This window comes from Erithacus rubecula (assembly GCF_903797595.1).
Source record: "Erithacus rubecula genome assembly, chromosome: 10".
Lineage (NCBI taxonomy): Eukaryota > Metazoa > Chordata > Aves > Passeriformes > Muscicapidae > Erithacus > Erithacus rubecula.
In genome coordinates, this window is record NC_136662.1 from 13,706,239 (window position 1) to 13,935,722 (window position 229,484).

General features: G+C 39.7%; 9 protein-coding genes across 19 annotated transcripts; 4 read left to right on the top strand and 5 right to left on the bottom strand.

Annotated features, from left to right (window-relative positions):
* Positions 1–1,547: 1,547 nt before the first annotated feature.
* LOC306805843 (vitellogenin-2-like) lies at positions 1,548–50,633 on the top strand (the record flags this gene model as incomplete). Its single annotated transcript, XM_079314055.1, has 68 exons — positions 1,548–1,575; positions 2,952–2,972; positions 3,079–3,230; positions 4,520–4,771; positions 5,279–5,440; positions 5,528–5,676; positions 6,266–6,416; positions 6,523–6,680; positions 6,772–6,937; positions 7,764–7,889; positions 8,314–8,532; positions 9,473–9,690; positions 9,828–9,925; positions 10,203–10,327; positions 10,438–10,539; positions 11,170–11,289; positions 11,369–11,555; positions 12,386–12,479; positions 12,591–12,776; positions 13,288–13,432; positions 13,551–13,773; positions 13,852–14,027; positions 14,397–15,179; positions 15,658–15,708; positions 16,560–16,646; positions 17,687–17,899; positions 17,991–18,133; positions 18,533–18,671; positions 19,142–19,277; positions 19,721–19,907; positions 20,240–20,328; positions 21,347–21,444; positions 22,183–22,342; positions 23,693–23,854; positions 24,740–24,832; positions 28,510–28,581; positions 28,932–28,952; positions 29,134–29,285; positions 31,000–31,131; positions 31,392–31,553; positions 31,675–31,823; positions 32,238–32,388; positions 32,474–32,631; positions 32,704–32,869; positions 34,507–34,725; positions 35,124–35,341; positions 35,457–35,554; positions 35,966–36,090; positions 36,705–36,806; positions 37,395–37,514; positions 37,612–37,798; positions 38,136–38,229; positions 38,973–39,158; positions 39,363–39,507; positions 40,256–40,309; positions 40,537–40,734; positions 41,560–41,607; positions 41,762–41,848; positions 43,188–43,400; positions 43,493–43,635; positions 44,557–44,695; positions 45,395–45,527; positions 46,769–46,955; positions 48,226–48,317; positions 48,789–48,886; positions 48,965–49,124; positions 50,190–50,351; positions 50,461–50,633. The coding sequence occupies 68 exons, from the start codon at positions 1,548–1,550 to the stop codon at positions 50,571–50,573; spliced, it is 10,083 nt and encodes a 3,360-aa protein (XP_079170181.1). The 3' UTR covers positions 50,574–50,633.
* A 116-nt stretch (positions 50,634–50,749) lies between these two features.
* Positions 50,750–56,425, top strand: CTBS (chitobiase). Its single transcript, XM_079314498.1, has 7 exons — positions 50,750–50,954; positions 51,429–51,567; positions 52,529–52,737; positions 53,352–53,523; positions 54,056–54,153; positions 54,830–54,991; positions 55,938–56,425. The coding sequence occupies exons 1-7, from the start codon at positions 50,829–50,831 to the stop codon at positions 56,121–56,123; spliced, it is 1,092 nt and encodes a 363-aa protein (XP_079170624.1). The 5' UTR covers positions 50,750–50,828; the 3' UTR covers positions 56,124–56,425.
* A 1,226-nt stretch (positions 56,426–57,651) lies between these two features.
* SPATA1 (spermatogenesis associated 1) lies at positions 57,652–73,553 on the bottom strand. 3 transcript variants are annotated; one of them, XM_079314203.1, is made up of 14 exons: positions 73,447–73,553; positions 72,157–72,286; positions 71,190–71,296; positions 68,002–68,119; positions 65,849–65,902; positions 65,430–65,754; positions 65,075–65,320; positions 64,456–64,582; positions 64,244–64,304; positions 63,551–63,665; positions 62,657–62,782; positions 60,754–60,920; positions 59,633–59,731; positions 57,652–59,057 (listed from the first exon to the last, which is right to left on the bottom strand). In XM_079314203.1, the coding sequence occupies exons 2-14, from the start codon at positions 72,226–72,228 to the stop codon at positions 58,953–58,955; spliced, it is 1,722 nt and encodes a 573-aa protein (XP_079170329.1). In that variant the 5' UTR covers positions 72,229–72,286; positions 73,447–73,553; the 3' UTR covers positions 57,652–58,952. The 3 variants fall into 3 exon arrangements, with proteins under 3 accessions (XP_079170329.1, XP_079170330.1, XP_079170328.1); XM_079314204.1 differs by lacking the exon at positions 73,447–73,553 and having other exon boundaries at positions 65,114–65,320; positions 72,157–72,704; XM_079314202.1 differs by lacking the exon at positions 73,447–73,553 and having other exon boundaries at positions 72,157–72,693.
* A 141-nt stretch (positions 73,554–73,694) lies between these two features.
* GNG5 (G protein subunit gamma 5) lies at positions 73,695–77,932 on the top strand. 2 transcript variants are annotated; one of them, XM_079314503.1, is made up of 3 exons: positions 73,695–73,881; positions 74,952–75,107; positions 75,720–77,932. In XM_079314503.1, the coding sequence occupies exons 1-2, from the start codon at positions 73,801–73,803 to the stop codon at positions 75,075–75,077; spliced, it is 207 nt and encodes a 68-aa protein (XP_079170629.1). In that variant the 5' UTR covers positions 73,695–73,800; the 3' UTR covers positions 75,078–75,107; positions 75,720–77,932. The 2 variants fall into 2 exon arrangements, with proteins under 2 accessions (XP_079170629.1, XP_079170628.1); XM_079314502.1 differs by having other exon boundaries at positions 73,696–73,881; positions 76,914–77,932.
* A 167-nt stretch (positions 77,933–78,099) lies between these two features.
* RPF1 (ribosome production factor 1 homolog) lies at positions 78,100–83,557 on the bottom strand. Its single transcript, XM_079314501.1, has 9 exons — positions 83,359–83,557; positions 83,220–83,276; positions 82,069–82,149; positions 81,594–81,689; positions 80,766–80,919; positions 80,127–80,209; positions 79,101–79,282; positions 78,888–79,014; positions 78,100–78,524 (listed from the first exon to the last, which is right to left on the bottom strand). The coding sequence occupies exons 1-9, from the start codon at positions 83,512–83,514 to the stop codon at positions 78,483–78,485; spliced, it is 978 nt and encodes a 325-aa protein (XP_079170627.1). The 5' UTR covers positions 83,515–83,557; the 3' UTR covers positions 78,100–78,482.
* An 8,392-nt stretch (positions 83,558–91,949) lies between these two features.
* On the top strand, positions 91,950–121,620 carry LOC306805818 (uricase-like). Its single transcript, XM_079314004.1, has 9 exons — positions 91,950–95,008; positions 98,072–98,155; positions 114,743–114,961; positions 115,708–115,824; positions 115,949–116,027; positions 119,148–119,334; positions 119,808–119,931; positions 120,256–120,339; positions 121,117–121,620. Exons 2-9 carry the CDS (start codon positions 98,141–98,143, stop codon positions 121,252–121,254), a joined length of 963 nt encoding a protein of 320 aa, XP_079170130.1. The 5' UTR covers positions 91,950–95,008; positions 98,072–98,140; the 3' UTR covers positions 121,255–121,620.
* Positions 103,878–113,598, bottom strand: DNASE2B (deoxyribonuclease 2 beta). Its single transcript, XM_079314000.1, has 6 exons — positions 113,370–113,598; positions 109,625–109,802; positions 108,283–108,364; positions 107,120–107,281; positions 105,407–105,604; positions 103,878–104,935 (listed from the first exon to the last, which is right to left on the bottom strand). The coding sequence occupies exons 1-6, from the start codon at positions 113,480–113,482 to the stop codon at positions 104,580–104,582; spliced, it is 1,089 nt and encodes a 362-aa protein (XP_079170126.1). The 5' UTR covers positions 113,483–113,598; the 3' UTR covers positions 103,878–104,579.
* Positions 115,941–140,344, bottom strand: SAMD13 (sterile alpha motif domain containing 13). Of its 4 annotated transcripts, none has more exons than XR_013775303.1 (6): positions 140,140–140,344; positions 138,694–138,774; positions 134,573–134,684; positions 129,288–129,709; positions 126,598–126,688; positions 115,941–116,072 (listed from the first exon to the last, which is right to left on the bottom strand). XR_013775303.1 is itself a non-coding variant. In XM_079314001.1 (4 exons), exons 2-4 carry the CDS (start codon positions 138,744–138,746, stop codon positions 129,566–129,568), a joined length of 309 nt encoding a protein of 102 aa, XP_079170127.1. In that variant the 5' UTR covers positions 138,747–138,774; positions 140,140–140,344; the 3' UTR covers positions 128,551–129,565. The 4 variants fall into 4 exon arrangements, 1 of the variants encoding a protein (XP_079170127.1); XR_013775304.1 differs by lacking the exon at positions 115,941–116,072 and adding an exon at positions 125,593–125,611; XR_013775302.1 differs by lacking the exon at positions 126,598–126,688.
* Positions 140,345–150,517: 10,173 nt separating this feature from the next.
* Positions 150,518–215,677, bottom strand: PRKACB (protein kinase cAMP-activated catalytic subunit beta). 5 transcript variants are annotated; one of them, XM_079313741.1, is made up of 11 exons: positions 185,493–185,548; positions 183,357–183,448; positions 166,771–166,832; positions 165,717–165,845; positions 163,398–163,496; positions 162,628–162,710; positions 161,984–162,110; positions 159,752–159,847; positions 158,535–158,657; positions 156,370–156,534; positions 150,518–152,802 (listed from the first exon to the last, which is right to left on the bottom strand). In XM_079313741.1, the coding sequence occupies exons 1-11, from the start codon at positions 185,531–185,533 to the stop codon at positions 152,677–152,679; spliced, it is 1,143 nt and encodes a 380-aa protein (XP_079169867.1). In that variant the 5' UTR covers positions 185,534–185,548; the 3' UTR covers positions 150,518–152,676. The 5 variants fall into 5 exon arrangements, with proteins under 5 accessions (XP_079169867.1, XP_079169868.1, XP_079169866.1 ...); XM_079313742.1 differs by lacking the exon at positions 185,493–185,548 and adding an exon at positions 184,960–185,009; XM_079313740.1 differs by lacking the exon at positions 185,493–185,548 and adding an exon at positions 184,588–184,622.
* Between the last annotated feature and the right edge of the window lie 13,807 nt (positions 215,678–229,484).

Sequence of the window (229,484 nt, forward strand, 5' to 3'; positions counted from 1 at the left end):
GTGCCCTACTGGGACTGCTAATTGTGTTTACTTAGGCCCTCCTTCTTCAGCCTGGTTTTCTTTATGAAAGTAACTTTTAGGATAATAATGTCTTGAAAACAAAATAACTTACCTATTTAAACACTTGTTTCTGTCTATTGAGTGATCAGCAATTAATAAAGATTTTGTACTAGTTTTTTTGCTTTAGGGTTCTGTAACCCATCTTACAGAACTGGAAATATGTTTGAAATGTGGTCTCCATGGAAGAACTAACTGTGCTAGAAGGGTTTTTGCAGTTGAGTCCTGAGCTGGCCTCAGACTTAGTCTGGAAGTCTGGAGTACAGATTCAGTCCTGTCCCTGTAAAGAAGTAAAACATTAGCACCTAGAGTTTTTGGATTTCTCTACATACAGTGCCTGGGAAGATTTTAAATCTGAATCTACTGCTAATAATGGTGTTAATTTTGCAGAGGGTGGTAATTTGACCTGTTGAAAACAACTGCAGGATCTTTCTTATTCAGAGACTTGAAGAGCAAAGGGGGGAAACTTCCTGCAGGAATGTGATATAGATGTGTCACTTCACACAGGTGTATATTTGAAATAATATAGTGAGTGCTCTTGTCAAGAAACAAGGTAGAGACTCTCAGCAAGTGATTACAGCACAGCTATTGTTAGCTACTCATGTGTGGTATTGAAAAGATGAGTGGTTCTCTTAAGCCGTGGTGTTTCACAAAAATCTTTAAATAGAATATTCATTGCTGCTTTTTCAGTGTCTGAGTGTGCTTTTACCATAAATATCAGTCTGATTAGGTATGAGTACTTAAATTTCCAGGATTATATTGGAGTAGTTGTTTTCCCCTTTCATCCCCTATGGCTGAGGCTTGTACACTGTATAGCTCCTGCAATACAGACTACATAGCAATAAAACCTAATAAATGGAATTTTTTCTTTAGAGAACCATTCCATACCAAACAGCTGTTTCTCTACTTTAAAGAACTGCTTCCACCAGATTCTGCAGGCTGTACCTCAGTTGCAGCAGGACAAAAGATAAAGCAGGCTACATTCTAGCTTATTTTCTAGGACTTATTCTGTGTCTAGGTACATTTCAACCAGGTCAAGGTAACTGATACATCTAGATAATACCAATATGAACAGCTTATTATTGCAAGAAAAATGGAAGAATATGCAGGATAATGACAATACTGTGCATGTTGAATTAGCTTAGTTATTGTGCAGCTATTTATTTTTTTATTTATTTTTAATTTGCAGTTATCTCTAAGCTTTTGTCTGTGAAGCCTTGTAAAGACATTTTGGTTTTAGATTTTTTTCTGATTTGCAAGAGAAGTTGATGAGAAGATATGAAATGTTGACATAGCTGTATCAAAAAGCTGACCTCAAAAGAGTTGAGATTATCTGATGATTTATTTATTGCTTTCAGACAATACATCTGACACCTGATGTTCACTATGCCCTACAAAGCTGCACTCTAATGAAAACCTGAACTCCCATAGTATATATTTTGTTGTGGTTTTCACACTGACTTCTTTATTCAAGTTTTGAATTGTACAAGATGTACAACTATTTGGAATGCATAACAGGTAAGTTTGTTTTAAATAAATGTTTATGAATAAAAAAATAATTGCAACTATATAAAAGACCTTGTCCCCTTAGGCACAAAACATGCTTGTTCCCTTGAACACTATAGATAGATAGTAATGAAAAAGAAGACATTTCTTGCAAGTGTCCACCTTTAATCCGTTGAATATCTTCTGCAGTGAGTTGGGTGGTAGTTCCCAAAATAGTTTGCACACCCTAAGGTGGATTTACAGTCCACATGGAATCTGTTTGGAAAAGTCAAGACCAATGGCCAAGTGTATTTTGTGCATCTCTACCTGCCTCTGTGGCCCTGGGATTTCCAGAAGAGAACCCTTGTGAGAATGAGTTCTTGTAAATCAGTGGTGAAGCTGGCTGCAAGCCTCCACCTGTTCAGGTAATTTGTCTGTATTTTGTGATTGACTCCTTAGGAAATGCAAAAGTTCTAGCTGACCTGCACTCCCATTCCCCCTCCTTTGTTGGGAGGAGTCTCTGTTGCTTTTAATTGTTCAGATTTGGCTGTCATTTACCTTGAAAGATAAAATATTTACTGATGGCTTATGAAATCTTTGTTCATTTAAAAAATACTCCTGGTCATTGTGACCAGAGCTGAAAGGACACACTGCTCCCCTGATTTATTTGAATCAATATATGTATATGCCACACGTAAAGGTTTTCATGAGAATGTTAAATGTGCTTTGGTGCACATAGGAATGTAATAGCAAGGGGATCTCTGCTGTCTGCAGGGGCAGCTGTAAGCAGAGCCAAGGGAAGAGGAGGAACACTGTCAGTGCGTGGTACCAGCTCTGTTAATTGGGCCCCTATCAGCTAGATAACAGTTTGGGTCAGGTGCCAGGTCAGCATAACCTGGGCAAAATCAACCTGATCTGTGGCAGGACCAAATAGCAGCAGCCAGCTGTGACACAACCTAGGAAATTAAGTAATGTGTTGATTACAAAATTATTGTAAATGATCTAGTAAAACTTCTTAGGATAAGTGGAAACTTTTAAACAATTCAGCAAAGGGCTTATGAGATAATCAGTGAGATGCCAAGGTATGACTTGATTTCTATTATTCCATCTGAAGAGAAAGTACGATTGCAAAAAAGGGAAGTGTTTACATAAACTGATAAAAAACTTGAGAATTCAGCAGAACACAGCCACGTGTTCCTGAGCTTTCTTCCATAAAAGTCTCACCATGTCTGGCAGAGTCCCATTCACCTTCACTATGAGGGGAATCATACTTGCACTAGTGCTCACCCTCGTAGGTAAGGCTACATACCTCTCTTTCACCTTTCTTTTCCAAATTTTCCTTAAGTTCAGTGGCAGCAATTTGATCTAGATTGAACATTACTTACCTGGTTTTTCATCTCTTTTTGCAGGTAGTCAGAAGTTTGACATCGGTAAGTAAATTTCCTTCTATAATCTTTTTTTCAGTGGATTTGCTGTTATTTCTTTTTATTAGAATATGCTTGCAAGTATTGTGAAAATGGCTATAATTTCCCACAGACCCTGAGTTCAGTAGCAGAAAGAGCTACCTGTACAGTTATGAAGGCTGGGTGCTGAATGGGCTGCAAGAAAAGAATTTGGCCAAAGCCGGCGTGCGGCTGAGCAGCAAACTGGAGATCAGTGGGCTGTCGGAGAACACCTGCCTCCTCAAGGTACTGCACCTCCCAAAAGTGCAGCAGCAAGCCAGAATCACTGCTGTGATTGCACCTGGCTGGCCTGGAGTGTAGGGAAGCTGCAGGAAACACAACTGGAGACTTATCACTGTAGGTGTCAGAGAATGAGCAGCAAGCTGCTGTTTCAGTCACTTCCCCAGTTTGTTGTGGAAGTTGTTTGTAGCAGGTGCTCCTCAAGGCTTCCTATTGGAAATAAAATTACTGGGGGTTTGCTAGAAAATGACAAATTACCTGAAGATGTTTAAGCCTGCTCTAAGATTTGATTCTAGTCTTAGCACACTTCTAAGTCCTGTGGGAAACCAGGACTTGGGTGTGTAAAATCTTTGTCATGAAGGCAACTGACAAACATAGACTTAACAAGTGATAAAAGCTAAAGATAGAAAGTGATAAAGGTAAGATTAAAAAGTGAAAATCATAAAAAAGGAATATGTAATAATGTTTAGTGTTTGAATAATGCAGTTAAAGATCTGTACATATGAAATCATGCCTTTGCTGATGTCAGCAGTGATAGGACCTGACTCTATTTAAAATAAATATGCTTCAGAAATGTACTTTTGTCTCTTTAATTCAGTTACAAATCAGAAGTTCATTTTGGAATGCTGAATTAAGTGACAACTCTCAGCAATTGTATTGAACTGTAGCTCTTTCAAAACTGGGGGCTAGGGATTGCATTTCAATTATAGACTTTTCCTGAAATTCTTGTATGATGTGCACCAGCCTGTGCTCTGAGGCACCTAAGATGGAAGTAATTTTGCCAAAGGTATTGAAATTGCTTCTTATTTACATTGTTTATAAATATATTGTTCACTGTGAAAATATTTTGGTTGATTTAAATAACCAGCAAAATGAAGAAAATACAGTAATTAGTTTAGTCCAAAAAAAGTTGTATAAATTAATATGGAATAAGTTAATATGAAACATTCTAAAACTGCATCTTTTTTTTTTTTTTTCATTTAGAATGATATAAGCTTTTAAAATGCTAAATTTAAAGCAGAATATTTATTTTAAGGCTGACCAAAAGGGAGAATTTAATTTGATATGTTAACTGCTTCTGTAAGATGGAATAGTACTGTTGAGCAGACAGGATTTGCACTAGTTTTACAATAGTGGAAGAACAAGACAAAAGAATAAACTGCTGTATGATTTTTGAAGCCTGCATTTGGAAGAAAAGAGTACCTCACTAGTGGTTATATTAGTTTCTTCCAGTCTGTTTACATATTTAGTACCAAAGTGATTTGATTCATGTAAGTATCTTGATTTTCCCCCAGATCCGCTCCCCACAGCTCGAGGAATACAATGGCATCTGGCCCAAGGACCCATTCACTCGATCTTCCAAAATGACCCAGCTGCTTTCCTCATGCCTTACCCGGCCCTTCAAGTTTGAATACAGCAGTGGACGGGTTGGGAACATTTATGGCCCAGAAAACTGCCCTGATACTTGTGTTAACATAGTGAGAGGAATACTGAACATGATACAGATCACCATCAAAAAGTCACAGAATGTGTATGAATTGCAAGAGGTGTGTTTCTTTCCATCCTAAAACTATTTTACTGAAAGGATGTGTTTAGTCTGTTTAGTTGGTCTTCTTTTGAGTTTCTGTCAATTTGCATCTACTTTTGTATGTTTGTAGTAAGAAAAAGGTGATTTTCATTCATTTAGAAGTAAATGTGTGTACGTGTGTTTGACAAATTACCTGGGCTGAATTCTTTCTTATATATCTGTCTTTAAGTATTATTGTGCAGTTCTTTGGAGAAAAATAATAATTATCCATTAATTTGTTATATGGCTTCCATAATACAGCTACTTGATCAATTTTATTTGCTAATTGTTGATATTAATTGATTACTTTCTAATTTTAAACTCCATCCCCTGACTGAGTATTGCTCATGTGCCTATTATTTAGTTCAGCAGGAATGATTGTATGTAATAGTAACAGATTCATTGAGAATCTTCATTAAGTAAGGCTTCTCACACAGTGAAGTCCTGATATAATTGGGAAGTCTCATTCTCTGTATTCATCTGCCAGGCTGGGATTGGAGGTGTTTGCCATACAAGGTATGTCATCCAGGAGGACAAGAAGAACAGCCGAGTCTCTGTTACCAAAACTGTAGACCAAAATAATTGCCAGGAAAAAGTGGTGAAGAGTCTTGGAACAGCTTACATCTACCCCTGCCCTGCAGACGTGATGGTACGTGAGATGTGAGAAGTCCTTCCAAATTACAAACATGGCCCCTGTGTTCCCATTCACTCTTTGGGTCTCCCTGTCCTCCTGCAGAAAGAAAGGATCATCAAAGGGACTGCAGCTTTCTCCTACAAGCTGAGGCAGTCAGAGAGTGGCACCCTGATCACAGAGGTGGTGTCTCAGCAGGTGTACCAGATCTCACCCTTCAGTGAACCCACCGGTGTCGCCGTCACGGAAACAAAGTAGGTGGGACACGGGCTCACTTCACAAAGTGACAATAATTATAGGTTCTGCCAGTCCCCTTCAGCCCCAACTGAACTGAAATGAGAATTGAGCTCCATAGCAGTTCAATGGAGATGTGTAATCACACTTGGAGTTTCCACAGTCCAAAACGTTCAGCAAGCCATTTATGTGTACCATGGTCAAACTGCCATTGCAATTACATGGGAGAAAAGGAGAAAAGCTGTTTTGTTCACTTATACCATATGAATGCAACGTTGCTGGTCTGTTTGTTCTGAAAAGGGACTAATTTGTACTGTCAGGAGGAAGATGGTGCATATAGAAATAAGATTGTTCATTACACCAGGTCAGTAGCTGTCATTCAGCAGAGACCAATTTCGCTTCTCCTCGGAAACAATTTCATTGTAGGCAACCCCAATGCCATTTTTTTTTAGATAGAAGGCTTTATTCATCAGCGAAAGGTTTTCTTTAGCTAAGAAACATTTTTAAAGAGTAAAACAGAGACCATCACAGTATCACTGAACCAAGAAACCAAGGTGCATGGGTGAAGAGAGGTAATGCCTTTGTCCTGTGACCCTTATCTCCTGACAGACAGCAGCTCACCTTGCTGGAGGTGAGGAGTGAGAGGGGCAGCTCCCCAGACATCTCCATGCAGAGCTACGGGGGCCTGCGGTTCCAGTTCCCAGCAGCCCTGCCACAGATGGCAGTGCAGCTCATCAAGACCAAAAACCCTGAGCAACGGGTAGAGTATTGCTTTACCAACTGCTTTCCTAATTAAACAAAAAAAAGTGATTGTAAATTCCAAATAGCGTAATTATGCATGCCCTCTATCTTGTGTTTTGTAACAGATAATTGAAACCCTGCAGCACATAGTCCTGAATAACCAGCAAGATTTCCATGATGATCTCCCATACCGTTTCCTGGAGCTGGTCCAGCTCTGCCGCGCCGCCAGCGCTGACTCCTTTGAGTCCCTCTGGAGACAATGTTCAGACAAACCCCGCTACAGGTATTTCATTGTTTCAGCCTGTCAGAAGCTCTGCTGATCGTGTGAGAAAACCAGAGCTAAAATGAAGGCTTTTTTGAAATTCTGTTTGCAGGAGATGGCTGCTGAGTGCAGTTTCTGCGGCAGGCACCGCAGAGGCTCTCAAGTTCCTCAAGAGCAGAATCCGCAGTGATGACCTTAGCTACCTTCAGGCTCTTCTAAGTGTTCCCTTTGCTCTCCATTTAACTAAAGCTGATGAACACACTGTTCCAATAGCAGCAGTGAGTAAAGCTATGTCAATCTTTCCTGTCTCACAACGAAAGGAATGATAATCAACAAGCTGTGATTGGAGGCTGGATTCTCCTCTTGTGTACACTCATTTTGTGGAAAGGTGGACCCATGATTTTGTTTTGACACAGCATTTATCAGTGGAGAGTTCTATGTCTTCATTTCTCTGCATTGATATAAAGCCATTTTCTTATAACAGCTTTTGGGAATAATTCTAATTTTGGCTTGCTGGGATCACATGGCATGTCTTCTACAGACAAAACTTTGTCCCTTTAAACTCTTACTTCTGAAACAAATGATGATTTTGGGATCTCATGTCACTGAGCAGCTCTCTCAATTACAAACTAGTCCATGAAATGGAAAATGCTGCAGGAAAAGTATTAGTGCAAACATGAAATACGTTGGCACAATAATGAACCATTTATTCTGAACAGGATTTTTGCCATTTCTAGCCAATATTCTTAAACAGCAAAAGTGGAAATTGTGTGGAAATGCATCATTAATATAATTGAATTGCACACTTTTCTAGAGATATTCAATTTATACATTGATGTTTATCCATAATCTTAATGTTTTCAGTGTTATGTTCAGTTGATGAGAATCAAAATGTAGCTATGTAAGCTTGTAAGTGTATAAACTAGTGAGGAATTAAGCTCCTAAGTAAAGCTTCCAAATATAATGTCTACAACCTCCTTTGTTTGGATGAGAACAGTAATCATTCTGAAATTGATCCTTTCAAACATGATCTGATGATTTTTCTGCTCTGAAAGCTTTGTGAAGCACTGTTAAATGGCAAATTAATTTTTTTCTTCTTCACAGGATTTAGTGACAAGTTCTCGTATCCAGAAAAATCCCATGCTTCAACAACTTGCCAGCTTAGCCTACAGTTCTGTGGTGAATAGATACTGTTCTCAGACCTCAGCTTGTCCTAAGGAAGCTGTCCAGGTGGGTGGTTTTTTGCCAACTGGTTACTTTTGAGGTTTTTTTTTTAAAAAAACTTCGTAATATCCATTGTATTAGCTTAATTCTTTTAAGATAGAGTATAAAAAGGGTGACTGGAAATATAAATACATATTCTTGTAGGTTTTCTTCTGAACAAAGCCATCAAATAATTTTATCAATTTATCATTGTATTATTATTTATGATAATATTTATAATTTATAATTTAAGATCATATGGTTATCATTTTCTCATTTGCTTCATCATCGAAAACACCATTTATGCATTGCAAGGGTAAAATCCTGAGAGAAACCACCACAGAGTAATTTTATTAAAGCCAGTTTCTTTATTTTGGTAGACTTTTCAGTGGGTGAGGAGGGCACAGTGGACACTTTAGAGTGAGATGATTGAACTGTGCTCTGTTTGCAGCCCATCCATGACCTGGCAGACGAGGCAATCAGCAGGGGCCGGGAGGACAAGATGAAATTAGCCCTGAAGTGCATTGGCAACATGGGAGAGCCAGCCAGCATCAAGCGCATCCTCAAGTTCCTCCCCATATTTTCATCCAGTGCTTCTGATATCCCCATCCACATTCAGATTGATGCCATAATGGCCTTGAGAAAAATTGCCTGGAAGGACAGCAAAACAGTACGTAGGATATGGTAGATTTTCTTTAATTAGTGAAATAGAATATGTACTATAAGTGCAATGATTTTAATGATATCATATGTGGATTCAGCATGGTTTTTTTAAAAAAATATTATTTTAAAGAATAATCCTGTACAGTTTTACATTCAGCTAAGGTTTTTCTGCTAATCTGTAATGATAATTGGTCAGTAGGAATCTTCTGGAAGGATTTCAGCAGTGTTGCTTTTATCATCTGCTGTGACCAACTAAGTCCTGTGCTAGTTATATATAGTGGACAGTTAGCCATCCAGAAGTCAGTCATGTAATTTAAATTGCCTTTGTAATCAGGAGGAGAGACATTTTCTGTTAAACTCCTAGGCCAAATGTCAGCATTGCTCTGCCTCTTTTAGACCCTTCCCTTGAGGCTGGGTGAGTCACCAGTGACCCCACATGGAGGTTGCTGTCCCAGAAAGTGTAGGCAAGACTCTCACCTTTCAGATGGCTTAGGAGCTACATGATAAACCATTCACACAGACTGTCTTTGGTGAAATGTTGAACTCTTTCAAAACTGGTCTAAAGTAGTGAAGCATGATCATCAAGTCAGTGGAGTTACTTCAAACATTGAATCTGTCTCATTATCTAAATTTTTTCTTCTAAAGATGTTCACTGATATTTGTATGTCAGTAATGCACAAAGCAATGCTGATGCCCTTTTGATTGTCATGGGTTGACTCAATGCATCAATAGATGGACATTTATTTCAGGTTCAGTGGCTCCACGGGGCTGTTCCACCATGGCCCCTTCAGTTATATCAACAAAGTGATGTGGAACCCTGCGGTAAAAAAGATCAGGAAAAAAATATCACCTTTCTGCAGGGATAATGATCCCCTCTCCAATATTTCCTGTGGGTTAGGTGTGGATCCATTTTCAAAATGGTTTCAGTTACTGTTTTGTCTGTGCAGGTGCAGGGATATCTCATCCAGATCCTCGCTGACGAGTCGCTGTGCCCCGAAGTGCGGATGATGGCTTGTGCTGTTATCTTTGAGACAAGGCCTGCCCTTCCCTTGATAACAACCATTGCCAATGTGGCCATGAAGGAGAGCAATTTGCAAGTGGCCAGTTTTGTGTATTCCCAGATGAAGGCTTTGTCCAAGAGCAGGTTGCCCTTCACGTACAACGTGTGAGTAGAGACAGGAACAAAGCGGGCGCTTTTCTGCAAATAACGATCTCCTGCATGTGCTGACACCTGAAGTCAGTTTATTTACTGACAGGATGCAGCTTATTTCTGGATGCTATTACCTTTCTCATTTTGTTTAGATCTTCAGCTTGCAATATTGCCCTTAAGCTGCTGGCCCCCAAACTGGACAGGCTGAGCTATCGCTACAGCAAGGTCATACGTATTGGTGGTTACTTTGGTGAGTAAGTGATTCAGGGAGCACAAAACTTCCACTGCAGAATCCATTCTTAAAATATTAAGTCCTTTGGGCAAACATAGCATTCTTTGTTTCAGTGAGAAATTAAATGTGGGACTCACATGTTTAGAGTAGCCATTTAATAATTTCTTCCTAAACAGTTAGATTTTATTCAATGATGTATCTTACAGTTGACAATGGAAAAACTGCAGAAATATAATCTTGAATGATAAAGCAGAATGGTTAAAAAAAGGATGTCTCTTCTTTGCTTCTGCCATAGATAATTATAAAATTGGTGCTGCTGGAGATGTCTTTGTTATGAACAGCCCAGGAACCATGTTCCCATCAGCAATCATTTCCAAGCTGATGGCATATTCTGCAGGGTCGGTGGCTGATTTGGTGGAGGTAAATATTTACTGAAGTCAATAATAAATCAAATTAAAATTAAAACTGCTCACAAAGTTTCCTCTCTGTGAGCCTGTCTCTGACTGCTCCTTCTCATGCTGTTTTGGTAGGCTGGTGTCCGTGTGGAAGGCCTCACAGATGTCATCACTAAACAGAATATCCCATTTGCCGAGTACTCCACCTACAAAAAGATAAAGGAGATTGGAAAAGCTGTAGGTATTTTCAGTAATATAATGTGTGGGGTATGTGAAGGGGCATTTAGTGATGCTTCTCACTCTAGCTAAGCCCTGTGTCAAGAAGTAAACTAGTCTTGAGTCAGCTCAAGCATTTCTGTGAAGGAGGGATGTGTATTGGGGACTGCAGGAGACATCTGTCAGAGCTTCTACCAGATTTTGCTCTGGCTCTGCCTCTTCCCCACCTCAGAGATGGCTACAGGAGGAGCACAGGGGGGAAGGGAGTGGCAGGCATTGTAGCATGGTGTGTCACATGCCTGGTAGGCTTCCTACTCCCTTCCTTCATCTACCTCACCTAGTTTACAAGAATATGCCTTTGTCTTCAAGAAACTATTTTTTTTTGCTGTGCTTTTAAATTGAGTATAGTGGTATTAACAGCCAGACCCTGTGTGTGAATGTTATTGTATGGGGATACCAAACAATTGTGGGCACTTAAATGGTGGAAGAAAGTGTGATTTAGTGACATCATGCTACTTACAATTGGAAATTTTTCAAAGGAAAAGGGCAGCTTGGCCAGTGATGGGTTTATTTATGGGTGGTTTAGGATAAATTATCATTTATGAAGTATTCCATTGAGAAACTTTGCTTGTTTCCTTATGTGTCCCCCAGCTGCTGGGATGGAAGGAGCTGCCAACAGAAACCCCCTTGATCTCAGCCTACTTCAAGCTCTTTGGCCAAGAGCTGGCCTACATCAACATCAATAAGGAAGCCGTGCAGCAGGCTGTGAAGGTACCGGGGCGCCCCGCTGTCCCCCGCAGCCCCGGGCAGCGCTGCCCTTCCCGTGGCAAGCCCTGGGTGTGTTTTGCAGGCGGTGCTGGAGCCGGCGGAGCGCAGCGCGGCGCTGAAGCGGCTGCTCGCCCTCCTGCGCGGCGGCGCCGGGCAGTGGACACAGCCCCTGGCGCTGGGAGAGCTGCGCCACATCCTGCCCACCTGCGCCGGGCTGCCCCTGGAGTACAGCTCCTACAGCACTGCCATGGCCAGGGCTGCCGCCAGCGGTGAGCTCCGCTCGGAGAGCAGCTCTGCACACGCGGCAGGGCAGGGGCACACGGGCACTGGGGCATGGAGGGAGAGCTGGGGAGCCAGGATGCTAGAAAAACAACCAGCTGTGCTGGGGAGTGGGGCAGTGAAGATGGATTGAGGACAGGAAAGGTGAGATGAGAACGTGGGAAACCAGAGAGAGAGAGAGAGGCCACAACATTCAAGGCCAAAAAAACCCCAAAGGCTGCCTGGGGAGCTGATACAGACATGGGTAGAAGGGAGTGGCTCCTGAGAGATGCACACACAAGCTAAGCAGGATTTCAGACAGAAAACTGTCAAAAGAGAACTGTTAGTAATATTAAGAAGTCAGGAAGAGAAGAAGGGCTGTGAAAAGAGACTGAAGCTCACTTTTGAAAGAACAAATATGCAAGTGCTGATCCTTATGAAGAAGTTAATTCAGTGGTCACTGAATGTGAGCTGTGCAGCAGACATAAATTAAGCAAAGCTGGCTCTAGTATCTGCTGGCACAATATAAGGAATGAAGGGTGATGTACATGTGCTTGTGCTCTCCCACCTACACACTCTTTGCTGGGTATTGGTTTGTTAGCTTGCTTCAGACATATTTGCAGCTCTGTCCCTTCTGGGTGTTTTCTGGGGTTTTTTTTTTGTTGTTTTTTTGTTTGTTTGTTTTAATAGTAACCTTGTAGCCAAGTTGGAGAGGTATGGGTTGAACAGAAGGGCTACAAAATTGAGTGAAAATGAGTGAAGATTGTCTGATCTCATGTATCCCAAAGTCTGTCTTGTCTTTAGTTTTTACAATGTTTAAATATTGCTCTTGCATTTGCAGTTGATGGAAAGATAGCTCCCCCTTTAACTGGAGATTTTAAACCTTCCCAGTTGCTTGAATCCACTGTGCAGATCCACTCTGACATAACCCCCAGGTATGGCAGGTTTCTAAGGCTTTACAGATGAAGGAGGTTTTTAGGGGAAGGCAGAACTCCATGGGTAAAAAGAGCACCTTTCTTACATCTGACTGCTGCACTCTGTTTCAGCTTATACATACAGAAATTTGCAACAATGGGTGTCAACACGGAATACTTCCAACAAGCTGTGGAAATCCAAGGCAAGGTCCTGACAAGAGTGCCAATAAAGTTTGATGCCAAGATAGACATGAAGCTGAAAAATATTAAGATTGAAACAAAACCATGCAGTGAGAAAACTGAGATAGTGGTTGCAAGGTATGGTAGCATTACCTTAGAATATTTTGTGTTGCTGAAGCCTGACAAAGTTTGCTATTGACTGGCCTCCCACAGAGGTGTCTAGATAGGCAGTGACTCTTCAGTGTGTAGCAGAACACTTGGGATGAAACATGAGGAAGAAAAATACAGGAGCTAAAAATCAGAAGATATCTAAATTATGTAGCAGTGTAATTTTTATATTAAATAATTTATTATTTTGTTTGGGTTTTGTTTATTTTTTTATTTCTTTATGTTTGAAGGAATATTTTTAATGTTTTGGAAATTTTGTTTAAATTTGTAGAGATTTTTGAAAACTTCCTGTAATATGAGAAAATTATATTCATCATGAATTCTTATTTTGTTTTCAATAATATTTTTATTTCTAAATTCCTATATAATCCCTGTGTTCAAACATCTTACTTCTGTACTTTCACATGATACCAACAAGGATGTATTTAATCCAAAGACAAGGGGCCAGAATAATTCACCATTTTTGCACTTATCTCAACAGCCATAAAGCTTTTGCTGTATCAAGAAATTTAGGAGAACTAGGTGTTGAAAAGAGAACCTCAATTCTCCCAGGAGATGCTTCATCAAATATAGTGGAAGAACCTTTCAAACCATCAGATAGAGCTTCCAGTGAAGACTTCACAAAGGTAACCTCTGCTTTTTTTGCTTATACAGTAATATTTACCCTCTCTGTATTGGATGTCTGTAGTTATACCCTTGCCTGTAACACTCCCAGTGATATTCACATGCTCATCTCTAATGCAGCAAGAAGCTGACAGCACATCAAAGAAACATGGCTATAGCTCCCAGGAGGATCTTCACCACGTTGTGGGAAGAAAATCAAAAAAACAAGACATTTGTGTCAAGGTGCATCATCTTGGGTGTCAGATCTGCTTTTCCAGAAAGTCACGAGATGCCAGTTTTCTAAAAAATACGTATTTGCACAGACTCGTCGGAGAGCACGAAGCTAAAATATTCTTGACCCCAGGTAAAGTACTGAGCATCTCAGGCTTGTCAGTGCTATTTGAAGCAGTATAACTTTCTAATGTGTGCAATTGGTGTGCAGTTGAAACAGAGGCTGGTATTGACAAAATTCAGCTGGAGATTCAGGCAGGATCCAGAGCAGCTTCCAAAATAATTCATAAAGTAAACTCGGAGTCTGAGGAAGAGGGTGAATCATCTCTGCAGGAGGACATTCAAGCTAAACTGAAGAAGATTCTAGGCATTGAAAGTGTGTTCAAGGTAAGTGACTTTGAGTATGGCAGCTGGGAACATTTTCCCCTAAATGAGGGCAAGAATTTGAAGTTCAGTGTGGAAAGCTGGCAATGCAAAGAAAGGATGGGGCTGTTTTGAAAGGGCCAGTGCCCCATGCTGAGGTGTTGCTCCCATGGGTTGCATCCAGCAAGGTGGTCTGTGCTGAGCTGGATTCCAGCTGGACAGTGTGGATCTGCAGCTTCTGCAGTGAGTGAAGCAGGGAGGTGGGTTTTCCTTGAAAAGCTGGTGTGAGAACCCAGTTCTGTCTGACGCCCACAGAAGTTTTACTCTGTAAAAAAAAAAAAAAAAAGGACCAGATGCATTCTCTCTTTTGCACCTCTTGGACTGTGTTTGCAGGTTTCAAATAAAACACGACACCAGAAGAAGCAACCTTCAAAGAAAGAAAACACTGTGCTTACAGAGCTTGGGGCAGACCCTGATACAAAACATCCCTCCAGCTCATCTTCTGTCTCCTCAGCTGTCTCCTCTTCCTCATCATCTGCTGTCTCTGCTCGTCGTAAAGAGGCTGGTGATGAGGATGAGAATGACCAAGAAGAGCGAGCGAAAAACAAAGATGCAAGCAGCAAGAGCAGCAGCAGCAGTGGCAGAAGTAGCAAGAGCAGCAAGAGTAGCAAGAGTAGCAGCAGCAAGAGCAGTAGCAGCAGCACTAGTGGCAGAAGTAGCAAGAGTAGTAGCAGCAGCAGTAGCAGTGGCAGAAGTAGCAAGAGTAGTAGCAAGAGCAGCAGCAGTAGCAGCAGTAGTGACAAACGTAGCAAGAGCAGCAGCAGCAGTAGTGATGAAAGTAGCAAGAGCAGCAGCAGTAGTGACAGAAGTAGCAAGAGCAGTAGCAGCAGCAGTAGCAGCAGTGACAGAAGTAGCAGCAGCAGAAGTAGCAAGAGCAGCAGCAGCAGCAGCAGTGACAAAAATAGCAAGAGCAGTAGCAGTAGTAGTAGTAGCAGCAGCAGCAGGAAGTCATCAAGTCATCATAGTCATAGCCATGGGCATCACTCAAAATATGTGAATGGCAGCAGCAGCAGCAGCAGCAGTGAGTCACTGAGCCACCATAGCCACAAACATCATTCAGGACATCTGGAAGGTGGCAGCAGCAGCAGCAGCAGCAGTGCATATTCCAAAATATGGGTAATTTTGTCAGTAAATCAACTGATGTTACTGGTGTTTGTGAATCATGCTCCTGATGGTGGCTGGCTTTGCATGACAAATCAGGACATTAGGAGTTGACCAGTAAATTTTAGCAACATAAAATTGAAAAATTTATTCTGCAAACACACCTGCAATCATTGGCACAGATGTCTACTTCATCTCAAAAGTTTCCACAAGTTTGTTGAAAATTTTGTGTCTGTCAGGAAATCTGGTTTTCTTGGACAATTCACTATCCACAAACATTGCATATTTCTGTCTTAATTTTGTGGTAGAAACATTATTGCTTCATATAAATAATTTCGTCTTGCATTAAGTGCTTGTGACTAAGCATGCAGAACTATGTATGAATTATAATTAGTAAATTTCTTATTTAATTCCCAGTTCTTAGATTTTCATATAACTGCAGCATTTATTTTCCTCTGAGATTCTAATCTTCTTGTTTTTGTCATTTTCAAAGGAAGCTCATGAGATTTATCAGTACCGCTTTAAATCACTGCATAAACAAGAGGTGAGTTTTTCTTTCCTCAGTAAAAGAAGTATGGAATCTGTCAAGAGTCAAATGGAGATTTTAAAGGCAACTTGTTATCTTTGTTGAGAAAAATTACAGTACTGATAGAATTAGAACCTTGGTGGCTCTTCTGAGATGGGTAAAGACAGAGAGCTGTGTTCCCTTTTGTGCTGGGCATATGAAGCCACTTGTGGCTCTGCAAAGGAGATGGAAAGCCTCTTCCAAAGCAATGAAAAAGACTGGAGCTGCACACTTTGGAGGAACCATCAGAAGCTTGGTTCATTTGATTGGCTTTGATCACCTGGTTTCTTGGGTTGAAATCGCTGTAGGTGCACAACGAGGATAGTGATGTGGACAAATGTGGGAGGATACCTTATGTCATAAAATTTTGGTTGAGCGGATTCTTACTAGAGCATGAGCCAGTCAGAGCAGTGTCCTTGTCTTTTCTCCTTTCCATTCAGCTGGTCCATTCAGTTTATCTTCCAGTTCACCAGGCCTGTCCAGAATTTCTGGTCTTTCATATTGAAGTGAGAAGCTGATTGAATTTGACTTGCTCCATTGTTTTTTCATACAGGGAATTCTCATCTAGATATGGTCCTTATGGACCATGAAGAATGAGATCTGTTTGGGGAAACAAGATCTTTTAGAGTTAAATCCTATGTACTGAGTAGGACAAAGCCTATTGCAAATCATTGAGCTGCTCAGGGTTGGAACACAGCAACTCCAAGTGCTATGACAGAGTATTGTTCAACATTGCCTCGTGAAATTTCTTCAAACATGCTTTAATGTTACCCTCTTAAGCCTGTTGTAGTTCGATTTTGGTTTGGTGTTTTGTTTCTTTTTTTTTGCAGTTCCCAAAAACAAAACTCGCAGATGACCAAATTAGCAGCTCACATTCCTCTGCCAGGTCCAGTCGTGCCTCATCTCGAGCTTCATGGGTTAGTTGCATCATTTTTAGGGGGTTTTGACAGCTTGGAATGATGTCAGAGTGGCTGTGCACTGACAGTAATTATATATAATAGTAATTATAATAATGGGAAGGGAGAAGCAACCTCTCAAGTCTCAGGTATCAATCAAGACATGCACCACAGTTCCCACATGTCCTTCCTCTACAGTGAGGATCCTTGTTGCATCACGGCCCTTCTCTCATGGGAATCCCACCCAACAGTTGCCTGCAGAGACTCATTTTGTGACCTCTGCAGCCTGGAGGGAGATTGAGGTGCTGCAGGGCCAGTGTGAAGACAGTGGTGGTGGCAGCTGAGGCTGGGAGCAGCCCCATAAAAAGGCAGGTTCCAGAGGGGACATGGAGCACCTGAGCTCCTCAGCACCACCCAGGCAGATGTGAGCAGGCTCAAGAATGATGGGGTGAAGATATTGAAGATATGAAGGTGATAATGCCCTTCTCAAAGAGAAGGCATTCTTGATGTGGGAGAAAATGTCCTGGATTATATTTTGTGCTGGGTTGCTGTGCAAACACAAAACCTGACAGCCCCACAGAACTCACTGCCAAAGTGTGAGGAGAAAGCCAACACAAGACCCAGACAGATAAACAAGAGGAGATGAGCTGGGGATGTTATTGCTGTGGGAATGAGTGATGCATACAACTGACAGTTGATGCTGCTCAAACTGAGCCACTTTCTTTTATTCACAGGCTGGATACTAACAATGAAGCCCAAATCATATAATCATTGCTGTATTTTAATTATATGAATATTTCCATGGTGTCAGCTGTAGCTCAGGAAATGGCACAAATTTTGGCTGATAAAAACACAGTGATAAAATCTATCTGGCATGCAGAGGCACGTGCACATTAAAGCCATAAGCATGAGGTTTTATAGGCATGTATATATATGTGATACATATGCTGGCATATATTTGTGGTTCAGATGTTTATTTTTCATTTATCCATCTAGATCTTGCATCATGGTAACTCTCCTATCATTATACGCTCTGCATATTTTCTCCCTCTTCTTCTTAGCCAAAGTTTTTGGGAGATGTTAAAGCACCAGTATTAGCTGTTTTTCTGCATAGCCTCCGTGATGATAAGAAGATAGGAGGCCTCCAGCTCGTGGTATATGCTGATATTGACTCCATCAAGCCCCGGGTGCAGGTGTTTGTGTCAAACCTCACAGATTCAAGCAAGTGGAAGCTCTGTGCTGATGCTTCAGTCATCAATGCTCACAAGGCAGAGGTAAGGCTCAAACTAGCTTGCACAGCTCTCAGAGCATCTCAGGAAAGTCATGCTCCAGGCATTACAAAATGGACCATTGTTCTCCATACAGGCTTACCTGAAATGGGGGCGGAATTGCCAGGACTACAAGGTTTCATCTGAGCTGGTAACTGGGAAGTTTGCTGCCCACCCTGCTGTTCAGGTGAAACTGGAGTGGCCTAAAGTTCCTTCCAGTGTCAGATCCATAGCAGAATGGTGAGAATTGAGTCTTCAGTGACACTTGTTAACAATACTGGCCAACTGGGAAAAATCAGCATTTGCACATGAGGTTCTAGTGACTTAAATACTGGCTGATATTTTATTCTCTGATCTGTCCAAGTACTGCCTTCTTAGGACATTAAAGATGAGTGGATTACATATCATTTTAATGTAAAGTAATTTTTTAAATTTGCCACAATTACTGAAAACTGAGGAACAAATCCTTCCTTCCACTGAGCACTTGAACAGTAGAGCAGAGAATGGGTGTGAGAACACAACCAGGGACCCTGAAGACTATTATTGCTGCTTGCACATAGGTGTGAGACCATCTAGTTGGGATGTGTGCAGCCTTTTGTTTCTCCATCTCACCAAATCTTCTGATTTGAACTTTTGAAGGTTTTACAAGTTTGTCCCTGGGGCTGCATTTATGCTGGGGTTCTCTGAAAAAATGGACAAGAATCCTTCTCGACAAGCCAGGGTGATCGTGGCTCTAACTTCTCCAAGAACCTGTGATGTTGTTATCAAGCTTCCTGATGTAATTATGAAATACTTTTATCACTCTTTTATTTTTTCCTAATGGGAAAGTGTGACTGTTTGATTACAGCGGGTTAATTCTGAGAAAGAAAAGTTAGCATCAGTTTGGGTGCAAATGACAAAAATTATTTTTATATAATTCCACCATTGTAATATTTCATAGTAGAGTATCTATATAGTGATTTTTTTAAATAGAGACATAGGCACTCATAATGACATGAGTTTCCACCTCTACTATCTCCATAAGTGTTCACCTCATCACCTTTGAAAGGGAGTAATTCATTCTCTCCCAAATAATACCTGCATACACCATAAGAAAAACTGAGCAAAAGCCAAAATCTCATGGACAATAAGTCAGAAGAGTTATGTTCATGTAAAGTCTTTCCAGTGAAAGTTTAAGAAATAGAAAAAAAATCCTAGTTGTTTGCTGGCACGGGTGCATTTTGAATGTGCTTTTGAATTCCTTTTCAGGTCACCCTCTATGAAAAAGCCATGAGGCTTCCCCTGTCACTTCCTGTAGGTCCAAGGATACCAGCTTCAGAGCTGCAGCCTCCCATCTGGAATGTCTTTGCTGAAGCCCCTTCTGCAGTACTTCAGAATTTGAAAGGTCAGAATCCGATTGGCCTCAGAAGCATGACAACTTCAGTCTCACCATTTATTTGGACACCTTCTAAATTTTGCTGGCACTGTTTATCTCCAGTTAATTAGGAAATGTTCTGTAATTATGTGAGGATGGTTCAACTGAGAGAAAATATTCTGCATGCAGTACAGAAATTATCAGCATTTCAGGGATCAAGATATCAATTATCTGAATTAGCTGACAACATTTAAAATTTCTAGCAAGTATTTTTTGTTAGATAGAACACATTTTATATGCCTATTTAAGAATTTATGAATGCTTAGTAGCTAAAAGTCTCTGTAAAGCGTATGAAAATCACATAGTGAAAAAAGTACAAAGCTAAAATAATATGGCACTAAAAATAAGCCACACCATTTAATGGCTTTCTCTCATGGAAAAGAAAAAAACTCACTGGCACTTTTTTTAACCAGCTCAATGCTCAGTTTCCTACAACAAGATCACAACCTTTAATGAAGTTCGGTTTAACTACACGATGCCAGCAAACTGCTACCACATCTTGGCTCAGGATTGCAGCTCTGACCTCAAGTTCCTGGTGATGATGAAGAATGTGGAAGAAGCTGTGAACCTGAAAGCAATCAACATCAAGATTGGCAATCAGTAAGTGACTTCTGCCGGATGCTGGGAGCATGAGGGACCTCAGTGTCCCCATTTGGCATGGGAGGAGCTCCAATCTGAGCTTCCCTGCAATGGTTAGCAGTGCATGGGGTTTCAGCTCATGGGGTTTTCAGGTTTATTTCTTTTCCATGCATATTGAATGCGGTGCTTATGCTCTTATTCCCCATCTTGGGTGACAAGAATTCCCCCGATGTAATTTAAGCATTTGAAATGAGCTTGTGCTCTGAGCAGTGATATTTAGTGGGCAGGAAGGTGCCTGTGTCACGGTGAGGGTGTGGATGTGGCACAGCAGGGTGACCCTCTTTCCTCTGCAGTGAAGTCGACATGCGCCTGGCGAGCGGGCGGGTGACGCTGCTGGTGGACGGGGCCCAGAGCCCCACAAACGTTTCATTGACATCTGCTGGTGAGTGATGCAGCACAGGCTGTTTAACCTTCACATGTGTTTTAGAAAGAGGGAAAGAGGAGGAATCTGTGTATTCAATAAGTGTTTCGTTGGTTTTAAGGTAGTATTTGAGAATGTGTGTTTTACTCATGTGCAGAGGGACAATTAGAAAGCTTGATTAGAGTGTGAAGCTCTTGAAGCAGCCTAAATAAGCAAGACATAATTAACATGAAGAGCCCTCCTTTCTGTGCATCATTACAGGTCCTACTGTAGTTCCAAATTTGAGAATTGTTTTGGCTATGCTATCAAATTTTGCTGAATTAAAACTTTTTGAAGTGGAGCTTTTCTAAAATCCACTACATGTGATTTGTATATTGATGTTTTTCCTGATTTGATTTGTAGGGATAAATTTGGCTTGCATTCTGCCAGGGATAGATATAGAGATCTGGTGAAACAACCTGCTTGATTCTCCCAAAATAGGAATAGTTTGTTTCTGTGAAAGGTACAGGAAGACCTTGTTCCATCCTGTGCTGTGTAGTCAGGGGCTATATACAGTGTGGGTATTCTGACTGCAGTATATGAATTGGGTTAAATCTTGATGAAATTGGGTTAGCATGGACCAGTGCTGAGCTATTTCCTCTTTGTTATGTACATGGGGAAGTGATAATTGTACTAGAAAGGCTCCAGTGGCAGTCATGGTGTTCCTCATATTCCAATACAATGTACTCAGCCTTGTTAATCTGCACAACTACAGAGACACTGTAGACAGCTCAGTAATAATTTCTAGACATAAATGTGATCATATTAATAACCCAAGGAAAAATTAACAAGTCTGTGATCACCAACGTCTTCCAACCTTTTGCACACACCCATTTTCTATGTATGCACATTTCTGCATTGTTTTGTTCTATATTTTTGTTTCTTGAATAGGGTAACTGAGGGATTTTGAAAAAAGAACATTTTAGAAACATGACAGTTGCTTTTTTCTCCCTTAAAGAAGCTAGGTTTGGTCTGGTTTTGTATTGTTTTTTTCTTCTAGGTGCTTCTCTGTGGATCCACAGTGAAAATCAAGGGCTTGCACTTCTTGCCCCAGCCTATGGCATTGATAAACTGTACTTTGATGGATACACATTCAAGGTATCATTCATAAGATTGAATGTTAAGAAATTTCCATAGGATTCCTTTAAATCTGTGTGCAGGAGGCAAGAGTGTACAGTAGCAAAGGCAAGTAATTGCAGGGCACAAAAACCTCAGATGGAAGATGATGGTGCAGGATTGCACAGTCCTGCTCTTTATTTCTGAGTGTGAGAAATGAGAACCTTTGATCAACAAAAGTACTCTGTTCTTGCAGCACAGATGGGTGTTGTGGGTCTGTGAGTGTACACACGCTGAGTCAGCAGTGCATTTGCAAGAAAAATGAGTTTTCAGCACCTGACCACTGTTCTTATAGCTGTATAATTCTGCAAAACAGCAAAAATGCAGCCATTCTTTTTAGATAAATGAGTGGTTTGAAGTCTGCACTAAAATTAATACCAAGTTGGATAGTAAGGAGTCAGCAAAATGTTCCATGTCTGTCTCTTGTACTATCAAAACAACCAGCAGAAAAGAGCTCCAGCATATTAATAGTCTAGAGCTTGAACAACTTAACATCCTAGACTGGCACAGTAGGTGATAAAGACTGCAGCAGTTATAGATTCTGCAGCCCCATGGGAGTTTGGCATCTGGCTGTCAGACCCTTTTGAATTCTTATCAAAGAGATTTTAAATGTTTGTGCATTCAATTATTCTGTAAGACACTTGCACAGCAAAAATGTGCTCCACAGGTATCACTTTTTTTTTTTTTTAACTTAACATACTTGCTTCTTTTTCCTTCAAGATCCAAGTTGCTTTATGGATGGCAGGGAAAATGTGTGGACTGTGTGGAAAATATGATGCAGAATGTGAACAGGAATATCGGATGCCCAATGGATATATAGCTAAAGATGCAGTGAGCTTTGGGCATTCTTGGATTTTGGAAGAAAAGCCTTGTAGAGGAGGTATGCAAATTAATATATTTAATATAATATACTGCAGTTGTTCAGAAAATGTAGAATCTGTTCAGAAAATTTAAAATCCATATATATTTTGGAAATGAAAAAGCATTTTAGAAGATTAATAATTAAGTTATACATTAAGTTTTAAAATTACTTGCAAGTTGAGAAAGAAATAAGAAATCACAGGTTAAACCAGCCAAAATATACAACTTAGTTGAAGTTCAAAAAATAAGATGAATCAAAATATTTGTTTCACCTTTGAAGTATTTTAGAAGAGGATCAGAAAGAGGATAAAATTCACACAGAATGCTTTTATTTAAGCACAACAGCATTTTTCTGGACATCAATTTTCATCTATTGGCCCATCAAAAAGTCAGGTGAGGATTAGTAGTTATTTACCATGGCTGACCACCTGGTTTTTGAACCAGTGCAACCTGTCAAACAAAGCATTCAAGTACATGAGCAGTTCTAGGGACTTAATTACATGGTTGAAATAAAAAAGCTGCTTTTTAAGCCTTTCAGTAGATTGGATCTTCTGGTGTGCTGGTGCTCTCAGCTGAGGTTATGATGCAACATCATTCTGAGGAGAACAGGCTGCATCTGTAGAGACTTGCCCTGTGGGAAGGATGTCCCCAGCCCCTGGGGTGGCTTGTACATGTCAAGTTCAGCATTCGCTGTTATTATTCCCTGCTCTGTCACAAATTCTGGGCAACCAACTTGCTGTAGATGGACATGGAGTCCACATGCACATCCACAGTAATATTCCTGTGACTGGTGGTCACCATATTCTGTTTTGATTTAACATATGGAAGCTGCTGAAATTTGAAAACATAAAACTTGTAGCTAGGAATAAACTGTGGCCTGTTTAGCTTCTCACTTGTAACTGTTTGTCCTGGGAATCCAAAATGAGATTGATATTACTCATTGGCAGCAATGACTGTTGCTCTCTCTCTGCACCAGTTCTATGTCTCAATGATATTGATAATAATGCAATTCTTTAGTGATTAATTTTATTTGGTCAGAAATCTCCCCTTTAGTTCTATTGCTGAATATTTTAAAATGTGGTTTGATAGCTATTCAGTAAGCCAGTTTAGCTTGAAAAATGTTTATTAGAAAACACTATATTTCTATATCCTGATCTAGAACTAGACCAGTTGCATTTGAAATTGGCTTTCCAGGGCTCCTGGAAACAAGCAGATTGGAAAGGTTTGTGAGCCAGTAAAGATTCTCCGTTTATGATCAAAGCACAGTTTCCACAGCGGGAGGCTGTTTGTCAGTGTGGGCAGAGGGGTGCCTCTGGGTTGCTCTGGGGTTGTGGCAGTGGGCACAGGAGCTGTCCCATGGCTGTTGCAGGCTGCAGGCTGAGGCACTCCTTTGTGAAGCTGGAGAAGGCGGTGCAGCTGGCCGGGGTCGAGTCCCGGTGCTACTCCACGGAGCCCGTGCTGCGCTGCACCAAGGGCTGCTCTGTCACCAGGACTGCCCCTGTCACCGTGGGATTCCACTGCCTCCCTGCTGGTGAGTCTGCAAAACCCTGCTCGGGGCGAGCTGAGCAAAGTGCAAATTGATTGTGACGCGACTCCGTCATTCCACTTGAAAAATACGAATAATGTAACAAAGCCATAGGTAGGCTTGGACTTACTGCCCTGTCGGCTGAAGCATTTTCCCTGTTTTATTAATAGTTTATTAATAATATTTATTCCTTCAGGGAGGGAGATGATTTTCTGTTGTACATTTCCTTGTTTTCATTTTACTGGAATTTAAAATCTAAACTGAATTCTCCTTCATGGAGCTTAGGGCTAACAAGGTAACAGCACAGTCAACACTGTAATTCAGCTGAAAAGCTGTGTACTGCAGCCATACTGCAGTACTGTGGACTGAGCCACAAATGACAAGTGCAGCACCCCAAAACAGGGATCCTTGCCTTGCATTTTTTATATATCACTGCCTTTGGACGTGATCCTGATTCACTGATCTGATTCAGGTACTCAAAGGGCAGGTGTGGGCAGCATTCTGGCGCACAGGCTCAGTGATATAGGAGGACTTATTTTCTATATGTGTATTGGAGATTACAAGACATTACTTAAAGTAGATTTAAATTATATAGAGCATAGAATTGTATCTGCTTTCCAAGTTTTTTTTCTTAAAGATCATAATACCCTTTCCTAAATGTATCATTAATAAAATTCTGCATGAAAGCAGTAGCTTTCAAGGTAGAACTGGTTTACTGATGAAGTGGGTTTCCTGGAACATCTCTGTGTGACTTAGACAAATATAAATATGTAAGTCAGTGAGGGAGAGCCAAGCCTGCTATAATTAATGACTAGTGCATGGTAAATGCTGTACCTTGCAGAAATTCTTGTGAAGTAAAGAGCTTAATTTTCATTTCTTGTTCCCCATCAGATTCAGCTACCAGCCTGACAGAGAAGCAGACAAAGTTTGACCAGAAGTCAGAGGATATACGGGACACTGTTGATGCACACATAGCATGTTCTTGTGAGGATGCAGCCTGCAGTGCATGAAGCTGTACATCTGCAGTGTAGAAGAAAACAGAAATACTTTCATGTTTTTATTGTGTGGTGTAAAAAACCTTGTCTTAAGGAATAATAGAGATGCTAAATTAAGTACTTGAGGATGTATGGAATCTTCCCAAGTAATTTAAAGTATTAAACTTTATTATTGTAGAAAGTGTTATGATTGCCCATAAATACCTGATTTCATAATAAATCCATGCATGGAAAAAATTGTGGAGGCTTCCTATTTCACTGGAGGTGGTGAGAGGAGGTCTGAATGGGTTCTCCTTACCCCCCATTTGGTGACTGCCTGAGTTTGTGGCCATCTGTGCACCAGGGTTACACTGGGAATTGGGTTGGGCTATTGTGCCACTACTCCTGCTTGCTCCCCAGTGCTTCCTTCCCTGGTGCTGGGATGCTGTGCACCTGCAGCAGGAGCTGATGACCTTGGAGTGATGCTGACCCTCTGCAGCAGCCAGGCAGAGTGGTGCTTGGCCAGAGCTCTGTGAGGGGGCAGTGCTGCTGCAGGGAGCAGCAGGCTTGGGGAATAAGCCTGAACCTCATGTCCCTGGGCAAGGCTGCTCGGAGGGAGCCAAGAGCACATTGAGTTTCTGGTGCACCACGTGCTGAAGCTGTGGTGAATTGGTGTCTTTGAGCAGACAGGGCAGGGCTCCTCAGGCACACCACTGCCAAAGGCTCTGAAGCTGAGCCAGACCTCTGCACTTTGGGTGAGATGCCCCAACCTCTGTGCCCAGCAAGAGTCACCACTGCAGCCACCAACAGGAGGGCTCTGCCTCCTGCCCCCCCCACAGGTCAGGGATGAGCTCATCTGCCCTGAGCACTGGAGCCACAGCATTCCAGCAGCTCTGGAAGGTGTTTTCTGCTTGCCTTAAGGCTGTGTTTGCAGGCTGACTATGCACACTGGGTGAATGGGATTTTGAAAACCCTTGAGAACATTCTGTAAAAACTGTGTTGTTTTGCTCTCCCCAGCAGCTTTTGCACCTTCAATGGATGCACATACCTGAGTTTTCATGTTTGGGTATCAGTTTTATAATTGAGAAAGGTAAAGTCCTCAGTAGACCTTTAGAAAGGCCTAAATATATCATTCTATGCAGTTTAAATGCTGCCATGGTAACCTGCACTGCAGAATGATGGGGAGCTGGCAGCAACAGTAAAGCCATGAGCTGGTGGGTTTGCTGCTTGCCTGGAACTCACACAGAGCAGTGATGGAAAGCACAGACTTTTCAGGTAACTTTGGGCTGGATCCAGCAGAATCCAGGGTGTTTTGTGGCCCCTGTGGGTGAGCACAAACTTTCAGCTCCAGCTGGGACAGCCCACAGGGCTCTTCTCTTCCCAACGTGCCAAGGCTGGATGATAGTTGGGGGGATTGATTTTAGCAGCCTCAGCATTCAGGTGTGATGAACCCCAGCAGCACCACCCTGGCAGGAGACCCTGGGTGAGCATGACCAAGCACCAAGGCAGCCAGAGCAGTCCTGTGGGACTGCAGGGTCAGTGGGCAGTGGGTGTGCACCCCATGGAGAGCCCCCAGTCAGCCTCTGCTCCTCTCCCCCACTGCCCCTGTGGAGGGAGCAGAGCACAGCCCGAGGGAAATGCTGTCCAGGGCAGGTCCTGGGCTCAGCAAAACTGGTTGTCACCCTCACAGTGTTCTTAGATTGAGGGGTTTATTATTTTCTCTTTTTAATTCAGGTTATTCTTTCAGAGTAATACTAGTGTAAAAGGGCTGTGAGTATATGGGGTATATAGGAGTGCCCTAGAAGAGAAGAGGTTTCAGTTTTATAAAGAAATTGCTAGAGACAAGGCCCTTGCCAGCAGGTTTTAGGTGACCCTTGAAGCAGAACAGTTGTTCCCATGGCAGCAGCATGTCTGGGATGGCCAGGAATGCATCATCTGCTGCCCAAAGGGAGGAATGGGGTGGGATGGGGACAAGATTCTGCAGCCCCAGGCTGTAGTGCTGGGGGTTTGGGGGAGACCCTGCCCTTGTAGCTGGGTACAGCTCCCAGTCAGGACCCTTATTTTGAGGAATGTTGTTTGACCTTTATTTTGAGGAGTTATACTGTGATGTGATATAGTGTTATAATTTTAAGAATACAGGCATTGTTGCATTTAATATTGCCATCACAGCAGCTCTCTGCTTGTACTGCCACTGACCTCAAGTCCTTGTTGCCTGCAAGATGAATTTGTTTTTTAAAAAAAAAAACCTATACAGCTGCATATAGTTGAGCCATAGTAGCTTTTGAGGCTGAAGTACCCATGGCCAGTAGTTGTATACTCAAATCCTTTAAGTACATTTACCAAATCTCCAAAGACATGACAGAACTCTCTAGTGAGTAGCTTGGCTTTCTCTCATGTGCTACCAGTTTTACAAGGGAAGGGCTTAAAAAAATCAGGGCCTGAATATAGAACCAGTGAAAATGCGGCAAAGGCTTTGCCATACTTCAATTTTTTTTGTTTTGTTTTTGTTTTTTTTTTCTCTACAGATGCAATCCTTGATCTAGGAATAAAACTCACTGTTTGTCAGACATTATAAATTATATCCCAACTGCTAATTATGAAAACCCACCAGCTAAACAGCATTAAAAAATCTAAGCTCTCTTGGATAGGAGCCACTGGTCTGTTGATGAGAAAACAAATCCAGTCCTTTCCACAGTGAGCTGGGCAGCAGCAGCTCTGGTTCCCCACCCACAGAGGAGAAGGTTGGTAGCAAACAGTGGCCACACGGTGCCAATGTGAGCCCCCCAGTCCTGGGGCTGCCTTAGCCCTCCTTATGCCAGTTCCTAATGGAGCAGCTCCATGACCTGACTGGAGGGAACAGGTGGAACTCAGGAACAAAGCCAAACCCTGGAGCCAAGAGCAGGCTGAGAGATCTCTGGAGCTGCCTGCAAAGGGACAGGGAAAATTTCTGCTGATGAGAGGAGCCAGCCCCACCATGGGGTGAAGATGCCACCCCTTGTTGTGTGATGTGAAGAAGGTGACCTGCACTTTGTCCACCTTTGTTAAACCAAGAGTTTGATTTGTAACAGCTGTCAGCCTCACCCCTTCCCCCTTGCCAGGCACCCCTCTGTGGCTAACACACCAGTGAAGGGGCTGGAAGGGAAGGCAGCAGAGAGAGGCAGGGGGTCAGCAGTGTTTGGCCATGGCCCTCGTGATGGTGTGGGGGGTTTGGGTGAGTCCCTGTCCCAGAGATCAGCACTGTGCTCACAGCAGGGCAGAGGTGGGCATGCTGTCACAGCAGGGCTGCCCAGGTTTTTGCACAATCCTGCTGGGGCACTATCACTTAGATAAGCTGTGTGTCTTATGGTCAGGTCAGGATAACCTGGACAAAGTCAGCACAGACTGCAATAGCACTGGGTGCTTTCAGGGAGTAAGAATAATTAGTAGTTTTGCTTACATAACAATAATAAATTTTGGTTTTAACTATGTTTTAATACTTTTAAATAGTTGTCTGTAAAGGTACTTTCAAGGCATTCAGTTGATGAAGCGAGAACAACAGAACATGTGATGGTTTTGGTTCAGCAAAAATATCCATTGCCCTGACCCCAACCTCCTCTCCCTCAAAAGGTTTGTTGGGTGGTTGATAAGAAGTTGATAACTCAACAAAATTCACTGTGCCTGTTAATAATTCTTCTATAAAAGCCACAGATTTCCCCCTGTGGACTTCAGTCACTTTTAGCATGAAGGGACTCATCCTGGCCCTGGTGTTCGCCCTCGTGGGTAAGTTGAGGCTTTACCATCAGTGCTGAGCTGTGACAGCCACTGTGATCCTGAGCAAATTGCATCTTCTTGGGGCTTTTCAGGGATATTTACAGCTTCATTTGCTGAAGCCCTTTTATAGCTTCAGCTGTAAAGTGTTAGATTTCTTTGCTAAGCTCAGCAGCAGGAGAAAAGCCAAACAAGCAGCAGCTAGTGAGCAGGGCTGGCATGGGCTTGGTGTCCTGGGGGTGTGGGGTGAGCCCCATTACTGGTGGTTTGCCAACCATTAGCATGCTGACTTAATGAATAATACATGAAAGGATCTACAGAACCTTTTTTTTTCATTAACACTTCTTTTTCCTTCCCCACAGAGGGCCAGAAACAGGACCTTGGTAAGTGGCTGCCCTGCCAGCCAGCAGCCCCCTTGCTGCCTTCCCTTACAGCCTTGCCTTGCCCACTGCTTGCACCTGTTTTTGGGCACTGGCAGCTTCACCTTTCTTTGCTGGGCTGGTTCAAATAACATCACGATAGTCACAGCCAAGGAGGTGTTTCTCTTATATTTTTTCCCAACAGAGCCTGTTTTTCATATGGGCAAGACCTACCTGTACAGCTATGAGAGTATCATTGTGCATGAGCTCCCTGACAGAAGCCTGGCCATGGCAGGGCTGAGGCTGGCCAGCAAGGTGGAGATCAGCCGTGTGTCTCACACTGACCACCTTCTGCAGGTAATCACCATGGCCATAGGAACCCACCCTCCCACCACACCCTGCACTTAAAAGTGCTTTGTTCATCCCTTCAGGCTGGCAAAGCAAGTGACAAAAAGTCCTGGAGTTCACACAAAAGCTGTGGGTCTTACCCAGTGCTGGGATGACCCCAGTGATGATTCCCCAGCGAGGGCAAAGTGTGGATGTGGCACTGAGCTCTGTGCACCCCAGGCAGGATGGGGAGGGCCAAGGGCACTGCTGCAGGGTCTGCAGCCAGAGTGCTTTGGGTTACTGGCAGGGACCTACAGAGAGCACCACAGGCTTACTCACAGCCTGCTCCTCTGCAGGAAGGAGCTGGAGCTGCTCCAGCTCTGCTGCATCTGTACCTGAGCCCCCTTGACTAAAGCTACCTTGGGATCACCTCCACACCAAAATATGGCTGGCAGCTGCTTTAAAGAAATGTCCTTAACAGAGTTTCTTTAAGGTAACACTAAGCTTGAGTATGAACACGAGCATTCTAGGTTTTTTAACCTGGTCCATAGCTTAAAAAAGCTCAGCACTGGAATTCAGATATCACCCAACTGTCTCCATAATCTCCCTTTTAATATTCTTCACACAGGCATTAATTCAAATGTGAGGAATGATAATGTTAATGCCTGTGTTTATCCTAATGATATCAGATTTGGAAGCACTGTTACTCATCAAAAAGGTTAAACCAAACAGCTTAAAATACTGGCATGGCAGGAAAGACCAGAGACCAGGGGTTGAGAAGACAGCACATGGGGAAAATGCTGTAAGAGTTGCCCTTAGCACTCACCCAGGGGATTTCTCAGTCTGTAATCCTGTACATATATTAGTGAGTGTGAAGGAATATCTATTGTCAAACTTTACACACTGCTGCAATTGCAGGCTCTGTATAACCTTGCTGGAGCTGCTACAATGTCAGCAGTTGCAGACAAGAGTCTTGAGTAGGATTTAATTTGAGAAATTGTGACAAGAGGCACGCCACCCTTGCAGCATTGATTCAAAATGCCTAAAATAAAAGAGAGCACTGAGCCCACACCTTTTCCCTCTACACAGGAACATGTACTTTTATGCAGGAGGGTGGGAGGTGTGTGAGTAAGAATGAGACTATAGGTCTGTGCATGCAAGCACACACTTCCCACTAGGTAGCAGCCAAGGACTTGTGCACAGCTTTGCAGCCAGAAGAGCTCAGAGGATGTCAGCCTCTCCCAAAGGTGTGAGCTGCTGTGTCCAGCTCTGCTCCCCACCAGCTGTGCCATGGCTCTGGTGCCTGGGGATGTGCTGGACCTGGGGCAGCAGCCAGAACAGTCCCTGTGTGTTCAGTCAGGCAGCTTGGGCAACCATGGCTTGGCTGCCTTGCAGGCTGAAGGGAGATCTCACTTGTCATCTGTGGGATAGGAGTCAGTATCCTGTCTGTACTGATTGTTGGTAGCTGGTGTTTCACTCGCCCTACAAGCTTCATCAGACTTGCTGAACTTTTGAATTCTGCTCACATAACCTTATTTTTCTGGCAGAAATCCTTCATGGAAGTTTGCATTTTCAAGGATGCTTCCTAGGCTGAGCACAGGAGTCTGAATTGGACTTTGATTCCTGCAATGTTGGACAAGTAACTTTTGTCTTGCCATGGATAAGAAGTGCCCAGTTTTTGTATTATAGCAGTATTTCACACTGATGGTGAACAGTATGATTGTTTTCCTATTTTTGTTCACAGATTCGATCACCAAAGCTGGAGGAACAAAATGGTTTCTGGCCCACTGACTCCTTCATTCCATCTTCGAAGCTCTCAGAAACTATTGCTGCATGTCTCAGCCAGCCCTTTAAGTTTGAATACACTGAAGGAAGGGTTGGAAGTATTTTTGCCCCTGAGGACTGTCCCATTCTGTGCACTAACTTAGTGAGAGGGATTCTGAATATGCTGCAGATAACCATCAAAAAGTCACAAAATGTGTATGAGCTACAGGAGGTTTGTTTTTTTCCATTCTGATTTTGCTTTTATTCTCTTTTTACCATTAAAGAGTAAGTTATATTTCCCATACCATTTTCTTTGACTTTTTTATTGCTGTTTCAAGCAGGACATTCACTGTGTTTAACCAATACTTGCAGGCTGGAATTGAAGGCATCTGCCAGACCAGATACGTTATCCAGGACGACACCAAGAATAACCGTGCCACCATTTCCAAGAGCAAGGACCTGACAGACTGCCAGGAGAAAGCAGTGAAGAGCCTGGGAATGGCACACCTCCGGCCCTGCCCCACCTGTCCCCTGGTACGAGCAGCACAGCCCCCTGCCCTGCTGGGGCCTGAGCACAGCACACACAGCACTGATGCTCCTGGGGGTTTGGCTCCTCAGGCACTCCTGTTTCTGAGCAGTCTCTTTGCCCTTCTAGAAAGCCAGGAACATCAAGGGCACAGTGACATTCACTTACAAGATGAAGTATGACGAGAGCGGGGCATCGCTGACATCCGCTGTGTCAGACCAGGTGTACCAGATCTCTCCCTTCAATGAGCCCAACGGGGCAGTAGTCATGGAGGCAAGGTAGGCACTGTGCATGTCCTCACATTGTCACAGCCAGGAGAAGATGCCTAAAACTCTTTATACATTCACTGTTGATTTGTGAGATAACAAGGAGCATCTGGCCTGTGGCTGCCAAGGGCCAAACCACCCTACAGCCCTTGGCATGCCCAGCCCAGGATGTTTTGGGTGGCCTGTGACCTGCTGTTTAGGCCACCCAAAACATCTGTCCAACCTCTCAGAGACTTTAGCAAACTCTCACAAAGGCTTTTGCAGTCATATGACTTTCCTAGATAATCCTGAGCAAAGGATGAACAGAGAAGTGCCCGCTCCCCTTGCAGTCCCGCTGGGTCAGCTCATCTGCTCCAATGCTGCACGGGTCCTCCATGCACAGGGTGTGCTTTCTGCCTTCTGATCCATTTTCTGTTTCCCTTGAAGACAAGAGCTGTCTTTGGTCGGCATTAAAAAGCCTCCTATCAGTGCACCAACATCTCCACTGCAAAAACAGGGGAGTCTTCGTTACCATTTCTCAGCAGAGCTACTCCAGATGCCAATCCCACTAATAAGGATTAAAAATCCAGATTTACAGGTACTAGAGGCTTACTTTCACTATTTATAAGGTCATCACAATTCCTTTAGACAGGGCTCCTTCCAACAGTCTGTTTCTCCCACAGCTAACAGAGACTCTGCGGCAATTAGTTCAGAATAACGAGAAAGGAGCCACCAGAGAAGCTTCAGCCAAGTTCTTACAGATGGTCCAGCTCTTTCGTGTAGCAACCCTGGATCAAATTGAGTCTTTGTGGCTGCAGTTTGTCAATGAACTCCCCTACAGGTAACTGTGGCCTTCAGCCAGGGTATCTGATCAGAGGGCAATGAGGATAATGAGTTCTCCTTTTCCTGGCAGGCCCTGGTTCCTCAGTGCCATCTGTGCTGCTGGAGCTACTGACACGTTCAGGTTCCTGAAGCAAAAAATCCATGACGAGAAGCTGAACATCTGGGAGGCAACAGTGACTCTCCCTCTTGCCTTCCATTTTGTTACACCAAACAAAAAAACCCTGGAAATTGCCTCAGTGAGTACAGATCATTCTTCCTTCTGTTTGCCCCTCACTCCTTTTTAAAGGTGAATTCACAGGATTAAAAGTGAAAGGTACATCATATTTCCATCTAAATTTGTAAAATGCAAGGTATTAACAAAGATGGGAAATGCTTCAGAAAATGTTCTCGAATACTTGTTGCCAAAAGTTTATAATTATACAAATGATAAGAAAACTGCTGTTGATTCTTTTTGCCAAATCAGAAGTTAAGAAGAAAAAAGACAAACTCTAGAAAATAATACATAATCAGTTTCTAAAGAGTACACAGCATAAGTGGGGCAAATCTACTTAATTTTCTTGTAGCTGAATGTCTAGCATTAGATTTAATTTCTGAAATTATTTAGAAACAGCACAAATCAATTTTATCTATTTCTCAAATGTATTTATTGGTAAACACAGCTCTAATTACTAGAAACATTAAAAAATGATACTTCTTCCTTCTACAGACTTTTCTGACCTGTCCCCAAATCCAGAAAGTACTGATGCATAGGATAATTGTTTACCTAGGATATGGTAGCATGGTGAATAAATACTGTGCTCAGGCCTTACTATGTCCAAATGAACTTCTTCAGGTATGTGACTCTCATTTCTTCTTCATAAAAGGCAAAAAAAACGTTTAAAAGTACCTTTAATTTGGCTCTCACAATGCTGTTAATTAGGTAACTCACTATTTGCATGCCTCACTCAGCAATGCAAAGACAGAATGAAACACTGAGCTGATGCCTTTGAAAGATCAGGTTGTAACAGTTCAGAATTCTAAATTTAGTACTAGAAGCCTATAGAGATAATGGATGCTTTAACCAGCGTGAAACTGAGTTGTGACAAAATTTGGATTAAAGCAAAATAATTATGAATAATAATAATCATGATTCTATGATTCTACTTTTATATTAGCTAGGGTATACTTAAAAGATGCATTAAAAAGGTAGTAAAGTGTGAATATAAGCAAAGCTCTAGGTATGTCATAGGTTAAGGTTTCCAAGGAAGCTCTGCTACACAATTGCATTTCACTGTCAGGAATATTCAGGACAGTGTCCCTGGACTGTGCAGCTCCAGCTCCTTGCTCAGCAGGATCACAGCACTGAGAAGAACTTGCTGGTGTTTGACATGTGTTTAAATCTTCCAAAAAAACCACCTAAATAAAGCCAAGTCATCAGAATGATAATTCTGCTTCTCAGAACAGCAAAACCGTTCTGAGTAATTTTCAAGTACACTTGAAATTATTGTAGGATGTGAAAAATATGCAATTGCAATTTGGCAGGGCTGGCAGAGGTGGCCCTGGGAATGACTGAATTGGCATCAGCTCAGCACTGCCTTTAACTTGCAGCAGATTCTTTGGTGCAGGCACCCACTCAGGATTGTCTCCTGCACTTGGGGTCAGGCACAATCCAAAATCAAACAGCAGAATGAGAGGAGAAAACCAAGTTTATTTGTATGGTCCATGTTTAGCATCCTGATAATGATGGTGAGACTTTTCCTGGGAGGAAAGTCTGAACAGCACAGTTCAGTGATTTGCAGCAGTAATTGTTTTGCTTGCTATGGCAATGCACATTTTTATGCATCATTACAAGATCATTACCTGGTAAGATTAACAGTGTCTGCTCCATTTTCAGCCACTCCATGACCTTGCTACTGAAGCCACCAGCAAAGGGGATGCCAAAGACATGTCCTTGGCCCTGAAAGCCATGGGCAATGCAGGAGAGCCAGCCAGTATCAAACGCATCCTGAAGTTTTTGCCAACATTTTCCTCAGCTGCAGCTTCATTACCCAACAGAATTCATGTTGATGCTGTGTTGGCCTTAAGGAAAATTGCGAGAAAAGACCCTGCAAAAGTAACTGACATTATTATTTAAACAAATGTCTTAAAGGGTATGGATTGGGTTTGCTTAGTGATTCAGGAATAACAAAACCATCAGGCAATCTTAGCAACTCTGGACAGGCTTTTCAGGTCTTCCTCTTGCCCATGCTGCAAACTCCTGCCATCATCCCATCCTTGCTGATATCCTGGGAAAGAGTTTGCTTTAGTCACTGTAGCACTCAGCCCAGTGGCTGTTTCTCCCAGCCCTGTTCACTGTGCACCCAGCAATATCTTCCTTTTGCCATGCCACAGGTCCCATGCCCACATCTCCTGTTTAGGGTTCTGTTCTCCATCCACTGCAGAGCACTGTAATGAGAACACTGCTCACTGGGAAGCTGTGGGCTGCTCAGAGTTTCTCTTTTCCTCCTGTAGGTGAGGGAGATCACTCTGCAGGTCTTTCTGGACAGCACGCTTGCTCCAAATGTCCGAATGGTGGCTTGTGTTGTTCTCTTTGAAACCAAGCCTGCTCTTCCAACAGTGGCAGCCCTGGCCAGCTCTCTGCTGACAGAGCCCAGCCTGCAAGTGGCCAGTTTTGCATATTCACACATGAAGGCTTTGGCAGCAGGCAAGATCCCACAGCTCTACAAACTGTAAGTAGAGGAAGAAGTATATTTTTAGTAGAAAATTGAGATTTTTTTTCTAGCATTTTTCTAAGAATTTGGTCACAGTCAACTCTCTTCATATGATTTTAATTCTATTACTCAGATCTGCTGCTTGTAACATTGCCATTAAACTTCTGGGCCCCAGACTTGACAGGCTGAGCTATCGCTACAGCAAGGTCATTCAGATCAGCGACTACTCCTGTGAGTACTGGCTGCCCTGTGCACTTCCTCAGCTTAGACAAATGCTCCTATTGTGTTCTGTGATTTTCATCCAAAATCCAATCATGAACTGTGACTTTAGTAAACTCTTGAAATAGAAGAAGCAGAAGGAACTCCTAACTTGCAGAATTCCCTGAGACTCTTCTACAAATCTCTGGTGTCTGCTGGGGAAGGTGATGCTTGCACATGGATTTAGGCCTCCTTCTTGAGTCCCTGGGGTTGTGTTGACTCTGCCCTAGAATAAAGTCCTCCTCTTGAGTTGCTAACTTTAAGACCTGTGAGACTGAATCCTGACAGAACCCCTTGTGATCTACTACAGCATGTACCTGAGGTGACTAATGTGCACCAGACTCCTTAATTTCTAATTTCTGCTACTTTTTATTTCTGTGACAGCCCAGTATCAGGCTGGTGCCATTTGGAGAGTCTATCTAATGAACAGTCCCAGTACCATGTTTCCATCTGATATAATCACAAAAGTAAGAGGATATTATGCAAATACAGCAACGGATATTATTGAGGTAGGTATTGCATTAAGGCAGCCAGCTTTTGGGCTGTGATGTAGTGTTTGACTCCATTCCTGGCTGTGAGGGTGGATGTGGAAGGGAAAATTTAGATAATGATTATGATTGTACTTAGGCTTCTTCTTTTATTTGGGCTTCTTGACACATACATTCATCAATGAATACATCCAGTATAGGCATGTGAGTCTAGGAGGAGAGGAAAGCTTAGGCAGCAGAACATCCATCTGCCCACCTAAAGCTGTGTGGGATCCAGGGTATTTTGCATAAGTACAGGGAAATTAAATTTCAGCCAGCAGTACAGCCAGGGCAGCACAAAGCTCCATGTAACAGCATGCAGGAATTTACACAGCTTCTTGGGCAAGCTTTGCAGCCTGGGCTGAGTTCTGCACTACCCTAAAATTATCCCTGCTGACTAATTTAAGGCTGGCTGGCTCAGCACGTCCTCAGCATCTGCATCCATAGCCTGCAGTCATCAGCCAGGTAGACATGTCCTTATAACGCAATGGCTCCATGAAACAAGTGTTTCGTGTGGCCTCGGTGAGTCAATGCCAGGCACCAGAGCTCTCTGAGCTCTCCTGGCCCTGGGCTGTGATGCTGCCTCTTTCCTACAGGTGGCTTTGCGGTCACAAAGCCTGAGCAGGCTGGTGAGGAAGCAGAACATTCCCTTTGCTGAGTATGACACGTACAAGACCCTGAAGGAGCTGGGTAAATCGGTATGTCTGGGCACCCTTCTGACCTGTCTGCAACAGCACCAGGGTTGCATCACCCACCCACTGAGCCATCCCTTTGATGTTTCTGGAAGAAAGGAGACAGTCATCCTGTTCAGTCATGGGAAACTGTGCTTACATTGTACTTACTCTCTCAACAGATGCCACTTTTCCACTCAACATGTGTCAGCTCTTAATGTATAGTACAAAAGATGAGGATGTTGCTGCGAGCCAAAATGTTTTAAAGTGTATGTTAGAACACACTAAATGGTTGCTCTTCTCTTTTAAAATGAAAATTGAACAAGGTTTTCCTTCATGAGTCCTTGGGTGTCACCTACTACTTAGAGCAGCAGAATTAACCAAGCCCTTACCCCATCCTTACATGGGAAACTCTCTCTGAAATCAGCTATGCAATACAAGAAAGGCCACATTGGTTCAGACCTGTAATATATCTATTGGTTTTTTGGCTAAGGAATCACAGTTGTCTCCCTCAGATGGGATGTTATCCTTCAGATGTATTTGTTAATACCTTGCTCCATTTTAAGTTAAATTTTCTGCTTCTTCCCTTTCTCCCCTTCTCTCTTCACACCACAGCTTCTGGGATGGAAAGAACTGCCAGCTGAAGACCCCCTGATATCTGCTTACATCAAAGTGCTGGGTCAAGAGATTGCCTTTGTTGACATTGACAAAGATGCCATTCAACAGATGATGACGGTACTGACGAGGCCGTTGACTTTTTTTCTGTAATACTGAATAATTTCCCTTCCGCGTCTCCTCTTACCTATTCCCTAATGTGTTTCTCTGTTTCCAGCATCTAACTGGATCATCAGACTGGCAGCCAGTGGTGAAAAGGGTGGTGGCAGAGGTGCAGAGAGGCGTTTCAGGCCGCTGGGCCGTGCCGGTGGCGGCCGAGGCGCGGCACATCGTCCCCACGGTGGCGGGGCTGCCGCTGGAGCTGGGGCTGAGCGCGGCCGCCGTGGCACAGCCTGCGGCCGACGGTGAGATGGGGATGCCAACCCCCCTGCTGCCCCTCAGAAACTGTGGGTCTGATCCCTCTGCTGAAACTAAACCCTTCTGCCACCCTGAAAAATACCCCAGGACAGTCAAAGCATTAGTGACCAGCTGCCTCCAAAGGCTCTGAGAAGTAATTAGGATATTTCGCCTGACACACATTCGTATTACTCTGGTTTGGATTAGGAACCTTTAAATAACTATGTAAAGTGTTTCAGAATATAAAAGCACTGCCCTTGCATTAACTACTATGCTTATTGAAAGTATTGTATCCCCAGAATTTATGTTTTCTCTGTTCATATAATTTCTGCCTGTCTTTTTCAGTGGATGTAAAGCTATCACCAGCAGTAACTGACAATTTTAGACCATCACAGCTGTGGGAAACCAAGATGGATATTCATGCTGACATCAGGCCAAAGTAAGAGTTACATATATTTTCACATACACATACAAGCATTTATAGTTATAGTTATATTTGACATAGATTTGTGGTGGCATGTAGCTATACAGGGATCTTACCCGTTCCAGATTTTGGACAAATGTGCTAGTCTAGAGCAGAAAAGCTGTGAGAAAGCAACATAATCCCCTGATGCTTTACAACCCTGCAAATCTAGCAATGTGCATGGCATCCCACAGGATACTGCGCTGTTCTGTCATTGCTAAAAATGCTTACATTTGTATCTGTTCAATGACTAATGATACTAAGATGTGAAAATATGTTAACTTAGGTATCAAGTTTTTCACAATTTCAGCATAGAATTGCATCATCACCTGGCATAAGCCAGAAGGATTTCAGGAGGGAAAAGAAAATGCTTCTAGATCTGCAAAAGCAAGAGTATTAATGATAATGGTAACAATGATGATGATGATGATAGAAATAGGCAGAATCTGAAGCTATAAAATTCTGGAGTTAGCTTGTCCTCTAGCAATGTACCAGTGACAATGCAGTCAGAAGGTCCATGTTAGCTTTGTTTTTAAGACAAATAACCTTTTCCAGTGGCATTTCAGCTTTTTTCTTATCCTGTTGTGATAAATCTCTTCATCCATCGGTAGTGGGGCTTACAATAAAAAGAACAGCATGAAAATGTAATTTTGCATTTCAAAGTTAAATTTTTGCATATTAAGATATAATTATGCCTGGTTTTATTTTCGCTCTTTCAGAGTATATTTTCATATGATTGCAATGATGGGGATTAATACTCAGTACTTTCAGAGTGGTTTTGAATTTCATGCAGAGTTCAGTGCCAACACTACAATGAAATTTGATGCCAGGATAAATATGAAAGAGAAAAATTTGAAGATTGAAATGCTTCCCTGCCAGCAAGAGGTTGAGCTCGCAGCTGTGAGGTACAGAAGAGCTCTTTTCATGTTGCTTGCTCTGTGCTGCTGATTGTGAGTTCCCTGTTATAAAACCGCAAATATACAACTGCTTGTTAAGGTCTGCCATACCCTGGCAGCCACGTAAAGCTTGGTATTGTGTTTCTTGCACCAGCAAAAATGGGTAGAGTGAAATCAGAAGGTCTTATTGTGTGTCGTTTATCACCTCCACAGGAGTGAAGTTTATGCTATTTCAAGGAACATGGAAGAAGTAGATTTTGAAAAGAAATCCCAGATTGTCCCCAAAGCAGAAATACCAAATAACTCTGACCAACTATTGCAGTCAACAGAAGGATCTTCAAAACCTGGTAGCTGGAAGGTAAGGAAGCCTCTTGCCACCTGTACTGCAGGCAGGCAGAGAACAGAGAGCTCCTCAGAAGGGCTGAGCAGCCCTGACATGGGAGCTGGCTGACCAGATCACAAACACAGGAATGGTGAAATTCAACAAGATATTTCCCAAACTCAGCTTAAAACTCAATGTGTTCATCACATGATCCTTCACAGTGCACTTCACTGCATGCAGGCAGGGCTGCTTTGACAGAATGTCTTCTGATTGCTTTACAGTCATTGGACAGTGTCTGAAATTCACATCCTTTGTACAATATCCCAATTTTCTGAATCAGAATAATGTGAAAAATATGGTTCTTGGGCACAATGTATATTTTTCTTCCCAAATCCTGAGATAACCCTGAGTGGATTGCAGGAGCACATCCTTCTGTGTGCTCTGCAGCTTCCGAGGCTGGTGTGGGAAAGCAGCAGGAGGGAGAGAAGCCTGAAATGGATGCAGAGGGACTGCCCCTCCAAAGAGCCCTGCAGGTTCTCATTGGGAAGTGAGTTTGTGAAGCACTGCCTGAAAAAGGGTGGGCAGGAGAGCTGTCCTCTTCCACAGAGCATTTTGCAGGAAACCCCACTGCTTTCAGTGCCTGGATCTCTAATTCTAAGCATTGATTTCTTCTTTAAGCATGACTGTCATAATTCTACATTAACTGGAGGAATTATATGAAGAACTGGGACACTTTTTTTTTAATGGAAAATTACTTTATCTGCCATATTTTTGTTTCATGCAGCAAAGCAGCATACCTAATGTGATATCCAAAGGATACCAGCAAGATTCAGAAGAGGTACATCACAACAGTGCAGGAAGAAGATTTTATGCACGCAGGTTCTGTAAAAAATTTGAAAGTTTGGGATGTTCAACTTGTTTCAGCCTTAAATCACAAAATTCTGCTTTCTTAAGAAATACATACCTGCACAAATTATTTGGAGAATTTGAAGCCAAAATAATTTTAAAGCCAGGTACAGTCACGATAAGTTTTTCTGTCAACCACTGTAAATAAAACTCAAGCAGCACAACCCTGGAATGCTTTTGCCTTTAGTTTCTACAGATGCTGATATTGACAAAATACAGCTGGAGGTTCAAGCAGGACCCAAAGCAGCTTCAAAAATAATTGAGGTGTCAAGCTCAGGGTCAAAGGAAGAGACATCTCCATATGAGGACATTCGAGCTAAACTGAAGAAGATTCTAGGCATTGACAATGTGTTCATGGTAAGAGACTTTGAGCATCAGAGACAGAAATGTTTCCCATAATGAAGTCAAGGGTTTCCACTGTAGAAAACTGGCATGGGAAAGCAAGGAACTGGGCTGGGAGGAATGGCCTGAGTGAGTTCTGAAACAGGAAGTTCTATTTCCTTGGAAGCCTGTGGTGAGCACCTTGTCTGACAGCCAGGGAAACGTTACAGAACAACCAATAAATTCAAAATGCTTTCAACTGTTTTTGAAGGCTGCCAATAAAACCCGGCGCCGCACAAAACGGATTAACCGAGAGCACCAGGCTGCAGATACCGGCCTCTGGGCAGAGCCCAGCACATCCCTCCTCTCCAGCTCATCCTCTGCCTCTGCTGATGGCACAGAGCCTGGAGGTCATCACAGGAAAGATGGAACAAGGCAGTCTGGGAAGAAGGGTGGCAGCAGGAGCAGCAGTGGGAGCTCTGCCAGCAGCAAAGCGTGCAGCAGCAGCAGCAGCCAGGCAGACTCTGGGGACAGGCACTGCCGTGGGGACAGTGAATATTCCAAACAACAGGTAATTCACTCTGGCTGGACCTTTTTATATTTCTTATAGTGATTGCTTTTGAACATCAGAAAATTGTGCTCATAGAGCACGGACCAAAGAAAGAGGAACCCCAGTTCTCTGAAGCATTTCAGATCAGAATTTTGGCATTTCAGAATTTTCACTGTAAAATGTTTTTAAAAAATTAATTTTGTTTTGCCTTTTTTGTTTTTCATACTCAGAACAGAAATTTTTAAGGCATTTAGGAAAAGTTAGTTCTTTATTTTCCCTTGGGTCTTCTTACATGCTATCTATTTTCACAGGAAAACCCACCTGTTTACCAGCTTTTGTTTAAGCCAGAGGATGAACAGGTACATTTACTGCATGTACTGGGAGCAGGCTGTACAACTACCCTTGCTGTCTTTGCTGCAATTGCATCCTAGCTCTCTGAGAGTAAAAATACAATAAATTAATTCTGCAGCAACTTCCAGGCATCTGTTTCAATGTAATTCTTTGTTTTTGCAGGACACAGGAGGGGAAATCCTGAACATCAGCATCAGCTCTTCCTCTTCCTCATCTAGTGATGAAGATGTCTCTAGAGCGATGTCTCAGGTGAGTGTCTTAATCTGCAAGAAATCCAAACATTTACTTTTAATTTCCAGATGTTGTATCTTTCTAACAGAATAGGAAAATTTCAGTGGTTTAGCATATTAGGTTTATTGAAAGAAATTGAACTGTTTCTTATTTTATGAAGGTGAGCACACTGGATGGTCATTGAATGTAATTTAATATCCATTTAATACAGGCTATTAAATGAAACTGGAATGTACTGCTGTATATATTGACATTTGTCTTGCTCAGTAAATAAATCACTATAAAAATCAGAGCACATTATGCTGACCTGCTGGATTAGAAACTGGTTTCAGGGATATTTTCATTTTGTATCTTTCTATAAAACTTTAAGAGTTGACTCTCCCACTCTTTTGTTCATTGGGTCCTCACTGCAGAGTCCTTCTGCTCATGTTAGCAGAACTGCAACAGGTTCTCAGTTTGAAAAAAACCTTGAGTTTGCAGCAAGGCTCCTACTCTGAGAGCAGTCCAGGTGTTTATTTAGGAGTGTCTGCATGGTACATAGTTAATGGCACCTGGTCCTTCTATTAGAACCGAGGGAATCTGGAGCAGATTTCAACAAAGAAAAAAACTCTCACATTTCAGGAAATGACCTACATGCCTACAAAATAATTTGCTGAGGCATCCCTTCTGCAGCAGCAGCTCCCAGCTGTTAGTGCAAGTAGCTTGTGGAAAGAAGGCAACCAGATCGACCTTCTCTCCCACCATTTCCATGCAGCTTAAATTCACCTCCCTTGTCCATCTTTTCACCATGTTACTACTTCTCTGAACTCTTTCTCAGCCACAGCCTTGTTCCTTCCCCATTTCCCACTAAGCCCTTGCCAGCTCTATCTTGCCCAATCCTTTTGTGTGTCTTTGTCACTCAGACCTGGCAGCACAGCTGCCCTACAGTGAATTCCACCTGCAGCTGTCCCCTGGCCAGGTGGGGACTCTGCCCACAGCTCAGGAGGACACTCAGTCAGGCAAGTGCTGTTGGGCACAAGAGCCCAATGTTGAACAGAGCCATGTGCTGCTCCTCGTGCAAGTACCACACTTTGGACTGCCCTCAACAGATCCCCCTATCATACAAATTATGGTTTTAAACAGATGGTCGAGTTAGTTTGTAAAAAAGACTATTAGTTCAACTGCAGTTTGGTAAGAGAGCAGTGCTGAGCTGGGTAGTATTGGTTCTTTATCCACACTTCTTTTTGTTGCTGAAATTACTTTACAAAAAAAATCCCAACTTAGTTTTACTCGCATAGGTCATGCCAGTGGTTTTACTATCATAATTCTAATACCTTGCTTGTGTCTTTGGTCTCTATTTCCTCTCTACTCACTGAAGCCTAAATTCCTGGGAGACAGCAAGCCACCAGTACTGGCTGCAGTTCTTCGTGCCATCCACAGAAACAAGCAGCAAACAGGATTGCAGCTTGTCCTGTACACTGATGCACAACCCAAGAGGTGGAGAATGCAGATGTTTGGTTCAAGCATCACAGAACCCAGCAGATGGAAACTCTGTGCTGATGCTTCAGTAATAAATTACCGAAAAGTATCAGTAAGTTTAAAATATCAATCAGCTCAAATAGAAACAAAACATAATTATCTCACTATGTTTTATGCACAAAATTATTTATTTCCTTCTACTAGGGCTCTCTTAAGTGGGGTAAAGATTGCCAGGACTACCACATTGCTACTCAGATTGCAACAGGGCAATTTGCTGTTTATCCAGCGATGCAGATGAAGCTGGAGTGGCTAAAAGTGCCTTCAATAATCCGAACAACTGCAAGATGGTGAGATTTCATTCTAGTTTTTGATAAATATATGTCAATGTTCCAAATAATTGCAGGTTCAGTTCTGCAATTTCCAAGCTGGAAAAATTCCTCTTAATGAGTAGGATATTATAAAATCAGATTACATATATTTGCTTTCTCTGTATTCATTCCCTCAGAGCATACTTGCAAGAAAACCATTCGGGATGATGGGATTCACCTAATCTATTACAGACTTGTAATTTGACTTGAATTAGGAGATTGGTCTTGTCATCCTTCCTGATTCATGGATGTTCAGAGCAGAAGCCTAGCCTTGGTTTTCTGAAGAAGCCAGTCTCCTACTTAATTTCCTAATAGAGGCACTTGCCTCTGGGATATCTGCTTTTATTAGAGGAGATGAAACCATCCAATTGACTATCCTGGAGCAAAGCCACAGAACTTGCCTTTTTTTTTCTGCTCTGAGACTATGCCTTTTCATAAAGGAATATTTTTTGTATTTCTCTATTTGAGCCCCAAGCTTGTTTGGAAACTCAGTTGTAGAGATCCCTCCATCAGCTTATTGACAGTCTTAATGGTCAAAGGATCCTTGCCTAAAGTTACCAGTGCAGGACATATTAATGTGAATATTAATTTAACACTTTTAACATGTTAGTTGGAGTGTAATTGATGCTATTTTGAAGTTTGAATGTGTTTAAAACAAATTTGCCACACTTTTCTTCCCGTATCGCTCTCCCATCCAGCCTCCTGAGACCTTTTACACCAATTAAAGATATATATTTGCTTGCCTCTCCTTTCATATACAACATCACGTATCACCAAACCCTGATGCTAACACAGGATGCATATTGCTTTATGGGGGTATTTTAGTGTGAACAAATAATAACTTTTTTTTTTTTTTCCAAAGACAGTTAATTTTAATCACTTACTTCCTTTTTTTTTCAGGGTTTACTCATTTCTTCCAGGAGCTGCCTATGTGTTTGGGTTCTCCCAAAGGCAACAGCCTGGTCCCTCTCACCAGGCAACCTTGGTTATGGCTTTGACATCCCCAAGAACCTGTGATGTTGTCTTTAAGATGCCAGAGGTAACAATTTTCACCATCTTTTATCCTGAAGCAGTCAATACCTAGGAAATGGATGATTAATCGCTCTTTTAACCTGCTGATATTAAAAAAAAAACCCGCAAAAACAACCAAACAAAAACAAATTATAAAGAAGCTGCCTTCACAAGACATTCTATTCATGCATTTGGTTTTACTTTGAAAATATCTTACAACATATTTGTCTTTCTCATGTAGCATGGAAACATATGAAATAAGAAACAGATTATGACTAATAACATGTTAATAAACAACTTATTAAAAAGCTCACTCCTCCTAAAATCTTCAGGTTTTGCTGTGTTCTGGAAAAGACAGTAAAACCAGGCTGTTGAGACAGCCAAACAGCAGCACTTGATGTATAGGCAGAAAGAGGATGTGCACCTCAGGTAAGCAAACTGTTCAGCCTGAGAACAAATGTGATATACAGCTACCCAAAAAGCTGCAAATTGGTGACTATCCAAATTCACTTATAGCACTGCTGTTCCATAGGTTGCAGATGTGTCACACTGTAGAACTGTTTCATGCTGTAGACAGAAGACTTGATTTCTTTTTCACTCTGACCAAAATCCAGATGCTAATTTAGATTTCAGTCAGCACAGTTCTCTTGGAACATTAGAGGAAAATACTACCTTATTTCTACACTGTATTTTGCATTTTCATTCATGTTTGTTTCCTGAATTTCAGCTCACAATTTATGACACGGCCATCAGTCTCCCCCTGCCAGTCCCTTCACATCCGGGTACAATGATCACATTTCCATCCTCTGACTGGAAAGTCCTTTCCCAGGCAACACTTTCAGTCCTTGAAAGTCTTAAAGGTCAGCAAGTAACTATCTGCACAGACATTGATTGATATTGTAAATTTTTTAAACATGATTTACACTTTTTGATGAAATTTTTAAAAACTTATTTATTTTCTTAAAAATCAGCTGGACAACAGATAGAAACAAAGCATCTATATGAATATCTCTGAGACAGCAGGATGTAAAGAAATGGAGCCATACAAGGAAGATGAAACATTCAGTTTCATGCCAAATAGTGCTTCCAAATACATCCATTCCCAAATTCATCCATTTCAGCTTCACTGCAAAAATTGTTTGTGAAGAAAATACAATAAAAAATTTGTGAGAGGAACATCTAAGTGACCTCTGATTTGGGGTGCTCTGCTTAATTAGCACTGTTATGTTGAAGCTGAAACAGCTCCAAAAGTATACTCATTAATTTCAAATCCTCCACTTTGAGTTTGAAGGGATTATTGTTTGATTAATGCTGTATTAAGAGCTAATCACATTATACTTACTTAGGGTAAGTTTTAAAATTAAAAGCTTTAAGTAATCCTGCAATAAGAAGTCACATTTTGCTTGGAATCAGTGGGATAATATCATACCATGCATATTTATAAGGTTCCTGTCCACAGCAGGGGGATTGGAATTAGATGATCTTTAAGGTTCCTTCTAACCTGAACCATTGTATGGTTCTGTGGTATTTCTTTGGTAAGCACCAAAACTAATCTGTATTAATCACAACTGTTGCAAAATATTTTCTAATCAGAGCTGGTAGGATTTCCAACAAAATTCCATTACAGTGAAAAAGAGAAAAGTGTAGTGTGGTAGTTTTTCATACCCAGCTTCTAACTATTTCTAGTTCTGGTTATGACTAAATAAAGGTATCAGAATTTCAGTGAACTTTCTCTAGTGTTAATGATATCTGAATTGTTATCAACCTTTGTGAAATTCTTTTGACAACAGCAAAGTTAGAAAAGCCAAAATGCCACAAACCAAGATGCACCAGCACCAGCTGTGAGTAGAATTCATCCCACACAATGACTGAACCATGGGGGTGCTGTCCTGCTGCCTGGGGACTGGCAAAGTTTTACTTTTTAACTACTACAAATCTAAAATTTCATCTGAGAGAATTAATTAACTTCTATATTGGTACATGCAGAACCAGGAGATATTTTTTCTTTTAATTACAAAACTAAAATCATTTCACATAAATCCTAAAATGCTTACTTTTTACTGTTTTCTTTTTTTTGTTTTGTTTTGTTTTTTTCTTTCAGGTCATTGTACAGTTTTCCAAAATACGATCACAACCTTCAATGGTGTTGAATTTAACTATTCAATGCCTGCAAATTGCTACCATGTCTTGGTGCAGGACTGTAGTCCAGAGCTTAAATTCCTGGTGATGGTGAAAAGACTTGAAGAGTCTGCTGACCTTACAGCAATAAATATCAGACTCGCCAGCCAGTAAGTAATTGAAAACTTGACAAAAAATAGATGCCAAGCTGAAGATGCTATAAACGAAAATCAGATTTGTCGGGCAGACTGGCACTAGCATCAGACTCATGCAAAAAGTACTGATGTCAATGGAAAGATATCTAGGAGTGTCACTGGGGTTTGGGACTTTGTCTTTTAAAAGTGCTTCTGGAATATATCTGAGGTATATTCACAGTAACCTCAAGTCTTTACTGCCCCAAAATCTTCATTAATTTGTTAGAATTTAACCATCTCATTTCAGTACTTAGTGATTAGGCAGACACATAAACTATAAATCCAGTAAGAACTATTGTAATCATTAGTCTGGCGTTCTACGCTAAGCTAATAATTAGAACAAATTAGAACCCACACCCATTACAGCAGGGTTGCTGAGAAGTGGACATAGCTAAAAAGGGCATTACTTATCCCAGATTACAGACAGTCTCTTGGGATATCTCTTGGTACATAATGTTCTAATTTATTTGAAATTAATTTAAGATACACTTTGTTTCAGCCTGGAGCAATCACCCCTAAATTGTATGGGATTATGCATACTAAAATCATTGTAGTGAGTGTTCTTCAAAGCACATAAATAGACTTTGATCTGTAAGGTTTCATTACAAGCAATTATTTATTTCTGACAAATGTGTGCCTAACTGTGCCATAATGTTAGAGAGACAGAGGGAATTCCCTGCACCTGTTTTGTGGAGGAACACAAGGATGCTTGTTTTATAGACTGTATCTTTTGTGATAAAGACATTCCTCATCACTGAATCATTCCTGATTGTTTCCTACAATTGTATGGATGTGCTTTTGATGTGCTTGAGCTTCATGTTTCTTCATTAGAGCAAGCACTGCTCTGATGAAAATACAATACACAGACTGTTCAGGCTGTAAGAGAACTGCCCTAGGGAACCCAATCTTCCTTTGAAATGTAAAGCACCTTTAATTTATGTGAAGGTAATAGCAATTAGGTTGTTCTGCAGCAAGGCTCCTGTAGCCTGGTGTCTTGCTGCCTGAGCCATGGCCACGAGCAGGCACTCAGAGACCAGTGCAGCAGAACAAGGGGTACTGGGAGAACTCTGCTGGCAGTCAGTCACATCATCCTGGGCCCCTTCAGTCTTCCTCCTCAAGGGCAGAAGGTGATTCATGCCAGAATGATATGAGCATCCTGCAGTGATGGCTCTGCCAGAACAGGAAATTATAAACTGAGTAGTGCAAAGGAGAAGCATTTGTTTACATTCATTTCCTTTATTTAAAGTGAGGTTGACATGTATGTTTCCAATGGACTCATCCAGCTGAAGATTAATGGTGTCCAAGCCCCAAAAGATCTTCCATACACATCTAATTCTGGTAAGATACTCATCTTTAGATTTTGTTTCATCTTTCCTGGTCTTTTGTAGAGGGAGAGAACACGATATTGCAAACATCTCACAAGATAAAGATCATCCTGATTAGAGAAGCAGGAGATTTTATCATACCTCCATGCATGCTCATCTAGTGGGTGGCAAGAAAGATGAGCAAAGAAAGAGATGCTGATCTTGTGCATCTCTGCACAGAGCAAAAAATGGAGGGCTGTGGTACATTTTGCTGATTCCAGAGACCCACAGAACAAGCATTTAGATGACGCCTGTCACACCCACCCCTGTGAGTGGTTCAGCTTTTCTCAGGGCAGGGAGCAGTAGTCTTTTTACCTCTCAACATCTCTTTTGAGTTTCTTTAGAGCGTGCATTATGTCCCCATGAACTTAACAAATAGTTCGGGGTGCACCCTAAAACAATAACTTCATTTTAGAAAATATCTCATTTTGCTTTCTTGTTGCAGCTGCAAGCATGCTGATCAGCAGTGAAAAGAAAGGACTGACACTGAAAGCCCCAGATTATGGCATAGATAAACTATATTATGATGGGCATAGACTTGAGGTAATGTTTAAGTTACTCTCAGTGGGTTTAGTTTAGAAGAAAAGCATTTACATGCAGCTTTTCTGTACTTTCACAAAGGTTAAAATTGCTTTCTGGATGGCTGGAAAAACATGTGGCATTTGTGGAAAATATGATGCTGAGACAGAAAGAGAATATCAAACGCCCAGTGGATATTTAGCTAAAGATGCTGTGAGTTTTGGTCACTCTTGGATCATCTCAGAAGACCCCTGTGCTGGAGGTACTAAGATTCCAACACATATTAATATCATTGCCTTCAAGTAATTAATTAATCACATGAATAGGTGGTTTATATTAATTGTAGCAGAGTCATCTTGTTTTTTGCTATTTTTGTGGTTAGTGGCCACAGATTAAAAGAAGAAAAAATGAAATCTTTTCCTGAGTTTGGTAGCTCACTGCAAGTTCTAGTTTTGTTGGGTTTTTTTATCAATTCATGCATTGTGTGGTTACCTAGATGCATACCTAGATGAACACATGCATAGTGTGTTCAACTTAAAACTCCCTAAGTTGATAAGTTAGTATGAAAATGAGGCAGTTTGACTGTTGACAAAAGTAATTTTATGTCATCTTTAATAGTTTCATTCTTTATTTTCATTCTGTTATTTCCAGGCTTTTAACTTAGATTTTTTAAAAAATCATATCTAGCCCTGACTACCAAATTAGGGGGCAGTTGAGGTGGGAAAAACTTGTTTTAATTTCCTTGGGCTGAATGTTAACACAATTTGAAAACTCCAGCCTGGTTGATTGATTGCTCTTGCCATATAAGTGAACATGAATGTGGTGGTTACATTAGGATGCACTACATATTTAGTGTGGAACACGAACTTCTGGCCGTGTGTTGGCTTTTCTGTAATGTATTCTTAGATCAAGCTTTTTGGGGTCCAGGAAATCCTGGATAATAGACTTAAGGACTAAGCTATTCAGAGATAGGTGTGACGCTGCTCACAATGCAGAAGGGAATAGATGTCTAGGAGCCACTGCTGTCCCCAAATAAAGTGCTGTCTTAGTTTGAGTGTCAGCTTGACCAGGTTTTCACATGTATCTTTTTGGATTTGGACATCAGTGTCCCGCCTGGATCCCATCTGACAATCTGTGCTCCACGCGCCTCATTTTCTCACAGCCTGAACCTTTGACAGAAAATTGATTCTCTTCAACCAGATTAGTTTATCTAGCTCGTGTCATACTGTTCATCATTGGTCTTAGTGTTTGCTAATTCTACAAATTAAGTCCAGAAAGTTATTTATATAAATTCTGTGCATGCTTTAAGAGAGTTTATGTTTTATAGCTTGTAAGCTGCAGCGCAAACTTGTCAAAAGTGAGAAGCCAGTTTCATTTGAAAAGACGGCAGCAAAATGCTTCTCTGTGGAGCCAGTCCTTCGCTGTGTGAAAGGCTGCTCAGCAACCCAGACTGTTCCCGTGTCCGTGGGTTTCCACTGCGTCCCAGCCGGTGAGTCTGGAACACTCAGTTTGTGTGTCTGGGGTTCTGCGGAACCCCGCGAGGTGCCCCGCACTAGCTGTACCCCGATAAATAACCAGCCCCTCTCTCTCTCCTTTAGACTCCGCTCTCAGCCTGGACGGGCAGCCCAGGCTGGACCAGAAATCTGAGGATGCCGTGGGCACTGTCTCCGCTCACACAGCGTGCTCCTGCCAGCAGCAGTGCCCGGCCTGAACCCGCACGGACCCGCTCCGGGCCGGCTCTGGCAGCGGGCATGAGTCCCGTCTCCCCCGGCAGACCGCTCTGCTTCTTCTCCCGGAGATGCTGGAAACACCCCGGGCACGCGTTCCCGGATGAGCTTTCAATAAACAGCCGCTCTGTGAACGCGCTGGGCCCAGCTCGTTTGTCCTGCACACGCGGCGCGCTGAGGGCGGCTCCGGCCGGGCCCGCCCCGGGGCCGAGGCTGCGCTGAGGGCGGCTCCGGCGGCCATGGGGAGGCCGTGGGCCGGGTGGCTGCTGCCCATCGGCCTCCTGCAGCTGCTGGGCCCTGCCGGCGCCTGCCCCTGCCGGGACCCGCGGCTGTGCCGGCCCGTCACGGGCCCCGCCGGCTCTGAGGTGCGCGGCCCCGGGCCCGGGCGGGCGCAGGCGGGGCCGGGCCCGGCGGCAGCGCCGTTCAGCTCCCGGCAGCCGCCTGCGCTCGGCCGGAGCCGGGCAGTGCCCCCGGGCTGGTTGGATTGCGGGCAGTGTCCCCGGGCTGGCTGGTTGGATAGCGGGCAGTGCCCCCGGGCTGGTTGGAGTGCGGGCAGTGTCCCCGGGCTGGCTGGTTGGAGTGCGGGCAGTGTCCCCGGGCTGGCTGCAGAGCGGGCAGTGCCCCCGGGCTGGTTGGAGTGCGGGCAGTGTCCCCGGGCTGGCTGGTTGGAGTGCGGGCAGTGTCCCCGGGCTGGCTGGCTGCAGAGCGGGCAGTGCCCGGGCCCGGCTCCCCGGCTGCCATCCCCGCCAGCCGCTTCCCCCGGCGCCGCCGATGTGAGAGCCGCGTGGAGAATGAGAAGTGCTCGGGGCTAATTAGGGTGCTTTTTACCCCTTTTCCAGGTCTTTGTGTTTGATGTGGGGAAGGAAACCTGGAAATCCTACGACTGGTCTAAAATTACCACTGTGGCAGCTTTTGGAAAGTACGATCCTGAGCTCATGTGCTATGCCCACTCCAAAGGCTCGAGGGTAGTACTGAAAGGTTGGTTACATTGGGAAAACGTGGGTGTTCATGATATGTGAATAAGAAGATAAGGTACTACACAAGGCTATATTACCTTAACATCTTATATTCAGTCGTATGCAAAGTATTAAAATCATTAAGAGAATGAATGAATTAATAAGGCTTTAATGAACCCAGGAATATAATACCTTAAGATTTTACATGTGCTAGTATGCAGGATATTGAAACCAACACTTGATTGTGCCACAGTAGTAACAAAACCATACCAGTGACATCTTAATAAAAGTTCTGTATCAGGGAACATCATTGCTATGGAGGAAGAGGGAGGAAAGAAAAGCCTGTAGAAAATAGTTATTTGGGTCTGTATTCTGAATCTTATGTGGAGTACCCAAAAGATAAAGTAAGGGAAGAGCTTTTAAGTAATTTTTAGTGGTTTTCGTTTAAATGAGTCTGTCTGTATAAGGAAGAGGTCGAGTTTTAAAACATGAATACTCGGGAACTCTGTGCAGGTACAAATGCTGATTAAAAAGACAAAGTCCATTGCATGTTGTAATTACCTTTTGGCTCAGTCGAGAAAAAGCAGAATCCAAGACTACAGTGTGGAAAGCAACAAAGGTTAAACACAGAAGTATTTTCTCCAAACATGACCAGTGGAAATGCTAAAACTACTTTGATTTTAAGAAAGGCAATTTACAGTGGCTAAAAGAATATTAAGCAGAATTAAGAAGATTAAAATTATAGAAAAACCAGAGGAACTAATTTTAACACCACTGTCTCAAAGAAGCTTGGTAATCTCTTCTGGGGTGGCTTCTCAAAATTCTGCTTGGGAGAAAAAGTGAACCCCTTTGTATTTTACCAGTATTGGTATGGGCATTTCTAATGTTGTGTTTAAATTTGTTAGTTTACTAAAGACAAACCTTTCCTTCTTATTATTACTGTGGTGCAAATGCAATTTAACTCTTGAAGGCCTCTTGTCCAGGTGATGTACCTCTTAAGGAAATTGTTGATCCTGCTAAAAGAGCAGCATGGATATCCCAACAGGTGGACCTTGCAAAAAAACAATATATGGATGGAATTAATATAGATATAGAGCAAGAAGTTAATGAAACTTCCCCTGAGTATTATGCACTGACAGAGCTTGTTAAAGAAACTACAGATGCTTTTCACAGAGAAATAGCTGGATCACAGGTAATGTACTTTATACAAACATTAAATTTTAACTTTATGAAATGTGAGGACTTTTAGCAGTGCTGTTCAGCATATGAATAGGAAAAAGTTTATGCAGATCTAAATATAATATTCTAGTGAATGCTTAATTATGAATGTTAGCTGTGATATGATCTTGTAAGAGTCACTCTTTTTGACCTATGTGAATTTAAATGAGAGATGGGCTTCGCTGAGATTTGTAGATACAATGTTAGTGCTGTGTGAGCTGGCAGTTTTTAGTGTACCTTAATGAATTGTTAAAAGTAAGGCATACACAGCCTTCTAGGGCAGAAGCTTGACAGTGTTTTGCTAAACCCATCATGAAAGTTTTCATGCTTCATATTTTTGGTAATTTTCATATTATATTTTAATTTCTTTGGTGCTATATACTCATTTTATTGTCTTCTGTTTGTTTTATCAGATGAGCAACTTCTCCTATAGTTCATTATTATCAAGATGTGTTAAACTGTACCATTTGGGAAAATATTGTCTTCAATAGCTTTTTGTTTGGTTGGAGTTTTTTTTGGTTTTTTGAAATGGGTAACAAGAGGACCTAAGGGCCATACTTGATACTAAGTTGTGCATTTTTCTTTCAGGTAACATTTGATGTGGCTTGGTCTCCATCATGCATAGATAAGAGGTGCTACAACTACACTGGGATTGCAGATGCCTGTGACTTCTTATTTGTGATGTCATATGATGAACAGAGCCAGATCTGGACAGACTGTATTGCAAAAGCCAATGCTCCTTACCTGCAGACTTTAGTTGGTAAGAGCAAAACACCTCCCCGGGAGTCAGAACATTCTATTTGTTTACATGGATAGAAAAGATTGTTTTTTCTTAGGTTTATTTTGTTACTGTTGCAGTCAGGCTTTGAGTATTCTCAGATATATGAAAACAGTATCTCTTACCCTTCTGACCCTACAGGCAGACCTTTAGCACTTGTGTGTTGCTTCTTGTAAGGTCATGAGTGCAAAGAACGCTTTTAGAATGGCAAATGGCAGCCAGAGCAAGTTGTCTGCCTGGGATTGCAAAGAACCTGAAACATTCCTCTTTGTGAACCTCTGCTCAGGGCAGATGGTTTAAAGTGTGAGCAGCTAGAGCAGTTACTGGGATCTCAGCAGAGCAAGCCTCTCACTCACTGGAGAGTACAGGTGAAGGCAAAGCACAGCCTGCACCTTGGCCTCTCTCTGGGGATCATGCAAGTTCTGCAGTGGCTCTGGCTCTAAATTAGCTGCAAGAATAAAAAGCATAGGAAAAGTAAATAATGCATGTTAATTCTTATTTCCTTCAAAACTAGGATATGAAGAGTACATTGCTCTGGGCATTGATCCTAAGAAGCTTGTGATGGGTGTCCCCTGGTATGGCTATGACTACATCTGCCAAAACCTATCCACGGTGAGGTGAAGGTTATTTGTTTGCAATCAAACTGGTTGTTTTTTTTTTTTTTCCTTGGAAAGATACAACTAGATTTTGGTGATCTTGTTTTTGGACTAGGAAATACTGTTGTCGGATGGATAAGAGCATCAAGCTAGGACACTAAACAGAATTGTTGCTTGGCTGATAACTGATGAGCAGTGTGTTATCAGACAAGGCATTTTAGCTCCTTAGGCAGCCTAAACCCCATGATAGCCAAGCACTGTGTTTGAATAAGGAGCTATAAATGTTATCTGGATGAAAAGAGATGATGTCCAAAGGCCCTACAACACTTGTATGTGCCTTCTCCAAACCACTGTAAAGACAAACCATAACAAACTTATGACTGTTACAGCATAGCAGTTTACAAGGTCTCAAGATATTATACCTATGAAAAATATAAGGGTCAATTAAAGATGGAAAAGATAAGACAACTGTTTATGCTGAATGATATCCATCCAGCCCTGTATTACTGCAGATTAAAGAAAATTTAGCTGTTTTAATTTACTTTTCTCTGCAAATAGTGTCTGCCAAAGTTGCTTTAAGATTTGGAATTTTTGTGGCTCTAATGCCTTTTGTGAATTGTTCTTGGCTATACTTCTAGACTGGAGTTGAGTATACCTTACATGAAACTCATGCCTCCCTATTTCTTTCTCAGGATCATGTTTGTTCCCTTCCCAAAGTGCCTTTCCGTGGGGCTCCTTGCAGTGATGCTGCAGGGAGTCAGGTCCCCTACTCAACCATCATGAAGCAGGTGAACAGTTCTCTTTCAGGGCTGCTGTGGGATGAAGTACAGAAGGCTCCATTTTATGAGTACAAGGTAAGAGTCTTTTTCCAAGACACTGTGGTGTGGAGTAAGTGTTCATGAACCATAAGTCTTTGACTATAAAGTTATTTGGATTAGATTCTTCCTTTTATGTTTTCTACTTCTTTTTTTTTTCTTTTGGTATAGTAAAGGATTGCTGGAAATCTTGAATTCCTAGTCTGAGAGGGATGCAGTGCCTGAAAACTACAGGAGTAATAAAGATCTTTATTACTTTCTAGGCTTCTTGAGATACTGCATCATGTCAAAAAGGACATTTTGGCACAAGGATATCCTATAGCTGTGTCCTTCACTGTTATAGTTACTTTCATGAGTTGATAAATTATTTAAACTAAAAAAGATTCCAAGATGCTCTTAATTTTGTCTAGCTCAGTACCTTACATGAGCATGGCATTCTCTTCTGCATTAATAATTCTCTTCTGCATTAGTTTTCCAAGTAGACACAGTGAAAGAGTCCATAAATTACTGTGCTTACAAGAACACCACATTTTGTCTTGTTTCTTTAGACATTATTTAAGTTTCACATGTAGGTGATTAAAAAATGTTGTAAGCAATGACCAGGTAAAAGCTGCATAACCTTGAAACAATTTTATAACCTCCTCTAAAACTGTTTATTGCTTAAAAAATCCCACAATCTCTAACTAAATTCACCTGTTAGCTTAGATACTGTATCTGAAATTTTAGACATATTTAAAAAAATATGAAAATGCAAACTAGCTAAGTCTTTTCATCTAACTTCAGTTAAATTGTGTTACTGCTTTATAACTTATACAATTAAAAAATGTCCAAGTATTTGGCTTAGAATTTTTAATTGTCCTGTGTGACAAAGAATTGGTAAATCAGGAAAATATTATATAAATCTACATAGTTTGTATATCTGGGGTTTTAATTGTGTTCAAGAGAAAATGTAATCACTGACACTAGTGTTTAAATGTTTTTCTAGGATTCTGCTGGTCAATTCCACCAGGTATGGTTTGATGACCCTCACAGCATCTCTCTAAAAGCAGCATATGTGAAGAGTCGAGGCTTAAGGGGCATTGGCATGTGGAATGGAAACAGTCTTGACTATTCCAGGGAAGCTGCAGCAGAGCAACAAACTCAAGCAATGTGGCAAGCTCTGACACCATAAGAACTATGTGAACCCTTGATTTAGAGTGATGAAAATTGGTAATTTTTTTATTTTGGCTTACACTATCACAGATTTTGACTTTATAGAAATATATTGTGATTACAAAAATTTTGAAAACTAGGCAAATTAATCTTGTTATTTTATATGCAGAACTGTATTTTCATTCTTCAGAACATTCCATTGTTGTTTTGGAACAATATTCCTTGCAGCAGTAGGATTTTTTAAAGACAGTTCATCCTTTTAATTTTTCACAGTTACTGTGAGTTAGTTAATGCCTGAGCCCAGTGTGTATCTGGTAACAAGACCAATAGATGGATCTACAGGGCAGTCTCATGCTTTGCTAAAGCTGCCAGGTACAGCAAATATTTATTCCTGTGCAGTCTCAGCCTTCTGACTTCCCAACCCAAACAATATTTTAGCTAAGTCACTTTAGAATCAGATTAAATAGAATACTGGAGAGACAGATTGTTGATTATATGCATCTTGGTTGCTCTTCTAGATTAAAAGATTTCTATGGACTGAAGAAATTCTGTAACATGAAGTAGTTGCTGTTAAGATTTATATCAAACTTGTTGTTGGAAAGGAATATTCAATAATCCCCAGTTTCACTGTGCTTATGTATCACATAAATTCCTTAGTTTTAAAAGCAAAAATCTCTGACCTTAGCTTGAAGAAGAAGCATTAATATGAAGAGGGCTTGGATGATGTTTCCTTTCATTTCAAACTACTTTGCTTCCTGAAAACTAGAATTCAGAAGCTTATTTAATCAACTGCATATCTATTTTTCCACACACCCTAAGGTTCATTCAGTACCATGTTTTTTGTTTTTATGGGGTGTTGCCTCTGAGATAATAGCAGATTACGTTTCCTTTCTAGTTCATATTGTCATAAAATCATTTGCCTAAAGAAGTTGTATAACTTTTTAAAATGCTCACAGTGATGTAAAGTTTGGCTGGTGTTTACAGGACTTTTTTGTTAAATAAAATTTTGTTCTTGGTAAGGCTTGTAAACTATGTTCCCTGTCTGTGCTTTACTTGTTCTACAGCTTACAGCCCACACTGCTTGTCTGCTTCTCAGAACTGTTTCACAACCAGATTAAAGTGCAACTGGGCCCTGCTTAAGTAACTCCATTAATTAAAAAAATATATATTTAGTTAGGTAGATGTAGTGAGTTGTGGGTTTGGTTGGGGGGTTGGGGTTTTTTGTTTGATTGGTTGGGTTTTTTTGATTGGCTGCTTGCTAAAGAGTTACCATAGTATGGCAGCATTTCCATAATGGCTACTGAGGAAAAGACTGGAAGACTTCATCTGCATTGTCTGCTCGATGATACAGGTGATGGAAAGCAGAAGGTGAAGCCCACTGCTCTTGCAGAAACTAAAAAATTCACTTGACAAAACAGAAGGCTTTTCACTAGAACAACTCTATAAGACTTGTGAGAAACTGCTACATTTTATATATTTTATATATATATATACACACATACACATATATATATCTAATGTTTTATATATATATATGTACACACATGTATGTACTTCAGAAAGTGTATTACTACTTAAATGTTTAAATACTGTGAGATGGATATTTGCTGAATTGAGAGTCTTCTGGTATGAATATCTGGCCAGCAAAATTCTGAGGGCCAGATGACTTCATAATCAAACTCTCTTTCCTGTAGCAGTCAAGAATCATGAATTGATAATACTATATTTTAAATTTAGGTTCTGATTTTCCAGACACAATCCTTAAATAAAGAATGTGAGCTTCAACCCTGAACTGAGCAAAACTGGGTGTAGTTTTAGTAATTTATTTAATCCTTTTTCACTAAAATCTTTAAGTCCTATCTTTAAGAAAATAAATTGGATGATGGATGGTTTAACTCAAGACATTTCTAAGTTAGTTCTTTTAAGCACTGCATAATTTTCTTATATAACTTATTTCCCATGATTGTTTCATATAGCCTTGATAACTTTTTAGTTGAGATTCTTAGCATGTTATCTTTCTGATTAATATAATAACATCTGGTTTGCAAATAGGCAAACAGCAGAGCTAGAAAAAAAAAAATCCTATGAAGAGGTTTCTGATTCCTCTTTCAGAGAATTTTTAGTCTCAGGACATGCATGACCTTGGAATTAAGGAAAGGCAGAATATGCAAGAGTGTAAATTGGACCAAGATCATCATTATACTGGTCCAAGAAAAGCTTTCAGGCAAGTGTTCAAACTACAGAAGACAGTTAATGTCTGTGTGCCTTTCCTAATAAGAGAGGGAAGAAAACCAGCTAGATATGGAATAAAGTGAGATTATCTAAGGTTTTGTTTATGCTTCATAATAATACAGTAATGATACATTGGTAATTTATAAATTTTGTAACAACAAAAACATATAGTCAAATAAAGGATTACTGTTGCTGTAGTTCTACAGAAACTGTATTTTAATAATTTATAACAAAATGTGTGAGCCTGAAAATAAGAACAGGATGTTACAGATTTTAGGTTTATTTCTTAGTAGTTATTTAGTTAATCAAAGAACATCAGCCTACCACTGGGATATTACACAATTAACTAATTTGCACTTTAAAAATAACAGCTTAGTTTTAGACATTGCTAGCTTAAACTGTATGTTTAAGTAGCTGGCTAATCTTACAGTAAGTGAGATTTAAAAAGAAGTGAGCTGCATTCCCTCAGTAGACTAGTATACAAATTCCATAACATTTATATAGTTAATGCCTTTTTACAAAATAACTTCAAGAACATACAAACAAATGCTCTGAAATTCTCTTCTACATACACTAGAGAGCTGCTGTAGACTTCACAGATGTTGGTCATATCATCTTAAATTCCTGATTTTCTGGACTGGAGCATTAAAGCTGAATAAATCTTCTTGAGTGTCAGTTCTGCTCTCAGTGCTCGTAAATCCGATGCTGCCTGCTTTCTCATCTGCAAAAGAACCCATCATTTAATGGCAATTTAAGGAAGTTTTTTTAGAGCTAACATGCATATAGGTTTATGTAACTAAGACTGAATTTTATACATGATGGCTGATTACAAGATACATCTCTCATCTTTGAAATTTTATGTGATCTAGCACTACTTTGTTCTGTACTTTGCCTTGATGTTTTTGAGACAAATGCAAAATTAATTGTTCTTTCCACTCCTTGCTAGACCATGGAGGAGTCATAATGATTACAACCACCCTGCAGTATCCAGCAAACAGGAGTATGGGCAATCTCTGTGATGTACAACACTCCTATTTCAAGCTTTCAGAGCTGGAAAACTGTCCAGTGTGAAGGTCTACCTCTCCTTCCAAAAAGAGTCATGGGCAACACTGATATGGAATAAAGCAGATGAAGAAGTCAGCCATCTGCTTAGATAACCTTTTTTTTAAACCTTAAAACTTAACAGCATTAAATAAGAGCTGTTTAGCAAATACTTACATAATCTAATAATTGAGAAGTTCTATTTTTTTTAATGTATTGCCACATTTTGACAGTTCTAATTAAAAGGCAGAGTACCTTAATTTCTATTAGGAGTCTCATTTTTGTATCATCTAGCTTCCTCCTCAGTTGATCGAGTTCATGCTGCACTGTAGCAATCTGGATGATTGTGTAATTCTGTGTGAAACAACAACAAAACTTGAAGTGCAGCATTAGTGCATCAGTTCCCTCACTGGGTGTTACTTCACCCCTCACAAACAATCCTCTAACAACCTCTTTCCATCTCCCCTGCTTTCCCACCTGGCTGATGCCTGCCTGGCCACACGTTGCTCGCGAGGGGTGGGGAGCACCCCTGTGCTCAGCCTAACAGCTCAGTAAATCCTGGCTCCCTTCTCTGTGTGCTGGCACTACAGAACTGCTGTAGGAACATTGCCCTGTGCATGTTCTTCATGAAAGCCTTCATGAAAAACACCTCACCCCTGATATGCCCCTCAAAAGGAGTAATAATGTACCTGAACGTAGCCAGTAATACAATGTCAACCTCATTCATATTTTTATTGTGTAGATATTTCAAGACAGCTCAAAGAATACACATTTGTATATAATATACACTCTCAGATTGTACACACATGCACCTTTCAGATGCAAGAACGGGACATTCATTTTTCCTAGGCTAGCTTCAGTTTTGTCAGCAGCCTTGCTTCCATTAATGCATTTAGAAAAGTAGCAGACACAGCTGTTGGAAAGGGTGTTTCCTCCTTTATCTTTTCTTTTTTTATCTTTTCTCTTTTTAATCTCTCTGAATGTCCTGAAACTCACAGTTGCACAATAGTTGAAGTGCAACCACTTCAAAAGCTACAAATGCGTTGTGTGTGCTCCAAACATTCATTGCCTCTTTGTATGAAATTCTGGAGGATAGAAACAAAGCAGAACTGAACAATCCATTACCCATACTGAACAGAAGGGGAGTTTGTTACAAAAAGGTAACAACAGGAAGCAGAAAGAATCAAATGCTCAGACTCAAGCACTTCTGCAATCTTTTTGAGACAAATGGCCTGAAGGAATTCTGTCCCTCAGATCATTGAGCTAAAGCTAGTTTACGAGACATTGGTTGGCAATAAATCTTTTTCTTTAATTTATATTTTATACAAAAAAATCCCAGACTGTATAAAGAGATAATAAATAATACAAGCAAATACCTTGGAGGTTGTATTGTTTGGTCGTTTTTGGCTATTTCTGGCTTCCAATTGCAAGAGCAACTTCTGGTGGTAAAGCTCTAAATCTTGTCCCAGCTTGTTTAAATTGTCCTCCAAAGAAACTGTAGCTTTCTTAGTTTCAAAGTACTTCTTCTTCCATTCTTCACGAACTGCACAGGAAAACAGCAATAGTGTTTGGTCTTGTTCCCTTTATCCTATGGTCTGCTGAAGACAGTCATGACCAGTTCATCTCATAAGCTTCTGCTGGCCAATGACATGTGGCAAGAGGTTTCTTTAAAATAAACATTTAGTGAAAAAAATCTTCATTAAAATTACATTTGCTCTAAATGCAACTGAATTGTCACACAAACACCTGCAACAAAAGGCTCTATCTGAGATAAAACACAGGGTCTGAATTCAAAGTTTTATTCAGTCTGGCTGTTCTGCAGGTTCTGCTGCTCCTGGCCTGTGAAGAAAGGTATGTCCTTCATACGGACTTCAAAATCTGAAGTTCACAGCTCTACAATAATGCAGTTTTCTACAGAAAATGTAGCACTGTAGATTTAGGCAAAAATTATGCTTTTCATGGCCAGACATTCAGCAGTTACCTTTACACATGACCATGATTCCTCCTACGTTGTTAATGTGCTATCAAGAGCTGGCACATAAATGCCCTGTGTGTGCTGTGGCAGTCTGATGGCCACTGCATAACTGCAGTCTTAAATTAACCCCTTCTTTCAAGGCATATTGTATGGAAGCAGGAGAACTGAAACTCACCCACAAGAACTCAGCTGTTGGAGGACTCTGCTGGCAGAGTGCCTGTCAGCATGGCAGTCATAGGAGGATATTAAATACAGACTTGGATGGCTGCTACTGCAGCAAATGCTCTTTCCTTAATACCTTGTAAAGATACATGCTTGCTACATGCCTTTACTTACGAAACTCTACAGTTAAAAAAATAAATCAGAGGTACAGATGCTTCTTACAGAACCTGCAGCAGCTGTTTGAGTCATTGTGAGATAACCTTTATTTTACCTAACATAACTGAAGGCAATGCAGGTGCCATTTAGGGCTTATCTCCAGCTTTATTGCAGCTCTATGCTACTAGAGAGTTACTGCTTCAAGCACCCAAGTTTGGGGTTTTTTAAATACAAATTCCCCATGCTGCAGGATGTCGTGCAGCCACGTCCTTAGAGAATAACTGAAAGAATTGGCTTGTCTCCTTCCAACGAGATACAAGTAATGTTGGAGACTCATAATGACTTAGCTACATTTAAGCACAAAGAGAAAGCTCCCAAAACATCAAAACTATTAAATCTCATCTCTGTATAATTGGGATGTGACTTAGGGAAGATAGTTTTAAGTATAAACTTGAAAAGAATTGTACTAAGACAATTTGTGTGAACTTTCAATGAGATTTGACTTTATTAAAAAACAAGATTTGTCACAAAAGACCTGTAACTTCCATGTCATAGGCTGAATACCATTGGATAGGAGGAATAAAGATGATTATGCAATTTACCTGAAGCCCTATCAACACAGTACAGGCCTCTCTAAGCACCAGCTAAAGGCAGGGTTAGAATATGGCAGCTGCCCTGGGCCTCAGAGAGAAGCAACCTGCAGTAGTTCTCTGAACACTGCACATAAGTGAGACAGAACTTGAGTAGTTTATGAAAGACAGAATAACCTTAACTTTATAAGATACACCACAAAAAAATCTGGAAGGAAACACTGCAACCTTGAATTTTTCTGGTATGCTATTATGCAAAATGAGTTTTCTTGGAGCTATTGGTTAGCAACTGCTCTCTCTGCAATTAAGCTCACTGACAAGGAGACAAATATTTTCACATTGGTTTCAGTGTAATTTCTCAATCACTCCAAATTCCAAAACAAATTAAAAGTATACCATGGTATCTCTTCAGCTTATTTTGTTCCAGTAGCCATTTAGCTTTTTTGATCAGTTCTTCTCTAGTTTTTTCCATGTGCCTTCTGTCTTTCTTCATTTGTTGCAATTGCTCTACCATCTTGTTTTCTAAAGATATTACAATTATATTTAGCAAGCATTTGAATAGTCTAAGTACAAAGGATCAGTCAAGACTTTTGTAAGGCACTCATCACAAATTATGCAAAAGCTCTATCAGAAACAGTAGAAACTATTTCATTTTAATCAGATTTCATTTTAATCTAACTTTTCAGAATGGCTGGTGATTTAGAAAAAGGGAGAAATCCAGCATGCATCCAGGCATTAACATAAACACACAACTATCTTTCTATATGTTTAGACAATATATCACTAAAACTATGTAATCAAGAAATGTATTCACTCCATACATTGCAAATTCTTGCCAGTGAAGCAAAAGACTATTTCCTGCTTAAAATACATTGCAAAATAAATGTAGAGAAATCTTGCCTTAAACTCCAGCTGGCAGGACAATATCTCAGACTTCCACCAGTCTGCAACAATAGGTCAAAAACTTAACTTCTCACTGTCCTCCTCAGCAACACTACTTGTAATTTTCTTTGTTACATTCTCACTCGAGTCTGCAGTATTTTATCTGATCTCCCTCCTTTTCTCCTTCCATCCACAACTTGACAAATTGGGTTTTCTAGTACTGGGAACCTGCCAAGCTCTAGGATAGCCCATGCATTCATAAATACCTGAAATTTTCTAATCATAAATTAAAATTTGTAACAATTCTCTGAATTAATGTATGTACATTGTAGGTATTTATGTCTTCATTGACCTTCAGCCTTGATTAAATGTTCACTTCCTTGCAATTTCTTGGAATCATGTACTCACTTGCTGCCTGAATTACAGGAACTTGAGCTGGATTTACAGTAAGTGCCAAAAAAGGTGGACGAGGAGGTGAAATATACTCTTTTGGAGAAGTAAGATTTTGCTGGTTTTCATCTGCCTGTAGAGTCAAAAGACACAACTATAAGTACATAATCATAATCCTGAATATTTACATTAGACATATGCCCTGAAAGTGGCCTGAGTGAATGAAAGGGCTGAATCTGACTTCTGCAGGTGGGCTTTTTTATTGTTACCAGTACACACTTGTACTGAATTTCAAAGAGCTGGATCTCTGCAAACAAAATGAGAACACTGAACACTTGTGTCACAGAGAACATACAGACAAAACTACAGACTATTGCTAATTGTTCTTGTCCATGTCCATAACCCCAGGAGTTACTGACATTGTCATGCAAGACCAGGAACTAAGGGCCTTAAAGCCTTGTCCATTGATTATGAAATCAAAACATGCCAATTTCTAAACTAAAATTTGTAATTGCAGATTTTAACTGTTTAGGAATATAGTTGATATTCATTAGAAAATCTACTAAGTAACAGTGCATGAATTTTCCTCAATTATTCTCAAGTCTTTCATATCAATAATTAATCACTAGTCTTACAAAATTAGACTGTTCCTAGGTGGAGGACTACATTTATTACTCAAGATTACTAGAAATGTTACCTTGAAAAACATACCTGATTATCCAGTTTTTCACCAAGACCAACTGTAACCTTCTTAGTACTGTTTTGCTGCAAGCTAAGATAAAATCAAAAAAACCAAGTGAAAGTTCATTGACCAAAATGGGGTTTTCCCCTCCTTTTCATTCATTTATTTGAAGCCTATAAAGGAAATTTGTATCAGTGAATTAATATTACCCATTATTTTAGAAGATTCATTATTTGCTAACCTTTGTTTTTGGCGGACATAATCTGTAGTTTGGTCTTGCATTATTTTTAGAATTTCAGTATCCTGTGTTCTTTCTCTTCTTAATTTGGTATCTTTTTGATGCTCGTTATTTTCCATGTTTGCTAGTTCTGTGACAGGATAGTGATGACAAAAATACATAGATTACACTTGCAAAAATCAGGTTGGTTTGACTGTCAATGACTTTCCAACCTGTATTGGAAATTCAGTGAATCAACACAGCAAGTGGTGTTATCTCGAGGATTTGGAAATGTTCCATGAATAACAGAAGAAAGAAATAAAAAGGTATTTTTGTTATTAGAATTTATATCTGACTAATTCTGGTGATTGGATAAATGTATCAACTATAATAAAGTGTTTCTCTATATCAGCACACAGTGATAATGAAGGACTCAAAGTAAAGCTACAATCTCTTTGAAAGATATCATCATTATTTTAAAATAATGAAGACTGTTCTGATAGTGCTATGCCAATTTAAGTTTTAATTATAGATTATTTTAATCTAATTAAAATAATTTAAAGAAATTATTTTATTGTCTTTAAACTTTGCTGGCTTTCTAGAACTCCTGTTTTAGCAAAAAGACAATAACAAACATTTGTACCCTTCTGATGTTTAATGTGATTTTGGGATCTTTGGTGACCCTGGCCTTGTTCATCCCTGTGGTTTACATGAGCAAGAGCAGTTCCTTTGGCTTGGTCATTCCACTTAGGAGCATTGCAGTCTTCCAGATCTTGGCTGAGATGATTCTGCTCAGAGGTCTGTAATTCCAGGTCACACTTTCCAGACTCCTGATCTGCAGGATTTGAATGACTTGGTGTGAAGAGAGATCCATCAGATCCACTTTGATCTACATAATAATTGATAATATGAAACAGGGATATTATTTTATTGGAAATGTTAACCATGATATTTTTCTTCTCATTCATCATCCTCCTTCACTGAACTGGTTAAGTTACCTTTTTCTCCAAACTGTTTTTCTGGAACCCTGTTGTTATTGTCTTCCTTATTGTTTGTGTGTGAAACTGGAACAGGTTCTTTCTCATCCCATTCCACAGGACTAGGCATTTCCAGATTTTTTACCTGATGCCTACTTTGTGTGCTTACTAAAAATGGTCTGCTTTTTTCAGGTTTCTTTTGGAAAAGGCTGGATAACCTTGATCCATGACCAAACCTATTAGCTTCTTCAATTAGGTGATGCTTTTGTTGAGTTGATGATGGCAATGGATAAACATCTTCAAAATATTCCACTCCAGGTAATAAATATAACTCAGGATAAAGTGCCTGAAATTACACAGTATACCCATCAGACAGGACAAAGAAAATGTACAGTGTAAAGTTTCTGAAAAAGGTACCTGACAAGCTATTCAGTACTTACATAAGGAGGAGCAAATAACTTCAGTTCCAGGTCTCTTTCCTGCTCTGCTTTCACCTTGGAAGATAAAGTATGGAAGCATAAAAAATACAATACTTCTTTTATCAAGAGGGTTGCATGTGACATATGCATTCTATTGTCATTTTTACATACTGCATTCTTTTATAACAGCACTATAATCTGTAGTGGCCTTATGGGGACAAAGTATATCAGACTACAATTGTTACAGATTATATTTTCTGACACAGTTCTGAAACTTTGCCTATTTTTCAAAATCTTAATCAGACTCACAAGATTACATGCACATACTGAAAGTATTTTCATCCTTTGCACTTTTGCTTATGGTGAAAAGGACCTGATCCAACACTCACAGGAAAAGAAAATTTTCAACTTTCTCTATCAAAAATTGCTTCAAGCTGAATCTGGACAGAAATGCTGAGTGTCACATAATTTTCTCTATTCACCTAATACAGTATTGTAAAATATTTAATCCATGCAGGAAAAAAAATCTAATATTATTCTATGTCTTCTTGTATTTATCATTTTCCTCCATATGCTTTTTGTGAAATCCATACAGGAAAAAAATCTAATATTATCCTATGTCTTCTCATATTTAGCATTTTCCTCCATATGCTTTTTGTGACATGCACATTCATATTTCAACAGTTGTCCTAAAAACAAAGTCTAAAACTGTCAATACATATTTGAAAGATATGTTCCAATGTAAGGAAAAGAAATCTGAGCTTACATTCAAACAATTATATTGAATTAAACACACAGATTGTAGGCAAAAAACGAAGAGCAAGTTAACATGATTTTAGTTTATCTTTTCATTTTTAAAGACCCTTGCTTGCAAGTAGGGCACAGCTCTTAGTTCTGCTTACATTGTTAGAGTTGTGAAACAGAAGACTAAGGGGAGAGAACACTCAACAAATATTTGATCATGAAGATGTAATTCAATGAGGTTACCATGACCCTAAACAACAAATAAAGCAGTTGGTTTATTGCTTTGCACTTTGTTATAAAGTTAAACATCAAGCAACAGTAAATACCTCAAAGTAAAACTATATCTTTCATTTGTCTCTATAAGTATTCATGCATGTTACCAGTATCTTTAATTCTCTATTAACATAAAATATTTTATTCATTTGCTGACATTATAAAGGTTGGAAAATTTCTCCATTTATCTCTGAACTATGTGGGGAAAAAAATTAACCCTCCTGCTTATTATCATCCAGCTAAAAAGACCTCAATTAATTGAAAAAATATGTATACTTTCCAATTTAGATTGTATCACAGTCTTTTAAGTTTCCTTTCATGTTTTTCCACCTAGTTTTTGTATATTACTTAGCATTTATTCTAGTTTTCTGTGGGACTGATTTTAGCGATAATTCAACTAGAAATGAAATAAAGAATGGCACCAAATTTCCTGCTTGTAGTTAATTTCCAAATCCATGAGAAAGGTGAAATGAGACATGGAAAAAAGTATTCCATACTTACATAAATGACTTAAATCTTTGTGTCTTACATGAACAAACTTTCAGCTGGACTGATTTTGAAGTTTATTTAATCTTCAGCTATACTTTGTAAGATATGTATGTGAAATTGATGTGAGGAACAGTTACAATTCACACACGTGGGGGTTTTATTACTTAATCTCAGGCTGTATTATTGCACTAAATAGTGGAACATCCAGAGAATTTTTCATTCAGAGAATGATGTCTCAATGTGCTTTTGGGAAGGTCACAACAAGAGCCATTAGAGGAACTCTGACTGAGATTCCATTGCAAATCTGTCAACTGAATTATTCCCAACCATGTACAGATAATAATGGCCTTATGGGTTTGGGCTTTCTTTAATGCAATCAGATTTATCATATTTAATCCATGGATTTATCAAAACTATCATCTTTTCACTGGACAACAACAATTACACCTGTTGCTTTAAAGGGTATTTCTAGCACAACTGTCCAGTTTTGCCTTTGCACTTGGGGAAGTAGATGTGCTCTGACAAGAGCTCATGCTGCAGCATGTTTAAAAAAAATGCCAACAGTGCTCCTAAAGTTCTCTCTATTTGTGTGATATCCCACCTGCAGGAATGAAATCTCTTCTTTACATTATAAAACAGAAGAGTATTGAAGAAAAAAAGAAACTTACCACTGCTAGTTTTTTCCCAATGCATTTTAAAAATCTGAATTTATCTGTAATTGTCACTCCACCCAGGTACTCTCCAAGCCTCTCCCGCAGCACTCTTAATGTGATGTGAGGAGACACCCTAGAATGTTGTCAGTCATTAATACATCTGTAAGATCAAATAATGATGGCTAGTTAGTAGAAGGGGGAAGATAATGCTCTGCACATGCTGGTTTGCAAAGACAGAATGACCAAAACTGGGAACTATGTCCTAGAACTGAACCCAATTACAGATGGGTGGCAATCAGAACACTGCACAGTAAGGGCTGTCCTAACATTAACTAGCAAGACTCACATTGTATCAGCTTCATACAAAGGGAGAAAATGGAAGCACACAAAACCTGAAATTTACTTCTGCAGAATGCTGTTGCTCATCTGCAGGTGAATAACAACACTGGAAGCTGCAGTCCCACACTTCCATATAAGTGACACAGCTTCATGGGGCTGGACCAGGGCTGTTGAACATTCCCTTTAAGCACCCAGGGCCAGAGGAGCCTTCATCACTGCCCACTTTAAGCAGCAAGCACATTCCTTTGCTTTTGTCTTCTCCAACACAAGTTCACTGTTGGGTGTGTGCATGCGTGCATGCAAATTTATTTTAAATAAAAATCAAACACTGCAGTGTGAACATTTCCACCATGATTTGAGGATGAGAATGCTGACACAAATATAAATTGCATCATTTAATGCACTACTTGAAAGTATGCAAATATTTTGGTAATGAACTCAGTAGAAAAATCACTACAGAATAAAAAGCATCTCTGCACAATAAATTCAAATGTGCCAGAGGCACACCAAAGCTCTGCAGCACAGCATAAGCAATTTCAATTGTTCCATGCTGCCTTATAAGAAACCAGGGAACAAATGCAGGCCTGAGACTGTTAATCACCCACGCTGATTAAGTGGTAGGATGATTTTGGCCCAGGCAATTCTCACTCCTCAAGCAATGCACAGACACAGCTTGGGGGATAGCATATGCCATTCTCAGCAAACAGTTCAGACAAGAACCTGCCAGGTCTTCCATTTGAACAGGTCTTCAACATTAACCTGTCAAGGTTTGTTTGCACTTGCAAGCAACCCTATAGGCTTCAGTTCACACCTCAAATATGTAGTAAATCACTGCCATTTTCTTTTCATCTCATAAACACAATACTTCAGTGGGCTACAATGCTTCCCTTGTATTATTTCAAATACCTTGGACTTAGAGGACTCTGCTCAAGATCATAAAACTGCCCTGGAGCACAGGCATGCAGCAGAGAAGAGCAAAGTCTGCAGAGTGGACACATCTACAATGCATAATGGGGGGAAAGCATCTAGGTATCCAGACCCCGAGATATGGGGCAAAAATTTATCTAAAAATTATTTGCCAGTGCGGTTGCTAGGAAAATATAATATTAGTCTGTCACTTGCTGCCACTGGCTGGCAGAAAACAGTCACATACAAGTCACTTGCTTCAGGGTGTTTTTTTAAAAGTAATGCAAACTAGAGCTTATTGCAGCCATCTCATCTAGAAATAACAGAAGCTTGGCTTCTGTGATGAGGAATGAGAAATTAAAAAAAAAAAAAAAAAAAGCTCACAGAGGCTAAGAAATCAAGTTCATGGGAACAAGAACTCAGGGCCATAGACAATTATACCCTTAATATCATCCTCTAATTTCACAGCTAATGGAAGTGGCCTGTACTTTGACCTAGGAATCCTTTGTAAAGCTGACTCAGACAGCACTGGGATTGTCAAGCTGACTGAAAACAGAGCTATCAACAAGGTCCAAGCCACAGCAGTACCAGCAAGGCTGCCATTCCCTCTCCTTGGTTATAATAAAATAAGTTATTTTTTAAAATATTTTTTGTTTTTAAAGACATTGATTCACTGGCCAGGTACTACTTATTGTTAATGCTAATGTATTGTGTCATTGCAGAGTACCCACAGAATAATTAATTAGCAATCATCTAAGAGTCATTAGCAAGCAACAATACCCAGGCAGATATAAACCCACTGAAATCAGTGAGGATCCTAATTAATTTGATGCCTCAGAGAAATAAATTTGCACTATAAAATATAGGGCAGTGGCAGATGTCCCTGACATGGTTACCACTTCAGACATGTATTCTGCACCTCTGCTCCAGACTACAATAACAAACAAAATAGGTGTATGCACTTATTTTCTCTGGTTTTGAGCAGCCTTTCAACAAAAGCAGTTGTGGAAATTACTACATTCTGCCCAACATGCTCATACCTGACTGCTGTCAGTCTTTTCAGCTACATTATATATTGTCTAAAGTGGATAATACAAGACTCAATTTAAATTAATTAAAACCTCCACTCCCTGCAGTTTTAGCTGAATTGACAGGTTTTGCACAGGTGTAGGCAAGGGGCATGTAAAAGCTCAGTTTCAATACACATCTTTACATTAATTGATTTTTCTACAACTTCTTACCACACTAGATATACACAGATTTTGTGACAAAAAAAAAAAATAAAAACAACAAACAAATGTTCAAAGTTATGACAGATTTAAAATGTAACTCCCTGTGCTAGATTTGAGCCTATGACTGGGAACTAAGTTATTCTTTCACTAAATCCTTTAAACAGATGCCTGAGAGCACACACAACATGGTGCTGTGCATAGTCTTTCACTGCTCAAGAAGAAAGAGGAAATGCTGCTGGTTTATGGGATGTAATGCTCTCCCTTGAGAAGCAAGGCTTGAACTCTTTCTCTGGACTGAGAGAGCTCAGATCATCACATCCCTGTTCCCAGGAACTGACAGGCTATCCTGTCTTCATCTAGTCACTGTCTTAAAGCTAGCCCATTGCCCCAAAGAATTCCAGCTTTTGATAATCAGGCTCAAGGAAGACAGAAAAAAAATATATAAGATATGATTTTGCAACAGAAATTATTCTGCAGAAATACTAGCACTGCTCTAGAAGTGCTTTTTGAATGGTCTACACCATGGGCTGCAAGGCAGCTGAGCCTGACAGAGCAGAAATTAACATAATGCTAGTTATGGCCACCACTTACACTCCAGGAATTTAATTAGACAACAAGTTTCTGCTAGCAGATGCAATTGTGCTCTCTGGAGCAACAGCTGGACTAAAAGACTGAAGGACAGTGTGAAGGACCTACCATGTACATGCAACCTAAAACTACACTCACCTTATAAATCCAGCTGAGATGAACTTGCATGTTAGAGCTACTGGAATTGTATTCAGCTTGAAGTTCCACACTTCTGCTGGGACATAAAAAACATGAAGCTCCACCAGCTAAAAAAAAAAAGAAGAGATGTAAATGTATATTCCTCCTCTTCCTATATGCTTTGTTTCATTTAGGTGTTCCAATTTGTGTAGGCAGGAATGGTTCCTCTGATATTAGCACAGGGACTAGAACAGTGAGGCCCTGTCTCACAGTGATGACCAGATAGTGAGAACAGTGACAGCAGAGTAATTTGTGACTGAATGCCAGCTGACAGCATCCAAATAAGTCACATCAGAACAAGCTCCACAATGGAAGTGAGATAACAGCCTGTGCTACTGCTGTGTATCACTGTGACAGCAATGGAGATATCTTACCAAAAACAGCTGATACTCTGGAGAGTGTCATGCCTACAAGAATCCCTCAGCTGAAATCCTACCTTTGTTCATCTCATAAAAAATGCAAAGCTGTGAAGCTTGATTCAAATAGCACCACAACTTAAAATGTGTCATCGAGAAAAACACTCAAAATATTTCTGACTTGTTAATAATATAAGGTACCTTGGAAACACAAAAATGCTGCTGCTAGTACCTGCAAAAACAATAACTAATCTGGCTCTGAGCAAGGTTCACTTAAATTGTGTTTGGATCCGTGGTAGTTGTTGCACTGCTAATTTCCAAGTCTTGATATTTTTAGTAGAAATCAGATAGTATTGGCAAGGATGCTACACTCCCCTTTAACTAGAAGCCATGCAAATTAGCTATATTAAATATTTCTGCAACTGTTGAGTTACTTAATATGAACTAGAAAATAATTCTTTCTGAGGTACACCTATTTTTCCTCTCAGGTCTTCTAGAACCTTGTCTTAATATATTTATTTTTACTTGTGAAATCTAAAAAAATCTTGGTGAAAAAGTACAAAAACTCTCACCTGTGATGTTCGAAGTCTCATTTGACTCAATGACATGCTGGTCCCTCTATGTGACCACAGCAAAGGCCACATGGGCTTTTTAATTTTCTTTTTGATTGAAGCATTCTTTAAGAATGAGATTCATGTTAATCTGTTAAGAAGTTACTCCATAAATATCCTTTTTTTTTTTCATTTACTGATCTTCATTCCACTTAAGAAAACGGAAGTTATGTCTGTGCCGAGGCAGAAAGGTCCCAGCTAGCTGCAAGCAGAACCAACCACACCTTCTACACAAGGGAGTATCTCCTAAGCAACTGGGAATTGCTAAATCACAGCCCTGCAGCTCTAAGAGATCTGCCCTAGAGCATTTCCTCTTAATGTTTTCTCCCCTTTCATAAAAATAGTTTGGTAGTATATAATTCTCTACATACTTCCACTGTTTTCCTAAAGACACAGACCTAAATTCCCACAAAACAAGATTCTTGCAGGACTTGGATCTGATAAAGTGATAATTACTGTGAACTGCAGCAAACACATTGTGCCAGCCAAATGCAGTGTTCTGAGGAAACGTGACTGTGCTGGAAAACCATGGAAGAAAAATACTTCCATGAATTATAAACATGGTTCTGTCCTAACACTGTTACAGAATCATGGAATGGTTTGGGTTGGAAGGGACCTTTGAAGGGCAGTGAGTCCAAGCCCCTGAGTGAGCAGGGACTCTCCCTCTTGGCCAGGCTCTCCAGAGCCCCAAATCCAATCTGCCCTCCAATGTTTCCAGCAGTGGGGCATCTCCCAACTCTCTGATTAACCTCTTCCAGGCTTTTACCACCTTTAGTGTCAACAACTTCCTCTTTTCATCTCTAATAACACTTTTAGTTTAAAACCATTCCCCCAGTCCTATGGCAACAGGCCCTGCTAAAAAGCTTGTTTCCATCTTTCTCTTTTTGTTAGTAGTTTCCTTGTGTTCTCACTTTGGAGCTCTTCCAGCCCCTCTAATGTTACAAACCTCCTCTGGATTTTCAACCTGCTGAACTCTTGTTGTATTCCTGATCTCAACAGATCTCTCTACTCCTCCTGCCAATACCCCAGCTACTTTTAAGTCACCTGTTCTTGAGCAAGAGTGATCAGACCTTCCAAATCTCACCCTGGCACCGGGGAATTAAGATTTCCTCATGTCAGTGGGAAATACCGATTTAACAGGGCCTGTGTCTTCATTTGCCAGCTCCCACAAATGACCCGAGTGTAGCACCCCGTCTCCTGCGCCACAGGCAGGCACAGCAGGTCACACAGCTGTTCTGCCATTGCTCCCACACAGGGAAGATGTTCTGCAATGAACTAGGACTCGTGAACTCATCCCCAGGCTACAGCCATCACTCAAACTGCCAAATCAGGAACTTCATTCACTGCATCTCAAAACAATCTCCAAACGTGGAGCGCAGTGGATATCATCACCAAGCTTCGCCGCCTCGGTGTGTAAGCAGCCTCCTCCCCCAGCCGGGCAGGGCCGTTTCTGCGCCCACAGGCGGCCCCGTCCCTCACACGGAGCGGCCCCGCCCGGCCCGGGCTGCGCAGGCGCCGCGGGCCGGGGAGTTGCGGCCGCGCCGGGAAGTTGTGCTGGGAGTGCCGTGAGTGCCGAGCCGAGCCCGCCGCCAACCCAACCCCGCCATGTCGGGCTCCTCCAACGTGGCGGCCATGAAGAAGGTGGTGCAGCAGCTGCGCCTGGAGGCGAGTGTGACCCGCGTGAAGGTGAGCGCGGAGCCGCGACGGGACGGGACGGGACGGGACGGGACGGACGCGCCGCCATTTCACCGCCCCGGGGCCGCGCCCGCCGCGCTGGGCCGGGCCGGGGCCGCCGGCTCCGACCCGCCCCGCCCCGCGGACCCGGTGGGCGGCGGCGCCCGGGCTTCTCCCGGGGCTGCATCGGGGTTCCCCGGCCGAGGCGAGCCCGGAACGGCAGCGCAGCCGCGTCCCGTCCGCCGCCACCCCTGCCCGAGGCTCGGCCGCTCGCTCCCCGCCGCCCCTCGGGCCCCGAAGCGCTGCCCCGGGCAATGGGCGCGGCCGCGCTGCCCCTTGGTGCCCTCGGAGCGAGCAGCGGCCGTGGCCGGGCTCGGGGAGAGGCCGCCCGAGCCGGGGCGCACAACAGGCTGCGCTGGCCCCGGCACGGCAAGATGGAGATGTCGCTGCCGGGCACACGAAGTGCAGCGAGCTTGTGCCGGGCCGGGGTGAGACCGCGCCTGGCACGGCGCAGAAACCGGGCAAAGTGCAGACACGAAGTGTCAGTGCAAGATGCAACTTTTTGAAACTGATCGTTCTATTTTATGAGTTCACAGTTACAGCAAAGCAAAGCAAGACAAAGAATTTTTCACTGTTCAGTTCTTAGGAAGGTACAGCATGCCAAAAAACCCTTATAAGGGTGTTCAGAACCCCATTATCTCGTCATAAGGTGGCTTTCCAAGAGAGCCTGAAATGCGAGTTCAGTCGAGCAGAACTTGTTAAACCATAAATAGTATTTTTTAATTGTTTATGCTAGAACAAGGATCTTCATGTATTTAATAAAGCTATCTCCAAGATCTTGCTTGTGTGTTACCCTTCATACTTAGAAGTTTAACATGGAAATTAAAACAAATCAGTTCTCATTGTTGTATTGTTCTTCTTGTCTTTAAGAAACAAAAAAACTACAATGAAATTATTGCATAAAATCTACATAATCTATACTGCAGAATCATTTAGTAGTATTCTTTATACTTTTCAACGTAAAAAACATCCTTGGGAAAGACTATTCAGTGAATTCTAATGCCAGCTTTTATTATTACTAGGTGTCTCAAGCTGCAGCTGACTTGAAGCAGTTCTGCCTGCAGAATGCACAACATGATCCCCTACTGACAGGAGTATCATCGAGTACAAATCCATTCAGACCCCAGAAAGTTTGTTCATTTTTGTAATTATGTGAACTACTTCAGTATCTTTCAGTGGTAAGTTCTTGAATTACAATTCATAACTCTTTTGTCATTTAAATGAGACAGGCACTCAGAAACATCTGACTTGTGCAGCTGGTGTTGGTCTAGATCCCCATTTTTGGTCCCTTCTCCCCTCTTCTGGTCACACTCTGTACTGGACATGTGCTGGCCACAGGTATGAGCAGCACAGGAAGCTTTGCTGTTGCAGAGCTTCCATCAGTTTCTGTTGCTGTAGCAAAGTAGGGCCAGCTACTCTTGAGCTGCTATTTGGACTAACCCAGCTGAACAGTAATTGTGCTGTATCTTCCTCTCTGTAAGGGTATTATTTCCCTTTTTTCACATAGAATTAATCTCCTGACAGTGTATGTGGTGAATCCTGACTGTGGCAGATAAACCAGACTTCAGTTCTTAAACTTTTAAAGAACAGTTCCAAAAACAGATTAGACCACTGACTACTGTGGGGGGGAAATGCCCTCTCTGCCAAAAGAAAAAAATTATATATTTTTTTAAAAGTATGCACTTTTAAAAGCTCATACTCCACTCAAGTAACGTACTACTGGGGTAGCAGTTAAAGAAACTAGAAACAGTAGAATACTCATTTGGATTTTCATTCCAAAATTTTCATAGGTTCATTAGCACTACTGCTATCATCAGGAAGACTACTCACTCATCTGGCATTTTGGTGACTAGATTTTAGGCTAACCTCTTTAGAAAGGTGAGTTTTAGATCCACAGTAGTTTCACCAAAACTCAGTCACAATAACTTGGTTATTTTGACCACAGTAAATGGGTGATGGTTTTACCATGTTCCTTCTCCTTTTGCCCCTTGACTTGGATCTTTTGGAGATGAACACAGAGGTTATTTCAAGGCACCTAATACATAGTTAACCATAGTTCACAATCCTTAGAAATCTCAGTGAGCCTTAACCTTGAAAAATTCTGGTTGTGTAGCTGACCTGCATCATCCAAAGAACTATAGTTTGCTAGATTTAAATTGTGCTGTTAGGCAATTTACAGAAAGGTGACCAGAGTAAGACTGAATTGTAGAAATTGTTCTCCCCTCAAGACTGTAGAAAAGTTCCAGATGTGTTTACTAGCAGAATAACCATGTTTAAAGACCAGAGTAGTAACAGTATAACAGTTGATCCTTAACTATTTAACAAGCAAAAACACTTCCCACTTTGTTTTGAGCAGTGAATTACAACAGTATAAATAGAAGTGCTTTAGAGTTCTTGTCTCACACCACACCTGCATACACAGGGCACAAAAGGCTTAGTATTTTCTTTCTGTTACAGCCTTTGGAATTGAACTCTTGTTTCTGTTTTAGTTACACTACCTGTATGTGAAACTCGTTCATTGTGCAGCATCTGTTGCAGGCACTTCCTGAAAAGGTGATTTCTTGTGTTTTCTTGATGAGCCAGTAGTGTGTGTTTGCACAGTCAGCACCACCTCCCTGAAGGGGAAGTGTAATTTTTTAGTTATACAGCATATTCCCTGCTTTTCAAAGGCAAAATAGAAACCTGTTTTGGTGAGCACAAAGAGCTGGGAATAGCTTCTTCTATTGTTCCACTTAGCAGTTTGGTTTCCAGGAGACTCTGAGCTTCAGTTCTTTTGTAAGAGCTTTGATTATCTTTTTATATCTTTGAGGATGGCTTCATTAAAAGTTCATTTTTAAACTAGTGTTTTATAAAACAACTGTGGAAAAAGAGGATATTTTCTCCTAAATAGCTGTCCATGGCATACTCTGAAACATATGTGTTCTTAAGAGTTGTTTCATTTAGCAGTGATACCTTTCTAACAAGATTTTGGTTTTGTTTTTCAGATCTTTTAGCCTCTTTTCCTACCTGCTGATGTGTGTATGAGCAGAGTGCCTCAAGGAGTAGCCTGGTTTGAAGTCTGTACAAAAGCTTAGCTGTAACGTGCCAAATCTAACTCTAAAAGTGCTACTGTCGTCCAACTTCTTACCATCTACCTCTCCAGATGAACTGTATGCTAGTTACGTATTTCTGTTTCATATGGGAATCAGTTTTATACACCAAGCAAAAAATAAAAATGTCTTGACTTAGTCTGGTCTTGAAATTACTGTAAGAAATGGATTAACTTCTGGGCATGGTGGCACTTCACAGTCAGTGCATCACACTGTGGCAGCTGGAGAGCAGAGAGAGGAGTTGTAAATATTCTCTGCTGCTACAAGTCTGCCTGTGGGGTTAACAGTTCTGCAGAACAATGAGGCTCCAGCAGTACCATACTTAGAAGCATAACAGAAATAGAACAGGAAAAAATTTTGGACTGTTTATAATTCAGCTATACAGCTGTGCCATATCACAGACATCACACTAAAACAGTAAATTACTCTTAATGAGTAATTCTACCAGTTCTATGTGCCTTCTTATTCATTAGGTAAATATGAAAAAGCACAGCTGTAAATGAAAAGAAACTAGCTCAAAGAAAACTTGACCTTTTAGCTGCCACTGAATGTGCCAACTTAGGTAACAACAGTAGTTCAGGTGCAGATAATACTAATTGGAGTGTTGCTGTGAGGCTGAAAAAGCATTTTTAAAACTTTAATGGAGAAATCCCTGCTCAGAAACCTCACACAGTCACTGAGCAGTGTTTTTAGATGGTAGTGCTGTATAGTTCCTGTAAGGGGGTTTTGTGTATTCTTTCCCATGTGTCTTTGTTTCCTTTCAACTGCTTTGGGTATACAGACCTCTCGTCAATGTGACATTTACAGAAAAGACACCTGTAGGAGTTATGCATATTGTTTTTGTTAACTTCAGCAACATGCTTATTTTATGCAAAATGCTAATTAAATAAAATAAGATGGATTTCATGGATTGCGTACTTCCTTCTCCATGTTCTCTGGATAGGAGAACCTTTTTGGAAAACTGTCCCTATACTGTCAGGGAACAGCATACTGTAAGTTAGAAATAAATTTAAAATATTTATCTCTTACCTGATTAACTGAAGATGTCTGGGTTAACAGAAAAAAAAAAAAAAAACAGAACTGTAAAACTAGAAATACTTTATTTAAAAAATTTCTTTAACCAATGTATTTGCTGTCTTTGATGTTGTGAAGCATAATCTGTTTCTACAGCATAGCAGCAGCTCTGGCAAATCGTTAGTGATAGCTAAATGACAAGTTACTCAAACATAGCTATAGTTTTTCCAGCTAAACTGGAAAAAGTTACCTTCCTTGTCACGTTGGCTACAAACAGGAAGAAAGGCACATCCTACTTGATCTGCTGCTGTAGAAAGATTTAATGTTTGCTGTTTGTCTTTCTGCAGACAGATATTGTTCAGTATCGTTATCATTGGTTAAGAGTCCAACATCATCTGTGCTTCAAAGCAGCTGCTGTATTCCTGGTCACCAACAATTGGCAGATTGCACTTATAAGTGGAATTTTCTTCTATTTGTGTCCATTTCTCGACGCTGAAATTTAAAAGAAAAGTTGTTTACCAGCAAGCTCATGCAACGGATGAAACACAAACAAGGATGACCACTCCCTTTTATAGCAGGGCAGACATTGAAATGTAGTTACAGTACAGTAGAGTTGCAAATAAGTAGTTATGGTATATTGACATTCATAATATTTGCTATTTTTAGTTTTGATTTGAAATGCAGCAGAATGCTTCTGCTTTGCATGTTTCTCACAATATACCTCTAAATACTTCAGTTAAACACTTCCACACTGAGAACTGCATTTACACCACTTTTCTAGGGTAAGATTTTTGGTTACATTTAATGTCAGATTTAGCCTCCCAAAGCAGGATTATTATCGTTACTAAGACATACCTTATGAATCCACTCATACTCTCCAAATTTGGAATCAAAGGTTCCTTTTTGAAGTGACCTTAGCTTTAATGTGAAACGTGGCCCAAGTTCCTGAATTCCCACTTTCTTTTCACTCTTGAAGATATATCTTGGGAAAGAAAAGAATTAAAATTAGAAATTAAGTTACAAGAGTATTCTCTCTAACTTGTGATGTTTTACACAAAACTCATTTACCTGTGGAATCTGAAAAAGATGTAGTCTCTCTGGTTGTGAAATGTAGCTACTTGTCTTCCAATGAACTGAGGATCGTGTGGGAAGAGAGCAGCGAGCATGCGGCCGATGGAATGGCCGAGCCGCGTTGTGAAATTATTCAGGATCACTTCAGGGACGTGTTCTGTGGGCTCCTTCCCTTTTCGCTGAAATGAAAGCAGTAAGAATGCAAAGAACAGATTGGATGCAAAAGGGTTTCAATGTATTATCAACTAAGTGTTTAAAATAGGAGGACAGGGCCAAAAACATGCCCTGAGAATTTTTTGAAACAAACCTAAGTTCATAAAAAAGTGAAGGAGCAGCTGGTAAAATATCAATATCAATTCAGTGAAAAAAAGCACAAATCATTTTATATCTTCTCCTGCACCATTTTTTACTCTTGGCAGAACTTGTTACAGCAGATAATGCAATCTACCTATCACAGGAGTATTCCCTCTGTACTCATACCAACCAGGGATATATGGGACTGAGAGTATATGGGTTTCTTTAATAAAAACTAATTAGAGATTACTTGTTTCAAAGAAGAAAACCCATTTTACTGCAAATTACTTAGGGCTAAGTTAGCAACTCTACAGAAGAGGTGAAAGGGCTATAGGAACAAGAGCTACGTTTTATTTAAGACAAACTACATCTAATGAAACCTTTTACACTGCTGATTTTATATATCCTATTGTGTGTATCCTAGATATGGGGTAGTTCCTATTGGTGTAGGTTATCATCTGCTATTTAATGACATGATTTTAAAAATACTTGCCAGATTATCAAATACTTGACAGTTAAAGAAATACAGCAAATACGCTTGAAAATGGCAATATGCTGCTTATGAAGTAGAAAATGCTAGTCCTTAGCCTCCTGTTAACTTACAAAAAAAACACATTATAAAATCAAGCTAAATCATATCAAAGTTCAGTTATGACAATTGAAATACACTGGATGTATTAACCATTAATCAACAGATAACCCATTTTTCAAATTTTTTTTGAGTCTCACCTTTATTTCTTTACGCAAACGCACACTACTCATTCTAAAGTGAGCAGTTGGACCATCAGGCAGATGACTTAAAACAAGACCATCTGTGTACCAAGTTAAAAAAAAAAAGGCTGGTAAAATTGAGCATGTAATTGACAGAGGAACATTCAGTGCAAAATGTAGTATCACATTAGAGGTTTAGATCCATAATCTATGCCCAAGGTTTTGTTGTATGTTCAAACATACATTCCCAAACTAGGTAACCAGCTTTCTGTAGGATGTCCATTACATTTTGTTTCAATTGCTAACAAGGGTTATCCTCTATTGCTTTCTCATTTAACGAATTCGTAATGTTTTATCTAGCCAGAAAAACAGAATGCATCTTCCTGGTCAGAAAAACTTGTTAATTACTCAAACTGTTAAATTTACTGAAATAATAACAGTGCTTATCCATGCATTACAAACAAAAAAAGTGCCAACATATCTACACACTTTCTTTAATAATTCCAAGTTCCATTAGCCATCAGACACTCAAGTTGGCACAGTGTTTTTTTTAGCTCTGTAATTTGCACTGTGAAGAGAAAGAAAACAGAATAAAGTAAATCTCTGATGCACACGACAGAATTGTTTTCTTTCCCTGATAAATACACAAAAGGATACTTGGTATTTTGCGATCTTCATTAATGACAATTAAATCCGTGAAGTCCCTTGCGATGCACTGTGGGATGATTCTTTTCAAAGCCAGTCCTCTTCGATAGTAGACATGTGAGTTGGGTATAACAGTGGCCAGCTGCTCACAGAACCTCACTGTTCTCTGCAAAACAGGGGAGTTTAATTGCAATGTGTGTGTGGAATTCAGCGCTGAATTCAGTTCTTGCACTCCCTAAGCATATAATATTTCCATATCGCTATAAAGATCTGAATATAAGCTATTAAACTACTTTACCAAATTACTGCATTCAGTTAGTGCAAAAACATTTACTTGCAGTAAAGACAGGGGATTATTTTTAAGAACTTCTTTGTCCCCTTCCTCCATTACAGCGAAGCAGGAAAATGCAAAAAGCGTAATCTCCACATTCACTATTTATAGAGGACACTGCCTTAGAAAAATTTCACAGCATCTCAAAATACAATATAACTACTTCTTCATTAACTCATGTCTTGAGTTTTCAGATAAACTCTTTCAGGTGTATTTTTTCTTATTTTTAAAGAAATTTTTTCTATGGTTTTCACAAATGTCAGTAATCTTTTCAATCAAGCAATGCTGATCATTTCAATACAAGAACACATGCACAATGTTGAGTTTTTTACAGAGGAAACAAACAGTGCTACAGAAACCAACAGATTACACAAACAAGGTTATTGTTGGGCACTACATAGAGTGACAGAAAAAATCCATGTGAATGCTATTATTTTCAGTTTTAATGTAACAATCATAACATGATTGGTATCTTATAACCATTTGGTTTCCATGTGAAATATACATACCCCACGAGGTCGGTCTGATGTTGTAATAAGAATTTTGGGAACAGTCTGTCTATTAAAGTATGGCGCAAATTCATCAGTTGCTTCGTCAAAAGCAACCTGAAAGAACAGAAGTTTTCTTAAATCCACCATGTACAAAATAACTGAGGAACAACTGTTCAATGTGATCTAAATTTTAATTCATAAGATCTATTCTGTAATTAATCACCCGAAGGTGTGTGGTTTCCATGGTTTTAGGAATCTAGCGTGATGGCCATGGGTAGCTTTTACTACCAGTATCAGTATTGCAAAAAGCAATTATTTAATACAGATAATGAAAGAATGACATCACCTCTTAGTAAACCCATCACGTGTAGAACGTAATTCATCAGAAGATTAACAGGAAAGTGGTGAATGTTCAGTTTCATCAATCAGTTTACATCCCTTCTTAGAAAAAAATGGCTAACTTAATAGGACATGCAGAAATCAAAGCAGTTACCTCTTCATCATTGGGATCTACAGTGGTTTCATCATACACTCGCTGATTTTCAATAGTCTTTGGTATGGCTTTTGGAGGTGCCTACAATATATAAATAAAGTTTATTAACATAACACATTGTTGTAATTATTAAATGCATTGCAAATACCACATTCATACTACCACCCTAGTGTTTTTATTTCTACATAGAATTGGAAGTATTATTTATTTGATGCCACTTTCAAAAGGAAGTTACATAACCTTAATTAAAATATGCACAGATATTGGGACACCAGAGAGCATTAGATGGAGAGAAGCACCAGTAGAGCAATGTCACTTTTCAAAGCAAAACAAAAATACAGGGGAACTTTCTTACCACTTCTATTTCTTCTGCTTTCAACACTTTTTAACCTTGATATCTAGAATTTAATGACTAGTAGCCTTTAATGTTTACCTTGCTAACTTAGTCTCTCTTGTGAGACTATTGTAATACATGTGACACCCAGTCCAGGGAAGGAAGCAAAACCTTTGTTTAAACTAGGCCTGGAATCCAGCAGATAATTGGTCTGGGCATGGTTTGGTCAGCTCTGATTGTTTTAATCTATACAGAAATTATTAGAGTATAATTCCTAATAACACCAACACAAATGCCACAGCAATCACATCAGAGACAACTTTTCAGGAGTGGTTTTATGTCATTTGTTTAAAACTCATCCTGCCTGTTTACAGCATCATTTAACACAGGAGCAACAAGGTTTCTGAAGTCAGCTGTTTGCTACTTCTGCTAGACAACAGTGTCTCTGAAGGCTATCACAGCCAATTAGCAGAGAGTATACAATCATACAATGGTTTGGCTGGAAGGGTGCTTTAAAGATCACCTATTCCAACTGCTGTGCAGTGAGCAGGGACATCTTCCACCAGACCAGGATGCTCTGAGCCCCTCCAACCAGGCCTTGAACGTTTCCAGGGATGGGGCATCCACCACCTCTCTGGGCAGCCTGCTGCAGTGTTTTATCACCCTCACTCAATCCACTGCCTCTCTGAAGCCTGCGGAGAAACCCTTTGGCAGACGAAGCGGAGGAGCCCCAGCTCCGGGCAGAGCGCAGGACTCTCACCCTGGCGAGCCCCATTCCCCTCGCCGCCACACCGGCTCCTGCGGCCGGAACCCTTACTTTGTCTCCGAGGGCCTCTCGCTCCTTCCTCCGCTTCTTCTTGAGGGCCAACTTCTCCTGCGGGCAGAGGGACAGCGCTCCGTTAGCCAGACCCGCCAGACCCGGGCCTCCCCCGCCCCCCGGCGACAGCCCGCCCCACCTTCCTCTGCTGCTGCTTCCAGCGAAGGAACATGAAGTGCCGCCGCTGCTTGTTCTTGATCTCGGACACGCTGAAGGTGGGCGGGAAGAGCACCCGCTCCGGGGCGGGCGGGCCGGCGCCATCGCCCGGCACGGGCCCGCTGCTCTCTCCCGCCATGGCGCCGCAGCCGGGGCGGGGCCGGCCCCTCACCCTTGGCCTCTGCCCCGCGCGGCGCCGCGCAGGCGCGGACGGGGCTGAAGGCGGGCTCGGGGCGGCGCGGAGCCCGGGTGCTGCGCTCGGAGTCACGGAGCGTTCCGGGTTGGGAGGGGCGCATGATCATCGTCCAGGGCAGCTGCTGGCCCTGCGCAGCACCCCTAGAGTCTCACCGTGTGTCTGAGAGCATTGTCCAGACAATTCCTGAGATCTGTCAGGCTGGGCTGTGACCGTGCCCTGGGGAGCTGTTCAGTGCCCAGACACCCTCTGGGTGAAGAGACTTCTGATACCCAACCTAAACCTGCCCTGGCTCAGCTTCAGGCCATTCCCTGGGCTCCTGTCACTGTCAGCACCGAGCAGAGATCAGCGCCTGCTGCTCCTCTCCCCTCACAAGAAGCTGCAGCTGCACTGGGGGCTCCCCTCAGTCCCCTCCAGGCTGAACAGACCCAGTGTCCTCAGCCCCTCCTCACACAGCTTCCCCTCAAGCTCTTCACCACCTTTGTTGCCCTCCTCTGGACACTCTCTAATAGTTTAATGTCTTTCTTACACTGTGCTGCTGGAAACTGCACACAATACTCAAGGTTGAGTGCAGAGCACAACCACCTCTCTCGACCCAGGACATGTCTGGGCTCATTGCTCAGCCGCCAGCGAACCTGGAGATAAAATCAGTGTATCATAGTGTATCTCATCAGTGTAGCTCTGCAGTGTAATTTATAAACCAAGTTAGCTGTCAAAGTGGGCAGCTTCGATCAAACGTGACACATTGATGGCCTTACATCAATGCAGGTATAGCACTATGGCCCAGCAGTGCCTGCCCATGCACACACTTTCTTTCACATTCAGACTTTTGCTCACAGTGACTTAAGTTTTGGGGAGCATCTGCTTATTAGGAACCACAAGGGTTTTGATGGTAATGTTCCCAAAAGTTATTTTTATTCCATTAAAATCTGTTAAAACTTGATGTTAAAATGAAAAAATAACTCCTACAGCAAATTAGAGATTCAACTTACATAAAGTCAGAAATTAAGTTTTCTATTCCTGAGCTGATTTTCATTCTTAGAGGTGTGTAAATGTTTCTGCACTGCAAAGACTACACAGTGTTTTATAGAAATTGAGTACTCAGGCATTTGGGGGGATGTGGTCTAAACTGGAGATTGCAAAATTCTGAGCCTCAATGGGACTGATTAGTTCCATTTGTCCCAAGCATTTTTTCAAGGCTTGATGTTCACTAATTTTATATACAAATATTATTTGCCCTTACTATGTTTCTCTACTAGAAAAGGCAAAAAGAAATCTCTTAACATAAACATGGGAAGACAATTGAAAAAATACCTAGAAATAACCAGAACTAGAGGATATCTTAAACCTTGTTCTGTCCTATAAAAAAAATTTGGTCTGAAACTCAACTTGCTTCATTGAGATTACTTCTCCTTAACACAGATGTAAATGAAAGATCAAAGGCCTAATTTTGTACTGTCCCATATATTTCTGGCCTCACTCTCATTTTTGTCAAGAGAAAATATTTCAGCTATCCTTACTGCCTTAAGGATAAGTAGTTTCCATGGTAATTAAGATTTAGTGGATTTTGTTGAGAATATGTTAACCAAGCACTTGCTATAACTTTATCTTCTAGCTGATGCAGATGTCAGAGATTGCAAGGTTATTTCTCAAAGTCATTAGCAGAGCATACAGGGACTTCTGTGTTGTTTGTAGTTCCAGCTTGCAATGCTTTTTGTTGGGATCACTGAGTGCTTACATGAGGAAAAAACACATTATCTTTCTCCCTCCTAGCAAAAGGGATGACAAACTCCTAATATTATTAAAATACCTTTCTTCCAAGGACTCACAGGAACAAAATAATGGTACACAATAATACAAGAACTTCCTAGGGCAGGGGAGGGACAACAGAAAGACATCAAAAACACACTGAGGAGGTAGAGATCACTGACAAGGTACAATTAGAACTTCCGTAGAAGGCCCAACTAATAAAAGCATGCATACTATTACTTTATTTTTTTACATAGAAGTTCCAAGGTCTTTTTCTTCTTTTAGCTATGAACTCTGTTCTGTGCAAATAAAACTTTTTCCAGGATACTCTTATTTTACAACTTCAGTAGCATTGTCAAGAAACCAGCTTTTGGAAGAAGCTGCTTGGTTAAAAACAAAACAAGGGAAAAAAACCCCACCAAAACCTAAACAGCACCCCACCACCCCACCCCCCCCGAAAACCCCTCAACAAGTAAGTTCTCTAATGAATAGAGATGAATGAAGACATTCATTCCATGTCAGCACTTAGAAATTTTGTAGGAAAACTTTCTGTAAATTAACCCAGCTCAGTAGTGAAGCATCATTTTGAGTTGTGTAAAAAACTCAAACAGTTGAAAATATATTTTGTGATTAAGTTGGAATGACAAAAATTCATCTGGGAAAGGAAATTAAGCAAGAAAATACAGAAAGAGCTGAGATAAGAGGGTAACATGCCTCTGGAATCAATAATTTATTTGAAAACTGGTTTAGGGGTGTAGGGTTTTCAGGTTTTCTTGTTTTTCTTTTTTGTTGTTTTTTTGGTTGGTGGGTTTGGGTTTGGTTTGTTTGCTTTTATGTAATAATCAGCATTTTTCTATTTTCCTGGTTTGTTTTGTTTCTCAGATTTCATTACCTGAAGGTTGAGAGTACATACTATTTGTCTTCAACATTCCTTACACTGAACAAAATGCCCCAGAAAATGCAGTACTCCAAACCAAACTAGCCATTGTCCATGTTGGAAGAGAACTATGCCATACATGCCTGCCTTCCTTCCTTCCTTCCTTCCTTCCTTCCTTCCTTCCTTCCTTCCTTCCTTCCTTCCTTCCTTCCTTCCTTCCTTCCTTCCTTCCTCCTTCCTTCCTTCCTTCCTTCCTTCCTTCCTTCCTTCCTTCCTTCCTTCCTTCCTTCCTTCCTTCCTTCCTTCCTTCCTTCCTTCCTTCCTTCCTTCCTTCCTTCCTTCCTTCCTTCCTTCCTTCCTTCCTTCCTTCCTTCCTTCCTTCCTTCCTTCCTTCCTTCCTTCCTTCCTTCCTTCCTTCCTTCCTTCCTTCCTTCCTTCTTCCTTCCTTCCTTCCTTCCTTCCTTCCTTCCTTCCTTCCTTCCTTCCTTCCTTCCTTCCTTCCTTCCTTCCTTCCTTCCTTCCTTCCTTCCTTCCTTCCTTCCTTCCTTCCTTCCTTCCTTCCTTCCTTCCTTCCTTCCTTCCTTCCTTCCTTCCTTCCTTCCTTCCTTCCTTCCTTCCTTCCTTCCTTCTTCCTTCCTTCCTTCCTTCCTTCCTTCCTTCCTTCCTTCCTTCCTTCCTTCCTTCCTTCCTTCCTTCCTTCCTTCCTTCCTTCCTTCCTTCCTTCCTTCCTTCCTTCCTTCCTTCCTTCCTTCCCTTCCTTCCTTCCTTCCTTCCTTCCTTCCTTCCTTCCTTCCTTCCTTCCTTCCTTCCTTCCTTCCTTCCTTCCTTCCTTCCTTCCTTCCTTCCTTCCTTCCTTCCTTCCTTCCTTCCTTCCTTCCTTCCTTCCTTCCTCTTTTTCACTTTAAAAACAAAACAAAAAGCTGCTTTATATGTTTTTAATGCAAAGCAATTCCCCTCTGAATCACTGAGCCAAGAATTCCTTCTGGTGGCTGTTAAAAGAGATGACCACCAATTGCTAATAGTAATTTGAAGACCACAAGGTTCTGAGCGCAGTTTGCAATGTCTCTGGTCTAAGGATTCTTGGTGTGTTAGCAGAGTAGAGCACAAGGGAGGGGTGACTGATTTTTCCCTCAAGGGTTAAGTTTGTTGAGGTCCACATTTCAAAACTTTCAACAGGATCCTTAAGCCCTCTGAACACTCTGGTGGTGGTGAAGAGGGGGAACAGGAGCAGGAGCAGGAGCTGGGGCCTGGCAGCAGAGAATCCTGAACTAAGGCGAGCACACTCCTCTTATTCTTGCAGTCACAGCTGATTCTCCTTCCCTTCACAGAGCTGTGTAGATAATGAAGTGATACCACAAAGGTCTGGTTTTGTTATGCCTGCAAGCACCTCAGCCTGGAGACTGCAGAGCAGTTGTACAGCTTTGATCACATCTGAGCCCTTAGCAGGCCCTCATGCTCGAAGCTTCTCTCTCCAGGTGCTCCCAGGGGCTGCCTAGCACCATGGAATATATAGCAAAGGTAGTGATAGTGGCTTTGCTTAACTGGTAGTTGAAAAGTTAAAGAAGGATAAAGACAGGACTTTCCAGCCTCTGGAGATTATCATCTTATCTGTCAATGGAACAGTGAAACCACGAGCCTGCAGGTTTTTCTGAGGTGAGAACTTGTCATCATTCTTCCAGCTGAAGCTATTGCTGTGTGTAGAGTAAGATCCAGAAAATGCTGAATCAAATAGCTAGGCTGGGGCACTCCCCTTCTGAAAGGAAACAAGATTCGACTGATATGATACTGACCAGCTCTCAGTATTCTCCCTGTAGTTTACTTTAAAAGTTATACAAAAAACAAGTTATAGGGAATGGATTGTAACCAGCTTCAGTTTTTCTATGTATACTCTCATCTCTGAGCTGAAGAGTCTGGTTCCTTCTACACTCCTGGCCTGATTCTCTTTTTGCACAGTGAAGAATGGACAATGTGCTCTCACCAGGGTGGAATAGTCAGAGTGGTGGGAGATGCTCCTGTGGCAGGAGAATCTGTCTTTGAGCCCACCTCTCTTCATCTGAGGAAAGATTTGGGCATGGGCCCACCACAGTATACTATCCTATGAAAGATGGACATCCATACCATCATTTTCTGAGAGAAAGCCTGTAATTGTGCTTTGTGTAGAGCCTAAGCCAGTGGTGCTTGGTATGCATTATTGTCCCAAGCCATCTGGGGCCTCCACTGTAGAATTGTCTCTTGTTTACCCAGCTAAGTGTAAGCACAAAATAAATGCTGAACTGCTTAGCTCTTTCCACATTGTTCCCAGACTCAGGCATACCCAGAGCTGTTTCTCCAGATGTGCATTTCATAGGGGAGCAACATTAAATTACCAGGTGCCTATGCAGGAACTGTGTGGGTAGTTTTTCAGGATCATCTGTTTGAGACTTACAGGCTTGCATTCCTTAGTGGATCTTGTCTACAGCATTTTAATTTCAGTGTTTTCAGTCACCCAGGGCAATCTCTCTAATGGATAAAATGGGTATCATGTACCCGATAAAGTTGGGTATAATTTAATATTTCAGGATTAACACTAGATCTTACTATATGCTCTCAATGTCCTGCCCTCATCCCATAACACAACAACAAAAAATATTATTTTAATATGCTTTTCTGGGTTGTTCTTCTTTACAGTACCTAAGCTATGTACAAACATTTAGATGCTTATTGGAAAGAAGACATGATGTCCATTATACAGATGGGAAAATTAAACCAGTCTGTCATAACAAAATTTGAATCACCATGTGTTCAAACCAAAACTATATTCAATTAGATTCACAAATAATGTCTGCATGCTCAGGATCATTCTAGATAACAGATTCCAGTTTTCATTCTGTAGTGCTCTTCATTCTGTATTGCTCTTGCTTTTTAAAGTTTCTTTACAATCTTCATGCTTTTGTGTAAAAAGTCCTATGTTTAGGAAAGCAAACAATGGTAAAAGAAAAAAAATAATGAAGACCCTTCTGAATAGTAGCTATATTTTCCCAAGTATTGACACCCCTGCCCACAAAAGGTATCACATCTGAACATGCTGGGAATGCCATTAAAAAGGACATTAAGAATTTTGTGTGGGTCCCTGAGGAGTACCATCAGTAACCAGCCTCCTGCTCCTGTAGTTAGCACTGCTGATCAGCACTCATTTCACTGCACAGCCCAGCTCATCACCATCTGCCTGGTACATTTTCCCACTCTGTATTTCACCCATCTGACTGTATGGACACTGTGGGAGTCCATGCTGAAGGTCTCCCTAAAGTCAAGGTAAAAAGCAAGTGCTGCTCTTCCTCCTCTGTTGAGCCAGTCTTCCCATCAAAGGTTTGCTCTTGCTAAAGCTGCATTGCACCATCTGTTCTCAGTCACTTGTGTGTCCCTCAAGTGCTAGGAAATGTGTTCCAGCAGCATTTGCTCCAGACTCATCCTGGGGACAGAGGTGAGGCTGGCAGACCTGTAGCTCTCCTGCTCTCCCCTCCTGCTCTCCTAGAAGCTGCAGCAGCTCATAGTGCAACCTTCTTGCTGAAACACTCTGCAAAGAGTAGTGATGTGTCCAAATGGTCTATGCCAAACATCTCAGAACGTGTGTGTGTTTATGGGTATGTGAGACAGAAAAAGAAGTAGAGCTTTTGGAAGCCTGGCTGAGCAAGATTTACATAATCTAAGGAAGAATTAAGCAAAGGAAAGGATTTTAAAAAGAAGGTATTTTATAAGGAATTCTTGCAAAAAACCTTGAAAATGCATTATTCAGAAATTATGGAAATTCCACAGTCTGCTCATATGAGTGTCCAGTGTTCAGTTCATTTGAGTTTTTAAAAATTACTTTATGTACGGATATCAACACAATAGTAAACATGTGATTATAACCAATATTATAATAATTTCTTCCTACAGGACTTATCAAGATGGCATAGCTGGCCATTATCTTAATCTGGACAGATCAGCCTGGCTAATACTGGCTATTTGATTTACTACAAGTGTGTCAGCACTTCTGGTTAATAGATTGTAACTACCAGATAATGCATTAATTGTATATTAGCTGGGGAAAAAATATAATGGAGGTTGCTAAAGTTTCAAGTGCCCAGTGTAGAAAACTGGAATACTTCCCCAAACAGAAATTCTATGGACAATAAAATTGGATTTTGACACATTTAGGCTTTTTGAGAAGTTTATCCAATAGTTACCCATGGCAAAGTACTGAAGAATCATCTACTGTTTCCATCCCTTTTTGCTGAATTTTGCTGAATTCATTGTGCTGCCTTTGGAGCTCCCTACCCTTTTCTGAAGAATTGTGATGCAAAAGGGAAGATAGTCAATGGCAGCATTTCATCAACCTTTGTGGGTATGTAGAAAAACTTGTGTTTCTTGGGAGGTGTGGTTCTTTTTGTAGAAAGTGATGCTTGTATCTTTCTGCTGGTGCAATTATACATAGCTTGGGCTGCCTTAAAAAAACACTCCTTCATGTATGGAGGAAGGAGTTTATCCAAGATTAGAGTATGACTAATTTCTAGGCAGATATTTTTCAGAATATGCTACCTTGTGTTTTCATTTTTTAAAATTAAATTCCTGTTATTTTATATCAAGGCATATTTGTGCGGTAGTGGAATAATTTGCTTAAATAGATAGAACTTGGTATAGCCAATAATTTTGCTCATTTTGCACATGCAGTTTGTCCACAAATAGAGAAGAATTTTCTTCTTGTTCAAAATTATCACAACATAATTTGTTGCTATAGAAATAAGGGAAGTATTTTGTTACAAAGTAAAGGTGTCAAGTGAATCTATTGTTCCCTTCCCCTTGAAGATTGCTCTAAACTCCATGGTATCAAAGCACATTTTATTGAGAATAAGCAAAATATTGCTTAAATATTCCTCGATTTTAGTACATTTCTGTGTCTGGCTATATTACACTTGGCTCTTAGTATATACTTTACATTTTGAGAAAAATAGTCCGGATCATTTTTTACTTGGCATTATTAGTAAGAGAGAAGTATTTATAAATAGCTAGTGACAGATAGTAGTTATTTTACAAATTTGTAAGATCATGCTTGTATAAGAAACAAAAGTTGTAAAGTGATACATGATAAGAAATTAGTCCAGAATCTTTAGTAAGGTGAGCTAACTTGAACAATGTGCATTTTAGTATAGTTAAGTGCAGGCTAATACTGCTAGGAAAGAAAAATGCAATGTAGTTACCTGAAGGAGGGCTGCATCATGAAAAGAAGTGATACAGAAATGAGTTAGGGGCACACAGAAATGCCACCCTTGTGAATGGATGTGGGAGCACTGTAGCAATAGGGATTTTGTTGGTGGAACAGTAGGTCTTGCCCTGACATGGAGACAAAAACTGAGAAACTGGTTAAGCAGAACTATGTGGTTGCTTTAGGATCTAGAAACCCTTTTCAATGAAGTGACTTTAAAAGCTTCATCTCTTTAGCCCATCAATGAATCAGGGAAGAACTAACTCACCTGGAATTACATAAATAAAAAGAATAATTGTAGAAATCTTAAGTTTAGCAGATAAATCTTTTGAAAGATGCAATGTTTGAAAATTGAGTCAAGAGGTATTTTTTGATTAAAAAACAAAACAAAAACAAACAGAAAATGGCTTGGATTAACTAAACCGTGGGAAAAAAAAAATTGATAGGCTTGTGAAATATTCTTTTTCACATGAAATCTTTAAACCAAGGTGGTGGATTATTTCCCTCATCTAATTATCACCTGTACCATGAAAGGGTCAGGCTGGAGACTTGTGGTTCTTTCTTCTGGCCTGAAAATCTATGATGCTAGGAAACCTCAAAATGAAGTAAAAAAGAACCAAACAAACCCCTTTCAGATGTTTTATAAGAATTTTAGAATCTCTGGCATAATATTCATATTATATGGGGTTAGACACTGCAATGAATGGACTTTTAAAATAATTTAACAGGCTATACTTTACCTACATTAAAGTTGGAGCTTTTTTCTATATTGTATTTATTCCTATATTTTGATGAACAGTCATTAGATTGCAATATCTCTTTAATTTAAGCTACCAAGCCACTTTCCCCTGATAAGATTTTCTTTCTTTATTGGTTTATTGAATCTTTTAAGACTGGTATTTCAATGTTGGGTGTTCACGTCAGGATAACTTTCTGGAAAGTATATTCTGTATTTGGCAGTGATCATAAACAATAAAAAACATCAAATGCAAAACTACTGAAGCTAATAAAAACAAATGTTAGTGCAAGAAGCAGCTCCAAAATGTTAGATGAACTGGTGGGCTAATATTAAGATTTACAAGATTTCTTTCTCTTTTATATTAGGAACTCTCAGTAACTGCATTTTTTCTTATGTGTTGATAAAATATGAGCACGCTTTTGGACATTCAAAAGTGCTAATCACAAAATAATGAAGAACAAGCAATGTAAGCAATGTACATTTACCTCGTAACATGTAATCCCAGTGTCAGATAAACTCTTTTATTCCATCATGCATATGTAGCTCTTATTACTGAAACTCAAGCTGCACATAATTACCAGTAACAGAGAAACACTGGCGTTTACCTCCCACATGCAAAGCCACACCTTGCCCTCCAGGAAATCCAGAGAGCTTCCTAAGAATTATTTCTAGCTGTGGCCTAGATTTCAGCTTCTTTTGTATCATTTACAGTGGAAGCTGGTCAGAGCCAATCCTGGTGCACAGGGTTTGACTGAACAAGGAAATGAAACTCATCATGAAATCTGGTCTTACACTGGACCTTTTATCGCAGGATCTCTTCTGCTTGGTCTGCATAGTTCAACAAGTTTGATGCTTTACCCAACACAGATTGATTCTGGAGACAATTTCTGTTCTCTGCAGTAGGAGACAGAGGACAGAATTTAAAGCACATTTCAGTAAAAGTTACACACAAATTGACAAGGAAGAATTAGCTGAAAAAAAATTTCCTTTGTCTGTATTTCCTCCCCTTTGGAAAAACAGTTTATTTCCTCAGCTTGCATGGTGTTATTTATTAAAGAGAAGGCATGGCATGGTTACCTTTGGCAGGAGAGAGTTAGGCTCAGTGGTTCAAACCCTGATTTTTTATTTCACCAAATGACTTTTAGATATATCTGGAAAGAAATAGCAGAATTCAATCTGATCTCAGGATTGTATCCATCAGCTGGCAATGCATCTGGCCATGGCCTCTGTCATTCAACCTCACATGGAAATGTGCAGTACTGTAGTGCCAGTATGGGACTCAGGAGATCTGTCTTGTCCTCAGTCTACTTCTTCACAAATAGTTTGTAGTAACCTCTGATACATCCCTTTGAACCTTATTCTTCTACAAAGTCACTTGAAAGCATTTTTGCCTTGTACGAATAAAGAAGCAGAATATATATTCCAGCAAGAACAAGTGCCCAGTAAATATCACAGGAAGTCCTCTGCTGGGAAGCAAAGTCACTGAAAAGGAATTCTATCAGATCACAATTGCTGCTTCTCTGACATGGTGACCAGAATATGGAAAGTAACTCTTGACTGCCCAAGTAAGAAAACATTGAGAAAGGATAAAGAGGTTTATATTTCATCTGTACCTGATACCGATGCAAGGAAAGGTGGAATGTTGTTTGGGATCTGGGTCCTAAATTCAAACGAGTGATGAAAAATTAGACAAATTTAATAGAATAGGGATGAGACATAATTAAAGGATACTCTCCTTCTAATGTGGGGCTCAAGGAGTTCCACATACTTAGTTTATCAAAGAGGAAGTTAATGGGGGCCCTTTATTTACCATTCTATGGCATAAATATTCATTTAAAAATCCATGCCTTAGCTCAGGGACACAAAGATGCAAGACCTGCAATCTTAATTTATAGTTACCCATAATTAACCATTGAGAGGGTTACCAAGAATTATGGTAAAATTTCTCTTAATATTTATATCAAGATATATGTGTTCCCCTTAAGATGATACAATCTAGTTCCCACAGGGATAAGTTCAGGAAAATCTGCTCTCCAGAAGACAAACTACAAGATCACACAGGTCATATCAGGCTTTCTAATCTGTTAATTAGATCGTTTATATAAACTGAGTTTAGTTGGGTCTGTGTTTTTCATGAACAGCATTTTTTAATGTTTCGTGTTTGATGCAGCCTCATGTAATCTCAGTTGGTTCTTACTGTACATGTGTGGTGGGACTTTGTCATCCTACCAGCACCTCCACCTTCATCCTTAGGTGTTGCATCATTAGCTGGTTACACAACCTGCAGGGTTGATACTGTTGATATGATGCCAACCTCAAAATCATTTACAGATGGAGTGATGGCATTGCTGGAGATCCCAGCAAAACTGCTCTAGATCCTGCACACAAGTTATTCATCAAGAACAAATTCTGTTATAGCTTTTTTGAAGCTTAATTAAATATACTGCTCAGAGCAGTCTCTTAACAGGTCTTTGTTGAGGATTTTTAGCATGTCATTCCAGGTGGTTTCTTTTTAACAACCAAATGTATAATTTTCCAAGTTTTTATCCAGGCTGAGGCTGATATTTTAAAAAAGTTTTGTTCTCCCTTGTTCTTTCAGCTTTTGTTTAGCTCAGTAGCCCCGGGAACAGCCACCTACCCTGACAAGGATTCACCACATCCACCACAACATGCTGTTGCTACTCTGGGCACCCCTTCAGCTTTGCATGGAGAGCAGCATGTCCTTAGCACCTTCTCATCAGGAAGCACTCCATCCTTTGGGGGACACTGTAGTTTCCTTTCCTTTGGGCTCAAGATCTCTCACTTCTTTCAAGCCTGTTGGCAGAAATTAAAAGGGGTACCTCTGCTGCTTCAGGTGAGATGTCAGAGTAATGCACTCACCTACTGGCTGAGTTTCTAGGTATTGTCCTGTTTTAGGAAGAAGCAGGCACTCCACAACTCTGCAGTTCAAAACTCCTTGAAAGGTGATGTTCCTTTCCTGTTTGCATTCATAAATTGTTTCCATTTTTCTCATTTCAAAAAGCAAGCTGCAGAAGATAACTTTCTTCACTTTTATTGTTGTGCCATGTTTTGGTGCCAGTTAAGCTCCTGCTAGCTTCCTTAACCCTCTGGCCTTTAAGTACTTCTTGCTTTTCCAAGAACTTTTAACAGCCACTGCCTAAAATGCCAATCTTTTTTTAAGAACAAAAGCATGTATTCTAATTGAAACTATTGGCTAGCTGTCTAAGTGAGAAACACTTTAAAGGCTTGTGCTTTTGAATGCATTAGGTCCAATTTCCAAGGTTGTTGAGAATTTGCCAAGTGCATAATTTTCAGCTGTATTTGTGAAAGATTATTGTCAGAAAGGCTGACATTCATTTTTGAGGGCAATTCCTGAGAAGATACCGAAAAATCCAGACTCACCCTCAGTGCTTCTGATGAACCTTTTACTTCTTCTGACAAAGTAATGCTGGTGAGATAATAGCTTTGCTAGAGAGCTTTTAAAAACTGGTCTCTCAAGTTTAGAAAATCTGTGTGAAGAAAGTAATAGTTATCATTCAAACTTGATGTGAGACTCTAATTATTACTTCAAACACAGCACAACAGAATTTTTTTTAATCTCCTTGGTACACTGCAATAGCCACACCTACATCCTTTTAGAGGAAACATATTTCTCTTCTCCTGCATACTTTGCACAAATATGTATTAATTTGTACAGAGCACTCATAAATTTGTTTAGAGTTTGGCTCTTCTAATTTTTACTTCGTTCATCTTATTGTAATACTTTATGCAGTACTACATTTAAAGTAAACACTTCAAATGAGCCCTTGAAACTTCCCTTGCTTAGGAAAGACACCTTGTTTATGGTAAAAGTGGTAAGGGCCACAAAGCTGCTCAGTTTCACTTTGCCTTTACCACACGGATCTAACTAAGCCAATCAGACCAGTTGTGCTCAGCAGTATTATGTTTAGGAGTGTCACTGGTCCCACAAAGCACTGGGTTCATATTCCCAGAGAAGATGGGGACCATGAAATACAGATTAGTTTCTTATCTGAAATGCAGTGTTTCACCTTTCCTGTACAATCTGTCTAGCTGGCAGTCATTTCAGTTGGACTACCAAGCTAAACCCACAGACTCAAATAGCATTATTATATGATTTTCAAAGCAGCCAAACCACATGCTCTACTCCTCCTTTCTCAGATTGATTATATACGTGCTGGTTGTCAACAATGAGAGCACTGAAACCCAGAGGAAGTTAGCATTAAAGAAATACATTTTATTACAAAAAAAGTATTGAAATCCCAAGTTCTCTGTACCTGCAGGGTCCTGACTAGTGCTCCTCTTTTAAAATAACACCAGCTTCATGTTTTGACATACAATATGGGTCTGACTTGTAAAATTTTGAAATATTCTTACAGTTTTTCAGGAGAGGCTTAAGAAATTCCTTAAGAAATGTAATGTATGGAAAACATGCATGAACTTGTATTTTGTAGTCATATTTGTGGCTTTTATTAAAGGTTGTCTGTGGAACTCTTTACACCCAGCAATGGAAAATCACTGCTGTATAAAACAGATATACAAACATATTAAACACAGCCCTTTTAAAGGGGTTTTCTGAAGGTGCTTACCATTGCTTTCCTGATATGGCTGCAATGGTCTGGGGGTGCAGACACCATAGGAAACATATGAAATATATGAAATATAAATATATGAAATATAATTATAAATCACTGGAGAGGCCGTAGTTAGGGTACACACTCCCATGGAATGTTTTCTTACTGTTCCTTGGAATCTGGTCTATTTGAAAGAGTCCATGTTGTCAGACTTAATTTGGTGACCAGTAAATAATGAAGGACAGAGGGGCACTTTTTCTCACAGAGCTAAAATAGGACTATGAGGAGCAAAAAAACCTATCAAGAATGTAGCACCTTCTCCAGGCTGTACATTATATGAATTTTCATCCAGTGACTTGATACCATGCCATATTATGCATTCCCAGGAATGGATGAAGCACAAAGTTATCCAAAGCAAGGACAGGAAAACTAATTCTGCTGTTAGCACCTCTGTTCTTTGAATTTCTATTTGCTGTATGGTGCAAGTACCAAAACAAGACCTGCAGAAATGCCCAGGAATGAGTTCCCTCATCCCGATTTTCCTACATTCCCAGCATTTATAAGGCTGCTTCCACCTAAAATATGTTCTTAGTCTTTAAGTGAGATCTTAAATCTTCCTAGAGAAAAAACAATTCTTTATATCCACACCACTCATCTTCCTTAGTTCTAACAACACAAATCAGGACTGAGGAGACAGAGTTTTCATTCTGCCAGAGACAGGCTTTGAAAGAACATCCTAAGCTATTGAGATGTAAAAAAATGGACCTGTAGAGGTGGGGGTATCACTTCTTCCTGCTTTGGGCACTGAAAGCACAGCCATGAAGAAAGAGAGACAGGAGGTTCACCTGTGCCCAGCTCATGTGACTCAGAGAGGTTCTCCTGTCAAGGCATGAGGTCTGTCCTCACACCACCCTGCCAGTGCCAGAGACAAGGCCATGGCCAGCCCAAGGTCATGCAGCTCTTGCTGGGGACATGTTCCCTGTGTTGGGACCACCCTCACCCCCAAACACAGTTTGTGTCAGAGACTGTAGAAGGTGCAGATTTTATTCTTCAGGTCTTATGGGTGATTCCTGTGTCTTTGAAGTTCTGTTCCCACTGAAGATGAAGGCAAATTCCCTCTGATATTAATGGGGTTAGGATGTGTCCTTGTGTCTGTTTTTTGCTGTTGTTTCCTTTGTTGCAGCAGACCTATTCCTTTATTAAAGCTTTTGCCTGAGGGGAAAAGAAAAGCCACGTTGCTAAATTAATTATGAAATATTTACATTTGTGAAGCCAATCCCTTATGCCTAGCTCCTCCTCTGATATTAAGATGACACTTTTTATAGGGCTTCAGCTTCTATACTGCCATTATTCCTCTGTGGGATCCGAGACCAGGAGGTGAAAAAGCAGCCACCATGAGCCAAGTGACTGTAAGTAATACTCAGGAATAACTGCTGATTTTGACTCAGTGCTGTGAGAAACTATTGTATTAGACCAATGATGGTTAGTTTAGTGCAGGAGAGCAAAGTAGGATCTGAGATGAAACTGAAAAAAATATAAAACTGGGGAGGTTTCTAAGCAAGCTTGATTTTTAGCCTGACAATAAAAGGCCATGTGTTGTACAAAATACCCATAATGATGATGATCCCAGAAGCAAAGTGTTAAAGGTATCAGTTGGCTAATCCCTATGTATGTTCTTTTTGCTCTCTTTTGTATTTGTATTTACTTCTTTTTGCCTGCAGTACTCTCAATGCTACAAGAATGAATGCAGCTCACTTTAGTGTCACCAGCTACAGTTATTCTTGTGAATATTTTGCATCTCTTGTTTTTATTGTATTTGTACATAGGCTTTAAACTTTAGTAGTAGCTTCCTTATTTTTAAAAAATGGTTTAGCATGTTGTTCAAATATGTATGGTTCAAACTGGTTAGCCTAGCTCATGCATTTCTCCATCCTACTTTTACCTGTTTAATGCATTTGACTTTACCTTACTCCACCTCTTGTAGGTTTGGAAACAGAGGTAATGACTTTCTTGGGTGTTGGTTTGAGCTGTGTTTTTTTACCACTTAGCTAAGTCACTTCAGTTTATGCCTTTTGCTTTTATCTCTGTGGTGTAGCCTATGGAGACTGTATCTGTAAAATGGGTAAATGTTAGATAACTATCATAGCAAATGAAACATCCTGTTAACTGGATTTTTGCACAGCTAACTCCAGAAGTTTTTCTGTCACCACACTCAAGGCCTCTGACTGCCTTGATGTTGACCATTATAATGTTCCTTCTGCTCTTCCCTTGTTTCCCCTCTCTTGCTTACCTTCAGTTGTCTTGCTCTCTCTTCTTCCTTTCTCCTGCAAACTATTTTTGCTCTCTTTTCTCTGTGTCTTCCCATCTTTTGGCAGGTTGGTGAGTGTCTGGGAATACAACTGCACAAATTGCCCCTATCTGCTGTGAAGTGTTTCTTCCTTTGCAAAATGTTCTGTGCAAAATTTTCAGTTCCTTCCTTCTCACCTTGACTTTCCTAAAAAAAAAAAAAAAAAAAAAAAAAATTGAAATAGTTAGAAAGCAAGAGATTGAAAGATAAGATTTTCCTTGCACAGTGCCTAGGATTTACAAGGTCAGGATATGAAATAGATCAGCTTTCAGATCAGGAAAGAGAATAGCTGCTGAAACTGTGCTGATGTGGAGGACAATGGTGCTTACCATGTTCCTACTGGTACAAAAATGCATTTTTAAACAGAGCTATAGCAAGAAGAATATTGGAATTTGGCTGACAGAACATTAACCTAAAAAAGAATCCTGAAAAATGACAGACACAAAAGTGCCCTGGAGCTAAACACTCTCACTCTTTAGAAAGTCATAAGTAAGCAACAAAAAGAAAACACAAAGTGACACAGCTTTTAGTGAGGCAGGTTTTGGAATGCAATGGAGAAACTGAGCAGTGCTGTCATGTGATACATTTGCAGGCATTGATACATGTGAAGAGAGATGTTTGAATTACTGTATTATGAGGCACAACTCTGGCTAATTTGCATGCAACATTTCTATGATTAATAAGTGAGGCAATGCTGATAACTACTGTACTACAGTGAACCACTTGTAGCAATTGCCAGCACTTCAGCATGCAGCATTAAATACTATGCTCCTGTAAGCTTTGAATATTTGAAAATCAGTTTGCAGTTCCCAGGCTGCAAAGTGATCAAAGGAGGGAAGAAATGTTCCTTACTTTTATCCCTCTTACAGAGAACCAGAATAGTCAGCAGATACCTTGTGTAGAAATGTCAAGCAAACACAAATGAAAAAAAAATAAAATCAAAAGGACTTACTAAAACTTGAGTAAAAGTATAACACAGCTCTTTATAAAAAGCAAAATATATTTTTCAAGTCCTAATGGTTTGTAGTTTACAGTTTTAGAAAAATGAACATTTTATACATGCATAGAATAGCATACTCTCAGTACTGGGATAAATAATTTAAAGATGAGCATACAATGGGTCTGCATTAAAAAGTTTTATTATGCTGTCTGAATCCAAGATCTGAAAGTGCTGCAACTGATTTCTTGGTTCAAACACAACTTCTTTCACTGCATTCCTGCCAAAATTGTGAGGATTATAAGAAAATCCAGAAGATTAGATCTATAATCTGGTATCACCAGTCTAAATGAAACAGTGTCAGATGTGTGACACATATGGCTAGCGACTCAGGGTATCAGGATGTCTAGAACACACCAATATTGCTGTCCTAGCTTGGGATTTCAGATCAGGCTCTCTGCCTTTTACTATAAAGAATGTTTTCCCTACTACAAAGTGTTTTTTTCTCACACTTAGCCTAACACAAATTTGTTCATAGCCACTCTCATTTTTTAATTTCTGTCTTTTTAAGAAATCTCTTGTGAAATTAAAGAGGTGCATCATAGTCTTGCATCACACTCTGAGCACAGTTAGGCTTTGGCTTCCTGAGCTTTCAGATGACGCTGCCAGCACCACTCTGCCTCCTGAACATTTTACTGCAGGCATGAGCAGCTTACATGTTCTGAAGCAATTACTATATTAAGTACCCAGTGTTGTATCCTTCCCAGAAACTGAAAATAAAGGTATAAAAGAAATCTGCACAGTAATTTATGGGCGTTAACATATGGGTGTAAGTTTCTCTGTGGATAATTACGTGCTATGCTAATAATGCCAAGGATGCTTTGATAAATTAAAAAGACTTCTCACAATGATGTTAGTCAGCATTTCATTAGTCACAAGCATCCCTGCAGACCCCTGTGACAGACAAAGCACTGGGCTATGTTAGCATGCCTTGAAGAAGGTTCCCAGCTCAGAGAAATTGCTCCCAAAGCTTCCTTTGACTTGCTGGCAGGCAGCTGGCATGGAGCCCCAGAGCCCTTGGGAAATTCTCCAATACATTGCTCATCACTCCCATCATGAGAGCTCAGGGTATGTTCAGTTGCTGTGGAGACACCAGAAACAATTCTGCCACAAAGGCTGCCCTGTGAAGTGGGCTCAGGCTGCCATGCCTCTACCTGCTGTAATTGCCCAGCCAGAATTAAACTCCACACAGTTTAAATGTTTAAACCTTCAAGTTTTTTTAAAAATATTTTTAGCTTTTCTTCAATGTCTAATCCTTTGACCTTTTGCACTAACTTTGTGTAAAATTGCACTGTTCTAACACAGCAAACCACTGCCCTACTGACAGACAACTAGCAGCATTAGGGAAGCATCCTCAGGGATACAGGGGTTTACAGAAGAACCCGCCAGGTTTTTTGAGCAGTGCCATGGAGGCAGAGTCCTGCCCTTGCTCTGGGGAGGGCAGGAGACACCCTGGTGTGGGGGGTTGGATTTGGAGAGGCTGTGTCTGCATTTCCTGCACCCCGTGAGCGTGTCAGGCGTGCTGGGACCGAGCCTCAGCTTGTGGAAATGATTACAAGGCATTTATACCAAACAACCATCCCTGCTGCTGTGTTTGTTACAATCTTGGCTGCAGTACAGTAATGTTTAGTGGATTAATAATGTTTGCTTTTGGCCTCTCCTACTCCCTCGGCAAACAGTTTTCATGTATAATAAATGTTCTCATTTAGTCTAACTAGGAGAGAGCCCAAGGGTCAGAATAGCCAAACCTGCATGCTGAGAGGAGACTCCAGGTGTCCACACAAGACAGAAGCTTTCTCCTTCTCTATGCCAAGGTCCAGTGTTTGGGCCTTTCTGCAGGGTCACTTTGCTGAGCAGATGCTCCTCACACTGCAGAGGGGCCACACTACATGTCCCCCTTTTGCAGAAATCAGTCTGTCAAGTCAGAAAGGTCACAGAGCAGAGCAGAGGCAGCACAGAATCACTGGGACAGGCAGACATTTCTTGAGTGCTTGGCATCTTGAAATAGAACAGCATATTTTAGATTTTTTAAAAGAATTTTATATATATATATATATATATATATTGCATAAAGTAAACATTTTACACAGGGCATGCTATGAGGGCACATGAGGTTGAGTAAGTGGCTTATGGTCTTGCATTTTCAAAGAAAGCCTTAGCATTACAAACCCTTCAAAAATCTCTATGTTGATTACTAGTCCCTTTTGGGAAACCAAGAGTCTGCCCATGTTTCATAACGTGCACCAGAAATGCCAGGATATGCAAATACAGAAGTTACACAACAAAAGCAAAACTGAATTAAAGCTGTTTACAGTCAAAAAATGAGAACCAGATCTGCAGCCTTTTCATTGCTACACCACTGAAATGAGTGTGTGCAGAGCCAGGCTGCTGAGGTGCAGATGTTTCTCTGCATGCTCCCACCGCTCTTTATGCTCCTCAGTTACAGCTAAAATGGAGGCAACCAGTCTTGGGCATAATGAAAGAGGAATGTTTAAGTAGTCTTGTAAAACTTTATGACAACTATTAATTGACCAAATAATTAAGAACAGCAATCAGCACTTATTTCAAGTGATGCACTGGTAACTTCTGGCCTGGGGAGCGCGAGGCTGGCAGCACTGTGTGACAACCAGTGGGACAGAGACTGTGCTGTTGAACCCTGTGACCCACATGCTGTGGCTGAGTATTTGAAAATCCTACAAGAAATACAGGTTGTGCCACAGATGCAGGTGCTCTCTGACACACAGTGAGCTTGCCAGCACTGTCTCCAGCACAGGATTTCTTGCCAGTCCTGTAAACTGAAGTTCTGCTTGCACAAAGCTGTGGGCAAGATACAAGAGCTCAGACAGGCAGGTTAGGTTAGTGTCTGCCATGAAAAGATAGGTAAGAGAATTTAATTTTGTCTTGGCTTATCTGAGTGATACCCATGGCACAGTGCTCTGTGTCACTGGCAATTTTCACTGCCACAAAAGGTGTTGCTTGACCACAGCTAGCAAAACAAGAAGTAAATATGTAAAACAATTTGACAGGCATCAGGGAAAGAACATTATCAAACAAATTATTTATTGAATGTTATTGGGTGATATGCAGAGAAAACAAAATGAAAAATTTCTTGCAGGATATCTGAGCAACAAAACTATTTTCACTGAGCCATGAGACTCAAACTATGAGCTACCTTCAATCCAGACTGGCTATTATGAAAGCTATTCCTGTACAATTCCCTTCATTATGCAGGCCACATACACTATTCCTATCTCTTCAAGAAATATGCACAAATGTTTTCTAAAATTAATTCTTTTGAAGCTTTGTACTCTTCGTTGTTTGGCTGATTGTTCAGGGCTAAAAGGAAATCTTTGGCAATTTCTTGTGGTTGTGGGGCATTTCTTTATACCTACTTCTGTAGGAAATCAGTGGTAGGGACTATGAACACAGCAAAACAGAAATATCAGTGGGGCAGCCAGATCTTCAGACTGGAGTTTATATTAGCAATTCAGGGGGAAAAAAAAGAGATAGAAACATATAAATATATTTAGGAACATATTAGATACACTTTTGAAATATGAACACAAGAGTGTATTGGGATTTTTCAAATCAGCTTTGTCTTAATAGCAAGACCAAGGTCCTAAGCCTGAGCCTGGAGATACTGAAAATTAACAGCCACATTTCCTGTAATGTGAAAATGTAGGTAAAATAACATCTTTCTTCAAATTTATTCTTATATTAATATTTTTTCTTAATTGTCTCCATTGTTCCTTTGGCAGCTATAAAACATTGTAAATAACCAAAAATGTAAACAGACCATTTTTACTCTTTATTTTGCTTGTTCATATTTTGGAAATGTTTATTTGTTTATAGAATTGCTGTACATTAATAAAAGCACTAGAAATATTCCCAAGCTATTGGTTACAGATAATTTAAAGATTATTTAAAGTTCATTAATTCTCTAAGAAGTAATCACATAAAAATGAGGCCTAACTGTCCTCAGATCTACTCATCTCCCTGTTTGGATCTAATTTTCTTCAGCTCTTTTAGAGATTCAGCCCAAGCTGAGCAGAAATGCTGTGATTTATCTTAACAGTGCCAGAAATCCAGAGCAGTTTTGAAGTATTTGGGGGTACTTATCCCATGCTACCTGCCCAGTCCTGCCCAGCTCATGAGACAGTTTCTGTTGTCCCTCCTGTCCCACATCCAGCCCCACTCCTGAAGTGCCAAGGGATGCCCATGCAGGGTGTGCACAGGGATGTGCTTTGGTGGAATCCCCCCCATCCCATCCCAGTGGGAGGGTGAGAGGAGCCAGGGGAGCAGAGCAGGGCCAGCACACCCCACCACAGGACAGCAGCTACCTTCACCTGCACACCCACAGCTAACCAGGGGACAGCCCAGCACATCCCAAACTCACAGGGTTGCTTGTCAGAGTGAAAATACAGATCAAAGGAGACATTTCCTACAGTTCCATGTACAAAAGGCTGTGCTGGTTGGCAGAAAGGGTTGGTTATAGCTCTCTGGGAGCAGAAGTGCAGCTTTCATAGTGGATTATCAAATGCCTGAAGGCTTTGTAGATCTGTTCGTTCTGGGTGCAGATGAACCCACCACTTCTCCAAGCTTGCTCAGCTGCACGGTTCAAGTCCCCAATGCATGCCCACTGATCTTCATATTTCCTTGAAACAGCCCATTTGGAATGATCATTAATGGAATGAAAGGTGGAGTTCAATGGCAGCCCTATTATGTTGATGTTGTAGACGTGGTAGTCAAGAGAGCAATTTGAGTAAAGCTTTTCACCAGAACGCTGCCAGGATTCAGCCAACAAATCAGTCTTCAGCTCCTGAGCCATCCAGGCCACATAGATATCTATGGAACAACACAGGGTGAGGGCAATCAGTGTTTCATGTTCCTTCATTTAGGAACAGACTGAAAAGCATAATCTTCAAGTTTATTTCTACTTTTTCTCCTTCTATTGAACCTGTTACAAACAAACAGCATGAAAAAAGGGAAAGGACAAAAATTTGGAAGCCTTCTTCATAACAAAAACACCCAGATGGCTCAAAACCCCTATTTCTTCTTTGTTGTTACTGTTGAATAATGGAACATAATTTTCTTGAAAATCTAACTGTTGAATACCTTAGGATAGACCAGACAGCTTTCTGTTTTGTGGGGCTGAGAGAACATTAGGATGGGACAGCACACCTTGCCCTATTACATTTATTTCTGAAGCTGAACTTCTTTTTCCCCCCATCAGAGAGAATATGAATTTAAAATAATTTATTAATTCATATTTTCAGAATTAATTGAGAATGTGGACAGAGCAAAAGGTTCTCTTACCATCTATGAACAAGTGTGACTTTGCAAAGTGGAGAAAGGTTTCCCCACCAGCTGACTGGAGCTTGGAGAGATGGTGCAAGGGGACTGAGGGCAGCCTAGACTTTGCACAGAGCTTCTGGAGATTTGGGAGATCAGCTTGGAAGATGTCAGGGATGGAACAGCTGTAGATTCCTGGATTATAACTCAGCATCTGTTGGTCTGAGAAAAAGCCACAGAAATGAACACATCCAGGATTAAACTGGGTTAAAGAAAAGCAATTCAGAAAGCAAAGTTCTGTTTTGGACAGAAAACCTAAATCCTTCTTAACTCATCCAGGAGACAGGTTGTGAAGATTAAGTGTCAAAGTATCTTATTTTAGCAACCAAGAATTTGTGTATTGCTTTGTATTCTGACTGGGCCTGCAGCACAAAGACTGGCTGTGAGAGTATTCTCAGGCTTCCCACTTACACCTCATCATTTCCAGCAGAACTGTTAATTGGTGTTCTTGGTCCACTGCCACTTCCACCCATGCTCATCTTCAAGCCTCTCTGCACCCACAGAGCACTTAGACATCACTTGTAAATCCAAATCTGTCTGCATTTACAGGACAAGTTTCCAGTCAGTTACAGCTGCCAAGCCAAATGCAAACAGAGGAGCTGCCAAAGGGTCTAGTTTGGTTTTAGGGAGAACAGAACTTGACTTTCAGCAGCTGGATTGAACCTGCAGAAGAAATCTCCTTTTCTGAACACTGCACAGCTCAACTGTAGAAGTCCTAGCCATGAATAGCACAAACAGCAAGGGAGCAAATGGGCTCATTAGGTAAGCTCATGGAAGACCAGTCCATCAGAAACATTCCAGTCTTTCTGGCTCAGGAAATCCCTGAACCACAGATTAGCAGAAGTTGGGAGGATGAGGCAGGAAAAGCACTAGCATAATGCACCTCATATTTTTTTGTCCTCTTCTGCTAAACACATGCAAAGATGTGTTTCCACAACAGGAACCTGGGTTAGATAGCTCTGGGGTGTGGCCAGTCTGGCAATTTGCACAGCATGTGTCTTTCAGAAATATGGTTTGAGGTTTGTAACTGAGAGAAGAGTGAAAAAACAGTGTGCAAAGAGTTGAGGACTTCTTGTAATGTCTTTCAATATCCCTTTTCAGGATTCCAGTACCAGTTATCACTGCCAGATAGTTCTGAATCTTGCAGCTACATTTTGTTGGGTTTTGGGTTTTTTAAATATTTAGTATTGGCAACTTTTGCAGCAAAGAAATACCTGGGAAAATTCAAGGTGCTATTTAATCCATCCCTCATATTTCTGATGAGTCAAGGCTACTACTCCAGTTCAAGCAGTGGCTGCCTTACATTTTTAGAGCTGTAGATGACTGTTGCTGACTGAGCAATTACTGTTAAAATTTATTAATCATCCTACTTTGTATTTCCAAAGAATTTTGTTTGCATGGATTGTGTTTACTCTTGATATGCACTTGTGACTATTATTATCCTAACAGACCCCCACAGGGAGATGAAAACAGAGTGGAAGAGTGAATTTCCCAGATTCACACAGGAAATCATTGGATAAATGCAACTGAAGCCAAGAATGCTCTTTCCGGGCCCCTCTTGGTTTCCCAACATCACAAAAAAAGTTCAAGGACAAGGAATTTTTGAGGTGAAACCTCATGGAAAGCAGTCAGAGAGGTGTGGTGGGACAAAGTTTCTTAGGGAGAAGCTGTTCATACCTATTTCTGTGAACTGATCGTATTTGAAGGTTATACAGATGGCTGTCTGTCCAAAGGACTCCCCAGAAGATGGATACCCATAACCATGCTCAGGGCTGGGAGGGAACAGGGGCACACTGTGAATCACCCAGAAGCCTTGTGATTTATCCAACAGCAGAAATCCTGCCAAAATAAAAGTTACTGGAAATTAATTAAGGAGGAAAAAACACTGAGATGATAGAACTGTGCCCTAATACTTTGGTTTTGCTGCTGCAGAAACCACATTTCAATGTGTTAATGTCTACAGCAAGCTGTTGTAGAGTAGATTAATAGACCATAGGAGATACTAATATTGTATTAAAATTGCATCAGTTCTTTTCTGCATAGCTCAAACTGTCATCATGTTTTATTTGAAAAAAGTCCTCTCACACCCCCTTCCTCTGCTCAAATTTTGTCTTCAAGAGTTCTGACAATTTAGTGGTTGTGACCCTCTCTCCATTGTTCATCTTTCTTCACTTCAAATATTCACTGGATAAGGGGAAACATTCCATCAATAGCATGTGTTCTTCCCCAGACCACAGTGTCCCCCATGGGGAAGCAGCAGAGACAGGCTGTGCTTCTCCCCTCCAGGGTGGTTCATGGCTCCTGAGCTGTGCCCATTGCTGCAGCCTGGAAACACAGCCCTGAAAAATGGGCTCACTTCTACATCAGGCTGGGTAAACCCATCTGCTTCCTCAGGGGAACATTTAAACTCCACTGAAGTTTACACTTATTTAAAGTCTCCATTTTCTGTAACTTCATCCTACAGTGCTTCCATGATCTTGGCAGCAGTTTCTTGTCCCAGAAAGTTTGGAGGGGTTTCTGTTGAGTGTATCTATCTCTTCACATCTTGTACTGCTTTGCCATCAGGCACAGGATGGTGCTAAAAGGATTTGTATTAGTTTCAATTCTTAAAATAAAGAGTCCATAAGCCCCAAGATCCTTCAACCAGCACGGGTGTAGCAAAACCAAAATTGAAGCTGCAGCATAGGTAACCACACACAAAAACCACACACCATGCAAATCACTCTTCAGTTTTGCTTTAGGCAGGAATTTTAGATATGCAGATAGACAAACAGACAGATATGTAGATGCTATCAACAACTTGAGAAAAATAAAAATATTATTTGGGACTCTCCCTGTACCTTTGGTGTGTCCACATTTTGATCCTTTGGAGTCTGATTCAGGGATCTCATCGTTGTATATTGCATATGCAGTGGTGTTCCTCTGCAAGGAAACACACATTTCTGAAATATGACATTCAGTAAAAGGAAAGTATTTAAGCAAACATCTGCTGGGAACAAAAGAAAGAATTCGGGATTCCTCTGTGTGAACATCACAAACCTAATCCTGCTGCCACTTCAGCTGCACAGTCTCCACAGACATTACAGTAAAATAAACCTGAAGACTCAGCATTAGGGTCTCAGCTGACATGAAGTGGAAGTGCTCTCAGTCACTGCAGCAGCCCTTTCCCAAGGGTTGAATATGCTTGCTAAGCCAGTTTACAGGGGTTTAGTGGGCACTTGCTTGCAAAGAGGTTCCACTCTGTTTTCTGGGCCTCTCTCTGATTTAGCAATGAGATCTGGTAAAAATATTTGCTGAGTAAAAATAGACATGACAACTGTTCTTTTGAAGGGCAAGCAATTGAAGCTTTTTTTGCAAAATATTTGCATACAGCCACACCTTATTTCCCTGAATAGAGAGCTTCAAAGGAGTTGGGACATGCCTTCCCTCCCAATGTAATACGAGTTTGTAAACAATTTATTACAGCTACAGCAACACCTGGGATAGGACAGTTTTCCAGGCTGCCAACATTTGAGTGACTTCTGGTCGTCTCTTCTACACACAAATTGATTGCACCCTACCACAAAGCCACAGGAGAAATGCACAGACACACCCAGACTCCCAACAATACTACATAGATGGGGAAAAATAATTATAGGGAGATCTTGTGATATTGTACAATCACTTCACACAAATGTAAGTGAGGTGTCTCAGTGTGGGAGCAAATAAGAAGGTCAACAAGCAGCATATCACTGCTGGAGCAGTCACAGTGATTTCAAGGGGACGATGGAAACCCAGATTTGATTTGAGTCACAGTATGAAACACATGCACATAGGATGGCTTAGAACAAGTGTCTGTAACAATTACCACTGACCTTGGTTTGAATTCACAACTTCAGATGTTGCTCAACATGAATTGCAGAAAAGAAGCCAAAGGGAGAATGTATAAGCACTCTATTTTTGGTGGACAATACTCTAACTACATGAAAAGCTTGACTAGAGATTACCAATTTGAGGATTATCCCTAATTGTAGGCAAAACTGCAAGTAATGTGCCCAACTGTCAAGGTGCTCCTCCCCTCTATGTGTTTTAGCAGATCTATCACTCAGACCTGGCCTTAAGTCCCTGTTTTGGGTACTTTCATGTCATCTGCACATAAGGTGTATCAAGTAACCACACTAACAATAATCAAATGTCACTTGCCTTGGATTCATAGGTTTCATACAGCTGCTGCAGTGTTTGTCCCAGAGCACCCTGTGTCATGTTGATGAGGTATTTCCCAAGCTGCCACTGGGGAGCCAGGGCATCCATGTACAGGTATTCCAGTCCCAGCATGGGAATCTGTCCTTTGGCATGTTTTGGCAGCTTGTAAAGAGCGAACCTGCAACAGTGAAGAGCAATTGGTTTTTTTCCACCACCCTGTTAGAATGCATGCATCAGTATCTCCTTCCCTGAGGAGGGTGAATCCAGGGATGCCTGGGCTGGAGAGGGAGCAGCGTGGACATCTCAGCCTCAAAGCAATGACCCAGCCCAGGAACCAGCTGCAGTTTGGCAGCACAGTCCCTGCTCCAGACAAATTAGTTCTGCTTTTCAGCAAGCAAGGGAGCCTGATCCAGCACCAAACTCCTGTTGGCCAGACTGCTGTTGTTATCCCTGAAGAATTTGAGGTAGCTTTGGTTGAGTCCATGAAATTCCTATTGCTCCTGGTTCTGGTAAAGAACCTCAGGTCCCAAACCCAGTCTTATATTCCCCCAGAACAAGCTATATATTATATAAATATGGCTTTATATGAAATAGCTAAAATTAGATATTTAAATTTAAAATGTATTATATTAATCACAAAATAGGTTTAAAACAAAATGATACAATGTGGTCCCAATCCTACTTTTCATGACAGGCTTGCACCCTGATGAACTGTTGCAGACTGGAAATTTTCAAGCCATTAGCCAGGAATACAAATCTCTTCATAATTGTATAGTACTCAATATTTTCAGTAAATGGCTCAGTTCATACTAAGGCTCCTGATAAAGTAAACAAGTTTTCCCACTGCACAAATCCATGGGATTAATCACAATGTAATTAATTCAGCCACTTTCTCTAAGGGCTGTAATTGAGTAATTTGCTATTAATGTCAACAGTAAGGACTGAGTGGCATTATTTTCAATCTATACTATTTAACAGAAATGCAGTCTGTGCTTAATCCCTCCAGTATCTCAGGAGGATTAAACCTTGCCCAGTAGACTTACAGGCTCAAGTTGGTCACAAAAGACATCTCCAAACACAGGTAAGAAGTGGCAGGAAAACATCTTGTTAGAGAATATTTAATCCATGGGAAATGTACATGTACATGTACAGGCAGAAAAAAACCAAAAAAACACACATTAATGGTGGTACTGGGAATCCACCTGCATTGCCACTGACTGATCTCCCTAAAGTATCTCAGGAGAAATAATTTCTGATGACAGATCATAGAGAAGAAAGTGATTTATATAATTAGGCTGGGGAGAGTGGTCTGTGCCTACACATGCACCAGGAGTCACTAAAATCCCTTTGTTTGAAATAAAGATTTGAAATTAAGATTTGGAGAGGAATAGCAGTAGTTACAGTAGTGAGAGCTGATCCAGGAATTAGTAGATTAAGCCTTTCCAAACTACTTTGAAACCTACTGAAAGATTTATGCTCTGGAAGTGTTTACAGCCTTGCATCTGACAAATCCACCTTAGCAGATACATTTATGAAATGGTAGTCAGTGAGCTGTCAGGAAATTGCCTGCCAATTCCCACTGCATACATGTTTTGTCTCTTTCCAGAAAGCCAGATGAGTGTATTACCAATTAAAGTTGTATAAAATCCTTATTGCTATTTGTGCACAGGAAATTTCTCAAGAACTTAAGCATTTGGGAAGCAAAGTAGAAGTTATTTTCCTGAGAACCAATAAAAAGCAAATCTGCTTAGACCAGATTAGCATTATCACATTGTTTACTTGGGACTGAACATGATTTACAAGCAAGAATCACATCTTTACTTCTTCCCTTCCTCCCCATCCCCTTAAAAAAAGCCCAAACAAACAATATGCATGGTTGCTTCAGTCCTTGACTCAACATTTCTCAGAAAGCATAGTTCTGGCTTTTATTTGCATGGAAGGCTTCCCACAGAATACAGTGAGTCTAGATGAATAAAGCAAGGACTCTGCCCAGAGAGCTGATCCTGTGGCCATGTGCCCTGGAGCCCCTGTGGGAGGTGCAGTGAGGATTGTGGGATGAGATCCCAAGGGAAATGAAAACACAGGAGACGTCTGCCCACCCAGGTACTGTGTGTAGGGAGGAGCTGCCAGCCCAGCTGGGGAGCACAGATGGGATCAGGTCAGATAAAGCAAGTGATTCCTCTGGTCCAGTGGCAAATTAAAGGGTGAGTGAATACTGAGTAATTATGTAATACTGCAGGGTGAAACCACTGCCAGCAGGAACCCACATAAACCTCTTGCTAACTGAAAATAATGCAGTGCTGTTTGTTTGAAAGGGCATTGACATCTCTTGTTTAAGAGGAGGTTCTCAGCATTTTCAGTTCTTCTTCTCCATCAGCTTCATCACAACCAAAGCCAGAATCCAAAGGCTGACTCTTTCTTCTCAATAAACCAGGATGACCCCAGCAGACAGACAAGTTTCTCTTCTTTTGATGAGGGCATATTGAATAGGAAACCCCCCTGTCCTACCTGCTAAATTTGTGAAAGAGAACATGGATTTGCCTGTGTAGACCCCCAGGTTTCTCCTGGAACAGGCCCAATGTCACTGGCATTCACACAGGTGAATTACCACTAGCCCTAGCCTTCAAAGAATTTCTCAGAAAACTTTAATGTAAAAATTGTCTTCATTTGAGAAATGGACAGTTTATATATATATATATATGTTTGGTTGTTTTTTTGTGTTGGTTTGTTTTTCACAAAAAATCCTCATTCTGCAAGGAATAATTCCAGTTTAGGAGAAGTGAAATATCTCATACCTTTATGTTCCTGGGTAGCTGCACCAACTAAGAGTCTGATTCCTGGAAAATGTACATTATCCAGAAGGGCCCTGGCAAAGGTGGCAAGCCATAGGGGTGGAATAGACCCTCACACATTTGATGCTAAACCTGCCTTGTGCTCCTGCCTGTGACGAGAAGAAAAGCTCCTGCCTTCCCTGCAGTCAACTCCGTGTGCAAGGAAAGGGATGGACCTACTTCTTTAGAACTTGTACCCAAACTAATCGTCAACAAGAAAAACATTTTTCTTTTGAAATTGGTTGATACTTATCTTCAGGAACCTTACGTGCTCTTTTTAAATGAGAGCCCTCATTTCACTTTTTAAACCTGGGCTGGATGTTACGCAGCTGTGCTTCGCGTCTTGTCACCCTGAAAGCGCACGGATCCAGTGGATGGTTTAGCCCCCGGAGCTGGCTCGCTGCTGGCGCTGGGATGGCCCGGGCGGCTCCGTGGCGGAGGGAGCGACTTCAGCCCCAGCCACGGGCACAGCGGCTTGGCCAGGCTGCTGCCGCCAGCCCGGGCTCAGCCCCGCTGCCCCTCCGTGCCGGAGAAGGGGAATAAGATCAGGGAGGGTGCTCGGCACCGGCCCAAGGGCGAGCGGGCGCTTTCCCACTCGGCGCCTTGGCACCCAACACACGTTATGGCTCCCTTTGATCAGGAGACGCGAACGCCGCGTAAAACCGTCATTATTTGATTATCCTGCAGTTAGTCATGATGCAGCACGGTGGTTGGTTCAGGGAAATGAAATCAGATTCCAATAATTTATCCGAGTTTTTTCAAACGCCGTGTTCAGTCACTACTCACGGGCCAACAGCGCCGAACCAGCGACTCCCTTCGCATTGCCTCTCGGTGACCCACCCACTTCCCGCGGTTTGATCTCCTTCTACTTATTTACTCACCCAGCCTCTCTGCCCTGCTCGGTGTTTACTCACCAATCCACCGTCTGCCCCGCTTCGTTCCTGCAGGAAATCCCAGCTGCCCACAGGGGCACGGAGGAGAGCAGCAGCAGCACGGCAGGCTGGCACCAGGCAGATGCCGCGGGCATTTTGGTTCGCCGGCCGCGCAGGGCGAGCCCCAGCGGCTGTAAAAGCAGAAGTCGGGCTGCGTTAGCTGTCAGCAGCTCCTGCCCACGGAGCGGGGAGCACACCCCGCACGGCCCGGCCAGCCGCGCTCCCGCCACGGACAAGCGCTCCTGGGAGCCGCCGGAAACTGATACGAGTTCTTTGGGCAGCGAAGTGGCAGTGACAAGTTATGCTTTTGACAGAAAACAATATTTTGACTATTTAGAATACTCATAGTATTCCGCTTTAAAAAAAACTCCAACCTGCAGATACTGAAACCGTTTGTGTTTTCGTTTTAGTGCTCCGTGACCGACGTACAGATTTTTCACAACTATCTGAAAACCCCCCTGGTGTTCAGACAAGTAAAACAACATCCTTTGCAGCTCTGCTTCTCCGCCCAGCCCTCGCAGTGAGCGCAGGCTCCGGCGCTGGGGAGCTCCAGCCAGCCCTGGGATTGACCCCTCTCTGATCTCCGCTCTTACCAAAGCAATTGACGGACAATCAGCTAACGCTTTTACCCCCACTATTTTAAAAGTGCATTAGCATTTCTCTTTGGAACAGACATATCTGAATTGAGCAATTTCACATCTGATAATCTTTTAGCAACTCACACATAAAAAGCTTCACTTTATATATTTTGGCGTGGGAAATGATCTTTCTTTCTCCTCATGATGCCTACATGAAAAGGGGCCGATTTGCATTAAAAGTTGTTGATATGGAGCACGGGATATTTCAGCCCCATGGACAGTCTAGTGCAATAAGCTCTGGATATTTTAGCACAACAGAAATCCTCACAACCTTTGCAGAATTTTGTCACCTTGCTAGTACAGCCTCTCCAGCACTGTAAGAGGTGTGTAAATAGAGTGTGTTTGACAGAAACAGGGTAAAAATAATAGGGCAATATAGGCAAATTATTCAGGAGAAGAGACTCAGTGAAGGTCAGGACTAATTCACAGATGACAAATGAGAGACTAGGTCACTGTGACTCCTTTCTATAAACTGTCCCCCAGAAAATTTTAAAATTTTATCACAGCTGCTACTAATATAATAGTAATAATAATCTCCTAAAGCACTTTTTCTTCCCATCAGGACTCTGCAATTTATAATGAAAATTTTCTCATTACCACAGGCAACTACAAAAATAAAGGCCATAAGCACTGTTTACGTTTCATTGACATTGTTTCACAATAGCTTCACTCGGGCTTCCCCTGCATTTCCTTACCACTGCCACGTTTTCTTTGCAGATCAATGACATTGAAGTCCTCAACTGTGAATATGGCAAGAATACAATCAAGTTCCTTCGCCTTCACAGAGAGGGAAAGAAGCATTTTGTTAAAGAAGTGGAAGTGTGTGCGCATCTCCGGCTGACTTCACCCCAGGAGTACCTGGAAGGAAACAATTCTCTTGTGATACCTACGGACACCATAAAGAACATTGTCCTTGTGTTGGCCAAAAAAAATGGGGTATTTTTTTGTTTTATAACTAGCCTTGCTGTTTCTTACAACTCCATTTGGAAGTATTAGTTATACTAATTTTTATTTTCAATTGGCATATCAGATCAGTAGCAAAGTAATTTTCAGTGATTTGAGAGAGTTTTCCTCCTCCACTGCTTGTCCTGTGGACTCTTTCTTAGTTTACCAAAGCCTTTTTTCTCAAGAGCTAACAGTTTTTTGTGGAATATAAAAGCCATCTTTTTTAAAAATTTAAATTTAATATCCCATGATCCTGCATTATTCCTATACATTTTTAAACAGAGGGTCCCAAAGTATGGGACTGCTCTTAATTCTGTACTCTTTCTGCCATCAGTTGCATGTATTGTAATGGCAATCTAAATTTCTCCATAGTGAAATCCCATCTTTACCCTGAAAAACTTCATTAGAATATCACCATATGAATCAGAATAATAATGATAAATTATTATTCCAGCATTACATCCTCACAGCATAAGACTCCTGCAGCAGTTTCACTCAGTCCAAGAACTGCAGCTCACTGTACCACAGAATGGGAGATTTTTGACACAACTGTAGCTGCTCTTTGCAGTGTATGCTGCAAGCTGGTCAAATGACTGGGCACAGCAAGCCAAGCTAGAAATATGAGAAATGTGTTTTTAACCACACTGATTCTTCCCAAACACTTACAACAACCAGAAAAATCTACTTTTGTACATGAGGTAATTGCCTCTTTCTAATAATACTGTTTGCTGCCTTAGATCCCAAGTTTAGAACAATTTGCTATAGATATCTGCAATCACTTCATGACAACATTTTGCCAAGTGGCGTACGTCAAAACCTACGTTCAAGAAGTACCATGGCAACGTCTGCATGAGGTATCTAAAATACTAATGCATTCCATTTCTTTATGCTGTAGTAATTCCTCACTCTCTTAGCTCCTGTTTTCAAATTAACATAATATTGATGGCACTTTTACTTACATGTCTGCTCTAAATGCAGGATGGCGTTCCCCACATCCACTCATTCATATTTGTTCCCGATGGGATCCGCTTTTGTGAGGCTGAGCAGTGCCGGAATGGTGAGAAAAGAACTGCCAACGTCCCCTACTCCTCTGTAAATATTTCTGCCAATGAGAGATGAAGATGGCTTTAGAGATAGCTACGGGTGTTATGGGGCTTAGGGCACAGCCAAACTGCTCCAGAGGTCCAAACCAAAGAATATTTTTATGGTGATTTTGATGTTCGTGATCTCTGAAACATGGCTGAAGAACTAATGCAGCTCACATTTGTATGCATAACCTAAACATGGAATGGTTACAACAGCACATCCAGCAGAACTGTTACATCTTGCCACAGGACTTAAGAGCCTTCTAAGAACAGGCTGCTTACTTTTCTACCTTATATTAGAACCTGCAGTCTCCTATGGTCCTTACCTGATACCACACTACTGTAGGCCTATTGCCTGGTTTGCAGTAATTTTCAAATCCCTGAAAATCAACATGCCCTGATTTTATTTCTAAGAAAGCAATTTAATTGCTGAAAGACAGACTACCTTGAACATCATGAGCACTCTGGTCTGTATGTGAACCATTTTTCATATGAAAATACTTCAGTGTCCTTGCTATTTTTGCACACCATGCATAAACAAAGCAGTATTTGGCTTGATCAAGAGCTACTTAAAAGACAGGCTTTCAAGCTCAGCTGTCTGTCCATGAATTGGCATTCCAAAGGAAGTGTAAAATTTATCTCTACTTACTATAGCCAAGTTCAAAAAAGCCTAAGCTTAGTCTCACTGTGATGGTGTTTTGTTTAATGCCTCTCTTGGATTCTTAGGAACTGAGCTGAGGCCACTATTTCATTTCACACAATGGCTTTAGAAGGTTTAGGCATTAATTAAGTACCTATCTATACTACACTAATGTAACTTAGAACTACTTCCCATCCTACCCAGTACCAGTGCCAAGACCAGTCTCACTTGCAGACAGGGCACAAGTTTTGAAAGGTGCATCTGAGCACTGTCCCTCTGCTCCTGCTGAAAGAACAGAGAAAGCCTGTACAAGTCTCTAGTGCTTCTTGGCCTCATCTTTTTTCATTTCTAATAATGCTAACTACTGCTGTACTTTTGGCAGCCTCAATAGCATTGACTGTATTTTCTGGAAAATGTTAAAAAAGACATCTGGATTTAAAAACAACAACAACAACAAACCCAAACAAAAAGAGTCTATACTTTTTTGAAAAGCTGCTGCTTTTAATGTAGATTGTATTAAATTTTTTATCATCATGAAAATTTAACATGCAATTCTGCAACTTCAGATTCTACACAAACAGAAAGCCTTTATAACTTACTGAAGAAATAACCTTTCTTTCCTAGACTTCCCTTCATATAGCCCTTTAGTTGTCTCTTTAGAATTCCCTGCCTAGGAGAACAATAACCAAAGTGAAGATTTTCAAATCACTTTTATTTTTCTTCTAAGAGAATGTTCTCTATATTTAGCATCCTCCTATGCACCTATCAGCCAGACACGGGAATTAATTTCTCAGTTAATTCTATCTTTTAACCATTTTCTTATGAAAAAACCAAAAACCCTAGTGAGGTTTAATAGAATTATTTTTTTGCCATTATATCAGCTGATAAAAGGTTCAGAATTTTTTGGAAACTCAAAACATCATAAGTAACTAATCAGAATCAAGATTTGTCAACTGAAGACAGCATGAGCACAAAGCCTCCTGAAAGCACAGCACGAGCTGTTCACCTTGGAAACTTTCCCTGGGTGCTGCATCCTTTGGAGCAAGTTCCAGGTTGATTGCTGCACAGCCAGTCAGCCTTTCAGTCAATCTTTTGGTACAAGGAGCTCTTTCAAACAAGGCTAAGTATTTGAATATAAGATAAACATCTCTCCAGGTTCACTGATAGTATCTGCACTACATTAATACCTGTGTGTCACAGTCTTAAACCCAGGTGATGAATAATTCAAGATCTGTCCAAGGGGCAGTCTCTTCTTTAGATTTTTTTTTAAGCTTTAGTAAATAACAGGGGGACACAGGCAAAATGATAGATACACCTCCTGAGACTCATTCAAAAACAAATGAATGTAAAGAAGAGAAGAAATAGATAAGATGCATTTTCAATAATATCCAGTCACAGAGCAGTTTAAAAACACCCAAACCTCTAAACAGCCAAGTAATTCAGAAATGTCTACCATGGTAGAATTATTTCCACTATAAATTCCTTCAAAGACATAATTTAAAGACAAAATTTGTGAGTCTTCCAAATCCAAGGCAGGATTATTATGCATTTGACATATTCAAGGATTAATTTTGAACTAGCTAGTGTGAGCACCAAGAACAGCACAAAACCAGCAGCTTGGGCTTCAGCCATGGACTGTCTGCACAGGCCCTGAATGATCCTACATGCCATCAAGCTTCTTCTTTCTGAATCAGCCTTTTGGCAGCTCTGGTCAGTGAAATTTTCAGTTACCATCTTGGTGTGATCTAAATGATTGACTGATTGAAATGGAAATAGCTGCTGTTCAAAAGGTGTGTCAGAAGAAAAAGTTCAGGTCACAACTGCTTGGTCTATAGAAGACAATGATCCACTCATGCAGCAGTGATCCTCAACAGCTCATTTTATAAATAGTGGCTAAGAGCAAAGCCACTGTCAATTTGAACCTGTGGGTGGCATCTGTATCAGTGCCAGTTCCTGCTCATTAGCTGAACTGCAGGGATTTGCATTGGCTTCTGGCTCTCATTCTTAGAGATGCAAAACTCCCAACAGAATGGCTATCTAAATACTGTCTTTATACAGAGAATTTTTACATATACTGTGTTCTTGGAAAAGGCATTACACCTCTTGCTGTACATCACAGCACTGGTAGCCTATTTCATTTCCCTTTAGAGCCATTCCTAAATCGACATCAGCACGAGCCAACCCAACATGTATCCCAATTCCAAGCAAGTGAGGTAAAAGAGTCTATCCTCAGCGTTCCTTAACTGCAGATCACTTGAAGAGATTCTCTGTTTTCTAGACTGAGCATGACTTCAGTGGTTTCTGTCTTGTTCCTTACCTTTCTGCCAATATCAGTGTGCAGAAAGTTATTGTCAGCTTTCTGGCTCTGGAGCTGTCAATGCAAGTATGCACCCAAAGGTTTCTTTCTTTGCAAGAAAAGAAGCTCATATTGTCTTATGATTTTCAATCACAGGTCCTCTGGTTGTCTTTGCTGGAATTAAGGACCTGAAACTTATGAAGACAACGCAGTCTGGATTTGAAGGCTTCTATAAGAATGAACACACCACACTTCCTGAAAGGCATGACAGGATTCTATGTGGAGAGCTCTTCTGCAAATGGTCATACGGCGAATGCAAGGATTTTGATTTTAACTGCATATGGTATATGTTATATCAAGTAATATTAACTTCCCAGTCTATACTCACAAAGTCCCTCTGCACAATACAGAATGTCTAAGGCCAGAGCCACAGCTGCTGTGCACCAGCCACTCACAGGTCTCAGCAGCAGCACTAAGCTCTTGTTATCAGGGGTGAGAGATGTCTTAGGGGTACACATCACTGGACAGGATTCAAACTAACAGTTCAGTGGTCAGTACATTTTAGAAGAATAAAATAACTAATTTGTTAAATAGTTTTAACAATATCTATTTGTGAACTATATATCTGGTGGGGGGTAGGGAAAGAAACAGGATTTGGGTGACAGGACAAATTGTTCTTCCAGAAAAACCCATGGGCTCTATATTTGTCAGAAAAGACATGCAAAATATAAACAAAAAAGATCTCACATTGGAGCATTATATATCTAAGCAAAGACAGCTGATTCAAAGTTTTGTAAGAACCTGTGTAACCCCTAGGAAGAAAATCCGTGAATGTATCCTTGAAGCCTTTGCTGGACCACCTGACTGTGGGGAATATTCACCCTCTTACCAGAAAACTATCAACTCTATCCAGATGCTTGTCCTTTCCAGAGTGTCACAGGTATCTTCTCTCCTCCTAATGATGTTTTACTTCAACAATATGTTAATTGCACCACTGAAAATACCAACATGAAACTGTTATTTCCTCTGTCAGTTCTAAGAGTGGAAGCTCCCCAGCTGAGAACACAATGGGGGAGAACATCACTCATTTCTTGGCAGCACTTGAATAGAAGTGAAAGGTGTGCTACACATGTTCAATAGATTGCATTTGATCAGCTCTACTGGGGGGTGGCATTGTTCTTTTCTACACAGAGTGAAAAGTCTGCCAGGCTGCTGGCTGAAAAGGAGCTCTAATTCATTGTCTCATCCATTTTCATGGTTTCAGGTACAGGTCATAGAAGCCGTCTTGAACAACACTTTTTATAATGTTGTAGACATGAAGAATCTAGGCTTGAACAATGACAAAGAAGTGAGTAAATGCTTCAAATACAACTTGACTGCTCTCTTTAGAAATACTCAATCTCAAAGCATAGCAGCAGTTCCACATAAAACAGAGTTAAAGTGAGCAAAATTTCTTCTCCCAGTCCCAGTAAAAGCTTCACATTACCTCTAAAAAAGACTTACACTGATTACAAAAGGAGGATAAATAATTGTCTTCTGTGTTATTGATAAAAGCTAAAGGTCAAGTTGAATACTGTGGACATCAAAAGGATCTATAACAGAGACTGTCTATGAAAAATTATTTTTGTTTTCTCCACTGAATTTGACTCTCAATTATAATGTCAACCTGCACATTTTATCTAAGCAGAATGCATTGTGGCATCCCAGACTGGTCCAACAGGATGAGGTACAAGCCTGGGATCAGGCAGAAGGCAAGGGGTAGGGGGTGAGATGTATTTGCTCCTCCCCTTACAGCTGCTCTGACTGCCAGCTAGGTCCAGCTGAAACTCAGTTATGTTACCCTCACATGAAAGAGAAAAACTGGGTTATTCCATTTGATATCCATGGTCTATAGTTTATGCTCTAGTCTCCCTCCAAAGCCTTGTGGTTCTGCTACTGTGCTCTCCTATCCCTCCTTCAGATGGACACTATAAATCCTCTTTCACTTGTGATAATGTACCACTGATGATCATAAGAGAGAAAGGGTCCAGGCATGATTTTATTAGGGAGGTGAATTAGCCACATTTTCTGCTGGCACATCCCTGTCTCAAACATAACCTTTGTGTTTGTGCTCATCCCCCCTCAGGTTTTGGTTCCAGTTGAAGCTCCTTATGGCTCCTGTGCTTGCACACTTGGCCGGAAGAAGTTTTTTGAAGCACAAGGCCACATGATGAGAGATGAGAGAAAATGCCAGTTTGGACTGGCAGCTGCCCAGGGAAACTAAACCTCTTAGCTATACTCAACCTTCCTAAAATTAATAGCATGGCTTTCCTATCAATGTTTACTCCTTATTGGCCTCTTCCATTGCTGACTACTTTTCCCTCTATGAACTCCTGAACATAGGACACATGAAGGACCCACAGGAAATTGGAAATCAAAGTCTGTTTCTGAATTCCAGTGTGATTTGCACTAAGCTCCCTGGAAAATCCCAACTGGAAACATAGTAAATTAATTTTAAACTAGCTATTCCCAGACCTTTTCATGAAACAATTAATTTAATGTCTGTAACATGTTTTTGACATGTAAAAGCAGGAAATCTCTATATTCTCTTTATTAATATTTCTTCAGTAAAATGGCTATATAGACATGAGACCTGACTTTTACACTAATCACTGAGGTGATTTGAGGGTTTGGGCTATCTCTGTAGGTTTAATTAAATAGTTTTCTTTAGTCTAATAATCTTATAGTTATTTCTGAGCAGGCAGGAGTCAACCTACATAGCCCTATTATATTGGGAGGGGTAGGGAGAGAACTAGACAGACAGATAATGCATATTTTACTTTAGTTACCCCAGGTGATAATTTTCAACATTGAGGTAAAACAATACAGTAAATGATTCTCATCTCACAAACTGTGGCTACCACATTTGCAAAAGGAATCCTGTTCAGCTTTCAACAGCTTCTAACCCTTGCTCTCATTTTCTCCAAGTGTCATTTTCCTAGACTCTATTTGACAGAGTACAAATCGAATGGCAAGTGCCCAAAATAACTTCTAAAAACTGCAATTAAGTTGCCTTTGTGTCTCTTGAGTTTGGCAGACATGCAGCATTGCTCTGGGTACAATCATTAAATTTATAGGCACCAAAAATGGGAGAGATGTCCTGCTCTGACATTTTGAGGTGTTGGGTGAGATAGAAACTCACCTTGATGAGCGGGGCATAACAGATGCCAGGGAAGAGCTGTCCACCAGCCTGAGCTATCTCCTGAACAGCAGGAAAATTGACACCAAGGAGTGAAGCTGTCCCAGCTATCATGTGTTCTCTGGTCACCAGCCAATTCTGAATGCTTATCTACAGCACTTCTAGCTTTTCCTGGGGACATTCTCACTTACCTTCTTAGATTGTTTTGTATTGTACTTAAGGGCTTATGCCTTGCTACTTCTGTTACTTCTAGGTGCTTTTAATTTATTAATGTATCTTTTAAAGGCGAATAAAGAGCAACATGAAAAAACAAACTAGCTTTTGACTATTTCCTACTTATATATAAACATGAACATTGTAAGTAAAATAACTACTTTAATTCACCCAATTTCACCTCAAAAAGTGACCGATTTTCTTAGAAATGGCACTTCACTACCAATAGACGAAAAAGAATCTTACTGAACATTTCAGCATTTACCTGTTCCTGAAACAAGGCAGAACCACACAACCAACTTCCTTTCTACCTTATAAGAAATGTACTGCATTAGGCACAAGGTTTGTTTTATTACTCTTTGTGTTTCATTTGTGGCCCTGCAAGGTAGTGGTGGACTAACCTCTGTGGCAGAATGAGGACACAAAGCAGTGAGCAGCTGTTTACTGAGCCTTTCCTGTGGCAGCAAGCACACACGTACACTCAGTGTGTGTTCAGTGTGGTTTGTATAAACCTCCACAGACAGGCAGACTTTAGAGCATCTCAGCGCAGCTCCATCCAGCACTGCAAACCTGAGTCATTTATGTGGGCAGATTGCTTCTAAAGAAAGTACTTAGGCAATCGGAAACAGCCCAAATTTCCCATATGGAAACCAGATTAAGATAACAGGGGCATAAATCATTCTTGAAAATGCAAGTTAGCCAGACTCACATGAGTCTGAAATCTGACCAAATTCCCATTGGCTTCATTAGGTTCAGCCTCCACAATGGACTTGCATTAATTTCATTGAGACAGATGTTTCTTTCAGTTCCTGTCCTAAGGAGTTATTCAAGTTGCTTACCATGTTTTGCTCAGAAAGCAGCTGTGATGCATTGCTGATGACATCACACGTGATAAAAATGAGCAGCAGCTAACAGATTGTAAAATTGCTCTTTAAAATACAACTTCTGGCTGATAACATGAACCTTCCTGGTCCTGGGCTACATCCCAGTAGTTCATAGGGGCTGAAGGCTTCTACCAAGAAATAGCGTATTTCCCAGGCACAAACATATTATTTTTTTAGTCTTTGGTTCTTTCCCATCCTGTTTCTGTTCAATTCTGATAACTGCCAGGACAGTCCAACACAGCCTGCCTCAGCTGCTCATCATGCTCCATGCACAACCAATGTCACAGAGATAAAATGCACCAGCTAAACTCATCAGCCAATACCTAAAACAGAGAGCAGATGTCACTGTCAGCACAAGTCATCTATCTTCCTGACTCTATTATTCTATATGTATGGCTACCTGCTTTCCAATGTGCATTTAAACCTGCCAGTTTTTATTAACTATTACAGCTACTTTTCTTTTCTTCCCTAAAGTTTTCTTTTTCCTTTCTTAATTTAACCTTGCTTTTATCAAGAGTACATAATCCTGACTAAATTGAGCTGAGCTACTTAAAGTGACCAAACAACTGTTTCTGGGTAAAAATCTCAAAATAAATACCTCTGAATTTAGAATTTCACTATTTTTTATACATAGAACCAACTATATCCCTCCTGGAAAGTGCACAGCTGTATCTAGAAAGGAAACATATTAAATGTTTCTATTTACTGGACCAAAAATGTCAACTCACAGGTCAGCTATAATAGAAAATGTTTTCTGAGAGCTTCTCCATTCATAGCAGACTGAGAAAGACACATGTACCTGAGTGCATGCATGCACACACATGTGTATAAAATACGTGTATAAATGGCACATATAGATCAGCTGATATATGGCTAATCTATGGCAATCACATCAGAAAAAATGTGACCTGGAGGTAGTTGTTGCTAAAACAAAAAAAAAAACCCCAACAATACTGGAGGGACTCAAAATTAGGTAATGAGGGGGTAGAGGAACCTTTGATTTAGAGGGAAATACAATAGAAACCAGGGTGCCTGAGTACTGTGGAGGGTTTCTGCCACTTCCCAAGCGTAGCATTAGGAAATAATTTATACATCAATCTGACTAAAAAAGACAAGATTTCAAGTTTTAATGGCCTCATACTTCTGTAACATTTTCAAATCCTCTAGACACACATATTTCCAGGTAGGAAAGCCCAGGCAAACTGGTGTGTATTATTTATGCAGAAGGGAGCAGGAAATTTGAAGAGTGTTCTTGTGAAACAGGTTGCTACACTCAGGCACACACTCATTTCCACACTTCTCTCCCCACAGTTTGGCCACCAGCTTGTGAACAAACTCAGCCACAAGTTCCTTACTTGGACTTCCTTCCTCCTTCCACCATCCAGTATGCCAAGACAAAGCAATGTTACTCTTGAATCCAAAAGACCAGTGCAAATGATGAGCCTTCCCTCCCTTTTCTGATAAAATGTAGCTGCTAAAATCAGAGGCATCCTCAATATAGTAAGTACCAAAGAGTGTACTGTATAGAGAGGCAGCTGGATTATAGCAATCATTCAAAAAGGGCAGAGAACATCCTGAGATGAATGCAAGTCTGCCAATGCCAAGACATTTGCTGCTGCCTTATCAGCAGATCAGCTGATGATACAGCAGTTGTAACTGCTCCTTCAGGAAGGATGCTCACATGTGCAGCATATAAATACAGGAGTGGTCTCCAGTACTCACCAGCAGCCTTCAGCAGCAATGAAACTCTCACATGGAGACCAAGAACCACTTACAGTCTTCAAGGTGCTCCCCTTGGGCTCTCCAGGTGCCTAAAGTTGCATTCCCCAAACTTATAGCAACTACTAACCAACGTTAGTCTGGGAATTGAACACATACTGAAGATCCAAATGAACATCACTAAATCAACTCCCTAATTATAGGGGCTAAGCAAAAAGTAATTCAATGACCTTGTTACATCATTAAAAGAAGGAATTCTTTCCCAATAGGAATGAATGCTACTTATTAAATCAGTCTGCCAATTTTTCCAATGGAGACTGCCCCAGCCAGTGGGCTAATGACAGCCACTGTCCTCAGCACTCCCCCTGGGAAACTGCTGTCCAAACTGAGCAACATGGAGGTGATGGAATGGAACATGGGTGAGAATTCTCAGACAACATCTCCAAGCACCAAGTCCTCTTGTTTGATGAAGAAGCCAATCCACTGCCTCTGTAAATTGCCCAAGGTGAAGCAGAGTAGAGCAGACCCTCCTCTGCAGTGCCCCACTCACCCTGCTGCTTATGAGCCACTGATGCACATTTACAGTAATTTCATTTCACACATGCCTTTTGGGCCAAAAGCCATTCCTATAAGAGAAGAAACTGCTATTCTGACTTGGAAGTAAAAAACCAGAATCAAGATAAAATAAGGCAATATTTTTCTGGTCCTACTCAGACTCAGTCTTTAAATTTTGTACAATATTGCCGTTAAAAATAAGAAATAAATTTGCAGCTTCTCCCAGACTCAGGTAAAATAAGACTCTCTGATTTTAAAATAACTGTGACTGCAACTTAAGTGCAATGGTGAAAAGAGGACTGTTGAAGACAAAAGATAAAAAAATACTGACTTATAAAAAGAGAAAGAGTGAAAGGATTTGAACATGCTGGAAAAAGGAGGGAAAAGAAGGAAGAGTTCATTTAGCAATTAATCCCTGACAGTGACAGCCTAATGAGACATTTTGCCAGGGCCATTTCTAACCAGGAGTGATGTATGAGGGACTACTCCCTTTGTTACAGCTGAGGAATCTTGTCTTATAATTATATGAGCAAAGAATCTTCTACAAACTGATCAAGTGCAGTACATTAGAACAAACTGGGAACAATAACATGCAGGGATAGGAAACAGCAGTAAGTAGTGAGAATTTTTCTGGGTTGAGAAAGTGATCCTGGTGGACAGGTACTACCAAAGATCCCATACTTTGCTGACAGTTGCCTTACATGTGCTTTATGTGGCTCTGTTTGGATGCAAAAAAAACATGCTATGGCATGTATTTACAGCTTGAGAGTGACCAGAGCTGATGAATAATTCCAATATATTTCACACCCATCATACCAGAACAGACATATTGTAATGCCTTGAAATAATGTTAAAAGTGTATGAAAGAGTCTGATAGATTCTTCACTTCTGATATTAGAAGAGAGGAAGACCTTGGCTGCAGCATGACTGTTTTTGTGTTGACCAGCAGCAGGGCAAGGGAGCTCAGCACTGTTTTACTCCTTCAAAATGCCTCCAGGAGGAGGGCACTCTCTGAACTGTGACTTAGTGTGAAAGCCAAGACCATCATCACACTCACCCCCTGTATCAGCTGAGCAGTCAGATGCTGGCAGCTTAACCATCACCCAGGGCATCCAGGCAGGGCTTTTAAGGAAGAGGGACTCTCCCAGCTGCAGGCACATATAAGGGCATGATTTAAATTGGATTCCTGCACAGCTCTGCGACTCAGAGCTGCAGTACTGACATAGTATCCAGTAATGCCTATCAGTTGCTTCCTCATCTCAACAGCAGCTGTGTTTTCTGCAAGAGGAATGGCAGCTAAAAATAGTCTGGCTTTGACTTCCTCTTTTAAGCCCTTCAGTCTCTTAAAAAGATTTTTTTGTTCTCCCAGAATCAGTGAAGAGAGAAAACCAGAATGGTCAACTGCACAAAGAGAACAGTGGCATTCAAAAGCTCAGAGAATGGTAGGAAACTACAATAAAAATCAGAGACAGTCAAAAATTTGCTACAGTTTTGACCAATATTTTTGAAATTCCCTTTAGCATCTGCAATGAGATTTCTGTTAGGCCTTTACTTGTATGACTCAGTGGTGCTGAGCAAAGGGGAAATAAAATCTGGATGTTTCTGAATGCAATTTATTTGCTCATTAAGCACAGTAAAAGAAAGAACTCTGTTCAGTAGTCATCAAATGCACTCTCATGTCTGCACAGTGGAGATTTTTACTCCCTCTTGGAATAAGTACGTTTTACTTCAAATTCTGTCTTCCATAGGACCACAAAATGTAAATCCCACACCAAACATGCAAATGGAGAAAAAAAATTAATATTCAATTAATCCTTCAGTAACACAGCACTATGTATTCTCATCCAAATAATTCTACAAATACAGTGCTGGTTAGCATGTCCAGACTGCTTTCATGATCATTTTAATAAACATACCTATATTAAAATGTTTAGAAGTTTCCTGCATAATTTTTAAACTGCAGTCCAAAATCAGCCAAAATAGCTCAAAATTCCCCAAGGCAGGGTTGATGATCTCTATTTGAATCTAGTCTTCCAGCAGAGCCCTACTCCCAGCAGGTATCTCAGGACATAACCAAACTATAAATAAAAGCATAAACAGAATTCAGACCATGACGTACAAATCTGCTGCTAACAGACCAATACAGTGTAAGCTCAGTACAAGGGACAGACAAAGAAATGATTAGTACATCTCTGTCCTATTGTCTCAAATTCCAAATAAATATATTGTACCATGTAGAGGTTAGGAAGAATCCAAGAAAACATGCTGCTGTATATATTTATGTAATACAGCATATACCAGGAGCTTTACCTATGGCATAGCTATTAATTTGGCTTTGTCCCTTCTCTCCCCTTTCTCCCTTTAACACCAGTAACCACAAGCATGAACAGCCACCTCACACTTGGCCAAGTCAAAGTGAAAACAGGGCCACTACCTAGGCAGCAGATTGCAGGAGTTTCTCCTTCCTCTCCCTGAATCCTGTCCCCACTGGGCATAAAGCAGCACCCTTTCTCCCTTGCCAGCTGTACCCCCTCATTTCCTCCCACAGCATTTCCACTTTCACCACACTCTCATTTCCTACTTCTCTGTTGCTTTGCTCAGCATCACTGATGCAACCCCACATTCCCCATTTCAGGGGTCATGACAAAGCTCTCATGGCCAGGGATGATGGTGAGCCCAGACAGGGCTGTCTCCCAAATATTCTGGGGTAAACTGACCCACCCTGTGTACCAGGGCCAGCACAGTGGCTCCCCACCACTGGCAGCTCCAGACAGGGGTAAGGGAAACACAGATGTTATTGGTGAGCTGTAGCCAGGGCTTCTCCTTCTGCAGTATGTAACACCAGAGAAGAAAGAGCAAAAATAATTAAAACTTTACATATTATGGTAGGTGATGTTAAAAGTAATCACAAGAACATAGAATATTACGTAGGTTTTGGTACCTTTTTAATAGGAAAAGGAGAAAAGGAGCTCCAGTATACCACAACAGAGAAAGTAGAAGATCTGTAAAGTAAACTGAATCCAAACATAAGCAATGCTTTATTGGGATATAGCAAGCAACCTATCAAATAGGGAACCAGTACAAACAGATTGAACATGACTCTCTTTTAACAGAGATGTATGATGACAAGACAGCTTCTTTCAGTTCTTAAAACAAGTATTCAAAGTGTTAAGTAAAGCATTAAAAAAATCAATCATTACAACACCAAAGACAGACAATATTAAAAATGTGCAGAATTTTACTTTTTACAAATTTCTGCATAATGTTAGAAAACAATCATAAATTAAAAAAAGAATAAAATGAAGCTTTTTTGTTTGCAAAGCAACACAAACCTTTAAAAACCAACTATATTTTACATAGGACTACTATTAAAAACAGGTGAAAAGCTGAAAATTTAAAGGACAGCAAAAATACACAACCCAGTTTCACCTGTCAGCAACACCTTCTGCTATAGAAGGAGTTATGTTAGTTCTATGTACAGCTTTAAACATTGCAGCATACCACGAGTAAACCTTAATAAGGTCAAAATAGGACCCTCTGCAAAAAAGGGTGACTTGGCAAGTGTCAGTCCCATCCTGAAATTACAAGTAGTAATAATTTTAGTAAGTCTTTAGTGTAAACCAAAACCTACTTGAATTGGTTCCTCTCTCTAAAGATGCATGTAAACTTTGGGGTTGTTTTAGTTTAATTTTTTGGTATCTTAATGAAATCAAGAACATGTCTGGCTCAAAAATGAGAATGACATACCTCCCTTTTGTTCTGGATACAGTGATGTAGCTATCTCAACATGCTCATTGACACTTCCTAAAAGAGAAAATCATTATGTACTATGTAAAAAATACACACCACCTCCCTCTGTTCAGACTCAGTATATAGTATATTGCCAGCTCTATCCAATAGGATATATATTCTAATTTGGTTTAAACTCTTAATAGATATATTCTCTCTTTACAAAGTTCCATCACATGAAACCAAATTACTTATTTTTCCTTTGAGGCACAGCATGACCCCAATTAGACAATTAGCTATAAAGAGTTGTTCTTTAGATGTTGTGTCTGTAGAGGTTTTACGTGATATTCATAGATTTTCAGCGCAGGCCCCAGTTTTAATGAAAGTCCAGTCAGTACATCATTTCTTGTCATCAACAGTAATGATTTGCCATCAATCTCCTATAAGAAGAATTAAAGAGTTGATAAAGACAAATATACAAATCTAACAGATGAGAACAGTCATGCAACAAATGGAATATTACTATAGAGGATCAGTGAGAAAAATAGTAGCCTTGATTTTCCTGACACCATGTTCACAGCTGCTAAATTCTGCTTGCAGTTTGCTTTTCAAGTGCTCACCTGTGCTGACTGAGGCAGAAATACTATTTAGTCAAGCACAAAATCCAAAGGAGCCTAATTCCAAAATTCCCTCCTTGTAAACCTTTTTCTAATTAATAGGTACAAGTGAAGAATGCCTAATTATCAGCCATTAAGGGAAGGATACTCCTAAGAATGCAGCTTATGAAATGCATTTCAGAAGAATTTCTATTGACAGCAATATGCAAGTTTAAACTAGTGAATATCTGCTAACAACTTCAGATGCCTTCTTTAAAAGGCCAACCTTCCCATACATCCTGTGGGGGAAAAAAAGAGAAAGATTTTTGCAATCAGAAATTTTGGAAGGGCCTAACTGGAGCTTGACACTCTGAGGGAACTTCTCTTCCTCTACTTTCAAGGGAAGAAAAGAAATGCAGCAACTTGCCAGCTTAGGTCACAACAATCCCTACAATTTCCTGCTTAAAATACCTCTTGTAAATCACAGATACAGTGTTTTTGGTTTTATTTTCCTTTCAGACCATGACTTTCTGACCTCTTTAGGCTACAAATCCTGTTGGCTTTGGATTTTTTCCTATCTCAAAACCTTGACATATGCTTGAAACCTCCCTTTAAATAATTTTTAAAGTCAAAATGGAAGAGAAAGAATCCATATCTCTCCACTCCCTTGTCTCCCTTCTATTTTCTTAGAAATATCAGAGATCCCATCCTTGATTACAATGCAACATGAAAAGAAGACTTCTATTAGAGTTCAGCAGGAATTTGTCAAGACTGTCCTCTCTTAAAATTTGTTAAAGTTTATAAATACAAAATACATGGACAAACCACAACATAGTCAAAGATCAGATGAAAGTGGCATTTTTAAAAAATATCCCCAAGATGTATACAGCTACTAATCCCTCAGGGGACCACAAAGTAACAGTAATTCTAAAAGAAAAAAAAAGTTTCCAATAACTTTTTACCCAATTATAGCAGGTGCCTCTTTCCAATTACTGTTGAGAATGTTAATGGTTAAAACCAGTTTCTATCCTCTCTTTTCCATTCGTCACAATTCTTTCTGTGGGAATTTTGACACCAGTGAGTGTTTTGCTCATTGCTATGACCGATCTGAAGTTGCCTTTTCTCTGCTGTTCAACGGTGCTATGGAGGAAGAACAGCCTCCAGCTTGGTAGGATCCAAATGGAGTAAATCCAGTACCTGGAATAGGAGAAACTCCAAGAATAGGAAAAAAGCATCTATTCCTTTCCCTTCTTCTTCCACAGGGTTCCCTGTGTTTTCTAGAAATGCTGGTAACTACTAAGACTAAGACTTTTGAATAGAAAACTGATTCTTTAAACACATCTGTGTAGGAAAGGGTGATTACATATTCAGAGTTCAAGCATTTTACATCTTTATGTGAATTGTAAACTTTACCTCTTTCACTTCTCTTAAGTTTTCCACATTAACCTGCTTCTGCAGAATTGTCACACTTTTTTTGCACCAGGTAAGATTTTGTATGGTCTGGTGACTTCTCTGATTTCTTCTCTGCTACTTCTCTATTTTCTGGATTTTTTTTTCAGGATGCAATTTCATTTCTAGCTCTCAGTATGTCTTTTTAATGTTTTCTGCAGAGAGACTTCTCTGCACAATTCAAGCTAACAGTAATTCCCCACTGTGCCAGGATGACCTTAACACCAGTATCACATTGTTTTCAGCAAATAACCAGGGGACTGGTTAAACTTCAAGGACCCCCACCACCTCTTCTGCTCTTAGTAACTGAGAGGTGCAGTTTCACAGTAAGCCAACACAAGAGCACACTCACATGCTCCTCCATACCATGGCTCTGCTAGAAAGCAGCAGTAGACACCAGCTGATGTCAAACCCCAGTTTCCCTTCTGGTAAGGCATTGTAGTGAGACCAGAAAACCAGCACTGGGTTCCCTGGGCATATCTGGCTATCACAACATAATGGTCAAGAAGCCACATGGGCCATAACAAAGGTCAGAGCATGAGCACATATTGAGACCTTGTAAACAGCTTCAGTCTTGGAGTGAGTCACAGTCCCCATGCTTCCAGGGGTCCTACAGAAAGCTCAGCCACAAATTTACAGGCTGTATTCCTCTGGAGGTGTCCACACCCTCATCCTGCAATTGCTATTCCTCCCTCTTTGGGTATCCCCCAACTTCTTGGCTTGTCTGATTTGCTTGCTGATGTTATGGATTTTTGTTATTGGGCAACATCCTTCAGTTGAATCTGTTTTCATCAGTGACCTCTTTTGATCTGCTGACATCAGTGGAACTCCAAGAAGGAATAACAGATCATTATCATACAACCACCAATTCTTACCGGCACTTACAATAGTTTTAATAAAACATTCTGCAGCCCTTAAAATGTCTTCTAATTTTCCTTAAAGTATTGTAAGAAAAATTGTGGTTTTAAAGATTTTTTGAGCCACTTGTTTAGGTGAGTCCAGATGTGTTCAGGTTCATCAAAAGAAAGAGTGGACACAATTACTGCTGTGCAAAAGCTCAGTGTAATAACAGATGTCATGATTACATTCTGGGCTAAGGATATTTTGTAAAGAAACCATTGTGCTATCCCTACTGAAGCAGTTCAGTGGAAAACAATTTCCCACTGTTGTAGGTGAAACTGAATACTTTCTTTTACTGCTTACAATCTCACTCCTCTTCCAGTACATATTCAGGGCAGTAGATCAAATGAAACTAGGTTTCTGGGGCCCAGGCAACTGCAAATGACAGAGGAAAATAGAGATGGCCATAATTGCAGCTGCATGCCTGGTGCTCAGATAGAGAATGGCTAAGGATTCAAAATGAACCTGTCTGCACTGCCATACCTCGGAGATCCTGACAAAAAATACTGTAAGAACACAGTTAAAGTTAGTGGTAGCAAATAGTGTAGAAGATACTGAACAGCACCATTGATAAGAAGTTAGGGACAGGATTCTTTAGGGGGCTGTTCCTGGTGCAGACAGGGAATAGGCTGGCAAACCTGGCATGTAGAACCAGGCACTTGCTGCTCCTCATGCTGCTAATGGAAAGGAGGGGGAAGGAAGTGGCAATGACTTCTGCTGTAATTACCCATCCCTCAGCTCCTGGCCCCATCCTGGTGGCAGCTGTCAGCCTCTCTATCCAAGGTTTTAGCATAAGGTGAAGTTGGCAGTGGAATCACAGCCACATTTCTGCACACGGCTGTCCTAGCAGAGTCCTCAGTTACCCTACTGAAACCACTTATCCTCATAGCAGAATACCAATAAAACCTTTACACTCTACTTCTATGCTGCTTTCTATAAGGCTATTGCAAACTGATTTGCCAAAACTCATAAATTAGCCTCACCTTTCTGCTGCAAAATCAGTAGTAATTGCTGAAGGATTATTGACAAGCCAGCTGTGAGTCAAAGAGGTCAAGATATTTGATGGAAGTCAGAAGTATCTGTCAGTATAAAGAAAAGACTCCCAGAGGCCACAATTACTTTGCCTATGTAGTTTTTTTAAGCCACATTTTCAGGGCTGTTGTGACATGAATGCTAGTATTACTGAACGGACACACTCAAACCTTTTCATTTTTGGCTTGTTCACTCATTTTCAAATTCTGAAAAATGAGTAGCAGTTGCAGAAGGAACCTCTCTCTGCAACCTTCCAGAGAATCACCCAACACTGGGTTTTCACCCTCAAGAACAAAGAACTAAATTTAGATACTGTGTTATATGCATCAGTTACAATCAGACAGGATTTCACTGACATGGTGCTTAAGGTCAGCAACATTAACCTGACCAACCATGATGTTATTTCATGTGCAATGTACAATCTCCCTGCAAAGCTGCCAATAATTTGCACCAGTTCAGTACCTTGGAAGGTCAAGCCATCTATTTTGATAACTAATTACAAATGTTGGTGACTAATTTCCTGGTAGTCACACACAAGCCTACAGACTTATCTGGGGAGGTGCTGAACTGCCAAATCTGATGTAAGTTACTTCTCTGTGAACAGGTGGGCTGTAGGCCAAGTAAGCTGACTTCACAATTCTGCCCCACTAACACACCTTTACCAGCTGCTGGCAGGTGAGTTACAACGGGCCAGCTGACTGTTAATCTCTCTGTTTATCTAATCTACCAGAAGAAGCCTCCCATTAATAATAGCAGCTACAAGGCCCAGAAAGAAAGACCCAACCCGTTGCTCATACTGAGTTTTAAAAGTATGTTGCTCCTCTGCCAACTTAGTGTCAACTTGTCCTTTCCATATTCACTTGTACTGCCAAGTTAAATGCAACAGAGTAGCCACTTTTTCACTCTATGCCTTCAAACTCACATTGTTGCTTAGAAGCCCCAAGTTTTATAAATACTCACGAGTGTAATTACACAGTACACTAAGAAAGAAGGGAATTCACATTTCAAATTCACATTTTAAATAACAAGACACTGAAGCTAAGTAGGTTGTACAGGGAGACTGAGTTCAAGCTAGAAAATTTGTTTCGATTTCTCACCTTTCCGAATCCTATCTTAAACAATCTTCAACTTATTATCCACAGCTTGCAGAATAACATCATTACTCAGAAATCACAGTCCCATGCATTGTCACCCAGTAACAGACTTAAATCCCACCATTAATGTGGAATTTTTCTCTCCCATTTTACAGTATATAACCAGGCCCACAGCAAAAATGTGCAATGTGAGAAACTGGTGGCAGTCAAAAGGTGTTTGCTACAGATTTACCTGTTCCTGAAAAACATTGGCTTGTTCTTCAAATCCAGCTGTTCTGAAATAATTCACAACATCAGTAACAGCCCAGTCAGCAGGATCCAGAGGTCTCCCATTCTCTAAGGAACTGCAAAGTGAGAATGCAGACAAATAATCACTAAAGGTGTGCAGAACATCTGCTGCTTCTTTGTGCATGCCTCATGTACATCCCCTCCTTCCTTGTTTCTCCAGGAAAAGTGTTCTTTGATACATCTCCCCCACCCCAGTACAGAACAGACACTCCCATTCTTTTACATTCCAAAGACCTGATGCGTGGAAAACTGAGACACCTCTCCTTTCAGAAAAGAAGAAAGCACAGGAATCTTCACATCAGCCAAAGATAATAATTTAGGATCTTCCTACAAGTGTGCTGTCTTTGCTGTTGGAGAATGAAAACTGCAATAACTGGGTACCAAATTCCTGCCTTTCAAGCCTGCAGCTTGCTTTCAGCTACCAAGTAGTTAAAGAATTATATATGGATTATTATTTGCACAGATTAGACTGTTCTTATAACATGGGTAGAAATTACTGGTAGGCATCTTTACCTTGCAAAACAACAACAAATAAATTACAAAGAGAGCTCCCCAATCAAAACAAAAGAGAGGCATCAAATTATTGCACTAATTCTCAATACAGAAAATTTCCCAAAACTATTGCCAGACTCATCTTTGGACAAATATATGGACTTTTTAAATAGCTGTGCATCTGAGAAAACATCTGTTAAACACAATCAGAATTAATTCCTTCTGTGATTAACCTCGGGTAACTGATTTCCACAGCAGCAAAAACAACAAAATATTCATATTACTATACTTATCTTTAATTTCTTTTCCTCAAACTGAAATCACCCTATCACAAAGATAATCTTGGTGCATCTGAAAATTTTTGGCAAAAAAAGACACATAGTGAGCTTGACTGCCTTTTCTACTGCAATTTATGAGGATGAAGGGCAAGACATCCAAGAGCTTCTTTAATATATTTCTCCAACCAGAAGTCCTGAAAATCATGACAAATATTTTCCATCATTATACTTGCTTAATCATAATGCTGATGATGCAATATTGAATATGTACTGATCAAGACAGGTGTCAGAATCCTGTCCATTTTCTGGTCTAAAGCTTTTAGAGGCAGGACTTAGATTTCAACAGCACCAGCTGGGAAAAAAAAAAAAACAAAAAAACCACAGATTATATTCTCCTGACAATATTTTTGTTCTGTCTTTCATTTTTTTCTTTTCTCAACTGTCACCATCTCTGCCTTGCCTGGACTTATATGTTTTTCAGCAAAATAACTGGGCAAAACAAAGGCAAATCATTTTTCAAAGCAGTCAAACGAAATCTATAGACAGAGTGCCTCCCATTGCTGTTTCTACAACATTCTTATTTCTACAACTATCTGAGTCCTGGGAAAGAGGACTAATGGAAACAATATTTTTGCATCTCCCAAAACTCTTGAAATGTGTCTAGCAATATGGCAACAAAATCTGGCCACAGGGATCATCCACAACCTTTGTTACACTGGGCCTTCTAAAAGCAGTTTCTTTCATTATCACAGATCTCCAAGCAATGAGAAATGGAGTTTCTTACTTTTGCTCATCACGTAATGACTTACTTCATGAATTGCTTCACTGATTGTGATTACTTAGAAAGCAACACTCAGCAAAACTGAAAATAAGACTATCTGGCCTTACTAGAGCTGCATTTTTCCTGTGTATTTTTCTAAAAGCAAAGAATGCCTTTCAACCAAGATTTTTTGGTGTTGAGCACATTCTGAGGCTTAAGAAGTAAAATGTGAAAACTGCCACACCAAATCTGCATGTATTTATAAAAGTAGCATTTGAGGAATTATATTTAAATCTTTGCATTTTCCTGAAGACACAGACTGTCACTTTCAATTACTCATTTTTTACTAAAAAATAAATAAACAAAATACCAACCACTCAGTTAAAAAAAAAAAAAAACAAACCAAATTTAACCCTTCCTAAATAGCAAATAAAAGGTTCAGTTTGTAAAAATATCACCTAATGATAATTTTCTTACTTCTCCAAACACTTAAATTTTAAATTATATATGGCACAAAACCCTCCTTTCCATATTTTTTTATCTCAGCCCAGGTGCTTTAGTTTTTCTTGTAGCTCTTCTTTCATATTCTTTCACTAGGGAACTACAGCTTGGTCCAGGTCCAGCCCCATCCAGGGCTCAACTGCAACAACTTCAGGGGTTTTATCTCACTCATTAATTAATCACAGGAAATAATTGCAAATTCCTGCCTCAAGGAATAACATCATGCTGGACCTCAAGTGGAGCCAATTTCTACAGCTACAGCTGCAGAAGACTGGAAGGCATGTGGCAGACTACTGGAGGCTGGCTGGATTTTAACCCATCTAGTCACACATGTTTATTTGGCTTGTAGACTTTGTTAGTCTCCTCCTCACGCTGCTGCTGACAGGGCTCTATTCTTCAGTCAATAAAAGTCAATAATATCTATGGCTTAGCCATACACTGGCTTATGCCTGACATCCTGGATGCTTCAAAATCGTACCAGGACTGGCACTTTAGGCTTTGAAATGAAATACTAGATGCACTGACAATGAATAAGAATTAGGCTTCTCTGTTTTTCACCACTGTCCCTGTGCCTTTATTGCCATCATGTGGCAGAAGCAGCAAGGTCTGAAAGGATATAGCTGAGAACAAACAGATTTTATCCAAGCTATTTATAAGCACTTCAAGAAAGTGTCAAATATTTCCTTTGTAGATATGCCCACATACATACATACATACACATTCAGCTAGAAATCACAGCCCCACAGTTTAAATACAATGTCCATCCACTCTAAAAATCCACCTTAGCAATCAGTAGTTGAGACTTTATCACCCAAGCCTCTGGGAAATGATCAAACATAAACAGTCCCTGCTTTGACTGCCTCCTTTCTCCTCCCATCCCAGAGTGCTCGTTGCAGAAACCAGATTGTCAAAGGGGAGATGATTCTAAGGGACACACGATAATTATTCGTAGTCACTGAATAGGAAAATGCTCTTTATGTTGGTGTGGTGTAGCCAGCATTTCAAGTGAAGGGGGAGAATGCTGATTTTAATGGCTGCCATCAGATCTTTTGGTGCTTTTCATGTTCGGGTGTTTTATCAGTAGCCTGAAGTGATCATTATTATTTACCTTACTCTAGTGCCTGGTAGCTTACACATTGTCATGTTTTCTTGGATGGATTATGTAAAAGAGATCTGAAAGAGAATAATGAAGTGCAGCTGCACAAAGTGTTACAGCTTCACACAACAGACTAACAGCTTACTCTACTACCTTTCCTTATGGTCTTTCTTCCCCTTTATTATATATACATATGTGTACATCTCTCTCACCATGGCTTATGAACCCTAAAGTAGCAAGGCCAGGTTTTTCCACACAGAACTTCTCAGATCATAACATCATTCAGAATTGCTAGCCCTAATTAAAGAATTTCTGACCTTTATTAAATGCTTACAAGAAAGTTCCTATGCCTTAGCCTGTAGCCCACCACACAAAAGAAAGCTCTAGAGCAGTGCACATCATGTCACTGCCTTATTCCCACTCTAGGTCTGAAATAAAACCCCAGCAACTTCAGGCTTCTCCAATAAACAGCTTAAAGTATCTGTTTCAGAAGGTAACTGACACCTAAGTGATATGCTGCTACTACTACTCAGCCCTAGACAGGTTGGCTGAGATGAGCACAGAGAGGTAACTTCCACACAGGACACTTCTCTCATTAGGCAGTGGTTCTGCAAAAGCCACTAAGAGACAGGTGAGCAGAGGCACAATATTGGCTACACTTTAGTCTCTGGTTGAGAGGAAAGGAAAAAATGTACCCCTAGCTTAAGTTACTAGCTTCTACATCTCTTGATTGCAATATAGTCTTACCACATATCGCTTCTAACCAGCTCAATACCCTGGTCTCTTTTACTTCAAAGCTGAAATACAATAGAAATAATTAAGAACAAGGAGGGTTTGAAATGAACAAAGATGGAGATGACCACTATTGCCAACCACTTTAGTCCAAAGGAACACTACATTCAAAATCCATGCGCTGTTTACGTAAAAGGAACACTTACTTTTTGACATCCAGAGAGCCATTTTCCTTGTTTTCCATGTCAACAGTTAGCATAGGGAGGATAGAAGTTTTACTTCAGCAACTGATTGATAGAGAGGAGAAAAAAAAGCTGTATTTAATTCCTGGTAGTATGACCACAGCAGCATAATGTAACAGAAACAAGCATTCTACAGGGACACATGTATGTTTCCACTTGGAAGCGACAGCGCTGTCAAAGACTGATTTCCTTGGAAGCCTGACAAAGCTGATAGTAGCTAATGAACTATAAAAAATGTCGACCTGTGCTTCAAATGCAAGAAATAATTCTTGCCTTAAAATCAAAGAATGCAATATTACATGTAATCCTTTTCACAAGTGTTAAAGTTCTGATCAAACTGTATGTATTCATATATGTGGAGATTGATCTGCAATATATAGCTGTGTATCAAAAGAGCTTAATATGAGCCTTCAGTCATGCTGTTATATAGAGGATCCAAAGAGGTGGAAAATCTTCAGAAAGGTTTGGATTTCCATAGCCTTGTTTTACAAATGAGGACTTGGATACAGATGAGCATGTCACTAATGCCCATTGCACAAATAAAGCTGGTGAGCAGAGTTACTAATTGAGCCCCAAACTCCTGAGGCCTAGATCAGTATGTTATCCATAAGACCTCTCTTCCTACACTAGAGCAGCTTCTTCTATAGGTATGCTACACTGAACTCCAAAAAGGAAGGGAGCACATGAAGGACGCAGGAGAAAATCCAGTTTGTTTCCTTCCTTGCAGCACGCTGGAGTACTTGCACCACAAAGCTTTTTCCATCACTCCACGGAACATGCAGAAATATCCCAAGCCTTTCCCTTCTGTTCTCAACTAAGCCATTTCTATTTCAGAGAGCACCAGAGAACAGACCAAGGACTCAGGATGTTCTTGCTGTAGCATTAATGGATGCCAGCGAAATGTCTCAAAGCTCTGGGAAGTACAGAACAGGGAAATCATGCTCTTCAGCTAAAACTTTCCAAAAATAGAAAATAGCAATTAATACTGCTGTGGGGAAAAAAAAAATAAAAAAGAAGACGACGACCCTTTATTATACACGTAGAAGCATTTAAAGCACCAAGAAAACAGTAACAAACTAATCGAAAATATGCTTGTTCCTGCACCGCTGCCCAAACAACTCCACGCATTCCCTGAAATCACTTCTCGGTTCACCTGAGGTGACTGCAGACGAACCCGCACCAGCCTACCTGCGGAACGCCCCGCGCCGCGGCCGGAGCCAAGGCTGGGGGCGGGCACCTCCCCGGAGCGCCCGGGCCCGGCGGGCGGGGGCTCCCGGGGCTCCGCTCCCCGCGGCCGCGCCGGGGCTCTGACACCCGTTCAGTATCGCACGGGCACCCCCGAGCCCGCTCGCACTGCACCACATTGTCAGTTCTGACTGGGGGCGGGGGAAGCAAGGCAGAAAAACCTACCTACGAGCAACTAAAGCAGCGCATGGCTACCGGCTGCTGCGGAGCGGCGGAGCCCGCGGCCCCCGCCCCCCGGCGGCAGCGGGCGCTCCGCGGCGGCTCCGAGTGACACCGGGAGCGGCTCCGCCCGGCCCCGTGACGCGCCCGCCACACACGGACCGCCCGCGTCATGGCCGCCGCGTTAAAGGCGCCGCGCCGCGGGACCCCCGCCGCTCCCGGGGCGGCCTCGGGCTGCGGGCGGAGCGGAGCGGAGCCTCCGCCGGGCCGCTCACCGGCAGCGCTTACCTGCTGGGGAGCCGCGCAGCGCCGGGCCGGGCGCGGACCTGCCGCGGCACACGGCCGGAGAGCAGCGCCGGGGGCTCGGCTCATGGCCTGAGGTTCTTGGGGCCTCCTTGTGGACATTTCTGCTCCTCCCAACAAGAGGGGTGTAGCAGGTAACGGAAAGGAAACGAACCCCCAGTTGTTCAAGGGTGCAGTACCAAGCCCAGGAAATTTTATACGAGGGAGGAAGTAGGAGTCGCCAGATGTTGGAAAATTGATAAAGTTAGAAAAATTAATTCCTAGAATGGGTTTGTCAACACGCTAGGTGTAGCAGACACTTTGCTTTCTGTGGAACTCGTGCAGCTGCAGGCTCGGGGTGATGGGGAAGAGGAGTGACCAAGGACAGCGCACCCGAGTCACCCCCACCCTGCCACCGCCGGCATGGGGAGAGAGGAGACGGGGCGCTGAGCCTGCAGATCGTGCAGACTAAGCTCCAGACTTCATTTCACAAGGACACCATACCCACGGCACTTACTGTACAGAAAGAATCAACTCAAAGAGCTTACGAATTACTAAGTGTCCCACTGGCAATAAAATCTCACCCACAGAACTTAATACAAAAGTTGTCAAGTTTTTCTGGCAACAACACTTTTTTTTTTTCCTCTTTACACTGTTTTTTAAAAATCTCTTCAGTATTTCCTTGATTGCTTATGTTTCCTAATGCCATATAAGCATTACCTATATGCACTGTCAGTGCAAGGGAAATCAAGCAAGGACTATAAACATACCCTGCTTTCCTCACACACGGGCTTTGCAGCCAGGGCTGCATCTCAGCCCCTACTCAGATGCTGTGACCTTTTTATTATCCTTAACAGGCTGGGTTACCTCAAATTTGTGGGATGGTTTACTTGAAAAATTTCCTTCTGAGTCAAACCACTCAAATTACACTCGTGCTGTTTGCTGCAAGGCAAGGGGGACATTACAGATTACCTGGGGATTTGCACAGAACCTGCGGGTGACTGCGGTGTGATTTCTGCAGAGCTCTGACAAGTGCCCAGCTGGCATGGACAGACAGAGCCTGCTTGGGCACAGAGTGAGTACGTGGGGCTGTCCCAGGCATGGAGCTCCAGGTCACATAACTGCTAACTGGACACACTTACACGCACTAAAATTAACAGAAAAGTGGATTTTTGGGCAATGGACTGTAGACATAACCTCCCAAACCACTTCATTTTGTCTTATTTCAGTGCTGTCAGATAAATAACCAGAGCTTGCAGGAGCTTTGCAATTAATGGCACTCGAGTATTGACAGAAGCATTGAGAACAGAAGGCAGTGACAGTCTTCACTGCTTTGGGATTTAAATAAATGCAGATAAACAAAATTAATAGAGGATTAAGTGTACTGTGCCCTAAACAATACCCTCTTTACTTCCCATCCCAAAGAGTACTGTAAGACGTGGCATATTTGTGTTGGACAAGTGAGCCAAGCAAGGCAATTCTTCTCTGTCTCTAAAGAAATAAACATTCTAAATGAAGCCATAATGAGTTTTCTGCATCAGCTGGTTTCTAACTTTGGTAATGAACTGACATTTGAAGATACAAATATAAACGAGCTATTTTACTCACACACTCCCTTTCATCATGTTCTTCAGTTAATGCTTTGAGTATTCAAAGTTAGGCTCACACAGTGCATGCATTCCTTCTAGAGGACCTTGAACAGCAAAGAGAAGAATTTTAAGGAAATGGGTTGTGGAAAAATTCAGGGTGGAACATGATCTATGGCTTGTATTTTCATTCTTTGGGGTAAGGTAATTTAATTATAATTAAATTATGTCTGGAGGGAGATGAAACAAAAAAGTGAATCAGCCTTCTGTTTGACTATTTGCATCCCAATTCTGGCCAAAAATTAAAAGTTTCCGAGCCATGCAGTGAGACCAGGGTTGGTGGATCCATGTCAAGTGGTCTGTCCTGTGTGTCTGAACCTCTGCTATCATGTGAGGGGAAACACACAAAGTCAGTGCAGGTATCGGACACCAGTGGACCCTTTTTTCTGGGTATTGAAAAATGTCAGTTTCCTACTGCAAAGCTATCCTTTTGTTTTGTCCCGAGCCATGAAGGAGTAGAAGGCAAAATGCACAGCGCATGTGGGAAAGGAGAGTGCAGCACCCTTTTAGCTGAGAAGAGAGTACTGAATTCCAGCTCCCCAGAGCTAAATAAAGCCCTTTGAACTTTCTTTACTCCAGTACCCTGGGTAAAAAACATGGTTAAAGCACTGGGGAAGCTGAGTGAGGAAATAACACAGAACCTGTGTGTTTCACACTGAGGGAAGCCCATCACAATAAGGTGGCATTGTGCAGAGTAGAACGGACCTAGCCCTGTGTAAAACACGCATTTGTTTGCCAACAACGACCGAATGTTTCGGAGCCCTCAGGAAAGCCCAGTGCCCTCAGCAGGAGCCGCCATGAAGGCCGCGGGCCGGGCGCCGCGGGGGCTGCTGGGAGTTGTAGTCCGGCGGGGCCGCCCCGGGCGCGCCCTCCCCTCACGGTGCCGGCGGGGCCGGCTCGGGAGCGGCTGGAGCTGCTCGGGGAGCTGACGGAACCGCCGGTGCCTGAGCCGCAGCGGGCAACAAACGCTGGAAGGCGCTTGCTTCTCCTCTGCGTTTTCAGCGAGACATTTCGGGGCTGGCCACGATCGTTTGTGATTCCTGCTGCTCGCTGTGAGGACGAGAGTAACCCAGAGAGATTTCATCCAGATGTGGCTGGCGGCCAAAAAAATCATCAGTTCTTGTAATGCACAGCACCGGCGACACGGGAATCCAATGGGGGCACAGGCTGTTTCTAAGTAACTTTTGTCACGAGTGTGAAAGTGACATGGGTGTAAGACGTCAGGTTGCCCAGCACACTGAATTATTTTATAGCTATGTCCAGTCAATTACTAACAACAGTCAAAAAATCCCTTTTGCATCATTTCCTTCCTAGCAATACACGGGTGAAAAGGGAGCGCGCAGCCATGGGGTTTGATGTCCTGCCAAGCCCGTTCACACCAGCGCTGCCTTGGGGCCCATGAGGAATCTCACCCCACTCTGCCCAGCAGAAAGGCTCTGCCCAGCTCCTCTCTGCTGCGGATTAAGAAATTTTAATCTACTTGGAAAAAAAACAACCCAAAAACTTAAAAAAAAAAATAGACAGTTAATACCTGTTTGTTCATGTAGTAATAATCTTCAGTTTAATATTGTTCGGTGTCATATTTGACTTCTCTGTTTCTCTGGTATTCATATTTTTATATAGGCTCAGCTTAGTGAATGACCACAGCCCTTTTATGGTCTGCATTTTCTGATCTTGTTCCCCTTTCTCCTTTCTGTACATTCACCTTCCAGGAGAGGATGTTTGGAGTTTCACCCTGGGCTGCAGTAGGGTCTCAGCAGCACCTTTTCCCTTTCCAGTCTGCTCTGAATGGTGCCTTACTCCACACTAGACTTATCTCACCTATATGGTACTAATGATTTGAGACATCCTTGGACTGATAAGTAACTAAAGGTCTTTTCCACAGTTCCTGGCAACTACTATCTATCCAGAAAGAGGGAAAATCCCTGTTACTGGTCCAGTAGCAACCTTCCAGCACTTCAGTCTCAGAAAACTGTCTTTCCTCACTTAAGGTCTTTTCCACCGCAGTCCATATAGTCTTTTTAGTCTGCTTGAATGGAATTTTGCCACTTACCTTTCTCCACAGTATCAATAGCTTAACACCTGTTATACTGCTCTCCCTTCCTACTTCAGCACTCCATAGAGGAATGAGAGACAATTCCCAGCCCACACAGTCCAGCAATTAAGTGCCTCTCTTCAATCCCCGTCTTGGCCGGGAAGGTCCTCCAAAAGCCATGCTGTGTCTTCTTCAAAGTCCCTTTCTGACCCGCCAGGGTGTTCTGCATGGCTGGGCTTTGTCATGTTGCTCTGAAATTCTGCATGAAGCCTAGACAAAAGCCTAAAGGTCGCAGTGGTGTTAAGCAAATGAGGGGGGAAGGGAGGCAGAAAACCCGTGGCCAGAATGCAGCAGAGTGACTTGGTACCAGCCTGGCATTCATTTTCTAGGCAGTTATGTTACAGTGTGTGTGGAACACAAAATCAGAGCACAGCAGCCAGTCAGCCTCAATTTATCTTCCATACAGTGCCCTGGATAACTCCTACAAGGTAAAGAACAGGGTATGCAGATGTGCAAAAGCTTTGGGGGAAGCTCTGGCTGTCAGCTGAGAGCTCTGCAGGTGCCCAGTGCTGGGTCAGTGGCTGCCAGTCTGAGGGGAGCAGCACTGCTCAGACTCACTGACCAGGCAGGGGGCAAAGATCTCGCTTTTGTCCTGGTGGGGAGGCCCTGAAAACTTTGCTGTAGTATCCTAAGGTACTTTTCATACAATATGTATTACCTGATCTTTTTTCACAATCATATGAATTTCCAATAAGATGACTAGAGCTGCACCCTCTTCACACCAGCCTAAAAATGAAAGTGTGCAGCAGCTGACTACAATGCAAGGTCAGTGATACATTTCTGCTTTTGCTTCCTCTTTTTTCTAAGACTGAATTGCTTAAATAAATTTTCCTGCACGTGAATTCTATCCACTTCACTGAGAATTTCCTGCCCTACTTCTTTTGTTGTGCAACTCCTTATTGTGATAGTTGCTCATATTTAATAAAGCTTCTGTCTAGACTTAAACCTTTGTTATTTTAAAGCTTATACTTCATATTAAAAAAACATTCTATAAAACATGTGCATATAAAACATACTAGCAGTAATACCTGCCACATATTTGCCCAGCTTGTAATAATGTAGCAAGAAGCTTATAAAAAGTATTCATATGAAATACCAACACTGTTAAACAGAACCCAGCCTGATAAAAACATTTTATATAAACATGGCTCAGACATCTCTGTGAAATAGCTACTACATCTCTGAGAAATCTAAAATGTAGCACTTGGTTGTAGGAAATGAGGCAAATGAAAAAGCACAACATGGCGATGCACTCAGAAAAACAGTCACAGACAGAAATGTGTCAACAAAACACAAATCTCAACTGTATTTCAAACAGTACATTGAAAAATTAGTGCTAGGTCGTCCCCCCACCCCACCTTGCTAGGAAGCTTTTCTCCCAGGAGTGAAGAACCTGACTGTCAGAAATATTCAGATTTTTAGGATTTGTAAAGCGACCATGTCTCAGTAAATAGTGGCATCTTCTCTCCATGTTGTGATTTTGGTGTAACTGCCAGAAGTGATGCCAGGTGTGGAAGATCAGAGTCTGGCATTTCATTCTTTGCTCAGCCTCGGGGGATGCTGCTCCTCAGCCCTCTGAAAGCACCCCAGACCCAGGGAAAGGCATTTTCTGCAGCTCTCAGGTACTGGTTCTGCTGGGGGAACGTACAGGTGCTCTGTCTGCTCTTAGGCACTGAACTTTGAGCAGATCAGAAGAAAGGACATGCCTATGATTTGTGTATCAATATGCAGCTCAAAGCACGCACACATTGTTTTGGTGGACAGTGGTTGCAAAGAAGACTGCAAGAAAGGAACCACTGTAACAGTGGGGGCAAATGTTCCAGTCACACATTGGATGACCCTTTTTCCCCTCTACTCTCTTCTTTGATATAAACCAAACGCAGATGCATCTGAACAAGAGCAGAAATGACATTCAACAGCTCTGCATTAAGGTTATAACAGTTAAACTGATTATTTAAAAACTTACTCAGCTCTTAAATTGGTTGATGAGGCTCTGATCATGGGTGCTCTCAAGAGCACATTTGCTGTAACTTGTTCTCCAACTGCTCTGGTGATCACATAATTCAGAAAAACATGAACAGTTGTTATTTTGCCTGTAAACATAATTAATAGAGATATATCTAAATTTGATTACCATCCAACTCAAAATTTTATATCCATTCTACTATAAATACCATTTATTTAACGAATCAGCTTAGGAACACTTTTCAATCTTTACTCATGACAGTCTTTGGTTAATACAGTGTATTTCTGAACTTTGAATTGCACATAAAACAGAAATGTGATTGTGGACTATTAGTACAGACACTCCCCTCTGGTTCTAGCTTTAAATGAAAATAGGAACTATCAATCAGGGATTTTTTTAGTGATATTTTCGTATAGTCCATGGAATAATACATATTATGAAAAAAATGCTTTTGTTCAAATTAGTGCCAAAACCTCCTTTTCTGATCATGCTGATATGAAAACCAGTAAAAAAATACTGCAGCTATTAACTCTAAAAGGATTTAAAGGCAAAATCTACTAATACTCAAAGAACAAATACACATGGTTGGTATTGCATGTACTATTACCTGACATATTATGTGACTGGTACAATCTAAATTTTCCATTCCCTACTGCTCTTAAATATTTTCCAAGTCTTTTGTTCTTACTGTGCTCTGCAGCTGACATTTCTTACACAGCATTCCACACCATGTAAATGTGACATCTACTGGCAAATAAATGTAACTAGAGCAGTTGGTTATGGAGAGCTCCTGAAGGTGCAATCATAGAATACTTTGAGTTGGAAGGGACCTTGAAGATTATCTGCTTTCATGATTTTAGTTGACAGGATTTTGCTGATATTTTAAGTTTCCTTGAGGGACTTTAAAAAAGACCAAATAAGTTTATGAGACTTTAGGGAGTTATTTTCCTCCCAGCATTCCCTGCAATATTTCTCTTGGCAGGAAAGATCCCTTGCAGCAAACTCCGTCCTGCTCTGAAATTCCTTTCCAGAATCCATGAGCTATGGGTGCTGTGGCCTTGGAGGGGGCTCTCTGGAGTGGATGTCCTCCTGGAGCCAAGGCCCTGGGTTATGTCCTTTACACAGAGCAGACACTTCAGTGGATGTAGAACCACTCTGGATAGGAATTCACGTGCTTGCACTAACAAACTGTATCACGACCAGTACGTTACATCACACATTCTGCCACTGCGACCCTGCTTCTGCTACAATGGCATGTTTTTACTAAGGCTGCCTGCTCACTTCCTCTCTTCATTTTTCCCACTGGTAAGCAAACCATGCACACTTTCCAGTGCATATGGCCAGAGAAAAAGGGAAATAAAGATAATGTATTAACTGAGAATACACAGTGCCTTTTTTAGGGGGGCAGTTGAAAACACATATTTTATAAACACTGAGCATTTATAAAATGATTACATATTGGTTGCTTAACCTGCATTAACTGGTCTGTGAAATAGGTGAATTATCCAAGGCGTTACCTACCATTAACAGAATGAGGTCTTGGATCAATTTTTTTTTAATTGAATCAAATTACCTCGGTGAGGGAAGAATTTCAGTTAACTAAGCCTTTCCAGCACTCCAATTTTCTCTTTGTTGCCCTAGTCAGCAGTAATTTTTCCTGGAACTTACTGAACACCCTCAGAACATACCACACTGCTTGCCAGGCTGCAGAGAGACGTTGCTGCATTTGTGTCAACATAGCTACAGCTGTGTCCTCTCTAATCTTCCACAGCACCTTGGAAGCAAAGGCCAAGGAGGAAGTCTCTGTAACAACCTCCCAGCAAACACCTGTGATTGTGGCTGCGAACAGATGGAACAGGTCACTGACCTCCCTCCTCAAACTGCAACAACGTTTCATCCTGAAGAGTTTTTGTGCTGCAGCCTTGCCATTAGACATTAGATTGCTACTGTGTGAGCCATCAAAGTCTAGATCTAAACTGAGCAGCAGTAAGAAATGTGCAAGTTTGTCACCGGCTCTTCCATTCATGCTGCACTGACCAGCAGCTCATGTCAATGAACACCACAAGTATGTTTCTTTTAAGCCACAAAGCAAAGAGCCACACATACACAATTCTTAGAGATACGTTTTCGCAAAGACATTTGCACTTGACCCTCCAAGGGAGGGAGCAGCATAGTGAAGCTGTAAGGATTCAAAAGGAATTTTTACTGGCATTGAAACACTGTTAAGAACTGATCCCAATGATGTCATAGAAACCTCAAGCTGTTTTTATCCCACTGAGGGACTGCACTTTTTGTAGTAGTCAATTATAAGAATAAAATAAATTTTCAATATATGCAAGTTTCCTTCCGGCATTCCTTTTTGACAAATGATACCCCTCCCCAAATCCAAAACCAAAAAAAGGTAAAAATGTGACTAGATCCCAGATTTAATTCATACTTTTATTCATCATCAAATTCAGAATTTAGAAATGGAAGGTATCTTGAGATCCTGTCTTGCCTCTATTTACCCATCTTATACTTCTAAAAAAATCCAACACTCCACATAATTCCTATGTAAGATGACAAACATGTACTACCTATAAGGCATTTAAACATCTTTGTGGAGCTGTAACCCTCTTACTGCCCATCTTGATGTTTGGTGCCCGTATTTCACCTTTCTGTTAAAGAACAGTCAATACTTCAAGCTTTCCATTAAAAACATTTTTAAAATGTATGCAAGACCCACACTTGTAAAACGGTGGTGATCAAACTCTCTCCTTTTTTTTTTTGGTCATATTGTCAAACAGAACCAGATCAGCTATATACACTTCAGCTGGAGAATGGAATTGTTTCTTTACCAGTTTCTTATGGAATGGTTCTTCAATTCTGATCTGGGCTAAGCCCCCCTTATGCAGCAAACCAGAACAGATTTGAATGACACCTTCAAATCTGTGGCTCAGCATGCTGTGCTTGTTTAGCTGTAGTAAAAGCAGAAGACAATATTTTTTGCAGGTTTTTTTTAAGCTCAGCTTTAGAAAAAGTACAGAGGTTTTTAAAAGGTAATGTAGCAGTAGTACCAGGAAACCGAGAACACAACACCGCAGTGGCAGGCGTACAGCAGCAGAAGCACAGAGGCCACAGCTTGGCTCAGACAGTGGGGAGAGGAGGAGCTGCATTACAGAGCAGGCACCAGAGCCTCTCCAAACACCACTTGCAGAAAAAGCCCCAAGACAGACAATGCCAAGACCATGAACAGTCTTTACTTCTATCAGTTGTTTCACAGCACGAGACACAGCACAAAGTTTGTACAGCGGGATCTGCAGACAGTTTAAAACCAGGCAATTATCTTTAAAAAAAAGCATTGAGTCTGAATGAAAATAATATGAAGACAAACAATACTGAAGCTAATGATCACCTTGCTTGCTTTTGATTGTCTAAGAAGTCCAAGACTTCTCATAGTGCCTTTAATGTTCTCCACACCACCTTCTCCAGATACCCTAGTTAGTGTAAAGCTTCATGTGCCCCAACTCATACAGTAGTAGCTTCACAACCTTTTACTCTTGCTCTCAAACCCTGCTCACGTGTGGGGAGGTGCAACAACTGTTGTCATACAACATTCTGATTCACAAAGAAGCAGCACAAGTGTTGTACATAATTTAATTTGCACTTCTGTATATAAATGTTGACTATTGCACACTATTGCAGCACTTAAAAACATCTAATTATTTGCAAAAATTAGTAAAATACTTTAAAGGATTTAAAAATAAGGGTTTTAATGCAACTGACAAGATAATAAAAAAAGCAATTTACTTAATGAGATACAATCCTTTATGTTGGAAATGAAAGTTACATACAACTAGAGTACAATTAAAATATACCATATAGTTCAACACTTAATTCCTCAAATGTGTAAAATTAACAAGCTTCTACTGTCATAGATATACAATTTTTCCATATTGTGAAAAGGATTTTTCAAATTAAATACAGGTAACATAATATTCTTTAGTTATATTTCATGACTGTGTTTAAATGAGAGGGTTGTATAATACTCACATTGTCAAATGTACTCACTAATGCCTTGGAAATTGCACACTTCCCCTCCTTTTCCAAAATAGAATCTCATTTCCATACTGAAGTCTATTATGCCATATTGGAAAAGTGTTTTACTTTCTAACAGGATTTTCATAAAATTAAAAAATAGCATAATATCATGGCATCATGATGACTTTTCCACTTATGCCCATGTAGAACTTAATCTGGATATCAGACAGACATGTCAGAACCAATTTCCTAGACTTTTGTCTTATTGTACACGCAAGATGAATGATTACAGTATTTTACAGAACAGAAAAATCTCTGAACCTTTCTAGAACTATAAATGTAATGATTAAAAATTAAAATCATAACAGAATCAAATTGTGATCTCCAACATTTATTAAAATCTTTTAAAGTTCATAAACGACAACAAAGTTACTGTAGAATTTATCGCATACAGCTAGCATACAGCAGCATGTCCTTGGTCTAAATGAAATACAAAAGATTTTAACATTTTCATACAAAGGATTTCTTTAAATTTATTCATGTGATGATATATCTTTGTTACATAAAATTTGCTACAGCAAAGTATCTTATACTTTTCTTGCATGTATGTAAATATGGGTGGACAAAGACTGCATTCAGTGTCAGCCTCCTAATGACGTTGTGCAAAAATGCTCAACAACCTAAACAGACAGAACATTGGGTGGTATGTTTCATACTCTTTTGTAAAATGTCTACAAAGGCCTTTCTTTTAGGAGCGTCGTACAGATTAAAAGGAAGGAATGCCAGGTGTTTATTTGCACTGACATTCAAACAAATCCAATGGCTATGTATCAATATAGCTCATTTTCTTAAAAAACAATTCATCCTTGTATGCATGTAAATTTATCATAAAACATGAGTCTAGTTTAAACTTTTAGATGTGCTGTTTTAAGACAGGTCACTGAGACAGCCAGAACCAAGTGTACAAATAAAACTACTATGAATAAGTTTAAAAGCAACCCCGAAAAAAGTGCTGAGCCGCTGATTATTAACATTGAAATAAATGTGTAAAAGTGCCCAAAGCTAGCACATGGTAGCAATACCTTTTAAGTCAGTTGGTGAGAGTATACAAAACATAATTAAACCCAAATACTTGTATCTGTGTGACCATACATTCTGATTGATTGAAAGAAAGTAGGTTAGAAATGAAGACACAACGCAACTAAAATAAACTCAGCTGTTGCAGTTTTTAAACTTGATCTCTTTTCTTCATGAATGAAGTGCTGTAATTAAAAAGAAAATGATTGTAGCAGTACTCCATCCTCAGTTTACTAATATAGTATACCAGAATAAAAACTTGGCAATAACCTCTTATTCTTAACAGCTAACAAAAAATAACCGTGTTCATCCAGCGATGCATCTAGAACATTATTTTGCATTTGCTAAACCATTTGTTTTTCATAGCTAATGGCAGAGCGCAATTTGCTTTCTGTGGCATGATGGTTTTTATTCTAATGGATGCCTTTTTTAATCAAAAAAGGCTTGAAGCGAGGAATACTTTGGGAGCCGAAACATTGGCTACTTTAAAAAAATTAAGAAAAAAAAGAAGAAAAAGTGAATCAAAATGAATTCTCTACAGTACTGACCAAAACTATCTTTAAGAGTTTAGGGTTCTTGATCTTAAACAAGCCATTTCACACCTGCCAACTGAAATGCTGGTAAGTTGACTTGGTTTAATATGGTCCAAAATCCAGACCAGATGGAATTACTCCCTCTCATGAGACTGTAAGCTTTCCATGGTACAGTCTGGTTATGGCAACTTGCCTACTGCCTAGGTGGGAAATACAAAGGAAGGAGGCAGTGATGAAAACTGCAGGGATGTAGAAAACCAAGGCACGGGGTCTAGCTACTGTCCCCTACTTAAGCCATCCAATTGATTCTACTGAATTTTGGTCAGCCTCCAGGAAGAAATGTTTTTAAGTTAATTTAGCAGACATTTATATGGCGATAAATACTACCTTCAAAAATGCTAAAAATGTTGGCTAGGTTTAGTCTGAGCTACTAAAAAAATTATTATAAATTGTAGCATCAGACACAAGACAGACATGAATTATTGGCTGGCACAGACTAGAAGCAACATTTATCTTTCACTTCAGTCTAAATCACACTAGCCGCAACACCTTCCATTTCACTCACACAAATAATACATTATTCAAAATAAAATGGAGCATTCTTGGGTAAAAAACTACTTCATTTCAAAGGGGGAAAATGAACAATACACAGAAACAAAGAACGACAGAAACCAAAGTTAAGTAGGAAAGTGGTCTATTATTCTGTGTTACTGCACAAACAGTGCTTGCTTAATTGTGCCTAGTTAGAAGGGTTGGTGCAAACTGCACACATGGAAGATGGCAATAAAGACCTCAGTCAGCTTTGTGGAATGAAGTAACTAGGTAACTGTTTTGACATATGATGGTCTCAGCTCCACCTCATCTGTTAACAGAGTGCAAAGATCCCAATGTGAGCCCTGATGTCATCTTGTCCTCTTACTCCTACTAAAAATCAGCAAATTCTTTTGCACATTTTTCTGTTAGAGAAGCACGAATATCTTCTTCTTCATAGTCATCAAAGTTGCTGGTATCTCCAGGACCTCTGCACTTTGGTATGAATGGAGCTTCTACCTGTATTGGTAGGAGACACAAAAAGGCACATGAAATGTTACTGGCCAAATACCAATAGATTTAACATTGTAGTAGTGAGTACAGCAATACTCCCATTACTTCTCAGATCCTGCCAAGAAATCAGGTATTACATGTTTAAGTTGTGGCACATAAACAGAACCAGCCTAAGAAGGCCTAGATGTGTGAATCTAAATTGAAAAAGACAAATCTCTTGCTGACAGACAATTAAAAAATTACTTCCACTTCAAAAGAAAGATTAGTCCTCTCTGCAGAGGCAATCCTGCTCCTTCCAGTTCATTAGCACAGGACATGGAGTATACGGATCGTAACCATCACTACACAAAAAATTCAGGAAACTTTGGAATGCCTCTCTCTCCTACTTCATAACAATCTTGTACTTCCAAATAAAAACTAACCTAATGCAAGAGGAAAAGAATTTGTTGTGCATCTCTTACGAAGTTCCTCCTAGGACCTAAGTGAAAAGTGAAAGCTTTCTCCAGACAATGAGACACAAGCAATGACTTGGAGGAGTGATTCAAAGACTGCACCGTAAGGCAAGCAAAATTACAACAAAATTATGCAGGTGATACAAATTTAAACGTGGAAACACAAAGTAATCAGACAATTATCTCTCTCCCAAGCATCTCAAGGAGTAAGTGTGCCAGAGGTAGAATAGTGAGGAGGCAACAAAACAGGGCAGGCACAGCTCCAGCTGAGGCAGCAGATCACACCATACTGCCCCCAGGTAGATTCCTGATGGTGGGGGTGTGTTGCGTGTGTACATCAGTGAATTAAAGAGGTACAGCACAGACTAACATAAATTAAACTCCAGACTGTGGGCAATACTATTATACACTGCCAAGAAATAACAGTAATATGTGCATTTGGGCATGCAACTGTCATGTGTATATCCTTTTATTCTTAAAACAAGATATGTGTTTCAGCAATTTAGCCTGAGTGAACACAGTCTGTGTACACAACCAGCCTACAAAGCCACACATTACTATTACGTGAATTCTGTTTCTGTGTCTTCTTAAACTGATTTTCAGTTACTCTCTTACAACAAAACTCAGAGCACAGACAATATCTCATTTACTGCTTGAACTTTAGTACACTTTCAAATGAGACATGTCAGACCTTTTCCTATTATCTTCAATATGGAAATTGCTAAAAAGAGATTGCAAGAGATAACACTGGGTTTTAGTGGAAATACCTGTTTGGCCCTAAGTACAGACATCTTATCAGGCAGTGTGTTAATAAACACGGAAAGACACAAAGAAAGGAAGACTTGATGGTATGTCATGTCATGTGTGTGTAACTGGCTCACAGGTGGGGCACAAAAGGTTACAGTGAATGGAGTTATATAAGACTGGGGACTAGTCACTACTGGGGTTCTGTAGGGCTCAATCCTCTGCCCTGTGCTCTTGAATATCTTCATAAACGATTCGGAAACAGGAGTGGAAGGGATACTAACTAAGTTCATAGATGATACAAAACTGGGAGGAGCTGATGACTCCCTGGAGGGAAGGGAGGCCCTGCAGAGAGATTCAGACAAATTCATGGACTGGGCAATCAGCAAGTGTATGAAGTTCAACATTAGAAAGAGCCCAATTCTGCACCTGGAATGAGGCTACCCCAGATGTATGGACAGACTGGGGGACAAGAGGCTGGAGAGCAGCTGTGGAAAGGAACCTGGGGGTCCTGGTTGATGGCAAGTTGAGCCAGCAGGGGCAACCCTGTCCTGAGGGCATCAGGGACAGCCTCACCTCCAGTGCTGGGGCACTTTTGGGTGCCACAGTGTAAGAAAGACATTAAACTATTAGACAATGTCCAGAGGAGGGCAACAAAGGTGGTGAAGAGCTTGAGGGGAAGCTGTGTGAGGAGGGGCTGAGGGCACTGGGTCTGTTCAGCCTGGAGGGGACTGAGGGGAGCCCCCAGTGCAGCTGCAGCTTCTTGTGAGGGGAGAGGAGCAGCAGGCGCTGATCTCTGCTCGGTGCTGACAGTGACAGGAGCCCAGGGAATGGCCTGAAGCTGAGCCAGGGCAGGTTTAGGTTGGGTATCAGAAGTCTCTTCACCCAGAGGGTGTCTGGGCACTGAACAGCTCCCCAGGGCACGGTCACAGCCCAGCCTGACAGAGCTCAGGAATTGTTTGGACAATGCTCTCAGACACACGGTGAGACTCTTGGGGATGTCCTGGGCAGGGTCAGGAGTGATCCTTATGGGTCCCTTAAACTCACCATATTATGTGATTCTGTATCCAAAATATTAAGTAATTGACTAGTTTACTTATGACTGTAGCATTAAAAAACCAAACCAAAACAAAAAAACATTTACATGGCATTAGCTGCCAAGGAATACTACGTTTATTCAGGAAAATACATGCTGTGGTAACAGCCACTGAGAAAAACTAGTATAAGACTAAGGTTTATTGCTGTATTTCTGTGACTACTTGAATGATATTACAATCCATGCTGCTGTTTCAGAGCCTCAGTATTACAGTATTTATTCTTTATAATTAGAAGCTTCAAACTTACTCAGTATCAGTTTTCACAACCCTTTAAATCTAGTAATAGCTATTCTGACTCTACTACTTCTTAACATTTAAAAATATTTCTTATTTCTGTGAAAGTAATTCACTATAGCAGTACACTAGCAATGCTAAGAATATTTAGCACAGTATAAAAACACTGTTAATATTATGGGGCCTGGGTGTTCCCAAACAGCATACATGCAAATGAATCTAGGTGCATATAAATCTGCCTTGCAAAGAGGCATTATGAAAGTGAAGAACAGATAATTAGAATTCCACAATGGGGAATATTTTCTTAAAAATATCTATACTTAATGCAAGGAGTACAGGATGCATTAATTGTACCCTGTCTTCTAGTAATTAATACATTAGTGAATAATTCAACAACTGTACTGTCAGTTTGTGTAGCCAAACAACCAGTTTCTTTTTATAAACTATTGTTAGTATTTAGGTTTGGCCCTTAAAATACTGCTGTTACAACAGCAAGTTCATGCCTCTATAGTCAAGACTGTTAGCATTTCAAATTCAAACCAATTTCTTTAAATATTATCACTTATATCTAGATTTTTTTTTTTTACAGAGGGAGCAGGTTGCTTTAGGAGAAAAAAGAAAAGCTCTAGCTTTGGCTTGAGCTTCTCTACACTGAAGCACAGTCTGAGTGCTAAAAGCTGGCTGGAAAGGAAAACAAATTAATTTCTGCTGTGGAGGAGTATTTATAGATGCCACTAAAGCGGGGGTTAAATAAAAAGTGAGAGAGGCAGGAGATGCCTCATCCTGAGATAATCCAGAAATAGACTAATGCACAAAATGTGTTAAAGAGAATGTGAATGCACACAGAGGTCCAGGATAAAATACCCAGAAGAAACACACATAATTCAATCAATACATATCCTTTGGAATCTTAAAAGATGAAACTACCTTGACCCTTTCTCAATTTAAAGTCACAGATCTAGGAAATAAAAAATAAACACAATAAGTAGAAATTTTACTTCAATCTCTGAAAGACCTATAATAGTTTTGATTAGGAAGGGTCTTACCTTTCTCTGATAAATGGCAATCCAATCTGTAGTTGCAAACCACTTGTGATTCTTTATGTCATTTACACCATTCTTGAGATTTCCATATCGTTTGGTCAAATCTACCTGGAGTAAATTTCTTAGAAGATCCTTTAGGTCTGAACTGAAGTGTGATGGGAACCTCACCTAAAATTATACACCCACAACATTAAAAAACATGATACAAATTTGATTCTTTCCCCTGTGAAGGGGATTTCACACAAAGGGAAACAGTGGGGCAATTTTCTATCTTCTAAAACCAAATCAAATAGGAATGCATGAAGAGGGAGATGATTATTGTTGCACATGCATTTCTGTTTCTGTATTTCTGTTGTATTTCTGTTAAAAAGCTTTATCAGCAGCATTACATTGCCCATCTACCATTTCTTGAACTGGAAGTTTCTAGGGGGCAAGATATTAATTTAATGTAACAGTGATCTAAAAGCTAAGTTTAACTTAGTGTTTCAGCAACACATCACCTCAAGACATTCTCAGCTATTTTCTAGGTATAAATTTTTAGTTTTTATTATATATATGCACACACAGAGGAGACACAGTACATAGCATATACACAGCATATAAATACATAGATATGGTCTGAAATAACTGTACATTCAGCAATCATATATGAAAAGTCCATCTGGAATTTTATGCTGTACTGCAATCTGTTTCTGCTAACTAAATGCACCAACAGCAGAAGTCTTACATAACAGCACCATTTGAAGATAGCACACTAGTGACTTGCAATTCATTCAAACCTGGCTAAAGGATATTTGAAGATGATTCGTGGGATGTAATTACAAAGGGTTTTTCTAACAAATGATCTACTGACACCATTTGAGATGGCAGAGAGAAGGAAAGGGTAAAGAACAGGCAGAAAGCTATACTGTCATCTTCATAGTCTCAGTGTTTGATATGGAGCTGATTAGTTATGATATAAATACAGATCATAAAAAAATTTCAAACAATCAGGAAGTCCAATTATCAAGGACTCTGCTCCAGTTTACCTACCAATATGATTCTGTAGTAGATTATGAGAAATTTACAGGTTTAATGACTATAATACCTAGACCACTGAGAAGTAAGGAAATATTAACACAAATTTTAAGCAGAGCTCTAAGCAAATGAAGTAGAGCAAGTTATAAATAGCTGCTAGCTGAGGATGGGATTATAGTTTCCAGAACTGATGTCCAGTGCTGTTTCTGCTGTAGTCCAACCATGGACTCAGCAAAAAAGGTAGATGACCTTTTACAGATGTCAAGCCACTTAGATAAAACTACAAAAAATGCCCAACATTTTATTTTTAGTAAAGAAGAAAGACTTCTTTAAAAATATGTCATTGTAAATTAATTCCCATACATTCATGGGCACAGCTGAAGGTTCACAACATTAAAACCTTTCAAAGAGCAACCACCAACCACCTTCTTTATTAAATAAGAATCAAGCTCAGTGCAGTGCACCACAGGCCTACTGAGATACTGCCCTTGATTAGAATTACAGAGGCACCTGAGATGCAGCACAGCGTGTGTCTATGTAGGGGCAAGGAAGAGAACAACTGTAACAAATCAAGTGAGCACAAAGAATCAACACTGGCTGGCAGGAGAAACAACAGAATGATTATATTTTGGTGCTATCCAGCACACTAAGAGATATTAATGAAAAATATAAGGGAAGCATCAGAAACACTTTTCAAGAATTTTATATAACGAAAGACAAACAGAACATTAGACATGCCTAGCTATAAGACAGTGAAAGTAAAGAGACGTACTAGGAATGATGGAAACTCTTCAGGGCTTCTCAAAAATTGCAAAACATTTATAGAAAATAGCTAGACGAATTAAGCACACAGCTAAGTAGTTGTTAATAGTCATTGGATCACTTTATTCCAAGCATAAAAGGATATAATACCACTATGTCTGTAAATTTAGTAACTTGCATTCTATATTTGAAGACAGGGAACAGATTTTTATAACTTTGATTTTCAAGTAACAATATCTGTACTTATGAAATGTACATTACAAACTTCTCCTAGGTCGTTCTCAAATTGCTCACTGTCTAGTGGCCAGTGAATTTGGCATCTCCCCCACCAAAAATCAGGCTCTATAAAAACAACTGCATTTGTGAAAACACCCAGAGTCTTAGCTCACCTTGCCAGACACAATCTTCTCGTAAATTTGAATGGGCTGATCTGCAAAGAATGGGGGATATCCAGCTGCCATTTCATAGATTAACACTCCTAATGCCCACCAATCCACTGCCTTGTTGTAACCCTGAATAAAATGAAACATGCCACTGTTAGTACAGTTTCTAACACAGGTTAAGATTTTCAGTATAGATCTATGTATTTATGGAATATGAAGTAAGCAAATACATTATTGTTCATTTAATGCAGAACTTAAAACGTGACTCCAACCAAACTGGCACTCACAGATCCCAACAGCAATACACTTAAAACCTAATACAGCAATAACAGTGAACCAGTGATGGAAATAAAGCATTTTGCACACATTGCTGTGATGAGTGTCAAGGATTTCTTTGCACTTCTGTGACAAGACTCCCGAAGTGACAGAAATGGGCAGAACTTACTTATTTGAAATCAAAACAATCTTGTTACAGACTGATAATTCTTCAAAGCTTAGGGAAATTTCATTATAACAACATATATAACAATACTTCCTATATTGTACACTGTCACCATTTTGCTTGATTATCCACATTTCGGAACATTCAGTCTCATACGTAGTTAACCAGCTACAGGAGCTTAGAGTCATTTATGATCTGATCTTAAAAGCCTGAACCTTAAATCATTAGTAGGTCCTATTCAATGTTATGAAAGACAGAGAAACCACCATACCTATCCATTTCATACAGGTTCTCTGAGATTTTTTACAAAACTCAGGGTTTGGACTTAGACTGCAGGTACTCTGGGTGTAAAACCAGTGGATTGTCATGTTTGAACTTGATGTCAACTGTCTTAAATGTGAATCTCTGCAACTTGTTACATAATGACCACTGATTGATCCCAGTCCTTGTTACCTCTGGAGTTCTTGTTCTAGTGTGTTAACACTCTAGAATGTAATCATTCAGATCTGTTGCTCTTATAAGGATGTTAGTTAAATAAGTCAATTACAGGTTCTTTAAATCTCTCTGCCCCTCACAAGTTATGTGGCAAGTATGTGTAGAAAGTTTGGTATGGTTATGTGAAAATATCTTATTTGGTGTAGGTTTTGGCAAACCAAACAAACATTTACAATACAATGAATTCATTTTGTGTTATTTTGTAAAGAATTGACTAGCCAAGATTTAATTTTTGGAAATCTCAGCAATTGCTTATCCCTCATGGCTGAGTAACAAGCCAAAGTACCTTGCTGAGAATTATTTCAGGTGCCAGGTATTCTGGAGTCCCACATAACGTCCAGGTTCTGCCTTTTACTCTTTTTGCAAAGCCGAAGTCCGTGACCTGTCATCAGAAGAAAGAAATTGACTTTAAGTGCATTGCTACAAAGAAATTTAAAATTATGTACTTTGCAAATATTTTGGAAAGCCATTTTTTACAGGGAAAAAAATTTATTTCTCAAATCACATAGTAACATATATTCAGATGTACCTTTATTAGTCAGTCCTTCTGGTACTTCTGAGACAGATACAGAAGTCTCATGATAAAATTAATAAAGAACACAAAATACGTATTATCACCCTGACACCAGCTTCTATTTATAATTTAAAAATCAGTGGAAACTATTGCTTACTAATCTTCCACATGTACTGCAATTACATTATTAATTTGTCTTATAGTTTTCGCATCAGACTGTTTGCAATGCTGAAAATTTGAAGAATATAAACAAGATATTTATCTTTTCCTTTAGTTAACAAATAAATGAATCACATAAAGGGTCAATATACACAAAAATATATCCCCCAGTCTCGTAAATTTAGAATTTTATTGCATAAGTGTATAAAGGTCATATGTAAAATTAGTGTGGGAATAAGACAACATAGAAGACATCTTCCACTAACTTCTGATTCTGACTATCTTTGAAAGCACTACCAGAGTCAAGTTTGTTTATTTGAGGCCTGGGAGGAAAATGTAGCAATAATTGTATTCACAAATGGCAAGTACTTGAACTTTATAAATTCTTCATTTCACTTGACATGTTTTCTACAGTAAATTTTCAGAACTCTATGCAATATCATAATGTCTGTGTTTTTTCCTGGACCATATTGTGGAATACATACAGAATCCAGGTAATTACATGTGAAATTCTGGGATCAGTTTCAAGCTACCAAGTCTATGCTTGTTTCTTTTGTTTCCTCCTTTTTGGTTTCAATTTCAACCCATTCCTTGAGGAAACATACTTTACCAAATGAGAATTGCTACTAATTATACAATAACTCATGCTGATGTTGCTGTGCATTAATGTCACAACTAAAGAAGATGAACTCCAAACTATCAAGGCAGCTTTTCTTCATTTTTGGTAGAAACAACAGCATCAGCAGATGGAAGTGAATAGAGTGGGTGACATGCTGACTGGAGAGACCTGCTCAGTCAGCAAAGAATCACTTCTGTGTTTGGGAACGCACATCAGTCTATGTAAGAAGAATACACTGCAGACATGGGACAAACAGTAATGGCTTTAAAATGCAAAAAGAAAATGAAGTTGGAGCTGCAGCATCAACATGTGAACACAAACCTCCCTCTGCCATCATTACAAAAACATACTGTTGCACAGAGAGAGCTGCCAGTGCTGGGTAAACCAGCCACAGTAGATGGAGTAAACCAGCAGTACAATACTACGCTGAAGGAACTTCTCCCTACAGTGTTATACTCCATGCAAAATTATTTTACAGTTATAAAAACATAACACATGAATTCTTTATGCCTCTCTGAAATATTTTTATTATGTATTTTCTTGTTTAGATTCTGCTGTGGCAGAAAGTGACACAATGAGGGAAGAAGAACTTCCTTTTAAGGACTGCACGGCACTGCAGAGTGCTCGTTGCTGCACTCTGCCTTCCCATTTGCCATTTAGCAAAAAACATAAGAGCTAAGAGGAGGATGAGAAGGTGCCATGAGAGCCTGTTGTCAAACCAAAGCTGTCATTTGAGCACTGCAGTGCTGACCTCAACTAAGCTCCCACTCCAGTTGTGCTGGGGAGGCTAGGACTCTCCAAGGGTGGGATTCATCTGATGGCATTAAGTACTATCATGGCAGGACTAATATCTAAGCTGGTTATCCTAAACTACTTATACAGATAGTGCAGAGAAACAGACATTTTAGGGCACCTTTCATCTTGTTCTACGGCAGACATATAAAATAGGTCAGATGAACAGAGCCATGTAATCACCTACTTCTCACCACAGACCCCAAGGGAAATCCTGACAACTGGCTCAACTGCAAACAGCTCTACTGTGCATGCTTAATTTTAGTCAGAGGAAGTACAACCCAAGGGTTTTAACCATTACTAGACAGCAGGGCATTTGAATCCTCCATACAAACATGCTAACAGACGTTTATTCTAAACACATTTTCTCAAATTACCTAAATCTACACTGCAAGACAAAACTTCACTCCCTAAATACACAAAGAATATCATACCTGGATGTATCCTTGCTGATCAATTAAAAGATTTTCAGGCTTTAGATCTCTGTAGATGAGGTCTAATGAATGGAGGTACTCAAATGTTAGCACTATCTGAGCTGCATAAAACCGTGCATGTGGTTCACTGTGAAGAATTAAAAGAATATTAAGTACCCCAATGCTATGCTAAGGTACCAAAACAATCACCTAACTGTCAGGGATAGACAAATTAGTATCTTTCAACTGGTTATTTTACTATGTAACAATAAAAAGCAAAAGCAAACATTTTCATAATTGATACATGCATTCCGTAAATTTAGGTCTTGCAGCTAAAATACACACACAAATCAAGATGAACGTATCCCACACTGCAGAGCTTTGATATAAAATTTTACTTTTAGAAACTACCATGAATTTCAGTGACAATATGCATAGAAATTCCAAGATTCTATCATACACAGATCACAAATGCCTGTAATTAAGTAAATGAAAAATAATTAAGAGTTCTTCACTGCCTGATGTAAGTCCACTGAACAAGAGGCAAAGTAAACACACTTAACCATTCAGAATTTTTTCTTCAATGCTAACAAATCTTATAAAACCCTCTTCCCAAATCAACAAATTAAGCCTTTTTAAAGGAATTGTGTCATTAATATTCTTACCTGAACCTTCCGATTCTTCTTAGATGTGAAAACATTTCTCCACCAGGAACATACTCCATTACCATGTATAAATTAGAATTGTCCTAAGGAAATTAAGGAGATAGGTAAACACAAATAAATACATATTAGGCATGCTATAGGCTCTACAACTCCCCTGTGGAGTACATTTTTTATAAATGACTGAAAATGAAAAATTGTAGTTATCCAATGACATTGACAAATATAATGCAACATAGGAAGAAATTCTTGAAAAACTGCAAAAGAAGCATCATGTATCTCCAGAAACCTCTTTTAAATCAAATTTGAATAAAGACAATTAGTGAGGTTCAAACACAGACTGGTATGTAAGAGACCTGATGGAAGAGAGGGTAAGATGCCTACTGCAAGGCAAGACCTTGAACTCTTCAGCAGTACTTATAACTGACAGCCTGAGGTATTCTTGTCTCCACAGCCCCTGCCCCAAACCTCAAACCTCTAAAGACTAAGGTAGAACATATCTGCTCATTTAAAAAAAAAAAAAAAAAAAAAAAAAAGGAGGCACATATCACTCTATAAACTAGGAAGCTTTTCAGTTTCTTTACAGACTAACTAGTACATACTGTCATGAAATTAGAAACTCAAAGTTCTTTCTTTCATGGTTAAAACTGTCATTAAGACCTGCCTACATTTTGAAAACAAAAATATTTAAACTATCGTACAGTATTTTAATATCTAAAGTGTAAGCATGCACTTCCCTATAACCCAACAACTACTTTGAAAGTAATGACTACCTTAAAAGAATACTCCAGTTTAACAAGGAAAGGAAAGTTCACTGCTTGTAATATCCTCTTTTCATTCAGTGTGTGCTCTATCTGCTTCAGTTTGACGACCTAGGAGACAAAAAACAATCTTCAGCTTAAGTGTGGGAATTTAGGTCTTGCTAAACTTTTTAGTGTTAAACAATTAGTTGAAAGCAAGCTTGTAACTTTACAGAAAATGAGAAACTTTATGGATTTCTAGTAAACTAACAGAACCAAGAAAGGATTAAAAAGTCTAATAGCATTTTAAAGAGTAACATTTGTGCAATACAGTTGGCAGACAACTCTACAAACAGTGTCTCTTCCTACTTGCTGAGTGTAAAAGTCAGTAAGGAAAACCCTCCTGCATTTTCTATTAATTGCTTATGTTTATTATGGCCATACTTCTTAGCACTTCAATAAAATACATTTGATCTTTGGACCCTTTGCTAAGAAAGGCAGGAAACTGTGTAGGACACAATGATGAATTTTGTACCTGTGAACAGGAGTAAACAGGCTTATGTCATATAGCTCACTCACTAGTGACAAAACTAAGAAGAATACAAATTAAAAATCTCCATTTTTATGAACAAATTACATACAGTAATCCATTAAAATGTTAAGCTGCTAACAAGGCAGCAAGTGGCAGGTTTCTGATCATTGTTCTATCTCATAAATTAATAATTGGTTTCCTAGTGTTAGACCCCAATGCTGCTTGATGAATTTTATCCATTTTATTTAATCCCTATTGCACAATTAATCTATAACTCATTTTCAGAATGGCATGATTTCCAGGTAAAGTTAGGGTGTTTTATCAAATCTAACTGCTACAAATAAAAGATAATCAAGATATTCCAACCCTGGCTGACACTGTACTTAGATGCACAAGGTAGTACCTATAAAAAATTCACTACTGTTTTGAAATAAACATCATATAAAGGAAATAATGATTTAAAAACATTAATCCTTGATTGAATTCCAGATCTTTAGGGTACAAATGAAGTTTTGCTCAAATCAACTCATTTGTGGGAGGTGTCTCCTTCATTCCTAAAAAGCTAAAGTACTGGAATGATCTTGTCCACCCAAGCAAGAAAGCCAAGGCTCTTGTCTGTGAGGTGTTCAGCTGCAGTGCCAGATCCTTCAGCCCTGTTCCTGCATCTTCCCCTACTGAGGTACCAGAGGGGGATGGAGCAGTACCCAGGCTAAAGCTGTGGTTTAACATTTCCCAAAGCCCAGCTGATGCTTCAGACACAGCTCTGCTCACACTTAAGCTCAGGCTCAGGGCATGGCCAGTGTCAGCTTCCCATATACCAAACAGTGTCTGGGAATGGCAGATTCTCCAACAGCTTGTTTGTGCCCAAGCTGTTGTTCATGATTTTTTCTTTTCAAAAACAATTACATAATTAAACTAGCCAAGCAGTGGCATGTTACAGCCTTCCCAACTCAAGGCAGACAAAGGAATAACATCCCTACACAGAAAACTGCTGTCTGCGTCAACATCTATTACATTTTTTTTCATTTTCTATGAATCAAGCATGAGATTGGATAACAAAGAGGTACACTGGATGCTTTCCCTTTTTCTTCCAAGTAAAATGGAAATGAAAAATTATAGGCAGCCTGCCCAATGTCTAATTTCAGACATCTGTCTTACAAAATCAGAACAGCTCTTACATTCGGGACCTTGGAATATACGAATTTAAATAATGCACTTTTGAAAAACTTGTCAAAACCATTAAAAACTTTCTGTTCTGAGACTCCTGTTCTACCTATAAGGTTACTACAGATGCCCCAGGATTATTACATAACTGAACATACAGAAAGTAATACCTCATAGGATCAAGAATGGAAAAGAAATCATTTGTGCAGACATTTTAAATTCCAATTATAGTGCACAAATGACAATTTTGAGAAGTTCTGATCTAGGTGGTTTTGAACTATCCTGCAAAAGTTTGTTTTTTTGAACTATAGCACTATATTTTGCTTTTGCCAAAGAACCTAGAGGCCACCTTATAAAATCTAAGCAAAGATTTTACCCAATAACATTTTATTAATACCTTGGACTTAAAGGCTTCATAGAGCCTCTTTCACCTGTTGTTAATGTTACTGGCTGTTGTACAAAGTCTACACAATCCCAAAAACTGAACCTACTGGCTAAAAGAGAAAATAAAGCATTTAAATTATCACTGGTATCCAAGTGTGATAAGAAAAAGCACAGTATGTGCAACTCAGTTCAGCCACAGCTACCAGATCTTCACCTACATCAAACTCTTCTGCAAAGAACAAAAACCCAAATCCACTGTAAGTTATACCAACCTTCTGTTTGTCCAGTATCTTCATAGCATAATACTGTTCTGTGGATTTATGTTTCACCATCATTACTCTCCCAAATGATCCTGTTCCAAGGGTTTTTTGCCGCTCAAAGTCATCTAGGCCAGCAGTATTCTATATGTAGGATATAATCACATTATTTACAAACTAATACCAAAGACAATTTCAACTGTATGAATTCAGTTATGAAAAAGGTTGAGTAATATTACATTTAACAAAGATAACTACAGCCAACTATACTGTTATAATTTGATAGCTGTCAAATCTTAAAGAGATTTTACACTGCACTCATGAAAACAGAAGAAGACTCAACTCAATTACATCAACATTTCTGTCACTTGTCCATACATGCTTAGTAAGGAACATCTAGCAGTAAAGAGATCATGAATATAACATGCAGATAAATAACCCCTTCATGCTTCACCATCAAGAATATTAGAACATGCAAAAAACCCCAAGCTCTAGAGACAGCTCTACATAAGAGTTGTCTGAAGAGTACATCCCTGAGTACATTTTCTCAGACATTCATTGCCATAACATCTCAATTATTGCTTCAGAACAAGAATGAACTTTCCCCAAAATCCCAAATTTTACAAGATTTCTCTCTAACAAGCTCCTTAACCTGCTCTCAAACCCTACACAGTAGTTTTAATATACTTAATTCCACTTACTATCATGGGAGAAATTATTAACATTGTAAATTACAGATGTGCCAATGCTTCTGGTTATTAAAAAAAGCCAACTAAAAATGTGCCAATAGATTTTGAGTCTTGTCATGTTGATTGTGAGCATCATTCTCATAAGAGAAAATGTTGCACAGTGGGAGCATTTCATCAAACAGCTCAAATCTGGAGAAGACCTGAGACTCTTTGGTGATAAACTTCAATGAAAAGTGACAAAGCAGACATTAAAAAAACCTGAAACTCCTTTACAAATGGCATTAAAATTATTTCTGTTTCCTGCACTACTCTTTACAGACTGATAACATTATCCAAAAAATGCAATACAGAAAATTATGGAATGCTTAAATGAGTGATACCTGAGGGGGGCTTTCCCATTTTCTTAAAAAGTCTTCTTTGGCTTTGGCTAGGAACTCTTTCACTGAAAAACACACAAAAAAATACATTTAAATTAATATAATTTATCATGGGTGCAATGGAGATGCTTTGTTAACAAAATACATAAACTTCATTATCAACTTCTTTCTTGAATTCATAATATGCTATTTTCACCATGGATGAAAGCAAGCATCGATGTCTCTAGAGCTTCTACTGTATCTCCAGGTGATATCTAAGCTTTCTGGAGTAACTACATCATTCTACACAAATTGCTTAAACTTTACCAGCTCTAATAGCTCAAATACTCTATAGGCAAGCAGGCTTTAAGGTGATGTTAGACATTCTTAATTCAGCTGGGAAAAAAACACCTGACATTTATAAATAGCCATTCCACAAAGATTGACATCAAGCAGCTGAAAAAAAATGCAACATTTACTTAAAGAGTTAAGAAGTCAATCTCATTGCTTTTTCCCCTCATCACCTTTATTTAAGGCTGTTTGCAAGCTCAAGGACCAAATGGACAGCATTACTGCAAGCAAAGACAAAGCACAGGGCTACAACCACACTGCAGATTAGGCATGCCCACAGTCAGAGAATATGCACTTTTAATACTGATTTCCCATTGAAATTGAAGAAATGTATAATGGCAAAATTCTGGATGACTGTTCAAAATGTGCACCAACATATTTTGTTCAGATAATCTGTCAGCTGTTCTCTTTTTTTGAATATCAATGCTCAGCCAGATCAATGTGGATTACTTCATGCACAGTCATTAATGGAAGGTGTTTCAGACATTGCTGTGGTTCTGAAAGAGTCACAGAATCAAGAAAATATCACACTGCTTGTGTGTTCTCTGAATCACTTCATATAACACAACATTAATAACAGTGGTTTTTCTGTACTGTGACGTTCTGCCACAAGCAATTTCTAAAAATACACAGCAAGATGCCAAGATTATTCAGGTCATTATCCAGAAACCTGTGTTTTAGCAACAGTATTTTACATTCTGACAGTCAAAAAATTAGGTTTATAACAGGTTGTAAACAAATCACTTGATGAATCAGAACTTTCTTGCACTTTTCAGTGAATACTAATGTTGACAAAGGAAACTTCAAAAAATCTCTTCTTATACCAGCAGCAGTAAAAACAACAGCAGCCCTGGAGAAGGCCAGTTGTGAATTTTGGTTGGTTTTTTTTTTTTCCTTTCCCCCCACCTTCTTGGGTGTGCTATGGGACTTGATTATCACAAAACACTGAAAGGAGCTTTATGGCTCCCATTACCACTAGCTCTGATGGAGCACTAAATAAAATGGAAATTTCATAAAAATTGTCAAAAGTTCTGGCTGACCTCAACACTAGAAGAGTGTTTAAAGCATGATATTCACTCAGCAATTTTATTTTAAGAGAAACAAGCTATATCACAGAGGAACAACATATTCAGTATTTTAAACTCATGGTAAAGAAGAGCAATTAAAACACAGTTTATATCAAATAAACTGGTAAAATTGTATTAAAACTGAGAGCTAAAAATATTTTAGTGGCTAATCAACAAAAAATGTTAAAGCATTTATCCTGTGTGTAGAAAATATTTCCTTTGTTTGTAAGTTATAGAGGTTATTCATGTAATGACTTTTAATTATCCTAATTTGAAGATAGGACAGGATTTCCTGTGGCATGAAATAATTTTCAACACAAAAAATGGAAGTTAGCAATGTCCAAATTCATGTTTGATGATCTTTCTTCCATTAGGAGAACAGAGATGATTGGTTGAGTGAGGAATACTGATATAGTTTTTCAAACATGAATTTACGTCAAAGTGGCACAAATATTTTCTCTTTATGACAAGAAAAAACTCAGGAAAATCATTAAGATTACCAAAATGCTGTGCCTTCAAATTTTGGAGGCTGCTGCTTAGAAGTGAACATTAACACTATATAGCACAAGCAAAAACACAATGTAATTGGTGTTGTTTTTTCATGTTTTTACAGCACATATGTCTTAAATATCCCTCATGCCATCTCTGTTCATATAAATAAATATTTTAAGTTTCCACTTATTTCACATTGAAGTATGACTACTCAGTATTTATAAAAATATACAATGACATTTACAGTCATTTTTGTCTCTGTTCTACTTATGGAATAAAGAATGCTGTTTATGAACTAAATGTGATCCAGCTGGAAATATTCAAATTGTGGATTTGTGAGAAAAATCTCTCATTTCTAGAATACCACTAAGCTACAAGCTCTCCTGCAACAAAACTCCTACCTTGTTCTGCTTTACTTTGGCCTTCTTTTCTTAGAAAGCAACATTGAACTTACATTTTCAAAATAAAGCTACCCAATGGTGATAACTTATCTGAAAATCACTGTATTTTAAAAACAGTTTCATGTTCTGAGCTCTGTTTTATTAAAATCAGTTTCTTCCTCATCAGAGAGTAGATTAAACTATGCCTGGTTCCTCTTCCAGAGGTCACCTGGGCTCCTACACCTCAACACAATTCCACAGGTGCTTTCAAACAGAACTTAGGCAATTTAAGTGCATGCACTTCAGTCATTTCTCAAAACACATTTGGAATTTGAACTTTTGAAAATTATCTCTTAAGTACAAAACAGCAGCTCTTGCTACTGGAGAACACATTTAATTTTTACTTTCAAAATTTACACCAACTGGGTGGCAGTGGCTATTGGTTTTAATGTGATGATGCAAATAAATAGGTGCAATAGATGATGTCTTAGAGGTTTTCCTCAAGTGCACATTTTTAGCCACCTTATATTGTGATGATGTGGCTCTTGTTTGCTTTTCTAGTCTAAACTGTACCTAGCATCTGTGACTTTGGGCACTAATGAAGGAATGAGCATACCAAACGTCTCTATAGGTTCCCCAAGGGTTTGCAGGAACATTCACCCACACAGATGAGATGATGAAGAGAGGAAAGAAAGAGAAGAAGAAAAAAAAGTTTTATGCATTTCCACAACAAACACATAGAAAACACAAATACATTCCACCCTTTCCCCTCCCCACTCAAGAACAGACCCTGTAATAAACCAGTCCTTTCCCACACAGACAGAATGACTCATGCTAAATCACAGAATGTTTGAGCAAAGAAAGAAAAAAAATCACCAAAGGCAGCTAAAATCAGTATGAAAAAAAGATGATGCATCACAGAAATAAGCACAGCTTAGAAAACTTCAGGAGATCAAGTTGGCATCTTTAATAATTAATCTATTCCAAGACATACACATCCACGGAACTGTTGCTAACAATAGTGTATCTATCTTCATCACAGCATGCTGGATCACAATAAAACCTGTAATCGGGTGATCTTCCCACTACTTAGCACTTTGTTCCAGAAGACAGCATGTGTGAATTGCATGGCATGTGGTAGATAGCACAGAAGTGGCAAGCAGTCTCAAAAAAAAAAAAGAAATCACAATCAGATTTCAGTCCTATTACCAGTAACAGCAACTTGACAAGTCTAAACTGCACAGTTGAAGTTACTGTATGCAAAGTGGAATGGACACAGGGGTCTAGTATGGACACCATATGAGTATGATTTAATTTTGTAAGACTATCAGAAAAAAGGAACTAGGGATGTGGATATGCAGGTTCCCATAAACACTGAAGAGCAAGGATCACTTGTTTATGGCTGAGCAAAGATAAGAGTGGGCAAGGAGTGTATGCACAGACCAGCAACAGACACTACTCAGACTGGGTTTACTGGTACAGTAGAAGCTGGAGCACAGGAGACTGAAACCAAAGCAGGAGAAGCTGTTGCCCAAGAAAGGAAATACTAGAAGGAGACAGCAAAGCACAGGTGACAGCACAAGGACCACAGCAGAAATGACTGAACATGGGAGGAAGGGACACCAGCTGGAACCAGAGAGGATGCAGCCATCAGCTGCCCAGGGATTAGGCAAGCACAAACACACAGCACAAACCCAGCCCTTTGTGACCAGCACGAGCAAGCGTTGGCAGGAGAGGCAGGCTCTATGCAGTGCCAACACCCAGAGCAGGAAATCTGGTGAGATTCAGAAGAAGATGGGAAGAAATGGAATAATGACCAAGGACTACAACTGAATGACTTGAAGAAGTCTTGTAACTTCCACCTGCTTCAGTTCCCCTTGGTCAGAAGCAGTGCTACAACCACTGCAACACAAGATCTCAGCTACTCCCTTGCATAACACAAGTAGCTTGTGCAGAGCTATACTTGAAACCAAGGCAACATGAGGATAAGCAGGAAAGTCTGCTGGAACACTGTTCTAAGGGAAGAGGAACCCAAGATCCAGAGGTTCCTAGGTAATGCCAGCATAGGAGAATTAAAGAAAACCTCAAGCAAACAAACCAACAAAATGCAGACAAATGAAAAAACTGCAACATGCAACACTGAAACACCCCTGAAGCCACCCCCAAACAAGACATCATTCTCTATTAGTATATTCACACAGTTGACAATATGTTTGCTTGCTTTATTGATCAAGTTTCCCATGAAAAGTTAACAAGCTTATAAAAGAATTGTTAACTAAGAGTATCAGTACTGTAATAAGTACTTTGACCTAAAACACAGTTCAAGGGTAAGTGAATCAGAAGAAAGTTCCTGAAAAAAAATCAAGAGGGCGAGGACCTCTCAGCTGCAAGATTGCAATGACAGCAGAGGGAAAGGGGTCACAGATGGAGCAGTCCTGAGAGTTACCATGAGTTACTCTGCCTTTCTCCCACCTCCCACATGCACAGTATTTGTTATTCTCAATCACATCTCCCACAAGAGCCAGCAAGCCAGGATTTTTTTTTTTTTTTTTTTTTTTTTTTTTTTTTTTTTTTTTTGGTAAAGGAGAAAAAAAGTATTTGGCTGAGATTCACGGCAAGAAAGCAAGAACTAAACTGATTAAGACTAAACACTGGGCACCATTACAAACCCCCATCTGCTGCGCTAAATGCCAATCTCTGTCTGGTATTTAAAATGCCCTTTATCAAAATACAATTCAAATTTTGTTCCAAAACTGTAATATAATCATTTGAAGTCTGGAGTTAAATGGGCTATTTAATTAAATCATTTAATGGAAAAATGAATATGTATGAAGAGATTCTGGTAAATGTATATTTAATTTTTATAAAAAGTGTATTTATAGCCTTAAACTTTATCAAGATGTATATAGATATACATGTATATAGATACCTCAGTGAATCCTGTGGCTATGACACTGTTATTTCAGATGCAAGTGAGAAGCTTCTGATTCTGGTTCTAAGTCCCATTCTTACACCATTAACCTATCTCAATTTTTAAAAATTTCTCTTTTGATTAGCAGGAATAATAAAAAAAGGCTCAAAATAAGGCCAGTGTTTCAAAATGAACACAGCTAAGCATTGAGTATTATTGTACACTCAGAGGAAGCAGTGTGAGCACCATTTAACAATTTAATAGCTGGAAAACACTTCAAAGCACAATCTAAAATTGTATTGAAACAGACTGCCAACACAACCAAAACACTTTGTTTCTCACAATATGAAAATGGTGGGAGAAAAAATTCCAAGTGATATAAGCCTGGTTGAGGGCAAGTCCATGTTGTCTGAACACTGCACTGAGCACAGCCATTGGCTCTCTCATGAAGTCTGAGAAGCAAGGAGTCTGTCTTATTTCTGCCAAGGCTGGATCAATGAACTGCATCAATTGAATATCTCATTTATCAAGGTTTTGACTTAATATTTCTCTTTATAAACACTAATTATGATGAAAACAGGTGACGCAGAGCAAACCAACTTACTGGCTGAAATGGGTAAGAACCTTCCTTCATTTAAAAAAACCAAACCAAACAACCAAAATCTAACACTCCCCAGAAACAAAGGGCCAAACACACAAAGCAGTTCTGAAAGAGCCCATTTGCCAAAATACAAAACCAGATAGTTCTTAGTAGATACATGATCACGTAAGAATTATTAACTGAATATAAGCTTGCGCTTAAAATGGAAGCGCTAATTATCTAACTGTAAACAGTAAACCTTTCTGTGGAATACTGGAAAGAATGGGGAAGAAGTGGAGAGAGAGAGAGTGAGAGAGAGAGGCAGAGAAAAAGGAGACAAACAGGATAAACATTAAATTAAGACCAGTTAAGGCTGTGATGCCTAAAAACTAGAAGAAGGCACTAGAATTTGATCTTCGTAGGAGCACATTCAGGAGTTAATTTAAAACATGCAGCAATTGTAAAATACAAATTGCTTTTATCCATTACAACTCAATTTTGGAACACAGGCAACATCTTATTTTAATCCTGTCCATGATTTTCATGTTTTGAGCTAAACAGGATTTTGTGAATTTTATAAAAGCGAAGTCAAAACAGTTAAGAGCTCTGTAAAGAACCCAGTTCACCTCTTTACTTGGCTGGTTACACAGCAACAGCCTGCACAAGAGACGTGACAGATTAAGACACCAGAACAGGAGCCAGGTTTTCAGCCATCAGAAATGACACTGATCTTTGCTGAATTCTGTGCAGTAGATACTCTACTGCACACAACCGCCACATTCAGACTGACTTCCTTCTATTTTTGTTGCAGATAATATAATTAATTTCCAAATCCAGTGCACAGTCCTTCTCCCTTGATCTTTTCTGAAATACTAAAGTACTACTTCAAAGGTGATAAACCCTGTGAATGCCAAAAAATAAAATACAAACAGGGACCACTCTGGGAAGACAGAACCAAATCCCAATAACAGAATCACTTAGGACATGAATGCCCGAAATTCTGTTTAAACCCAAATGTATAATGTAAATCAGCAAGGCCAAATGTATAATGCAAAGCAGTAAAGTTTTTCAGTCACAAACACAATCAAATCTTGTACTAGCACTGCTCAGCAGTTATACATGCACATATGTCCCAGTTGAATCATTTTTCCACAAAAGAATAGATATATGAGATAAAACTCTGCTTTCTTAACCTGAAGAAGAGAACCAGACCCAAAGTTCATAAAAATTTACAAACACATACTTTAATAAATGACTTCTCTCTCAGTAGAAGATAAATGCCAAAAGCCCCACATCAGCCGACCAAAAGTTATGATCCAACCTAGGATCTATAATTCAAATCCTTAATTAATAATAAAATGCAAGACTTCCTCAATGCTGATAAGCAGAATATCTTCATCTGAGCATCCATGTATAAGATGTGACAAAGCCTCCTGCAGATTCCTGGTGGCCAAGAGCTGTTCCATCCCACTTTTAGGTATTCTGGTCCTTCAGACTGCCACTTCTCTTTTTTACAAAGTTTCCTTTTCTAATTAAAGTGCTATTAGCAATCTTCTGCTGGCTGATTCGAGTCGGGGATTTTGTTTCAATTCTCTAAATGGATCAGTTAGAACTGGCATTTCAAGTAGTTCTGGAATATGTTAAAACTAGGCTTTGGCTTAATGAAAAGAGTCTCACTCATACCTTCTTCCTGCCCTTTAAGTATTAATTGAAGGAGATGACACATTTGTAAATGTGCTTCCACTCTTGCAGCAATGCAGGCTTAAAGGTCCAAGAAACAGCAGTTTAGTTTGTTAGGCTACAGTTCAGTGTTCACTATGGGCTGAAAAATCCCCACACCAGTCCCATCCTCCCACATTCACTCACTCCTGCATTTCTGTAATGACCTTCCTTGAAAGAGCAAAAGCATTCTTGTGTCTGACTGCCAATTCAGGTCAGGGAGCCAGCTCTGATTAAAAAATAATGAGCAGAAGGCAGGGAGTGACCAGAGAAGCAGCTCCCTCTTCTCTTCTTCTCATGGATGCTTCTCCCGAGGTGAGGGAAGGGGAAATGGGGTGGAAATGGGCAAACACAGGGGACAGAACTGCTCCTTTTCTGCAAGGGTACCAGCTTGTGCTAGTGATAAGACCACAAACTCACTACACTGGATGGTTGAAAAGGCTTCTGAGAAATAATTCTAATTTTAACTTACTGGTTTTCAATTATTGTATTGAACAATTCTATTATCTTAAAATTTAGAACTACTGAATTATGTGTTTAATACAATTACTTTCAATTGCAGTATATAACACTCTCCACTTAAAAAATGTACCCAAACAAAAACAAAAATCTATGTGAGGAAACTTACCATGTAATACACTCAATTCTCATATACTGAGGTACTTCGTAAGCTATCAGGAATTAAGCTGCATTTGTGCAGTACCATCATCTATAGTTGTGGCTGAACTTTATCCAGCAAATAATCTACAATGTTACAACTACCACAGGACCTGGAGTGTAAAAGACCACCTTCCTGTGTGAAATACAGCAGGTATTAATAAAACAAAAGAGAAAACTGAAAACTGTGTGACAATTGTGAAAATTCAAATATCTTTTGTTTCTGCAGTGCATATATTTCCATGGTTACCATGTGCAGAGAGAAAAAAAAAAGAATACAATTTAAGAATGGATTCCAAGAACAACATTTTCTAGGGCACTACTATAAAGTATCTTGTAAATGTATCACATTTTTAAGCAAAGATTTTTAGCAAATTCTAGTAGTTAATTCAAATACACAAATTAATCATATTTTCCTCTTCCAGTCAAAACCATTTACCAAGAAAAATGTTTTCAGCACCTGCTGCAGATTCCCTCTAGTTGAGCTCTCTGCACCATTAAGATTCTGGCCAATTGGTCAGCACCCCCTGCCCTCTCCACACTCCCACATTTCCTCTCTGTAGAAGTTCAGTGCTACAATGGATAACACAGTGCCATGCAGCTATCTCTGAGACCAGGCTTTATGGCTAGATTGTTAGCAACAGTGAGCATAAATCTGCAGGTAGTTGATCTTATCTGTGTACTAATGAATTCCCTGCAAGCAGGGAATAATACCACACACACTCATGCACAAATACCCTTTCCTTTTAGAAGTAACCTTAAGAAGTTTTACTAAACTAACTACTTCCTTCTACTCCAAACCAAACAACTTCAGGGGCTTTTCACTGTATGGATGCATTTAACAAGTTACTTGATAAGAACAACTATTTTGTTGCTTTTTCTGTTTTTTCAAATATTTTATACAAGGCATAAAAACAATAGATGCACCAGTCTTGGTCAATGTGCACTCACATCTAAGTCCTCTTCCCATAAACTACCTTGTCCCAGCCCTTGCATTATTAAAACACCACAAAAATTCTCATATAGATACTTTGGAATCAGCAAGACATCTTCACAGCTGTCAGACTAAATCAGCAAAATATTTCTTCATCTCCTCACAAGATCTGAACTTCTGACACATTGCTGCACTGACGTATCTCCTGCAGAACATGCTTTCAATATTTACAGGAAAGGGTTGCCTGCAGTAACCAGCCAAGCAGGAGTTGTTCATTTATACCCTTAAATAGCAGAGGCTGGCTTCCTGAATAAGGAAGTCTTATGTAAATAAACACATTTCACAATTCAACACATTGGGTGAATAACAAGTTTTTGTTTGTCTCAGGATTAAGTCAAGCAAAAAGTAGGTAAGAATGTTTATTATCCATTCTGATAAAGAATGAGATTTTAGAGAGAAACTGGGTAAATTCAGCACTTATTTGGCATAAAGGCATGCACAAAACTTGCACAGAACTGAGCTGTAAAACCTGGGGAAAAAAAAAAAGCTAAAAAAATTAAACCACATTAATTATTAATGGGTTGGAGTATCTGTCACCAGCTAAAAATGAACAGCAAAAAACTCCAAAAACATTGTGCAAGTAACAAAACTGCTTGTAAGAACCTTCACAATTAAAGCTAGGAAACTCCTGTGAACTTTGGCCTACAACAGCAGGACCAATAGAACCTCTCAGAGTAACCAGCAACAAATATATAAACTATTTGAGATGTTAACTAAAAGCAAGGGCAAACCCCAAATCTTTCTGGTAAAAAAATATACATAAGTAATGTAATGGGGACTAGAGTAAATCAGAGTTCAAGATTACAACATACCAAATACCTTTCCTTTGGAAGAAACCTTGATTCTGTTAATCTCATTTTTTGCTTCTGCCCCAAAACAAGCACTATACACAAGAGACTGTACACTTCGTGGATGCATTTTAAGAATTATGTCAATGCAGCAGCTTTTGTGTTGCCTTTTTCAAATATTTTGTACAAGAACCAGAACAAAATATGAACCCAACTCAAGAAATTGCCCTAGTTTGCTGTCACAGGCTAATGGGTAAAAGGGGAATTTTTGCTGAGAAGCAAGCATTAGTCCCACGAGACACACATAGGAAGATATATGGTTCTGGCACCCGGAAATTCCATGGCATTCTTCCATTTTTTACAATCTTTTGAGCAGTGGGAATAATCAGTTGCTGGTTGCTGTCCCTTGCTGTTAGAAATGTTCTCAATGCACATAACCAATGTATTTATACTGCCTCCCTTCACTCCTTTAACATGCCTATGCTCCAGTGTGCACAAAACTGGACAATATTTCAGCAATGAGCATGGTTCACACCCTTTCCATGTACTGCTCCATCTGTCTACATCCACATCTGGTAACTGCCTTTTGAGTGCAAATGTCTCTACTAGCAATTACCTCTATTTCCAATATTGGAAAGTAGTTGCCCAATCATGTAATTAATTACACTTCAGAATATTAAGCCTATTCTTAGAGAAACAGAAGATTTAGCAGATTATATGTTTCACTCCTGGGAGCTGGGGCTATCAGTTACTTGACCTTACAGTTTTATCTGTTCAAGCTGTTCAAAACAAAAGTCCAAGTCCAAAGAAATTGAAAAACAGCTTTTCCTTTGAGTCTTTCTAGAAGAAAAAAAACTCTAATCATATACCCAGACCTTTTCTGGGGAGAGAAAAACAAAAGGAAATAAAGGGGAAAGAAAAATTAGTCACTTGTACTTGCAATTGAAGAAAATACATATTTTTTTCATCAAGGCTTTGCCTGCATCTTGGCCAGCTTTCACAAGGAAAGCATCTGATTTTATCCGCTGACAGGGTGTAATGTAACACTGCTGCAGTGAAGCCAGCCACAAAAATGCATTGAAAAGCATAAGTGGTTTAAATAGGGAAATGTTTACAGCAAAAACTTAATCTTGATGGAGCAGGAGATAGTCACCCTTCCCATGTTGAAATTAGACTCATTTATAAGCATTTTTGATTAGGAATCGACACCTGTTAAAAGTTGTAGCTATTTATTTCTATTTTTTAATGGAACTGGGAGCCTGCATGTCAAGATGAATAAATTCTACAGATGCAAATTGCAGAATAAATCCACAGGGGACATAAAAAATTCCCAACACTAAAAGAACCACTACCCCTTAAAAAACCCACACCAACAAACAAACAAAAACCCAACATAATTGTTGAGGTTACAAACAACTGTAACCTCTTTCTCCCCTATCTTGTGTGAAATTTATGGCTTTATGACTTAACCATAAGAGAATATCCAAACAAAAATCACCCAAAACTCAGAATTCACAGAGCTAATTTCCACAAATCTCAATTCCTGTGGAGGCTATGACCTAACTGCCATAGAAGAAGAGGAAAATGTGATGGAAAACCCAGCCTGGTAACAGCGGGTGAGCAGTGGAGACTTTGTGACCCCAGGAGAGCCCTCTCCAGGAGCAGACAGGCGGCCGTGTGACACAGAGGAAATGCAGGGAGGCTATGGCTTCCCCCTCCTCCCCAGAGGCTGAGCAGGGGCAGGGGGTGGCAGTGATGTCAGGATGCCATCGTGGCCCTGCAGGGCAAGTGCAGGCTGGCTGTGGGCCTGGCTGGCCACACCAAGTCCCCACCAGGTCCATGCTGTGCTCCCACCCACCAGCATCCCTGCAGGGACGTGGGGAGCACACACTGGGGGCTGGGACCCCTTTCAGGGACAGCCTGCTTTTAGGTTTACCTAAAGAGCCATGAATGATGCTGCACCACAGATCTCCATCACATAGGTACCAAGTACTGAAACACTGCCTTAATAACTGTATCAGTTTTGACATTTGTACTTTGTGCACCAAGGAAATGACAGCCACACTTTCCATTCTGGGGAAGATGACCTCAACACATTTGTATGAGATAAGTATAGACAAGCTGATATTAGATAAGGCAGTGGGATAACTCCTCCCAGTCTTTATCTCATGCCATGTACACAAGTGAAATCTTTGTTAAAACAGTTCTTTAAATTTATAGTATTAAGCAAAACCACATAGACACACATGCACACAAACACCTCATAGATGATTAACTATTCTTTCTTTTCAAAAAATCTGTCTCAAGCCATTTTCCAAAGCTCCAGACTATCCGTTTGAAACAAAAAGGCATCATTTCGGAAACTAGCATATTTGGGCTTTTTGCAAACCATTTTCAAAGCATATCGTTTTCTAAGAAAATTAATTTGCAGAGTCTACATATTGAAAAAAATAACTTTCAATATTATCACTTCATAACTCCATTATATTCAAAGTACCTTATAATAAGTAGTCACGGTGGTTTTGGAAAGTAAATACCTGCCTGATAAGTTTACTAGATCTAGCACAGTATCTCAATTCAAATGAGACTCCCCTCCCTTACTTCCATGAATGACCTCAACTATTCTGCCATCCCAGCATTTAGAAGACTAAAAATCATAGAATAAGCTGGTTCAAATAAAAAACAACAAAAGCCTGTTTAGAAGCTTTAGGTGATGATCACAATAATTTCAGAAGGTTTCTCTGATTTGTATCAATTCACAGAAAATAATTTATTATGAGTGACACAGAAAATTAGGTGAACAGACATGTATATATTCAATCACAAAATTGCCCAAATCTGGTATTTATAAAAGAAAGCTTTAAAATAAAATTTAAACCACTAAATACCAGTCATGCAAAGCAAACTGTTTAATAAAAACCTGCAAATCTTGAATAAGACTAACAATTTTACATAGAAACCCACAGAGAGTCGATTGCAAAAACAAAGAAATCAGCAGTCGATGCAGCTCTGCAGACAAGAAAGGGAAACCTGGTAGATTTTCCCTGATCGTGAAGACGGAACAAAAAATGTGCCAAAAGGGAATAGAAAAGACTTACCATTCATGCTGAAGAGCTAGTTTTCAGAAACATATTGCTCCAAATATTAATCCAACAGTTGATGAAATATGTTAATCTCTACCAAATCAGAGCTTCAATCTCTAAATACACTCACACACTACCCAGAAAGACAGCACACAGAATTCAGAGAGCTGCTCTTCCTTATGAGCTCCTTGTGATGCAAAAAACTATGAAGCACAAGATTCCAGTAGAATATCAAAATTAATATTCAGGACACGGGTATTTGGTTTTTCTCATTAACTACTACTGCTCTGACCAACGCTACCTATTCATGTCTAAAGCAACTCAAAATGGCAGGGGAAAAAAGCATGCAAACACCAGGAGGGTTTAAGATGTTCTCAATTATATCAAGCACTGGTTGTTTCCATGGCAACCTTAGACCAGAATTATCTGTTGACTTGTACCCAACTAGTAGTTATTCTAAAGCTTTAAGCAATTCATACAGTATGCTCTGTACATTATTTCATATTTCACATGCATTTTTCTCTCTCTACACACACACGTATACAAGTAACTATTCAGCTAAATCTAGATAAATCATTCTACTGTATTTGGATGCATACTGGTATCATTTTGAATCAGAGATCAAATTCTTTTGTCTATTCATCACCCATCCACTTTCAATTTAGGGACTTATGAAGATGGTAGATGCACTAGTGGTGCCTCTCCTGACCATTTCAGTTATCTAAGCTTTTGATATTCTCATGCAGACTTGGAAAACACTTTTATTGGTTCAAGAATGCAAGATACACTGATCTTACTGTCTCTACATTCAAAACCAAGCAGCCTGATTTGCCTTTCCTTTTACATTTCAATTTCTCAAGGAGCAACAAGCAACTAAGAAAACAAAGCAGAAATAACAATGCAGGTTCCATATAGTTGCAAGTGGTCACAGTCAAGACTTCTAAACAAAGAATGAAATGCATGGTTCTGATGGCTCCCATCATGTCCCTTTCAGCCTTGGGCAGTGCAGCACAACTGACCTGGTTACCAGCCCAGGCTGCACCATCACGTGTGTGCTCACTCAGCTTTTTAAAACAGCTTTCGAGGCCTGCGGTGCCCTCAGTCACCTCTGCCCTACTGGACTCTGAAGATATTACAAAACACATTAATGTCATGCATCAACCAAGTATCCAAGTCAAGTTGGAGAAATTATATGCTTTATATATCAAAATAATAAAGCAAAGATGTTAAGCTTCAAACTCAACCACTGAAAATCCCCTAAGGCCATAGACCACACGGCAATTTACTCAAACCACAACAGCGACTGACAGCCCAAAGTCCACCCAAACAAGCAGCAAACTCAGAGTTTCAGCAGAATCCTTCCACTTCAGCAAACCCAGAGCTTCAGCAGAAACCACTTGTAAAATAAAAGAAACAGACCTGCTATTGTATTTCACTACAGACAGAAGATATAAATACCTTAACTTCCTTTTCAAATGGATTCTACTTGATGCCCGTAACAACTTCTGAGAAGTCACTTTCCAATTTTTTTTAAAATTAGAATGTTTTTGACTTGAACTTCAAGAGTAACTCATGCTGTCTGCTAAGCAGCTTCACCTAAAACTTTAGAGTAATGTTTCTAAGTTGCAGTGATACTGGCAGAATATTAAGAATATTCAAATATCCTTCCAAGACAAACACTAGCATGTTTCTAAAACACTGCTTATTCATTAAATTTTCTGTGAAATTCATCTAAAAGCTAAATAAAGTGACTCTAGGTAATTCTATGACACTGCACTTTAGATATGATAAACCCCAACAACAAAACAAAATGACCCACAAACAAACAAACCAAAATTAAATTAACAAAAAACCTCTAACACCTTGCTTCTCTTTCACGTTTTACTAACTATTTTCACAGATGATGTATTTTTCTGAAGATCTAATTAGGAGTCAAGAGTAGACAGAAATACTTCCTCCACTGCACTCCTTTTCTTTTCTATCATTCTGGGTACAGTGGTAGCAAAATGAGAACCTTTAAACGTGGACTCAGTTCATGGGTACCTACAGTAATTTATATTACTATTTTTTCAAAATAATCTAGAGATTGAAAGTAGAGTTCCAGGATAAAGACTCAGAACTTCATCCCAAAACCAAAGCTACATATTCACCAAAGCCACCATTCAGTTACCAGCTCAGCAACTTCAGCTCAGAAAACTGCATGCAACTGCTCTGCTTAATTTGGACTTAAAATAGCATTCAGAGAACAGCCATTTTCACCATGTTTATCAAGAGACACGACAGTCCATTTCCTCATCAAACATGTCACACTAGGAAGTCTGCCTTACGAAGATGGGGGGAAAGTAGAGACTTGTACACAAACAGGTCACAATATGTGAGTGTCAGTAGGTCATTAACATTTTTTTTCTTCATGTTATATAAACAAAAAAATGCTTCAGTGTTATTTTTTTCAAACAGCTATTTACATAAAAAAGAGCTTCTACATAAACACAAGTATGTGCCTATTTTTACCAAGCTGAAAATATTCTGGAGAAGTGAAAGCTCAGAATTTATGCACTTTCATCATTTATCTTCCCAACAGAACGAGTCAATTCTTTCCTGTCTCATTTGGGAGACCTAGATTTAATCTATTTTAGATCATTGCATTAACACCTTTTTGTTTCTATGTTTACTGCTTGTCCTCTGAGAATAGATTCACTCCCTACTCATATAATATTTTAAATTTCAAGTAAGAAATATAAATACTGATTTTCTTCATGGTAACACTGTGATGCTAAGCATTTCCAACATGGCCTATCTTCAACTGAAATAATTGTGCTATCTCAAATCCATCAATGAATCTGAATTTTGGAACAAAATTATCATAAATTACCATATTGTAACATTTTAAAACGAGCATTTAACGAGACAAGAATTGCTTTGCAAAATACTACACAGCTTTAAAATTAAAAAATCAAATATCAATTTATTTAGATTGTGGATTTTTAAAAATCTCTTTTATTACACAAAATACTACCATGACAACTTTTAATCCACACAAATAATACTGTAAACTGTTCAGTAATTAAGAAATTAAAGCTAATCAGCATACCAACACTAAGTTAATACATAATAGTTAAAATCAAACACAATTTTATATTGTTTATCACTATATAGAACATCTCTGATGTACATATCCCTTAAAGTAAAACTATGAATTATGAAAATCCCTTTAATTAGAATTTTATTCTGCCCAGCAATGTCTGCCCATTCTGAAGTTTAAACATTCTAGTCTTTAGTCGGAGTCTTCCATTTCTGCTGAACTCACTGATTTAATTTGAAAATGAAATAAGTAATTTAGGAGTAAGAACTGGGGTGAGGGGTGTCAAAACGAGTCAGCTGTGCTTTGACATAAAAAGGAATGCAGGACAAATTCTCCTGCAAGCCACCAGTCCATGAAGGAGCCCCCATCTCCCCACCTGATGCAACACGCTCTTCTTCTTGTTCATACAGCTAGGTAACCAATTACACACCAGTGTTCACACTTCATTCACGAGGCAAACTGAAAGCGAGTACCTATGAGAGAAACAAACCCCTCCCCACACTTACTTGTTTCGTCCCACTTGACAGTGAACTCAGAGCACTGTTGGCTCTCATTTTCCAGAGCCGCTTTCTGCTCATGCGCACCATTCTTGGAGTGCCTATGGAAGAGGCGGTTAGCGAACCCTTCCAGTCTCTGCAGCGCCGTGGCTGTCCCCGTGCCCTGGCTGCAAGGGAGCTCCCTGTGCCCGGCCATCTACACACACCAGCGACTCTCACAAAGCGACACAGACAACATCTCTGGGAGCTGGACAACCCAGCGCCACTAGCAGACACGCATGTGTCGAGCTTCCTGCCTGCACTGTTTGCTAACCACGACTCTCTTCTACTTCCTGTTAAGGAAAGCTCTATGATGTACTGCTTTCAACAGTGAAAAGTATCTTTTCATGTAAATCGAAAAGTGTTTTGTTTTTGAAATAAACAAACAGCAGTAATTTCTTTACTATGCATTCTCAAAGCTTTTTAATGCATTAGATTTTATATTTAAGTATGCATTTTATGTTACAGTACTACAAACAACCTGTTCAGAAATAAAGATCAGAAAGTAGATAGGCATTTTTTTAATTTACCACAACCACGCGTGAAAAAACCAAAAGTAACTATTCTGCAGTTCCTCCCCTGTTACTAAGATGGAGTACTATATCATCACAGCAAACATAACCAGCTGGAATCTAATCATTAGTAATCTCATGCTTTCAACTAAACAACTTCCTAAGCACGGAAGTTACTGGCAAACACTACTGAATAAACTGATTTCATTACTGGAGGAAAAAACCAAAATGTATTATTTTCCTCCCTTATGGATACGGTCAGTTAAGAAGTTGAATTCTATTGCACATTTAAACACAACCACGTTGTACTTTTTCAAACTGGGTTCTACTTACTCTGCAATTGAACCAAACAATTTAACTTTTTGCTGGTAAGATTTCATTCTTTCACAAGAAATCTTCGTATTTTCAACTGTGGAGTAAGTCTAAAAAGTGTAACTTTTAATGACACAAAATATAAGGAAAATTAACTGAAAGCTGTATTTAACATTATAATTATTTGCAAATTATGTAATTTTGCATGCTTACAACAGGTAATACTAAATATTAATTTCTGTGAAAACAGAAACACGTACATTTCTGCACATCTACAACATGGCTTCTTAAAACTTTAGGTTATTCTTCAGAAAGATTGAAATATCTTTTCCACAATCTGTCTCCTGTCTTACAGTCAACACATGTTAAAGACATACCTCTCATTTTTCACCACCATACTTCTCACTGCATAGTTTTCAAATGTCAGCAGATACCCACCCTTGGACATTATATAACCATTTCATAACAGCCCTGTGCCTCAGGAAAAAACCCTCATGCTGACAAACTGCCCATGACAATGATAAAACAATAAAAACGCCAACAGGCAGATTTTACAAATTTGGCTACATTCTTCCTCATGGGCACTGCTATACTTGTGATTGGTCTCAGCCAACACAATCCACTACGTTTCTAGACTCTACACAAAGCCCAGGAGTGTCTTGTGCTTGCAGGCTCCAGATTCTCTGGAAATGCAACTTCTTTCTCCAGCCCCTGGCTCAACATTTGGAACCAACTGACTAAATGCCTACATTCTGCATAGCCATCTGCTAATTTTGGTGAGCATCAGTTATCTGGGTAGTGACCAAACTGCTCTTCCATCAGGATCTAGTGCTGCAAGCTTCCCTTGATGCCACCTCATGCCTTCCATCTTTTCACCTGCTCAGTTCCAAGACCAATTATGACATCCACAACATCCCACTGGTTCAAGGCTCTGCTGCCAGAAACAAGAGGTAGGTAGTGAAGATCATGAGAATGTTTGCCTTACCAGGGGTCACAAATAGGCAGAGAGGATATATTACCAAAGAATAATATATCAAAGAGTAAGTAATTACCAAAGAGTAAGGCCATGCACCTCCCACACAACAATATTAAAAATATTTAGGTCAGCATCAAGATGCTTATTCCCTGCATGGTAATCTCTCTGGAGATGAAGAGCCTCTCTGGAATTGTACAGATGTGCTCCCCCTGTAGCTCACTGCAAATCTTGAGGCATTGAAGGAATCTTTCCAAGAGACCCTCATTCTTTCTAACCTTGGCTGTTTTCTCCAGTAAAGAAAGCTACCTGGTGTGATGGCGTGCTCTACTGTCTCTCTGCTCTCCCATGGTTCTGAGCCTTCACACTACTGTTGTCTTATCTTCAACTAAACCATTTTGTTTCCCTGATCTGAAAGACAGTAATTTACAAAATTCACATTACATAAGTGACAGTCTGCCAGCTATGTCAAGTCCATGGAGAGATGTGGAAACTGCCACAAAGCAACTCTGCCCCACCAAAATTCAGAGCTCTTAGTGCACCCAAATGTCTAACCTGGACACTTGAGGCAGGGGCCAAAAATAAGCATCATAAATACTCATACTTTGACATCACAGAAGTAAGTGGCTCAAGAGAAAACATGTTACCAAAAAGGAATTCTTAGAAGAAATCCTAAGAGAAAACCTGAATTTGCCAGAATTCTATGAACTACATCCAGTGCACACAGTTAGAGAAGTTCTGCACACATAAAACACAAAAAGAAAGTGCTGATCACATTTTAACAGACAGCAATACATTTCCCTAATCTAGGAAATTCTTGGCATTGACTGGCATTGTCCAATGACAATACAAAAGACTACTATGCAAACCCACATCTCACACAGCTTTCAATGTCTTCAAATGAAGTCCATGATTTTTAAAGGTGGAACTTCCTATGTCCTTTTACTTAATCTTGCATCCTATTGACACACTGATCTTCCACTTAATTATTACATCAAATAAATTATATGCTATATAAGAAGAACAGAACGCAAGAAAGAATTTGAAATTTTTGTTCTGTAAGCGATAATGAAGTTCCAATTTCTTGCAGCCAAAGCCAACACTGAAATGCTAATTTCCTTTAGACAGAAATTTCATTTTTACTATCTTCTTTTGCTTCTTCCATTGAATCCTGGCAAAATTTTAAAACACATTCAAAAACTCAGAGCAGTAAGACATTCAACTCTGACTTTGAACACTGCACGTGCAAATTCCAGTATTTTGATAAACAGTAGTTCAGTAAAAACTCTCCCACAATTTTACAAAAAGCAACATCATGATGATAACCAAGGACAAGGGCTAACACAGAGGTCCTCTAAGCTGATAAAAGCAACAAAGTAATTGATACTTTTCCTGATGGCCAACCTACAACCTTGGGCAGATTTCCCAGGGGCGATGTTCTGTGGTGTGTTACAACACACAGCACTATAACCCAGCCACAGACCTTCCAGCTCCCTGCTGGAAAAGAATCTACCAGGTAGCCACATGGAAAATTTATTTTTAATAATCTGGTAAAACAATATTTCTCATTTTCTAAGAAGAAACTCTACCAGTCAAGCTTTAAAAATGAAGGAATTAGAAAGAGAGAACACTCCTCTCCTCAAAGGACCCAGATGGTTGAGTAACAGCATGTTACCATGTGCTGTGACTTTACTTGGAAATCGTTTCAAATATTTTTAAAGCATAATGTGTTTTTCTATATTCAGGCAAAGCAAGACTGTACAAATAACACCATTCTCCAGTGTTTAATAAAGGTTAACCCTGAGAATCTTTCAATCAAGAGTTTTAAAGCCAATTAAATCTATTCCTTGGAAGGACCTAGAAAAATGGGTTTATGATGCAAAATAAATTTCAGATCATCTACAGCTAAATAAAACTTAGGTTTTAATCCAAAATCTTTAAACATCATTTTTCTGGTTTCACGTTCTATTTCTCTAAATAAACATACATTTTCTATCATATTTTAAATTGAAATACTTTCTTTTTTTCCACAGGAGGCCTGTATCTGTATTAAAGGGACATACTGCAACATTTTCTGTGTGATTTTTTGAAATACTTTCTTTTTTTCCACAGGAGGCCTGTATCTGTATTAAAGGGACATACTGCAACATTTTCTGTGTGATTTTTTTTGTAATCAATGGAAAAAATAACTTAAACAAACATTATAAATGACTAATAAAGAACTTTTTTTTCCTAGAGGGTAAAGAAAGTTTATTTATCTGCTTTAAAAATTGATGACTCGATGACACACATTTTCTCCTTTATGCATCAGTTATTTCAAGAAAGAAAAATGAAAATCCAACTTCAGCATTTATTATTTATTACAAAAGGAATGAGCAATTACTTGATACAAAGTGTTAGTGAGGGATCCTCCATTTTTAAGAGCTTGGGGATCTTGCCAAATTTTGCTGGTCTCTTATGAACCAAAAGTATTTGTAAGTTGAAAGATGCAGCAAACACATTTCATAAAAAGAAAACAATTTAAGGGTCTAATTTTGAATTAGCAAAGAAGTTTATAAGCATTTAATGACTCTCAAATTTTTTACACTATATATATAAAAATACTAAAAAACCTGAAGTGTTTGTGCTATAAACCTTAGGCAATATATGCATTATTTTTCTAGTTGTTACATAAACCTTGAGAGGAAAGGACATAAAACAAAGTATACAGATAGCCCTTCTGTAATGTAAATCCCCCCCATCTTCATCCCAAATTATGTAATTGAACACAATCCATTTTGAGTCTTGCCAGGCATGCATATTTCAGAAGGAATTATGGGTAGAAAGACAGAAAAAGGCTCTTGGAAAAGCAGATGTGTTTTTGATTTTCACTGTGCATCCAGCACTATTCCACTGGGCTGCATTTCTTCTCAAACACACGGAAGGAGGAGCACTATTTGCACACAGCTTACAGCTTTAATGGCTCTCCATTTTGAAACAACGATTTTTCAAAATAAACATAAAGAAAATAAACACAATCAGTAACTTCACTGTTGAATGAAACACAAGCAAGCAAACCTATAGAGTTCTACTGTGCCTCTATGGATGCATTTTTCTGACAAGGTTAACCCTTCCTAGAGAGTCCCTCCGAGAGCGGCACCGAGGCTGGGACTGCAGCACCGCTATAAATAGGACTGCCAGGAGGAAGTTGTTGCTATGGAAACACTGGTCATATTTCTATTTTGGCTCTATAGGTCTCTACTGGCATCTACTGTACACCAGTTTAACTGCAGCACACATTTAATACCTTCAGCTCTCATCAGGAAGCATTAATTTAAGCTCACATGGCCAAACAACATAGTTTACTTGTTAATCATGATGATTCAAAATGAATACAACAGTAAGTGACAACTTGGAGAAAAAAAAAAGAAAGAGAAATATCAAATTCAGCATCTGATTTTTTCATATGTAAGCTGAAAGTTCTTATTTTTCCCATCAGTTTTCTTGTCAAAATTTGACAAATTCATAATCTAAGATGATGTGATTTTCTGCGGACACATACCATGGCAGCAGATCAAGTTTCCTCATTTCTACCAACAGATTACCTGGTCTTTTGGAAATCAAATACCTTGTAGTCACAGTCCCAAATCTAGCACTGACAAGAAAAGGACAGAGAACTCTCTCAGTATAAAAGGCACAAAACTGTCCAATTTGCCAAAGACAACTCCTAAGACATCACCCTGCTTGTCTCACAGCTTCCTTCAAGGTGCTGTGCTCACTGATGCTTGCCAATATGACAGTTCAGACTGCAAGACTGACATTGGCAGAATGTGAATAAAAATTACACAATTGCTCCATAATAAAACAAAGATTAAGTAGGAACCATCTTTGAAACAGCTGCTTTCACATAAGTACAACTGTTCTGAAAGTACTGGTGAAATCTGCTTGGTGTCCATGCTCTTCCAAATCACACACTGCTCAAATAACCCTCTGTAGTTACTAGCTAGCACAATTTAAGATATGTGACAGCCAATCAGAAGTTTCACACAAACCCTGTTATTTTGCAGCAAAAGAGAAAGTACCTATGTAAGTGGTTTTTGTTATGTAGTCTACCAGGAGTAAAGTGTTTTTGCTTTTGAACCAGAGTAAGGTCTAGGAAAAACATATAAGGGTATATACTTTTAAAATTAAAATCCAATCTTTAGTTGTGAAGCAATTTAGCATGAACTCAGTTGCTCTGCCTCTCAAAAAACCTAACAGCAAATAAAGGTCTTGGTCCATTTAACTTACATCAAACTAATTACTACTGTTGATTAATATTAAGCATTAATGGGTTATTGATCCAAAATGAGTAAGATGAAATTCTTGAATTAGAAGAACAATAACAGACATTTTGCTCAGTATCTGACTGGGCTTAAGGAGAAGCTCCCTGCTTCCATTCTGGCCATGCTGAAGATCTGGCTCTCACAGGAAACATAAAGGCTCCTGTAGATGTGAAGCTGCTGCAGAGAGGATCTTGGTTACAGGAAGCTTTGGGTAGAGGAGCTCTGCTGTTTCTAAAATCTACAGGTTTGGTCCATCCTTCCTTGGTTTACCTACTTAGCTAAAGGAACTTGTAAGGAACTGTCCCATATGAGGCGCACACAGCCCTTCCTAGGGCACATTAAGCATTGCATATCCTGAATCAGAGTGCCACACATAACAAATTATTATTAACCCTGAGAGGTCTGGAGTCATATTTACAGATAATTTTTGACATAGGATGATTGCAGGAAGCAAGAGAAAGGACAGCTGAAAAGTGTTCACTTAAACTGAAGTGTTGTAGGCAAAAATTATTCACTATATTAGCAGCTACACTTCACTATCATACCTGTACTGTACCGTAAACAACCAGAATGCTAAACACTGGAGTACCAGACACATTTTAGTAACATTGTCAGGAAGCCAATCTGCATTTTAAATCACCAGCACACTTTTGAGAGGAAAAAAATAACCCAAATCAAATTACTTCATCTTGAGCTAAGTATTTTAAATTCATACCTTTGTTTTCCTCCAAAACTGAAGCATTCCTTGTCTATATATGACATTTAGGTTCAATTAGAAAAATATCCAAATAAGAAAGAAAGCAAATCCAAAGTAACTCTATTGGAAGGGATAGTGCTTTTTCATAGACTGAAGGAGTACAGAGTGCAAATCAGAATACAGTAGTGGCTTTCATCAAGTACAGTCTGAAGTACAAAACATTTGGCCATGTGCTGCAGAGCCCTGGTATTCCAGTGCCTCACCAGTCCACAGGCTGCCCTAGAGGGTCCTGTCCCTCCTACCAGCGTGCTCAGCTTCAGATACCCCACAAAACAGAGGAACCAGTGAAGCACTCACTGTGCCCAGAGCAGTTAAGGGTGGAACATGGGCATTAAAGCCCAAAAAGCAGAGGGTGCTGCTAGCCACAGGACAAGAGGCTGCAGAATGTGAGAAGGACATACTGCAGTTTGCACAACTCACCTCCTGCTAAGTAAGCGGAATCTCAGCTACAGGAACTTGCCTGACTGCAAAGGCAGCAGGAGCACAGCTCAGAAAACAAGATTGCTCTACATACTGAAGTTAATTACACCACAAAATATATGTTAGTCTGCACTTAAACAGAGGAACAAATGCCATCTGCTGGTTTAAGATCAAACAAAGCATGAGGTACAAAAACTGAAATACATAACAGAAAATTTTAGAAGTACTCAGTCATTCATCTGTAATGTGTTGTATAAACACAACCAAATATCTCGGATTTTTTAGAGGGGAAATAATTCACACACTAACCTTCTAATTACTGGCTATTTTACTTAGTGAGGCAACAAAGTTCACAGATTGCACTTTTTTCCCCTATTTTTGATAGGCTTTAATTTAAAAATTCAAATTTATATTGAGTTTATTTCACATAAGGTGAATTTATTTATTATTAGTCTGAATATATTCTTAAATAGTATTTACATTTGGATATAGCAGAACTAATTTACCAAGGTAAAAAAAAAATCTTAAAATTAAATATTTGCCTTTGGCTATTTATGAGATGTGTTTATCAGTAAGTAACAAGTACTTTGCTTCTCAGTCTACATTACCTTGTGGCATTCTCAACTTCTATTTTACAACAAATGCCAAAACAACTAAAGCTTAGACAGGTAGAAAAGATATCTTTCACTCTTCCATTTACAAAGAATGAGATAAATACTTGACTACAACTATATTTAATTTATTTTAATGTTTGTTTAAAAGCACAGGAAAGCAGATATCACTTTCCAGGAAACATACACTGTAAGATTAAATACATAGTGTATCTTTTCTTCTTCTCTGTGAATAAAATACATTAATATTTGTAATTCTCTGAACGAAGTAAAAAAATTCACATGGCATGCCAGCTCCACATGCAATATGAATGTCAGCAAAGATATAATTCCTTAATACTGCATCCTCAGCCTTTCAATTGTATTTTCCCTTTCAAAGCAGCACGATCAAAGATCTTTTTATAGAAAGGATCAAAAGAAACTAGTGATTCCTTCACTGGCTTATAGATAATAAGTTACAAGCTGTGCTGAACATAACATTTTTTTCTTATTTTTACTGCAAAATGAGTGCTTGATAATACATAACATTTTTATTCTGAGAAGTTTAACAATACTGCATTTTGTTTAAAAAGCAAGTATTTTCTTTCTAAGAAACAGGTTTTTCATTATGCTGGCTACTTGTAATAGAGCTCACTCCATTAGACTGCACAAAGAATAAACTTTTCCACAGTAACACTATTTAAATCCAAAAAAGAAATAATTTTGAATTAAGTGTAATACAAACTTTTAACTGACAGGCAAACCACAGTAAATCATTTTGAAGCTACTTTTTAATTAGATACAAGAACATCCATTAGTTTTAATGGTAAACTGTATTTACCTTTAATTTTCTCTAAAGAGAAATAAGAGCAAAGAGTAATTTAATATGTATTTTGAAAATCACTGTAGTTCATGCTGTGAATTACCACTAAAAGCATCTTCTCAGAGCAGTGACAACCAACCCCATACCCTCCTGAACAAGGATAGTGTGACTCTTGTGTACCATGGTGTACCTCCACTGCAGACAGCACACAGGGAGAGCAGATCATCTGCCAAACAGGGCTCACCCTCTAGGGCCTTCCTTCTAATGGGAATGTTATCCTTCATCTGGCAGTGGTCACATCCTAGGATAGGCCATCCTAATCATGATTCCTCCAAAATAAAGAAAATATTTTGAATATTCCTATTTTGAAGTCTATGTCATGATAGCATTGTACAGGACCTTCTTATTTCTGGGGAAAAAAAAAAAATCTAATTTAGCAGAGCTGGAAGATATCTCTTGAGTTTTTATCTTAATTTACTTGAACCATTTTGAGAAAAAAAATGTTTAAAAGTTTGTAACTAGCCAGAGGCTTCATTTCTTCCTCCTGGAAGAACAAACATGTTTCACTGTGAGCCAGTTTCAGATGCTCATAGCTCTTCCTAACAAGCTCAATACAGAATTGTTATTTCTGGGAGTCACATGGCATGTGGGAAGGTTCTGGTTTTCTTCCAATTCCTCTCAAGTTAAAATCTGCCCAAGAAAACTGCCAACTGCCAAAATGAGGTAACAGTTGCACTACATTGGGCAAATTTTCTAAACTTATTTCCACTATAAGATCCACCTTCCTCCACTCTAGGGAGGGTGGGTGGAAGGAAACACATGGCATCTCATTTAAGTGAAGTATCAAAATAATGAACAAAGTAATTGCAGTAACTGAGCCCTCACCTCACCTTTCTAATACAAAAAAAAAAAAAAGCCCAGTACTTAAACTACATGAAATAAAAGCCTAAATGAATGCTTATCTGAAGTGAAAATGAGTGCTTACATATTATTATTAGGTAACATATGACATTTGCATTCCTTTGTCTCTGCAAAATTGGCACTCCCAGAACAAAATATCAGCTTATCAGCAAAATAAGGCAAAGTGTTATTGCCATTTTTGAAAACACTGCTGATACATGATTTTAGTGTAAAGCTGTGCAAGATAACAATGCATTTCTGAATTGCTGGAAAACTTGCAGCCTCACTGCCACTCATGCTGAAACACCAAGTTTATCTTCCTTCCTTGCTCTAAGGAAATATGGGTACACATATACTCACTCTAAGAAACAGGAAAGAAAGGCTGATATTCTGGGTATAAATTTTGTTCTACTTAAAGCAACCAGCTCAAGGAATGCATATAAGAAAAGCATACTTTCAAGAGTACTGCAAACAAAACCACAACTAACAACCCTGATAACAAAATGCATGCAGTCACCTAGAATAGGTGTAAAAATAGAAGGGAGGCAAACTCAGCATCAACCTTTAACTCTTCTTTTCTACAAAGACAAATTCTTCTCAACACTATTAAAAATGCAATTCATGTCTCTAGGTAAATATTTTAATTCCTAACATCATATATGAACATCATTACATGAATATATATATATATATCACAGTATTTTGAAAACCTTTCCCTCCTCCTTCCTCTCATTTGGACAGTTTTTGTTGAAATGATTTTTTCACACCCTAAAGGAGTGATCACACATTAGAGATTCAATTACCAGACACACAACTGGACACAGCCTTATTCATGTTCTATGCAGTGTGCTGTGGATGCTGAGCTCAGATATTCTCTCTGCCTTTCTTCACAGAATTCTTTTGCACCTCTGGTTTTGCAAATAATCCTTTGATACAATTTTTTTTCCACATATTATACGTTCAAGTATTTTTCAGTTCAGCCTGACTGCTCAGTATGCCAAATTTTCTAATCATACATTCCATCTGTTCTCATTAATTTATGTAGTCTAAAAATAATTGGTAGCCTGAAATTCAACAGGAAACTCAGCCATACACATAAAAACAATTTCAAATAAAATTGACTGGTTTTTGTTTAAATTAAAAATAAGACTTATTTTGATGTTTCATGATTAAATTGGCATCCTCAAGTTCAAACACTGTTGCAATTTTTTTTTTTGCATCAGACAAGATGATGGATTAACATCACACTTTTGACTGTAAACAGCATAAATTGGCTGACATATTGAAAATTAAAAGAATTATAAGTACACACAAAAAAGGACACTTTTAATAAAGTCTGATTTTTTGTCCTAAATCTAATAAACCCCAAATTAAGGCCTCCTAAGAAAACACACTGAGTGAAATAGTCTTTTCAAGACATATTTATACCAGTAACTTTAATTATTGCTAAATCAGGTTGAAATATGAAAGATAAAAGGAAATTAGGCTTGCTTCTTTGCTTACAAGTAATTAGTGAGCCATTAAAACACAGCTTAAAATGAAAATATTATTTTCTCTGCCAGTAAGTGTCCACTTCAGGAACAACTATGACACAAGCATGGGGACCATGATAATATTAGAATACATCAGAATGTCACCAACACTTGGTCAAAAATTAGAATTTCGCAACAGAACTGGGGGGAGGAAAGGCAAAAAAAAAAAGCAGAGGAAGGGCTAACAGGCAAAGAACTGATGCAAGACAGCATTAGGGAGCTGGCACAAGGCAGAGGTAAAACTGAAACAAGGAGCCAAGGATGGACAGTGAGGGCTCTGATTCTGAAACCACTATGGTGAGTGAAGGCAAAACCTGAGCTTCAGGGTAAGTTAAAGAGCAAGAAAAGGCATCTTCACTAGCAGTATGCAACAATTAGAAGAGTTCTATTCTCTCAAAAAAAGTTGTACAATGCAAGCCTCTAAGAGTGTATTGTAGGCAAATTTTTTCTAGATAAAAAGGTCTGGCCTATAACTGTACATGAAGAAAACAGCCTAACCCACTGCTGCCCCAATTTTCCAGTCATTTAAATTTAAAGGACAATACTCTATGTCTCTATACAACTTCACCCTTAATTCTCTTTTAGACGTTCATTTTAGAAGGCCAAAGGCCAAAAATTGATTTAGCACCATCTTATTATCTCAACACTTTTCAATTCTCAAACTGAAATGAAAGCTTGATTTAGTTACCAACTGCCAACTGGGCATAAAGGAAAGATGAAACACCCACTTCTTTAATATTCTTCAGTATTTTAGCAGCTTATAACTTGGCTGCAACTGACTTAGGAACTGAATACCAAACTACAGACACACTTTGGGCATGCTAAGAAAATGAACTCCTCAAATACTAAAGTTTGCTAGATTTTGTTTTGCTATCCTTCATTTTTATCTGATGTTGCTACAGATACTGATTAAGTCATTTAAGCTGTATAACTTAGTGACTGCAGCATCACTAAAAAGTTGATGTCTTCATACAAAATTTAAAAAAGACCTTGGGGTGCTATCTCTTCAGCCAGAGCCAGGACTACAGCATGAAAAGCAACTTCAGAAAAGCACTTCTGTTCCTTGGCTCACACGCTAAGCAATCAAAACATCCAAAGTTCTGCATTTTTTGCATTTGTCAGTGTTTGTCACCTAAGGGTGCTGCCTTGGATCCCAAATTATGATGCAGCTCAGACTGCAAAAATAATTAATACTTCTCTATGATGTATTGTTAAAAACTTGCTGCTTGTCATTGGTACTTTTGTCTTTGTAACCCTCAGACTGAATTAGTACAAGCAGCAATTACACACATTTCTGCTCAAAAGCCCAACTACAATCAGTGTACACCACCACTTCATGTTCTGACAGAGCCATGGAACCAACTGTTTTGTAACATTTTACCTGCTGTCCTAAGACTCATCTGTTGCTTTCCACAGCTGCTTTCAACCTAGAATTGACTAAAATTCTTCATTGCCTTGGCAACTCTATCCATTTTCATGAATGTGATGATTTTGGTGAGGTGAGATTCTCATAGAAAAGTCCTAACATTTAACTTGGACCATGTGCAGTTGGGATAAAGAGATCCTGATTGGCCATTACAAAATAAATATTAACCTAAACATAACTTTTGAGCCACAACTCCATGACTGCAGAGTAAGAAAGTTCAAGTGTTTGCTTTCCAATGCTTGACATATTTTTAATATGAGACTTATTTTTAGTAAGAGATTAGTAAGATTTAGTAAGAAAAGCCTCTCACTTACAAGGAAACAAACATTTTTTTCTTTGGCGTTGAATATAAGTTCACAGAGAAAACATTTTCAAAACAAAATACCATTAATATGATTCTGAGCTCATGACTTCCAGCATAAACTTCATTTTCCCTTGTAGTACCTGAACATTTTCAGGACTGAAATGAAGAAGATGAAGTTTCCCAAGCTTGCTCACTTTGAAGAAGAATTTACACAATTCACCTGACTTTATTTCAGGGTTTTTAAATTAACAAAAAAAAAAGCTTGAAACATGGCCAGAAAGACAAACAGTTATTCCAGGACCCCATTAGGAGGCACTTCACCCAGGAACACATGGGAAACCTGCTCTGCAATAGAAGCCAAAAGTTTGCAAAGTACTTTCCCAGAGTCCATTTAGGTTTAAAAATAGAAATGTAGTATTATGATACAGCAGTCACATGTGGTACATTTGATCTATTTTGAGCTAAAATTAATAAGCACTTTGAGAACGTGAAGTAAATTGATATACTAATTGCCATAAAATAAGGTATAGTTTTCTCTCTGTAACAGACTGCCAATTGAAATGTATGACTGGCAAAAAATGAAGATACACGTTATTTTAAGTTACTAGAAGAGTTACTACAAGCCTAGGGTAATTATAAGAAGTCATTTCACTGTATTGCTGTATACCTAGGTCTTCTGAAGAGTTAATTGTTAAATAAATATTTGCAGTTATTTGCCAGTTTAACAGTGCCAACTAATTTTAAAAGCAAATTATTTTCCCAAAAGCTACACTTTCCCTAAGAGAAATTCAGCAATGAGAAATTAAAGCAATAGGACTGTTAAGCCTGATTGCATTGCCTCTGCCTTGTTTTTCTGGAACATCACGAATGAGAAGTAAGGATTTAGACAATCATATGACTCCCAAGTTTAACAGCCCAGATTTTCAGTGCATCAAGCCTAAGTAGGAAGGTCAACAAAATACTGCAATTTGACCTCAGATAAAAGCTGAATAGTATCTACAATTTTCATACCGTGAAAACAGAGCATGACACATTTCTGCTATTCATTCCAAATACTTTCTAATTAGACTTGTACAAGTATTTCTGAGTTTAGAAAAAAGAACTCCCTAAGAGTTACAGAGAGCAAAGGCTTATCACAGTACCTATTCCCTTCTTATGATCCCAAATAGTCGTTCTTAAACTTGATATAATATTTATAGAATCTGATTTCTCCCCAAAATTTTTATTAAATTCCTTTAACTTGAACATAAAAATATACAAGCTACAAACTATGTCATTGAAAAAGCTACTGTATTACCTCTCAGCTTTATTGTACATTCTAAAAACAATAATCAGGAATTCAAGTGATACTAGATAAAGTCAACTAAACTGCTATCAACATATTGTCATACTAATTATGAATATTTGTGAAGACAATAACTGACTAGTAAAATTTACTGTCTTTTCATAGGAAGACATTTACAAATCATACTGTATAAACAAGTACTTGTCTACATAACTTAATTCAAACAGAAAACTGTAAAGACGTTATTTATATTTCACATTTCGGCATTCAAAGGCATTAAAAAAGTCAGAATTAGAATTTTTTTAATACCCTCTGCATGGCCCTTGTTTACACACTGTTTGTAACAACAGATACAGGCCTGTATTCATTTTTCCACAGACCGGTACTACCTGCAGAACAATGTATGGAACTATCCTGGCACTCACTCAGGATCAGGCAGTGAAGGAAATGTACTGGTTGAGCTCTTTTGGGAAGATTACAGAACTCTAGAAGCAGGATGAAGCAGCCTTTAGCAGCATCAGGACAAGCTGCTGCCAAAGGTGACTAAATACCATCTTTGAAGAGTAGACACTATCCTTTTTCTGTGACAAGTTACTTAAACCAGATGATTTTCAGCTGTAGGTATTGCTGCTTTTTTACCACCACAATAATAAAATGGTATTTGGGTGCTTATTTCACAAAAAAGAAATAAAAACTATTAGAACAGGAAGAAAACAATCAGGGAAGAAAACGAGACTTTATTTGATTCTCTACCACCATTCTGCTTAACTTTTTGTAACAAATCAAATAACTTTTATATAAAACTTCAACAGAAAATAATTTAAAGCAATGTGTGCATACACTATTGTAAAATCTCCAATTTGAACAAAACCATAATGGAGACATAAAACTAATCTGTCTGAAACAGATGCACATGGAAAGACAGCTTGGGAAAAAGGTGTAATGGAAAAACAGAGAGGGGCTGTGTGTGTACGTTAATTACATCTGAAAGAAGTTCAACAGGACTCCTAAGAAGTATACATAGAAATGAGGGAAATAAATTCAATTCCTTAATCCAACCCTTGCCCTCTCCATCATGAGACTGATTTTAATTTGCCTGAGCAAGAAATCCTTCAATTGGTATAAGAGCTATAAACCATAAAAAATAATTTTAAGATGACTCTCTATTATGCATAATAGAGGCCTGACAGAACTGGAATAGTTTTGCCATATTTTTTAAAGCTTTTAAATTTACACAAGAATTTCAAACTTTCTTAGCAGCAAGAGAGCATCAGTTTTGCAAAATAAAAGTGGTACAGCTTATATCTGGTGGTGTGTGATCACAAACCCTGAGAAGCTGTTTCTACAGAGAAAGCATACACTGATTTTTAACTGCCCAGTAAAGGAAAACTATGTGTCACCTGAAAAGTCACATCTTGGCCTGTTGACAGAAACACTAAACCATAAAATGAAGGCAAAGAACCAGGTAATACAGCAAAAGAACCTTTGGACAGTACATATCATTACAGCTCTGCCACTCAAGGAAAAACAAGCAAACCCATGCTCCTCACACAAATACACACTGACACCCTCCTTGACCTGAGCAGGCTACCTTTCTCCATCATCCACTCATCACATGAACAGAAATAAGTGAAATGCTGCTCTCTGCAGATTATCTTGATTCAACCCTGGGTATTTATAAAGAATATATAAAATTCTACCTATGCAAAGAAATGAATGTGAGAAGTGCATAACAAGGCTTCTTTAGCCATGCTCAGTCAAAAAATGCCTTACTGTGTTTTTCACGGGCTGTCTTCCACTATTTGCTCAAACTCTCTCTGGGGCATTCTTGCTGTGTTTGATTTCCCTCAGAAACAACACAAACTCATCTTCCCAATGATATACAGGTACACAGGTTCTCCTTCCCAAACTATTCCATTGGTGAGCTGCCCATTTTTTTATTTTGAAAACATCAATTTGGCTGGTTTGAGTTTTGGTGGACTTTTTGGTTTATTTGCCAAGAACAGGAAAGTTGCATTTCCAGCCTTCATTTTCACTAGAAATTTACCCAGCCCATAATGTCACAAATGTAATAATAAGAACAGACAGCATAAGAAGTGTTTGAATAATTCTATTCTTATCAAGTGAAGTAAGATACTGAAAACGACACTGAAATAATGCAACCTATACTTCTAAGCAAAGCAAAATTTAACTAATATTGAGCAGCTCAAAATATTAAAATGCATAGTTTTTAATCTGCAACAGTCACCATTGTTTACTATTTAAAACAACCCTATTAGTTATTCTGTAACGTGAGATAAAAATATATTCTTGAAATACAAGGTGTTAAAAAACACCCCATGGCACCTTGCTTCAACCAGGTGTGCAAGTCCTTTCTCTTTTTTGAGTATTATCTGAACAGGTGCAGGTTTGAGGGGTAAAGTTCACTAAGAATGATAATCTTACCAGCCCACAATGCTTTCTATACCAGGCTTTAGAAGACAAAAGACAAAACAGATGACAGATGATGTATAAACACTCATTGGCAAGAAAGTATTTCCTTTTAGTGAGAGTCCTAACAGTGCTTGTCATTAAAATCACTCAATGGAAAGAACTTGAAGAAAATACTCAAGTGCAAGGAAGATATACCTTTTATATTGTTTCATGTACTAAAATAGAAACACTGAATTAAGACAAACTGTCTTGATCTTCATAAATTCATTTGTTCCTAAGCTACATTCTCTTTGTTAATAAACCAAAAAGTAATACTGCAAACATGTAGCTTGAATTAATGAAAATGCTATACTTGCATTGTTTAACACAGGACCAAAATATAAGATTTCACTTTAAAAAGCTTTTCAGTTTCTTAAAATGGAAGTCTTCTTAAAAATGCTCTTGAGGTTAAAACATTCATTGATGTAAGAAAAAATGTTAATTGAACCATGCTAGTATGTGCCAGTAGAACAACAAAAGCAAAGCAGATCCCTTACCTATAAATGGTCTAATTTAAAAAAATCAACTTAAAATATAAATGTCCAATTTTTTTTACCCTTAACTGGACACCCAATTTCAAAATACTACTCCGATACCACCACCACAGACTGCAAATGATTTATGGCCTATTTACAAGGAGCTTGCATACATATCATTATCTTCAGATCAAATTTAATGCTATTTGGAATAGCAGTATGACCCACACGTTCTGAGATTTAAATGGAAAAATAAAAAAATTCTAAGAGGATAAATATTTCAGATACACTTAATTTCCTTTTATATAAATGAATCAAATTTTGCTTAAAAAAGCTCCCTATGATACATTAAAAGACCTTCTCTTGAAACAGGCCTCTTATTTTGGCCACTTTATCAAAATAGGTGTTTAAGATGGGAATGGAACAAGAGTTGGCCATTATCACCAATATTTTGTGCCTTTACCAGTAAAAGGACTAACTGATACCTGATATCTGCTTTTCTGTAGTATGTCACAGACAATGTCCACAGAATATTTATACATACTATATTATTTTAAACTACTAACACATTAATGCTTTAAGATGCAACTATCAATATATTAACTACCACTTATTCCCATTTTTCTAACTTCAGTTCCAATGAAGCTCTCACCAACCTCATCGCTGTCAAAATACAGTAAAATGTTTATAAACAATGATCTTCCTAGAGCATAATTATATTTGTTGTATTAAAACTGTTATGCTTCTCCTCACTTTCTGCAACCTGAAAAATCATTGTGGTGATGGTAGGAAAAATTTCTTCCTGTCCTTGCTCAGAGCTTTTCTTCCTTCAGTTAAATGAATTCCATCTATATATTAAGTATGCATATTTCAGTATAAAGCACCTATAAATATTAGGTTGCTGTTAAAACTACATTTTTGCCTCCTTAAATTGTAAAAATTTCAAGATCCAGATTTATATCTGCTTGTAGGTCATCTTTCAACACTGTTCTAATTTTGCCATCCCTTCTTAAATACTATCACCAGTGAAGAATTACTTGAACAGAACAATTAGCTGGAAGTACTTTTTAAACAACAATGATGTCTAAGTGCAGTATTTTGGTATTTACATTGCAGTCCTCTAAGTTCAGTTCTAAATTATCCAATGTTGTGACAATTACTCTGTGTTTGGACCACAAAACCATTCCAGTAAGTACATCTATAAAAATGAAATACTGGTCTTGTTGTGGTTGCATGTAGTCTCATAGGATACTGCAAAGTTGATGCTGCTGCAGCAGGAAAGCAATTCTGATTCAGATTACCCTCCTCCAACCACACAAAGAAATGAGAACCTCCCAAACAATAACAGATGTCAGCAGCATCTGCAGTTTAATCTTTCATGAGAGAATACACTCTGCCATGTGATGAAACACCAGAAAAAATTTAATGCTACCTTTCATTGAAGAGTTCTTGATGCCATCACAAATAGGGAGATCTAGCATTTCATCATACCCTTGGAGTGCAATAAAGGTCCATTGGGCTCTTATCAGCAGGGAAAGAAGTGTCCCAAAAAGCAGTAACATCAACAGACATGTCAACAACTCCTGTTTTTTAAAAAATACACAACTGTGTGTAGTTCTGTATTTTGGAAGAGGAAAAACACTCTTATGCTATAATGCTATAGCTGATACCTGTATCATTAGAAAATAATAGGAACCAATAATACCATTTCTTAATTTTCTCACGTCTTCCTTCTTCAGTATTTACTATTACTTTGACTCAGAAAATTGCCAATATTGTCATTTACACCTGTATACTGAATATATTCCAACTTTCACAACTGAAATATACATTTTCCCTAAATGTATTTCCCTCAATAAGTGTCTCCTTTTCAGTATTAAATGTGGATTCAAGAAGAAATCAAAAGTGTTTTTCATATAACTCTTGCCTTCTTGAGACTATCCAACCTTGTTCACACCATTTGAAAAGAATGAAAATTCTCACTCCAGCTTTATTTCTTAAAAATGTATCTGTTTTCTCCTTCCCAGCTTGCAGGCACTTTCTACAAACCCCCCTCTAGTGCTGCACAAGTACCAAACAAACTCAACAGACTTGCTCTGCTACTCAGCTTCTCTGTAACATGTCAGAAAATCATAAAACCTCACACTGGAAGGGACCTCAAGGCTCATCTGGTCCAACCTTTCTTGACAAAAGCAAGCCCTAGACAAGATGGTCCAGCACCCTGTCCAGCTGAACCTTAAGTGTCCCACTGTTGGGGAGTCCATCACTTCCCTTGGGGGATTATTCTAGTGGCTGACAGTTCTCTTGGTGAAAAGATTGTGCCCAAGTTCAAAGGGAGACTGCATGTGAAAGGATTGCACTTTCATGCTTTCCATCTACTGCTCTGTTTTCTCAGACACTGTGTCTTGGGTTAGTCCTCTTAACAACAAGACTGGCAGCAGAACAAGTAAGTTTGTATGTATTAGTGGAAATGAATGAGTCAATTTAGTTGGTGGAGAAAATTACAGTGTTGTGAATAGAACTGTGGAAAACCAGCCAACTACTAGTTTCTGTTTGGAATTATTTTCACACAAAGAAAGGCAGAACTACCACAAGTTATTTTTGAAAGAAGGGACAGTAAGTTTATGAACTTTATTTTTACTTTAAATGAAAAATACATCCTGCAGAAAATCCCTATTTTCACCACTAAGTGCAAGAATTCAGTTCAACTGCATAAAAGATAAATACAGGAGATAGCTTCATTTTTCTTGCCAAAGACTATACTAAATTTTCAATGCTTACACCTCTAGCTTTACCACACCATTTAGCCTAACTTTGCTATCAGATTCTTCTTTGACATCTCTCATTCTGCTTCTGCACAGTTCTGTACATCTCTTCTTCCTCCTGCTACTCCCTACTCACATGCTGTATCTAAAAGGAGTGTGTATAGTTTAGTCATCTTCCAGTTTTATTTATCCTAACAAATACTTGAGTACATTCTAGAGCAATTAAAATATGAAGAGGAAGGCTGGTGATCTTTTTGATACCTCTGTCAAAATAAATTGTGCTGACGACCATGAGGATAATCACATTTAACAGAACTAAAATGATACAAACACTATTTTAGTCTCAGTTGTAGGAAAAAAAATGGGACAACTCTTGCAGACAGTATTTGAGAATGGCATAGTGATGCACAGAACTACAATCAGTCAGCAGCAACTCTGGATCAAGGGAAGGCTCCAAAGAGTCCCTCAAAATAAAAACCACCTCATGTTAACATATCTAAAAGATGACAGACACGACGCAACAGTAACATTTTCTTCTTCTCTTCAGTGAAGTGTGTGTGTTTTCCTCAATAGCAAAAGCCACTTGGAACACCATTTCCCCCTTGTTTTGGATCCCTCCTTTGCATCAGCCCAACACAAGGTGGGGCAGTGTTTAAGGATAGGTCCATGAAATAAAGGGTTAAAACAGCAGCACCTGGTGGGAGCAAGGGTCTTAACCATTGTGGTGAGGCACAGAGTCTACAGTCCTTGAACAGCTGTATCAGCACAGGAGGAGCACTGAATTGCAGCTATGAGCAGAGCAGCAGGGGTGATAAGGGCAGGCATTTTTCAAGTCAGCTTTACTGCCAAAGAAAATTGGTCATGTAAGTACTCCATAAGCAGCAAGTTGAAGAATTGTTCATAATTATAGCCTCAAACCTCAAGCTAGAAACAGTACAAACATGTTTGGGGTTTTTTCAAAAATATCATACCAGCAAAGATCAGGTTCTACTCTGAAGACTCTTGCCCAGCAGACACTATAAAATTGCTTCTGAAAGAGGGCCTGAAAACATTCTAAAGTAACAGTAACAAGTAATGGGGCCTATGACTGTCTGAAAACTCAACCAAATCATCATACAACACTGTCTTATAGTTGAAAAGAACCAGTTGTTTGGCCAAATTATGTTCAATATTTCTGCTGTCAATTACTCAGCAAATGTTTTTCTTTAATAAATGGCATAGTTTCAAGCATCTGCTTAAAAACAGAAAACACAAAACAAAACCCAAAAACCAACACCAACAAAAAAATCTCAACTCTTCTGACGTGAACAACTAATACCATTTTAGCTTCTGAAAGCAACACGCTTCTAGAGACACCTTCCATTTAAAAAAAACAACCAACCAAAAAAAACCCCAATAAAACAAAACAAACAAACAAAAAAAAAAAACAACCCCAAAACCCCCAGAAAAGGAACCCACAAAATCCAAAACACCAAAACAAAACAAAAAACCAAACAAACAAACCCCCCAAAGCCAAATCCAACCCAAATGAAAAAAACAACAACCTCCGAAAACCCCACAAGAACTGGCTGAAACTATCCAAGGTGACAAGTATACCTGGCACCTCTGGAACAACAAAGCCACAGAATGTATCTCTGGACATCTAGCATGAAGGAATCAGGGGTGTCCTCTCTGCCTCTGCAGCAAGAGCTGAACTCAATCACAAGACTGAGGCAAGAGTAACCCCAGCAGAAAATTGTCCTGTGAGATACAAGTCTTCCCCATGCAGTATTTCAGTGGGCTTCATGGCATCCTGTTCATCTTCACACCTCTTCTTGGAAAATTCCATGATGGCCTCATGCTTCACTTTCTCACCATTTGCCCTGCCTAGACAGCAGGGGACAGGATCTCCTACCATCAGGAGAGGCATGATGCCAGGTGGATCAGCTTGTACTTTGGGCTAAATCCAGAGCCCAGCCAGGAAAAATACATTAAAGATATGAGTACATCCATAATGCTTTGCCTGGGGTCCTGAAAGCTAACTCCCTCCCTCTGAGATAAGGTGGAACACATGCATGCCATGGCCCAAGTGGGATTAATGGCAACCTCTACTTCAGCTTCTACAAAACTTCTTATTAAGATGCTCTTGGCTCACTTTTATATTTATACATTTCCTCTCTAAGGCTCCACAGGATGCAATGTCTCTTCATCAGAGACACTACTGCTCTGACCAAGCTGGAACCAGGTAGAAGAAGCTTTTCAGGATGTCCCAACACTTGTGGTATTTTGACCTCCTCAGACAGAGCATTTGTGGTCAGCATTCATCAGCTGCCTTTTCAGGGATGGGAATATGTGAATAAGATCCAAACCATATTCTACTCAGAGCTCCCTTCAGCTCCCTGTTTTTACATTTCTTGACTTCTTTTACCAGTTGTTGCCTATTTTTTCTCCATCCTCATTTTCTGTAGTTTCTCATTCTCAAGAAGAGTTCTGATGTTTTACTAGTTCTAATGTTTTATAAACTGGTATCTGTTCCCAAGGAAAAAGCCAATAGAAGCAATGACTCAAAGCAGCTACTTAAAAAAACCAAGGAAAAAAAAAAACAAGTGTAGGACATTCCTCACTTCCCATAGCACACAGTTTTACAGATCATGCCCTCTAGCTATTCTAGATAAGAGATGTCACTTACATAGCAATTACATAGCAATTCTTCACATGGACATCATTCCATCCTTGCCAACCTTTTTATGAGTGTTCACCTGAGATGCAAGTTGTTTGATGTTCATCACCAACACATAGTTGTAAGTATTGCTTAAAAACAAAAATTGTTAACTGAAATTGAAAAAACTCAAACTCTGAACACATTAAAGAATGTCCTACCTTGGAGTTCAATATAAAAATCCTAAATTAATATGCAAATGAAATAAGTTCTGCATTTGAATATTAAATGAACAGCTGAATAATGAAAAAGGTAGTATCAAAAGAACAATCTTCTTGGAAAAAAAGCATGTCACAACAATAGGCCAAATTTAGATAGAAAATGAACTTTCTTAGGTATTAGTGCAAACTGTGTGTAAAACAGCCTAATTTTTTTAATGTCAGTCTTGCATCTGATCATTCATCCTCAAGAAATTTAAAGGAAAAAAAATGCCAATTTGCAAAAGAACCAGGAAACACCCTAAGAACCACTACAAAGCACTACACACCCTCAATCTCCCAGGCAATTCCACAACCCTTGAAGTTGTTGTACAAAAACAAATTTCAAAACTTGCTTGTCTTGCAATTTGATATTCATACAAGCCATTATATTAAGCTAAAAGATTTAGCACCTAATTTCTCTCTGAAGTTCAGTTCATGTAAACATGTGCCACTACAGTGTAGATTTTTCAGCAAGGGAGAGAATCCAGCTTGAACACTGGATGCACTGTTGCACTCTACTGCTTTAGAATGCTTAATCCATAGTTCCCAAAGCAGAGGACCAGAGCTGGGAGTTGCAGAATGTGCTTCTCACTACACAAGTTTTCACAAGGAGCAAACATACAGAGGCATTGAATTTTTCAAAACCACCCAATATAAAAGTCTTCAACAAGTTAGTGAAAACATCTCCTTTCATTATACCAGTTAGAGGAAAATGCCATGAACCTTCAATAGGTTTGGCATGACTTTAGCTAGGTGATGCTCTTCCTCTCTCTCTATCCACCTACCCTGTTTTTCAATGAGAAATCCTGACTGAAACCTCCATCCTCCACATTAATCTATGGATCAGTTAATAGAATGCTTGAATATAGGTAATTTGCATTAAAAACTTTATCTTAATGATAGACTTTGGTGCAGTTAAATCACAATTGCACCCTGTGCAAAGTAAGGCTAGAGTATCATATGCTTAACAATCAGAATTTACATACACAATAAAACTGTTACTGCTGCTTGCTACAAGACAAAGAATTTCAAACTGCCTAATATTGTAGTAATCAAAACTAACCTTAATTACTATAACAATGCAACTACTGAAGTAGCAGAGTACATACACCCTTAATTATGTCATTTTGTGAGAGGGAAAAGCAAACTGATTCTAGGCACAGGCAAAGTAACAGTCTTTTCTATCTTTCAAATTTCCATCTTCTTGCCAAAAATGCACTTTCCTTTGTTTTAATTTATTGAGCCACATGGCAGCTGTGGATGTCTGTGGGTTTACAGACAAGTGCTAGCAGCAAGTGCAGTATGTTAATGAGTACATATTTCCTGGAAGCAGCTTAACCTGAGAGAAGTAAAAGAAACAAAAAGTACCTGATGTCCTCTGATCAAATATTACAGTATTTTAGCAAAAGCATACAAGTTAACAAGAAGCAGAGGAATAACAAACTAACAATTACATTTATAAATCATTAAACAGTTTAGATATTCACTAACCTAGCAACATTTTAAAGGGCACACAGGTAACATACCATGCTACTTTAGTGTTAGTCTACCACAGAAATACTATATCTCACTAAAGAAAAAGGTCAGTGCAAGTAGAATAGCACTTCTCTGTCCTCCCTAAGGGGAGGATTTGGCTCAAAATGCTCCTCAGGCTTTCTCTGGTAAAGATCAGCTGTGTCATAGAAATGATTTTTGCTTTCACAGAATCTGGACACCCACTTAGCTCTTACATGCAGAGCATATTTATATGCCTCCCTGATTTACTGTAAAGTATTTCTAAAACACTTTTTTTTTTTCCTCAAAACTACAGAAAGATGACAACCCAGAGTAGAGAAACTGTTTGTTTATTCTGAATTCACAAAAGCTGTGGCATTAAAAACCCCCACAAAACAGATACCAAGATGTTCCCACATCTTTACTGCATAGTATAATGCTAAGAAGTTAGCCTAACCCTTACTACATGTATAACAAGGAATATATACCAGAACTCACTGCATCAGAAGCCAGCAAACACCTTTTCCTTCTGGGCAGAGAAAAGCAGAAAGTAATTTAAGGGAAGAAATAAAAACTTTGTTACATTTCTTACTCTGAATAGCAAATTGGAAAAAAAGAACCCAACAAACCAACCAAACAAACACAATATAAAATAAAAAAAAAAACAAACAGAAAAAAAATGAATCCTCTTCTAAAATACTATTGTCTTAAAGATCCATATGGCAAGTGTAGTGATAGAAACAAGCAATGTTTTCCTCTATTTTTCTCTACTTTCATGTAGTTGTAGAGGTCCAATTGCTAGGTGCTAACATCTCTCACCAAAACCTTGAAGTCTTGAAGTAATTTCTTATATAAACAAATGCAGATGAGAAAGCAGTAGTTTGGAGTAGTAATTTTTTCAAAAAGTTAGCAGGGTGAGGTCTTAAAGAGCTCAATGCTAAAAAGTATAGACTCCTTTTTCTTGCCACCTGAGCATTTCATTGCCAATGGTACTTTCAGTGCTTCCTTTGAATCTGTCATTTGCCATCTGACACCTCAGTGAATTGATTTGGTGTGCAAAAATAATTATGGATAACCCAAAGAGATAAAACCTGCCTTGCTCTCAGCCTATGTAAAAGACCTTAGCAGTGGATTGGAAAACCATTTGAATCATGACCTGTGAAGGGTCTAGGAATAAAACCTGATTTTTTCAACAGTGCAAGTGCCCAGATGGGCTCAGCTGTTCAGTGAAACCTTACTCTTAGCGGATGTGACTGTGCCGAGGTGCGGAAGGATCAGCGAGGGGGATGCCAAGGAGAGGCTCAAGCAAGGCTGGAGAGACAGACTCCTGTTCAGCACTGCTGATCCCAGCACCACCGGCAGGGCAGCAGCTCCCTGGGCTCCCTGCACAGCACAGCCTCCCAGCTGCTGCATCCCATTCTCCTGCTACACAAACTAAGAGTCTCACTTACATTTTCTATCAGCATTCACCTTCTTTTCCAAAACAGAACATGTGTTTTCAGAGAACAAATTATGTTGTGTTTGTACAAACAAAATGGGATTCTAGCTCGTGACTAGCCCTCCTGAACATCAGGATAACACAAAGAAATAAAATGTATGCAATCCTTTCTCAACAATTGATGGGGAAGAGGAAAAAAAAAAAAAACAAACCCAAAACAACCCGAAAAAAGTAAACAAAGTTACTTTATCTTCTAGTTTTGCAACTCTAAGACAATATTTTCCTCACTTCACTTACCTCTTCAGAGCTCCAATGCTCCTTTGTCCTTTTTCCCATTTCCCAGGAAGCATTCCTACCTCACAGCAGAGAAACTGCTTATGGTAGGAAAATACTTGCAGCACAGCCTGAAACCACAGCTCTCCTTTTGGCACCAGCAGTAGGTCAGGCAGCTCCTCCTATTTAGTGCCTGCTATCCACTCTTTTCTCTGTGCCATATCCCACCTGCACTGGTACAACTGCTTGTGTGGCTGCAGTGAACTGGATCAGGAAGACAAATCCAGGTTAACTAAAGTCCTTTCTGCTTTCCCTCTTCTGTAAGGTTATTTTTAACCTAGATCAAACTCAAATTCAGTTCACCTTGTTGTCTCATAAATAGTTACTCCAACACACTTGAGGATATAGAAGCAGGAAAATAAGTGGCAGGGGATAGAAAAGCAGAACTGCAAATGTAAGAAATGCTTATGAAATAGCATTTTGCCACTGAAACAAAGCTTGAGAGCAGCACTGCAGGGTAGACTTTTTTACCAAGTTCTAGCCCTATATTTCACAAGCTTATAAGGAAAATCCCCACTGACTCAAGGTTCCTAACACTGAAAACTTTGCAAGCTTAAATGCTAGAAGCACTGATTAAATAAAACAAAACAAACCAGTCTACTCAGATCTGATCTGGAATTCACCTGCTGTATAGCAGAAACAATATTCTTTATTAAACCAACCACTGTAGTTTAGAAAACAAAAGCCTCTGGACAAACAAGTCTAGATGTCTAGAAAGGATGCAGGCAAAACACAAATTTCGACAGCCTTTCTAAAGGAGCTCTGTCCAAAGGAGGGATGTGCCAGCTCCAGAACAACCTTCACTATCTGGAGAAGATTCCCTGCCAGCCAGGCATGAAGAGGAGCAGAGCCCTCCACTCCACACTGTAACCTGCACTGCTGCATCCTTACATTCTGCTGCATGAACCAGTAACAGGCTTCATTTCTGCAGCACAGCACAGCCTTAATTAGGCTAAGGAACAAATTGACTTGAAAGAATACGAGAAATCCCAGCATTATTCAAGATATTACTTTTCATTACATCACTTCTGCAAACGTGGATGGGTAGATGAACAAACACTAAACAAACCCAGCAAGGAGTGAATGCCAAGTAATTTAAAATACTCGGTCTTTAAAGTAGTTTGAGCCTGTAATAAAGGCCTAACCACAACAGCTAAATACAAACCTATTTATCACTTGGAGGCCCTTCTGACCTTTTGTTATGCTACCATGTGGTTATCTTTAATGAGTGATAACCTCTCTCTTTGCTAGTCCAAGCTGTGAATAAGCATTTAGTTTTTAATTAAAGCAGAATTTTCAGATGGTGCCTCTCTTCACATGATGCATTCTGGTAGTCTTACATTGGCGATTACAGCAGAGGGATTTTCAGATATTTCTTCAGCAAGTAATTACAACTTTATTATTTTCTTATTAATGAAACCTACCTGATTAATAGATGATACAACCTCAACATAGTGGGAAAGAAGTTTTACATACATCATTTAGAGGTGTTATTCATGCAGACCATTCCAATATCACTCCAATATATATTGTTAGTTACTCTTTATACAACACATATTTTAGTTGATGTTCTGATCCAAGAACAAGGCTCCAACTAGCTACCCACTTCACAATTGGAGAGCTAAACTTAATGAGCAAAAGAAAAAAGATACTCTCTGTTTAATAAAACTACACTCTGATCAAAAACACTCAAGCAAACATCTCTGGAAAAGTGACAGGGAATCAGCCACCTTGAGTTACCAATAGATACAGAGCTTTTCACCTCTACTTCACCAGTTTTAATCTAACCAAGATCAGCAGAGACAGCCTTGCCTCATCTAGTCTTAGAAATGCACTTTTGGTCTCTTTTGGTCTTCAGTAAGAAAATACAGCAGAATAACCCAGCAGCGAATACACACAAAAAAATGGAAAAAATCCCTCAGTTTTCAAGTACCCAGAGGAGGTTAAAATCTGCTGGAAAAAGTAGAGGGCTGCATCTTCCTGTCAAGCACACTTCAAAGGAGCACTCCTTAAAGAATAATTATAAGAGTTAAAATGCAAAGAATTGACTGTAATGGGAACTCTGTCATACTGAAGATACTGCAGGAACACTTTGAGGAGAAGGAGGAGTGAATGAACATAAAACTCACATGCAAAATACACATTACACATGCTGTTCTTGGCTATTTAAAGACCACAGAAGTTAAAGTTAGTAAAATCATGCTGGATTAATAGAACCAAAGATCTGGCTACTAGGTAAGAAGATACACATACAAAATTATGCTTTGAAAATCACGTAGTTTCCTTTTAAAATACATTTTAAGAGCAATTTGCTACCACATGCTGCCACACAAAAAACAGCAAAGACCATCTGAAACCCAGCAAATACAATTCAGAAGCCAAGTCCATGTCATCAGGATCTATTGGAAGAAGAGAAAGTTTCCAGATCTTCCAGTCCCTAAAGAATGTATTCTAGTCACTTGGTCTCTCATCCAGTTTGGTGGTTATACAGAAACATCACACCTAAGTACTCTTGAATCTGTGGGGGGATGCACAATGGAGGAAACAAAATAACCCAACAAAAACCACAAACAAAACACCAAGTGGGATTACTATTAATTTATAGCCAAACCTTCTGCTGTCATGTATGGCATTCCATCAGATATTCCTTGCATATCTAATGGGGCAAATAATTCAGAGCCATACATCATAATTACTTTTAAAAACTGCATTATTGGGTTATCTGAAGTAAAACACACAAAACCTTCTGCAAACTCTATAGTTTTGCAGGTCTGACATTCATTCTAGTTTAGAAAGTACTTCTAGTTAAAACATTCCTGTTTCATATAAAATTAATAATCATTTTGAAAGTATCAGATTTACTTGGTAAATTTAAAAGTTATGTGACTTTTTTTAAACCTCAGATGTGTTATAGTTATGTTTCATGCTACCTTCAAAAATTATTCCAAGATAATGAATAACAATAAAGCCAATATTTTTCTACATTAATTGCAACAAGTGAAGGAAGACTGCCTATGTTCTTTTTTAAGAAACAATTTACTACATGTTGATATTTTTAACTTTTAGGTTGCAAAAGTTCTCAACTACTGTAAATTGAGCAGCTGAAAATAACCCCAAAAAATAATGAAGAGAATAATTAAATTAATATTAGGATGAGGAATCAGAGTAACTTTTATGGAAACTGATAATTGTGTCTCTCCAGACTTCAAATGAAAGATACTTATTTACTATTCTAAAAGGCCCTGAGAATTTGTAGGTTGCTGTGCTCTGAGAAAAACCATGATAGAATTTAAAACAAATAAAGTTTTAAATTGAGCCAGAACCCTGAAGCTTCCCGTTACCAAAGAACAACTCTTAGTTTTGGTCCTTCAAGTCAAAATCCAATGCACATTAGGACAGCCTGGAACAGGCCATAGAAATAAACCCCTAAGAGACCCTTTCAGCTACACTGAACCTTTCCTTTCCATCTTTTTCATACACATGTATCTATCTTGCCCTCCCTGCTACACAAGCCCTGTTCACTCTTGTAGCAACCAAGCTTAAGAAATCACCACTCAGATTTCATTCACCTGCAACTTCAGCCCAGAAATACTACAAAACATTTACCCTCATCTACTACTGGTGTTCACATACTCACAGTTTTATTTCACTTCATTGCCCAAGTGAAGTAACAAGTACTAAAGATACTTGACTATAAATGGAAAGCTACAATAAATGAGAAGGATATAAGGGCCATAGTTGGGTGAACAGCATTTTCTGTGCTGAACATAGACAGTACAAGAGGTCTCATATTACACTTCATGAACTAGTAAGTACAGTTATCAGGGGAAGCTGTGTTACCCTTCATTGTTCTTCCAGGGACCTTAGCATGCCCTTGATCCACACAGTTCCATAAGCTCCAGGCATGGATCAGGGACGTAACATCACCTTCAGAATTCAAAGCTGGATATTCTCCTGCTACCCCTTCAGCTTCACTTTCAGTGTCCTGTAGTCTGGAATGCATACCACTAAGGACTCTTAACAGGTAGAACTAGAAAACTGGTTCAACAATGCAAATAAATAATTCAGAAATATTAAAGCTCCATCACATTTCATGTTTCTTTAGTTTTTAGTTGCCATGTATCATTTGGATAGATAACAATCAACATTTCCTGACAGTAAACCAAACATTGTTTCTAATAAATAATTAGTTGTATAGTATTGATATATTATCAGTTTTCCATGGTGAGTGAATCCTGGTCTTTCCTAGCAGTATGTCAATGATTACCAATTTTTTCCCCTAGTTGCAGGAGTTGTATCATTACAGAGCTTTTTGCTGCTAAATATACTGAGTAATTAAACATCTGAGCTTGATGACTCTAGCAGTATCTAATTTTTAAACTAACAAAGGGAAAGAGAAAGGTTCTGAAGGAAACTCCTTCCACAACCAAAAAAATTACTGTATTTTGTCATGTGAGAATTCATTAAAATGGAAGTAAACATTATGCATAGTATTGGTATTTAATTGCACAAACAAATAGCAGTACAGTTACCATGAAGTACAAAATGCAGTGTTTTGTCATTTGAAGCACTTCAAGCAACCCACCCTCTCCATACTTATCTTTATAGTTAGGCTCAAATACTTCCCATCAAAATTAATACACTCAGCTAAAAAAAAAAAAAAAAACCAACAAAACATTAAACAAGAATGGTCAAATACTCATAACAGATTTGGATAGTGAAGTCTAAAATAATAGTGAGCTAAGACACAAGAAGCGAAAGGTGAAGGCAACAATCAGCACGGGGTGGGTCGGGCAGAGCCCCTGCTCCCACAGCTCAAGCACCCACTGCAGATCCCCGGGAAGCCGGAGGAATGCTGTGTGGGCAGGACCCGGCCTATGCAAATCGGGTTACCCAGTTCTACCCCAGACCTCAACAGTAAATATACAAAAATACGCAAACTAAAAACACAAACAAACAACCAAACCCCTCAACTTCGACGTTAAGTTGTTTTCCATTTTAATGCCCTAGGATTTTCCAGTAACAAAGGGTATTGTTGTCACAACACTGAGCTTGCACAACTGCCTGCTCTCTGTGTCTTGTCTTTACTCTTATCCATCACAAATATACCCAAAGTTTTTCACTAGAAACGAAGTAAGTCAACATGAAGAAAAAAAAAAAAAAAAAAACAACAAGAAAGTCTAGGGCTTTCTTCCCAAAAACTGGATCGGCTTCATATTGTTGAAAGTTACGCTGAAATACTCAGAGAGGAAAAAAAAGCCCAACAAAACAACAAGAACAAAGCAAACAAATGAACAGAAACACCAGCAGAAAGCTCCCTGCCATGACGAGTTCAGATCAATGCTTTTGTCTTCCATTTTACCCAGGGCTCAGGAGAGCAACGCAGCAGCGAGGGCTCTCCCCGCGCGCTCCCGAGCGATGTAAACACGCCGCGGGGCCGGGGCTGCGCCGCGGGGCGCGGGCACGGCCGCGGGGTCACCGGGGCTGCACGATTCGGGCGAGCACGGGAGTTTCTGACCTACATTCCCCGCAGCGGGATGAAAACCCTCCCGCCGCAGACGGAGCGCGGCGGGCGGGCGGCCTCCCCCGCCGGCAGGGTGTGTTCGGGGGTGGGGAAAGCGAGCGGGCCGGGGCGAGGATGGAGGCTGGCGGAGGCGCCGACACCTGCCCGCCGACACCGCGGCCCCGCCGCCGGCTCCTCCTCCACCGGGGACGGACACCTGCTGCGGGACGGCCGCACGCGCGGCCCGCCGGCGGCCTCGGCCCGGCGCCGCGGGCGGGTTTGTCCCGCTGTTTTCGCGAGAGCCCGCTGAGCCCCGCGGCGGGGCCGGCGGCGGGCGAGCTCCCCGCGGCGGCGCGCAGGCCGCGGCCGGGCCTGTAGGGGCGGGGGGCTCGGCCCGAGGCCGCGGGGCCTGCGGCGGCGGCGGCGCGGGGCGGGCGCGCCAGGCCCGGCCCCGGGCCCTCCTCCGGGAGCGGAGCCGGGCGGAGGCGGCGGCGGCGCGTCCCCCTCACTCACCGCTCTCGATCTCGTTGCCCTTCTTGGCGGTGGCTGCGTTCCCCATGGCCGGGCCGGGGCGGGGGGGGCGGGAGGGATGCCGGGCGGGGGCCGGGCCGGGCTCGGCTGGCGGGGCGGCGCGGCCCGCGGGCGCGGCGGCGGCAGCGGCGGCGGAGCTGCCCTGGCCCCGCTCTGGGTCTCTGTGTCTCCGGCCGCCGCGGAGGAGGAGGCGAGCGCTCTGCCCCCTCCCCCGCCCCGCACTCGGCGGAAATGACGGCCGGGGCGGCGCCTCCTCCCGCTGCGCCGCCCGCGGGGGCGCAGCCGACCGTGGCCGGGCCGCTGCCGCCGCCTCGGGCGGGGGCTGGCCCGGGGCACGGGCTGCGGGAGCCCGGGCGGCGCCCCCCGCCCGACAGCGGCCCGGGGGGGTGCGGGCGGCGGGTGCCCGCGGCCTCGGCACGCAGGGTCTCGGCCGACTCCGCACCCCGGCCTGGCGGGCGGCGGCCCCCGAGCGCCCCCGCCGCCGCAGGGCAGGCGCGGCCCGGCCCGCCCGCGGGGCAGCGGCCGCAGCGGGGGCGAGGCCGCCGCCGTGCCCAAGGTGACCCCGGGAGGCCGCGCGGGCCGCGGCCCTGCGGCTGCGCCCGCCCCGCGCCCCTGAGCATCCCCGAGGACACCCGCCCGGCCTGCACCCCGGCGGCCGACGGCAGGAAACTCGCACTTGCCGCCTGTTCAGTGACTGTTTTTACACGGCTCACCAGACTATAGGAAAAAAAAAAAAAAAAAACGTAGAAAGTAAGCGAGCTGCCAGGAAAGAGGCTTTTTTTTTTTCCTCCCCCCCTTTTGCTGCCACCCATCATAAATAGCTACAGCTACACATTTTCAAGTGGTATTGTGACTTTCAAGTTGATGATAGCTCTCTTTATATATTTATCATGTGAAACACTCTGAGTGTTTTAGCTCTGGAAGGAAATGCTTATCAAAAAAAGGCTCTATTTTATGTGCTTTAAAGTGGAGAGAGTGGAGAGCAGAAGTGCTAATCTTATGGATCACAAACTGCTTATATTCTGCCAGGACAATGTACGTGATACCCATCCTCTTTTAGCAGCATTCTTTCTCCAGGTCTGAAGGAATTGTTCTGGCTACCATCCTTCACAGGAGCTATCAAAATCCTCTCCCAGCACCGCGGGCTGTCTGCTGGTGAGGCACACGCTGTCACAGCCTAATACTGAATTGCCTTACTATAATGTAGGATTTGATACACATACACTAATGCATATTAAAGCAGATACTTCCATTTTCCTGAGTCTGTACAGTGGAGTACATTGTATGGGAACACCATACAATGGTGCTGCAGATCTCAGCAGCGTGTGATCTACCTTTACAGTTGTACAAGCTGCCGGGATTATATGGCTGCAAAGTTTTGGGAACACTCACCTGAGTTATCTTGATGTTTTGTAAATTGAGGTTTGATCAATGAACTTTTCAGTTTAAGGGACTTTCTTCTTATTTTCTTCACCTTTTCCCTTGCATTATCCTGATCTGTGTGATACTGCTTTCTTCAGTGGAGTACCTGTGTTTCTATGATTAAAGAAGCTGTCTCTGATGAAGCCAGGTCTCTGTTGCTTTCAAGATCAGAAACAAGACTCAAACATTGTGAGGAAATAACCTGCAAACCATTGGGGGTAGTGAAGCAGCTACTATTGAAAAGAGCTGTCTCATTTTGCCAAAGCTGGAATCTGTGCATTCTTTATGCACTTAAAAAGAGGTTCAGCGAGTTATCAGTAATTCACTCTGCCAAGGAATGGCATGTAGATTGCAGTGGCCAGATCTGCACCAGGAAGAGAACTTAAGCATGAGAAAAGGAGAGGGTAGTTTTGCCATCTGTCGTCTCAATTATTCATATAATGACAAAAAATAGAACTCTGAGGTGCTATAGTATTTAAATAAATATCTGAAGATGATGTCTCAAGCAAAGATCTTATCGCAGTTTTAAATGTTTTCCCTGTTCTAGCCATCATAATTTTCATTTTGGCCAGATGGAGTCTGAGTCAGCTGATTTTCATCCAGGTGCTGACAGGCATTTTGATATCCTTGAGAAGACAGCAGTGGTATGGCTAACAAATGAGATATGCTGCAGCATCTTTAGCATATTCCTGGTACATCTCATCCCTTCGCTAGCAAATTATGCTGCAAAGGCTGCATATGTGGGAATCCACCAAGGTCCAAGAGTCATTACTGCCCTTTGGGTCTTGGTGGACAAGGATCTGCTGGTCAATGCATGCACTCCAACAGAATCCTACATATACATGTCCAGCAGCATATATGTGTCTGTGTGTGTGTGCACACCAATGTAATGACACTGGTTCTCAAATAATCACATGCTCTTAATGCACATGCAGCACTGATGGGTTTGCCCAAATACTTTTTACCCAAATACTCTCTTTATCAGAAATCTAACAAATATAATTCAACAGTCCTGTGAAACATTAAATGAAATATATCCCATGATCCTAGCATTACACGTGTAGATGAAGATGACAGATATAAGGAGTTAGGGTTGGACATTTATGTTCACATTCACACATCTTATGCTATATTAACAAGTTAATAGTCATAGATTAATTGCAAAACATACCAATGTTTATAGATATTATGTGCATTCAATCACTTAGCATTCAGACTGTCAACTCTTATTCCAGTCCTAACCTTTAGTTTTCTTAATTTTCTTATATAAAATCTTTTATGGTGAAATGCCTAATATCATTGCTAATATACAAGTAGTTTGTCTTCTTTCTTTCAACAAAATTGGTTAAAAAATAAAGTCATGCAAATATGAAAATTTCCTGTTTGTGTATGTTAAAGTATTTCACTAAAGGCCCAATTTGAAAATTCAAATTTCATTTGTTTTGCTGATCTATATGAGATTTTTAAAAATATACTCTAAGAAAGTCAACTCAGCTGTTTTAGAACTGTATGGATTTGATGATGTTGTTTCAATGACTCTCAGCAGGTTTTCATCTATTCTTTACAGATTTGTTGGCAACTATCAATGAGGAATATCCTAGCAAGACCAGTCCTTCACTCCGATAAAGTCTAAAGCTTTATCAGACTATATGTCTGATACTCATGAAACTCACATATTTTACTGTACATAAACTTAGAACTAAAAATGAGAGGGTCATTTCAGGACAAAAAAGATAAATTTCTTCTAGATTAAACACTCTCAGGTGTTTTTAGTAAAAGTCACCTGTTCATATGGTAATTACTTCTAGAGCCACATATCCTTTCACTCCATAATCATTCTGATTTCTAGATGAGATAGTGGCATTTCTGTAACAACTACAGCAGTTGTTTTCAATTCACATTTGAAACAAGTCACTAAATTTAAATCATTACGCATCTTCATTTTCTCTCGTGTTTGAGATGTGCCTGCAGTGCAAGGGGTTGGCATATGCTGATTGATGGTTTAGCCCATCCATCCTGATCATCCTCACCCTGAGGGTGTGGGCTCTGCTTGGGTTATGAATATGTACCTGCCTTAGTTGGGATTCTCTTTCTGTGGCCAGTCTGCCTTAGCATTGCAGCACTGCCTCTAAACTGCAGGGTTTGAATAACAAATTACACTGCTCTTCCCAAAATCCCACATTCCTGCATCTTTGAATACCCCTGGCAGCCTCCTTCTCTCTCCTAAAAAGAATGATATATTTGGCATTTAACTCTTTGTTTTCCTTTTGGGTTGTTCCAGGCTACTGGCACATTTCCTGCTCTCAGCTAACCCCTGTTCTGCCAGTGTGGGATGCTTTTCTAGCAGATTGCTAACGTGCCAAGAAGCATATGCATTTCTTTGTGAATATGGAAGATATTTTCCAAATTTTGCAGCTTCTGACCCAGAAACAGGAATATTCATCACTGCAGCATAATTTCAGACCTGCCAAGAATATATCAATTATGTCATGTAGATGTGCTAAGGGAAAGGATGAAAGCAGGAGTACAGCAATTTCCCCTGCTCCCTGTACTAGCTATACAGACAGCAATAAACTACATCCTTCTGCAGGGAAGGCTTAATCTACTGATGCCAAATTCATTCCAGTTGAAGACCCACCCACTCAGAGAGAAGTGAAAGGACTTACATCATGTTTCTACAATATCTGAGATTGCCAGCCCCCTGAATCCACTATGAAAGGAAAGCAGCTTGGCCAAGGGCTTGCTTTGCTGGATCTCCTGAAAAATGTTCTTCGATGCATTTCTGTAACAACTACAGCAGTTGTTTCCAAAATATTTCCCAAGAAACTCACTGGTCAAAAAAATCCCATGTAAACATAGAAGGAAAGAGTTTATATATTTCCTTATTGATTTTTACCTACAGTTCACCACAAGCCTCTCAAGACCCACAAAGTTGCAAGGTGGGGTTTTTTTCTGACGTTTTAGACCTAATTTAACAAAAACAGGTTCTAGGCTTTTGCTGTCAGTATTACTCCCTACAACATAGCATTTGATTTGAGATTTTCTGTGGATGTTGGCTACATATTAATTCACCACAGGAGGTGACAGGTGCTGTGCTGAGGTCAATGTCCTGAAGAACTGACATGTTTTTTTCAGAGATAAGCTACAGGCTGCCTTAATGGGCAAGTCCAGCTGCTCAGTTCTTGGCCTTTTATCTTCTGTGATCATTTGGCAGTGGGTGTAGTCTCTTGCTATCACACAGCACTTTTTTCAGTTGCTTATAATTGTTCTGGAGATTATTCCATATTTGTAAAAGATACTCCTGAAATTTATGATTCAGAAGAAATTGCTAATTACTGTTATGGAAAATTCATAGCTGACGTCTCTGTAGCTGGCTTTGTAATAGTTTTGTGGGTATCTGGCTGCCATCAGCTCATTTGAAAAAATTCCTTGTAAGATACTTTATATTATCTTTATTTTCTACATTTCTAAAAAGCTGATGTTGTACATATTGAGTAGAGGAAAGCAAACAAAAACTTACACTTTTTTTCTTGTATTTTTAGTAGTTTAGCAACATATTCATACTGCTGCACGTGAACTTTAGCAGGAAGGAAACATAAGTTAGTGTTGATGGTATACTTCTCTGACATTAGATTCTAGTTTACTCCCACAGTTTTGAATAGAAATACTACTTGTGTAGTCAAAGTTATTAAAAAATGCATAGTTGTTTAAAAAACTATATAGCAAGCTACTTTCAGGGTAGTTGACTTTATTATTTGCATGTTTACTATAATTGAGAGGTGAGCAATATTATTCTGTTTGTTCTTACTGTATATTAAGACTCTGAATAACCTTCTACTGAATTAAGAAGATTAAAAACAAAAACCAAAATAGTGGTGTTTTAAATTTATCTTCTTAGGTCTTTTCTACAGAGATCTCCAAGTTAATTACAGCTATTAATTTAAAGTAGACTAAGCTATATCAAATGCCTCAGTATCTATTTTTCTTCAGAATTAAAAATGGCCTTAATTCAGTTTAGCCTAACTCACTTTGGAAGTGAAATATGCTAGGTTATCTGAAGGTCATTTTAATTCTAGTTGGGAAAGTTCAAGGAGTTCAGCAAGCTTTCCTACATACTCTGCAGGCAATAAGTGAGGAATGATGAGGAACTAGTAGTCTCACATCTAAATCTCAGCTTCACTGTATTCTGCTCAAATGTATGTCTTGTAAATTGTGTCCTGCTGTCACATATCACTGTATTGGTTAAAGAAGTCTAGCTAACAAGGTTCTTAATGCATAATCAGCTCTTCTGCTGCAATATCTTTAGTAGTGCCATCTAAAAATAGGAAACAGTCTAATATGGTTTTCCTGGTTTATTTTTTATTTCTAGAAGGACATTTTATAAACAGAAAAAAATCACTTTAATAAACCAGTATTTTTGCCCCTATATTTTTCTAAAACTGCTGTTTTTATCTCAGAGTTCCAGCACAGTTCCTAGAAACACTAGGAGCTGTGCATATACGTAGGCCTCACTGAGGGTAATATGTCTCATTTGCTCTTATGTTTATTCTTTCTTCTGCACCTATCCCCTTTTGCTGCAAGTGTTTTTATTCTAAAGAAAATGGTCATCCAAGGCAACAACATGCACTTTCTTCATGGTTCAAACCCCTGGCACGTGAAGACAAATTAATACAAGTTTTGTTTAATGTTCAGTGTCTTCCATCTGCCTTATTTGTGTTGTTATTCCTTGTTCAGGAATTCTGCCTCTGATATCTTTGTCTTATGGTATTTTCAGCTCTTGGTAATATCTAAGGTTCCTAAGCACTGTCCAGTCTAACACTTATTCAAGTACTAGTTTCTTGGCACATTCTAAATTGCCTCATCTGGAGTCTGCTTCTCCCAGGAGTCTATTTCTGTATTACTTGCTCCACTTTCTGTTGAAAACCAGTGGCTTTTTAAAGTTAGAAGGGTTTAAATTTTTTTTTAAAATCTAAAAATCTTCAATAGATCTTACCCTATGCTAGGGTAATGCTACGCTTTATCGTACACTTCTAGCAGATAAAATTGACACCCCAATCTTATAAAGTAGAAGATACTTTTAAACATTCAGGACCAAAGCATTTAACTTTAATATGCTTAATTTTTATTTAGAATGCAATACTCCTCATTTTTTAAAACAGCTTTATGAATATCCTCCTTTTCTTGGATTCCTGAGAAGTGTTAAATATGCCAAATGCATCAGCACTTGCTATTTTCAGAAGGAAAACCTCCTTCTGATAGACTTGCTTTTAAATAACATGTACTGCTTCCAGATGTACACTGAAGTGTTCTTGCCTTCTTTTCCAGTAGTTTCTGGTATTTGCTGAGTTTGAGCCTTTAAATACTTCAATTTCTTCTCAGTGTCTTTATTTTTTTTTTTTTTTTTTAATTGCTAGTACTATGAGTGGTCATTCCAAACTCAGAGGGTTTCAGTAGATGTTCTTCAGTTAGGTGCCTGCAGTGCTTTTTTCTTACACTTACAAGCCAGAAAGTGAAATGTCTAAAATAATATTTAGACCAGTAACCTTTAATTTTGAGAAATAATAAGAAAAACCAAATATAGTATCATATTCATAGGTGTGAATCTATTGAAAAAAAATCCATGCAAGAGAAAAAGAGTAAAAGCTACTTTGCATATGAAAAAAAGCAGCCAAAAATAGCTTATAAAATTTATTTATTATTTTTGGATTTATTTTGGCTTGTCTTTGACTCACAAAGCTAAAAGGAGAAATATCTACAGTGCATGCCAAGAACTTATTAATTCTCATTAGCACAAAGAAGAAGTGGTTATTTCAAGTGGTTGTAATGTAAATGTCAATATAAATTTTTTCTCCTCTCAACTCCAAAGTCTGAGAAGCCATTGTCAGACTATGCTTTGATATTAGGAGATGTTCCACGTATTTGACAGATGTATGTCTGATTGCCCAAGAAAGAGAAGTTGAGTGTTTTCAAGCATTGTTTTAATCTCATGAAACAGATAACTTTGACTTCTATTTGCATTTAACCAAGCCAGATTTTCTCTAAACTCAGTTTCACATCTGAAATATAGATGTAATGTTCTAATAATAGCTGGAATAAATGTAATGCTTCCAGTGAAATTTTTCTTTTTAAAATCAATTTTTAAAGATGGGAACCATGTGAAATACAGGTTTTGCACATGAATGTGAAAGGCAGGGCTTTTAAATTGGCATTAAGTATTAGGATTTTAACCATCACATTTACTAGAAAGAGTGCCATTCTTTTTGTGCAAAGAGCAGATGTATCCCCAAGTAATATATTAACCAATAAACGTCTCCATATAAAAATTATCCTCAAGAATTTCTCATTTCCAATGCTGTGATTCCTTTCAAATAATTTCAGGTAAAATGAAGCAATCAAGGTGTCTCACAGAGAATGTATAGAAATCTGACTGTCTTGGAGATAACATCTGCATTTATTTCTTATGCTCAGGTGCAACATTTTAACTCAGAGGATAGCAAAGCTTGTCCTTTGATATTTCTCCTTTGTAATTTTGTAAGAGTTCACAAAACCAATGGAATTCAGCAGCACAGTTTGGTGGTGTTTGGCATCCCTTACCTCCTCCAAATATTCCTTACATTAGATCTTAATTTTCACTGATAGTGTTGAACAAAAATGAAGACGTGTAAATCAGTCAGGGCCTTTCCTCAACATTACTGAGAAGACAAACCAGATTTCTGATCCCCTGAGCACACACAAGCAGGTGAAAAGGCCATAAAAACCATTGCTGATTACAAACTATTTTTTCTGGAGTCTCAAATGAAATCTTGATTTCTTCATACTCAAATGAAGTTTTACCATCAGTGATATCAGGATGTTTCCTGCAACACTGGACCTGGGTGTGTTTTCTAGTTTTGTGCCTCACACTTTTCATAAGCTATCTCAAAGAAAATACTTCTCCTGCATCCTCTTTTTCCTTTCTGCAGTAACATTGCATCAATCTATTGAAGAGACAAGAGTATAATTGACCATATCCATTCCTCAAAGTTAGAATAGGATAGTATATTGAATAGGCACAAAAAACATGTTAGAAATGGTTCTTGGGTAAATTACCACTTCCTATAATTTCTTAGAAATCCAGGTTGCAATTGCTCTTCTTCATTTTCCCTCTAAATGAGAAGAGAGGAATATTTTTTTTTTCAGCTCATTGCGTATTTGAAGGGGGAGCTAAATGGTTTATATATTGATCCTTTAACATGCAAATATTAATAACACAATCAATACCATACTTACCATTTATAGAGTGCTTTTTCATCCACAAATTTTGGGGTTATATTCTGAAAGTTTCAGTGGTGTTGGAGAGCAGGATTTCTATAGCAGCTGGGATTTCAAGGAAGGAGGGAAGAGAAAGACAGGGCTGCAGGACAGAAGAGAATGTTTGAAAATGGTAGAGAGAAGAAAATGAAGCCAGGAGAATTGGAGCACATACATATGCAAGAGAGGGAGGAACCGATAAAATAATTATGGAAGAATTGTAGAACTTGCCTCATGCAACAGGAAAATACAGTCAACATAGAAATATAGGCAACATAGAAAATATAGTGCAATATAGCCGTTTAAGAAAGATAATAGGAGATGGTAACTTTTCTAATTTGGAGAGAAAAAGTGTTGCTTTAATTTAGAGAAACTGTGATTTTGTTACAATCTTGGCAGTACACACACTGTCCAGGTTCATCCCTGCCCGTGCTCCATGTGTGCTGCTGTCTTTTCCCTGACTCTGAGTGGAGTAATGTGCAGATTTCTGGCCCAGACATAGTCTTTTGATATAAGTTTGTACAGCTGCATCACAATGGGGGACTCATTTTGAATGGGGTCTCTGTTTTCTATCATAATTGAAATAGTCACTCAATAATGTTGTCTCTATCACTTCTTAGACATCAAAATCCAATGAGATCATAAGGAAATGTAAATTATGTTAATATTATCTATTATAGTAAAAAAAATTACAGCCCATAACCTGAATCAAAACTCACCATGTCTGTGTAAAGTATAATTGTAGTAGTCTTTTGTTTTGATGCTACAACAAGCGGTTGAAGAAAAGGATTTGCTGAAATTTGGGGGATTCTTCTACCCCAGGCTGTGTTTCTCCACAGGCAGGGCTCCTTTCCTTGATGTGAGTTTGGAGTCCACAGCACAGACAGGGCAGGTCCCTATAAATCTCTGTTTTATCTGGTTGCCCAGACAACCCCTGTAAACATCAGTGGAACAACGTGTGGTCTTCAAAAGCTGGGGACCTTGAGGAAAAGTGAGGTCATCTGGGGACAGGCAGATCCAGTGTAGCCTTACCTATATGAGCAGACAGAAATTTTTTTCATAGACTTGTTTTGCAACGCTTCATGCTCTTATAGTCTTTTTAAATTTGTGATATATGGAAAAAATAAACATGTTTTCTGGCAGCAGTTTTTTTTTTTGTTTTCTATATTGCTTTCTGCTGTGACATAAATATATACTGATTAAATATTTATATGTAATGAAAGAAGAATATGAGAAAGAATACTTTGACTACACAAAAGTGACAACTCCATTTACTTTTTTGATAATATGATTTTTTGGATAATATTATTTTTTTTCCATTTTGAGGTGATAGCTTTAAAAAGGTGAAAAACCTAATAGAAAGCAATTAAAAGTACTAGTGAAATTCAAATAATGGTGAAAAAGTTACCGTTTGCAATATGTCTTGCCATTAAACATGATAAATATTTGTTAGCAGATAAATATTTCAGAGCTTTTTCTTACTGATACAAAGCATCAGGGTCTATCTTACACAGATTTCTGAAGAAATAATGAAAAAAATCCATAAAAACCCCCCAGAACAAGAAAACAATCTGGTAGTTCTGTGTCCTGGATAATTCAGAACTCTTCTTTTTTTTCTCCCAGATAGTGTTTCAATACAACACGTTGTTTCAGAAAATTATTATTATTGCTGCTGTATCTTATTGTTAAAAGTAGTAATATAAAGTTATTATATTACTTATTTTTCAGATTTAAAATATTATATTATTCCTACATATCCCTCCTACTATCTATAAAATAATTGCTGTCCATGAGGAATACATAGACAGGTGAACTTGGTCATAGATGAACAACTAATTAACTTTGAACTCCATTTTATATCTCTAATGTTTAAGATTAAAATCTCCATTTAGTCTGTGTTAACATGATAGCTCTATAACTTGTACTCAATATAAAAATACTCCTCTTAAACTTTAGCCATGAAAAACTTACATCATTTCATATGTAAAATCTTTGAGTTTGCAATTAAATGATGAAAAACATCTGAAGTAGTAGTTCTATTAGGCTAACTGGATCTCAAGAATTAATATGAAGTTACTTAGAACTTTTGGCTGAATCCTGTGAAAGTCATGCTTCATGGCGCTGCTGAGTCCACTGCACATTTTATAAAATGTGACATGTTCTTTCTCTTCTACTTACTGTATTGCAGCAGACTTTTAGTCTGACACAGGAGTAGGATAGGACTTGGATTGTAGCAAACCCGTAACCTGCCACTGTCTGCTCTGGATCATTGGTGGCACAATGCTTATTTTTAACAGAAGCAACTGTGCTTTAAAGACAAGAAGATTAATATCAGGCTATCTGTTCTACATTTGCATCCTACTCATTATCTTAAAGAGGGGTAAAACAGGTTTCAAGACATGAGTTATTTTGTGCATGGAAATTTGCATTCTCTCAGTGAGAACAGTTCATAATGTGCTTCCACAAGTTCTCACTCCACAGTTTATTTCAGTTTATTTTATAATCTTTGTTAATAGCTCCTGTTGGTGAGTGCTACACAATAGAGGCAAATTTTCAGTCACTAAATAACACAGAATAAGAGCCAATAGATATTATTCAGCCTGTAGAAAATGTTACCTATGTCAGGGTATTCTTAGTTGTCCTGCAAATTAACCCTTATGTTTACCTTCTCCACAACCAGAAATTCTTGTTGTAAATAGCAAGCAGTATTTGATTGCAAGGGCAAACAAAATTCTATTGCTGAACAGGGAAGTTCCTTCTACACTCTGAATTAAATTTCATATGCCTATCTAGACAAATATTGGTTAAGTTAATATGAGATATACTGTACAAAAGTTCTTTGTGAAAGATAATACAAAAGCAAAAGTCCTACAGTCTCCACTACAGAATTTCAAATGAAATAAATAAATTAAATTCCAGGTTCCTCTAAATCCTGTTGTGTCAGGGCACATGTGTTAAAGGTGCAGAGAAGCCTCAGCTGGGACCTGCCCACATACATGTGCTGAGGGTCTCTATTGAAGGTCAGCCCTGAGTACAGCTCTTGCTGTAGTGACACTGGAGGAGTGCTGATCACTGTACATGGCTGTGGCTCAGGCAGATCCTCAGCTTGGATTCACTCTTGGTCTTGTTATGGCTCTGCCTGGTAACTGCTGGACCTTACCCTTGTCTATTGACTGACCTCCTGGCCTCACCTTGCATCTGCCTTGTCTCTGTGATAATGCCTCAGGACATGATTCTTGGTTGGCTTTGTCCACTTTGGGTCTGCCTTGTTTAGGGCTGGGGCTGCTCTCTTGGGTTGTGGGAGCTCTCTTAGCTCATGTTCTCTTAGCAAGGAGCCCTGCTCTTGCTGCCTCCTGATATGTTGCATCTTTATAACATAAATCTGAATCCTTAAAGGATCATCTAATTTGCAGAAGACTGAGACTGCTGCACGTAGCATAGGTTCTCATCTAACCTAGGGGTATTTTTGAGAAATCTGTGTGTAGAAATATTAAGGAACTGAAATATTTCAGTATTTCAATAGTGCATACTAATGTAATCCAAATTTCATATTAATAGTCTGCATACAGTTTTATTCTATTTAAGCAAAAATCAACTCTTCAATAGTCCTTTTCATATGAAAAGTATTATGATTCTCTGATATTAAATTTTCTATAGTTTAGCTACTGTAATGAAATTGTGTCTAGAAAGAATAATTTGGAAATGGTTTTACTTGGTATCTCTACTACAGGAATGCTCTGCAGAACACAGATTCTGAAGGTACTGTGTGAAAATCCTACTACATGTTAAGAAATATTGAAAGGCATACATTAATAAATATTAAATATGCTAAATCTTATCACACTCTGATATACAATATATTGAGCATGTCAATGGGACCTGGGTAGACTTAGGCAGTTCCTTCAGTCAGGGGCTCCAGAGCTCATATTTCAGGCAGTTTACAAAATATGAAGTAAATTAGGTGAATGTTGATAAGAGATGTTTCTCAATCTTGTGCATATTTCAGATCACTATCTCCTGTGTGGCTTTTGACAATATATTCATCTGATAGGCACAAATTCATTGCCTGATGTGACATTGAAGCAGTGGCCTTGGAATACATTTGAATCTGTATCCATTGCTTTAATAGAAATGCATCATTTTTACCTGATAGGGATGTTGGGAGAGTCACTCTTTTATATGGTATTGCCAAGTGAATAAAAGTTTTGTTTAGGAGGTGTATTATCCTATCCAAACAAATTCTGCATCTTATGTAAAATGACTTCTCTTCCTCCCAGGAAAAAATTAAATTAAAAAAGCATGAGAAGACCATAATAATGAAAATAAATGCAGAATATTCTGTCAATTGAATCAACGTCTTCAAAAGATGTAGAAGTTCTTTAAGCTGTAGAATTTAGATATCAATTATCTATCTTAAAAATCATTATGGTGATAGTAATATAACACCCAGTAGTTGTCACATTAAATACATTAAAGCAATGAACCAATCACTTCAGACTTATTTCAACAAACCTGTATGGATGAATTTCCACTTACACCTGGTAAAGTAGGGATTGAACAGATACTGAGAACTTTTAATTGAACAGGTACTGAGAACTTTTACACCTTTTACACAAAGGACAGGCATGGGAAAAACCACAACTTTGCTGGGATGGAAGTCTCATGCCCACTATTTGACCACGTGGCTTAAATTACTATGTCCAACTGCAAAGGAGGAGCAGCCCACACCCCTCTTTCTACTTGGCCTGCATGCCAGCACTAGCATAAGTATTTAGTAGCATTGTATGAACTTGCCCCAGTTTGTGAATACTTACAAAAACTGGATGACCATAGTAACTTAGTTAACTCACAGATATAACTTTCCACTTTTCTTCAATTTATGCCTCATTTGATCTTACAGCCTTCATACAGTGGAATAATTTTGTTCTTCATGTCTGTTAAATAAAAGGAAATGTTTCTTCAAACTGCTGAAATTCTGAAACTTCCTTTCTTAAACAGAGGCAGACAGCAGATGGAAACTTGAAGATACTTGAAGAAGAACCTCCAAGCTTCAATTACTAAACAGATACAGATGCTCCAAAATTATATTTTGTGTGGTTAAAAATAGAAGTGTTCCTATCTTAAAGCTGTTCAAAATCATGCCTGAAACAAAGTAACCTCATTAAGCTTGAGGATAATTGACTGTAGTCTGTGGATAGCCTTGGTGTTATGGTATCTGCTTACATCAGTACTGAGTGTTTGGAGTGATGAGGACTATAAAAAGTTATTGTACATTAAATGCTACATTATGTCAATATCATACTGCTACAGCTTGTAAATCCACATTGATCTGTATAAT

Bases quoted from the DNA above. Each gene is read 5' to 3' on its own strand.
- CTBS (XM_079314498.1), top strand. From the start codon at position 50,829: ATGGGGAGGCCGTGGGCCGGGTGGCTGCTGCCCATCGGCCTCCTGCAG. The intron at 51,568-52,528 runs GTTGGTTACATT...CCTCTTGTCCAG, and splicing joins CTCGAGGGTAGTACTGAAAG to GTGATGTACCTCTTAAGGAA. The intron at 54,992-55,937 runs GTAAGAGTCTTT...ATGTTTTTCTAG, and splicing joins CTCCATTTTATGAGTACAAG to GATTCTGCTGGTCAATTCCA.
- SPATA1 (XM_079314203.1), bottom strand. From the start codon at position 72,228: ATGTGGCCTTTGCTGTGGTCACATAGAGGGACCAGCATGTCATTGAGT. The intron at 71,297-72,156 runs GTGAGAGTTTTT...TTTTTTTTTTAG, and splicing joins TGAGACTTCGAACATCACAG to CTGGTGGAGCTTCATGTTTT. The intron at 62,783-63,550 runs GTGAGTACATGA...TAATATCTTTAG, and splicing joins TCCTGTAATTCAGGCAGCAA to AAAACAAGATGGTAGAGCAA.
- GNG5 (XM_079314503.1), top strand. From the start codon at position 73,801: ATGTCGGGCTCCTCCAACGTGGCGGCCATGAAGAAGGTGGTGCAGCAG. The intron at 73,882-74,951 runs GTGAGCGCGGAG...TATTATTACTAG, and splicing joins CGAGTGTGACCCGCGTGAAG to GTGTCTCAAGCTGCAGCTGA.
- RPF1 (XM_079314501.1), bottom strand. From the start codon at position 83,514: ATGGCGGGAGAGAGCAGCGGGCCCGTGCCGGGCGATGGCGCCGGCCCG. The intron at 82,150-83,219 runs GTAAGGGTTCCG...TATATATTGTAG, and splicing joins GAGAGGCCCTCGGAGACAAA to GCACCTCCAAAAGCCATACC. The intron at 78,525-78,887 runs GTATGTCTTAGT...TTTAAATTTCAG, and splicing joins AGTATGAGTGGATTCATAAG to CGTCGAGAAATGGACACAAA.
- LOC306805818 (XM_079314004.1), top strand. The intron at 114,962-115,707 runs GTATTTTTTTGT...TTGCTGCCTTAG, and splicing joins TGTTGGCCAAAAAAAATGGG to ATCCCAAGTTTAGAACAATT. The intron at 116,028-119,147 runs GTGAGAAAAGAA...TTTCAATCACAG, and splicing joins GGCTGAGCAGTGCCGGAATG to GTCCTCTGGTTGTCTTTGCT.
- DNASE2B (XM_079314000.1), bottom strand. From the start codon at position 113,482: ATGCCCGCGGCATCTGCCTGGTGCCAGCCTGCCGTGCTGCTGCTGCTC. The intron at 108,365-109,624 runs GCAAGTGACATT...GTTTCCTTGCAG, and splicing joins ATGAAACCTATGAATCCAAG to AGGAACACCACTGCATATGC. The intron at 104,936-105,406 runs GTAAGAGAACCT...GTTGTTCCATAG, and splicing joins GTCACACTTGTTCATAGATG to ATATCTATGTGGCCTGGATG.
- SAMD13 (XM_079314001.1), bottom strand. From the start codon at position 138,746: ATGCTAACTGTTGACATGGAAAACAAGGAAAATGGCTCTCTGGATGTC. The intron at 134,685-138,693 runs GTAAGTGTTCCT...CTCACTTTGCAG, and splicing joins GGCTCTCTGGATGTCAAAAA to TTCCTTAGAGAATGGGAGAC. The intron at 129,710-134,572 runs GTAAATCTGTAG...TTCTTCTTATAG, and splicing joins CCAATGTTTTTCAGGAACAG to GAGATTGATGGCAAATCATT.
- PRKACB (XM_079313739.1), bottom strand. From the start codon at position 183,543: ATGGCCGGGCACAGGGAGCTCCCTTGCAGCCAGGGCACGGGGACAGCC. The intron at 156,535-158,534 runs GTGAGCTAAGAC...GTATAATTTTAG, and splicing joins AGAAGATTGTGTCTGGCAAG to GTGAGGTTCCCATCACACTT. The intron at 152,803-156,369 runs GTAAGACCCTTC...CTACCAATACAG, and splicing joins TTGCCATTTATCAGAGAAAG to GTAGAAGCTCCATTCATACC.